At 42.9% G+C, this 288,358-nt stretch overlaps 1 protein-coding gene across 1 annotated transcript; it reads right to left on the bottom strand.

Moving 5' to 3' along the window:
• Positions 1-26,056: 26,056 nt before the first annotated feature.
• On the bottom strand, positions 26,057-174,066 carry RHBDF2 (rhomboid 5 homolog 2). Its single transcript, XM_089682658.1, has 19 exons — positions 173,998-174,066; positions 133,934-134,068; positions 74,658-74,773; positions 72,271-72,395; positions 69,815-70,010; positions 66,098-66,310; positions 63,272-63,400; positions 61,363-61,481; positions 57,398-57,601; positions 56,721-56,832; positions 55,803-55,877; positions 49,588-49,749; positions 48,450-48,547; positions 44,350-44,413; positions 44,170-44,264; positions 36,636-36,711; positions 36,323-36,423; positions 34,495-34,648; positions 26,057-31,104 (listed from the first exon to the last, which is right to left on the bottom strand). The coding sequence occupies exons 3-19, from the start codon at positions 74,769-74,771 to the stop codon at positions 30,685-30,687; spliced, it is 2,457 nt and encodes an 818-aa protein (XP_089538784.1). The 5' UTR covers positions 74,772-74,773; positions 133,934-134,068; positions 173,998-174,066; the 3' UTR covers positions 26,057-30,684.
• Positions 174,067-288,358: the final 114,292 nt, after the last annotated feature.

Below are 288,358 nucleotides of genomic sequence, written 5' to 3' on the forward strand. Positions count from 1 at the left end.
CATCTATATTGATGTGATTTGGATCTGACATTACAGGAAAATTACCCAGGCAAAGTCACATGGCATTAAAGTCTCATTAAAAGTTGTACTGAAGTTTCATCAAGTCGCCAGCAAACCTCCAGGAAGTCCCCTAGCAAAGTCACACTGTAAGTTGTGTGGCTTTCAGGTCGCAGTAGTGTGAACCGAGCCTAAGTCTGGGCTCTGACTAAGCCATGCAAGGACATTCACCTTCTTCCCACTGAAAACTTTCTGGCAGAGGGCAGCAGATTTTCCTCAAGAATTTGACGGTATTTTTCCCCATCCATTTCTCCTTCTATCCTGACAAGTGCTCCAGTCCCTGCTGCAGAGAAACACCATCATAACAGGGTATGACATCCACCGCCCCCCATACCAGGATATTACCACCTTCATGCTTTACTGTAGGAATGGTGGGATTTGGATGGTGAGCTGGATTGATTTCCCCCATGTGGCCTCAGAATCTTAAAGGTACGTTCCCTCCACATGTGCATTTGCCTGGCTTAGCAATGCAGTGCACTCATCATCTAACAAGATCAGGAACACGCAGTCAAAGCGGATATGCGATGTGTGCACACGTCATCTAACAAGATCAGGAACAACATCAGGAACAAGAAAGTCAGAGCAGACATGCTGAGTGCACACGTCATCTAACAAGATCAGGAACATGCAGTCAGAGCGGACATGCGGTGAGTTCACACGTCATCTAACATGATCAGGAATACGCAGTCAGAGCGGACATGCAGTGAGTGGACACGTCATCTAACAAGATCAGGAACACGCAGTCAGAGCGGACATGCGGTGAGTGCACTCGTCATCTAACAAGATCAGGAACACGCAGTCAAAGCGGATATGCGGTGAGTGCACACGTCATCTAACAAGATCAGGAAAACGCAGACAGAGCGGACATGCAGTGAGTGCACACGTCATCTAACACGATCAGGAACACGCAGTAAGAGTGGACATGCGGTGAGTGGACACGTCATCTAACACAATCAGGAACACGCAGTAAGAGCGGACATGCGGTGAGTGGACACGTCATCTAACAAGATCAGGAACACGCAGTAAGAGCGGACATGCGGTGAGTGGACACGTCATCTAACAAGATCAGGAACACGCAGTCAGAGCGGACATGCGGTGAGTGCACACGTCATCTAACACGATCAGGAACATGCAGTAAGAGCGGACATGCGGTGAGTGGACACGTCATCTAACAAGATCAGGAACACGCAGTAAGAGCGGACATGCGGTGAGTGGACACGTCATCTAACAAGATCAGGAACACGCAGTCAGAGCGGACATGCGGTGAGTGCACACATAATTTCACTCACTAGGATTAGGAACACGCAGTCAGACATACAGTATGTAGTCAAAGCAGATACATGCCATTCACAGCAGACATGCACAGCGGGGGCGAATAAATATAATAAGAGAAGAAACACAATTAGAGCAGCCATGCACAGTCACAGTGCGCACACACAGAATATGCAGAAGGCACATACACTGTCACGCAATAGACTGCATACAGACACAGTCAGAGAACAAATCTAGCACACAAATAAAGCACATACAGCCAGGGGCAGACTGACAACTCATGGGGTCCCCGGGCAATAGGGGATCATGGGGCCCCTGTGTCCTTGCCCACACTCAAACCACACCCAAAAAAGCCAATGAAAGGTACCAGGGGCATCTCATGGGGACATATACTAAAAGTAATTGTTAAGAGGTTATCAGTTAAGTTATCATGTCACCCAGTATTTGGTTTCTATTCAGTAGCCAAAAAAAGGCATTCAAAAAAGAGGGGTTTGTGAAAAGAGATTCACAGAAAAGCGGCTACATAATGAATAGAACGTGACACTCAGAAAATTTCCAAAAATTATGCTTTATTACACATATAGATATGACATATGGGCATATGCCCTGGTTTACCATCACCTCAGTATGAGACAATAACACACAGACCTAAAACCATATAAAATGACATCAAGACCGGTCTAAATGCATGTGCAACAGAAAGAATGACTTCAAGAGTCTAATACCTCTGCAGCGCAAGCACATAGGTGAACACTTCCATGGGGAGGTGTATCCAAAAATTGTACCATAAGTATACCATAATATTGAATATATAATAAATGACAATATCAATCTAGTGAATCCCAATAAGGGAATCCAAAAATTATACTATGGATATATGTATATATCACATGTATGCAAGGCAGCAGCACAAAAAGCGTGAAGAAGAGAACAATAGGTCTAGGGCCTGTATGGAAAAAGACATAAATGTCCAATATATGATACAATGCATTCCTGTGCCAGCACACGTGGTTGGGGCCCATTCATCTGTAATATGAACAGCTGTATCTCAGAGCTTTTGAATGAAAATAAGCCCCAGTTATTCCCAGGATGGGAGAAAAGATGCAAATAGCAACATTCTGCTTGAAATGGTGTCTTCACCACTATTTGTGGACTACACACCACCTTTTGTAGAAAAAACAACAAGACATATCCCAAGGTATCTTCTGCTTGTAGAAATATATATGGTGTTATATCTTGTGTCCTACATAAAGCACCATGATGTCCCCATCCTGTAGTAAAACAAATAATGTGGGAAGTCACTGACAGAGCTTACACTCAGTAAGATATATAGATCATATAGATCACAGAGGATCATATATCTAATGTCCCGCAACAATCCACTCACCACCTGTGCTGTGGAAAATGAGAATAAAAGAAATGTCCTTCATGGGTATTGCCATACACGGCCACAGAGACCAGGGAGCCACCGCTGACATCCACCGATATACCGCGGGCTCCAGCCCCCTCTTGGCGCTTGTGCTGCTCACACTTGCCTCATGGCATGTGAAGATGGCTTCCTCCTCATGGACCAGCGTGCGTTCCACCTAGTGCGCATGACCGGAAGTGACGTAACTGACGTATGACGTCAACGCGTTTCGCCGATGGGCGTATCTCACTCAGCTTCGTCAGGACCAATGAGATAACTGCATTTCAATATCCTATTTATAGTGGGTAAGAACCCACCCATTTATGCAAAAGAGGATGACCTGCAATTATTCTAATGGGAAAGAACAAGGGGGGGGAGGCTAAATACTTAGCACAGCTGCTGGTCTTAATAAAATTAAAAGAAAACAGACGGCTGGAGTCAACAATGAGGGGAGAGGCTGAATATTATTTACCGATATACATATTGATCACATGGATCATAAATTATATATATCTCTCAATCTATTAAAGCCTTTCATACATTCCCGCCAATAGATAGTGATATAAATCAGAGAATCAACAATTCCATTCACCAAACCTGGTTACTTGAAAATCAATGTCTATTATCAACAGGTATCCTATATTACCTAAAACCACCACAAGATGGCAATATAACCTGAGAATTCACATAAGGGTCATTACAACTAAAATATCCCAATTTTTTAACAGCCATCTCATAATGTGATTATTGTACAAAGAAAGGAAGTACTAAAGATCATTTGATCAGGCCGTAAACCCTTATACATTATACAAGCTACATGAAAGTTCATATCATAGGATCATCCCTACTTGTATAAATATTCCCACTGTATATAGTGTGGTTAATGAGATTAGTTGATCACAATTCCAACCACAAAGGGGGATGGGGAAATGCCATCAACTAACCGTCACATGGTAGTGAACCAGTACATAGTCCCATAGATCTATTTTTCCAAAAACACTTGGAGATCACATTCCACATTTAACCCCTTAGGGTACAGTGTATCAAGTTTATATATCCAATATTTTTCCTTTTTAAGCAGTTCTCTATCAAAGTCACCCCTCCTTTGTGGGAAGTGCAATGCATAGAAACCTTTTACTTTGGTACCATCCAATTTGCCTCCATGGTATTTGGCATAATGTTGAGCAAGATTACTATCAGGGTCATTCGATCTGATATCTCTAAGATGTTCACCTATTCGTACTTTAAGTTGTCTTTTAGTTTTACCTACATACATCTTTTTACAGGGACAAGTTAAAATATATAGTACTCTTACTGTAGAGCAGTTTATAAGACTCTGAATTTTATAGTGAGTATTATTTCCTGAATCATAAAAAGAATCTGTGCGATCCACATACTTGCAGATTTGACATTTCCCACATTTAAACATTCCCTTAGTACGTGATTTTAGCCATGTTGTTTGTTTTAATGGTTGATAATCTGAATGAATAAGGAGATCACCAAGATTTGGTGCTCTTCTTGCTACCATTTGGGGACGTTCACCTACTATCTTACTCAACCTGGGACATTGGGTGAGAATCTTCCAGTGTTTTTCCAATATCAATTTGACATCTTGCCACTGGGCTCCAAATTGGGTTATCATTCTCACAGGCTGATCACTCAATTTGGCCTTTTCTTCCTTTTTGGTAGATAATAAATCCTCGCGGTCAGTTTGATATGCCCGCCTCCGAGCATTTCTAATTTGGGAGTGGGAATATCCCCTTTCTCTAAATCTTTTATAGAGGTCCTGAGCTTCTATTTTAAAATCATTGATGTTTGAACAGTTTCTTCGACATCTCAAAAACTGTCCCACAGGAATCCCTGAGATCAGTGAACGTGGATGGTAGCTTCTTGCCTCCAATAAGGTATTGGCGGCTGTGGGTTTTCTATATGTCTTAGTGAGAAGTCTTCCATTTTCAAGTCTAATCTCCAGATCCAGAAAAGAAATGCATCTTTCATCAAATATGTATGTAAGTCCAATATTAAAGGAGTTCTGATTCAGCTCTTCCAGGAATAATTTTAATTCCTCAGATGTTCCTTGCCATACGAGGAACACATCATCTATATATCTTAACCAGATCTGGACATTAGCTAGGAATCTTGATGATCTAAATACTACTTGTTCCTCCCAAAACCCCAAATGGAGACATGCGTAAGCCGGAGCCCACGGTGCTCCCATACTAGTACCTCTAGTTTGCTGATAAAAGGTATTATTAAATTGAAAGAAGTGAATGCCTTTTTTTGGCTACTGAATAGAAACCAAATACTGGGTGACATGATAACTTAACTGATAACCTCTTAACAATTACTTTTAGTATATGTATCTTTTTGGGTTCTGATGGACCTGTTCTTTTAGAGGTTAATTGACGTTGATAATTTGGTTTGCCATCACCCCAGATTGTGAGTGTTTTATTTTTATAGACGGCTGGAGCACCCTGAGTGAGGGGCTGGTATTCATGGCATTCATACCGGGAGATGAGGTAGAGTTGGAAATGCATCAAGCCTTTGTAGCAGAAGGCCCAAATCTATCTACTGAAGATGAGGACATTAAGATTAAATTCCGGGAACATAAAAAGCTTGTTATCAAACGTCTCAATCGTAAGTGGGATGTTTGCTTCTTGGAAGCTTATATCAGACAGAGTATTATCCCACGTGGTCTGAGAAGTAAGGTTGTTCCAGCTGAACATTTACATAATGAAAGGTTTTTGGAGAAGTGGAAAGTGCTGTGTATAGAACATGGGATTAATGGCATGAAACTTATTGTAGAGGAAGAAAAATTACAACTTGAAGAACTGGATCAGGCTATCAATAAAAGCGCATTAGATCTAGATCCTTTTAAAAATCAGGAGAATTTTGCAAAATACAATGAACAACTGAAAAAGGAAGTCGAAAAAGTACAGAAAAATCTTAGAACTACTAAACAAACTAAATTTAGACGTGATTTAAAAGACTGGGAAACAGGTGAGATATTTGATCTCACCACAAAAAGAAGTAGGAGTCGATCTAAACGAAGAGTTTTTCGTTCACATTCTAGATCAATGGGAGAAACTATGTCTAGTGAAAGTGAGTCAGAAAATCTTGGGAAATCGGTCTCTTTTTTAGACCAACAGAACGGAGAACCTCCTCGTATCCATCAATTACAGATGGGAAGAGGATCAAAAAAGAAAGTAGAGGAATCCTTAAAAAACAAACATCAGGAGGACAAGGGCAGAACAAGAAGTCAGAGGAGGTAGTAGAAGAGAATATTAATGACAAAAAGGTGATCAATTTGGCTAACTTTCCACTTAAAAGGGAACATATTTCTTTATTAAATAAAGGAATGTCCTTTTCACCAGTGACTCCCATGGACGAGTTCGAGGTATTTAAAGATGTAAACTTATTTCTAAGAAAAGTTTTCCTGAGAATGATACACAGTAATCCCATTATCTTGGAGGATTTGGCCTCTGACTCGTCCACTGAGGATCGCAAGATGCTGGATATGTTGATATCTCTCATAGAAGAAAATGAGGATGATGATGAAAATGTAATAGATTTGGATAATTTTAACAACATTATTAGAAAGGTCGATCTAAACATCAGATCGACAAAAATGCCGAAAATTCGTTCTAATATGAGGATCTCGACATTTCTAGACTTTGTTGCTGATGATCTTAAAAATCTTGAGTGGAAAATGCCAATTGGTGATAACCTCACTAAAAGAGAAAGAAAAGCTCTAAAAGAATTAAAAGAGACTAGAGACATTGTCATTAAGAGAAGTGATAAAGGGGGTAATGTGGTGATTATGAAAGAACTAAATTATGTTAGGGAGGTGAAACGTTTATTGAGTGATTCATCCACATATAGGAAAGTGACTGCGAATCCTTTCCATACGGTGGTTAAAAAACTGAATTCCATTTTAACATTAGGAAAAGAAGTGGGTTTATTAACAAAAAAAGAATATGACTATCTAAGAACTGAAGAATTCAATCACCCTACTTTTTACATTATCCCAAAAATACATAAAAACCAAGAAAACCCTCCAGGCAGACCTATTGTTTCTGCCATCAATGGTCCCCTAGACAAAACAGGGAAATATATTGACTTGTTTCTTAAGGATATGGTTCCGAATCTCGCCTCATATGTTAGGGATACTAAAGATGTGTTGGCTAAAATCAAAAATATGACTATTCAGGACAACTCCATTCTAGTGGGAATAGATGTGGAGTCACTTTACACCTCTATCCCACATGAATGTGGTGTGAGATCAGTTTCCTACTTCCTTGACAAAACATATCCCACTTTAGGAGGACAGAACGAATTTATTAGTGAGTTACTGGAGTTTGCACTGAAACATAACTTCTTTCAATTTAATAATACCTTTTATCAGCAAACTAGAGGTACTAGTATGGGAGCACCGTGGGCTCCGGCTTACGCATGTCTCCATTTGGGGTTTTGGGAGGAACAAGTAGTATTTAGATCATCAAGATTCCTAGCTAATGTCCAGATCTGGTTAAGATATATAGATGATGTGTTCCTCGTATGGCAAGGAACATCTGAGGAATTAAAATTATTCCTGGAAGAGCTGAATCAGAACTCCTTTAATATTGGACTTACATACATATTTGATGAAAGATGCATTTCTTTTCTGGATCTGGAGATTAGACTTGAAAATGGAAGACTTCTCACTAAGACATATAGAAAACCCACAGCCGCCAATACCTTATTGGAGGCAAGAAGCTACCATCCACGTTCACTGATCTCAGGGATTCCTGTGGGACAGTTTTTGAGATGTCGAAGAAACTGTTCAAACATCAATGATTTTAAAATAGAAGCTCAGGACCTCTATAAAAGATTTAGAGAAAGGGGATATTCCCACTCCCAAATTAGAAATGCTCGGAGGCGGGCATATCAAACTGACCGCGAGGATTTATTATCTACCAAAAAGGAAGAAAAGGCCAAATTGAGTGATCAGCCTGTGAGAATGATAACCCAATTTGGAGCCCAGTGGCAAGATGTCAAATTGATATTGGAAAAACACTGGAAGATTCTCACCCAATGTCCCAGGTTGAGTAAGATAGTAGGTGAACGTCCCCAAATGGTAGCAAGAAGAGCACCAAATCTTGGTGATCTCCTTATTCATTCAGATTATCAACCATTAAAACAAACAACATGGCTAAAATCACGTACTAAGGGAATGTTTAAATGTGGGAAATGTCAAATCTGCAAGTATGTGGATCGCACAGATTCTTTTTATGATTCAGGAAATAATACTCACTATAAAATTCAGAGTCTTATAAACTGCTCTACAGTAAGAGTACTATATATTTTAACTTGTCCCTGTAAAAAGATGTATGTAGGTAAAACTAAAAGACAACTTAAAGTACGAATAGGTGAACATCTTAGAGATATCAGATCGAATGACCCTGATAGTAATCTTGCTCAACATTATGCCAAATACCATGGAGGCAAATTGGATGGTACCAAAGTAAAAGGTTTCTATGCATTGCACTTCCCACAAAGGAGGGGTGACTTTGATAGAGAACTGCTTAAAAAGGAAAAATATTGGATATATAAACTTGATACACTGTACCCTAAGGGGTTAAATGTGGAATGTGATCTCCAAGTGTTTTTGGAAAAATAGATCTATGGGACTATGTACTGGTTCACTACCATGTGACGGTTAGTTGATGGCATTTCCCCATCCCCCTTTGTGGTTGGAATTGTGATCAACTAATCTCATTAACCACACTATATACAGTGGGAATATTTATACAAGTAGGGATGATCCTATGATATGAACTTTCATGTAGCTTGTATAATGTATAAGGGTTTACGGCCTGATCAAATGATCTTTAGTACTTCCTTTCTTTGTACAATAATCACATTATGAGATGGCTGTTAAAAAATTGGGATATTTTAGTTGTAATGACCCTTATGTGAATTCTCAGGTTATATTGCCATCTTGTGGTGGTTTTAGGTAATATAGGATACCTGTTGATAATAGACATTGATTTTCAAGTAACCAGGTTTGGTGAATGGAATTGTTGATTCTCTGATTTATATCACTATCTATTGGCGGGAATGTATGAAAGGCTTTAATAGATTGAGAGATATATATAATTTATGATCCATGTGATCAATATGTATATCGGTAAATAATATTCAGCCTCTCCCCTCATTGTTGACTCCAGCCGTCTGTTTTCTTTTAATTTTATTAAGACCAGCAGCTGTGCTAAGTATTTAGCCTCCCCCCCCTTGTTCTTTCCCATTAGAATAATTGCAGGTCATCCTCTTTTGCATAAATGGGTGGGTTCTTACCCACTATAAATAGGATATTGAAATGCAGTTATCTCATTGGTCCTGACGAAGCTGAGTGAGATACGCCCATCGGCGAAACGCGTTGACGTCATACGTCAGTTACGTCACTTCCGGTCATGCGCACTAGGTGGAACGCACGCTGGTCCATGAGGAGGAAGCCATCTTCACATGCCATGAGGCAAGTGTGAGCAGCACAAGCGCCAAGAGGGGGCTGGAGCCCGCGGTATATCGGTGGATGTCAGCGGTGGCTCCCTGGTCTCTGTGGCCGTGTATGGCAATACCCATGAAGGACATTTCTTTTATTCTCATTTTCCACAGCACAGGTGGTGAGTGGATTGTTGCGGGACATTAGATATATGATCCTCTGTGATCTATATGATCTATATATCTTACTGAGTGTAAGCTCTGTCAGTGACTTCCCACATTATTTGTTTTACTACAGGATGGGGACATCATGGTGCTTTATGTAGGACACAAGATATAACACCATATATATTTCTACAAGCAGAAGATACCTTGGGATATGTCTTGTTGTTTTTTCTACAAAAGGTGGTGTGTAGTCCACAAATAGTGGTGAAGACACCATTTCAAGCAGAATGTTGCTATTTGCATCTTTTCTCCCATCCTGGGAATAACTGGGGCTTATTTTCATTCAAAAGCTCTGAGATACAGCTGTTCATATTACAGATGAATGGGCCCCAACCACGTGTGCTGGCACAGGAATGCATTGTATCATATATTGGACATTTATGTCTTTTTCCATACAGGCCCTAGACCTATTGTTCTCTTCTTCACGCTTTTTGTGCTGCTGCCTTGCATACATGTGATATATACATATATCCATAGTATAATTTTTGGATTCCCTTATTGGGATTCACTAGATTGATATTGTCATTTATTATATATTCAATATTATGGTATACTTATGGTACAATTTTTGGATACACCTCCCCATGGAAGTGTTCACCTATGTGCTTGCGCTGCAGAGGTATTAGACTCTTGAAGTCATTCTTTCTGTTGCACATGCATTTAGACCGGTCTTGATGTCATTTTATATGGTTTTAGGTCTGTGTGTTATTGTCTCATACTGAGGTGATGGTAAACCAGGGCATATGCCCATATGTCATATCTATATGTGTAATAAAGCATAATTTTTGGAAATTTTCTGAGTGTCACGTTCTATTCATTATGTAGCCGCTTTTCTGTGAATCTCTTTTCACAAACCCCTCTTTTTTGAATGCATCTCATGGGGACCCCTTCTGACCCCGGGCCCTCGGGCAGTGCCTGAGTTCCTAAATGGTCAGTCTGCCCCTGCATACAGCACATGTGGAGCACACATATACTGTACAATATGGTTCAGGTTATTATAAATGAATGCTTGCCAAAGTACAATGTCTCTCCAGCACAGGTATTCTTCTGACATGGAATGCGTTGATGTGCACATGTAGGCATTTCTCTGTTGGATGTCTGCAAAGTGACAACTCAGGTCTCTTCAAACGGGGAGGCTTGTTTGGCAATATACAGGAGATGAAGGTATATAATTATCTTCACAAAGACTGAAATGTTTCTACAATCACAAGTAATTATTTAACACAAGGGCATTGAAAATAGAATTTTCACCAAGTGAACATCTAAAAGCCATTTCAGTAGTTAAAGTGTTACTAAACCCACAACAGTAAAATCAGTCTGTATATGCAGTAAAGCATGCTTGTTATACTCACTATGTGACCTAAGGGGTTAATCCTCCACATTGTGTAAAAAGGATGTTTGATCCTCTCTTCTCTGATATTCCCCTTCTTCCAGTGTTCCCTAAATGGCACAACAGAGGTTCGGAGTCACTCTGCACATGCTCAGTTTGGAGTTGGAAGAGTGCATGTGATCAGCACAGGGCAAATGAGCACTGTCCAGACAGAGGTCAGGGGTTCTGTATCCACCTAGAGTAAAATGAAAACTCCTCCTTCAAGCTTTAACATGTGCTCTGCTGGACACTGATAGAAGTCACAAGACTGTTCTAACTGCTGATAAGAAAAAGTATTTAGCAGTTTATATTTACTAAAATAATTGCACTTCAATGTTCTGTGTGCTGTGGGAGATCAGATATAGAGAATGCAGGGTCCATTTTTGTATTACTTTTTTTTAATAACACACTGTGACCAGAGTAATATAATGTTACCATAGTAACATTGTACTACTCTGGGGAAATGATCAGTATTTTTTTTTAACATTATTATGATTGCATAAAGCAATGAATTTCATTGCTATAAACAAGCATTTTACTGAATGAAATTGATTCAGTGTGTTTTGCTGTGATTAGCTGTGATTGGCCACAGTTAATCACATGACACAGATGGGCTGTAATTGGCCCATTCAACATAATTGTATACAGGATGGCATGAAAGGAAGCCATTCATTGTTTACAATTGTTATGTGAACTGCTGTGATTGGTCACAGCAGTCACTTGGTACCGGCAACGCGTCGATACACAGATCAGTCATCAGCTGTGTCCGATGGACACAGCTGGTTACAAATCTCGCAGCATCATATGACTCTAACGCGAATCAATGAAAGTGTTAAAAGCAAGTGGTTGAGTAACCGCATGACTAAACCAGCCCTAAGAAGATGGTGTTCTACTGTAGACAGAAATATTAATTTATGGATACATGGTTTTGCAAATATAGAGAGAGACAATGTAACATCCAAACCACATGATAAATGGTTAGTGGCTCCTACTCAGGCTAACAAAATCTGATGAATTGGATGTCGCTGACTAGTGAGGGTGCAGTCTGGGGAAAGGTTCATCCAGATCCAAAGCACGGTGTAAAAATAGGAAGACATAGCTTGGTTCCAGTACACCTCGCCCACCCCAAGTGGTTAGCAGGTAAAAGCAGCCTCAGCTCAATTCATTCAGGCCATGCCCCCAACATGTTTTGCCCTGTCCCCCGAACAGACATGCGTTGCCAGTCCCAGTGGGGACATCTTCTTTTGAAAATGGTGGCAAGGGACACAAGGAGGATGAAGAATGGTGCATTAAGGTGTGGTGATACATTGAAGCAGGAGGCACACAATTTACTTTAAATGTGTTTGCCTAAATATGTAGAGTAGAGTAGTAGTGGCATTTGCAGATGAGGTGAAGGGAAGGGGGCAACTTTGGACAAATTTACAGTATACTAGTATGGAATCATAAGGTCAAGTCTAAAGCTGTTCAAAAAACAGTAAAGCCAGCAGGGACTGGCCAAATTTCGATCAGTGTGTGGGCTCCAATTGACAGAGGTTGACCTGCTTAACTGAAACCAACCAGTAAAATACTTCCAGGACCTCATTGCAATTACTATACTCTGGGGGAGTTGCCGGTATGTCAAAGATTAACACGTCCTGCAAGAATAAAAAAAACTGGCTATGACAACAAAACCCCATGCAAGCATAGCACAAAATATCCTATAAATATATAAAGTGCATTAGGATGGTCAAACATATACAGTATGTAAAATTAACATTTGTTATTTGCTAATTATATATTAGGATTATCAACACATATACAAACTGATACCACTGGTGTGCAAATGTGTCTTTCATGTCATAGAGTATACAGTGCATATTTCTTCAAAAGGTGATAATCCACTTAGTCCACGAGTCAATATAGATAGACAACGCTCTCAGGGGCCACTATGTGAATAAATGCATGAAGGCTGCACTGGCCATCATAGCTCCTGAGTAAATCCTGTATCTTAATGAACTGATCTTTTAACATAACTCATCCAGAGATCATGATATAGGGATTTTGCAAACGTATCCTGCCATAACAAGATACACTATATTGCCAAACGTATTGGGACACACCTCCAATTCATTGGATTCAGGTGTTCCAATCACCTCCATGGCCACAGGTGTATAAAATTAAGCACTTAGGCATGCAGACTGCTTTTAAAAACATTTGTGAAAGAATGGGTCGCTCTCGGGAGCTCAGTGAATTCAAGAGTTGTACTGATAGGTTGCCAACTGTGCAATAAGTCCTTCCGTGAAATTTCCTTGCTACTAAATATTCCTCGGTCAACTGTTAGTGGTATCATTACAAAGTGGAAGCATCTGGGAACAACAGCAAATCAGCTACAAAGTGGTAGGCCATGTAAGATGACAGAGAGGGGTCAGTGAATGCTGAAGTGCACAGTGTGCAGAAGTCGCCAACTGCCTTCAGATTAGCACAACAACAGTGCACAGAGAGCTTCATGGAATGGGTTTCTATGGCCGAGCAGCTGCATCCAAGCCTCACATCACCAAGTGCAATGCAAATCGTCGGATGCAGTGGTGTAAAGCAGTCCACCACTGGACTCTAAAGCAATGGAGACGTGTTCTCTGGAGTGACCAATCATGCTTCTCTCAATGGACCAGTCTGGGTTTAGCAGTTGCCAGGAGAACGGTACTTGCCTGACTGCATGGTGCCAAGTGTAAAGTTTGGTGGAGGGGGGATTATGGTGTGGGGTTGTTTTTCAGGGGTTGAGGTTGGGCTTGGCCCCTTAGTTCCAGTGAAGGGAACTTTCATGCTCCCAACTTTGTGGGAAGAGTTTCGGGATGGACCCATCCTGTTCCAACGTGACTGTGCACCAGTGCACAAAGCAAGGTCCATAAAGACATGTATGAGCAAGGTTGGGTGGAGGAACTTGACTGGGCTGCACAGAGTCCTGACCTCAACCCAATAGAACACCTTTGGGATGAATTAGGGCGGAGACTGTGAGCCAGGCATTCTCGTCCGACATCAGTGCCTGACCTCACAAATGTGCTTCTGGAAGAATGGTCAAACATTCCCATAGACACTCCTAAACCTTATGGACAGCTTTCCCAGAAGAGTTGAAGCTGTTATAGCTGCAAAGGATGGACCAACTCAATATTGAACCCTATGGACAGGGATGCCATTAAAGTTCATGAGCATGTAAAAACAGGCGTTCCAATACTTTTGGCAATATAGTGTATGTGCATCTTCATTAATAGCAAATTCCTATTCAGCAGATCATGCAGATTCCAACCTCCAAGGGTCCCAGTGATCTGACCAGAACACGCCCATGAGGAAGAGGCTGGCTCTACATCTGGGTCATAGATCAGCAAAAGAAACAGGGATAAAGTGAGCACTAGTCCTTAAGTGAAGGATGTAACAGGCAATCAAAGTGAGTTATATAGATCAATTTTCTTATATAACCATGATATATGATCACGGAGTCATATGATGGCACAAGGCGGAAATACTTATCGGTCCATGATAGAGAAGAACTGCAATAGTATTCCAAGATAATAAAGAGGACCATTAGAGTAGCAGATGGAAACCAAAATGTCCGACGGGTTTTGCCGCTATAGCACCAACTGCTTCAGAGGCAATAGTTCACTGTTGGACGTATAGGCAAAGGTACTGTTGCATCTGCTGCAGCTGGTGCTATAATGGCGAAACTGGTCTGGCATTTTTGGTTTCTATCTGCTACCTTGGTGGTGAGTTGAATTCTGCTTTAATATTTGTAGCATCAAATGTGATCAGATCTTTAGTAATCCAAAACCAACACAAAATTTTTTCTCCTTCCTAAAGCCCAGCTACAGCCAAAACCATATTTTACCATTTGAATAGAGCTAGAAGAGTTAGAACCTCAGTCAGGTTATACATGCTGTTGATATTCCACTAAGCCTAGGTTCACACCTTAGTGGGTTTGGGGTCTGCGTTTGCGCTGGTGCGGCAGCCCATTCAGAAAAAAAAGTGCATGCACCTTTTGCAAAATGAGGCCACAGGGAAATTCCAGGGTGCTTTTACGGCACCCACAAACCCGCTGCGCGTTCTGACACCCATCACCTGGACAAAGAAGCTAGAAAAACTCTTCCTGCGGAACGGAAATAGGAATTGATCAACACCTGACAAAGGTTCTAACCCTTTACCATTCTACTTGGAAAACTGTATTACTGTCAGTGATCCCACTAGATGATGAAGTAACATAGCCACCTCTAACCAATAAACAGGCAGGTGACATCCGCCTTAACTGATGCCCCTTTTTCCCCAGCAATTTATACTTGTCTTCTCCTTGCTCCCCTGTTGCTCCATTCACCTAATATGAATTGCGCTCAGGCGCTTAGCACTTTATAGTGGGAAAAAGGGCAGTGAGTTATTAGCTCTTCTTACCTGGAATTAACCAATATTCCACTCCTGGTTTGTGAACAGAGCATCAGTGGAGCACAGGGAAGGTAGATATGTGCAGTTGGGGGAAGGCGGCAGCAAAGTGACCTTTTTCGCAGGTTTTCTTTAGGCTTACATTTACATCTTGCTATAATACTAGATGGTGTCACTTTGTCAATAGCTTGCTACATCATTAGGGGGTATAGAATTGTCAGCTATCGATATAACTTTAATAACCATTTATGAGCACTGTGTATGAGCCATATCACCCTTTTCTGAGCATAATATACTTTTTATTGAAAATTTCTACTTTGCTTTTTATTATTTACTTTTCCCACATTATTAATGGATCAAACTCTGCAAATGATATCTTTAGACTTAAGAAGTTTATTACTGCTAATAGTTTACTGGAAGCAAATCTTCATAATTGAATCATCTGTACAGTATAAGGTTATGGAAACAACCATATCACTTATACATACATATACATCATCAGTTCATTTCCACTCATCCATTTCTGGATCTCTTTATTATATCAGGCAACCATTTACTGTCTGACAACACTGTATACTCTATAAATTCATTACCCTCATTTCAATGTTATATCTGACCATTTACTCGGCAAGTCATATGAGATTCTTGAAAGCCTCATTCTAGGCTGCTTATAAATGTATCCTTGCGGTAAACCCCCTTTCAGCCCAAGCATAGGCGAAATGCCCATTTGCACATGCAAATTGCCCAAATGCACATCTAAATTGTGGCAGAAAATGTATTCTTTCACTTTGGATCAGACTGAACAGCAGTACAGTGACTGGGGACACTGCAAATGCTGAATTAATCCTATTCACACTACCCTGCACCCTTTCTAACATACTTTGCACAAAAACTGGGATTTTTAGTTTACATACATTGCAATACATGTTTAAAGGATATGTTCACATTTTAGAAAAAAAAAATAAATGCACTTTTTTTGCAGTTAAAAAAAATGTGCATTTATTATTATTTTTTTTTTTTTGCAGGAGCCTGTAAACCAATGCACCAGCAATCAACAGATCACTGGTGTCATGCAGATCTCTTGCACATCTGCCAGTATATCTGTTGCTGTAAGGGATATACAAGTGTGAGATGGGGAAACAGCTCTCATTGTTTGAACACTGTGTGTAGTAAATTATGGTGTGGAGTAAATTGATGTTTTGACTGACATTCTGTGGTTTAGCCACAAGATGTCATTGTTTCTAACACAGGCTCAGACTGCATAGATATTTGTATATTCATGAAGAGGTGGGGTTTTTAGTGAACAGGAAGAGGAGACTGCAGCCATGTTTTGGACGATGCTGAATGCAGGAGCCATGTTCTGGAGGATCCTGAATGCAGGAGCCGTGTGAGCTGCAGCTGGGAGAAGCTGATGAGATTGCTGCCAGGAAGCTGATGAGAGCCGAGGAACAACACAGCATACACTACAATATTGCAGGCCTGTTGGAGAGACATTTGTTCTGTTCAGAGTCACCAGCGGATGCAAAGCAGACCCAGGTCGGTAAGATCGTGCACACACCTCATTTCAGTGTTGGCGCCTTGAGACTGAATCCAGGCCTATAGTTAGTTAGTTAGGGTCTCTGTTTGTGTCAGGCCACAAGTGTTGTTACTGAGTATTGGAAGGACTCCACAACTTAAAGTGACATTTCACATTGGAGAGCTGATAAAATCCTACAAACTCAAGCCAGACTGGCGTTTTGCTCAGAAGGAATACTCAGGCACATGCTACAGGACCAGTTATGGGAGAGGGAATACTGTAGATTTGTGTAAGATTGTAAGCTGTTGTGCTGCACCGCAGGCAAGCCCATACCGTACACCCATACACCGATTCCTGCTCTTTTAGGGTAATAACAGGTAAGGTGTGGCAGCTTATTTGTGCCCGCCCGTAGGTAAATTACTTCACTTTCTACCTTCATCCATCAAAAGGCGTCGTGCTGTGCAGCAGAAGGGTCTCAGCCTTTGGGCTGGGTGTATGTAAAGTTATTGTATGTTTCCAGCATTTGTGGTTGTGTTTATTTGCCACATCTAAGTAAATTTCTGTTTTGCAAAATCTGGTGTTGAGGTTGCTTTCCTCGTTCGTGACTTCACTGTATCCTGGGGAGCCCACGCGGTACACGGCTTACACAAGCAAGCAGATATACTGACAGGTAGAATGAATGAACTGCTACAGCGCTTTACAGAGCCATGGTAGTTCATTGAGCAGTACAAGTTGACAGCTGCTAAGGCTGTCAGGACATGAAGTCTCTCATTCACAGATGACTGCGAATGAGTGATGCAGCCATGTGGGCTTTTCTTTTTTTAATTTGACAGCTAGTGAGGGGGGAAAGGATCCCCCGCTAGCTGTCAAAGCAGGGACACGGGGCGAGTGGTCTGATCGTAACATGTTACGCCCTGAACATGGGTGTAACATGTTATGAAAGGTGAACTATCCTTTAAGCTGGCCAACTACATCAAAGTAATTCATCTCTGGCCAGTCCCTACTCAGCTCTGAAAAATTTAACTGCTCTAGTGGATATAGTTCCAACATGGGGCAAAAGCTGTAGGAGAGCTACAGGTTCAGGTCTGGTCACTGACCTGCACGGCAATAGAAATAAAATATACCTGTGCTCACGTCCAAAAGTATTATACATAAACATAACCCCACAGGTGCTAAAGAGGTGTGACCACGTGTTTACACAAAACATTCTGGATGAACCCTCTGCACACTGCCATACTCCCTTCTAGAAAACTTTGCACAAAAACAGGCATTTTTAGTTCACATACATTGCAATACATGTGTAAGCTGGCAAGCTACATCAAAGTAATTCCTCTCTGGCCAGTCCCCACTCTACTCTGTAAAATGCAAATGCCCCAGTGGACATTGTGTCACTATGGGGCAAAAAGACACAAGTTTTACAAGCGCTACAGATTCAGGTCTGGTCACTGACCTGCACCGCAATAGAAATAAGATACGCTCATACTCAAATCCAAAAAAGATTTTACCTACTATATGTAGCTGGTGCTACCTACCACCTCCCCACTTGTCACACCTGGAGACTAGGACAAGGCTGTGCTACAATATGAAAAGCATATGTGGGCTGTCCCCCCCCGCCCTCCCCTCACGTGTTGCACAGGAAAACAGAGCATTGCTTACATTTATCACCACCCGCTTTGTTCCCTCCCCAGTGGCTGCAGCAGAGAACCAATCAGAAGAGGCAGTGGATCGATATGTACATGTGGGACATGTAGTTCCTGAAAACACCCAGCCCAATTTTAATCTGGCGGGGAGAAAACTACAGCTCCAGCATGCTCTGCTGGTGGAGGAGAGAATCGGGAGTCTGAGGAAAAAACTCTCTCAAGGCAGTGATCTCTGGGGAAGCTTGGTGAGAGGATTGTGCTGGGGGATGCCATCCCAGAGAGAGAGAGAGAGAGACTGAGCCTCTGAACAGTCATTACTCTGTGGGGGACACCAAAGCACTGCACTGTGACCTGCGACCAGTGGTATGAAGCCGATGCTAGGATACAACCCCCACTGAGTCAACTACCTGCCACCATGGACAACCCAGAGTGAGCAGATACCTGATCAGAGGGACCACTGTTGCTGTGTCGATGGGTCTGGTGAGATGGTCTGTCAGCCATTATTTACCACTGTCCCGAGAGAATGAGCCAGTAGGAACTACTTACTAGCTGCCCCATAGCTATAATACTGCCTGCAGGCCTTCTTGACTGCCTCAAAGCATGCAAACAGTTAAAAATCACTAACATTTTAGCTGGCTGAAGAGTCAGGACTAAAGACTGCCCTAACAGTTACTGCCGCAAAGCAGTCACCCCTTTTTGTTTCGCTAGTTAAAAGGGTACCTCTTAGGAAACTCTGCACTGCACCCCGGTCAATCTCTCAGAATGCACTCAAAACCAATAAAGAGTTATTTTTACTGCATGTAAAAAAACAGCAGCTGCAGGGATGAACTGAGGATATGCACACATTTTCAAAGTAAAAAAAAAAATTAACAATACTAATATGGCATTTTCAGTAAGGGAAATAATGGTCTTTATTTATACCTAATGTAGTGAATGTTACTTTAGGGTACAGCACAGAGCTGTCATAATGTGCAGTACCCATAGCAACAAATCAGCATTCAGCTTACTGTAGTTAGATCAGGGAAAAAAAAATGTTAATTGGTTGCTTGGCGTTACACCACTGTTGCTATTTGCCCTATTGACAGACTAAATCTGTTTCTTTCTTTTTGCATGTCTTTTTTCCTCTCTGTCCCAAATTCTGTTTGACTTTCTTCTTTATGAAATCTTGACTCGGCTCTGCCCTTAATCAATGAAGGGAAACAGATCACAATAATATCTTTCTTTTTTGGATACGGACGTATCGCTTTTGGAAGATCCAACACAGCTGCATGCCAGCCAGTCAGACACTGGGTATTAATTATGTAACTATTGTCTAACAGTAACCAAAAACCGGCATTCAAATCTCTCTTGCTGCACTCAAAATGGAATTCTGAGGTGCCGCTCTTGGTAGATCGGGGAATCTCGATGCTAGCAGAAAAGAACAAAACAGGGAGCACTCTCCTCGTGCATTACCATAATAATGTGAAAGTTATTTAAAAAAGCAAAAACATACAAGCCAAAAAGATCCTAAAAACTGAGACAAGAAGTCAAAAGATGCCAGTCGTGGACAGCATGGGGTTTATTTACTAAAGCTGGAGAGTCCAAAATCAGACTCCCTTCTGCATAGAAACCAATCAGCTTCTAACCTCAGCTTGTTCAATGAAGCTTTGGCAATGAAACCTGGAAGCTGATTGGTTTCTATGCAGAAGTGAGTCTGATTTTGCACTCTCCAGCTTTAGTAAATAAACCCCCATGGGTCCTCGGGGGTCGATCTATTGCTCTGCGGAAAGGAGTTTGACTCCCGAAATGCGTTAGCACTTTACCCGAGGACCCAAGCTGTCCACGACTGGCATCCTTTGACTTCTTGTCTCAGGTTTTATGACCTGTTTGGCTTGTGAGTATGTTTTTGCTTTTTTAAATACATTTCACATTATTATGGTAATGTACGAAGGGAGTGCACCCTGTTTTGTTCTTTCATGTAACTATTGTGCATGGTTACATTGGTCCAGCTTAGTGAACACAGGGGGTTGCTTGCTCAGCACAGGCACCATTCAGAGAACACTTTGCATTTTCTCAGTGGAAGAAATGCATTCTCTGATTGGATGACCTGAACCTGGAGCCTCGCCTCTGCACCTCAGTCTCTTGGTGATCACTGAGTTTTCCATCTTACACATGGATCCAGGTATGGAGCAGGCATACTACGTTGGTCCAAGTTGGATCGAAATAGCTATGCAAAAAAGCCATACCTAAACTTTAGCTTTAACCGCTTTCCAACCGCCCTATAGTAGAACTACTGCTACAGGGCAGCAGGGCTGTGCAAAATCATGTATATATATACACATGACTTTGCATTTCCGGAAAGGGGTTGCTCGCACGTGCCACCCTACCTGTCCCACCATTGCCGGCTACATATGTTGATCACCGGCACCTGGCGATCGCCAAGGAACAAGACTGACGGGGAGAGATCTGTGTGTAAACAACACAGGTCTCTCTCCTGCCAGCAAGGACATGCTGCTGTGAATTTCTCTTCACAGCAGAGAAATACACAGTAGCATGTTTACATATTAAAACACACACAGTTAGCCCTTTGATCACCCCAGATGTTAGCCCTTTCCTGCCCAGTGTCATTAGTACAGTGTTAGTGCTTTTTTATTAGCACTGATCACTGTATTAGCATCACTGGGGATGTCGGTGGCAGTTAGTCAGTTCCCGCCCAGTGTCAGAATGTACCTGGCTCCATCAGTGTGTCCATGGGCAGGTAATGTGGTGCTGCAGAACACTCACAATGGAAACACTACAGCCTGGGATGATTGGTGTAGAGAAGTACTTGCACTACTGGAGAAGACTATTGTATGTAACAATGAGGTGGATATACAGTAACTGCTGCTATGCCCCATGGAGGGACGCAGAGTGGCCAGTGGTCCAGGGCACGTTGTCTCCTGTGGAGAGTAATTCCCTCCAGTCAGAAGGTCCAGATAAGAACATGTGCATAGCAGAAGTTTTGTTCACGGCCCACCAAAGGAATAATGTGGAGTGTAAGAGTGACAATGTCACTGATAGTGACTTGCAGAGGCTCACTAGCACTGTGCTAGAGAGTGTGAAACATGCACCTGACAGTGCTCTGGGGGAGCACCAGGCTGTGATCAATGCTATCTCCAATGAGGTGCAGGTCTCTTTAAATGTCTCAGTATCTTGAGTTTCAGTTAATGAGCCCCTCTGTTTCTTTCAAGGGAAAAGTCCCTTAAAAAGGTTGTGTATTTAGACGTGAAAGGCATTGAGGTGTCTTACATGTATGTCAATGGTGGAACTTATAAAAGCAAACTCCCTGTACACCTTGGTGTCCCAACTGCAGTAGGACAAGGTGGTACTGCGAAGCACCAATTGGTGCAGTGAGGTAGTACAGGCAATGTTGGTCAAAAATGGAACTGGCTGGCACAGTGTTTGTACATTGTTTGTTAACCATGTGGAAAGTGGTTTCACCGTTCCCTCCTGGAATGCTTCTAGAGTGCATTCAGGTGAAATGTCAGTGAAACCATAGATAACAAGGCATGTCCAAAATCTCTCCCCCTGATGGTGGACAAAGAATATTTCTGCTACTACGGTCCAAAGTGCAGGTGAGCAGTGGTTAGTAAGTGGCGTGTACACTGCCTCATTTGCTAGACTTCATAAGAAGGAATGGCCCAGAATAGATGTGCAATAGCAAAGTCCAACACCAAAAAAAGGTACTCAGAGGCATGGTGGAAGAAAATACAGATAGTATGGGTAATTTTAACAGTGCAATGTGTAAATTATTATGAAATGTTGTAAATTATGTTTTGGTAGCCATGGATAACCACAAAAAGGTTGATGAACCCAGAAGAACACCGAGGGTGGTTAATGCTGGTACAAGTGTCAGGGACGCTAGAGGTTGATGAATCCAAAGGAACACCGAGGGTGGTTAATGCTGGTATAAGTGTCGGGGGGGGGGGGACGCTAGAGGTTGATGAACCCAGAGGAACACTGAGGGTGGTTAATGCTGGTACAAGTGTTGAGGACGCTAGAGGTTGATGAACCCAGAGGAACACCGAGGGTGGTTAATGCTGGTACATGTGTCAGGGACGCTAGAGGTTGATGAACCCAGAAGAACACCGAGGGTGGTTAATGCTGGTACAAGTGTCGGGGGGGGGGGAGACGCTAGAGGTTGATGAACCCAGAGGAACACGGAGGGTGGTTAATGCTGGTACAAGTGTTGGGGACGCTAGAGGTTGATGAACCCAGAGGAACACCGAGGGTGGTTAATGCTGGTACACGTGTCAGGGACGCCAGAAGTTGATGAACCCAGAGGAACACAGAGGGTGGTTAAAGCTGCACTCCACATTGTAGGGATAACTTGCCCACAGGACTAGGAGAGTCAGGACAGCTGCGTGAGTCTGGAGAGACTGAGAAAGCGGAGGCAACTGCTAGAAAGAGATCCAAGTGGCTCGGTATTTTTATTCACATTTTTCTATGTGAAACTGAAATCCACTGTGTTAGCAACCAAGGTGTTGAACTTTTCTTTTCATTTCCAATAAAAGCGGGTCAGAGTACACCTACACCTCACATAAGCCATCATAACTGTATTTATTGAGAAATGATCTTCCACCGTGTTGTAGGTTTACCTGGCCCTACTTAAGTGACCTTAAAGCGGAACAAACCTAGGAGGAGTAGCAGAATGTGTTTAGTTGCAAGTATGCATATGCCGTGTGAGAGGAATAACCTGTTAATATGACAATTGTGTGAAAAAAAAATGTATTTACTTTACTCATTTTCCAAAGAATTGTGGGAAAAAATTATAGCTAAAAAAAAAAAAAAAAAAAAAACAACTCACCATGCCTCTTACTAAATACTATGGACTACTTTCCAAAAAGGGGTCATTTGGGGGTATTTGTATTGTCCTGGCTTGTTAATGTTTCAAGAAATCAGATAGGCCATCAGTACATCAGGATTAATCAGGTGCGATCAATTTTTAATGATTGGTACCATAGCTTGTGGACTCCGATATTCACGCCATTAGTGGGGCCAGCCCGTTGGCCGTTTTTCGTGGACATTGGTGGCAGCATTGGCAACGACCGATTTTTTTATCGGCTGACAATTTGGCCGATAAACGGCCCGTCTATGGCCAGCCTAAGGCTACTTTCACACTGAGGAGGTTTTCAAACGTTTTTGCATTAAAAAAAGCTTGAAAAAGCTCAAGAAAACTGCTTCCCTGTGTATGTGAATGTATATCTATGTATGTTTTCACACTGAGGCGTTGCGCTTGCGGTGCGGTGTAAAAACTCCTGCTTGCAGCATCTTTGGGGCATGTTTGGGGAGTTAAAAAAAAGAAAAAAGCCACAGAAACACCTCTTCCCATTGAAATCAATGGAAAACGCCTAAAAAACACCTGACAAGCTCTTCAAAGACTCCGCTGAGAAGCTTTTTTCGTGCAGTTTTTAAGTCACATATCCTTTAACCATTTGCTGCCCGTCCTATGGCTGAATGGCGGGCGGCAAATGTCATCAGCGTTCCGGGTGGACGCCATATGGTGTCCTCCCACACATGCGCAGATTGCGCTCCTGCAGAGTGGCGCGATCTGTCACTGGCCGTGTACCTCGGGCACGGCCGATGACAGATCTGAGTATCGGCCCCGTTGAAGGTACCATGTGAACTGCTGTGACCAATCACAGCAGGTCACATGACAGTTGTATACAATGGATGGCTTCATTCATGCCATCCATTGTATACTAGTGTCTAGCTGTGAAAGGTCACAGCTAATCACATGCACATGTCATGTGATTAGCTGTGGCCAAATCACAGCTAAGCACAAAAAAAAAAAACAACCCTGAATGAATCGATGTCATTCAGGTAAATGCTTGCTTATAGCAAAGTAAAAAAAAATACTGATCACTTCCCCAAAGTAGTACAATGTTACTATAGTAATATTGTACCATTTTGGTCATAGTGAAATATGGAAAAAAAAAATCTTAAAAAAAAGAAATTTAATTAAAAAAAAAATATGTATTTATATTTTTTTCATACTGTCACCAGTCAGTGTCCCTGATCGCCGCCATGCCAGTTATATGATGACGCTGTACTGCACTGGTGACAATACGTAAAAAAAAATAGTGAAACTAAGTTTTTTAATTTTTTTCATTTTCCGAAAAATTATGACAAAAAAAATACAACTTCAAAAACTCGCCATGCCTCTTGTGAAGTACATCGGACTGTCTACTTTGCAAAAAGGGGTCATTTGGGGGATATCTGTACTGTTCTGACATTCTTGGACCTCAAGAAATTAGATTGGCTGTCAGTACTTCAGGATTGATCAATATTCAGATTTATACCATAGTTTGTGAACTCTATAACTTTCCTACAAACTAAAAAATACATCCACTGATGATCAGTGTGCCCTGATGATCTGTGTAGCCCCAGCAGTGCCACCTGTCAGTGTCCATCAGTGCCAGCTCTGAGTGCTCATCCATGTGACCTGCCAGTACCCATCCATGCCACATATCAGTGCACATCAATGCCACATATCAGTGCCCATCTAAGCTGCCTTTCAGTGTCACCCATCAATGACAGTCAGTGCCACCTATCAATGCCAATCAGTGCCACCTATCAGTGCTGCCTATCAGTGTCCATCAGTGCTGCCAGTGTTGCCTAACAGTGCCAGTCAGTGCCACATATCAGTGCTGCCTTTCAGTGCCCATCAGTGATGCCTGTCAATGCCCATCAGTGCCACCTACCAGTGCCTCCTCATCAGTGCCCATCAGTGCCACCTATCGGTGTCCATCAGTGCAGCCTCATTAGCGCACATCAGTGAAGGAGAAAAATCACTTATTTACAAAATGTTATAACAAAAACTAAGAAAAATGTTGTTTTTTTTTTTTAAATTCAGTGGTTTTTGGTTTAAGAAAAAACCCATAGGTGATTAAATACCACCAAAATAAAGCTGTCACAAAAAAATTATAAAAAAACTTCATAGGGGTACAGTGTTGCATGACCGCGCAATTGTCAAAGTGTGACAGCGCTGAAAGCTGGAAATGGGCCTGGGCAGGAAGGGGGTATAAGTGCCCTGTAGGCTAGTAGTTAAATACCACCAAAAGAAAGCTCTATTTGTGTGATCATGGTAAAAGTTTCAACTATAAGTGTCAGTGTACCATCCAGCTAATGCCAGATTGCCCGCCACACTATCACAGTCCCACTATAAGTTGCTGATCACCGCCATTACCAGTATAGCATCATAGCGGTGTAAATTCCAGTATATATACACCATTTGTAGACACAAACCAATTAATATACACTTATTGGGATTTTTATTTAACAAAAACTTGGCAGAATACATTTTGGTTTAAATTTATGAAGACATTTGTTTTAATTTTTTTATTGGATATATTTTACTTTCAAAAATTAGAAAATAATGTTTTTTTAAAAATGTTTGTTCCCTTTTAATTTACATAATAAAAAAAAAATTAAAACCCCAGTATAGATTTAAAACCACCAAAAGAAAGCTCTATTTGTGTGAAAAAATTATATCAAATTTCAATTGCAAACAGTGCAGAATGACTACTCAATTTGGAGTTAAAGTGGCACAGTGCTGTGTAGCAACAAAAAAAAAAAAGAAGAGGTCATGAAGTGGGTAAAACCTCCTGGAGGTTAAGTGAGTAAAATTTACAGCAATAATACACAAGACTAATACACAAGAAAATGAAAACTTATGTTAAGTGTTTTATTTCAAAGTTCAGGTTCTTCTTGGTCAAGCACCTGCAACAGGTACTGTCTTACAAAATTCTACTCTCTATAGAGTAGGAATCAAAAAGTTTCAGGAGTAGAGAAATTCAAATATTCTTGTTTTAAATAAATTAAATATAAACACTTTGTCAAAAGTAGCATCAAAAATGACCTTGATTGCATATATGTCTCTTGACATCAGAACGGCGCTTGTACAAAATGAACATTCACTCCATATGGTCTGCAACAACTTGCAGAGCAGACCCTGTTGCGCAGCAAAGGGTTTAATTAAAATCCAAGAGTTCCATGCAAAAGTCTTATAGTAAAAATATTCCAGTCTCTGTGAAAAAAACTAAAGCCCTTGCTCATTCTCAGTAGGATCAGCTTTCAGGTGTCTGCACAGTGACATAATTCATACTCGATTCGCTGTGCAAAGATTTTGGTCCATTTCTGCAATAAAAATGAACAGAACAAGTGTCCCTGATATATGTGCATCATGACTAGAGGTGAGGTGCAGAAGGTCCCTGATGTTCCAGTATAGGACTAATATAGGTGTCTAGGATCTTTTGTGTGCTTGCCTCTGTATTGCACATGTCAAAATCTGTGGTTTCCAGAGGGGATAATAAGGTTTAATGATTAAGTAGGTGCAAGTGCCATTCAGTTCATCAGGCTGCGAGGAAGTGATGAAAAGACGAAAGGAAGGTGAGCTTTGGACCACAGTGGTAATGTGATGGGGTTGTCCTAGTGATCTTAAAGTGTGAATAAAAAGGAAACTTGGCATCGCTAGCACATATCTTCTTGTCTATACTCCAGGGAAGTAGCATGGATTTTATATGGGTTTGTTTGGGACTGGTGCCTATGTGCAAGCCAATTGTAAGCCAAGAATTGGCTTTCCCATTGTTCTGCCTGGGTATGGCACAGTCAAGATGTCAGATATCCACTTAATTTTGAACAACTGGAGTGGAAGATATCAGCCAAATAAAAAAATAAAAATAAAAAAAATCAGGGAGGGAGCCAGACTCATCAAAACAAATGGAGGTTTACTTTAATGACTGTTGGGTTATACTGCTGCCTATAGGTAAACTGGACACTGGCAAAAATTGTAAACCAGCCCAGGATAACCCCTCATATTCCCAGCGAACCTCAGCTTGTAGTAAAGCAGGGATGATGTCCCCCAATGGCATTAAATAAAAGCATTTTATGGTGAATACAAAAATCCTATTTATTTTTCTCTCAGCCACTTAAGGACACCATTAACTTTTGGGACATCCAAAAGAGGTCTCACAGCAAACAAACTGCTTACAGGACCATTGAAAACAAAAAGGAACTGGTCACTGCTTGCAGCTCAAAGAGGCACCTTAACGTGTTACTAAACCCAGGACCCTGCAGTCACTATATCTGGTCTGCCACAGTACACACAACATGGAAATGTAATTATTTCAGTAATAATATATTTCTCATCAGCAGTCTTGTGACTTCTATCAGTGTCCAGCAGAGCACTGATTAAAGCTTGTAGGAGGAGTCTTCATTCTCCCCTAATTGTCCTATGAGGCTGCAGGACCCCTGACCCTCTGTTTGAACAACGTTGATTGGCCCTATACGGATAACATGAACTCTCCCAAGAAAAAAAAACAAAAAAAAAACAACTCTCTAGCAATACACACCAAACTGAACATGCACAGCTTGCTCCCAATGATCTATCAGATGGATTGGGGACTGTGGAAGAAGGGGGGGATCAGGGAAGAAAGGATCAAACGTCCTTTTTACAAAATGCAGAGGATTAACCCCTTCAGTTCCACAGTGAGTATAACAAGCATGCTTTACTGCATATACAGACTGATTTTACGGTTGTGGGTTTAGTAACACTTTAAGGACCTTATGTCGAAAGCTGGTCTCAGATGAGACCTGAAGACCCACCTGGCAGAACAGAAAACAAGGTGGCAGCCTATGGTTTTTTGGTAAGACTTTTCCAAGCAGAGCTAAGAAATGACGTCCATTCTCCTAGGACATAAAAAATAGACATGCTGGGAGTAGGAAGGGTTATTCAGAGTTGGCCTAAATCTTTTTTTGCCAGTTTGTCCAATCTTCCTATAGGCATTATAACCCAATTGATAATAACTTTGTGTCCCTCCACAGACTAAAACAAAATGTAATTTTTAGGTTCTGATATACTTTAAGTGCACCTGTGCACACCAATACTGCTGCTTGATGGGAAAAGGGAAGGGGGAGGGGTGTCAGTTGTGGAAAGCACAGATTGGTCAGGTGACCTCCCTAAATGGCCTATGGGAGTAGATGACACAACTGCCAATGACTCAGTAATAATGCTAAATACCATGAAAAGGTGCACAATAGTACAGGTAAGAATTGCAGCAGTCTAAAGCTGACCATACCTTATAGAATCTGATTGTAGAACTTCATTTAGCTTTACCAAAATTATATATTACGGGGGAAAAAAACAAACAAACCATCCATTTATTTAGTATTGAATCGGGAGAGCCCTTTAACTACAAATCTGATGGTAGAGCTAAAGGAGATTGCACCATTATAATGTACAGTATAGTGTATGGTCAGCCTAACAGGGTGATACATTTATAGAAGTATAGATCACAGATATCCTTCTAGGACAGGATACATCACTTGTCTATAAAGAGAGCAGTACACTAAAGAAATAGTTGAGATAAAACAATGTAGAATGTTTGATAAGGGATAGTAAGATGTGTCTAAAAGCCAAACAGATTTGTTAATGGTGCATACTTTGAGATTGGTGACTGCACATGAAGTTGAAGATGATTGATAAATGATTGGGATATAAAAAGGCTTTTTAATCAAGTACGTGGTTGATTTCCATTTCGTTCGGAAGATAGGTATATCTACCACTTTTTATTTTATATGGAGTGCTGTTTACTAGAAAGTAGAATGCAAATGAATGACTGCCCATTTTTAAGTGGCAAGTATTCGTTCGTATTGATAAAACGTGTAAAAAAAAACCCAATAGAGTAGTAAGATAGGGTGGGTCTAGTGTTCTCTACCTAGTGTTTCATTGTACCACCTTTTCCTGAAGAAGGATCCAATATAATAAGCAGCAGTATTCAGTGTGCTGACCAGTATTGATCATGTGTATTTCCAGGTTCAGCAGTTACTTTGTCTTTAAAGTGGTTAACATCAGACATGAAATATGAACAAAGTGTATCCCTCTATAGGGTGTACTTCTCTCAGTCCATGGCATTAAGTATCATTTCTGTCGGCTGCCTTGTTCCTCCGCCATCTGTACAAGTCATTTCTGACAAATGTTCCTGACAAACAGAAAAATGGTGACAGGGGAGGGAACGGTCTGTGACTGACAGCCTCAACTCTGCTCCTGGGAGCTGTGTGAAAGGGGGGTGGGGGGGGGCCTTCTCTCCAATCAGATCTCAGAGCTCTCCTCACTGATGTAACTTCAGCTCCCCACCCCGACTTTCAAAGATGGGAGATCCTGTGTATATTCTGCACTTTGAATGGATGTATGGGAAAGATGGCTGTAAACAGACAGGTACAACTTATGTAAGAGGCCAAACACTTCACTGGGTATATGTGAGGTTTTACAACCACTTTAAGTATTCCCAAACCCCTCCTTCATGGGTTGGCTGCCTGGCATGCCACCCAGAAGTGTAGATATCTCCAGTGAGTTGAGTGGGGAGCGTCCTTTCTGGGAACCACCTGCCCAATGCTGAAGTGCTTACAAACTGATATCAATCAAGCAGGAAGGGACAATGGTGACCTCTTGTCATGTCAATCCAGTTGATGTTCCACGTCAGTATCTTTTCTGTACGAATCTGTAAGTGGGCGTCCCCTAAACCTGCCTAATACCTACTGTCAGAAGTGGGGGTGAGGGGCTGTCATGTTCACTGTGGTTATGCTGCTTCCCTTTCGAAAGACAAAGCTTAAAGATTTCTAAAGTTCTGCCAATTCAGGGTGCTAAAGATGGCCGGACATATGAACACCTAACAGCACTGTAATGTCTGTCACCAACAAGGGAAAAATCTCAGGTGTTTGAGCACTGGTAGAAATGTTCTCTTTAAAGAACCACACGGTATTATTACCCACTGCAGCTCATAATACTGCTTTAAAATGATGCTGAACAAATAGTATATATTGCAACTGCTAAAAGTATCAGGCCCAATGTCTCCCTTAGAGGCACCTCTATCAGGAAAAGGTCAAATAACAAGGAAAGCAATGTAAAAGGTCTCAAACAACCCAAAGTCTTCTGTTAACTGTTCACACAACACCATTTGAGGATACCCATCATGAATGGTCAGTAAATGAAGTGAGGGGTAATTCCTGAGCTGTAGAGTTCGAGAGAAATCCATATCTAAAAGTCAGTTTAGACTCATCTCCTCCAAGTAAATTTCACAGTCCAGTTTGTAAATCCAGAAGCAGGCAGAGATGTGGACTGGTCTTAGGACTGACTCCGATAACTCTCACTTCTAGTATGAAATGTTGAACATCACGCATTATTCATATTAATGCTGAACAATCTGTTATGGACCAACCATAATTCAGTCTAGGAGTATCTTCAAGTTCTCCATGTTTTACCGTACCTTAGAGGTCTACTATCTTGTAGAAAAGCTTGGCACTAGTGGAGCACGTGGTCTATATCATACTTCTCACAGAACTTGTTGGTAAAAGGGATACAGGTCAAGTATTCTATCCATGTCCAGTTAATTGGATGTACATAAAGCCAGATGACTAAAGAAGCAAACAGACCAATAAAAACCACCAGAGAGATGATTATCACGATTCTCTTGCGATACTTGTCAGCTGTACCAAAAGTAATATATGGTAGGAAGGCAAAGGACAGAAGTAGACCACTGATGAAGCCAAAAATGTGAGCTATGTTGTCAATCCATGGGAGCAGTCCAAACATGAACAAAAAGAGGACAATGCCAAAAAGCTTGAAGAAGGCTTTCCATGGCTTGGCCAGGATCTGCCAGCTCTGGAAGAGCTCAACAAAAAGGCATGCCAAGAGGCCAAACTGAGATCCGGCAGGGCCAACCTGCAGACAAGGGGACAGAAGGGAAAAGGTTAAATTATAACAAAAAAAAAAAAATAGAGTTTTGAAACAGAATTCAAGGCAAACACCTGATTACTCATTTTACATATACACCCATTTAAACTTGTCTGTATATAGTTTCACTTTAAAGCAGGGCTACATTCTAATTAAAGTAATTGTAAACCTAAATATTTAAAAATGACAAACATGTCAGACTAACCCGTACAATGGTTTTGTACAGAGCAGCCCCGATCCTCCTAATCTGGGCTCCTGGCTCCTCCCCCCTGCTAAGTGCCCCCATAGCAAGCCACTTGCTATGGGGGCATTTGTGTGGGCTTGATCCATAGCCGCGCTGTGTGTCCATAAACACACACACACACACACAGCAGCGCGGCTCTGTCCCCCACTCTCTCCTCACAGGCTGTGATTGACAGCAGCAGAAGTCAATGGCTTCTGCTGCTGCCTTTGTGTCCAGTAAGTAAAGAGTGCGAAGAGAGCCACTGTTCTCGAGCGCAGTGCTGGATCGAGATTGGGCTCAAGTAACTATAAGGTGGGGGCTGGGGAATCCTGTGCACAGAAGATTTTTAATCTTAATGCATTAAAAAGTAAAAAAAAATAAAAAATCTTGTACCTTTACAGCCACTTCAAAATCAAAGGCAAAAGTTAAAAATTCACAGCTAATGCCTTGATATGTTTTTGGACTAGCAGGTGCTTAATCATAAAGCTTTATGATTGACACCTGTTGTGAAACACATCAAGGCATTTGTTGGGTACCTATGGATTTGTGCCATTAATCTTAAAGAAAACTTCAATAGATGTCAACGCTGTAGGGAATTTTTTTTTTAAGCTAAACTTCAGGTTTTTGTTAAAAAAAAACAAAAAACACAAATATTATACAGAGACAAAGGATCAGATAGCAGGTAGATAACTGACTCTATGAACAGAGAACAGTATGAACATTCACAGCTGGGGAAAGCGCAATGACCCAGTGAGAGTGACTGACAGCTCCTGGCTGTCTGACCACATATATTAGTGACAGACTAGACAGATAATCTCAGGATAATCACGTGAAAGCTGGAAAGTCAGACACGGGAGAGTAATGCACGTGCCAAGGAGAAGACTCAGGTGGGAGGGTGGCACAGAAACACTAATTCAGCATCGTGCAATAAGTAAAAATACAGAGATTTTAAAGTGACCAGACATCAATGTTATGTTTTTTACAGTCTTCATATATGAAAAGAAGGGTATGAGAACAGCCTTCTACTATAAGGGTGGTTTCACAAAATCCTGTTGGGGCAAGATAGATGAGAATTGTGGATGGCAAGAGATCACCCTATCCTTGTCTGAACCCTACAATGTAAGGATCTAGTTTCTTCCAGCTTGGCCCAAATACCCTACAATGTCAGGATCTAGTTTCTTCCAGCTTGGCCCAAATACCGATGTGGTATACATGTGGTAAAAGACTGTTCCAATTTCTATATGCTGAAAAATCTACAGTGCCTACAGACATTAGGAAGTCGATAGACCAGGATAGATTTACTTTGTGATAAGTACTGTTTCTTCCATGCTGGCATCCACAGTACACAACATTCCTCTAAGGCACAAACATACTGGTGCCTATAACACTCCCCCATAGACACAAATATACTGGAGCCCGAAGGACTTGCCCATAGCCACAAACAAGCTGCAGCCTGCAGCATTCCCCCATCCACACAGACATTCAAGTTTGCTCAGTGTCAAGTCCCATAGTCAAAAGTAATATATCTTTCTTAGGCTGTCCAGCACCTTCTAAGTAGCCTTAGTGTGAAACAATTAGCACCACAATCAGGAAATGTTTGCATCTGAGAGTTAAAGCCCAACTCCAGGAAAATGTGAAGTTATCCCTTGCAGTGGCGCTGCGACCATGCTGTAATGGTTAACTGCTCGTTAAGTCTAGGGGAGAGGAGAAACACTTTCACTTATCTGATCCTCTGCTCCCTCGGCAGATGGTGCTCCCCCATGTTCAGGCTGTGGACTGTCCCTGAGAGGAATCATGTCAAATGCAGGGCTATGGACCCTGCTTTGGCCTTGATGACATCCAAATCCTAGACCGCTAGAGTGTGAGGGAAGAAGAGGCTGCAGGGAGGAGTGGAGGATTGGGTAAATTTTCTTTTTTTTGTTCACTTACACCAGGGGTGTTCAACGTTTTGAAGAGTGAGGGCCACTTAAATGATCTGGTAACTGGCCGCGGGCCACAAGGAAATGTAAAGGAGCCCTTATTATCCTGAGCCCCCTATAAGGCCCCTTTCACTTGGGGAGGAATCCACTTGTTCAATGGAAGATCTGTCTGCGGATCCCCTGCTGCACAGAGCGCAGCAAGTGGATGACAGGTTCATGTCGGCTTTGCATCTGCAGTGTGGACACGGACACAGTCCACTCTGCTCTATGAGTCCTCTGATTCGCCCAGATATTTTTTTTTTAGCAGATCAGATCAGAGGTAGGTGACTCCGTTTACATCTGCTGCTCCATGAAGGGTCTGATCAGATCTGCTTGAAAAACAAATAGGTGCACCCAATCAGACCAATAGTGTGAAAGGTGCCCAAGGCTGCTTTCACACAGAAGTGCTGCTGTTTATGCAGAGCAATGCACCTGCCGCTTTCCTGAGGTTTAGCTGCATTTTGCCATAGACTTCTATTATGGGGTGGCACAGTGGCTTAGTGGTTAGCACGTCTGCCTTGCAGTAAATGGGTCATGGGTTCAATTCCCGACCATGGCGCCTCCTGCATGGAGTTTGCATGTTCTCCCTGTGCTTGCGTGGGTTTCCTCTAGGTGCTCCGGTTTCCTCCCACACTCCAAAGACATGCTGGTAGGTTAATTGGATCCTGTCTAAATTGACCCTAGTATGTGTATGTATGAATGTGAGTTAGGGACCTTAGATTGTACACCCCTTGAGGGTTAGGGACTGATGTGAATGTACAATATATATATATATATATATATATATATATATATATATATATATATATATATATATATGTGTGTGTGTGTGTAAAACGCTGCGTAAAACTGACAGCACTGGGATGACTGTTTGGCACCCCGCAATCTGGGCTTGCTGACCCACCATCCCAGAGCAGGAGATCACAGGCACACCAGTGGGCACCCCTGACCTAGACCTAAATGAGCAATTAACCCTGGTAGTGTAGGGACAGCCCCACTGCAAGGGGTAAGCTTTTAGTTGCCTGGAGTTAGGCTTTAAACTCTACATGGCCCGAGTGTCACAAAACAAGCTAGAGTTGGTTGCACCACCAGCAAATATCAGTCAATGTACAGTGAGAATGTAATGCTATTTAAAGGAAGGCAGTAAAGACTGTGCCAGCTGGTCAGTAGAGATGGAAGGTGTTCACTCTAACTCACCTCCGCCCTGTAAGGCAGGAATAAGGCACTGGCTAAGTTCCCTGTGATGCCACTCAGGATGTAGATGATGGAAATACGAAGCCAGCCTGCCAGCTTCTCTAGGTCACGTAGGACTGTCATCTGGAAAATCCCTGAAACCAAGCAATGAATTACCCTGAAAAAAAAATAAAAGGACACATCAGACGACAGCCATCTATCAATATTTCATTGCTGAAGATATTTCAGTTTTAATACTGTCAATACAAAATATTTAAAATGTCTGCAAAAAAGCATTGTGTAGCTTTGATTCTTGATATAAAATGCCCTATTCACATTTCAGTGCAGCTAAACCATGCCTGTCTATTATTAGTCGGAGTACAGAGGCAACAGAAAAATAAAAACATAAAAAGTATTTTGATTTTCATCTTATAGGTACCAGTCTATACTAGAAACAGACTAAATACTCTTCTAGGATACTGCAACAACCAAATGAAATTCTCTATCCACAGAGATAGACCAAATTATAGATCGATAGACCAACCAAATTTATAGATTTTTAAGTGAGCCCCAACCTATTTGTTACTAAATGTGTTTATTAGCATTTTAGACAAGTAAGCAGTGTTACAGTGCAGGCTGTTGTAAAGACAATGAAGAATACGTGTGATACACATGAGGCATTACAATCTGGAAACGTCTGCATAGAGGATTCCCTCTCCGCTATATAATAGCATGGCTCAAAGTGCATTGTCACAAGAGAATGCAAAGGAAGAATGGGGTCAAAAGTTTCAAGTGTAAAGCTGGGTACACAATATAAGAAAATCAGGCAAACGGTTTTCCTCAATGTTGCCACAGCAAGCGGAACCTGAGGATGGTACTCCCTTTATGAAAATTCTCAGACAAAGGCTTTTTTTTTTTTGTTTGACATAGAAACATTGCAGTGTAGATCACGTTTGTTTATTGTTTCTGATCATGCACAGTGTTTATCTAATTTTTCTTGTACAAAAAGAACAAAAATCTTTAGTTTTGTTCATGTAGGAGAAAAATGTTGGCATTTGTCCCTTTGGAAATTTTCATTTGTAAAGTCTGAATTGGATTTCAAAAGTAGTGTTCACACTACGAAAATCGTATGATCGTTCCTTGTATGGAAATTTTCTTCTGATTTTCTTATAATGTGTACCCAGCTTAAAAGATTAACTGAAGATGGTCTGGGGAGGGCCTAGGACTACTGGGCGGGTAGGTCCAGGATGAAGAAAGGGGTGTAGCTAGGAATGTGAAACAGTATACGACAAGAAGGCCTTGGGGGTAAAGGCAGTAGAAAGAGGGGACTTGGGAGCAGCACAGACGTATCCCATAGGTGCACTTCCTTTCAAAAGGGCCAGAAGGCCTAGGTCAAATCCCACTGGCAGATAATGAGAGGCCCAGGGTTGCCAAATGATTAAATACTTACCTGTTGTGTCCAGTGATTCTGGCTATCTTTTCATGGAGCATGACTTAAGTAATCTGTGACCTGGTTTCATGCAAGGACGGGGTAGGTGATTTCCAGACGTTGGCAACTGTTTGCTCAGCTGCTGTTAGAACATGCAGTAGTAATTAGAATTGGGTCTTGGAAAGGCCTGGAGGTTTGAGAGTGCATGTTGGGCTTAAAAGGGGGATTGCGAAGTCCATTAGTTCAGAGACTATCTAAAATACCTCTTCCCAGAACAGCCCTTATTCTTTCCATAGCGTAGAGAAGGCTTGGAACCTGTCATTACTCCCATGTCCCCGTTGAAAGCTGAAAAGCTACATTTGCTCTGATATTACACAGCATAAACTTTATCTGCATCTAAAATCTATTAAAAAAAATACCTACCCAGCATGAAGGAACAACGACAGCCACAGTCTATAAAACTGATCTGGCACTTCGGGATTCAGAAATGGCAGCAAACCACAAACTTCATCTAAACAGTGGACCTGTGAAAAAGAGAAGCTGATTTACAGCAATGAATCGTGAAGACAAGCGCTTCTCTATCATCTCTGAATAGGAAAAGAGTCTAATTACAAAGTCCCTATGGCTTGTCAGTCAAGTGATCATGACTAGCATATGGACTTCAAAACCATTACTGTGTCAAAAAACAAAAAAAACAAAAAAACAAAAAACTAACTACAAAGTGATGAGCACTGACCTGTGAACAAAGTGTGGCCTCTTCATGAAAATATCCATGCATGAAATTACAATACTCCCGTGTTGTTATTTCACAACTAAAAGAAAAAGAAATTATCATGTAACACTTTAGCACGCTTAAAACCATAAAGAATCCTCCAATATCCAAACAAACATCTACTGTCCATACATGGAGGGAGAGAATGCCATGTAACAAACATTTTGGTGCAACTATTGCCAGTCTTACCACATAAGGTACAGAATAAATCCGAGGAAATAACCAGGGGTAATATTCATTGTGTATGTTGAACCTGATAGGATGCACTATGGTTCTTTACTGAAGCAAAGGGACTATTATTGCATGCTGGAATAGTTTGTATGTATGTAAACACTAAAAATTGCCATTTATTGGGTTCCTTCTGGTCTGTTAAATATACTATAGAAAGTGGTTAGTATTTAATAACTTCAATCATAATAATAAAAAAAATCTTTAGTATTTAAGTATTTCATAATTAATATTTACACAAAATACCTGTTAATCTTGCCAGAAATCCTTTCAGGCGATAATTTCAAATACTGCAGTCTAACCAATATCAATGCTTGCAATTATAACTACAGAGACCCACCCATCTATCTTTTAGAGCAGTGGTTCTCAACCTGTGGGTCGCGCCCCTTTGGGGGTCGAATGACCCTTTCACAGGGGTCACCTAAGACCATTAGAAAACACATATTTCCAATGTGTAAAGAGCAACTACTGTGTAGAAAGCAGCTGCTGTGTTGAAAGCAGCTACTGTGTTGAAAGCAGCAGTATTGGAGGGAAAACGACACTTCATGAATTATAATTACTGGGTAAATAATTTTATGGTTGGGGGTTACCACAACATGAGGAACTGTATTAAAGGGTCGCGGCATTAGGAAGGTTGAGAACCACTGTTTTAGAGGGATTCTGTAGTCCTGTCCTAAGGCAACAACTCTGCTTCTCTATGGATACAGTACAGTAAGTGAGCGATGTCACCCTTGGATAGGTTGTGTGTATTTAACGTTCCTCATCTAAGAACTTGTGAGCTGCAATCTAAGGCTTTTGTGGTTCAGATAAGCTTTAATGTAAACTTGTGTTTTGCTCATGCAAGGAAAGCAATGCTACACTGAGACTACAAAGCATCCTTGGCACGTACAGCATACAAGCACACACTCATGAGTGTGAGCAAAATTTTGGTGGCACGGAAACCTCATCACAGTATTTAAAGACAAGTGCAGATGGTGTGTAGGCAGCCGTGACACTTGCTATTTTATTAAATACAGGGCTGATTCAATCTGAGCAGTCTAAGAGCATATACCAACCTACTAATAATCGGATATTAAACAGGTCAGTGGAAAAACATCAAAATCGATATTGTGGGTCTGTCAGGGAAAGGATTTGTCCGATGTTCTTACTAACACAATAACGGATTTACAATCACAAAAAGAAAAGTGTGTCTGTAGCAACCATTCTTTCCCAGTCTTCCTGGAATAATCACTTAGGGGATGATTTGTTAAAATGGGGCAGCAGATGTCTTGTTTCAGTTTTCAGTCTTTATGGAAAAGAACAATCTTTCTCTCCTGTGGAGATCATTCACTTCCACTATCAGCATGTACTCCACTACTGACTACAGGAGTGCTATCACTGGGCTATATATGGAAGCTGGATGGTGTGCAATTACTTTCCTTCAGTATGCAGCTACCCCCTAAGCCTCCCACCCCCCTAACACTTACCCAATCCTGATCTAGCACTGTGTACATGACCCTCTGCTCTCTCGGGCCTCTCCCTCCTCATTGGCTGAGACACAGCAGCAGAAGCCATTAGCTCCAACTGCTGCCAATCACAGCCAATGAAGGGGGGGGGCAGAACTAAGCCATGCTCTGTGTCTTATGGACACACCAAGGCGGCTCAGGACTGAGCTGCTTGCTCTGGGGGCACTGAGCAGGGGGAGGTGCCAGGAGAGTCGGCAGAGGACCCGAGAAGAGCAGGATCGGGGCTGCTCTGTGCAAGACCGCTGCACAGAGCAGATAAGTATGACACATTTGTTTTTTTTTAAGCTGAGTATTACTTCAGTATCACTAACCTGAAGGCGCAAAATACTTCGTAGTTCAGAGGGAAGAGCAGATCAGGTTGATTTTATGGGTTTTTGTCCCCTGCTATTTAAAACAACTCTGTTGCTTTACAAAATATTTTTAATCAAACTATACCTGTAATAGAAGATCGTACATACAGACCTCTTCTACTTCCTGCACCACCAGTCACCGGTTCTGATCCTGAGAAATCTGAAGTCCACACTGAAACCGAGTGTTATCTCCAGTGTTTCCTACAGCTCTCACTGGTATCTTCTGTTAAACTCCATGTCACTGTCTCCTGTGACAGGTGGCAATCTAAAGGAGGAACCAGTGAGAGCTTCAGGGGACCCTAGAAAGTGACACTCCAAGTGTAACAGTGCTAGTGCGGAAGAATACTCAGATCAAAGGGGCATTTGATGGCGTGGGCAGCAGGAAAGGCAAGTGAGTATTTGAAGTCTCCCTTTCCAAGTATAGCATTCATTGTTATGGGAAAATCATACTCCAAATAAACATTTGATGCCTCGCTTTCCCATAGGAAGGAATAGGGTTGCAATGCACTTGTGTGTTAGGAAGCAGTCATTTTTTGGCTGGCGGTCTGCAGAGCGACGATCACTAGATCTGGGCTAAAAATAAGTGTAAGATGTAGTGGGCAGCACCCCAAATGTATGTCCACCACAAATATTTAACGAATACAAACCCACAACAGCAGAGATTACAACACATCTCCACCTACCACTCAAAGTTTCATTCTTTTCATTGCCCAGAGAGCTCCCAAAAGTAAAAGCACACAGCATCCAATTTGGCTTAAATTGGTTCAAAAGGCAAAATGTTTTTTTTTACATTAATGCGTTATCTGCATTGAGATAAAAAAATTAAAACAAACTTTCAATAGCAGCTCCCCCCAGCCCTCCTCCATTATCTAAGTCTTCTCTCAATCCAGTGCTGTCCTACCTGCAGTAGCTCTTCTTGTCTCTTACTCTTCTCATATGAGGCTCGGACGGCAGCAAGCGCCATTTGTTCCTGTGGCTGTCAATCAAATCCTCTGAGGAGGGAGCAGGGGGTGGGGCCAAGCCGCACTGTGTGTGTCTATGGATGCACACAGACCAGCTTGGGAGTGAACCGCATAAGTGCACCCATAGCATGAGGCTTGCTATGGGGGCACTCCGAGAAGAGGAGGAGCAAACTGTGCTGGTGGGGACTGCTCTATGTAAATCCATTGTACAGAGCAGGTAAGTATAAAATTTGTTTTAAGTTACGAAAATAAAAGGTTTACAACCGCTTTAAGCACCAAGCTGCAGATGTGCCATACTCCCCCAATATCCCACAATGTAAAGTCGAGGAACCCAGTAAGGAGGTCCAGCAACACTCTGGGGTGCATTTATTAAAGGCAAACAGACTGAACTTTGCAAGTGCAGTTGCACTCATCTTCCCCAGAGCTTCGAAAATATAGTGAAGCTCTGCCGATTTCCTTCATCCAATCATGTGCAAGCAAAAATGTGCTGGGGAAAATAAGTGCACGGCACTTGCAAATTGCACAGCCTAAATGCCTTCAGTAAATCAACCCCACCGTGTAATGGTGAGGGGCTGACCAAGTTTAGAATTTAGAGACTTTGCCCTGGTTCAGGAGCCCAATGGATTGGGTTTGTTGATCAGGAGAATTATTCTTTGCTGTGGTTGGATACAATTTATTTTTTGCACACTGGACTTGTCAAATTTATGGACGTTCCTTAAGGACTGGCCGGTTCTATTAAAATATGCACCTTAGAGTAAATGCGATATTGTGAAGGGCGTAGTGCATAAGAGGGGTTGTAGTTAGCCAATTTGTTAGTCTGGTGATAAGTTAGGTGTAAAAGGCACAAATGATTTTAGTTTTGTATACGGTAGAAAAGGGTGTGCTATTTTGTCGGGTTTATATTTTTGTCTGTGTCCCTGCTAGGTCGATTCACCCCTTTATTTGTCCTGCTGACCATTCATGAAGACAGAGGGTGAGGGAATGTCATCAAAGCGAGAGGTGAGGGAAAGTCTCCACTGGGGACCTTTGTTCCTATAACTCTATAAGGCTTCAGTCACATGGTCGGCAGACTTTACCATCCTCTGTGAAGCAATCCATTGCCTAGTTGACATTACATTTACAGGCATTCAGGAGGCATTTTTTTTTCAAACCCCAGGGGAATTGTACAATGAACTACTACATTGTAATTGCCATAGTTTCATTTTGCAGATGGTTGCACACAGGATCCCATTGACTTCAAGGGTGAATTTGACAGATGGTGCTGCCTATCAGACACAACATGGTTTTTTATCTAGACATATGCTTAAATATCTGTGCTGCCTGAAAGATTTAGGGTCCATCTTTCCTGTATTCCTAATTCACAGCATCCTTGACTAATGAAAATACTAGTTGCCTGGCTGTTTTTGGCATCAATGCTTTCTGAGAAATCATTCTGGAGCATGTGATCAGGAAAGTTAAGTTCTTATCCCATAAATAGCCAAATATGTTCTAATCAAACAGGTGTAAGTAAAGTTCAACCAATGAGGTGTTGAACATCCACAGATTTCCATTGGAGAAATTGTAACCCTTTCTGCTATACAAAGAAACTAAAATATTCTTAATTCCAGGCCTATGTATTCAAGCTACTAGAAGGGTATGACAGGCAAGGACTTAGCATTTTCAGAAATATACAAGATAGCAGCCTCCATAGTAAAGGTTTTTATTTAACCACTTCAATACCCAGCACTATACCTTCATCCTGCCCAGGCCAATTTTCAGCTGTCTCACAGTTTGAATGACAATTGCGCGGTCATGCAACACTGATTCCAAACTAAATTTTATCATTTTGTTCACAAAACTAGAGCTTTCCTTTGGTGGTATTTAATCACCACTTGGTGTTTTTATTTTTTGTTAAAGTAAAAAGACCAAAAATTTTGAAAAACAAACAAGTTTTTCTTCATTTCTGTTATAAAATTTTGCAAATAAATAATTGTTCTTCATAAATTTGACCAAAATGTACACTGATACATGTCTTTGGTGAAAATAATCCAAATTAGTGTATATTATTGAGTCTGTAGGAAAGTTATAGAGTGCACAAAATAGGGTACCGTATTTGCCGGCGTATAAGACGACTGGGCGTATAAGACGACCCCCCTACTTTTCCTGCTAAAATGTAGTGTTTGGGCTATACTCGCCGTATAAGACTACCCCTCTTCCAATGCACACCAGTGGGAGGAATAGTGCCCCATCATTGATGTCAGTGGGAGGAATAGTGCCCCATCATTGATGTCAGTGGGAGGAATAGTGCCCCATCATTGGTATCAGTGGGAGGAATAGTGCCCCATCATTGGTATCAGTGGGGGGAATAGGTGCCCCATCATTGGTATCAGTGGCAGGAATAGTGCCCCATCATTGGTGTCAGTGGGAGGAATGGTGTCCCATCATTGGTGTCAGTGAGGGGTGGAATAGTGCCCCATCATTGGTGTCAGTGGGGGGAGGAATAGTGCCCCATCGTTGGTGTCAGTGGGGGGAGGAATAGTGCCCCATCGTTGGTGTCAGTGGGGGGGAGGAATAGTGCCCCATCGTTGGTGTCAGTGGGAGGAATAGTGCCCCATCGTTGGTATCAGTGGGAGGAATAGTGCCCCATCATTGGTATCAGTGACACCAATGATGGGGCACTATTCCTCCCACTGACACTTGCTGACCCTGTTCTAGTACGGTGCTGCTGCAGCCAGCATATGTGGTTGCAGCAGCACCTCTACACAGAGCACTTACCTGCTGCTCCGGCACTCAATTTTCGCGGGGCCGCTCGGCTCCGCCCCCTCGCCGGTGATTGGCCGCCTGTGTGCCTTTCCTGAGCTACAGTTCTGGCGGCCAATCACCGGTGAGGAGGCGGAGCCGCGCAGCCGCACGAACATCCAGTGGCCGAACTGAAGGAGACGCCGCGCTTCCTGGACCGGATCGTCGTGGGACTGGATCCAGGTAAGAGACGTCAGCCCCTGCAAACCCCTGTACTTAATGCCGCAGCCCCCCTAACATGTGTACCGGCGTATAAGACGACCCCCGACTTTTGAGAAGATTTTCAAGGGTCAAAAAGTCGTCTTATACGCCGGCAAATACGGTATATATCTAAAAAATGATCAATCCTGCTGTACTGATAGCCTCTCTCATTTTCTGAGGCCCAAAAAAAAGGACAGTATAGATATCCCCCAAATTACCCCTTTTTGGAAAGTAGGCAGTCTGAGGTATTTAAGAGGCATGGCAAGTTTTTTGAAGTTGTAATTTTTTGGAAAATGAAAAAAAATTTTTTCACCCTTTTCTTTTAACATACTGTCACCAGTGCAGTACAGCATCATCATATAAATGGTGTGTCGGGGATCAGGGACACTGACTGGTGACAGTGTGAAAAAAAAAAAAATTATATAGATAGCCAGTGACATCTCGGCGTAGCGATATGGGAGGACATTATATGACGGCCACCCGGATCGACAAAAGTCCCGATCGGCCATCATTTTGCTAATGACAGGGCAGCAACTGGTTAAAGAATAAGTTCACCTTTAGTAACATGTTACACCTGCATTTAGAATGTAACATGTTGATATGCAGCTTCCCTCCTCGCCCAACCCCCCCATCCCCCTCATGTCAGAGGGTAGGAGTTCTCTTCCTTGCAGCTGCTGTCTTACATTAAAATTAGTACGACGCTGAGGGGCTCAGCCTGCATAGCCACATCATTTATTCATAGAGATCTGTGAACGAAGAAAGTCCTGTGTGTGCTGATCAGCGCTCTTGTAGTTCATTCACTTTTACTGCAGCTCTGAAATGGACAGCCCATGCAGAGGTACAGGCACAGAGCTGTAGGAAGAGTCTGCATGAGCCTAATATTGCAAACATGATCCACTGAGCACAGGTGCAATGTTGATAAATGTTCATAAATACACATTTTTTCCTCCAAAAACCTGAGCATTTATTATTTTTTTTTAAAGGATGAATTTATTCTTTAATATAATTCTATTTTGGATAAAGGTATGGAATTGTTAAAATCCACATAAGGCTTTTTCATCATTTGTGTCCCATTAGCAAGAGTTCTCACTATTCACTTCATAGACACTACAGGAATCTCTTCAAAAGTGAAAAGTTAATAACCTTTGACAGCTGTCACAGCAACGAATTTTCCCATTGAAAGGTTTCCCCCTCTATTCTTGCTCTGCTGACAACTCAAAAGTTAGGGATTTCCTTCACTTCTAGTCCCAGGACAATTTGAGAGTAAATCTCTCTAAAGGTGACAGACAGCAATAAAAACTGGACAAAAAAAAGGTTTTGGTTTTAGATAACATGTAAGTATCGGGAATATTTTCGCTTTACAAAACATGCCCAAGCATCATCAAATGAATGTTCCCAATAAAACAGTCATATTGTCTGCATTCTCTAGTCACACTTTCCTGCTCCTATACCTATCATTAGCCAGCACCCTCACCTTCCTTTAGTACCAATACAGCAAGGCCGTCCTTTGATTTCACAGTCCATGTGCTTGAATCCAGTGTGGTTATTTTTGGACTGGTACGTACATATCTAGAGCAAGAAGAGCAATAATGAGAACACTGATGGGGTCATTTAGCCAGCAGTATAGCACTCCATCCAATCATATGACACTTACTGGCCATTTAGTGATGTCATCAGCCCAGACGTGTGGCGTGATGGAAGCCGGCTCCTCACAAGTCCTTTAAGACATCAAATTAATAATGTCAGTTGGAATATAAGCTCACATCCAATGCAAAGTAAAACAATGAACAGAGTGAACCTGAAGGGTGACAGTGCCAACATGAAAAAAAAAGTAATATGCAATTGGCAGAAACAGCATTCACAAACAAGCTCAACAGCTTCAAACATTAAAAATCACCCTTACATATGCAAACATTTAAAGTGTTACTAAACCCACAACAGTAAAATCAGTCTATATATGCAGTAAAGCATGCTGGTTATACTCAGTGAGGCATCTAAGCGCTTAATCCTCTGCATTGTGTAAAAATGCTGTTTGATCCTGATCCTCCCATTCTTCCAGTGCACCCCTCTTCTCTCCTGATAAGACATATTGTGTGGAGACACTCTGCACATGCTCAGTTTGGTGTGCATTGCTAGAGAGGTTTTTTTTCCCCCCTGGGAGAGTGCATGTGATCAGCACAGGGCCAATCAGCACTGTTCAGACAGAGGTCGGGGGTTCTGCCTCCTCCTAGAGCAGAAAGCAAACTCCTCCTACAAGTTTTAACCAGTGCTCTGCTGAACACTGACAGAAGTCACGAGACTGCTCTAACTGCTGATGAGAAAAGGTATTTAGCAGTTTATATTTACTAAAATAATTGCATTTCCATGTTCTGTGTACTGTGGGAGACCAGATATAATGAATGCAGGGTCCGGGGTTTAGTAACACTTTAATGCCTGTGTAATAATATACAGTATGTATGACCCTAAAAATTGGTTTGGAGCTAAAATTAACTCAGCAGTGGCTTGCACTTAAGGGATGTAAACAATATTACTCATTACCTAAGAATTAACAGGCTTTGATGTGAAAGTCAAAGCCATGTTCCTGTGGCTAAGCCAGCTTGTCACTGCTGTAGGTTAGCTGTAGAACGGCACGTGTTAGAAAAGCTGGCCTTAACTTGACCAGGACATCGGCTGACAGGCAGACAGGTTTACAAGTAAGATTAGTGCCGCAATCTGCAATCATTCTCAGCGACAAATAAAACTACATACATTTTGCTCTTTAATCCACGGACACATTCCTACACGTTCACATAACTTATTTGTGCTTCTTTATTCCCCAACAAACATCCACAGTAGTGGACAATGGAGATTGGAGTGGGGATTAACATGCTAGTTGTTGCATTTTTTTTTGTCACATGCTATTTGCGTAGCCATTTTTAAAACACAACTTTTTAAAAGGAAAAACTACATTTTAATGAATTTTAGTACACAAAAAACACAATATAATATCCAATTTTAGCAAACGATAAAAGGATGATGTTATGCTGAGAAAATAGATACCTAACATGTCACACTTTAAAATTACAAACGCCAGTGGAATGGGACAAACTACGGTAACTTAAAAACTCCTTAGGTGCTTTAAAAGCCTTTACAGGTTACCAGCTTACACTGGTCGGGCCCTGACATTATTGCTCTCACTCTGACGTTCACAGAGATACCTCACGTGTGGTGCGATCACTGTTTACATAGGGTAAAGAGACACAGGGCGCTTTAAAACATTTTTTTTCTATAATGCTTTATTTAAAGCTTTTTGTTTTTTTACACTGTTCCTTTAAACTTTTTCTTAATGAACTTTATAGCTATCACAAGGAATGAACAATATCCCTTGTGCTAGCATGGGCTGTGACAGGACCTCTTTATGGAGAGATTTGGCCTTTAAAGCATCTGACCAAATGGAGATCAGTCTGATAAGATGCTGTACAAGCAACAAACAAGCTGAAACTGACAAAATCCTTGTCGCTTCTGCTTTCTTGCATCACAAAGTGGATGTACCTTCCTCCCCTCAGCAATTACTTGGGAGAACCCTGTAAAGGCGGCAGTGGAAGGGGGGCCCTTCCATGCCCTGTAGAAGTGTTCGGGCAGCTGTAGAGCCGCTCAGATCATGTCTACAGAAAATCCCATCACTGGCTGAAAATTTTGGTACTGAGATGACTGCAAACGTAGCCACAGCCACCAAGTACAGCCACTTCAACCTGAGGAGTATGGGTATGTCCTAAGGGGTTGGAGTGGTTAAGTTTTGCACCTTTTATCTCTAAATGGTTTTGTATCCCCCATTGTGGCTGTTTTTTTGCTGGAAAATGCTTTAAAATAAATTTTTCTGAAATTTTGTTTTGAAACTGCAGCTTACTCCTCTTCCCTTCCAGTACTGTATGCAGCCACACCTCTTATCATATGTCTTCAGACTTGCATTGCGGAGATAGAGAGGTGATGTGTCTGACCAGTGATGTTACTCAGTGCTGATTATTGAAAGCACTGAGTGTTACAGCTGTCTAATAGACTGCACAGTTCTGTTCAGACACCCTGCACAGCTGCTGGAACAAGAAAATGAAGGCAAGGCTATGAAAATCAAGGTAGATAGTACAATGTCTATTTGACTGATTATTGCTGTAATTTTAGCAGAGCTTCAATACTATAGAACAGGGGTAATGAATAAGTAACAGCTACTTCCAGCAAAGATCTGAATCTCATGTTTGTTCTGAGACTCAAATCTGTCACATCACAGTCCCCTCTTTACTTCAGTGTCATCATCACATCAATGTCCCCCTTCCATTTACATCACAGCCCCTCTTTACATCACAGAGCCCCCCTTAACTTAATAGGAGCCCATCTTTACATCCAGTCCCCCCTTTACATCAAACACCCTCCTCACAGTGCCCTAATTAATTCCCAACCACCCCCCCCCTCCATTTACATCACAGTGCTCCTCTTTACATCACAGCTCCATTTTTCCATTTTACATCACTGTCCCCGCTTTACAATTCAGGCCCCCTCTTACATCGCAGACCCCCCCTTTAATTTACAGCAGCCCCCTTTACTTTGCAGTCCTTCCTTTAAATTACAACCCTGTTACATTACAGTGCTCACCTTTACATCGCAGTCCCTCCATATACATCACAACGTACCGCTTTATATGACAGTCCCTTCATATACATCACAGTATACCACTTTACATCACAGTCCCTCCATATACATCACAGTATACCACTTTACATCACAGTCCCTCCATATACATCACAGTATACCACTTTACATCACAATGTACACCTTTACATTAAATCCCTCAATATACATAACAGAGTACCTCTCTATATCACAGTCCCTCCATATATATCATAGCTTACCCCTTTACATCACAATCCCTTTATATACTGTACATCACAGCGCCACTCTTTACAATGCAGTCCCCCTTCTGCATATCATGCTACCCCTTTACATAGATGTCCATTTTTACATTACAGGGCCCCCCTCCCTTTATACTGCAGTATCCATTTATATTACAGTGCCCCCCCTTATACTGCAGTACTCATTTATTTTATGGTGCCCCCTTTATACTGCAGTACCCATGTATTTTATGGTGCCCCCCTTTATACTGCAGTACCCATTTATTTTATGGTGCCCCCTTTATACTGCAGTACCCATTTATATTACAGTGTCCCCCTATATATTGCAGTACCCATTTATATTACAGTGTGCTCCTTTATAATGTAGTATGCCTCTACATTACAGAGCCCCACTCCTATAGATTACAGCCATTCCTTTACGTTGCACCCAGTCTTACCTACACTGCAGGGCAGGGGGCGGGAGGTGTGACTATCTGAACGGATGGCAGGAGCTTACTATCTTTTCCTGAATACTAGTGGGTGATTGGTTGCTAGGACCGCTCTGCATCGTAGCAACCAATCACCACTAGTCAACTTGAAAATTGGGGCTGCTCCCGCCCCCTATCCAGACCAGCCAGCACTCCTGTCTTCTGCCTTGCAGTGAAGATGACAATGTCAGCTCCAAAGCACGGCAGAGAATGGGTGTGCTGACCGGCCTGGATGGCGTGGGAAAGAGAGGAGAGACAGGAAGCTCTACGGTGTGGCTGTGGTGGTCCGGACAGACCTATCACACAGTCTGGAGTCAGACCGCGATCCGCTATTTAGTGATGGCTGCTATAGAACATTATATAGCAGACTTTACTTATACATAAAATCCATTTTTTGTGTAACTCACCGGGGGTCTTGATGGCACACAGCTCCTGACACCCTCTTCTGCCCATCCTTCTCAGGTGCGTTGTATGCTGGCCACTTTATAAAAGTTGCCAGTGTTTCCTACCAGTGAAAAAAAAACAAAGACCAAGAAATATTATAGGTCAAGCTGGGCTGCAGCCAAACAGCTAGGTATATAAACTAAATGCACATATAGAAGCCATTTTACAAAGGTTTTGAATTTCTGCCCATCCAGTACCAAGATCCAGTATATACCAGTCTCATTATAAAGCACAGCCAGGCAAATGATGCCACTAATGCCCTCTACACACTATCAGTTATTTTTTGTTCAACCCAGCGGGCTAAACAAAAAAAAAAACAAAAAAACTGACAGATCGTTGTATTAAGCGGTGTTAATACAGTGATCTCCCCCACTGTGCTATTGTGGGCCGACTCCCCCCACCAGAACATACCGGTCAGTGCTCTCAGCCACTGGCTGGGAGGACTGATCAGAAGCTAATTGGCAGACCTTTTCGTTAATGCCCCTTCAGCAGACCTTTTTCGTTAATGCCCCTTCGGCAGAAGCCAGATGGACATCTGGCTTCTGTCGGACTGGTTGCCATACACACGGGTCAAATGTCTGCCCAATATTTGGCCCAAGTGTTCGGGGCTTTAGAGATAAAGAATACAGTGGTGTCTCCTCTCCACCTCCAGCCGACTGGACAGTGAAAGAGAAACAGGAGACTGATGAGGTCACCTGTCTGTTCAAGTTTCTCGGTCCTATTATTATCATTTTGTCAGCATCTTGGCATGCCGGTCTGCAAGACACAAAGTCCCAGTGTTGCCTCAACCTCTTCTGATCTGACTACTGCTTTTATGGGGGATTGCAAGGGACTCCTATCAAGTGAGATACCAGTACATGCACTAGTTTAAGAAAACAATTTATTGCTTTACTAATTGAAAACTGCAATCAATGGTATCTTTTATAGCTGTGCCTGGTGTTCAGCGTCAGATAAACTTACTGCACTCCAATTTAGAATTGTAATGAATCTTGTGCCTAAGGGATTGTTCTCTTCAGCTGGACAGTGATTGCCACCTAGTGGAAAATTAGTATTGATGTGGTTTAGGCTGAGCGGTCCCTGCCTTCATTCTACATTCCTTACCGAGCAAACCCGCTGTAGTGTCTGCACACAGCCCGAATTATCATTTTGAATGCAACAGCCAGACTCGCGTTCTAGATCATGCTCTCTCTGGATCAAGCGCTCAATTTGTGCATCTCGACGTATGCAGGGTGAAAACTTTGCTCCAAGGTGAATCAGAGCTATCTGAAAGACACAAAGTCCAGAATATAAGATCAAGTGCAACTTAGTCATTCAGAAAAGGGCAGATATCAAAGAATTAGTTCACCTTTTCTGAAAAAATTAAAAAAGGTGAACACCCTACACCACAGGGGTCAAACTGGCGGCCCTCCAGCTGTTGCCAGACTACAAGTCCAATGAGGCATTGCAAGATTGACAGTCACAAGCATGACTCCCAAAGGCAGAGGCATGATGTGAATTGTAGTTTTGCAACAGCTGGAGGGCCATCAATTTGACATCCCTGCCCTACACTGTTCCCCCCCAGTCTCCGCTTGCACCTACCTCTATGGGTCATACACGTTCATAGTCTTTGCAGCCTGATCCGGTGGGTCCTATGGTTTGAAAACTGCGCTGTACTTCCTCTACTTTACCTAGGCCTCTACATTGATGGGTTTAGTTCTGCTTTACGTATGTGTAATAGCACGAGTGCTTTTAATGCTTCAGTGTTGATGTGCAGATACCATACTTGAAGTTGAGGAAAATTAAGTAGCTGATATTAACGGAAGCAATCACAGCTATACACTGCAGATTCAGCATTGCAGAGTAATTAGTGGCTACACATGAGGATGCAGTTTAAGTACGCAATAATGTAGCTTTTAATGTGCGAGAAACCATGCTTTAACCCTCTCCTCTTCATGACCATCACGAACTTGTGTCTTAATGATCTGAGCGACTGCAGTCAGCCTGATAGCATACATATATATGTATATCCTTAATCTTTACAGAAAATGTATAAAAATATGCAGGCTGTCCTTGCTATCCTTTTCTAAGAAAAATGCTAGTTGGTTGGTTATCAAACTAATCAAAACACTTTAATGCATTCTTGGCCACTAACCTGCAACAAGTCAAGCAAATCAAAAGTTCTGACTTTTTCTAACTTTGCCTGCTGGATACTAGTTCCTTAAAGTGGTTGCAAATGAAAGATTTTTCCTTACCTCAATGTACTCTGTGCATTAAGGGTAAAGCATGTCCCAAAAATTGTATTGCCGCCCCCCAATATACTTATGTGAGTGTCATCTCAACTCAGAGTTGTGACTGTCTGCAGTAGCTCTCTCCTAAAAGGACAGAGGTAGCCCCAGAAGTCACAGGCTCCTACTGCTGTCAATCAAATCCTGAGAGGAGGGAACAGGGCTGAGCCACACTGTGTAGGTCTATGGAAGCACACAGCCTGGCTCAGGAATGAGCCTGTACCAATGCCCCTATGGCAAGTAGTTTGCTATGGTGGTGCATGCAGAAGAAAAAAAAATTAGTAGCCAAGATCGCTGGCAGGGGACCCAAGAGGAGGTTCAGGTAAGTATAACATGCTTATTATTTTAGAAGAAAAATAAGATTTTATAACCACTTTAACCACTGACCAGGTCAATCCTGACATTTCTCACAGGCATGTTAAAATCTGCATTTTTTTTTGCTAGAAAAGCACTTAGAACCCTCAAACATTATATATTTTCTGAAAACAGAGGCCCTGGGGAACAAAAAAGTGGCTGTTGCTATTTTTTTATGCTGCACAATAGTAGCGCAGTCATTTATTAAATGCAAATTTAAAGAAAATAAAACACTGAAATACATTTTAGTGTACACAAAAACAATATGATGCCAATGTTTTTGGTAAAATATAAAAGATTATGTTGTGCAAGTAAAGAGATACCAAATTTGTCAAAATTAAAAATTTTGCATGCCAGTGAAATGGCAACAAACTGCAGTACCTAAAAATCTGCATACACTTTAAAAGCCTTTAGAGGTTACCAGTTTATTAGTCTAGCTCTGATGCTAGAATTATTGCACACACTCTAACGTCCATGGCATCGTGTGTGGTGTAATCACTGTTTACACATGCGTGTGGGACCCACATACGCATTTGCATGTGAGCACTGGGTATTTTTAACATTTTTATATTAATTTTAAATTTTTTTTACACTGTCTCTAATTTTTTTTTTTTTAATTCAACTTTATTGCTATCACTAGGGATGAACAACATCTCTTATGATAGCATGGGCAGTGACAGGTCCTCTTCATGGAGACCTCCGAGGCCTTTTAGACACTGTCTCTCTCGTCTGGCCGCCAAAGAATCTAATCAAATCAAGATTGATTCGATTAGATGCATGCCTATCCAGCAATGATTAGTAAAAAAACTAAAACAAATCGAAAAACCAGAAGTGACTCAAAGTATTAAGGCCGCAGATAGCCAAGCATCCAGCATTTTCAGAAGGAAGGCAGAAATGGCAGCTCACACATTTTTCTAAACAGATTCCCTTTAAGAAGCCTTAAATCCTGAGCTTTTCTCATGTGAAAATATTAACAAATGAGAGTGTGGAAGGCTGGCCCCTCTGCCTCCCAATGTGCCTTACACTGACGTGAATGTTGTGCTTTGCCTTTTCATATAATGTAGCTTTTTCCTTCCTTTAAAAAGTATGTTATAGGCAGAATGTTTTGGCTGGTGTTACCAACAGACTTTTAGGCCCCTTTCACACAGGCAGACTATCTGCTCAGCGGGAGATCTGTCCGCTGATCCCTGCTGAGTAGGCAGATGACAGGTCCGTGTCCGCTCTGTTTTTGCAGAGTAGACATGGACACAACCCGCTGTCCTCTATGGGAAGCCTGATGTAAACGGACCGTCTGTGCATTTACATCCGATACGCTAGATGGATTGGAAACAGATCCCTATCCGTCCGTTTTTAGTGGATCTGATCAGAAGCAGGTGAGTGTAAACAGACACATATCTGTTTACATTTGCCGCTCCAGAGGGCAATGGAGGGTTCGATCGGGTCAATCTGAAAAATGGACAAGCGGATTGGTCCACCCGTGTGAAAGCGCCCTTACTAGCTTTTGAGAAACAGGAAAAATATTTGAGAGACCCCGTCACCAAAACATACATAATTTTTTTATTTCTCATGCAGTGATTCAATTGTAACTAAAATTCCCCCCTCTGGGCAATAGGTTTATTAACATTTTAGAGCTGGAAGAAAAAAATTAGAAGAACTTCATACTTTTGGATGCGTCGGATTCCTCTCTATCTGGCTGCCTTCTGCAGCTCCTCCCCTGGCTGCTAAAATGACAGCTGAGGCTGTGTGTAGGAGAACTACTTCAGATCACAGCTGTAGCATATACGGTCAGGTCCATAAATATTGGGACATCGACACAATTCTAACATTTTTGGCTCTATACACCACCACAATGCATTTGAAATGAAACGAACAAGATGTGCTTTAACTGCAGACTGTCAGCTTTAATTTGAGGAATTACAACAGTTTGCATATGTGCCTCCCACTTGTTAAGGGACCAAAAGTAATGGGACAGAATAGTAATCATAAATCAAACTTTCACTTTTTAATACTTGGTTGCAAATCCTTTGCAGTCAATTACAGCCTGAAGTCTGGAACGCATAGACATCACCAGACGCTGGGTTTCATCCCTGGTGATGCTCTGCCAGGCCTCTACTGCAACTGTCTTCAGTTCCTGCTTGTTCTTGGGGCATTTTCCCTTCAGTTTTGTCTTCAGCAAGTGAAATTCATGCTCAATCGGATTCAGGTCAGGTGATTGACTTGGCCATTGCATAACATTCCACTTCTTTCCCCTAAAAAACTCTTTGGTTGCTTTTGCAGTATGCTTTGGGCCATTGTCCATCTGCACTGTGAAGCGGCGTCCAATGAGTTCTGAAGCATTTGGCTGAATATGAGCAGATAATATTGCCCGAAACACTTCAGAATTCATCCTGCTGCTTTTGTCAGCAGTCACATCATCAATAAATACAAGAGAACCAGTTCCATTGGCAGCCATACATGCCTACACCATGACACTACCACCACCATGCTTCACTGATGAGGTGGTATGCTTAGGATCATGAGCAGTTCTGTTCCTTCTCTTCCCATCACTCTGGTACAAGTTGATCTTGGTCTCATCTGTCCATAGGATGTTGTTCCAGAACTGTGAAGGCTTTTTTAGAAGTCATTTGGCAAACTCTAATCTGGCCTTCCTGTTTTTGAGGCTCACCAATGGTTTACATCTTGTGGTGAACCCTCTGTATCCACTCTGGTGAAGTCTTCTCTTGATTGTTGACTTTGACACACATACACCTACCTCCTGGAAAGTGTTCTTGATCTGGCTAACTGTTGTGAAGGGTGTTTTCTTCACCAGGGAAAGAATTCTTCGGTCATCCACCACAGTTGTTTTCCGTGGTCTTCCAGGTCTCTTGGTGTTGCTGAGCTCACCGGTGCGTTCCTTCTTTTTAAGAATGTTCCAAACAGTTGTTTTGGCCTCGCCTAATGTTTTTGCTATCTCTCTGATGGGTTTGTTTTGTTTTTTTAGCCTAATGATGGCTTGCTTCACTGATTATTATTATTATGCAGTATTTATAAAGCGCCAATAGTTCGCTCAGCGCTGTACATTACAAAGGAGGACAGAACATGTGACAGAACAATACCAATACAATGCAAAACATGAGGGGATCGAGGGCCCTGCTCTTTCGAGCTTACAATCTAGGAGGGAGGGGATGGTGGCACAGGAGGAGATAGCTGTGGGGGATGGAGTGGTAGGAAGAGTGGAGGAGGTCGGCAAGTTAGCAGGGGGTGGGGTAGGCTTCCCTGAAGAGATGGGTTTTCAGGGTGCGCCTAAAGGAGAGGAGAGTAGGTGATAATCTGATGGGTTGGGGCAGGGAGTTCCAGAGGATGGGTGACACCCTGGAGAAGTCCTGGAGGCGGGCATGTATACATGATATGACATGTATACAGTAATGTATATCCCACCTCTCCTGTACTCCATCAGTGACATGACATGTATACAGTAATGTATATCCCCCCTCCCCTGCACTGCACCACAGTGATATGACATGTATACAGCAATCATTACTGTATACATGTCATATCACTACAATGGAGCACAGGAGAGGTGGAGTGACAGCTCTTTGGATCTCATCTTGAGAGTTGACAGCAACAGATTCCAAATGCAAATAGCACACTTGAAATGAACTCTGGACCTTTTATCTGCTCATTGTAATTGGGATAATGAGGGAATAACACACACCTGGCCATGGAACAGCTGAGAAGCCAATTGTCCCATTACTTTTGGTCCCTTAACTAGTGGGAGGCACCTATGCAAACTGTTGTAATTCCTACACCGTTCACCTGATTTGGATGTAAATACCCTCAAATTAAAGCGGACAGTCTGCAGTTAAAGCACATCTTGTTTGTTTCATTTCAAATCCATTGTGGTGGTGTATAGAGCCAAAAATATTAGAATTGTGTTGATGTCCCAATATTTATGGACATGACTGTACATATAAACTCAGCGTACTGAGGCTGTGTGTAGAACTACTACGGAACACAGTTGTGGCATATAGACACCTATAGCACTGAGGATTTGTGTAGGAGAGCTGCTCTGATTGAGTATATATATGTATATATGTACACACACATAGCATTGAGACTGTAATTAGGAGCTGCTCTCCCGCACACAACTTTAGGGCATATGGTGACGGTGCCGAGTCTGTGTATGGACAGCTGCTACTAAACACAGTCACAGCACTGTCAACTGCATCCGAGGTAGCAGCAGAGAGCTTCTCACAGTGTGCATTAGAAGCTTTAGTGATAGAGCCTGTCTCATTTCCTGGCTAGATAACATGCTTCATCTACACCTTCTTTCCCAGTCTTCGGGAAGCTTGGGGTGATCATTTACGCTCCAGACAATAAAAAAAAAAATGTAAATGTTAGATTTCTTATTGAAGCTTTCTTTTAAAGCATGCTAAGCTTATATTTTCACAGTGAGGTTTTATTATATTTTTCTACGATTTCTTCATGCTGCCCTAACTAGTCATTGTTTTTCTTTTTAGAAGGGGTACCACACCCCAGTACAATCTGATCTCTTCCATGTTGCTAAGGTACCTCTCAAAGTTTGCCTACCCCCCTGCTTTGAAATATTTATATGCATTGGGATGAATACAGGAGCAGCAGAATATTGACATCATGGCAGTGTATCTGGAGAGGTGTGCATGTATTCACTACGATAGGATGTCAGAGCATTACACTTACCGAACTAGGGCCTATCCAGAAGTTTTCCTGCTGTATGTATTTCACACTCTCATACACACCTTTGTTCCTTAGGACCTAAAACACAAAAAGGCAGTGATAAGCCATTAGCGGCTACAAAAACATAGAAAATATACATTTATGCAAACAAATAGGGGATATTATTACCCATATGATCACTTTACCATTTCCAAATGTTTGATACAATATTTATCATTCTAAAAAATACCAATATATTTATCATGGCATGATATGGTACCAGAATGTTTCCACCTTTAAAAGGGAAACTATAATTGTTTGGGGATTTATTTTTAAGTTCATAAAGAGGTTTTTACATATCTTTTGTAGTCTTTATAGGCTGCATTTACACCATACTAGTATTTAAATGCATGCATAAAAGAACTGCATCAAAAGCGGAAAAATGCAGTTGAAAAACACAATGTATGAGCTACTCTGCTGCATATAGGGCTGCCCCCTGTAACGAATGGGTTGCCCTATGCATGTGCGACACCCGATGTTATGTGACATAGTGTGAATGGGACCTTCCTGTTGATGTAAAAACTTTATTCACAAATAAACATTTAATACAGGGTTCCCCCCATGTCACTGATGTTACAGAGCACTATGGGTTTTATAAAGACAGCACAACAGAGGCAGTTTTCATATGTATTTTTTTTTGTTTTATTACATTTTTACTTTCATATGTAGGGCCTTGTATGAAACCAGCAGGGAGGAAGATGAAGTGTCACTTCTCTTACCCATAGTAAGAAAAATATTTACACAAAAATAATATTTAAGTAAAAATTTTGTAGGGAAGTATTTATTTCAGTTCCAACAAGAAGAAAAAAAAACAAAAAAAAAAAAACCAATATATGCTTTTTTTAAAGGAACCAAATGCACAATATCCACATATCAACTTGCCAGTTCAGTGGTGGTGTGTTGCGCGAATCCAATGGGTGCAATGCCATATGTACCAATGGCAAGCAAAGTGATGAGCACATGGACAAAGGTGATCCAATAGGTAAAGTAAGGCCTGCAAAAAGAAAAGAACAAGTTGACTATGCACTCTTAATGACTGCATTCACAAGCCAGCTATGGTCCCTAAAGTGCATGTGAGCCCAGACTATGCACAATAAAGCTTCTGCAAACCGTATATGAACATTAAAACAAGTCTTCACTGACCTCTGTACCAAAGGCACTGTGGAGTAATTTATCCTCACAAATCACAATAGAGACTATGACCTTAGTTTCAGTTGGTTTCTAGGCATTTACGGAATTTGTGGTTTGTTTGCTTTAGAAGGCTGGCAGGCTGCCATAGGAAATAATGAGAGAGGAAGCTTCAAAGTCTCTGTTGTGAACTCTGAAGTTCTCCACAATGACCACAGTTCAAATACATAATTTTAAAAGGTCCTTTTTTAATGCTAGTGAGCAAAAAGTGTGCTCAATAAAAATACACTATACCTTCCCTTTAATGTTGTTGACACTTTAAAATATTGACCCTCATTACGAGTACAGGCACCAAAGCTCTGCAAAATTTGCAGCAATGCAGCTACCAAAATCTGAATAATCTGTACTCCTCTTACAATATTAAACCTCACCTGTGACTGTCAATATGCTCCAACTGGTTCTGCACTGTGCTGCTGATACTCCGTCTGTAGGTTCTGTTTAGCCAATTCCCAACAACGCCCAGGCCGTACAGGCGCTTCTTACGATCAAAGGCAAAGTGTTTCACCTGAGATGCAATGCGCTTGCCTCTACGAGGGTGGCCAGCCAAAGTAGGAGAAGGCCTTACAAATTCTCTCCTGCAAAAAATGAAAAACACATCATTGCCCCTTTAGTTTTAACCATCAGAACAATCTCTCTCTCTTTTATATTAAACCTGGAAGAGTGAAAACTAGAGTTTTTCTTGTCCATCCTGTTCCTTTTCATTGTGGCCTGGAAAATGATAGCTGCACTCTTATAGATTGCTATTGTCATGCTTCACTTACCATTACCAAGGTTATTTACCTACATGCATTTGAGAACCCTCCACCCAATACTTATTTGAGCCCCATCTTGATCCAGCAATGTGCACGAGAGCCCCGCCTGTTCTGGGTCTCTGCCTCCGCACTTGCCCAGACAGCCATTGGCTCCCGCTACCATCAATCACAGGCAGTAAGCCGATGAGGAGAGAGTAGGGGGGAGGGGCTGAGCCTCGTCTGTGTGTGAATGAACATACACAGCAGTGGCTAGGGAGCTCCCATAGCAAGCTGCTTGCTGGGGGGGCACTTGACAGAAGGGAGGGGCCAAAAGTGCTAACTGGGTACCTGAAAAGAGACCGTTTGCGGCTGCTCTGTGCAAAACCACTGCACAGCGCAGGTAAATATGACATGTTTGTCTTTCTTTTTTTTAAAATCTGCCTTTACAATCACTTTAATGGCTTGACCACTTGTGACATTCATTAACTTGGATGGCATGGATTACAAATTAACCATAAGAAAGCAATGCTTCTCACCTGGAAGGACCCTACTACACCCTCAGCATCATTTAAACTTACCAACACAATTCTGCCCTGTTGCCATACACTAGCAGAGGTTAGCCTGCTAAACCAATTAGGTTGTGGTAACCACATTTACACTGATCATTATATATAGTATATACATCTCAAAATAGGATTCAGTGTAATACATCCTTCTAGAACATACCTGTCCTTACATTCTTTCTCCTGCATCGTTACGTCAGCCAACATTTTGGGAATTGCTTTTAGAATAAACCATTACACGTCCAAGGTGTAAAAAAAAGTTTCTAGCTATAGGAGTTATCCCATTTCCTCTGAATAATTACAAGATGAATGTTCCACTTCCATCAGGTTTTTGTACGGTTATTCACCTTAAATAAGGCCTCTTTCCTGGTGCATTTTTTCTGTTGGTGGTGGAAAGCCTGAGCTCACTGTGAATTATGGCAACGAAGAGAAGTTATGCCCCTTTTGAGCTCCAGTTTGTTAGAACTTTCCCACTGGATCACCATTCACGCTATTTATAAACTTCTTATAACATATAAACGGATTCTCTGATTCGTCACTGCCTTCTTTGATTTGGCTAAAAATATTACTACCAAGGGACATGTATACATTGGGCATAAGAGTGGTTTTGGCTGGTTAACAGTTTCTTTGCTGCAATGTACAATTTGAGCCCTAAATAAAACCATTTCCAATGTTATAAACATAAAAAATGATGTGTGCCAAACAGTGATGAATTGAAGAATAATGTTTTAATGTGTGATATGACAGCACAGATCAAACCTGGCTACAGGTAATATGAAAAATGACCTTTTTGTGTCATCTATTTTATTTTTGGTTTTAGATAAGGCTGAATGCTAATCAGATACAACATATAAAAATTAATTCAGTATGAAATTCATTAATAAATCATTACATGTATTTTTTAAATACAACTAGTGTCAGTAGCTGACTGAGATATGTGTGATGAATGCAAATGTGCCGACGAGGAACGTTAATAGATGGAGAGAGAGCAGAGGTCATCAATCTCACCCTTCACTGTCCAGTCCAGGGTGGAGAGAGGGCACCACTGCATTTTGAAAAATAACTTTACACAATATTAAAAAAAAAATCTCCCTGTTAAACCTCACATATAAAACATTCAACTGCATAATTAAACTTTTTTAAAGTGATTGTAAACTTTCATTTAAGAAAAGAAAAATAAACGTTTTAATTACCCACTCTATGTAATGGTTTGAGCTGCCCCAATCCTGCTCTTCTTGGGTCCCCTGTTGGTGTTCCTGTCTCCTCCCCCCAATATCTCCTCCCACCCCACCCCCCGCTGAGTGTCAACCATAGCTAGCTGCTTGCTATGGGGGCACTCATGGGTCCACGCTCCCAAGCCCTGCTCTGTATGTCTATAAAACACTCAGAGCTTGGATCTGCCTCTCCCAGGCTGTGATTGACAATGGCTCCCAATGAATCCCGCTGCTGTGACTGAGCCAACGAGAAGGGATAGAGAAGAGAAAGCGTCTCCTCTTGTGCACATCACTGGATCAAGTTTGGGCTCAGGTAAGTATAAGAGGGGCTGGGGGGTAGCTTCATATTGAAGGTGTTTTACCTTAACCACATGCCCTCCAGAGGATTTACCCCCCTTCCTGACCAGGCCATTGTTTGCGTTACGGCGCTGCGTTATTTTAAATGACAGATGCGCAGTCATGCAACGCTGCACCCAAATTAAATTTACGTCCTTTCTTCCCTACAAATAGAGCTTTCTTTGTGTGGTATTTGATCGCCTGTTCAGTTTTTATTTTTTGCGCTATAAACAAAAAAAGACCATCAATTTTAAGAAGAAAAAACTATATTTTTTACTTTTTGCTATTAAACATATCCAGTAAAATTAAAAAACAAAAAAAAAACAAAAACAAATTTCGTCATAAATTTATTTAAAAATGTATTCTGCTAAATGACTTTGCTACAAAAAATCCCAATATGTGTAAATTAATTGGTTTACGTGAGTTATAGCGTTTACAAATGGTGGTATATATACACTGACATTTAAAAAATAATTTTTTTTTCTTTACTAGTAATGGCGGTGATCAGAGACTTATAGTGGGACTGCAGCGGGCATTCTGACACTGGGGGGTAACTGACTTGGTGTCACTGACATCCCCAGTGACACCAATACAGTGATCAGTGTTAACAAAAAGCATGGACGCTGTACTAAATGGCACTGGCCATGAAGGGGTTAACATGTGGGCCGATCAAAGGGTTAACTGTGTGCGGTTTCACATTATGTGCTGTGTGTGCTTTCAACTGTAAGCACGCTGCTTTGCATAACATAATAACACTGTGCTACTCTGGGCAAGTGATCAGGACTTTTTTTTTCTCTTTTACAAATTATGATTGCTTATACCAATGTATTTCATTGATATTAGCAACCATTTTTACTGAATGAAACTGTCACAGTCTTTTGTTGAAATTAGCTGTGATTGGCCAAAGTTCATCACATGGTACAGGTGGGCTGTGATTGGGCCTGTCTGTACCATGTGACCGCTGTGACCAATCACAGCTAACACCAAAATTGTATACAATGGATGGCATGAAAGGAAGCCATTGTATACACAATTGTCATGTGATCTGCTGTGATTGGTCACAGCAATCACATGACACTAGCAGCAGGCTGGTGTAGTTATCTGTCATCCACTGTGTCACACGGACACAGCCAGTGACAGATCGCGGCACAGCGCGGCTCTGTGAGCAGCGCCCTCTGACAGGACGCCATATGACATCCACTCAGAAGGAGAAACGTCCCGCCCGGCCATCAATCTGTTATAGGCCAGGCGGGAAGGTGTTAAGCCCCAGGTGGTATAAACTAGAACCCTATGATGTTACACCATCTAGTGACACCTAGTTTCAATAGACATATACATATATGCCCCTAAGGGGCACTTCTAAGCTTTTTGAGGACAGACTCCTTTGGTACACAGAAAGTTCTCAATGGACATAGAATTAAAGGATGTAACCTTTACTCCAGTTGGACAGTAACATTTCTAGCACAAAGCTGTACATATTGGGGATACTCACCCACTTGTAATGGGAGCATCATCAGTTGTTGGCACAGGAGTTCGGAAGTAAGCAGCAGAGAGAGGAGGAGATTCAAAAACGTCATCTGGCATAGAGAAGGTTTCATCATGCATGTCCACCTATGGCAATCAGAAAATGAAAAAAAGTAAGATAAATGTTGGCAGCACCAGGCAAAACCACCCAAATTCTCGTAGCACTTAAAAGTCTACCTGTCATTTTACAAAAAAAAAACGAATCAACACTAAAGCACTAATTTATTTTTTAATTTTAAAGACTGAAGTGATTTTAGAAGTTGATTGTCATGTCTCACCTATCATGTTGCCACCTAACCTCTGAAGGAAGGGGCCCATTCTCTAACCTTCGAGCTGCATACTAATTCCAGAGCAGTAAAGCGAGTCTCTTCAGAGCCAATGTTCCAATCAGTGTATAACAAGCTGCACACAATTGGTCCACTTTATTGCAATACACACTGGCAGCAAAATGATCTCAACTGTAAGGCTAAGCTCACACCTGTGCATGTGGTTGCCGTTGCAGGACCCGCTCCTCTTCCCGCAGCCATTCGCACAGTGAAGAGCAGGAGATGCAGGTGGGTGCCATTAATTCTTATGGCCCGCTGCCTGCACTGGAAATTGGGACCGCACTGTACTTGCAGTTACTGTGCGGGCTGCGATTCCAAAAATAGTTCAGGGACTTTTTCCATGTGTCACCGCAAACCACGGCGCACAAAGCGGCCTATAATGTGAATCTAGACTAACGGTTTCTAATCAGAATCAGGAGGTCTTTGTGGTTTAAATTTGCAAATGTGTGAACTGCCCCCAGCACATCATGGCACCTCTAAAGTGTGCAGCACTCTAAGTAAACTCATGAACTAATACACAGCCCAGAAGTGTGAACACAGCAGCTTCTACTGGAGGCTTCTCAGACAGGCCTTTCACCTGTGACATATTCCCTGTACTACATTATAAATCGTTCTGTATAGCAGTAGACATCTCAAGATGAAAGCGATCAAGTTTTTCATTTGTTACTGGGTCTGACTTTCCAACTTAACAGCTGAGCCTCCAGACTGCTATTCCCCTCTCCAATGACATTGTGTTGCGGTGGTCAGTAAAAGCACTCTAACTGGATGGGGGGGGGGGGGGGTCATCAAAGATGGAGCTTAGCAATGAAGGGTATCATCAGCCATCAAGCAGTGCCCACTCTTTAGCAGGCCTTTACTTTTAAACTAGAGTACAGGTTGACTTTAGGTCTTGCCCTTTTTTGCAAGAATGACTGCTGCAAATTGAATGTGACATTCTGAGAAGCTGAAGTTAAGGGTGGACAAATAGCAACAGGAGAACTGGACGTACAAACTTACAGGCAAGTTTCACCCTCACTCTCCAGTTTTCTTTGCAAGTCCATCTTTCTTCCCAACATAACAGCTATGCTATCCACAACGCTCACTCAATCTCAAACGGGAATCTATCAATTAATATACATTTTTAAAAAATAGTCCTACTCACAACAAAAACCATTTGAATTTTCTGAAAATTGTTTAGTGCTATGCTGTGAATAGTCCACAGTAGCACCTCAAGCACAATGTTTGCTGGCTACTTGAAATATTAGTCTGACAGACTGCATATTGACCAATTAAAAAACATTTTTTTTTCAAAAAATGTACTTTTAGTGCCAAACATTAAAAAAAAATACTATAAATTCCTTTTAATTTTCCTTTCAAGCCCTCCTTACCCTTTTGATAATGTGCGGAGACTGGAGCATAGAATGCTTTTTGGTGCACAGTAGCATTTATGTTAGGATGGGTATGACACTGGTGTTGACTGCTTAACATATACCTCTGTCAGGCCTTTCTACGTGCTTTCTGTGCTGTGAACCTTGAAAATACGTTTTATTACATGATAAGAAAGTTTCTTGCCTTACTGAAGAAGGAGGAATCCAGAGTATCTGGGGCATCTACTATGTCCTCATCCATAAAGCTTGGATAGGCAAAGCTTCTCTTCAGTCCAGCTTTCCTGCTGTGAGGAGTGTCTAATATGGGGCGACCCTGGAAAAACAATTCAAATCTTGAATATTCTGACATAGGCAGATATTAAATGTGATATGTAGAATGTATTAAACTGCATATACACAGGCACTGTAAAATAAATGTAAAAAGACACCACACTGGTAGCTTACCCAAAATATAGCATATGCATGCACATAAAGAAAATATCCAGCTCAAGATTATTTAGCCAACAGCTAACAATTTTATTGAAAATTCTTTTTCAGATGCATTAGAAAGTATCATGGTTTTTGGTTAATGGTTGATATTTTCTAAAACAGAACTCCACCCAAAAATAGGATAAAAAGAATAGCCCATTAAAAAGCCTTTTCTGCAATATTAACCTTCAATCCAGTAATTTCCCGCAGTTTTTTTTCTACCTCTGATAGCCAACATCATTCAAGCCACTTTCTCAGAGCACAGGTCATCATGGACCCACCCCAGCCTGTAAGTGAACAGTGAAAGGAGAAGCAGTGCAGTGATCAGCTTACCTGCTCATTCTGCTTTTAAGTGCCCGGTCATACCAGTGTGATTTGGGAACTGAAATTGCACCTAATGAATGTGAATGTCAGTGTCTTAATATGTGCGGTTTGCTGCAGTGCAATTTCTAAAGTAGTTACTACTTTTTCTGTAGTTTATTGCGATTTCACATACATAGGATATAAACTAATTGCAATGCAAATTGCAAGAAATCGCTGAAAATCTTCACAAGTTGCAATAAAGTCTTCAGAAATTGCTCCAGAAATCGCACAATTATCAGTCGCAACATTGTGACTGGTGGCTAACTCCTATCAGCATGCTTTCTGTCAGAACATGAACTGATTGGCTCTTTGTGCTGCTTCTTCTTTTCACACCTCAGCTTAGCTATACAGGGTCTGCCAGAGGCTAATATCAAGTCAATTTCCAGGACTTGCACTGCTTGTATTTAAAACTAACATTTAACAAAGTATTAATGATTACAGAGCTGCAGTAATTTGCATCTTTCAAGCTAAACTCCAGGCATACAAGTACGCATATTTATTTATTTCAGGTACTCATATAGCGCCGTCAATTTACACAGCGCTTTACACGTATATTGTACATTCACATCAGTCCCTAAGCCTCAAGGGGTGTACAATTTAAGGTCCCTAACTCACATTCTAGGGCCAATTTAAACAGGATCCAATTTACCTCCCAGCATGTGTGTGGGAGGAAACCAGAAAACCCAGAGAAAACCCACGCAGGTACAGGGAGAACATGCAAACTCCAGGCAGGTGGTGCCGTGGTTGGGATTCGAACCAACGACCCAAGTACTGCCAGGCGGAAGAGCTGCTTTACCATCCAAAAGGTAAGATCTGTATTACAGTTCATCCAGTCCTGAGTATGAGAATATCTCACACAGGCCTACGACTCAGCCTGAACACTTGTTGAGGAAGGCAAATTAAAAACTTAAAGCTATCGTAAACCTTCCCCCTTTTCCCCCCCCATTAAAATAACAAACATGTTAAACTTACCTATGGTATTGCACAGAGCAGCCCTGATCCTCCTCCTCTAGGGTCCTTCACCGATGCTCCTGACTCCTTCCCTCGGCTGAGTGCCCACCATAGGAAGTCTATTCAGACACACAGCCAGGCTCCCCACAATCAGGTTTTGAATGACAGCAGCAGAAGCCAATGGCTCTCGCTGCTCTGACGCAAGCCTGTGAGAGCTGGGAGAGAGGACAGAAGCTGGTGCAGACATGCACAGCACTGGACCGAGATCGGGCTCAGGTAAGTATTTGGGGGGGGGCTGCGGGGGGAACTGCATATAAAAGGGTTTTTTTTTCACCTTAATGCAGAGAATGCATTAAGATAAAAAATCCTTTTACCTCTACAACCACTTTAACAGCTTACAATTACATTTTATGTACAGTGCCTAGTGTGAAACCAGAGCTCTTTACCAACAAAACACGATGGCCGGCAGCAAAAAAAAAAAAACTCTCCTTTCTTGGCTAGAACTACCCACACACCTGAGATAATTGCTACCCAAATAGTCTGAAACAGAACCCCAATTCCATGCATGGAATTGCATATACAAATTTGTTCCATGCTTTCGGATCACCAGGGATCAGTAAGACAAGGCTATATCTGCTATGGAAAGTTATGACTTAATAAGGAGGAGTGGCTCCTGCATTCTTGAGCTCGTGTGCGTAGGTTCTTGTTTTCCCCCAAACGTGATGTTCTGAAGTGATTTATAGAGAGAGGTAGTGGAATTTGACAACTACATTGGTCTCCTGACAGTTTTGTAGATCCATGCGCAATATGACTACTCATTAAATGATGGTCGTGTTTCTCAGGTTTGGCACGATGGTGATGTGGAGTTCATGTAGTTGAGCACATTGGAAGATTACTTTGTCTTTCACATTGGGACACAGAATGGCTCTTTTGCAATAATTCCACAGACTGTTTTATTGGAGTTCCACATAATATTGACAGATATTTACTAATTATTCTTGCACTTGAGTATTAATGTGTTTAAATTAGTGCAGCACTTGTTTTTATACTTAAACACAGTATATTTAAATAACTTCACATGTACCTATACACAAGGAAAAAGAAATGAATGCAGTTTACCATTCCATGAGTGGTGGCTGCATCAATTTTTTTTCCCACTTATTTTTATGTGGGGAACGTAAGCTCTGATACAGGGTTCTCCTGTTACAACAAGGGGAGTGTAGCTCACCTTTATGATAGCGGCTGCAGCCCGGAAACTCATGTGTGCCACGCTCTCTCTCTTCCGTCTTGGAAAACGACTGTAACCTGAACGCACACTGGTGAAGGAGGTTAGTGATAGGACTCCAGGGGTCACTGGGGCAACTCCTACGTGAGGGGTTCGTGGCCGATCCACCTCATCTGGTTGACGAAAGGCCCTTCCTCGTGCCAACGGATCAACAATCTGAAATAAGGAAAAGTGAAGAGTTAAGTGAGTGAAAATGCAGAAGGCAATTTTTTGCATAAATCATACTATTGAAATCTGTCATATACATAAGCAACAGGAGCTCATTTGAAAAGATACATTTCCACCAAGTTCAACCAAAAGACAAAATAATGAATATGTTAAATTTCAGAATTCCATACATTGTTTGTGGACAGAATGCCCATACAAATGTCACTTTCTGACCAATTCACTGTGTTTCTCAGAATTCTGCACAAATTTTAGGCATCCTAGATGACAGGTTTTCTAAGTTTTGGTGAGATACTCCAAGGCCTGTCCTGTTCTATTTGCCTTTAGTTGTACTTTGTCACTAGGATATTGTTAAATTATTTTATCAGTTCTCCTGAGAGATTCCCCTATTGCAACCAACTGTCTAGGCCTGGCTGCATTAACCCCCTCCCCCCCATGGACTGCTCTCCTAGTTGTTAGGGGTAGCAGTGACATCCAAGCCACTTTTGGTTTTCCAGCCTTACATCTTCATTCAGATTAAGACATTTTGGTTGCTCAAACGCAAGACTAGACTATTTTGGAGCCCCCTTGCCACTCCTAAGTACAGAATTCACATCTAATCATCATAAATAACTCCTCTGTCAGAAGACTTCTCTCATTTTCTATCAGTGTGGCATTTTGCTCCTCTAAATATCCAATGTGAGCTCCTTACAGGGTAAGCTGCACTCAGCTTAAATTATAAAGAAGGGTCAGAATGAGCTGCTGCCTGGGGCCCCAGACTCATGGGAAACAAGGGGAGAGGGTTGTCATGGGGGGATTCTGAAAATTTTCTACAATTCAGTACTGTTTTACAGTAAGTCATATCTTTGTAGATCGTTAGAATTTTGATTTCAAAAAGGTTAGCAAAAGATAGCCTTCATATTCCTCTTGGTAACACAAGCCAAACTCAAATGTCTATGTACAAGGACTTTAAAACTAGTGAGGGGCCTATGAATTAGACACGGACAGGAGGTCCAATGTACAATTTATCCATTGCTACCTCCACAGAGGTATTCACCCCAATACTGTCACTCAGTTTGTGCATATATGTGGTACACGGTGTGAACAAAGTCTTTAAAAGATAATTTCACCTTTGGGAACATGTTACATGTTCAAAATGCAAGTGTACAATCCAAACACAAACGTTCCTGCGTTAAAAATGGCTGTGTGTATAAGTGGGTGCTGCAGCGACCGTCGGCTGGAACCGAACAAAACCAGCAAGGAAAAATGTCACCAGCACACCGATGATCACCAATATGGGTCCAAAGGTTTTAATGAACAATCACAGTTACAGCAAGGCAACGTTTCTTGTCTTGCAGGACCCCTTCATCAGGCATGGTCACATAGAAACGAGTTGTGTAGCGAGCGCTTACTGTAGTGAAAATTTGGTACAAGCCGCTAGAACACCAAAAAATGTAACCAACATAACCTTCCAAGATAATATATAGACAAAAAGGTGCAGCACTAATAATGAAAAGGTAAAATGTCAACATACACTCAATTTCAAGAGTAGAAAGATGAGGACATTAGATCATGTATTCATCACAAAAATAAATTCGATGTTCAGTCTAGTGTCCACAAACATATAAAAGGATGTGATGTGCCAATTCTGCCAGGTCTCCTTTGCCAATCAGAGTGAATGATCCAAAAGTGAGCAGGAAATAAATTAAATGCGCACTCACCAGAAGTGCGTTTAAAATACGCATGAAAGAAGTCTCCTCTCTCATCAGGTACATCTAGGTTCTCCGCACTCAGGTAAAGCTGCGCTCACTGGTCATCCATCCTGGTCAGGTTCCCTGGTTCATCAGACACACATACACCTCTGGAGTCCCTCCTTAAACTTGGTACTGCAACAGGGTGGCGCTCATAAAGAGCCCAATAAGGGACATCACATAGCATGATACTGCATAAAGCACATTATTTCAGGAGTAATGATGTAACATAAAGATAAAATACTGACCGCAATCTTAAAAGAATAGCCACCAGCGGTGGTTAAGATGTCCAGGTGCTGTAGCCCGCCCCCCCCCCCCTGACGCGTTTCGTGCTATGCACGTCCTCAAAGGGACTTACCTTTTTGTCTATATAGGCATGGTCACATACCTGATGAAGGGGTCCTGCGAGACTCCGAAACGTTGCCTTGCTTTAACTATGTGATCATTCATTAAAACCTTTGGACCCATATTGGTGATCATCGGTGTGCTGATGACATTTTTCCTTCCATGTTACATGTTCCACCCATTTCTAGAGTGAAACGTGTAACGTGCTCCCACTGCTGCAACCACTACTGCCTCTCTCCCTGTGACAGCAGTGTGGGGAGAAGCTCCCTGTCACTTTTTAAAAAACAGCACGGCCATGCAGGGCTCCGCCCACGAGGCTGCGTCATTCATTGACAGAGTTCTGTGAATTAACATACAAGTTCCGACATCCTTTGCAAATGTCGGCTTGTAATTCTAAATGAACTAGCACGGTACTGTTTAGCGCTGTGGTAGTTCATGGAGTCTTCCTGTCAGTGTAAAAATGTCTTCCCGTACAAGTTATGGCACCAGCGATCTTATGATGCTTTATTTTTTTTTTTTAAAGTGACCAGTTTTAGACATCTGTGTTTTATATCCATGTAGTGCAAGTCACTCTTGTGAGAAAACCTGCAGGGAGTCCTGCAACTGCTTATAAATCACCTGTGCAAACTTAACCCTCACCCTTAAAGTGATATTAAATGCATCTTTTTTTTTTTTTTTTAAATAACAAACATGTTATACTTACCTGCTCTGTGCAAAGATTTTACACAGAGCAGCCCCTATCCTCCTTTTCTTGGGTCCACCGTCAGAGCTCTGGGCTCCCCCCCCTGCTTAGTGCCTCCATAGCAAGCCACTTTCTATGGGGGTTCTCGTGCGTGCTCGATCCCCAAGCCCTGATTTGTGTGTCCAGTACTGTTGAGCAGTTAAGAGTTCTATAGCAGGCAAGAATGGGACATTCCTCTACCAAAACTCCAGCAACTGATGTTGATAACAGAAGAGGGGATGCTGCACCATGGTAAACATGGCCCTATCCCAACTTTTTTGAACTGTGTTGATGCCAATTTCAAAATTACCTTTTTTTTTTTTTTAAATGGCACATTTTCTCAGTTTTCATTTGATATGATTTCTATTTTCTGATGTGAATAAAATATGGGTTTTTGAAATTTACAAATCATTGCATTCTGTTTTATGTAGATTTTACACAGCATCCCAAATTTTTTGGATTTGGGGTTGCATAAAGGTCTGCTTTATGGTTATGAATACTTTAGATGTTAGGGACATATGGCAAACTTTTAGATCTGACATTTTCATGACCAGATGCACCATGCTGAGAAAAAAAAAATCGTTGTTTTAGACATCCAGTTCATCTCCTTGATCAGTTTTCTGGCGGAACTCCTTAATTTTTTTTTTTTTTAATTAGTAAATGCTGGTTAAAACCTGTGACAACATTTAAAAGACATACCTTGGGCATTCGGTAAGTGGCAGGGGACTCTGTGGCCTGGAAGGAGGGAGTTTCCTGGCTGGGCAGTTCCATATCCCTCTGATACTGAGGTTTAAGCTTTCCATATCGGAGACTGCAGTGATGAAGACTTTTACGCTGCCACTGTTGTCGCTTTCCCTCCCAATCATTGCTTACACCAAACCACTGGGCTGTGCCCCTGTAATGAGAAAAGAGTAAATTCATCTGCCCCTAAGCACAAGGAGTCTGATCTGATCCCCTTACCACAGTCACACACAATTTGATTTAGATGGAAGTCAGTCTAGGTCATTTTTTGGGTAGCGAGAGGAAACAGGAGCCCCTAGAAAACCCACAAACTCAGGTCTATGGTCCCTGGTGGGAATTAAACCCATAGCTTTAAAGTTTCAAGGCAAAAAAATCATATCAAGTTGACTTGTTGAGCAAAATCGTTCAACAAGTCGACTATTGAAAAGGATAAAAATACTTTGGACTCCATTTCTTGAGTGTGGTGCTCCTACTTTTCCCTCTGTTACTACACAGCGTAGCCTCAATTAGCAGAACGCAGTTTTCCTGGAAATCCAAAATAGGTTTTCAATATGTCAAATGCATGCAAATGTCTAGGCTGTGGGGGAGTAGGGATGTGGTTACTAAATGCCGTGATGTGTAGACCATTCTGACTTTAAAAGCTCACATATTGAGTTCAATGTAGCTAAATCATGCTAATGGAAATAGCATACAGAAAGAGAGAGAGAGTCGGGTGGTAATAAGTCCTCAGTCTCTTCCTCTGTCTTCTGCTGGAATCTATCAAGTAAGCACACCACATTACATGTGTATGGTAGGCACATTCATTGCTAAATTATTTCAAGAATCTCTTATGTACACCACTAATACTCTAAATTCTTTGTTACTATTGATTTATTTTCTACTTAGTGCTAACACCACTTTCACCCCTAGAAGCAGCTGAGTTTTTTTTCCCACTAAAACTGCAATAAAGAGCCTGCCTACTTTTTTTTTTTTCCTAAAGTTCCACTTTAAGGCTTCATTCACACTTGTGCAACTCCAAAGTTGTGCGATTTCCATTGTGACTTTACAATGCGACTTTGATGCAACTTCAGATGGGTGCAACTTGGATGCGACTTTGACTGTTGCATTGATAACATTAACCCCTTCACGCCTAAGGGTAAAACAAATCTAAATGCCTAAGCACAATTTTGCAACGTTGACAAGTGTTAGTAAAACCGTACATATCATCACAACTACTTTGTATATCCAGGTGAATTATACCTTCTTTTTTCAGAACAAATTGGGCTTTCATTTGATGGTAAATGGTAATGGATATCTCCTGATTATTTTATTATCAAAGGAAAACTGGCCCAAAATAGTAAAAAAAAAAAAAAAACCTTTTTTTAATTTAGCTGTGTGTTTCTTGCTACTACCATAATCTACCATCAAAGAGCAAACCAAAATAAATTTTCCAGCTCTTGACGATATATGTGTATGTTATTTGTTGTTTGTACCCGTAGTACAGCCTAGAAACAATAGTGCGCATTTTGTTTTGTTTTATTTTTACCTAAAACACACCCACACCAAATTTTTTTTGCAAACCCTGACCTTTGACAATGGCCTTTTGATCTTTGACCCTGACTTGAACACTAACCCTGGCACTGAACTAGATCAAACCTTGATCTAGGTATTTTTTCTTTATTTTAATTTTTAATATTTATCTTTTTTTTTTTTTTTTAAACAAACATTTTTTTTCCTCTATGCCAGGAGTTAGAGAGATGCAATGCATCTATCTCCTCCATTCATAGAGAGAGAAAAAAACAAGGGGTCGGGCTGTACAGTGACTGATCACTGTGATAGCCAATCAGAGGCCATCGCAGCGATCATGTGACCCAGAACTGGGAGTCCTGTGTCCCGAACGTTAGAACAGGACCCGGGGCTCTCAGTGACACCAACTTTTTTGTGCTGGGAGCGCGCTGTGCTGTCCACATTATTAAAATATGAAGTGTTCAAACCTGAAGCCTCATGTCGAGTCACGAGGAGTTTGAAGCCTTTCAACGCCTCCCATTCAAGTCTATAGAGAAGCTCCGCAAATGCACTGGCAGGCATTTGCAGTGTGGTTGTGGCATGTTATTAACATTACAGTTTATTATAGGCATTTGTGGTGCAGTTTAAAGGCTTGTAAAAACGCTTATAAAACCGTGCATAGGGCATTTAGGGAGCGTTTTTAACGCTTGTAAAACGCCTAACAGCCAAATTAAAGCTCATTAACGCCTGTCTAACGCCCAAACTAACAATATAGGAATGTGTGTTAAGAGTTAGAAATTTAGTCAAGTGTGAACAAGCCCTAAGAAATGCTAAAAAAAAAAAAAATGCCCTTTAGCACTTTAAAGGTAAATACCACATTTATCACAATAGTGTGCATTAACATAGAAATACAATGATTTCCTCCTCACTTTCTTATGCTCTGGGATAGTGACGTTTGTCTTCTGAAGCCAGGTCTTTCATTTGGGGCTACTTCTTCTGTTCGCTGAGGTTCCTGAAGGCTCACACTTTTATGGTACACTGGTTTAGCCAAAGGCTGCAGAGGAACAGAAAAAAAACAGAAAAAAAAAATACCAAAGTGTATGTCAAAAATAATAATCTTATATTGTACATTTCTGCAGTTCCCACCCATTTCCCTAATTTTTGTTATTTTAACTACTTGCAGTCCGAATGAATTCTTACATTTCTCTCATACATTAAACAAATCAGCATTTTTTGCTAGAAAATGACTCCGATCCCCCAATTGTTATATATTTTTAAGCAAGGGTCCTGGAGAATAAAATGGCTGCTGCTGCAAATTGTTTTAGCACGTTACTTGCGCAGAAGTTTATCAAATGCAAATTTTCAGGAAAAATGAATTTTAGTACAAAAAAAACACAACATAATACCCAATTTGTGGTAAACATAAGAGATTTGAAACCGAGTAAATAGATGACTAACATGTCACACTTTTAAAATTGCGTACAGCTGTGGATCAGTGCTAAAACTAGGGTACCTAAAAATCTCCATAAGTGTCGCTTTAAAAGCCTTTACAGGTTACCAGTTTAGAGTTATACAGGAGGTCTGGTGCTAGAATAATTGCTCTCATTCGAATGTTGAAGACAAGAGCTCACATGTTGTGTGATCACCGTTTACATACGTGTGTAGCCCTATGTGTGCAATCCCACACTACCCACTTACTCTCATTCGCATATTTAATTTTAGCATTGTGCAGCGGTTTCTCATGTACCCTATTTGTCCTATGACTTAGGCCGGTTTTGGAATGTAACTGTTTATATTACTTGGCCCTCTTTTGTTGTGGGCCCTTCCTTATGTTCCTCCTGATTATTGTCTTTTTATTATTTTCTATTTTTTCTCATTTGTAATCCTCATTGCTGATTAATCTGTTACTTGTGTTTTGAAAACTTTAATAAATACACAATTAAAATTAAAAAAAAAAAAAAAAAAAAAAAAAAAAGGAGGTTCATTGTTGGGGTCTACATACATGTTTAATATTCCTGAAAGGCTAATTCAGGCAAGTAAAATAATTTCATGAATAACTTTATCCGAAACACTGCAACTGTGTTAGAGCATGCATTTCTATTCTGTTTACACTAAATATATATCGGGTAAAATAAGTATTGAACACATCACTATTTTTCTAAAGGTGCTATTGACATGAAAGGTTCACCACATGTTGGTAACAACCCATGCAATCCATAATACAAAGAAACAAAAAAGCTGCTAGAATGGCTCTACCAGTCACCTGACTTTAATCCAATAGAAAATCTATGGAAAGAACTAAAGATCAGAGTTCGCAGAAGAGGCCCACAAACCTTCAAGATTTGATGGCTGTGTGAAAGAAAAAAATCACACCTGAGCAATGCATGCCACCAGTTTCTCCATATAGGCGGCATCTTGAAGCTGTCATTACCAACAAAGGATTTTGTACGAAGCATTAAATAAATTTCAGTTAGCATGGCCAATACTTTTTCCTTGTGTCATTCCATTTTATTACACATAACTTAATTTCTGCACTTACTTATTTTGGTTTCTTTGCATGTATGGATTGCATGGCTTGTTACCGGTGTGGTGAAAATTTCATGTCAATAGCACCTTTAGAAATACATTTACCTAGAAAAATGGTGACGTGTTCAACACTTATTTTACCCGCTATATACTGGCATTTTTATTTATTTTTTTATATACTAGTAATTGTGGTGATCAGTGACATAGTGGGATTGTGATAGTGAGGTGGGCAATCTGACACTGACACTTTGTGGGAACTAACTGCCACTGACACCAATACAGTGATCGGTGACATTGGCTGGGAAGGGTTTAGCGTTTAAGGACAATCAAGGGTTAAATGTGTGCCTAGCAATGTTTTTGGTGCATAGTATGTGCTGTTTTTACTAAGCAACGTGCCGGCTTTTACTCCCTGCTTTGAAATAAAAATGCCACACCACTTCTGTCTGTAGAGAGCCCTGTGTTGTTTACCAACACAAGCATCTCTTCTGTCATTAGCTAAGCCGATGAACAGGTCCTGGCCATAAATCATTGGCTGGGACCTGCTTAACGGCTTGTGCTGTATCGAATAACACAGCCGGGGCGGTGGGCGCGAGCCCTCTACCTCAAAATACTGGATCACGTACGTGTATGGGGCGCAGTGGGCCCGCACTGTATATGAACAGTTAGCAAGCAGTTAATAAATAAGAGTAGATCTAGCATGGCAGATAAAAAGTATGCAGTGTTCCACATATGTTTTAATCAGATTGGACTATACTTTTTACATAACAGATGTTCGTTATTGCTCTCATACCCGAGTCTGTTTAGCATCTCCGGCGCCTTCAGTGGGAGGGATGGTGATGGAAAGATGAGGTGGCTTCCGACTTTGCAAACGTGAGCTGCTCCCGTTTTTGTTAACAGATGCCATCTCTAGACAGAAAGAACAGTATATGTAATAATACAGTCAGAAAGAAGTGAATAACTGGATCAGAGTTCTGGTCTGAATGAGACCCAATTCACAAAAGATGATGTTACATGATGCTGCAATCCTCTTGTATACTGCACAGAAATCCTCATCTGCTTCCACGGTGTTGCTCCCTCGCTGCAAGGATAAACAAGTCGTCGCTCCTTTACTGGCAAGTAACATTCTACAGTATTTGCCTTAGCAAGGAAGCAACTCCTTGCTCATCAGGCCAGTGAGAGTGTAACGCTGTAAAAGCCGCCGAGTTTTTGCCAGCAACAGGACCATGTCATATTTGTGATTCTCTCACTGGCAACAATCTTTATTTTCAGCCATATGACTATATGTTTCAAATTTCACCAAAGTCAGCTAAAAATGTCACTTTTTGGAAAATAAAGACCCTTATCCTGTTTCACCTTAGTGAATTGAGCCTAAAGCTGGACATGCCAACAACTACGTTGGCTGATTGGATACTAACTGAATAGATTGCATAGTTTTGTCCTCATATAACATTTTTAGTTTTTAGTGCATTTTTGCCTTTTTTATATACCTTTTTTAATGTGTTTTTAATTTTTTGTAGGAGGTGGAGACTTTTTTTTTTTTTACACAAAACTAAAAAAACAAAAAAAAAAAGCCGCACCAAAAACCATATGTACCCACGTTTTACATTATTTTACATGCGATTTTTCATGTGCATCCAGTGAAGTCTATAGGGCCAAAATGCACTATGCTGCACCAAAAGAAACACCAACGCCTTTTGGAAAAAAAAAAAAAAAAAAAAAAAAAAAAAAAAAATCGCACTACACCATGTTTCACTGACGAGAACAGACACCATAGTGAGTAATGTGATTTTCATTGTCGTGCATGGCAGCGCAACAGCAGACGCAGGAGAAATTACACTAGTGAAATCACATTTAACAAAAGGCTGCATGGAGATTGAACAATCTGACTGTATAGTATAATAAAAAATAAAAATTAAATAGCTATTCGTCCAGCAAAACTGCTGGTATATTCATTATTGGTAAATGGGGCAAAATGGTCAAATGTTATTCATTCATAAATAAAGCGTTGATTGGGAATAATATGGTCACTAGATGCAACTGTATATGGTCACTAGATGCAGCTGATCATCACAATATGGTCACTAGATGCAGCTGATCATCACAATATGGTCACTAGATGCAGCTGATCATCACAATATGGTCACTAGATGCAGCTGTATATGGTCACTAGATGCAACTGTATATGGTCACTAGATGCAACTGATCATCACAATATGGTCACTAGATGCAACTGATCATCACAATATGGTCACTAGAGGCAATATGGTCACTAGATGCAGCTGATCATCACAATGTGGTCACTAGATGCAGCTGATCATCACAATATGGTCACTAGATGCAGCTGATCATCACAATATGGTCACTAGATGCAGCTGATCATCACAATATGGTCACTAGATGCAGCTGATCATCACAATATGGTGACTAGATGCAACTGATCATCACAATATGGTCACTAGATGCAGCTGATCATCACAATATGGTGACTAGATGCAACTGATCATCACAATATGGTCACTAGATGCAGCTGATCATCACAATATGGTCACTAGATGCAGCTGATCATCACAATATGGTCACTAGATGCAGCTGATCATCACAATATGGTCACTAGATGCAGCTGATCATCACAATATGGTCACTAGATGCAGCTGTATATGGTCACTAGATGCAACTGTATATGGTCACTAGATGCAACTGATCATCACAATATGGTCACTAGAGGCAATATGGTCACTAGATGCAGCTGATCATCACAATATGGTCACTAGATGCAGCTGATCATCACAATATGGTCACTAGATGCAACTGATCATCACAATATGGTCACTAGAGGCAATATGGTCACTAGATGCAGCTGATCATCACAATGTGGTCACTAGATGCAGCTGATCATCACAATATGGTCACTAGATGCAGCTGATCATCACAATATGGTCACTAGATGCAACTGATCATCACAATATGGTCACTAGATGCAAAATGGTCACTAGATGCAACTGATCATCACAATATGGTCACTAGATGCAACTGATCATCACAATATGGTCACAAGATGTAAAATGGTCACTAGATGCAACTGATCATCACAATTTGGTCACTAGATGCAAAATGGTCACTAGATGCAACTGATCATCACAATATGGTCACAAGATGCAAAATGGTCACTAGATGCAACTGATCATCACAATATGGTCACTAGATGCAGCTGATCATCACAATATGGTCACTAGATGCAACTGATCATCACAATATGGTCACTAGATGCAGCTGATCATCACAATGTGGTCACTAGATGCAGCTGATCATCACAATATGGTCACTAGATGCAGCTGATCATCACAATATGGTCACTAGATGCAACTGATCATCACAATATGGTCACTAGATGCAAAATGGTCACTAGATGCAACTGATCATCACAATGTGGTCACTAGATGCAGCTGTATATGGTCACTAGATGCAACTGATCATCACAATACGGTCACTAGATGCAAAATGGTCACTAGATGCAACTGATCATCACAATATGGTCACTAGATGCAACTGATCATCACAATATGGTCACTAGATGCAGCTGATCATCACAATATGGTCACTAGATGCAAAATGGTCACTAGATGCAACTGATCATCACAATATGGTCACTAGATGCAGCTGTATATGGTCCCTAGATGCAACTGGTCATCACAATATGGTCACTAGGTGCAACTGATCATCATAGGAGATACGTTTTTTTTTAATGCAATATTTTTTTATTCATATTTTGCAATGTTTTTTTATGAACATTGGCCCTGCAGAGGAAATCGTAGAATATGCAATTTTTCCCCATTTGAAAAGAACAAATATACACAGTGTTGCTGGACAAATAGCTGGCATATGCCTTTTTTTTATAAACACACCCGCAGTGTACAAGCAGGAACTGGACGAATTTTGATCCATGTATGGACAGGGTGGTTGTACTGAAGTCGGTCGATAGATATAGCTTACTCTAAATGGCTCACATTGCCTCCAGGGGCGATCATCTGTCCCTACCCATAGGCAATGGCTTCAAGATGCTGTGGAAGTCAGTCTGTCTTTGCTTTAAATTGGCCCAGTGGCTGCAACTATCTTGTCGCAGCTGGCACCTTTTTGCCATGTGCAAGGGGTCTTATAGGTCTGTGAGATAACGGAGGGAGAAAAGCACACACATACTGATCTGAATGTACAATATATTTATGTAAAGTGCTGTGTAAATGGATGGTGCTATATAAGTACCTGAAATAAATCATTAAATACATATAAAATTATTCTGAAATATCATACCAAGTGTTCCAAAAAATAAAACACTACAGAAAGCATCATACACTCAGGTATGTTATTTTTTAATTTTTGGAATAGCAACGTTTGCTGGCATTCCTGGGCTTGTGCTGCCACCTGCTGTCATTGGTTGTTATAGTGCATGTGATAACTGGAAATGCAGCAAACAATACAAAGTGCTAATCATCCTATTACACAAATGTATCTGTTCCCATAATAGCAGTAAACAATATCACTTGAAAGATTGTCTGCTGAAGATCAGAGAAAAATACTGCATCCTGCAGGCTGCACACATTTGGGGCTGGTTCACACCAGGAATCGCACATGATGATTCACATGCAGGGCAATCCAGTGCGATTTGAGACCATTCATTTTGAATGGGCTGAATCGCACCAAATGTTTGGAATTCACTACTTTATAAAAAACGCACTGCGACCAGATTGCATGGAACTTCTGTACACACACTTGGGGCTGGTTCACACCAGGAATTGCACATGAATGCGCTTAGCATTCACATGCAGGGCAGTCTGGTGCAATTTGAACCCATTCATTTTGAATGGGCTGAATTGCACCAAAAGTAGTGCATGCGCTACTTAGAAAAAAAAATGCACTGTGATCAGATTGCATGGAACTTCTGTACACATACTTGGGGCTGATTCACACCAGGAATCGCACATGAACGCGCTTAGCATTCACATGCATGGCAATCCAGTGCGATTTGAACCCATTCATTTTGAATGGGCTGAATCACACCAAAAAGTAGTGCATGTACTACTTTTAAAAAAAAAAAAAATGCACTGCGACCAGATTGCATGGAACTTCTGTACACACACTTGGAGCTGGTTCACACCAGGAATTGCACATGAATGCGCTTAGCATTCACATGCAGGGCAGTTCAGTGCAATTTGAACCCATTCATCAGCGACTTATAGCAGGTCTGCGGCGGGCATTCTGATACTGAGGGGAACTGACTTGGTGTTACTGACATCCCCAGTGACACCAATACAGTGATCAGTGCTAATAAAAAGCACAGATACTGTACTAATGGCACTGGGCAGGAAGGGGTTAACATCTGGGGCGATCAAAGGCTTAACTGTATTATGTGCTGTGTGTGCTTTCAACTGTAAGCACACTGCTTTGTATGGCTCTGATATGCAGTGTGCAGGAGGGGGAGAGAACTGTATTGTTTATATACAGTTCTCTCCCCCGTCGGTAATACTCTGCGATCCCCAGGTGCCAGCGAGTAATCACCAGCCAGGACACGGTGATTGACAGCTGAGGCCGCAAACGGTGGCATGGGTGTTTGTGCTGCACTGTAATGCACAGCCATGCAAAGCAGTGTGCAGGAGCTGACAGGGGAGAGAACTATTTTGTTTACAAACAGTCCCCCCCCCCCCCCCCCTTTGGAGATGCTTGTCAATCACTGGGTGACAGCAAGTAATCACTGTCCGGGACCCGGTGATTGACAGCTGAGGATGCAAATGGTGGCACGGGTAGGGCTCACATACCCCCTACCCAGAAATGCAATATCACGTGATTTGGCGCACCCGTGCCTCCCTGTAGCAGTACTTCTGCTATAGGGCGGATGGAAAGCGGTTAATAAAGGCTTGCTATACACATTTTGCTCTTGTAAAAGCTAAAACAAAGTTTTATTTTTTTTTCTTTTATGTCAAGAGTTGTTTTAATGTGAATAAAACTTGACATTCTATTTAAATCAGCAGCTAAGATTTTGTAAAATTTGCCCAAAAATCTGAAGAGGTTTCCTGTAACCATGCCATCCATACCATTATTGCGGGCACACTGTACATGGAGATGACATTTCCTGCTCCTGTAAATTGACTCACTGCTGTTCCCAGACAGACATTCTTCTCTTATTACAACCCCAGGACTGATTATATCACTAAAACAGACCCTCCTACACATCGCTCAGGAAATAGGAAGTTATTGTATTAGATTCAACGGAACAGAATGAGAATAAACAGTTATAAAGTTTGCCATAATTCTTCCAATGTATACACAGTGGGGATCGAAAGTTTGGGCACCCCAGCTAAAAATGTGTATTAATGTGCATAAAGAAGCCAAGGAAAGATGGAACAATCTCCAAAACGCATCAAATTACAGATTAGACATTCTTATAATATGTCAACAAAAGTTAGATTTTATTTCCATCATTTACACTTTCAAAATAACAGAAAACAAAAACATGGCGTCTGCAAAAGTTTGGGCACCCTGCAGAATTTATAGCATGCACTGCCCCCTTTGCAAAGCTGAGACCTGCCAGTGACATGGATTGTTCTCAATCATCGTCTGGGAAGACCAGGTGATGTCAATCTCAAAGGTTTTAAATGCCCAGACTCATCTGACCTTGCCCCAACAATCAGCACCATGGGTTCTTCTAAGCAGTTGTCTAGAAAACAAACTGAAAATAGTTGACGCTCACAAAGCTGGAGAAGGCTATAAGAAGATAGCAAAGCATTTTCAGATGTCAATATCCTCTGTTCGGAATGTAATTAAGAAATGGCAGTCATGAGGAACAGTGGAAGTTAAAGCAAGATCTGGAAGACCAAGAAAAATATCAGACAGAACAGCTTGCAGGATTGTGAGAAAAACAATTCAAAACCCACGTTTGACTGCACGATCCCTCCAGAATGATCTGGCAGACACTGGAGTTGTGGTACACTATTCCACTATAAAGAGATACTTGTACAAATATGGTCTTCATGGAAGAGTCATCAGAAGAAAACCTCTTCTACGTCCTCACCACAAAAATCATCGTTTGAACTTTGCAAATGAACATGTAGACAAGCCTGATGCATTTTGGAAACAAGTTCTGTGAACCGATGAGGTTAAAATTGAACTTTTTGGCCGGAATGAGCAAAGGTACGTTTTGGAGAAGAAGGGGCACAGAATTTAATGAAAAGAACCTCTGTCCAACTGTTAAGCATGGGGTTGGATCAATCATGCTTTGCGGTTGTGTTGCAGCCAGTGGCACAGGGAACATCTCACGAGTAGAAGGGAAAATGGATTCAATAAAATTTCAGCAAATTTTGGATGGTAACTTGATGCCATCTGTGGAAAAGCTGAAGTTAAAGAGAGGATGGCTTCTACAAATGGATAATGATCCTAAACACACCTCGAAATCCACGGGGGATTACATCAAGAGGCGTAAACTGAAGGTTTTGCCATGGCCTTCACAATCTCCTGACCTCAACATAATTGAAAATCTATGGATAGACCTTAAAAGAGCAGTGCGTGACAGACAGCCCAGAAATCTCAAAGAACTGGAAGACTTTTGTAAGGAAGAATGGGCAAAGATACCTCAAACAAGAATTGAAAGACTCTTGGCTGGCTACAAAAAGCGTTTACAAGCTGTGATACTTGCCAAAGGAGGTAGTACAAGATATTAACTCTGCAGGGTGCCCAAATGTTTGCAGACGCCATTTTTTTGTTTTCTGTTATTTTGAAAGTGTAAATGATGGAAATAAAATCTAACTTTTGTTGACATATTATAAGAATGTCTAATCTGTAATTTGATGCCTTTTGGAGATTTTTCCATCTTTCCTTGGCTTCTTTATGCACATTAATACACATTTTTAGCTGGGGTGCCCAAACTTTCGATCCCCACTGTAAATGACCTGGAGAGGAGTTTTTCCCAGAAGCATCAGACGTAAAGTGAAAACGTCATTCTCTTAATCAACATTGATGATTTTTAATCCCTATGCTGCTAGCATTAGTAAATAGATAGAAAAGTATCACATTTACTTGTTTTAAACTTTTTTTTACATGTCTTTAATTACTTCCTAGTTTCCATCCCTAGGCAAATGATGTCATACATCCCAGGAGTCTTCAGAAGAAGGATGGTTCTCAGCTTAGCTAATGCCTGAGCTAAGGGCAGATGGGTTCAAGGAAGTAAATGCTACATGAATCATCTGCCCTTATTCAAGATGGCCACTGCCAGAAATACCAGGGGGTGTTTTTCAAAATGATTTCTCAGCAAAATAAAGCATGGAGACATGTAAGGATGGATGGGGAAATTTGCTTTGAATATAAACAATGAAGTCCCGTGTTAGCGTGACGTAACGCGTGGGACGTGATGACGCAATTTCCGGCGTAGACAACATATTGGTACTCCAATACACATCCATGCAAGTACACCCACAGCATGTGGTTCTCAATGCTTATTTAAAAGTTGTATACATGTGAGTGGGCATTCGGTTTTACTTCTTTTAATTAAATTATGACATTATCACACTATGGGAGCATCTTCTTTTCTATTTCTTCTGGCTGCATGAGAATTGGCTGATCCTAATTTTACTGCCCTGGAGAGGGTTCCTGCTGTGCCGGTATCCACCAGGGAGGGGGATTGATCCATCGCTGTACCCGATACTTTCTGAAGTGGGTCCTGGTTCCTGGTTGGTGCAATATTGTTTGAGAAAGGCTTTTTGGCCCTCTAGGGTCACTCCACAGAGGTGAGGGGGCATTTCAGTGTCGGATCTCCTCCTTTTGTGTATACACCTTTAAAACACCAGCACAATTTAAGAACTATAAAACACCTTCACTGTTTAAGGTGTATTGGACTTCATGTTTTTGGCTGAAATATATGGAGTTTATGTGATTCATTATTATTATACAGGATTTATATAGCGCCAACGGTTTGCTCAGCGCTTTACATTATAGTGGGAGACAATACAGTAACAATACAGTTCAATATAAGAGGGATTTGAGGGCCCTGCTCCTTGCAGCTTACAATCTAGGAGGGAGGGGTGAATGGTACAGTAGGTAGTAACTGTGGGGGATGGAGTGGTTGGAAGAGTAGAGGATTCCAGTATTAGCAGAGAGCGGGATAGGCTTCCCTGAAGAGAGAGGTTTTCAGTGATCGCCTAAAAGTAAGTAGAGTAGGCGATAGTCTGATAGATTGGGGTAGGGAGTTCCAAAGGATGGGGACGCCCTGGAGAAGTCCTGGAGACGAGCATGGGAGGAGGAGATAAGGCAGCTAGAGAGTAGGAGGTCTTGCAAGGAGCGGAGAGTTTGGGTGATATTTAGAGACAAAATCGGTTATGTAGTTTGGGGCAGTGTTGCGGACGGCTTTATATGTCATTCTTAGTGTTTTGAATTTTATCCGTTGGGCAACTGGGAGCCAGTGGAGGGATTGGCAGAGAGGGGTGGCAGATACAGAACAGTTAGTAAGGTGGATGAGTCTGGCAGCAGCATTCATGATAGACTGAAGAGGGGATAGCCTGCGATGAGGTAGGCCAATGAGGAGGGAGTTACAATAGTCAAGGCGAGATATAACAAGGGAGTGAATAAGTTGCTTAGTGGTTTCTGGGGTTAGGAACGGTCGTATCTTGGAGATATCTACAAATATATGTTGCTCTCCTAAATACTTCTCAATAAATAATAATTAAATTATTACCAATAAATTAATTCAAATTATGATACAAATAACTAATAAAAGTGTATAAATACCAAAAAATATTTAAATAGATAGTTTCAACTAATCAATCTCCTCCAAATAAATATCAAAATAATTCCACATGAAATACTCCTCTAAAAAAATATTTTACCAAGTGCTCATAAATCATCTATTAGTGACATGATGTACTTACTAATACCCTCAATTTCATTTATATTCATAATACCCTCATTTAATATAATAAAAATAGTAAACCAACTAATAACCCTCAACTAAAACGCATTTAAATGATCCCCCATAAATAAAAAAAACCAAATGCGCATAAATAATTAGTAGTGATTAGTATGAATCCAAATATCATCAAAATAATAGTCCCATTGAATAAACAATTGTTTATATATAGTGAGAAGTATTTAGGAGCGCAACATATATTTGTAGATATTTCCAACACAGTTGTAGTTATGTGTTTCATGTTTGAGATCCTCTAGTAATTATCACACCTGTGGCTCGCAAGTCACTCTGATTCATCTATACCCGTATCTTGGAGATGTTGCAGAGCTGAAGTCTACATGATTTTGTCAGCGATTGGATCTATTGGTTATAGGTAACACTGAAGGAGCGCTGCGATAGATAGGAGGAGAACCAGGAGAGAGCGGAGTCTCTGAGGCCAAGAGAGTGTAGTTTTTTGAGGAGGAGGGGATGATCAACCGTTTCAAAAGCCACGGAGAGGTCGAGTAGTAGGAGTATTGAATAGTGGCCATTGGTTTTAGCAGTTAGTAGATCATTAGAGAGTTTCAGTGGAGTGTAGAGGGCGAAAGCCAGACTGTAAAGGGTCAAGAAGGTTGTTGTTGGTGAGGTGCAAGCTGTCACAGCCAGGTGCACACACTGAATATGCCGGTGCCAGGGAGAGAAGACACTGCTGGACCGAGAGACAGGTAAGTGGCTGTATTTTTAAAAGTCAGCAGATAGTTTTTTAGGTGGAACTCCGCTTTAAAGTGTTACTAAACCCAGGACCCTGCATTCACTATATCTGGTCTCCCACAGTACACACAACATGGAAATGCAATTCTTTTAGTAAATATAAACTGCTAAATACCTTTTCTCATCAGCAGTTAGAACAGTCTTGTGACTTATATCAGTGTCTGGCAGACCACTGGTTAAAGCATGTAGGAGGAGTTTTTATTCTCCTCTGTTGTATGAGGCTGCATGACCCCTGACCCTCTGATTGGCCCTGTGTCGATCCCATGGATCCTAAACACAAAAAAAAAAAAAAAGAGTGCCTCCTGGGGCTCTGTACTAATCAGCAGATGGATTGGGGACTGTGGAAGAATAGCATCGGAGAAGACTAGAAAGAAAAATACAGTACATCCAAATTTTAAGTTTTACTAAACCCAGGATCCTGCATTTACTAATCTGGTCACTGTATCACAGAACATGGAATTATTTTAGTAAATATAAACTGCTAAATACCTTTTTTCAAATTGAGCATGTGTAGAGTGTCTCCAAGAGCTCTGTACTATCAGCAAATGGATTGGGGACAGTAGAAGAGGAGGATCAGAGAAGACAGGATCAAACAGCCTTTTTACATAATGCGAAGGATCAACCCCTTAGGTTCCACAGTGAGTATACCAAGCACCCTTTACTGTATATACAGACTGATTTTTCTGTTGTGGGTTTAGTAGCACTTTAAATAAATCTATTTCTTTATACAGAAATTCTGATTATACAATTCATTCAGGTAACGAGGTCGGCATAGCTTGACCTTTTGACATATAGGACCTATAGCATACAACAGTGCCATTTGGAGGTTGAATTGAAGAATGTTACAACAGGGTAACAAGGCAGAAAGGGATAAGCCCATGTGGGTTGGCTACCTATTTTTCTAAATAAAAAGCCAACAACAGAGACTGAAGGGAGGACTCTATGATGACTTAACATCAAGGAAGATCTCTGACAGAAGAAGAAACTTCACCAGAAGACGCTTTCGCCCGATCTCCTGCAACTGTTTGTAGAGTAAGCCTGGGTCCTTGTTGCCTACAGGGATTGAGAAACAGCTCTAACCTGAGCCAAGTAACTTTTCAGCATATTCTTATTGTATACCGACCAGGGGCGGACTGACCATTTGGAAACTCGGGCACTGCCCGAGGGCCCGGGGTCAGTAGGGGACCCCATGAGATGCCCCTGGTACCTTTTTCATGGTCTTTTTTGAGTTTGGGCAAGGAAACAGGGGCCCCATGATCCCCTATTGCCCAGGGGCCCCATGATTTGTCAGTCCGCCCCTGATACTGACCATAGTTCAGGTTTATTCATTAGGAAGTAGGCATTTTGCTTGTTGTAGGTATATTTGTCTGTATTGTTTTTTTTTTCCCTTTAACTGTAATAGAATGTATGTACAGAATTTTTGTTTCGTACAGCATATTAATACACTACAGAGCTTTTATCTAAGCTTCCATGGGTTTACCACAAGGACCTTAAAAGACAAAAAGCAAAACCAAAAGTTTGTGCCACTGGGCTGGACCATAAGATATGGAAATATGACCCCGTGTCTGGACACGCACGAAAACAGGTTGGAGGATTGGTTGGGTAGACATGGGCTAGCCTGGATGGCACCAAGTGCCAGCGAAAGAGAGCTCTGTAATTGCTTTCAACAGCCAATACATATCTGGAGCAGGAATTGGTAGTATCCCAGATTTGAATCCAATCTTGTGAATCGATTTGCATTCTTTTTTCCCAAGAGAGCATGTAAGGTGTGTACACAGTAAACTTACCTGCTCTATGCAATAGTTTTGCACACAGCTGCCTCGAACCTTCTCTTCTGGGGTCCCCTGCTAGTGCTGTCTGCTCCTCCTAATCTGTGTCTGCCCAGCAGGAGCTAATGGCTGCTGCCTCTGTGCCTCTGAGGAGAGAGCGAGAGATGCTGCTCTTGGGCACAGCACTGGATCGAAAGAAGAGCCAGGTAAAGCTGGCCATAGAGGTGTAGAAAAACGTTTGAAAATATGTTCACAGTTGCTAAATATCTGTCAAACAAGAGTAAGATAACCACCACCACCACTATAGCTGTTTGTGCACAACATTTTTTGCCAATTGATTACAGAATATTCGCTCATGCGCACTGCGATTTACTGTGCTATCCTCGATCAATTCCACTGCTCAAGCTTTGAAAATCATTTGCTCATACTAAAAAATTCCAACATGACTTTTCTGGGGGTTTTGTCATAGATCATTGCATTTCGAGAAGCAATAGGAGCCTGCCAACATTTAGAAAGTTGAATGATCAGACGTTTTAAATTAAATTTCCAAAAGATCTACTCATGCATGGCCAGCTTAAATATTAGGGAGGACTAAAGATACAGCCGTTACTGGAAGGTTTTTTTTTTTACCTTAATGCATAAAATTCATTAAACTAAAATAAAAAAAACAAAAAACATAAGCCTTTAAAACCTCTTTAAAACGGTACTCAACCTGAAAACAAAAATTATTGCAGCTTACAAATTCTTAGACTTTGTAGCTGCATCAGTTTTTTTCCCCATTCTTTTTGCATGTTTAAAAAAGTCAATTTTATTTTTAGGCTTCCTTTAACAGACCAAGCTGTTCAGCAAAGGTGTCAGTTAATAGGAATGAGACAAATCATTTAACACTGGCACAGGTGCTCCAAAAAGAAAAGAATTTAAAAAATGATACTCCAACTGCCCAAAAAGCATCATAATGCTGTTGTCCAAAAGGTATCTCCGTTGCGCCTCCATCTTGAGTGGAGACACCCTAAGACAGTGCGTTACTAGCAGGATCACCAGACAAAAAAAAATAAAGGGGGAAAAATGCCTTCTTATGTAAGGACTGGCAAGTGGTAATTTATCACATTTTTGTTTTTAGTGTTAATACTGCTTAACTACTTGCCGACTGCAGATAGCCAAATAGCGGCTTCACTGCGGCCGGCCAGTCCTGGGAGGGCGTCATATGACGTCCTCCCAGAACGCGCCCTCCCTAGCACCCCTGGCAATCTCTGTATCCTTGGGACACCGCTGATCATGTGATGTGGTAAAAGGCCAATCACAGCGGCCTTTTACCACGTGATCAGCCATGTCCAATGACACAGCAGATCACCGGTAAATGCAGTTGCCGGTTATTGGCTGCACTTTCCTCACGCTGTCACAGCGTGAGGAAAGTACTGCTGATAACTGGAAATTGTGGGATCAGCACTGATGATCAGTGCTCTGATGATCGGTGCCCAGCAGTGCCACCCACCTGTGCCCATCAGTGCCACCTATTGCAATCGTGCACACAGATATGGACGTGGACAACTATGTTGCTAAGATCCACCATCTTGTGTCATTCTCACTCCAAATCAGCCCCCCTCCCTTTTTGTTGTATGGCATGTGGTCTGTGTGCGCGCGAGCTGAGTTCAGGAGTGCATCAGGCACAGCTGGATACACATCATGGTTGTAAACCCAATTAGTTGGTTCCAGGGTGTCTGATAGACTCTTGCTCTGGCCAGACCGTAAAGCTATAAACCCGTCAGTCACTGGACTTGAAAAGCATTCCAAAATAGCAGTAAAACATACATCCCACTTGAAAACCACTTTGTCACACAATTTCATAACTCCCGGCAGGAAATAGGTACAATAGAACAAAGCATATATTCAGATAGGTCAGTTTAATGCGAGTCACCTGATACCTTACATCCCTAGATTACGTCTACCCAGAAGCAGAAAGCGATATCTCTTTAACCGTCACAGGCAAATATGTCATATCTGATGTTTGGACGTTCAGAATATGATTCTGCACATTATTCTACCAGTGGATAGGATGCTACATGTACCTATGGAAGGTTATTGACCACGGTGTGGTCTTGGGAGGGATTTGTGTCACAGCCAGGGTATCCGCCTAAACCCCCTCCCCAAATGAGGCGATTGGCCCCTGGCTTCAGTAGACACCCCTGCTGGGGGACTAGAAAACAGGTTGTCAGGCCTGAGAGAGGTAAGATGAAGAGATTCTCCTTTTTTAACATCAGGAACGAACTTTGGGAGAAACAGTATCCTTTTGTTCAGGACACTTGAATCTGCTTAAACCAAGGACTCTGGCAAGTATTCTACCTCTCTAAACGTCTGTTATCTCTCTGTTGTGTTATTGCTCTCTGTGTGTGTGTGTGTGTATATATATATATATATATATATATATATATACACATATATATATATATATACATACATACTACATCTTTTTCTGTAAATATTTTTATTGCACCATTTTGACCTTTTTAGTAAGAAATCCTATTTTCTGAGAAGTGTTGAACTGTTTCTAAAGCTCTTTAATGCAAGCTAAGAATTCCTGTTTCTGAAGAGCGCTACTGTGTGTTTTAAACTTCTGCATACATCTGCCTGTGGTGACAATGTGTAAACAGACGCTTATTCAAACATCATAGTGTTACTGCTAAGATTTGTGAGTTTCCTCCTTCTCTGTACAAAAAGGTGGAGGTGGCAGTGTGAAGGGTTAATTGCGTAATTAACCTGACCCAGTAACAATCGCTCTCAGGCTGCGGCACATAGATTGTGGTCCAGTGAGCTGGAAAATCTTTGTGCAGGGTGCAGCTGAGCGTGGCATTGTTATGCAAGTGGCAGCGAGGTTTTAGATTGGCTATTCCTTCGGTCACAAATTGGTGAGAAGGGCTGGGGGTCTGACGCCGCACCTGTCACACCACCTACCTGTGCCCATCAGTGCCACCCAGCAGTGCCGCCAGTGCCGATCATTGTTGCATATCAGTGACACCTCAGCAACGCATATCAGTGAAAGAGAAAAATCCTGTTTGAAGATTTTATAATAGAAACAAAGAATAACCTTTTTTTTTCTTCAAAATGTTTGCTCTTTTTTTGTTTATAGCACAAAAAAAAAACAAAAAAAAAAAAACACCCAGTGGTGAGTAAATACCACCAAAAGAAAGCTCTATTTGTGTGAAAAAAATGATAAACATTTCATATGGGTGCAGTGTTGCATGACCGCGCAGTTGTCATTCAAAGTGCGACGGCGCTGAAAGCTGAAAATTGGCCTGGGCAGGAAGGGGGTGTAAGTGCCTGGTAGACAAGTGGTTAAAAATTGAATGGTTCATATCTATATTAGAAGATCCATCCACCTACTGTATCTCTGAAGTTCAGTCCTGGGAACATATAATGTAAATTTAATTTAAAACATTACTTCATTCTGAGCTCCTGGGAGTGGAACACATCATAATCCACATGGGAATGTCATTCTGAAATGTCCGCAGTCACTTCTTCCATGGCAGTTATATTTGTACTTTTTATGGAACATTTCAGTGGTCACCTCGGTTACTACAATCGTTAGGCTATGACTCTGCTACAAGAAGCCAAGTTGCTAATTAACACGTCCCTATGGTTCCTAGGGAAAGGCTGGTACAAGGCTCTACCAGACGTCTGTATACAAAGATCACAACTCCGAATCAATAAATCTTTAAAAAGCACTGGTGGCCTACTGGAGAACATACAGTGCTCAGCATAAATGACTACAGCCAACAGATTTGTCAAAAAAACCCTTTACTTTCCTTTCAGAATCAACATTTTCTATAGGACGGTATAGTAGAAAATACTCCCACAAATGTGAGCCATTGATTGCAAACAAGATTTGTTAATTTGCACACACAAAAAAGTATTTTTCCTAACAAATGAATTCAAGGCCATGTTGCAAAAATGAATACACCCCAATGAAAGTCTTGGGTGCATAGCTAAGTTTTAGACAACAAAATCCTAATTAACAAGAATTCAGCTACAGGTGAGTCTACTTATTAATTAAACAAACAGTTGATTATAAAAGGGAATTACTTAACAAAGAACACTACTTCCCATTTCATGCTGTCAGCAATGACACCATATGGAAGAGAAATGTCACAAGGCCTGAGAAAATAATTTCTTTACACAAGAAAGGTGAAGGCTACAAGAATATCAGCAAGGCTTTGCTTATCAGTCACAATACTGTAGCAAAAGTGATTCAAAAATTTAACAAAGATGGAACTGCAACCTCTCACAGAGACTTCCAGGCCATCCATGGTAACACCTCGGCAGGAGTGTGTTGTGATGAGAAAGGTTGAAGAAAATCTCCATGCAAGTTCACTGCAGTTAGCTAAAGAAGCAGAAAGCCAAACTGGGGTGATCGTTTACTGTGACAATACAGCATACACTGCAGAAGAATGGCATGCATGGGCGTCATCCACAAAGGAAGCCTCTCCTAAAGCCCATGCACAAAAAAGCTCACCTAGAATTTGCCAGGGCCCATGCTGAAAAAGACGACGACTACTGGGACTCTGGAGTGAGTCAAAATTTTGGAAATTGTTCTTGTGTTCACTGAGATAGATTAAAATCTTACTTTTCAAAAGGGGTGTGCTACTTATGCTGAACACTGTAAATAATTTAGATATCTCTAGGAGACATTATGAAGCAGCAGTTGTCACATTTACAGCCCACTCGCACCAGATGCAGCTGAATGCAGTTAGATGCATTTTGACTGCATTCCAACTGCATAGACAGTCCAAAATCTAGGTTGTCCTAAGGCAGTGTTTCTCCTTTTTCAGACAAGGCAGCCTTTAAAATTATGGACAGTCTTGAGGTACCCCATTCTAAAATGTGAAAAACTATTCTAATAATTTTATACAACGCAGCAACATCCACACATGTAGGACACCCAACATTGGAGGTGATTTGTTCTTCCAAAGCAATAACACTTTTGCACACTGGTACTGACTAGTATTCCAGTGTTTCTCTTCTCCCTCAGTTCTTCTCCATCACTCAACTAATGTGCCGAGGCACCCCTAAAGAAACCTCAAGGCACCCTGGTTGAGAAAGGCTGTCCTAAGGGTACAGTGCAGTGCAAAAATGTACAGCATACTGCATTTTTCCTTACCACATATGTGCAAAAACGCATACAAAGGCATGTAAACGTGCGCAAACACACCACAACACATCTCAGCGCACATAAAAGCCCAATGAAAGAAAGAAGGAAGTGACCTCGCAGATGAAAAAACAAGTGTCAACTGCAAGTAAATGCACATTAACTGCGTGTAAATGTGCATAAAAATGCACATCAAATGCATGTAAAAAAAAAAAAAGCACTGTAGATGTGCAGTTTCTGGTGTGAATAGGCCCATCAGATCTGCTATTAAAGCATTTATTCTATACACAATCTAGGGCATTTCCATTATGCACGCTCACTGTACCCCTCAACACTAAATCTTCTAATTTGCAAAAGTCTCTTATGAATGGCTTTAGCCACCAGAATATTGTGTCTTAACCTCATTCCAGAGGGGACAAACACTTATTTTAAAAGGCTGAACTACCGATAAATGACACGTTCACTGTGCTTTAACACAACGCATGTGACAGTGCATTGCGATGGAGCGCATTAACGCGGGCTGTGATAAAATCATCATAATACCGAAGTGCATTGGTGTGAACAAGCCATACACAAAGCAAGGATTTTTGCCTGGTTTTGCATGAGGAGTGTGTTGGGCAACATTGCCCAATAGGACTGGTGTGAACCAGGTGTGGTGAAATGCAATATATACAACAGTAAATACATATATATGTACATTATTATTTGAGACACTTCGATTTTTTAGAGTGTGATCACTTGAGGTATTATTGTCATTATTTTTATGGAGTATTTATTTTATTAATCATTATATGTTATTTTTGTATATTAATTGATCACATATTGATATTTATTTATTTATTTTGAGCGCCACACTATATATATTTATTTATGTTTGTACACTACACTAGGTATTAGTAGGAGAGTGTTGGCAGCTGTACTAGTTGTTCACCATTTTTAGCGCAAGAGGATTTTTTACACTATTTACATATATATGTACCTGCGCTCCAGAGATCACCCATCTGCTAGGACCATTATGAGGGTCTTGCACTGGTTGCAGAATTTCCCGTGTATTTTAGAATGAGAAATGCTGGAGGATCAGCAAGACATCTCTAGGTAAGGAGGGGGTAGAAAATCCCTGCAGAGAGAGTTTACTGCTGGAGTCCCCGAGAGAAATAAGGAGCCAAGGGTGATGCACACTAATTAGTCCTTTCAATAATACTTAGCCTATTTTAGGACTATGCTGACAGGCAGGGGACCCTTTTTATAACCAGATTTTCTCGATAAGAAGTTGTGTTGAAGTACAATTCTGCCCGACACCACGCAGAAAGTGGGGGGAAACCTCCATAATAGGGACAAGAATAATAATAAAGGGTCTAGAAAATCCCCATTAGGACGATGTATACTGGGCTGGACGACGCACCTGCCCCCTATGGCTTCAGCTAAATGCTGAACTCCATGAACCAGGGCTAAATGCTTAGTGGACATGGGGCCTTATTCACTTTGCATTCCCACTAAAGAAATTTGCCTTCACTTTACAGTAAACACAGGGGTTCTAACCATTCCCCATCCCACCTAGATATGTTCTGGGCAAAAATAAATAAATCACTACACATTTGCAAGAGCAGATGATTGCATGGTGATGATGATGGATGTCTGATGTAAGTAGAACTTCACTGAGCTCTGTGGAAAATTCCCCAAAAAGTAAACAGTCCCTTTGTCTTTATTAAATCAACCCCTGTGACCCTGCACTAAAATTCTAAGCACTGTTGTTAGCCCTGCTCCATTTTCCTTGCTGGACTACAGAACACCCCCCCTCCTCATCTCAAGACAAGGGTAGGTGTCTTGTAGTTCAGAAGGACAGAGCCTCAGCAGGGAGCTTGGAATTTCAGTGTAGCAAGGGATGCGTTGTTAGCCCAAACATAAGTAACTGAATTTCTGACCAGACCAATCATTTTTTTTCTGTACTAATTTCTAAATAGAGAAATTCATATTTGGTTAATTGTATTTTAACCATTATAGGGACTATAATGATTTTGTTCCTTTTCTTTTCCCTCCATTGAGGGACATAGGAATTCTCACACCGCCAGGTATACTGCTGCCTACAGGAGAAATGGACATTGAAAAAAAGAAAAAAAAAAGTAATTGGCCAACACAGCATAACCCTGTTTACAACTATCATGTCTCAGTTTTGTAACAAAATAGTACCATGCGGCCAACATGCAAAGTACGTAACGTACAAGCAACTATAGGTTACCATAGCAACATTCATGGTTCCTTGTATGAACAGCCCTTCATAACTGGAGGAAGCAGAAACATCAGTGACACCATACCAGGTTCCTCGTCCGTGCTGGCCATCTTCACTTTGGCTTCTTCCGGGTGTCAGTCTTTGGCTTTCTTGATTGGCCGGCGCCGGATGTCATCCCTTCTGTCCTAAGCGTGCAAGTCATTCTGGCACACAGGTACTGTGTCTGAAGGCAAACTGAGCTGCACATGCGCAGTATACATTCTACAGAGTACTGTGAACAGGCAGGTCAGTGTAATTTATTGCAGACACACCGCATGTCTCTTCTGCAATAAAGAGCCTCCTTTCTTGCAATTGGTTTTTTCCCAACTTTAGTTCTGCTTTAGCCCTGGTTCACACCGATGTGGTGCAGAATCCGCAGCGTTTTCTGTGCGAATTCCGCACCGCATCAGAATCGCACCCTGTTCATGCAAACCGCTGCGGGTGTGTATGTTAACACCCTGAAAGTGGTCCCCAAAACGCAGTGCAGTGTGCAGAATTGGATCGCATAGGTGTGAATACCCATGGGATCCGATTCTATGAGGACCCAAACCTTTTTGCAGTATGATTAGTCATACAAAAATGTATGGTTCCAATCGCACCGCACACAAAATAGCATGTGATTTGCACAGGAATGCGGTGGGGTTCCTGTGCGAATCACATGCGATATACAGCACCGTATATATGTGAACTCAGGCTTAAGGGTTGAGAATTCCTACAAACAGGAAAAAAAAGACAGAAACAAAAAAAAAAAAAAAAAAGTTGACTACCGTGCACTGAGGGATCCAGCAGAATGAAGGGGATGGTGCATGAGCTCACAGTAAGTTCACCGTCCATCATCATGTCCCAGCTCATATGAAAAAAATTGAGATATACAAGCTGTACCAAATACTCTGCAAGGAACCCCCAGACAATACTGGCCTGGCCTAAATAATGGAGTCTTGCAGTAACTGGAATTCAGGTGGGATGTCAATCACAGAAAGATCACTGGTAATAAAATTGGGAAAACCTGCGCTCGTTGTCTGAATGGAAACTTGAGGGATTTTACATACCCAGCATGGATTTACTACCGTATTACTTCCAATCCAAATGCAGCGACACCCAGGATTTCATACATTAGGCATTAATCGACCAGTGCTTCTTCGATAACTTCTAGGAGTTAATATATTTGGTATGCAACAACCACTACTTCTTAGCCAACTGGAGAGACTTCCAGGATTTAATACATCCGACATGAATCTACCAGCAGCTTTTGAGAGTGGCAAAGTCTTCCAGAGAACAGAAGAGCTGAAGACAACACGGTCCAGAGGACACTAGCAAAAATCAGACACAATGGTCATGGGCCCAGTTATCCTGTGCTGGCCAATTAATTTTTTTTTTTTTGAACAGTCAACGTATTCCAGTGCTCACTGAACTAGAAAGAAAAGTACATCCAAATTTAAAGTGTTACTAAACCCAGGACCCTACATTCACTAATCTGGTCACCGTATCACAGAACATGGAATTAATTTAGTAAATATAAACTGCTAAATACTTTTTCTCATCAGCAGTATATAGCAGTCTTGTGACTTCTATCAGTGTCCAACTGAGCACTGGTTAATCTTGCAGGAGGAGTTTTCATTCTGCCATGACTGTCCTATGAAGCTGCATAACCCCGGACCCTCTGTCTGGACAGTGCTTATTGGCCCGTTGATGATCGCTTGCACCCTCCCAAAGAAGTAAAAAAATTCTAGCAAAACACACTAAATTGAGCATGTGCAGAGTGTCTCCAAGTGCTCTGTATTATCAGCAAATGGACTGGGGACAGTAGGAGGATCAGAGAAGACAGGATCAAACTGCCTTTTTACACAATGAGAAGGATCAACCCTTTAGGTTCCACAGTGAGCATAACAAGCATGCTTTACTGCATATACAGACTGATTTTACTGTTGTGAGTTTAGTAACACTTTAACCATAAGCAGCAGTGCTCAAGGTGCAGTATACACTTGCACCACAGGTTAGCCAGAATATGACTACTCCAGGCAAAAACAAAAAAAAGAAAAAAAAAAGTCAAACAGAAATCAAGCTCCGGCTGCAATACTACTTTCCAGCACTGTCCCAGCAGCATTCAATCAGGTAAACTGAGGACATACAGTGCCATTTCAGGAGTAAGAATCAGTGGATTCTTCTGGCGGGGATCACACATGTATCTGAACACCTGTAGTCATTACGCTTGTGCAAATAAAAAAAAAAATGACAGTCTGAGTGGAGCTGCAGCTTTCTGCATGTATGCACACATCCAACGGCTACTTGCCCTTAGCGATGGATATCCCACCACAGAGAAGTTTGTCAGACTAGAACTATATTCCCTTCACACACATTCCTGGAAGTATGGCTCAGCAATGGAGGCTGCTGTAGGGACTACCAGCTGGGACTGGAAACATCATAGGCAAACGTACATATTCGCCAGCACACCACGGACCTCGATATGGTCCAAAAAAGGTGTTTATTCGAAAAAGATCACATCACAAAGGAAACTGCAAGATTTCGGAGCCGCACAGGACCCCTTCCTCAGGCAAGTTTTTTATGTTTATTCCCCCCCTCCTAAAAGATTTCAGATTGTTTTTCAACTGAGTTGTACAGTTTATAGGTTACATTAAGCCTGGGTCCACACTGATGCGGTGCAGAATTTGCAGCGTTTTCAATGCAAATGCCGCACAGCATCAGAATCACACCCCATTCATGTGAACCGCTGCGGGTGTGTATGTTAAGTTAACAACGCTCCGAAAGCGGTCTGCAAAACGTGCTGCGATGTGCAGAATCGGATCGCATAGATGTGAATACCCATGCAATCCGATTTTAGTGCGGACCCAAAAAAGGGTCCTGCACGTTTTTGGTGCGGGTGCGGTGCGAATAGAGCCATACAAAATGTAGGGCTCTGATCGCACCGCACACAAATCGCAAGTGATTTGCACAGGAATGTGGTGCGATTCCTGTGAGAATCACATGCGATATACCGCACCGTACATATGTGAACCCAGGCTGTAGGTGGAATAAGTTCTGAAATTATTTCTCTTTGTCTCATTGTTTTACATCACAGAAACACGACATTTTAACAGGGGTGTGTAGACTATCGACTAGGTTTATTTTCTTCTCCACGCTGGCATGTCGCTTAGCAGCCAGATTGTAGAATCATAAAAGTGTGATTATTTTGTGCAAAATAAATACAGCACAAATCAATAATATAATGCAAGTAGTACATTTCAACTGATCCATGAGATGAAAAACATTACATTGAAAACATTTTGATCATATATTAGAAAATAAAGCATGGGAATAAATATAAAAGTAAATAAAATTATAAAGTCTCGTATATAAGGCCCAGTCATTAAAGGTGAGTGGAAGAAAATATGTACCCTGCTTATAGCAAGTAAACCGATTCTGGCTGTCATTTTTCTAATAGAGGCCAGTGACGGTTATTTCGTTAGGCTTTTGAAAGCAGCTCCAGAGATGACCCCGAGCGTACAGCAACTCACTCTAATTAAAGGCAAGAAGACACACTGGTATGGTAACCTTGCCCTATTTGTGTCCCTGCAGATGATGTACACCTACCTCTCAGGGGTAACCCATGATGCAATCATCAACAGGGAGGGAGATGCACAGAAATCAACCAGAGACAAAATTAAAGCGTACATAGCACACAGTACAATATAAGGATTTTTAAATGGAACTAAACGAGCGCTGGATAGGATAAAAGAAGCTGCTTGCATGAAAGGTAAAAACCTCTGAGAACCTACTGTAAAATCATAAAACATAAACATGCAGCGCTAATAATGTAAAAGAAAATATAAAAACATAATAAAATAGTATTAGCAAGAACAATATATATCATATATATTGCGCTCTGTTGCGCTACAATGGGTTATGATATAATGATGAGAATATGAGCAGCATCAGCAATCAAAGCATGTAAAATACGTAGATAAGCGCTCTATGGCGTTACAGAAATTCTTATGCGAGAACGTCCAATATTGGCGTCATAAGGTGCATAAAGTGAAAAAGATCCAAAGTTCAATACCCATATAATGGTGAGAATCCGTGACCATAGTGTTAAAAGGTATAAGTGTAGATTGCATTAACCAGAAAGCACAAATTAATGCGCATTTGGGTAAAACAAGACCACCTCTTGGTCATCACCATCTGGCAACTGGAACAATGGGGGTCATCTGGCAAGCATCAGCTAAGGCAGGTTGCACACCTTCAGGATATCCAGGCACCAGGAATACACTCATTCAGCACCAGGGGGAACCACAAACGCAAGTAATGCAGGGTCACCAAGGATCTCCTTGGGGGGGGGGGTCTCACAACAAATGAGCCAAAACAGAAAAAATTCCCATAGTGTAGTACTTTAATGAATTATGGGGATGATAGTACAAGAAGACAAACTCACATGCTGGAAAATGACTAATCAAAATGGCCACCGGCCGTCCACGTGGGTCGTGCGGGGTGACCCTTTGAGAACGTACACGGGCACAAAACGCGTAAGGGAGGTGCCCTACCCTGTGAAGTCAACCCCGCACGGCCCACATGGAGGGCCGGTGGCCATTTTGATTACTGTCATTTTTCAGCATGTGCTTTCTGTTTAGTGCAATCTACACTTATCCCTTTTAACACTATGGTCACGGATTCTCACCATTATATTGGTATTGAACTTTGGATCTTTTTCACGTTATGCACCTTATGACACCAATATTGGACGTTCTCACATATGAATTTCTGTAACGCCATAGAGCGCTTATCTACGTATTTTACATGCTTTGATTGCTGATGCTGCTCATATTGTCATCATTATATCATAACCCATTGTAGCGCAACAGAGCGCAATATATATGATATATTGTTATTGCTAATACTATTTTATTATATTTTTTTATATTTTCTTTTATGTTATTAGCGCTGCATGTTTATGTTCTATGACAGTACAATATAAAACTTATTGGTATGATTAAAATAACATTAAGCCTGCATTCACATATATGCAGTGCGGTATATCTCATGCGATTCGCACAGGAACCGCATCGCATTCCTGTGCAAATCATATGCGATTTGTGTGCAGTGCGACTGGAGCCATACATTTTGTATGGCTCTAATTGCACCGCACCCACATCAAAAACATGCAGGACCCTTTATTTAGTCTGCACTAGAATCGGATCGCATGGGTATTCACACCTATGCGATCCATTTCTGCACATCGCACAGGGTTTTGCGGACGGATTTTGGGGTGTTGTCAACTTAACATATACACCCGCAGCGGTTCGCATGAACGGGGTGCGATTCTGATGTGGTGCGGAAGTCGCGCAGAAACTGCTGCAAATTGCGGACTGCATCAGTGTGAACCAGGGCTGAATGTCTCTAATACAAAAACATTAGCTGGTGGCAGTGTACTGCCTTCATATACATAATGGAAAGCTGGCCGGGATGACTTGGGAGCCGGCCAGGAACAAAGCTACCGCTTGCCGGCGCGGGAAGCCGGCCGTGAGCAAAGCTACCTCTGGCCAGTCGGGAAGCTGAGGGATCGCGGGCTGGGCGAGCAGAGCCGGCCGCAAGCAAAGCTACCTCGGGCAGGTGCAGGAAGCTGGCTGGGAAGACTGCAAAGAATGCATAACCATCTAAGGAGTGTAGATTTATAGCTACAAAGAACCTAATCAGTGCTAGATTTCTACACAGCCAACATAGGCCATAGCCTGGGGCAATAGGACAGCACACATCCACCTACATATCATGCTGCTGACTATCAGTAACACATTCCCATGCGTAAAACTATTCCGAACTGCTGTCCTGCTGTCATTTATTTCTGGTCAGGTCCTCCCTATTGTTGTCCCTACAGCATCTCATTGTATACTATAATATGTACTTACAGCTAACTCACTCAGAGTCGCAACATATACTCACCGGCCACTTTATTAGGTCCACTTGTTTAATTGCTTGGTAACACAGTCTGCTAATCAGCCAACCACATGGCAGTTAAGCCGGCCATATACACGGGTCGAATTCCGAAAGTTTTCTTTCAAAAATCTTTTCTAATAATTTTCGTTCAAATTTCACACCATTAGTGTGTCACAGAAAACAGCCGATTTACGTGTGACCATTGAATTTGAGTGATCGGGCATATTGGAAATGTTTTGAAAAACAAACGAATTTCGATTTAATGATGGGAGAATCGTGCGGGAAATATAAACGAAAAAGAAATGAACATGAGCTCTGACCTGTAAAGAAAAGAAAATTCTTTTCTGTAGCAACACAAGGTGAAATTGAAGGCTTGGTTGGTCGAATTTCGAAATTAATGGTGGCACCATCGGACTACAAAACGCACAAAATTTCCGATTTTCTAAAGGAAATTCATTCGGAATTCGACCCATGTGTGGCCTGCATTACTCACTTATGCATTTAGACGTAGTGAAGACGACTTGCTGAAGCTCAAACTAAGGCTGGCCATACATGGGTCGATTTTCAAACTACTTTTCGTTCGAAAATCGGACCTAAGAATAATCGGACGATTTTTGCTCTGTTAGTGGGGCAATGGCATTGGCTGATTTCCGTGGTTCCTCCCTATTTCGTTTATCGGGCATGCTGGAAAATTTGTTAAAAACGACTGATTTCCGAAATAACTGGTGGCACCATCGGATTACAGAACGAATGATGTTTTCGATTTTTCAATTGAAAAATCGTTCAGAATTCGACCCATGTATGGCCTGCTTAAGCATCAGAATGGGGAAGAAAGGGGATTGAAGTGACTTTGAATGTGGCATGGTTGTTGGTACCAGACAGGCTGGTCTGAGTATTTAAAAAAATTGCTGATCCGCTGGGATTTTCACGCACAACCATCTCTGGGGTTTACAGACAATGATCCGAAAAAGAGAAAATCTCCAGTGAGCGCCAGTTATGTGGAGGAAAATGCCGTGTTGCTGTCAGAAGGGAATGGGCAGACTGGCTGCTGCGACATTCAGATGGGAGGGTCAGAATTTGGCATAAACATGAAAGCATGGATCCATCCTCTTTGTATGAACGGTTCAGGGTGGTGGTGGTGTAATGGTGGGGGGGATATTTTCTTGGCACTAGCAAGGTGTACCTAATAAAGCGGCCGGCGAGTGTATAGAAAAAGTAGTGCTATAGTTTGCCTTGTGTATGAATGACATCTGATCCTTTAATTATATTAGTAGCTAGCTGACTTTGGTAGAGGCTGCAGCAAAATACACTTGGTCTAGGAAGGCAGGAGGTACAGATCAGACCTCATCACATCCCTCACTGGAATAAGAAAACTTCTGCAAAAGTGACTGCACAGCTCAATCTCATTTCCCTGAAGATTGAGATTGAGCTCTGCAGTGAATTCTGCAGCAGTTTTCCATTTCCGAGTCACAAACCTGCGCAATGTCTTTTTGTATCTCAAGTCAGTTGACCATTTCGACTGCACTTCTGCTATCATTTGTTTACCCGGAACCTGTATATGCTGCGGAAGCAAAATAAAGAATGTTATAGCAGTTCCGCTTTCAATGCTAAACATGTTTCTTTCACACCTGCAAATCATGTAGTGTTTCCATTTTTTTCCTAACCCCTGTATATACAGTGCATTCAGAAAGTATTCAGATCCCCTTCACTTTTTTTCAATGTTATATTGCAACCTGAAACTACAGTTGTTTAAATTCATTTTTTCCCCTCAATCTATTATTATTACAGGTACTTGTATAGTGCCATCAATTTATGCAGTGCTTTACATATATATATTGTACATTCACATCAGTCCCTAACCCTCAAGGGGCGTACGCTCTAAGGTCCCTAACTCACATTCATACATACAGATACTGGGGCCAATTTAGACAGGAACCAATTAACCTACCAGCATGTCTTTGAAGTGTGGGAGGAAACCAGAGTACCCGAAGGAAACCCACGCAGGCACAGGGAGAACATGCAAACTCCAGGCAGGTGGTGCCGTGGCTGGAATTTGAACCGAAGAGCCTAGTGCTGCCAGGCGGAAGTGCTACCCATTTAGCCACTGTGCTGCCCACTACAATCTACACTCATAATAAGAAAGTGAACACAGAATGTTAGAAATGTCTGTGAATTTATGAAAAATAAAAAACTGAAATATCACATTGGAATAAGTATTCAGGCCCTTTGCAACAACGCTTGAAATTTAACTCAGGTGCCTCCTATTTTTCTTGATTGTTGCCGAGATATTTCCACACCTTGATTGGAGTCCTCCTGGGGTAAATTAAATTGATTGGACATGATTTGGAAAGGCACACACCTCTCTATAAAAGGCCTCACAGCTGACAATGAAATACTGTATATGAGCAAAAGCCATGAGGTCAAAAAGGAACTGCCTGCAGAGCTCAGAGACAGGATTATTCCTAGGCACAGATCTGGGGAAGGCTACAAAAGATTCTGCTTCACTGAAGGTTCCCAGGAGCACAATGGCCTCCATAATTCTCAAATGGAAGAGGTTTGGCACAACAGGACTCTTCCAAGAGATGGTCAGCTGGCCAAACTGAGCAATCGGGGGAGAAGAGCTTCAGTAAGAGAGGTGGCCTAAAACCTGATGGTCACTCTGACTGTGCTCCAGAGATCCTGTGTGAAGATGGGATAAAGTTCCAGAAAGACAACCATCGCTGCAGCCCTCCACCGATCTGGGCTTTATGGCAAAGCTTTTCTGCAAACTCCAAGCGGGCTTTCATGTATTTTGCAGAGGCTTGAGGAGAGGCTTCAGTCTAGCCACTCTGCCATAAAGACCCGCCAAAAAGGATTTGAAAACAGTGCTTTAACCTCTTCCATACCGGGCACTTTTACCCCCTTCCTGCCCAGGCCAACTTTCAGGTTTCAGCGCTCTCACACTTTGAATGACAATTGCGCAGTCATACAACATTGTACCCAAACTAAAATTTTATCATTTTCTTCACACAACTAGAGCTTTCTTTTGGTGGTATTTAATCACCGCTGGGGTTTCTATTTTTTGCTAAATTAACAAAAAAAGACCGAAAATGTTGAAATAAAAACCCCACGTTTTTCTTTGTTTCTGTTATAAAAGTTTGCAAATAAAGAATTGTTCATAAATTTAGGCCGAGGTGTATTCTACTACATTTCTATGGTGAAAACAACCCAAATTAGGATGTATTTTTTAGTTTGTAGGAAAGTTATAGAGTTCACAAACTATGGTATAGATCTGAATATTGACCAATCCTGAAGTATTGACAGCCAATCTAATTTCTTGAGGTCCAAGAATGTCAGAACAGTACAGATATCCCCCAAATGACCCCTTTTGCAGAGTAGACAGTCCGACGTAATTCATAAGAGGCATAGCGAGTTTTTTGAAGTTGTATTTTTTTTGTCATAATTTTTCAAAAAATGAAAACATTTTCACTATTTTTTTTTTTACATACTGTCACCAGTGCAGTACAGCGTCATCATATAACTTGCGTGGCGGTGATCAGGGACACTGACTGGTGACAGTACGAAAAAAAAAATATATATTTTTAATTTTTATTATTTTTAATTTATTACATTTTGTTTAAGATTTTTTTTTCATATTTCACTATGACCAAAGTAGTACAATGTTACCATAGTAACATTGTACTACTTTGGGGAAGTGATCAGCATTTTTTTTTTTACACAATTTGCTTATAGCAAAGAATTACTTTGCTATAAAGCAAGCATTTACCTGAAGGACATCGATTCATTCAGGGTTTTTTTTTTTTGTGCTTAGCTTTGATTTAGCCACGGCTAATCACATGACACAACTGGGCTGTGATTGGCCTAGCTTGTGCATGTGATCGCTGTGACCATTCACAGCTAGACACACTAGTATACAATGGATGGCATGAATGAAACCATCCATTTGGATACAACTGTCATGTGACCTGCTGTGATTGGTCACAGCAGGTAACATGGTACTGGCAACGGGCCGGTACTCAGATCTGTCATCGGCCGTGTGGGAGCACACGGCACCACGATCAGTGCCCGCTGTGTCCGGAGGAACATAGATCACTGTACGGGATCTCTGTGTGAGGTCCCTATTTATGTGATCACTGATTGGCCAATCAGTGATCACATGAATAGTAGTAAACAAGATGTCACTTCCTGACACTATTGCTTACTACATGTGAAATCTGTGAATGATCTCAGAGGTCACATGGTACAAGGCTATTCACAACAGCCTTGTACCATGTGACAAGCTCTGACCAATCACAGCTCACACAGTATTTCTCAATGGCTGCAGGAATGCAGCCAGAGAGAAAGAGAAATGATTGTTTTTACAGCCTTTATGAGTGTAAAAGCAATCAGTGTAAAAATCCCAGTGGTGAATAAGTACCACCAAAATAAAGAAAAATGCTAAAAAATGAATATGGGTAGAATGTTGCATGACTGCGCAATTGTCATTCAAAGTGTGATGGCGCTGAAAATTGGCCTGGACAGGAAGGGGGTGAAAGTGTCCGGACTTGAAGTGGTTAAAGAAAAACACAGCACTTTTCTGACACAAAGTGCTTTAAGAAATTGCATGTCACTCAGTTAGGGTTTAGAGTTACTTTAATCATTATTATAGCTACCCAAGTGTATTTTGCACCTGAAGGTGGCCTAGAAAATTCACTTCAGAGACACCTTGAAACCAATCTGTGGCTTACACGTATATTTGCAGATTGAAACTGCTTTTATCACAATGTAAACAGTATTAAATGACATTCTTGTGGTTGGAAAATTTTTTGTCAATGTACTGAATACAATTTATTCATTTAGTGAATTCAGACTACTGTAATCACACAAAAGCAAAATACAATGATAGAACAAAAGTCTAGAAAAGTCACTTCACAGACACTTTGATAGTAACGTGTGGCTTACACATATATTTGCAGTTTAGAACTGCTTTTATCTTAATGTAAACAATATTAAATGGCATTCTTGTACTTGGAAAAATTCTTTGTCAGTGAACTGAATGCAATTCTGATTACTGTAATCACACAAAAGATGAATACGACAGAAAAAAAGCCTAAGGTTTCCAATGTATGGTATATGATCTGCGTGGGATGGAACACACTAGGGTTCACCCAGCACTCAATTACAAGCTTTTCAGGAAGCTCCTTTCTATCCTCACCATTTTGCATAGTGTACAGGTCACAGTCCCAATGTTTTATGTCAGATTTCACCTAGACCAGTGTTTCTCAAGCGCCAGGCCAGTATTGGGCCCAGTCCTTCTTGCTGGGCCCTGGATTCCTCTCTGCTCTGACAGGTAAACTTTAGCTGTTGGAAGCCGGTGGGAGCCATTGCTTGGCAGGAATGTTCTGTCCTAAACTCAAGCTAGCTCCTGGAGTGGGGGACCTTCTGACCAGCTGGCTGTCCCAGTGATGCTCACCATGCTCCAGCTTCTCTGCTAGTTCACAGCAGAAGCCATAGATGACTGGGGGGAGCCTTCCAGGTGAAGGACCATTTGCAGGCAGGAGTCACATCTTGAGCTTGAGGGGGAAGAGGAGCTTGCACAGATCTTTGCCCCAAAATATACAGAAATCTCCTGCAACCACTAGGTTAGGCTGAACTGCAGCGCACGACAAGTTGACAGGGTAGCATGCAATCTACTGCTAGGTTGTGTGTGTGGCTCTGGGAGGTGGCCAGCTTGGGGTATACACTCACTTTCAGGTATCTCTTACTGTAGCCAGACACTGCCCTCCAGCTCTGAATACTTTTCTCTACTGTCTGCAAGGCTCAATGTTGTCCCAGAGATCTCTCTGCTTTCACTGATACCCAGTTTGATATTCCTTGTTGAAAGGTTTTATCCATTCTGATTGGTGTGTGCATGTATGTAATGAGTCACTGAGCGAAAATGTCTGCTCTATGGACTAGAGTAGAACTTTTTTCTTCTATTTTGGGTACAGTAAGAGATTTTCGTGGTTCCTCCCCTTTTTGGTGATTGGGCATGTTGGAAAATTCATGAAAAACGACCGATTTTCGACTCAATGATGGTCAAATCGTATGATCGTTTTTCCGAAAAGAATATGCGCATGAGCCGTGACCTGGAAGGAACAGAAGTTTCGCCTGTTATATGGGGTGAACTTTATGACTTGGTCGATTTTCGAAATCATTGATTGCACCATCGGATTACTAAGCGAACTACGTTTTCTATTTTCGGACGAAAAATCATTCGGAATTCGACCCATGCATGACCTGCATTAAACCAAACCAAACGACAGCCTCTCTCTCTCTATCTATGCATTTATTACTTCATTCTCTGTCTGCACAGCCTCTGTTCATTACTTTGATCACAGGCTGCTCCCACTATCTTTGCTGGCTTTGTATTTATTTTATATTATGGAAAATTCTGCAGAAGTTGCTGGAAGATACAAAGGTGGGTGGGAACGCCCAAAACTCCCAGGTGCACTGGAACAGAGTCAGAACTTTGGTATGGAGAGCTTGCTGTCAGTATTTAGGGCATATAAGATGTCAGGAGCTGACACAGCTTATCAGTCTCCACTTGTAAATGACATTTTTACTTCTGGGTGGACTGACCCTTAAAAGTACATATCTCAGCAGAATAAAAATGATTTTATTTCAAGAATAAGTAAACTGCTTTCAAATGGTGATAGCGGGTGGGGGGATAAGCTGTCGGCCCACTGTTGGGGGGGTTTGGTGGTTGGTGTTGTCAGGGGGAGAAGCTGCAGAACCCTAAAAACGGGCATAACATGGAATATGTTCCAAAGGTGAACTTATCCTTTCACCTCTTGCTGCCCATGCACCTCATATTTGTCACAGCAAAGAGGGCGTGCTTTAGCCCTCATGCATACTGGACATTTTCATAACGCTGGTAACATTGGCTGAAAATCTCACGTTTTTAACGTGACTTTAGACAGCTAATTTTTTTTTTCTTCGAATTTTTGCATTAGTGTTTAGCCGTGATTAGCGGCGTTTTTGGTTTTTTTTACCAAAAAGAAAAAAAGTTTTCATTAAAAACAATCGCCAGTTTGCGGTGTTTTACTGCATTTTGCAGCGTTAGAGTGTTTTTTACAGTTAAATTCCTCTAGAAACCCACTAGTTCTGGGTTTTTTTTCCAGCCAAAAAACATTGATTACAGTCTATGTGTGCATGGATACATAGGATGCCATGCTGGGGGGTTTACTAGCTGTAGAAAAAAACATCAAAATCCAAAACAGCCACTGTAAAAACATCCAATGTGCATGAGGACTAATGCAGGCCATAGACGGGGAGAAAACCGGCCGAAAATGCGTCTGAAAGAATAATCGGCCGATTTTCGGATCGTTAGTGGGTGAATTTGTCGGCAGTTTTTCGTGATTCTGACACGTTTTTTTAAATCGGTGAAGTTGGGAAAAAAATCGGCCAAATTTGCCGATTGGTCGATTTTCATGGCAATGATGGGCAAATCCGCCGATCTTTTTACCAATTAAAAAAATTTGCATGAGCCGTTACCTGCAAGAAGAAGAGGAAAAAGAAGAAACAGAAGAAGATGAAGACAAAAGAAAAAGAACATCTGTACTTTTAAATGTCAAATAGAATAGTGAAGTGTCCCTGCAGAGAGCTCCACTATTATATTTGACATTTAAAAGTATAGCAAAGTTGCAACATTGTATCCATTTGTATCCAAATAGAAACATCTGTATCCGAAATGGATACAAATAGATACAATGTTGCAACTTTGCTATACTTTTAAATGTCAAATATAATAGTGGAGCTCTCTGCACGGACACTTCACTATTATATTTGCCGGCCGTAGACAGGACGAAAATCAGCCGACTTGTTTTTTTTTTACCAATGGTGGTAACGTTGGCTGATTGAACGACCGATTTTTAGTTTTTCTACAAAAAAAAAAACGGACGGTTTTCTCCCCGTCTATGGCCTGCATTAATGCCCACATGCCGCACATACACTCACTGACCACTTTATTAGATACCCCTGGTAAAATTCCTTGGTAACACAAATTGCTAATCAGCCAATCACATGGCAGCAACTCAATGCACTTCGACATTTAGACGTGGTGAAGATGACTTGCTGAAGTTCAAACCACGTACCAGAAGAAAGGGGATTTAAGTGACTTTGAATGTGGCATGGTTGTTGGTGCCAGATGGGCTGGTCTGAGCATTTTAAAAACTGCTGATCTACTGGGATTTTCACGCACAGCCATCTTTACGGTTTACAGAGAATGGTCCAAAAAAGAGAAAATATCCAGTGAGCGGCAGTTGTGTGAACAAAAATGCCTTGTTGATGTCAGAGTAGAACTGGCAGACTGGTTGGAGATGATAGAAAGGTAACAGTAACTCAAATAACCACTCGGTACAACCAAGGTATGCAGAATACCATCTCTGAATGCACAACATGTCCAACCTTGAAGCAGATGGGCTACAGCAGCAGAAGACCACACCGAGTGCCACTCCTGTCAGCTAAGAACTGGAAATGGAGGCTACAATTCACACAGGCTCACCAAATGAGTGAGTCTCGATCTCAGCTGCGACATTCACATGATAGGGTAAAAATATGGCGTAAACAACATGAAAGCTTGGATCCATCCTGCCTTGTATCAACGGTTCATGTGCACCCCACACATCTGCAGCAACTGTGTGATGCTATCATGTCAATATGGTCCATAATGTCTGAGGAATGTTTCCCACAGCTTGCTGAATCTATGCCACGAAGAATTAAGGCAGTTCTGAAGGCAAAAGGGGGTCCAACTTGTTACTGGCAAGGTGGACCAATAAAGTGGCCAGTGAGTGTATATTTCCTTGGGTGGCAGAGCTTTCTGTGCCAAGAGTGTGACCATTGTGTGGTCCCAGCACAGTGACGGAACTGTCAAAGACAGCTCTTGGTCTCTACTAATGATCAGTAGCCAACTGATCATGTGACCACTGTGACACTGGACATGTGATCAGCTGATCCTTCCTGAGTTAAAGTGGTTCTAAAATCTCAAGGTTTTTTATCTTCATACATTTTATGTATGAATATGAAGGTAAAAAAACTTCTGTCTATAGGAGCCCCCCCCCAAACACTTACCTGAGCCCCTTCTTGATCCAGCGATATCCATGAGAGCCTCGGTTCTCTGGGAACTCTCACTCCCTGATTGTCAATCACAACCAGTGAGCCGATCAGGAGAGAGGGGGGGCAGGGCTGAGCCGCAGCTCTGTGTGTGAATGAACATGCAGAGCCATGGCTTGGGAGCATACCTGCTCGGGTGCCCCCATAGCAAGCTGTTTGCTATTGGGGCACCAGACAGAAGAAAGGGGCCAGGAGCACCGGCGGGGGACCCGAGGAGGATCTGGGCTGCTCTGTGCAAAACCACTGCACACAGCAGGTAAGTATAACAGGTTTATTAATTTTAAGAACCCCCCGCCAAAAACAAGACTTTGGTATCACTTTAAAGCGGAGTTCCACCCATTTTTTAAAGTGCCTCTATTTACATTGTACCTGTGTTGTAAAGCAAGATTTGGATAATTTTTTTTTTTTCGTATTATGCATACCTTTAAATCAAATTTCAGGACTGCAGTTCCGGTCCCGGGTGCCTAGGCGATGACATATTAAGGCGAATCGAAAAGTCTCCTGGGATGTTGGGTCCTGTATCCCAGGAGTCCTTTGGGTTCCTAGTGACTATCGTGGTGCTTCGAGTCCTTTGGGTTCCTAGTGACTATCGTGGTGCTTCGAAACAGGAAATGACGCAAATTTTTTTTTTTTCGTATTATGCATACCTTTGAATCAAATTTCAGGACTGCAGATCCGGTCCCGGCCGCCTAGGCGATGACATATTAAGGCGAATCAAAAAGTCTCCTGGGATGTTGGGTCCTGTATCCCTGGAGTCCTTTGGGTTCCTAGTGACTGACTACCGTGGTGCTTCGACACAGGAAATGACGCGAATGGGAGGATTTTGGTACCATTTTACCGGAGTCCTGTGTGTGGAACTTCCGACGTCCCCGCCATTGTTATGGCAACCTGTAGTATAGTAGCGCCGAGCAGTGTCAGTACTGCGTAGGCGCGAGATCCAGTGGTGGATGCTGGCATAGCCAGCAGCACCAACTCCAGGAAGTAAAGACTTACGGGCTGCAGATGCCCACAATCATCATGGCGCCTGCCTGCTTCCAAGATCCAGGTAAAGTTTAACATATTTAAAAGTAATTACAAGGCTATAACTAATAACTATATCCAATTGTTAATGTTAACAGAAAGGCAATCCTGGGTCTGCTTTTAAAAAAATTTCTTCTGGGGACTGGAGCTCCGCTTTAAGATGTTGGGGCTGGCTGGGAAGTGGTTGTGAGTCACTGGGGTTGATTCACTAAAGGAACAGAGCATGTTTACTTCGTAAAGCGTATGCTCATTTGCAAAGTAAATTAGTTGAGGTAGTGTTTACGTCAATCATCCAATCATGTGCCAACAAAGTTTGCCTTTTAATGTTTTTATTCTCTCTTCCACATGATAGGGTATTCGAAATTAATACAGGTTCACTTTATTAGCCTTGCTTTGTGAACAGCCTCTTCTCCTTTAGTAAGTCATCTGCAGATTTTGGCCCATATTTATACTGGGTGTCATAATAATGTGGTTTAGAAAATGGGCTTTATGGTAAGTACAGCAGAATTCTCCATTGCATCATTATAACAAGAACACAGTAAGAAATGACAGCAGTCATATTATAATGTGGTTAAAGCTCACCAACATTTCCTCTGAATGTCATTAATCCTACTGGCAGATAATGAATACATTAATATGAGTACACAGCAATCCTTTGTCCTTGTACACTTGTCCCGGGTAAAAGAGCAAGACCGTTCCCTTTCTGCCCTATCCCGTCTGTGTAGTAAAACCCACACTGATATAGATATTCAGAAAGGCAAATGTGTACATGTACAATAGGCTCTGTGACACATGACGGGATGGGTAGTGAGATCCTCATAATTCTGCATTGTATGCACTGCAATAATTCAACACCCAGATGTCTGACTCATTTTCAAACAAAACACCAATGTCTTCTCCAAAAGAATTGTTAATTGGATTTCTGGAATCTTTTCTATTTTTTTTTTCCTTATTAAATAGCATTTTATATTTTGAATAAAAGAAAACACGGCAACAGGGGACACGCCTATGTACTTAAAATCCTATACAAGCTTCCATGCTAAGACAAGTCATTTTCACTCTCTAGCTCTCATTAAAATAACTGGAGATCCTGCCAAGATAGTCCATGTTCAATTAAAATAAATAGTGTAGCGCTAATAATACTAACAATTACGTGTTAAAATGCACAAACTCTATATACATCCCCTACATATATATATCCAAGGTGATAAATCAATACATAAATAATAAAATAGTTGTGTCATACGTGAATTCCCTCATGGGGAATATTTAGTGAAAAAAGTGACAAACACACTCCTATTTGCACATTGTGAAACAATATGTATACTGGTGCACAAAATTAGTGAACAAATAATCAATTCAAAAAGTCCAAAATGATATAATAATAGTAATACGATAATTTGTGGTGATCCTCACACTTCACTCTTCATGCAAGAATATATAATGTGCCGTATACGTGGTACACACGTGCCAATCCTTTACCAGCCAAAATACCCCCTCACCTCCTTCATTAGACCCCACAGGGTCAACACGCTTTGAGGATCAAGTGATCCTATCAGAATGGGTCCCTCTCAGGCTTTCCCCTCACGTCTCCAGCCTCCAACAGACTAACAGCCAGCTCCTCACAGGATCATGATAAGACACAAGCAGAGACCCTCCATAGTGCAACCGGTTTTTATTGCATCAAATTTAAAACGATAATAAGTATTACACTCACATTTGCCCACGAGTTTTCCAGCTTTTTACCACATGCTATGGGTGTACTGCATGGGTGTACTCAACAGGGTGATCCAATATGGCCCCCACGCCGGAAATGACGTCACCGGAAGCTCCTCCCCTACCCTGATGAAGTCACGAGGTGGGCGTGGCGCAGTGCGTCGGTACGTGGGGAGGAGCTTCCGGTGACGTCATTTCCGGTGTGGGGGCCATATTGGATCACCCTGTTGAGTACACCCATGCAGTACACTCATGTGTGCTCACTCCAAAGCTGCCTCTGTGTGCCTATGGGACACACAGAGCTTGGTTCAGCCCTGACCCTCCTGCACTGGCTGTGATTGACAGCAGGGAGAGCCAATGGCTCCCCCTGCTGTGTCTCAGTGAATGAGGAGAGAGACACCCGTGAGAGCCTTGGCTCTCGGACACAGTGCAGGATCGGGCTCAGGTAAGTATTAGGGAGACTGTGGGGGTGAGAAGCACACTGAAGGGTTTTTTTTTTACCTTCATGCAAAAAACTGTACTCATAATTATTTTTTTTTGCCAAATAAGTAATTGTTCTTCACTGATGGGCGCTGGTAAGGCTGCACTGATGGACGCTGGTGAGACTGCACTAGTGAGGCTGCACAGATGGGAGCTGGTGAGGCTGCACGGATGGGAGCTGGTGAGGCTGCACGGATGGGAGCTGGTGAGGCTGCACGGATGGGAGCTGGTGAGGCTGCACGGATGGGAGCTGGTGAGGCTGCACGGATGGGAGCTGGTGAGGCTGCACGGATGGGAGCTGGTGAGGCTGCACTGATTACTCATTGGCACTGACTGATCTGCACTGATGATCAGTGCCCTGATTATCAGTGTAAATGTGTTCTGTCAGGATTGCCGGTAATCAGCTCTCCTTTCCTCACACAGCGATAGCATGTGGGTAAAGGAAATGCCGATCAGTGTTTGTTAACATGTGATCAGCTGTGATTGGACACAACTGATCCCATGGCAAAAGGTGTTTGGCCCTTTACCTCAATTTTTGATTATCTGTGTCTAAAGGACACAGAGGTCACAGAGTGAGCCTGATGCGCACCTTAGGTGACACACATTCTGGGAGGACATCTTTGGATGCCCTCCCAGAACAAGGTAGTCACGCTGTAGCCATCTTTCGGTCATGGCGCAGTAGTTAAAGTGGTTGTAAACCTCAGACATGTAATATGAACAAAGCATATCCCTCTATAGTCACTTCTGACAATTTTCCTGACACCTAGAGAAAAGTGGTGACAGGGGAGGGATCTCCAGCTGATTGACAGCCTGATCTCTGTTTATGTGTGCAGTGTGGATGGGTGTGTGTCAATTCACTACAATCAGCTCTTAGAGCTCTCCTCACTGATGTAACTTCAGTAGGTCTTTCCAGACATTTTCTTAGTCGCATCCTAGAGAAAAAACCATGGTCCGCAGAGAGCTTTCAAAGCATCAGAAGGATATCATTGTTAAAAATGTATCAGTCAGGAGAATTTCCAAGGCATTAGATATACCATGGAACACAGTGAAGACAGTCATCAAGTAGAGAAAATATAGCGCAACAGTGACATTACCAAGAACTGGATGTTTGTCCAAAATTGATGAAAAGACGAGAAGAAAACTGGCCTAGGAGGCTGCCAAGAGGCCTATAGCAACATTAAAGGACCTGCAGGAATATCTGGCAAGTACTGGCTGTGTGGTACATGTGACAGCAATCTCCTGTATCCTTCATATGTCTGGGCTATGGGGTAGAGTGGCAAGACAGAAGCCTTTTCTTACAAAGAAAAACATCCATGCCCGGCTAAATTTTGCAAAAACACATCTGAAGTCTCCAAAAAGCATGTGGGGAATGTGTTATGGTCTGATGAAACTAATGCAGGCCATAGATGGGTCGAAAATCGGCCGATTTTTCGGCCGAAAATAAAATCGGCCGATTTTCAGATCGTTAGTGGGCGATTTGGTCGGCCGTTTTTCGGTATTTTGGCCGTTTTTTTTTTCCGGTAAAGTTGGAAAAAAATCAGCCGATTTTGCCGATCGGCCGATTTTCGCGGCAATTAGTGGGCAAATCGGCCGATTTTTTACTGATAAAAAATCTGCGCATGAGCAGTGACCTGCAAGAGGAAGACAAAAAGAAGAAAAAGAAGAAGAGGAAGGACGATGAAGAAGAGGATGAAGAAGAAGAAGAGGATGAAGAAGAAGAGGAAGAAGAAGAGGATGAAGAAGAGGATGAGGATGAAGAAGAAGAAGAGGATGAGGATGAAGAAGAAGAGGATGAGGATGATGAAGAAGAAGAAGAGGATGATGAAGAAGAGGATGAGGATGATGAAGAAGAAGAGGATGAGGAAGAAGAAGAGGATGATGAAGAAGAAGAAGAAGATGAAGAAGAGGATGAGGATGATGAAGAAGAAGAGGATGAGGATGATGAAGAAGAAGAAGAGGATGAGGATGAAGAGGAGGATGAGGATGAAGAAGAGGAGGATGAGGATGAAGAAGAAGAGGAGGATGAGGATGAAGAAGAGGATGAGGATGAAGAAGAAGAAGAGGATGAGGAAGAAGAATAAGAGGATGAGGATGAAGAAGAAGAAGAAGAAGAAGAAGAGGATGAGGATGAGGATGAAGAAGAAGAAGAAGAAGAAGTAGGATGAAAATAAGAAGAATTCCAGTCCAGCAAAAAGTGTCTCTGCAGAGAGCTCCGCTATTTCTGACAGTTCTCTGACAGTTCCTTGACATTTACAGCGGTTGAAACATTGTATCTATTTGTTTCCGAATAAAAACATCTGTATCCTAAATGGAAACAAATAGATACATTGTTGCAACTTCTATAAATGTCAAGGAACTGTCAGAGAACTGTCAAAGAAATAGCAGAGCTCTCTGCAGGGACACTTTTTGCCGGCTCTAGACGGGTAGAAAATCGGCCGATTTTTTTTACCATTGATGGTAACGTCGGCCACTTGAACAACCGATTTTTCATTTTTTAAAAGAAAAATCTGCAGTTTTTCTCCCCATCTATGGCCTGCATAAGGTTGAACTTTTTGGCCATAATTCCAAAAGATTTTTTGGCTCAAAAACAACACTGCAAATCACCAAAAGAACACCATACCTACAGTGAAGCATGGTGGTGGCAGCATCATGCTTTGGGGCGGTTGTTCTTCAGCTGGAACTGGGGTCTTTGTCAAGGTAGAGGGAATTATGAACAGTTCCAAATACCAGTCACTACTGGCACAAAACCTTTAGGCTTCTGCTAAAAAATTAACATGAAGAGGAACTTCATCTTTCAGCATGAGAACGACCCAAAGCATACATCCAAATCAACAAAGGAATGGCTTCACCAGAAGATTAAAGATTTGGAATGGCCCAGCCAGGGCCCAGACCTGAATCTGATTAAAAATCTGTGGGGGCTGTGCACGGGAGATGCCCTCGCAATCTGACAGGTTTGGAGTGTTTTTGCAAGGAAGAGTGGGCAAAATATTGCCAAGTCAAGATGTACCATGCTGATCGACTTATACCCAAAAAGACTGAGTGCTGTAATAAAATCAAAAGGTGCTTCAACAAAGAAGTTTACGCAACCATATTATTTTAGTTTTTTATGTTTGCTTCCCTCCACCTAAAAGATTTCAGTTTGTTGTTCAACTGAGTTGTACAGTTTATAGGTCACATTAAAAGGTGGAAAAGTTGTCTCATTTTTTTACATCACAAAAACCTGACATTTTAGCAGGGGTGTGTAGACTTTTTATATCCACTGTAGGGGAAAGACAGCTTTAGATAAACAGGTACAATTTACAGGGACTTGAAAAAGTATTCATACCACATTAAATTTTCCACATTTTGTCATGTTGCAACCATAAACGTAAATGTATTTTATTGGGATTTTATGTGATAGACCAACACAAAGTGGCACATAATTGTGAAGGGGAAGGAAAATGATAAATGGATTTCAAAATGGTTTAAAATAAATATCTGAAAAGTTTGATGTGCATTTGTATTCAGCCCCTTTACTCTGATACCTTTAACTAAAATCTTGTGGAACCAATTGCCTTCAGAAGTTACCTAATTAGTAAATAAGAGTCCACCTGTGCGCAATTTAATTTCAGTATAAATACAGCTGTTCTGTGAAGCCCTCAGAGGTTTGTTAGAGAATATTAGTGAACAAACAGCATCATGAAGGACAGGGAACACACCAGACAGGTCAGGGATAAAGTCGTGGTGTAGTTTAAAGCACAGTTAAGATTAAAAAAAATATCCCAAACTTTGAACATCTCACAGAGCACTGTTCAATCCATCATCCGAAAATGGAAAGAGTATGGTATAACTACAAACCTACCAAGACATGGCTGTCCACCTAAACTGACAGGCCGGGCATGGAGAGCATTATTCAGAGAAGCAGCCAAGAGACCCATGGTAACTCTGGAGGAGCTGCAGAGATCCACAGCTCAGGTATGAGAATCTGTCCACAAGACAACTATTAGTCGTGCACTCCACAAATCTGGCCTTTATAGAAGAGTGGCAAGAAGAAAGCCATTGTTGAAAGAAAGCCATAAGAAGTCCATCTGTAGTTTGTGAAAGACATGTGGGGGACACAGCAAACATGTGGAAGAAGGTCAGATAATAACAAAATTGACCTTTTTGGCCTCAAAGCAAAACGCTATGTGTAGTGAAAAATGCACACTGCACATCACCCTAAACACGCCACCCCTACCGTGAAACATGGTGGTGGGAGCATCATGTTGTGGGGATGCTTTCCTTCAGCAGGGACAGGAAAGCTGGTCAGAGTTGATGGGAAGATGGATGGAGCCAAATACAGGGCAATCTTAGAAGAAAACCTGTTAAGAGTCTTCAATAGACTTGAGACTGGGGCAGAGGTTCACCTTCCAGCAGGACAACGACCCTAAACATACAGCCAGAGCTACAATGGAATGGTTTAGATCAAAGCATATTCATGTGTTAGAATGGCCCAGTCAAAGTCCAGACCTACAGTGCATCCAGAAAGTATTCACAGCGTTTAACGTTTGCCACATTTTATTATGTTACAGCTTTATTCTAAAATGGAATAAATTCATTTTTTTCCTCACCATTCTACAAACAATGCCCCATAATGACAACGTGTAAGAAGTGTTGAAATCTTTGCAATTTATTAAAAATAGAAAAAAAAAAAAACACATGTACATAAATATGCACAGCCTTTGCTCAATCCTTTGTTGAGGCACCTTTAGCACCAGTTACAGCCTCAAGTCGTTTTGAGTATGATGCTACAAGCTTGGCACACCTATTTTTGGGCAATTTCTTCCATTCTTCTTTGCAGTACCTCTCAAGCTCAATCAGGCTGGAGGAGGAACGTCGGTGCACAGCCATTTTCAGATCTCTCCAGAGATGTTCAATCAGGTTCAATTCGGGGCTCTGGCTGGGCCACTCCAGGACATTCACAGAGTTGCCCTGTAGCCACTCCTTTGATATGTGGGCTGTGTGCTTAGGGTCATTGTCCTGTTGAAAGATGAACCGTCGCCCCAGTCTAAGGTCCAGAGCGCTCTGGAACAGGTTTTCATCAAGGATGTGTCTGTACGTTGCTGCATTCATCTTTCCATTGATCCTGACTAGTCTCCCAGTTCCCCACAGCATGATGCTGCTACCACCATGCTTCACTGTAGGGATGGTATTGGCCAGGTGTTGAGCGGTGCCTGGTTTCCTCCAGACATGACACTTGGCATACAGTCCAAAGAGTTCAATCTTTGTTTCATCAGACCAGAGAGTTTTGTTTTTCATGGTCTGAGAGTCCCTCAGGTGCCTTTTGGCAAACTAAGTGGGCTGCCATTTATCTTTTACTGAGGAGTGGCTTCCGTCTGGCCACTCTACCATACAGGCCTGATTGGTGGAGTGCTGCCGAGATGGTTGTTCTTCTGGAAGGTTTTCCTCTCTCCACAGAGAAACGCTGGAGCTCTTTCAGAGTGACCATCAGGTGCTTGGTTACCACCCTGGCTAAGGCCCTTCTCCCTCGATCGCTCATTTTGGCCGTGCGGCCCGCTCTAGATTCCTGGTGGCTCCAAACTTTTTCCATTTACGGATAATGGAAGCCACTTTGCTCATTTGGGACCTTCAATGCTGCAGAAATTTTTCTGTACCCCTCCCCAGATCTGTGCCTTGATACAATCCTATCTTGGAGGTCTACGGACAATTCCTTGGACTTCATGGCTTGGTTTGTGCTCTGACATGCATGGTTAAATGTGGGACCTTATATAGACAGCTTTATGCCTTTCCTAATCATGTCCAATCAACTGAATTTCCCACAGGTGGACTCCAATCAAGTTCTGGTAACATCTCAAGGATGATCAGTGGGAACAGGATGCACCAGAGCTCAATTTTGAGTGTCATGGCAAAGGCTGTGAATACTTATGTACATGTTTTTTTTTCTTTCGTTTTTTATTTTTAATAAATTGCAAAGATTTCAAAATGAACTTCTTTCAAGTTGTCATTATGGGGTATTGTTTGTAGAATGTTGAGGAAAAAAATGAAAATAATCCATTTTGGAATAAGGCTATAACATAACAAAGTGTGGCAAAAGTTAAGCGCTGTGAATACTTTCTGGATGCACTGTAAATCAAATTGAGAATCTGTGGCAAGACTTGAAAGTTGCTGTTCACAGATGCTCCCCATCCAATCTGACAGAGCTTGAGCTATTTTGCAAAGAATGGGCAAAAATGTCCCTCTCTAGACATGCAAAACTGGTAGAGACATCCCCAAAAAGACTTGCAGCTGGAATTGCAGCGAAAAGGCGGTTCTACAAAGTATTGACTCCGGGGGAACTGAATACAAATGCATGTCACACTTTTCAGATATTTGTAAAATATTTTGAAAAGCATTTATAATTTTCTTTCCATGTCACAATTATGTTCCACTTGGTCTTTCACATAAAATCCCAATAAAATACAATAAAAAAATGTTTTTGGTTGTAACATGACAAAATGTGGAACATTTCAAGGGGTATGAATACTCTTTCAAGGCATTGTAGGTAGGAGGATTTGTTTCATCTCTGTGTATCACCTGAGGCCAGCCACTTCACTGGGTATACAGTATATAAGGGTTTACAACCACTTTAAATGTAAAAATTCTTTTGGGTGGACTGGCCCTTTAAGGGAAAATAGGTGGGAGTGAAGGCAAGCTACTACTTGTGGTAGCAAAGGCCATTGTCAGCCTTTGTGATGCAGCACACTCTAGTTATCGATCTAATCACTTAAGTTGTTCTTCCTCCAATTTACTTAAAGAATGAGTGCACTTTGAGAATCCTGAGCCCATTTAATACTTCCAGGCAAATCTAATAAGTTTGTTAACATAACATTTTACCCCCCCTCCCTCCTGGTTCCTGCTGATCCCTCCAATGACCTTTCATACATCTAGGATGACTGATACTCCATATACTGCAAGCAGTCCTATGTCTGTTGACATCTTCATACTGCCTTAAAGACAGCATCACCCACATCCCTCTAGATATGCAAGCTTAGAGTCCAATCCTTCGGGGATGGGCAAGGAGCAAACATAAAATTTACTGACGGAGCACATTTTTTACTGACAACCTGGAAAATGACATTAAAAACGAAGACAATCAACATTTAAACAGTATAAACACGACATGGAAATACCGACAATACCCATTACAAGTAATTTGACTGGTTTAGACTTATAAAAGTCAACAAAGCATGACAAAATTATAAGCCCCTGATATTTACCAGACACTTGTAAAAAGAACTGATTTTTACAAACTTTCCGAAAATTTCCAGACGGTTACCTTTTAGTTATACTTCAACGGTAACTAGTGGCAAGGCTATGGACAAGTATTTAAGTACACCTTCACTGACCTCTGTAGCTGCAGGCACCATGGAAGAATTCATCCTCACAATTTAACTCAAATACTAAATAAAGTGTTTTACAGGCTCAGGATTTTTTTACCTTCATGCATTCTCAACAAGAAGGTAAAAACCTTTGGTACACAGCTCCCCCCACATACTTACCTGATCACCATCACAATCCAGCGATGTGCACAAGAGTAGCTGCTCTCCCAAGTCTCTGCCTCCTCAATGGCTGAGAGACAGCAGAGGGAGCCATTGACTCCTGCTGCTGAAAATCACAGCCAATAAAAAGGGAGCAGGGGTTAAGGAGCGAGCACGCACGAGTGCCCTCATAGCAAGCGGCTTGCTATGGGGGCACTTGGAGAAGAGGAGTGGCAAGGAGCTCCGGTGCAGGACCTGAAAAAAGGAGGATTGGGGATGCTCTGTGAAGAACCATTGCACAGAGCAAGTAAGTATGACATGTTTGTTATTTTAAAAAAACAAAAAAACAAAACAAAAACCCCCCAAAAACATTTCTACCTTTAATAGCACTTTAATCTTCAAGATCACGGTTGTCTCTATTGTGTAGCTTATGGAAACTAAAATATAGGGCCAAACTTTTTACATTTAATTCTGTGACCCAGAGTCAGCCGATGGTGGTGGATGATATTTACAGAATCGACCCAGCTTCCAGCTGAGCAGTTGGCTTCGCCTTTCAGGGTATGGCTGAGAGCTGGAGCCACCTATGTCCATCCCCTTCCCGAGTCTTGTTCTGTAGCGAGAGCTGGAGGAGCAGAGCAGGAGCAGTGACTGACCGTCACGGATCTTCACTGCCTGCAGACTAAGAACTGACAGTCATGTGATCTCAATCTTAGAACCTGTGTGGGACAGCTGTAGTGTCAAATGAATGCTGTAGCATGGTAGTGAGTATATAGGTTTTGTTTTTTGTGAACCCCCAAACATCTCCTGTAAACCACAGCAACATAATCACTGATAAATTTCCCTACAATTGTCTTTAAAATTAACACAAACGCAAAATTATTAAGATACATTTACAAATAATTAGGTGCCATGCAACAGATAAAACATCTAAAAAACATCTAAAAAAAAAAAAAAATACTATAAAACTTCAAACTGCTTAATTCCTGCATCACCCATTACTCCTAAATGTAACAGTCATCTCAATTCAGATTAAATTCAATTAACCAAACTTCTACTAATAAACTAGGCAGAAGAGCTCAAGATACGGTAAGTACAGAGGATGACCGATACAGAATGACTGTCTCTTGCAGCAACAGGCTGTGACTCCCATTTCCGGAGATATTACCACAGTCCCAGTTAGTGTTTTACCACAAATACCAACACCCACATGTCCTCACCATATACAACATGTAACATTCAATAACATATAATATTCACATCCCCTGCAGCAAAAAACAACGAAAAAAGCCACAGTTTCTGCAAGCCAGAATCAACACTTGCAGCAACAGTAATGACCTAAAAGACCAGTAAATCTAATAAATATGCACAGAGCATAAGTACTGGGGCATCAGAATTAACGGAAAAAAAAAAAAGAAAGAAAAAAAACCTCACACAACTTATACTCACCTCCATGCAGCAGCATCTGTCAGAAGTGTCAGGCAGGGGGGACATTTGAAAATAAATGGTGGTTTTAAAGGATAAATTCACCTTTGGTAACATGGTAAACTCATATTTAGGGTGTAACATGTTACCAAAGATCACTTGCTCAGACCCTGTCCCCCTGCCAGATCCCTCATTGTGACTGCAGGCAGGGGATCTTCTCCAACCGCACCCGTTGTCACAATTTAAACATGGCTATGTCATTCACAGTTTCCTGTGAAGGAATGAACTACAACTACCATCTGCCATTGTGGCAGATGGCTTGTAGTTTTTAACCACTTCCCGAACATCCTATAGTAGAAGTACTGATACAGGGTGGCAAGGATGCGCAAAATCACGTATATCATGTGATGTTGTCTTTCTGGGTAGGGAACGTGCGCACTCCCTACCTGCGCCGCTATTGGCTCCTTGGCATGTCAAGCACCAGGTCCCGGCTGTCTATTCTGGGCTGGGACTCGATGACAGGGGGTAGAGGGAGCGCAAGCGGGTAGAGGGCACGTAAGCAGGTAGGGGGCGCGCGAGCTCCCTACCCGTGCCACTATTGGCTCCTCGGCATGTCAATCACCAGGTCCCGACTGCCGATTCTCAGCTGGGACTCGATTATCATTGGCGGAGCTGATAGGGGAGAGGTCTGTATATAAACAATACAGATCTATCCCTGTCAGCACGAAAAGGCTGCTTTGTATTGCTCTACATCCCTTCCTGCCTAGTGTCATTATTACAGTGTCAGTGCTTTTTATTAGCACTGATTACTGTAGTGGTGTCACTGGGGATCTCAATGGCACTTAGTTAGTTCCCCCCCCAGTGTCAGAATGCCTGCCGCAGTCCCGCAATAAGTTGCTGATCGCCGCCATTACTAGTAAAAAAAATATAAAAATCCCAGTATATATACCACCATTTGAAGACACTATAACTTTCACGTAAACCAATTAATTTACATGTATTGGGATATTTGTTAGCAAAGACATGTCGCAGAACACATTTTGGCCTAAATTTATGAAGAAATGTTATTAAAACTTTCTCACTGGACATGTTTTATAGCAAAAAGTCAAAAAATATATTTTTTTCAAAATTGTCAGTCTATTTTATTTATAAAAAAAAAAATGTAAAAAAAACGCACAGGTGTTCAAATACCACTGAAAGAAAGCTCTATTTGTGGGGGGAAAAGGATATAAATTTGATTTATGTACAATGTTGCATGACCGCGCAATTGTCAGTTAAAGTGAAGCAGCGCCGTAATGCGAAAAATGGCCTGGTCAGGAAGGGGGGTAAATCCTCTGGAGGGCAAGGGGTTAATAAACTGCAAGGGCGCTGGGGAGCACTCTCTTAGCTCACTGACTCTTCCTAGACTTCAGCAACTGTGTCTGTATAGGAGGTACAGACAGACAGCTGACAGAGTTTGTAGCATCCTGACCTTGCACCTGTAATCTGCTGATCATGGGTGCAATGCTTTAGGCTAGGTTCACACCTACGCAGGTTGTGTTTGAGCCGTTTCTGCATTGCGTTTTGCACTTGCATTTTTGCCATGTTTTTTTATGTTTTTTTTTTTTTTCTTGTTGCTAGGCAGACTTAAAAACGCATTAAAATGTGACAAAAAAACCCCCATAAAAATAACGCAGAGTTAAGTCTATAGAACCAAAAAAACGCACCGGGTGAAAACGCTTAGGTGTGAACCTAGGGGAACAGGTTGCAGAGTAAAAGAGAATAATAAAAGCATATTTTTTTTTTTTTAAGGTGAACTTATCCTTTAGGCATTTATTTCAGAGGTTTTTCAGGCATATTATAAGTGTTTTACACATATATCATGCTTCTCGACTTTGCTTCAGGGGGAGGAGAGCAGTTCTAGAGCAAGAGAATTCCTAAAGAAAAGATGCATATGGAACATCGACAATCATTCCAATTGAGGTCTATGGGATCAAAAATGTCAGTAAATGTTAAAAAAAGCATAGAGCAACTGATATAAATGTGAACAGGCACAATTAAAAATAATATGGTTCTGCATTGTCAAATGTAGTAAGGCATAGGCCCAGGATAACGAGCAGAAAAACACTCAAGTGTGAATTGGAGCTTAAGTTAAGTTTTTTCCTTGGACTGAATCACAGGATCAAATATCGAGAAGTGAATCAAATATAGCCTACAATGAAGTAGCCATTTCTGACATGATCCACCCATGAATTCTCAATACAAAGTTGATGACTCCTCTTTCACCACATCTTCCACACATTCCTGCCAAACCAATTTAGAAAACAAACGAGAAATCCTTTTTCTATAGACAAAACATTTCCTGGAGCCCGAGAGGATTTGGACTGGTAAAATCTTGATTTCGGCCAGGCTTTTTCACATTGGCAAATTAATAACACCAATAAACCACCAGGTTCAACCCAACATGAATATGAGTAAAAAGAACTATGAATTACAACTCTTATAAGGGGATTTCAAGATGGTATTTCACCCCAACTCGATTAGCTAAATTTATATCGGGTTATGACTCTAGATGTTTTTGTGGATGTTCTTTAGATGGTACAATGATCCATATATGGTGAACTTGTCCAGTGGCTCGGCGTTTATGGGCCAGGGTTTATAACCTTATATATTCAGTCATGTCTATTAACCTCAAAAAAGATCCTATTGAAGCATTACTTTTTGGGCCGCTCCTTAGCTTATCTCATAAACTTCATTTGCTCATAGGGTTTTTTTTTTTATGGTCACTAAACAAACTATATCCAGCTCTTGGAAGTCCCCTACTTTACAATTTGAGTAGGTCAGGTCTAGGATCCAAGGCTTCTTTATCAATGAAAAACTGACAGCGGTGCTGGAAGACAGCCATGATAGGTTCCTTTCAGTCTGGCAACCCTGGGTGGACTATCAACTGATCTCACGCTTCACTACGAAACTCACTAATGTCTAATGTGTTGGGATTTGCCCCCCCATTTTGGGGGTCTCATCTTCTTGCTCTCCTCATTGGAGAACTTCTTTCCTTGTGCTGGTCTACTTGCTCGCTCTTCCTGCACTTTTCCCCTTTTTTTCAGTCTCTTCTAGAGTTGGGGGTATAGCAATCATGTATACAGAGATGGACGCGGTCCTCCATCTTGTTAAGGGTCTTCCATCTTCTATCATGTCCTACTCCCAAAATAGCTTTCCTCATCCCCCCTCCCTCTCTGAGTGACATGTGGTCTGGATGAGGCACAGGTCACAGGCATCAAGCTCAGCGGGAGAGCTCCAGGGCTATAAACCTCAGTTAGCTGGTCCCCAGATGTCTGCCAGACTCTTGCTAGAGAGGCCTCATCAAGCCATAAACCAAGTCCTTCACCGATTTCAAAAGACCTTTGAAGGGGTCGTAAAAACAGACTTACATTTAAAAACTCACTTTTTCATATAAGTTTATATCTTCACGTAGGACAGAATTACCTAAACATGGAGCCCATATTCGGACGGCTAAATTTGAGACCATTCTCCTGGTATGTTGCGCCCCCTGTCTGGCATGCGCGGTAGAGCAGATGATTATATCTCCTTAACCATTCGGGCAGATATTTTGTGTTTCATGTCTAACCGTTCAGCAGGTGATTCTGCATAATAATCTACTCGTGGATAGGATGTTGTATGCATCCAGGGTAAATTATGAACCATAATATAATTTGCACAGGCTTTGGTCATAGCCTGAGGTCTCCACCTACAACTCCCGCCCCAAATGAGGCTATTGGTTTACTGCTCCAGGGAGACACCTTGTGGAGTTGCTAGAAAAGGCTAGGCTAGGCTGAGGTGTGTGAGAGTTGAAGAATCTCCTTTAACATCGGAACTAACAGTGGGAGATAAGAAATCCTTTTGGCTCATGAAACCTGATCTGCTTAAACTAGGACATATGGCAAGTACTTTAACCCTCTGTTATCTCTTTGCTGTGCTATTGTTTTCTGTATATTTATATATATAATGGCTACATCTTTTTCTGTAAATATTTTTATTGCACCGTTTTGACCTTTTAGTAATAAATCTTACTTTCTGAAAGTGTTGAACTGTTTCTAACTCTCTTTAATGCAAACTATGAATTCCTGCCTCAGTAGAGCGCTACTGTGTGTGTTTAACCCTCTGTATAACCTGCCTGCGGTGACAGTGGTATACAGATGATTATCCAACCATCATAGTGTTATTGCTAATATTGCTGAGTTTCCTCTTTCTCTGTACAAAAAGGAGGTGGTGGCAGTGTGAAGGGTTAATTGCGTAATTACCCTGACCCAGTAACAATCGCTCCCAGGCTGCAGATACACAGATTGTGGTCCATTAGCTGGAAAATCTTTGTACAGGGTGCAGCTGGGTGTGGCATTGTTACGCACATGACAGCACAGTTTTAGATTGGCTAGCCCTTCGGTCACGAGTTTGGTGAGAAGGGCTGGGGTCTGGCGCTGCGATCGTCACAGGGGGGCCTACTCTTCCTGCCCCTCTGAGTTCTTTGGCCTTCTTCTTACTTTCTCCTCATCTCTCCTTATTTAGTGAAGATTTACTGGCCATCATTTGTTGGAGATACCCGATAGTCCTATGATTTTATGGAGAATACTTCTTCAGGATAGCAGGGCTCTCTATGCTTCTGATGTTTCTGTTGAACTTTTTTCCATGATTCCATTGGCATGATTGAAGGTTTCACAGCCTTCTGCTTTGTGGTGCATCATTTCTGTGTATAGCTATCATAGCTGTGAACGTCAGCCAAGCTGTCTTTTTCAGCAGATCAGGCTATTTATGTGCAGCACAGTGGCTAAATGGTTAACACTTCCGCCTGGCAGTATGAGGGTCGTTGGTTCAAATCCCAGCCACGGCACCACTTGCCTAGAGTTTGCATGTTCTCCCTGTGTGGGTTTCCTCCGGGTACCTCAGTTTCCTCCCACACTCCAAATACATGCTGGTAGGTTAAATGGATCCTGTCTAAATTGGCCCTAGTGTGTGTATGTATGAATCTGACTAAAGTTGAATAATACCCTTGCTATAGGTGTAACGCATTTATCTTCCTCATGAAGCCTGACTGGAAAACTCCCAGGATGTTTTTAGTCATTACTGTTCACCTCCACCATCACAGGAGTGAGCTTTCTCTCTGATTAAAACCCCCTCACATGCTCTCCCTCTTCCCTGATGCAGTACCTCTGAGCTCAAAGTTTGAGAACTCACTCCTGTGATGGTGAAGGTATGCAGTAACAACTAGGTCTCTCTTAGCAACATCCTAGCAACCTCCTGGGAGTTTTCCAGCCAGACTTTGGGAGGTATGTAAATGGCCTACACCCATAGCAAGGGCATTATTCAACTTTAGTCATAGCTGAAAAGTTTGTTTTTATCCCCAGATGCCCCTTATCTGCATAGGCAGTTTTTTGGTAAACGTGAACTATGACTTTAATTGGATTTTAATGCTATTATGCGGTGTATTATAAATGCTTTATTTTGCGATCGTAAAACATAGCAAAACAACTGCTAAAACGCAAGTAAAAAAGGAACACGAGGCACAGCACTTTTGATAGAACTCTATCCTAATGGGTATTTTGAAGTAAAGACGCAGGCCTCTTTTGCTTTACCTCTACAGAAGCCAACTGCTCTACTCAGTGCCAGGTTCAACTGTGAAGGAAGACTACCTTACCCTGCATGGATACCTAACGAACATGACATGAGAACAAATTTAGGTCCTTAGTTAAAAGTGGTTGCATACCCTTACATATACCCAGTGAAGTGAGATAAAACTCCTCCTACGTAAGTTGTATCTGTTTACCAGCCGTGTTTGCTTCTCTACATCCGTTAAAATTGCTGATTTATGTTTGTCTGAGAGTTAAAAAAAAAAGTGGGGCAGAGAGTTGAATGACATACTGGAGAGATCTGAGAGCTGACTGGAGGGGAGGGGAAGGAAGGGACACCCCCTCCCCCTCCACACAGCTTACAGAAACAGAGCTGAGGTTGTCAATCTGCTGGAGGTTCCTCCACTGTCACCATTTTTCTCTTGGGGTCAGGAAAACTTGTCAGAAGTAATTCATGCTAATAGCAGAGGAACGAGGCAGCAGACAGAAATGACACTGTTCTGGAGTGAGACAAGTACACACTATAGAGGGATATGCTTTACTCATTTCAAATCTGAGGTTTAAACCAGTTTAGGCTATTTAAAGCAAAACTCTGGGCCAAAACTTCTTTACACGTCCTTGTTGCTGATTTCCTACTTTCACTGACTGTCATCCATCTTCTGGTTCACTCAGTAGTTTCTCTGAAATAGCCTAATCATTTTCAAATCAAACCGTTAATCCCCTGTGGTTTCCTGTTTGTAAGACCAGTGGATGCTATGCCTCCTATTTCCCCACCCACTGGTCGTGGCACATCCCTTCTGTAGTTCTTTCTCCAGGAAGCAGTGATAATTCAGCACCACTTGCAGTGGTGGGCGGACCGAGACTCAACATGTACAGGCCTAGTGTACCCACCCACTTTCACTACAATTCCCTTTGGTTGATGGAAACTGTAGTTTTATTTTACTGCAGAGAGAGAGAAGAGGATATGATGTAATCCCTGCTGTTACACCTCTTCCTTGGCAGAGCAGATGCGGTTATCTTTTGAATTACAGAGATGAACTCATGAATATTTAATTAGACTTTTCTCCTAAATGGTAAGGCTTTTTAAAATTTTATTAACAGTTTAGTATTTTGTATGGGGGGGTGCAATGGGGGATTTTTTGCCTATGCTGGAGTTCTTCTTTAAGGAAAAATAGTCTTTAGACTGGCCCTCATTAGTTAAATGATTTGGTTTATTTTTTTCCCACACCATCTTACTTTTTCTTTGCTCTTCCCTTTTTTTTTTTTTTTTTTTTTTTTTTTTTTTTTAAGGCTTTCACAATACATCTAGTTGAGAGGAATCTCATAGTTGACAAAAATAATTTTTAAAGCACAAATGTGGAAACGTTGATTTGTAAAGGGGTTGGAATAGTGGAGATTTCTAGTAGTCTTATGTGATGAGTCCCTCGACCTCTCCGCGGCCTTTGACACAGTTGAGCACCCCCTCCTCAATAAACTACACTCCCTTGGCATCAGAGACTCGGCTCTCTCCTGGCTCTCCTCCTATCTATCACAACGCTCCTTCAGTGTTACCTATAATGCTACCACCTCCCCCTCTCTGTTGGGGTCCCCCAAGGCTCTGTCCTCGGGCCCCTTCTCTTCTCCATCTACACCTCCTCCCTCGGCAAACTGATACACTCCCACGGCTTCAACTATCACCTCTACGCCGATGACACGCAAATTTACCTCTCCACCCCTCACCTCACCCCTTCAGTCTCCGCCCGTATCACTCACATACTGAACGACATATCAGACTGGATGTCGCTCCATTTCCTCAAATTGAACCTTTCCAAAACCGAGCTCTTAATTTTCCCCCGGCCCGCGCCCCCCCCCCCCCATCACGACCAACATCGCCACCATCAGTCCCACCCCGCAAGCCAAAGTCCTAGGTGTCACTCTAGACTCAAACCTGTCCTTCCAACCCCATGTCCAATCGCTGGCAAACTCATGCAGGCTCCACCTCCGCAACATTTCCAAAATACGTACGTTCCTAACCCCAGAAACTACTAAACAACTCATTCACTCCCTTATTATCTCACGTCTGGACTACTGCAACTCCCTCCTCAGCGGCCTACCCCAACCCAGGCTATTCCCGCTTCAGTCTATCCTGAACTCAACGGCCAGACTTATCCACCTTACCAACCGCTCCGCTTCTGCCACCCCCCTCTGTCATTGCCTCCACTGGCTTCCAATTGCCCAACGCATTAAATTCAAACTACTAACATTGACATACAAAGCCATTCATAACGCTGCCCCAAACTACCTCAACGACCTGATACCCAAATACCACCCAACCTGTACTCTTCGCTCCTCACAAGACCTCCTACTTTCTAGCTCCCTGGTCTCCTCCTCCCACGCCCGACTGCAGGACTTCCCCCATCCTCTGGAACTCACTACCCCAATCCATCAAACTGTCACCTACCCTCCTCACCTTTAGGCGCACCCTGAAAACCCATCTCTTCAGGGAAGCCTACCCCACTCTCACCTAACAGCCGATCTCCTCCACTCCTCCTACCACTCCATCCCCCACAGCCATTTTCTCCTGTACCACTATCCCCTCCCTCCTAGACTGTAAGCTCGAAAGAGCTGGGCCCTCTAACCCCTCGTGTATTGTTTTGTTACTGTATTGTCTCATGTACTGTCCCCCACTATAATGTACAGCGCTGAGCAAACCTTTTGGCGCTATATAATTACTGTATAATAATAATAATAATAATGAGTCATGAATCATATCCCCAGTCTCCAACAACTCCTATACCATGGTTCCAAGTACCTGGCCATCTCGTTTTGCATCTGTAGTCTCTGACAGCTTTGTGTACTGTTACATTCACTAAATATCGTATGTGGTCCTTTGATGTCATGAGCAGCAAAGGGGGAAGTTACACTTGTTTGCATCCCCGCCCTCCTCCTCTGCCACATTTGGCAGTTTTTTGGGGGAAGGTAATGCTGGTAACTGGTTTTTATCTGTGAGGAAGTTCAATCCCCTCCTCTTTCCCCTGCAGCCTTCTGGGACACACACAAGTCCCAGAAGACTGCAGGACATTCACAAAGTACAGCATGGCTCGCATATGCGCAGTAGGAAACTGGCTGTGAAATTGGAAGGCTTCACTGCCGGTTTCCCATACCTAAGATGCCGGTGCCTTGAAGAATCGGCTTGGGTGAGGACATTGCTGGATCCCTGGACAGGTAAGTGTCCTTATACTAAAAGTCAGCAGCTACAGTATTTATAGCTGCTGATGGAATTTTTGTGGGGGGAGACTGAGCTCAAACTCTAAGTTGACCACCACACTTTTAGGTAATGCTCCTTATTTTATGCTAGCTGCCATGTTAGACTAAAAAGGTGGCTTGCCAGGGATCTAGCATTTTACAGTCGAGGTCATTCATCCATGTTTCTTCAACCAAGATTCACTTCAAAAAGACAATTTCACTTTTAAGTTGCCCTTTCTATATTCTCACCATTCTTTTAAGTAGCACCCCCCCTACCCTCAGTCTTACTCCGAATTTCCTCACTGTGTGGCCCTGCTCAGAGCTGCACAGCCTTTGCAGAAAGTCCTGGCCTTGTCTGCTTGTCCATTTTATTGCTATGGGTGGGGACATACCCCTCTGTACAGCAGACCTGCTATGCGAATGAATGGGCAGAGAGGACACAGCCAGAACTTCTTTCTGCAAGGTAGGTCCACAAAACTCTGGAGTGGTGCTACAAGTATGTATTTGGGTAGAAGGCTGCCATTTGTGAGGGATAACATACAACTTTTCTAAAAATTAAACTATTTATTTATAGTAACATCTAAAAATACTGCTTTTTGAAAATAGTGAACTGTGTCAGCTGTGTTTTGAAATGTTCCCCTATTAAACATATATTTAGGAATATCAGTAAAATCTCCATTACACAAACCATTGGGTAATTTATGTTCAGTAACCCTTTCGAGCAGTGGTTTTCAAACTATGGTGTTTGGACCTCAAAGGGTTGTAGGCATGTGCTGGATAGTCCTCAGTCAGATGTACAGTTGGGTGGCAGAGGGTGGTGGAAGTTCTCGAACACTCTTCCTAATCCCAAGCTGTGATGTAATCCGCAAGCAACGGGTGAGGAAGCTAGTTAGAGATCCCCTACCAGGTGCGGATGCAGAGCGCAGGGAGTCTTGTCAAGCAGCTAACTCTTCCTGTTAGAATTTTCTCAGGAGAGCAAATTATTAAAAAAAAAATAAATAAAAAATTAGAGTGGAGCACAAGCAAGGTTAAGTGGTCTACAAAAACAATTGATGAGACTCCCCGTCTGGCAGTTTAGAAGGTATGGTGGGGGTGAGGGGATAGATAATGCAGCAATTTAAGAATTAGATATTTTACATGATCATATATAGCTACTTGACCTCTGGAAGGTTTTACCCTTTTCACAACCAGGGCATTATTATATAACATTTGTCACACAGATAAGAGCCTTCTTTTGGTGGTATTTGATCACTACTGGGTTTTTTATTTTTTCTGTAAATGAAAAAATATGAAAAAGTTTGAAAAAAAAAACAAAAAAAAAAACCCACAAATATTTATTATTTTCTTTACTTTCGGTTCCAAAACATATCCAATTAAAAAAAAAAAAAGTAATTTCTTCATAAATTTAGGCCAAAATGTAGTCTGCTACATGTCTTCGATAAAAAAAGTCCTAATAAGTGTATATTAATTGGTTTGTGTGAAAGTTATAGCAGGGCTTAAAATTTCAAGTCCTGAGCTACTAGCCAGGCCTTAAGAGTTACTCGCCATCAACAAACACACACAAACAGAGACACCTGTACACACACAGACATGCACATACACTCACACACATACACACACAGAAACACGTACATACACGCACAGAGACACATGTATACACATCACAGGCACGTACAGACACGCATACACACAGATACATGTACATACACAGAAATACACACGCAGACATATGTACATACATACACAGACACATGTACATATATACACACACGTACATGCACACACAGACACATGTACACACATACACATGTACAGATACACACAAGTACATACACACAGACACATGTACATGCATACACACACACGCACACCCTATAAAAAGTTGCAGTACTTCGTTGTTCACTCACAGAGTCGGGTACTGCACTCTAGTGGGAGGCAGAGAGCACAGCACACTCTCCTTCCTTTACTTTCACTGCACTCGGCTATTAAGCAGTCTGACGCTCCCAGTGCCAATGACAGATCCGGCCTGAGCTCCGAGCCTGCTCAGCAAGATGGCCCTGGGGGACACACTGGCCCCACCAGAATTTCCTCTCGCCATTGGCGAGCAGGCAACTGGAAATTTCAAGGCCTGAGTTATAGCATCTACAAACTATGGTATATATCCTGGAATTTATGCAGTTATGACACTATTCTGTAATGGAGGTGATGAGCGACTTATCATGGGACTGTGATAATGTGGTGGGAAATCTGGAGCTAACAGACCCTCGCTGGGATGTATACTGACATAATGACACTAATACAGTGCTCAGATATAATACTGTACACTGTCACTGTACTAATGACACTGTCTGGGAAGGGACTAACATCAAGGGGTTAACTGTGTGCCCAACAGGTGTAAAATGAGCTGCTTTTAAGAGACCTGGCTGTTTTTTCTCCTGGCCTTGCAGGGAGAAGAAACAGCCAGATTGCTGCTCTGTATAGAGCCTTGTGTGTTTGTAAATGCATGACTCTGTGCTATGGCTGGCTACAGCCGATCAGTAGGTCCACAGGCAAAATCATTGGCTGGGATCTACTGACAAAATTGTGCTGTAGCCAGTGACATTGTGGGTCAGCAAGAAACTTGCGCACTTCAAACCTGGAAGCAAGCTTGCAGCGTTTATTTATGTTGCTGAGCCTGCAGCTGCCGCCAGGTCAGAGTAAATATACTTATTATTATTATACAGGATTTATATAGCACCAACAGTTTGCTCAGCACTTTACAACTGGGGTCACCATTGTGTCTGTATCACTAGTTATGGTCCAATATAGGACCAGTGTTATATAATGTTTACACCTTTTGTCACCTATTATCGTTGTTGCCTTATATTTTAGCGCTGCATCAATTATATCTATTTATTATACTCTTTACACCTATTGGTATAGGATTAGATGCTGCCAGCTTTTCTAGTTATTTTATCTACCTATACATAAGAGCGCAGGAGGATATTTTTCCTTTCTAATACAGTTCAATACAAGAGGGTTAGGAGGGCCCTGTTCCTTCAAGCTCCAAGGAGCAGGGCCCTCCTATCCCTCTTGTATTGAACTGTATTGTCGCTGTATTGTCTCCCGTTATATTGTAAAGTGCTGAGCAAACTGTTGGCGCTATATAAATCCTGTATAATAGTTAGTCTCCCGACAGAACTGCAAAAAGCACGTCTGTTCTGATCATCTACCAAGCTGATGTAATAAAACGAGTGGGGACTCCTTGGAAGAGCATCTATTCTACCTGCAGCTAAGTGTCTTTATATATTCTTTTGCTATTACATTTGTACTTCTGTCACTATATCTGTCATTACTCAATTAAATGTTATACATCTCCAAATGTTTGCGTGATCTCTTTTTGCAATATACCCCAAAACATAAACTATCATGTTGCCGTGATAAAACAAAACTGATTAAAGTGTTACTAAGCCCATGACCCTGCATTCACTATATCCGGTCTCCTACAATACACAGAACATGGAAATATAAAAACTGCTAAATATCTTTTCTTATCAGAAGTTAGAGCAGCCTTGTGACTTCTATCAGTGTCCAGAAGAGCACTGGTTAAAGCTAGTAGAAGGAGTTTTCATTCTCCCCTCTCCTATGAGGCTGCATGACCCCTAACCCTCTGTCTGGAGAGTGCTGATTAGTCCTGTGCTGATCACATACACTCTAAGAAAAAAAAAACTGTCAAGCAATACACACCAAACTGATTTTGGACAGTAGAAGAATGGGAGGATCAGAGAAGACAGGATCAAACATCCTTTTTACACAATGCAGATAATTAACCCCTTAGGTTCCACAGTGAGTATAACAAGCATGCTTTACTGCATATACAGACTGATTTTACTGTTGTGGGTTTAGGAACACTTTAATATTTGCAGCCCAACTAGAGTTAGCTCTCAGCAAAATGTATTCTATAATGTCCCCCCCCCCCCCCCACCACTCATATGTGTCACAGTGGCTCCTGAGCAGTCCATGGCTGGAGGCCACTGATAAATATGAAAAGCAGATGAGCATTCAGCAGCATGCTACAAAGCACATAGATTTCATCAGAAAGGCGGATACGTTCCCACATACCATGCATTTTCTAGGTTGAGCGCCTGCAATTGTCCAGATATAAAATTGGTGGAGATATAGACAGGTCAGGAGCAATGTGATTACCTGCAGGTCAGCTTCTGGCTCTTTTTATGGCTGGGCTCATCTAATTCTTGGCCCCAAGGCGTCTTGTAGAGTGGACATCGGCTTTTTTTAAAAAAACCTGCCCAGATGTTAAGGCAAGGTCCAGCGGCCCACGGGCTAGAGAGAGGGAAAACAATTGTTAGCTGCGGAAGGAAATAGAACGCTGATAAAAGTGTCTTGCTAAAATGACAGTAATTCACAGAAAGAGAAACATCTGAAAGGATTCAGAAGCATGGACTATATATTGTAGTTACACTGAAGGTCAGTAGGGGGAAGGGACTTCATCTCACATACATGGAATACCAGGACACAGACTGCCCCTCCCTAGAGGGAGAATCACACAGACAAGACAAAAAACACGCAACGTATAGGAAGATCCTGAAATACTGAAATTAGACAGGTACTAGGCAAGTGCAGGGCAGGAGCAAAAAGTACCTTCTAATAGGTCTTTAGTGCATTTTCTAACATGCCCATACAGCCCAGCATATATTCTGAAGAGTTATAACACCTACAAACTGCTTCTTAAAGTTCAACTCTGAGCACAAAAACCCTTATTTAAATAAAATCCTTTAGTCACAAAGGATTTACATGCACTTTGTCTGCACCAAATGTTATTTGCAAACCCAGTCATTACCTTGTAAAAAGTAGTAATTTGACACATAGCCTGTGCAGACAGTAGAGCTGTGGGAGGGGCTCAGAAGACCCACTTACCACAGATTACCTGCAGAAAACCGGAAGGGATGGAGACAAGACCAGTCACCCTGCACAAGGAGAGAAGGTAGCAGTGACCGGTCTTCATTACAGGAAGCTCCTGCACAAAGGCAGAGCTTCACACTGAATGACGTCTTAGATCTGGAAGAAACACACAAAGCACACCAAGAACGAAGTTAGAATTGGTATGCCTCCTGTATTTGTACAATATTTATTTATCCCAGCTCAGTATTCAGCTTTAAAGTGGTTCTAAAGGCTAAAGGTTTTTTTACCTTCATGCATTCTATGGTAAAAAACCTGTATGCAGCAGCCCACCCTAAATTCCATCTCGATCCAGCAATGTGCACAAGAGCCTTAGCTCTCCGGGGACACTCCCTCCTCATTGGTTGAGACAGCAATGGGAGCCTTTGGCTCTCACTGCTGTCAATAATAGCCAGTGAGCCAATGAGGAGAAAGAGAAGGGCTGAGCCACGGCTCTGTGTGTGTGAATGGACACGTAGAGCAGCGACTAAGGAGCAAGCCTGGGTGCCCCCATAGCAAGTTGCACTCGGCGGGAGGGAGGGACCAGAAACGCTGGCAGTGTACCAGAGAAGAGGCGGATCGGGGTTGCTCTATGCAAAACAAATGCACAGAGCAGGGAAGTATAAAATGTTTTTTTATTTTTAAGGAGGAAAAAAAGACTTTAGTATCACTTCAGACGTTGGGGCTGGCTGGTTATTTAAAAAAATGCCTTTAATATCATGTTAAATTATCACCAAAGCCAAAAAGAAGGTTTGGCTTAAGCCCTATTATTATTATACAGGATTTATATAGCGCCAACAGTTTGCTCAGCGCTTTACAATATAACAGGAGACAATACAGTTCAATACAAGAGGGATTTGGGGGCCCTGCTCCTTGGAGCTTACAATCTAGGAGGGTCTATTACTATTAACACTTGCCAGAGCTGTCCATTTTGGGCTGCAGTGAAGTGCGACAAAGGGCAGTGTGATGTGCAATTTGCCAGCTCTCTTTTTACAGGAACTTTAAGTGTACAAAGTGACCCCGCACAGGAGCAAGGTGGGTTGGTGACAGGTGATGGCTTCCAGTCGGGGGCAATACAGCGCAGCATGTCTGCATTTCATTGTACTTCAATGCACTGCACCTACAAACTGCATTGTAGAACAAGAGAACATGAAAAACAATGGTTTTCCATGTGCCCTAGCAGCGATTGCCCTTGTTCCAGTGCAGAAAAATGCTAGTCATGGACCCTGAGAGAATCATTAAAAACCACTGTCATTGTGTAGATTTTCCTGCACTTCCAGTGCTGAAAACACAACAGTAAGTGAAAGTAAGGAAGATCTTCTGACAATTGTCACCAGAATAAATTTTCTCTGACGACTTTCCGTCTATTCCTGTTCTGCTGACAACATGTTGGCTCTTTCCCTACTTTCAGCGTCAATGCTTACCAGGACAAACAGAGAATGAATTCCCCCTTACAGAGATATAGACAGCAATAAAAACTTCACAGGAGTACTAACCCTCTCTTGTGCTATTCATAACGAACCCCCCCCCCCCAAAAAAAAATTGCTTTAAATATGCTTTAACAATCGAGCCCCCCCCCCCAGATCTGGGAGGAAATACCCCAGGACACCATCCATCGTCTCATTAGGAGCATGCCCCAACGTTGTCAGGCATGTATGCAAGCACGTGGGGGCCATACAAACTACTGAGTACTACTTTGAGTTACTGCAATGAAATTTCAGCAAGTTAGACTAGCCTGCTGCATCATTTTTTCACTTTGATTTTCAGGGTGTCTTTGAATTCAGTCCTCTGTAGGTTGATAATTTCATTTTCATCAAACGATGGGGCATCCTTACGTTCCTAACACATTACCTAGTCCATATCAGTATAGATCAGCCTTTCTCAACCAGGATGCCCAGACAACCTGGGGTGCCTTGAGGTTTCTTCAGGGGTGCCTTGACAAAATGTCTAAAAATTGCCCAAAACTTGTAGGCAAGCCAGTTGGTGGAACAAGCCTGCCTTTTAGTTACACAAAGCCACAGGTTTTCATTGTGCGCCATTACAACCTTCTAGCCGCCAGCCTCCTAACAACCAATGACAACATCAGTTGATAAGAAAGATGTCAGTTGCCTGCACAGCAGCCTAGTTTGACCCTTCCCTGCCCCTCTCCAATATTTTAGAGCAGTCTCTCAACCAGGATGTTGTGAGATTTTTTCAGGGGTGCCTTGACAAAATGTCTAAAAATTGCTCAAAATTTGTATGAAAGCCTGCCTTTTAGATACAGAAAGCCACAGGTTTTCATTGTGCATCATTAGGACCTTCTAGCCACCGGCATCCTGACAACCAATGACTTCATGAGTTGATAAGGAGGATGTCAGCTGCCTGCACAGCAGCCTAGTTTGACCCTTCCCTGCATCCCCCCACCAGTGCTGGGGTCACATTAGCTCAGTGATGGAGAAAACTGAGGGAGAAGAGAAACACTGGAATACTAGTCAGTACCAGTGTGCAAAAGTGTATTTGCTTTGGAAGAATGAATCACTTCTAACATTGGGTGTCCTACATGTGTGGATGTTGCGATGTTATAGAAAACTATTAGAATAGGTTTTCACATTTTAGAATGGGGTGCCCTTTTAAAATGGACAGTCTAGAGGCACCCCATTTTAGAATGGGGTGCCTCAAGACTGTATCATTTTAAAGGGTGCCTCGGGACTGTCCATAATTTTAAAGGGTGCCTTCACTGAAAAAAGGTTGAGAAACACTACTATAGATATCCAGCATGATAATTTTCCCCATTGAGATCTGATGGGTTTTCAAAGTGTTCCTTTCATTTTTTTGAGCACTGTATTTGCATTTTGAGTGTGTTGCATTTAAAGGATACGTCTTTGGCAATTATGATCTATTACAGCCAATTGCTGGGGAGATGCCCGGAAAAAGAGAACACAAAAAGTGCACTTTATCTTATAAAGCCGGGTCAGGAACACCATTACCTGCTAAGTGAATCTGATTGGCCTTCTGCCATTCATCTTGCTCTCCTAGCTGGCTACAACAAAACACAAATGGCACAAATTCTCTTCCCAGCACTCAGTTCTCATTGATCCTTATAGACAAGGCTAATTCTGTATAGCTGATAGGATGTCTATATTGCAGTGTGTTTGCATGCGTTTGTGCACATTTGCAGTGTGGAAAAATGCAGCATGCTGTACTTTTCTGCACTGCAATGATGTGAACTATGCCCATAGGACAGCCTGGATTTTGGACTGTCTATGCAGTTGGAATGCAGCCCAAAATGCATCAAACTGCAGCCCAAAATGCATCAAACTGCAGCCCACTGCGTCAAGTGTAAAAGGGCCGTAGAGCTTTTTTGATTTGTAAAGGGAAGGGTTAACACCTTCATCAGATTTTTATTGCTGTCTGTGTCCCTTGTCAGAAATTTCCCCTCTCTTCATGTTCTGTTGATCACTGTTACTGGAACTGAAAGTGAAGGAAAATGTTGCTGGAACAGAAGTAAAGAGAACATTTTTGAATCAGGAAACTTACTGGAGTGACAACTAAAAGGATTTCCTTAACTTTTCTCCTTACTGCATGCTGTGCCCCTGAGACAGGAAGTTAAAAGGGAAGCATGGGTTCAAATTAAAAAACAAAACACATACGGACCTATACACATACGTACCCTGCTGGCTCTACACCAAGGACGGAGTGATTAAAGATTGCCGATTGCTCAGTTCTCAGTCACTGTCAGTCACCGGCTCTCTGCTCTGTCCCTCCAGTGCTAACTGGAGTGCCAAGCTGTTGAGAGGGTGGGAGGGGCTGTCTGAGGGGCTCAGTGATGCTGTGGGAGGCTGAGCCAGTTGCTAGTCAGGCATCTGGGTGGATTCTGCTTTATTGTTGGACTCCAGGACTTCTCACAAACTTCTCCCATCCTATGGAACTCCCTACCCAAATCTGTCCGGCTATCTCCTATTCACCTTTAGATGATCCCTGAAAACATCTCTCTTTAAAGAAGTCTGTCCTGCTTCTACCTAGTACACTGCCATTTATTTCCTCCATCAGCTCACCCCCCCCCCCCCCCCAACAGCTATTACCTTTTGTATCACTCAACCCTTCCTCCTAGATTGTAAGCTCTAACGAGCAGGGCCCTCTGTTTCCTCTCGTACCAAATTGTATTGTAACTGTAATGTCTCTCTTCATTTTGTAAAGCGCTGCGCAAACTGTTGGCACTATATAAATCCTGTATAATAATAATAATAAATCCAAAAAGCAAGACTACGGGCAGATATAAAGCACATAAAATAATGCAGCTCTGCATTCAATACTACATTCTTTTTTTAAATGCACACACTGCAAGTACCAAAATATGCTTTGGTATCATCTTCCTGCAGTCCCTGTACAGCCGAACTCAGACAGAGTGAACAACAGCACAAGGAGCCAACAACTGTGCTGCAATGAAAGTAGCATGCGGATAGGAGGAGAGAGTTGAGGGACTGGTGATTGATTAGTCTACAGCTACAGTACAGTGCTTTCTGTGCGTCAGTCAGAGAGTGTGCACTCATTGTGACGATGCATCCCATTATTCATTGTTTTCATGCGCATCCAACCCGTGACCCTATTGATTGTGTCCATACATTGGAAAAACAAATTCCTCGAAAAGGGAGGACGCTGCCTCGTTAGCCGCTGTCAATCACTTCACCTTGAAGCAGGAGCTGAGGCATGTCTTCCGTCTCTTTTTCTTCCCACTGCCTGTGTATGGTGTGCTGTAGCCCAAGCAAAGGAGAACGCACAAATAGGTGGCTCCATAGGACCCTGCTAGGACAAGGAGAAACCCAACAAAAGGAAAGACGGGGAAGTGATAATGGGACCAGATAAGGAGGAAAGGAATACTTTACAGGCAGCGCCGGACTGACAACTCATGGGGCCCCGGACAATAGGGGATCATGGGGCTCCTGTGTCCTCGCCCACGCCCGAACCACACCCAAAAAAGCCTATGAAAGGTACCAGGGGCATCTCATGGGGCCCCCTACTGAGTGCCCGAATGGTCAGTCCGCCCCTGTTTACAGGGGTGTCAAACTGGTGGCCCTCCAGCTGTTGTCAAACTACAAGTCACGAGGCATTGCAAGATTGACAGTTAGAGCTCGTTCACACTTGACTTTATTTCTAACTATTGCCAAACGCCCCTATAGCGTCTGACAGGTGTTAGACAGGCGTTTGGGAAGCGTTTTTAATGCTCCTCAAATGCTCCCCAAACGCCCTATGCACGGTTTGGAGGTGTCTGATAAGCATTTGCCAAGCGTTAAAACCGCACCACAAATGCTTATAATGAAGTTAAATGGTATTAACACTCCGCAAACGCCTCACAACCGCACACGCCTGCCAAGCGTTTGAGGAGCGGCACCATAGACTTGAATGGGAGGCTTCAACTCCTCCTGACTTGAAATGAGGCGCCAGTTTTGCCGCGACGCAAAGCTTCAGTGTGAACAGCACTGTTTGCTGCCATGTGCAGAGTTTTCATAGGCGTATGAGAAGCATTAAAAACGCTTCCCAAACGCCTGCTGACAAAGCTAGTGTGAACGTAGCCTAACAAGCATGACTCCCAAAGACAGAGGCATGATGGGACTTGTAGTTTGGCAACAGTTGGAGGGCCGCTAGTTTGACATCCTTGCTTTAGAAGAAAGAAAAGCGGCAACTAACTCAAGTCTGATCTTCTGCTTCCGAAAAAAAAAAAAGGGTTTAACCCTTCACTACTCAAAATCAACCAATACAAAAACGGAAAAGAAGGATTTGGATATTCTTCATGTAGGTGAACGTTTCTGAATCTGTTTGTGCGTGGAGCCGCCCAGAGCGGTGTGCAGCCAGTCTATGTTAATGAATAAACACGCAGTGGCTGTACGGACTCCAACGCACACACGATTTTGACAGGCGTGCAGGTGTGGGTGCATGGTCCTGAGCGCACATTGCCTGTGTTCCGCACCGCCCCCCCATGCGATCCTATGAAAACTGGCTGTGCGCTAGAACCTGAAGAGCTCATTGGGGCGCCTCATTCATAAACAAAAGTCTCATTCAGGCTGTATGGGGGTCTCAGCGCCCGTGTGAATGAGGCCTCAGCATTTCTTGTTCTTTGGAGGCATTTCATAGCTTTAAGTGCAAAGGTAACCTTGGTTGAGCGCCACGCTAGGAATTTACATGCGGCAGACTTTTCTCCTTCCCGTTTTTTTCTTAGCCTGTTGAGAGCGAGGCATTTCATTACAGCATTGTCAGCCTGGTTTGTCATACAACCCCGTGACCCTATCGATTGTGTCATGGCTCCTTTCCCCTGAAGTCACATGTCTTCTCTTGTTCCATGTTGTAATCTTTTCACGGATGCCATGTCTGAACTTGTTGTATAGGGAAATTCTGCCTATCGTACAGCTCATGGAAAAGGGGAATTTACCACCATTCATTTCCATGACACATGACCATTAGATGAAAAATAGGCAGCTCATGTTACAGACTGGGAATGCTCCTCGAAGGGGCTGTCACCTGCTGACTTGGAGGGGAACAGTGTGGGAAGAAGGGAACTGGAGTGTATGAAATGGTCCCGTCTCCACCTCCAGCAGCTATGCACATCTGGCACAGGCCATCTGTGAGAGAAAAATCGCAGCGTGCTGGAGGACCTATACAGGCTTAGGGGAGATGTCATACACAAAGCAAAAATCAATACACTGCCTACAGCTCTCCACAGAACAGCCTGACATATTTTCCCAGCATATATTCTAGAATACATTTATTTCTCTTAACAGAAAAGAAGGCCGCTTTCACGCAGATACGGTGCGGTTTTCCCAAACCAAGGGGGGAGCACAGTATACCCACCGTTATGGGGCAGGTTTGCTATGCTCTGCCATAGACTTCCATTATTTCCTGCAGTTTTGGTGCGCTGATAGCACAACAAAACTCCTACATGCAGGTCCACCTAAAACCGCAGGGAATAATGGAAGTCTAAGGCAAAACGCAGCTAACCTACACGAAAACACGGGTACACTGCGCTTGCGGTTCAGGAAAACCACACTGGGGACAGTTCACTAAGGCTCCATGTACACTGAAGCTGATAAACTCACATTTAGGAGCTTTTCTGCATTTTTTCAGCAGCCCCTGAACTCTCCCTAATGTTTTCCTATGTGTCCATGTACACAGTCATTTACAGTCGTTTACAGGCAGTTGAGTTTACAGTCTTTTTTTTTAACGCACCAAACTTGCGTTCAGAAGTAGATTTTATCAACGTTTAAAACGCCAAACGCTTGTAAACGCGGCTGAGTTTTATAAGCGTTTGGAATTTTTTTCTTAACTCTTCCATTTCCAGATGCTGTCCAGAGCCTTTTTTCATCATGAAAAATGCATGAAAAGCGATTTCCCGGTACTCAAATGGACCTGGTACACCATACTTTGAGGTTTCACATGAAAGAAAATATGTTAGACACTGCTGCAATAATGTCTGCACAGAAATGAGCTGGAACACATCCTAACACCACAAAAAAAAAAAAAAAAAAAAAAAAAAAAAAGACAGCTAATCTCAACAAATACTGCTCTCTCTATTTTTCTTAAAATGTCTGAAATAGTTAATTTTACTGTTTTTCAGTGCATTTTGGAAGGTCTCCTGAGGTTATCTTTAAAAAACTATTCTAAACGTAAATGCTCATAAACGCGCATAAATGCGGTATGCAAACGTGGCTAAACAGACGTTTTTTAACCTACGTTTTCCAGCAGTCAGTTTCCATCGTTGAGAAGTGTCCTGTGTACATGGAGCCTAAAGGTTATTGCATGCGTTATGCTGGTCAGGTGAACACATCGCATGGGATACTGAAAATATCAATTCGCTATTGCTAGTAGGTGGTATTTACCGCAAATAGCAAAAACATTCAGTAAATACCGCATAAAAAAACCTTAAAAACAATTCCCAGAAGGAAAGAAATAATTCAATACATGCGGTAATTAAGTAGTGATCGAGGTCAGAGCTGTGGATAAGGGGGTACCACCAATCCTTCTGTATGGGGCCCAGGCCAGCTGGTAAATTGGATGTGGGCAGAGAAGGTGATCGGTGTGGTGGTGGTGGTGGTGGTGGGGGGGGGGGTGCAATTACTGGTACCGATCCCCTGTATGTCTCTCTGTGCAGCAGCTAAAAGCTGGCTTCTTCTCTTCTCCCTCTTGCTGGCTTTCAGCTGCTGCAGAGAGCCATAAAAGGGGATCGGTTCCAGTAATACCCCCCACCACACCCATCACCCTCCCGCTGCACCATATGTTTCCCCCAATACCAGGAAGCTGACTTGCTGCATGCTCAGCATGGCTGCCATTCAGGGAATGGTAATAGACATGCTGTGCTAATCTCCTTCCCACTGCCACCCCCAGCTCTTTATGAGACTCTAAAGGTTGGGAGGTTGAGGCAGGCATTGTGATCACTGTGATTGGCTGTCACAGTGGTCACATGATGGAAAGCTCCCAATCACAAGTATGAATCGGAAGCTTTTAGTAATTTTTTAACTTACTATGCATGGAGCACGCAGTGAGCACACTCTCAGCACAGAAAGCTGTTCCCTATGGGCGCATATACAGAAAACTAAGTGCAGACACGTGGTGACAAAACTGCCCAACGCGTTTCAGCAGATATTACACCATCAGGAGCAAGTGGAGATCTCTGTAGTAGCGGTGCCTGCTACATATATTTCCAGCTTCCAGGGGCATAGACCAGGTATGGTATATGCATATTTACATTGGTCCAAGCTGGACTCATTAAAACTATTTATAATATATCCATACCATATCCTCTACAGAGCAGTGCGATTTGGCTGAGGGTGGTTTCAGGTGTGGGATCAGCTGCGTTTCCGCATCCGCAACCACCCACTCAAGTATGAACCTAGCCTACCAATGCAAGTGGAACCCCACTGCAAAGAAAAGTTCAGATTTATTCTACCATGATATTCGCCCCCTGATACGTCCCTGCATAGCAGCACTCTGGCAGACAAAGGGGCTGCACTAAGAGTCAATCCTGCCAACAGTATACATGCTGGTAGAAGGTGGAGCAGAGGGAAGACCTCAGCAGTGTGCTAATGCTTCACTGCCCAACCAAAGCCCAACACTGGCCAAAGCCGTTTCAGGTCAGATTAGTGCTCTGTTAGGTTTTCAATGCTGTCTGTGTTACTCTTCCTGTCAGAGAACATTTGAAATTACTTGTCAAAATAGGGGGGCTGCCAGTGCAAACCAACGACCTGGATCTCCTTTCACCAGTCCTACCAAAGTATAGAAGACTACAGTCCATTCAAGAATTCTGTCAAGACATGCAGAAACTTGTAGTCTCTTGACAGCCAAATCTGGAGCACAACCAGCTCACTATCCACACAATGGATATCAGATGACCAGACTGTTAAAGAAATCAAATGGTTTCCAAGTCAAGACTTTAGTCATCCAATGCATATATAACTCAATGGCGTTCACATGAGAACCTTTGTCATTGATCCCAGGAACTGATCACAGCTGAACATCTCTGAGCCGAAGATAGACCATTAGTAATTACCCAAGTGCTTTCCCGTTGCTTTATTGAGAGTCTTCATGCAGAACAACGGTCTGTCAAAATAGGCATATTGTGCCATCTCCAAACAACATAAATAATACACAAGTCTGTCTGATGGGAAAAAATGTACAATAGGGTCACGCTCGTCTGTCTCAACTTCGCTTTTCACAGGCCAAAGCCTTATGCTCCAGCTGGGACTCGCATCAAGCTGAATGTTAAACAGCCGATACTGGGGAACACGTCCAATTTTTTAAGAGCCCCCTCCCTTCCAACGGTCTTTAATACACACCCTCCAGTATGTGATGAGATGGTGACAGATGGAACGGAGGAGGCAAGAAAGGAGCCAGTGTCCCTGGCAATGCCACGAATTCTGGAAAGACAAAGTGCCACATGGCATCACCCACTACAAATATCACCTAGTAATTCAACAAACTCAGATCTGCTCCGGAAAGTGCCCCTGTTTTTTTTTCCCCTTGCATGTGATTGGGTATTCTTTGTAAAGTGAAGCTTTAACTCATGAGCTAAGCTCTGGAGCAACTTGCAAATTGCAGTCTATTTGCCTTAAAGTAGAACTATAGGCGAACTTTTTTCATTTTGGATAGAGTAAAGGAGAGTTATAACCCCAGTAAGCTTGGGGTTTTTTTTGTCTGTGTCCCCATTGGAAGATGATCCACTCACTATCCCCTTTGTTGGAGGTTCGGACATGAGGAAGCAAATCCCTGCCTCTACCAAGATGGCAGCCTCCACACAGAGACACAGTGCAGAACAAGGTATGGCAAGTCAGTAACGGGGAAAAGGTCAGCTGCAGGGAAACCACATATAATACTGCTAACTAGTCCTTTGTCCACTGCCTGCCTTTGTCTTCGGCACAGAATGGTTTCTCTTAAAGAGTGGAAATTTCATGGCAACCTAAGAGAATCCAATGTAATCAATTGCCCCACTTAAAGTGGTAGTAAGCGTGCATTTAGTAGATATGTACATGGGTAGCAGCCGGAAACGTCATTGGCACATGTGCACTGCGGTCCTAATGGACGACATTCCTTCCATTGAGAGAACTGTGCTGTGGCCATGACTCTCATTATTTATTTATTTATTTCAGGTACTTGTATAGCGACGTCAAATTACGCAGCGCTTTACATATATATTGTACATTCACATCAGTCCCTAACCCTCAAGGGGCGTACAATCTAAGGTCCCTAACTTACATTCATACATACTAGGGACAATTTAGACAGGAGCCATTTAACCTAGCAGCATATCTTTGGAGTGTGGGAGGAAACCGCAGCACCCAGGAGGAAACCCACACAGGCACAGGGAGAACATGCAAACTCCAGGCAGGAGGTGCCATGGCTGGGACTCTCATGCGCATGCGTGGTCACAGCTTGGCCATTCAAGTGGCCAGAGCATTCAAACTCAGAAGGAAGACCAGGTGAAGATGGAATCCCTGTCAGCGGTAACAGCGCACCGTTGGAGGGATCCATTTTTTTTTTAAGGCAACTCTGTCATAACGTGCTAGCATGCAATGTGATATGTCACAGTGTGACATGAGCCTGCTGAGAGAACACTTTTTTTTTACTACTGCTTTAACCCCCACTATCACTAAAATATCATTCTGCACTTACTGCCGTGTAATAGTTACCTGCTGAAATGTCAGATCACAGCAGGTTTGAGATTATATGTACTACTGAAAGCAAGTGTATCCAGAAAAAACATATCAGCAGTTCCACTATTTGCAGGTTAACCTGTCATTTCATACACTGGGAGTGGGTGGTGGAGGGGCCCTGTATAGAGAATATATGATGCATCTAACGAGGTGCTATGCCAGACAAATCACACCATAAGGTACACACATCTGTGAGTCTACCACCAGCAACTATTTGAATGGGAAACACGAGCTACAATACAGGAGACACAAATCGCAGCACTGCTCATTTAGTCATGCAGAAGACCGCAGGTTAGCCAGTTCATTGGCAGAAACCTCGGGTGAACCTGCATTTGGCCAGAGTAGCGAGACAAGGTCATCCAATGCCTAGGGGTGAAGATGACAAACTGCGCCCCCCCCCATTTATTACACGAGTCAATGTCTTTTCAAGACAAGAACATCTTTCAGCCTGGGTTTACACTTGTGTGGTGTGTCATATCGCATGTGATTCGCACAGGAACCGCACCGCATTCCTGTGCAAATCACATGAGAATTCTGTGCGGTGCAATCTGAGCCATACATTTTGTATGGCTCAAATCGCACCAAATGTGCAGGACCCTTTTTTTTGGTCCGCACTAGAATTGGATCGCATTGGTATTCACACCCATGCGATCCGATTCTGCACATTGCAGACCAATTTTGGAGTGTTATTAACTTAACATACACACCCACTGCGGTTCACATGAATGGGGTGCGATTGTGATGCGGTGTGGAATTTGCACAGAAACCGCTGGGAATTCCGCACTGCATCAGTGTGAACCAGGGCTAAAACTTTTAAAAAATAAAACAGGTTTAATTAAATCAAAACGGATTTCACGCATACATTAATAACCCCTGCATTAGCATCAGTAACTGCAATAAAAAACCCCCAGCATATTTCTCCTGTTGAAGGCTAGGCTCACACCTATGCAGTTTGCGTTTGATACGTTTCTGCAGTACGGTTTGCATTTTTTGCACATGCGTTTTTGCCACATTTTGTGTTTTTTTTCCCCAACTGTTGCTGGGCAGAATAGAACGTCTCAAAAATGCACTACATGCTCTTCTGCAGTGTCTACAAAACCAAAACCGCAATATTTTCCGTTTAAAAAAGTCCCTGACCCTTTCCAAAATACGCGGAGATGTGAACTTATCCCATAGGAAATCATGTTAAATGGACTGCTGTGCGTTTCTGCAACACACAATGGAAAAAACGCTTAGGTTTGAACCTAAGCGAATAGAGATCACTCGCCCTGACAGCAGCAGGTTCATTTTAGTGCCAAGTGTGGAAATTCAGAATGCCTATCACCCTGTAAGGTGCCCTGCTGGGTGCCCCATGAGCATCTCACATTCACTACTCCTCTCTGACCTGCTGACATCTATGGCATAGACTTCACTGTCCCTCCATCCTTGTCTGTGTCCCTTCTGCAGCCTGGGCTTGTGTGGACCAGCCATTGCCACATCTACTGAGCATGTTCCAGTTTAAGTTCCCTTCCAATCCTCTAATTTTCTCCATTTTCTTATCTGGCAAACCACATGACTATAGCGTCACACGTGGGCATATACACAGTGGTAAATGCCAGTTCCTGTCCTCCTCCTCCATGCCCTCATATTGGTAATACTATATATATATAAGATGGTGATTGATGGAGGAATATATTTAAATGAAACTTTTTGTTCATCTTTAAAGCTGGCCCTAGATGAGTAGAATTTCAAATGAAAATGCTTAGAAAAAGAAGTTTCTAAGAAAGTTTGCTAATTTTTCCAACTCTTAGTGGGTCAAACTGACGTTCGTTTTGACTACAGTGAATGAAAACATTTTTAATGCTTAGTACATGATGAGAAAAATCGGACAAATGAGCTTCCGTTTTTTCTTTTGCATGTTAGTCTCATATTGAAAACGGGAAGGGTTCTATAGGTACGAAAATTATAGTACATCAGAATACAACTTCCTGCATACGTAGCTATGCTCCACCATGGGATCATAAGTGATGTATGAGTGACCCCTCTTCTAGCGACACCTAAAGAGATGCATGCTTAGAGTACCAAGGAGCTGACAATCTTTATTAGAAGATCAAATGATTTTTTTTAAATGTTTAAGGGCTGGTTCACACCATGCTAGCACAGGAATCGCACAAGAACAAGCTATGCATTCCTGTGCAGTGCGACTTTAGCCCAATAATTTTGAATGGGCTAAAAAACGCTCCACACCGCATTCACTACTTTTTAAAACGCACTGTAACCAAATACCGGTACCATGCGATTCAGTGTGGGCAAATGCACTGCATTTGTGACCTGCATTTGGGGTGTCATTAACTTCTATTGACACCCTCTGCAGATCACAAATGGAGTGCATTTTGCAGGCAGCCTGAATTGCACAGGAACACACAGGGCGTTCCTGTGAGATTGCTATGTGGGCATGGTGTGAACCGACCCTGAAAACATTTTTCATTTTAGACAATATTTCCAATCGTGTGATCTTGGTCACTTGATTTTTTTTTTTTTGTATGAATACTATACTACTTACACATTGTTATCGAACAAGAAAAATTCAATCACGTCCCTTGGGAAACGTTCATCTCAATTGTCGTAATCCGCTGTTGGAAGTATACTAACGAATAATCAAACGATTGTCCTGAACGCAGTTATTTTTGCAAATTTTCTTATTGTGTATATCAGGCTTAACAGTTATGTTACACACGTAATAAGGTGAGCGCTAAAGGTCACTATAGGTGCTGAACACCAAAAGGCACCAAACAACCTAAAAAAAACTAGATAAACAAAAAGGTGCAGCGCTAAGAAATCATATACACAGTAAAAAATAATAAATAAACATAAGCAGACATATGGTTAATCAATCTTGTTACTCCGTGTGCTCAATAATCTCTATTGAAACTGCATATAACACACCATAGTGCATATATATCAATAAAGTGCAAAGAAAACAGTCCACACCTGTATTGATTATTCGTGTAACTACGCCGTGACTGTTCAATATTAAATGTGAGTGTACAGTCCACAATATCCCAGTGGATAAGGTGCTGAAAAGATCACAAGGATCCTAGTAATATAGTCACATGGTGATGGTGTCCAAACTGATAAAAGACTGCGCACTCACCAGATGCACAATCAGTATGCACATGTAAGAGATAACCCCTCTTAAGGTTGAAGGTAGGATTCCCTCTGAAGTATGGTCTGGTCTGCCGCTGTATTTCTGCTCACTCAGTTAACAGGTATGGCTCTCACCTCCTTAACCGTGGTTCTGTCGGTAGGCGGCCATGCTGTCAAGGGTCAGGCTCCTGTGCCCTGTACTCCCGTATACCGGAGACCCTCCCCTGGACAGGCTGAAGGACACCGGGAGATAATTCTTCCACACCGACCTGGTTAGTGACACGAAAAATCAATACATATGTGGACTGTTTTCTTTACACTTTATTGATATATATGCACTATGGTGTGCAGTTTCAATAGAGATTATTGAGCACACGGAGTAACAAGATGGATTATCCATATGTCTGCTTATGTTTATTACTTTTTACTGTGTATATGATTTCTTAGCGCTGTACCTTTTGTTTAACAGTTATGTTGGTTTCCTTTGCTAAAGTCCATTAATTCCAAAATCGAATATAAAGAGCAAAGTATTTCGGACGACAGACAAATGTTCTGAGAATTTTTGTACGAATTTCTTTTAGACTTTTCCTAAAAATTTTCATTCAAAATCCAATCCATCTATGGCCAGCTTTAGTAAATGCAGACACATGGGTATTCAAGCCTACAAGTACTCCTCTACTTAAGATGGCCCTTGTGGATTTGTCTTTCTCACACACACAATGTGTTTAGGGGAAGTGCTATGACTCCCATAGACAAGAATAGTTATAGACTCAGAAAAGGGAAGTCTCACAAGGTTGTCAGTTTTGGACAGAGCACATGGACTTAATTAGAACAGAAAAAAAAAAATAGATATTGATATATCTATCTTCTTATAGGCAATAACCAGTACAGAAAAGTGGAATACTGCGTTAATAGGAAACTACTGCAATCAATAAATGTAACCCATAAACTAAATAAAGAAGTATCTAATTGGGCAGCACAGTGGCTTCGTGGTTAGCACTTTCGCCTGGCAGTACAAGGGTTGCTGGTTTGGGTCCCAGCCATGGCACCACCTGCCTGGAGTTTGCATGTTCTCCCTTTGCCTGTGTGGGTTTCCTCGGGTACTCTGGATTCCTCCCACACTTCAAAGACATGCTGGTAGGTTAACTGGCCTCTAGCTAAATTGGCCCTAGTATGTGTGAATCTGAGTAAGGGACCTTAGGTAGCAAACTCCTTAAGGGCAAGCTCTGATAAGAATGTAATTTACACACACACATTATTTATATATATATATATATATATATATATATATATATATATATATATATATATATTATAAAGCGCTGCATAAAATTGACAGCGCTATAGTGCCTATAATAAATAAAAATAAATTCAGTACCCAACACACTGCAGTGTATTTTGTCCAACTACAAAACAGGTCATACCCAAGATCAGCACAATAAATACTGGGAATTTTCTGCTTCAAGGTGTTGCTTTGGGCTTAAAGCGCAGTTCCACTCACTCTGTAAAAAAATTAAAGTCAGCAGCTACAAAAACTGTAGCTGCTGACTTTTAAAAAAACAGCCACTTACCTGTCCCACGATCCCATGTTGCCCCCTGCCGTAGCCCGTTTCACCGGCCGTCCTGTATTCCAGGCGCCGGCATCTTCAGTGTGGGTACCCGGCTGTGACAGCTTGCGGCATCACAGCCGGGTGCCCACTGCGCATGAGCGAGTAGCGCTGCACTTCCTGAATGGCCCCGTTGTCTTCTGGACCTGTCACATGTCCCACAAGACTTAGGGGAGGAAGCATAGGACAACTAGGCGATCGCAGCAGAAGTGGGAGCGGGTACCTGTTAAATTCAGGTACTCATTCCCCCCCCCACTCCCCAAAGGTGCCAATCCTTAATGGGGAGCGGGGGGGAGAGACAATCTTTAAAGCGGAACTTCCCCTTTTGGGTGGAACTCCACTTTAAGTTACATGCCCAGCTGTCCTGCAAATGGAGCCTAGTAAAAGTTTGCTGTCTTCACCAAATTGACAAACCACCACCATATGAGAACAAAGTACAGTAGGTAAAACAAAAATGCCTCAAGCACTAATATCCCATACTGGTCTTATAAAAGACAGGGATGCCCCGATGTATCAGCGACTGAAAATTATTGGCCGAAAGTAGGGCTATCGTAGTTTTGCCGATATTAAAGAAAGGTGCGGATAATGGCATGCTGTGTTCTACAGCCTTCAATGCAAAAATGCATCCTAGCGACTTCAATGTAAAAATCGCATCCCATAGACTTTAACTTCAATGCCCCTTAGTGATGTCAATACACAAATGCCCCCTAGTGATTTAAATGCAAACATGCCAGCCACATTAATTACAAAAAAAATTAAAACTGCCTATTTCGGTTTTCCGCCAAGTGCATCCTGAATTTTCGGTTTTGGCACCTGAATTTTCATTCTGGTGCACCACCAATAAAGTACACTACAAAGAAAATGTAACATAGCAATATACCAAGGTATTACATAATTAATGTCGTTTTTATGTGGGTTTCTTACAAACCACAGCACAGGAAAGCCACAAAATTGTGTGAATTAACTGAAAATTTGCTGAAAAACATGATGAATTCCAACAGCAAAACAGGCTTTACACAGATCTATGTACACAGATAATACAACCATACGCATTATACTGTGATGGACCCATCCAGAATTCAATGTCATTTCAGTCCAACTGGCTAGCGATAGAACACAGAGTTGTACCCGATTTGTACAATCTCCCTTGGATTTTCCAAAACTCTAAAAAATTAAAACAAAAGCACCCTTTTAATTTGTATCCAGCCATGCCGGCCATTACACTACAAGCTGTTGGTACATCTACTAGTAGCCATCGATTTTATTATCTGATCACTGTGCAAATCGATCGAAACAAGCAAATGAGCAAACAATTGAAATACATCATTTTCATCCAAGCAATCTGAGTCAATAGGTCAGAGCAGAAAATGATTGATCACATTGCATTTTTTTCATACTTTGATCAGATCAGCAAAAATAGATGCAATCAATGACATACAATCAGAGTTTCCCACTATGAATGACAATTCACTTCCTTGTGTTAAATGGGTTGTTGACTATAAATCAATTATTCCTATTGGCAGAATCAATCAGAAAAGAAATTGATCATTTACTGAAGTGTATGGCCACCAATCAAATTGAATAGTGACCGAAGTCAGCTTTGGATAACAGGAATGCAGGTCATGGAATGCAAATTAAACACACCAATTTCCATGTTCTTATGTACCTTGCCTTGTTATACTTTTGTACGATTTCAATAAACACAACTGTTAAAAAAAAACAAAAAAAAAACCACCAATTTCCAAAGTTCTTTCCAAAACTTTTCACATCTGTATGGCTTAGGTGTACTGCAGGTACAGCGTGCTGGAAAATGTCCTACTTTTTATTTCCAAGCATAGAGCTCAATGGTAAGGTATGGAAAACACACAATGCATCTACAACGTATCTAAAAGAGGCACATGGGAACGGATCTTTGCAGGTCTTATGGACTACTGTATCGATTCTAGATTGTTTCACCTGCATGGCATCCCATAAAGTAGTTCTGAGTACTGTCCATGATACTTTAAGTCATCAGATTTTCAGGCCAAGCTTTCATGGTGCACTGCCTTCTTCTAAGATCCAAGCATCCCTAATACACAAAGTTTGAGCAGAATGAACTTTGTGTGTTAATATTGCTTGGATCTTAGAAGAAGGGGTGCACCCCAAAAGCTTGCACCAAAAATGTGAAAATCAGTGCAAATAAAAAAAAAAAAAAAAAAGAGAAGGATCACAGACAGTATTCATTGTTTTTGTTGCACATGCACACCCTTATATGGCTGAAATCACTCCCGAAATCTCCCAGACCAAACATCGGACTTTATACCCAATAACCGTACAATAAAGCACTTTGTGTGAAGTGCAGCACCAGCATGACACTGTACACGAGATAACATACGGGATTAGTAGGAATTACAGAACGTTGGAATTGCTCTGAGCACTACATTAGTAGAGATTAGAAATTGCTTAGAGTCCTGCTAAAGCATGTCAACTACTCATTTACATGTAAAATAATGGATATTGTGAAACGCTGAAATACCCATGTATTATTAAATATATTTAGGGACAAGGAGATCACTATATGGACACAACCACTGATCCTTAGATATCAATCCAAAAGATCCTGCTACGCCCCACTGAGGATCAGCAACTGATATGAATTCCAATGGCTCTACGAGTCTCCAAACCTGGCCCTGCCAGTCTGACCTGCTGTCTTCCTTGAGCTGATACTAAGAAGATTCAATCAAGTCCCCCCAGCAGAGGAATTGGGGGGGGGGGGGGAATCTTCCAATTTTCAGGACGCTTCCTGGCTTTGCATTCTGTCTTCTTTAACCCTCCAGCTACCAATATATCAGCACAGACGTACGTACCACTCTCCTTCGAGGACAAAGGCACAATGACAAGATGTTCAGCGCACTAGTGTGACTGTGAGCCGCTAGCAGCAGAAGAGTTAAGACGGCAGAATATTTAGGTGACAGATTTGCAGCAAATAAACAGATGGGTCACCGTGGAAACGAGGAGGGAAAAGGACATGTGAATTCCAAGATAACCCACAAACTCAGGAAAGAACAGGCGGCAGAGTAAAGTGATGCTGGGTATCCACAAGCTGATGGTGAACATGCTGTTCTTAATGAAACTGCTGAGTATCCGTAACAGCAGACCGTAAAATATTACAGATAATGACCCATTTAGACAGCATGAAAGGCAACGGTGTCAACCCTGACCAAGCAATCAGTGGTCTGACTGCCTTAAAAGGCTGAAATGTGGTTACTTTGGAGGACGACACATCACCGCTCTTTGTTACATGTTAATAAAGGTTTAGAGGGTTTCATAGAAAGCGACCAACCAAAACTTCAATTTCATTTTTACGTTGTCCATACACATACTTGTTCAACACTTGTCGCACTTTTCAATAACAAATCCTACAGATTTGGCCTCCAGACAGATACTGGAACATACAGATTATTTAACTATTATATCTTTACATTTTAGCTATTTAACATCTAAAATGGATTTTTGGTCTTTAAAGTAACCAAGGCACATGAAGAGAAGGCCTAGAAAATGTCTTTACCAATGACCTGCCTACTTGGACAAGCCACATTAACTTCACATTATTGCAGCCCTTCTCAACCAGGGTTCTTCTAGAGGTTGCTAGGGGTTGAGCTGTGGCTACTTCTCCCATTTGATGGTTTCTGGGGCCAACGCCATTTGGCAGGGCCAGCAGCATGACATGCTCTGTAAGGGTGGGAGTTTGACCACCACTGGCCACCAAACGGGAGGAGCAACCTTCCCGCTGGTCACCAACGAGAAGAGCAACCTTCCCGCTGGCCACCAACGAGAGGAGCAACCTTCCCGCTGGCCACCAAACGGGAGGCGCAACCTTCCCGCTGGCCACCAAACGGGAGGCGCAACCTTCCCGCTGGCCACCAAACGGGAGGCGCAACCTTCCCGCTGGCCACCAAACGGGAGGCGCAACCTTCCCGCTGGCCACCAAACGGGAGGCGCAACCTTCCCGCTGGCCACCAAACGGGAGGCGCAACCTTCCCGCTGGCCACCAAACGGGAGGCGCAACCTTCCCGCTGGCCACCAAACGGGAGGCGCAACCTTCCCGCTGGCCACCAAACGGGAGGCGCAACCTTCCCGCTGGCCACCAACGGGAGGAGCAACCTTCCCGCTGGCCACCAACGGGAGGAGCAACCTTCCCGCTGGCCACCAATGTGAGGTGCATCCTTCCCATTGGCCACCAACGTAAGGAGCATTCTTCACATTGGTCACCAGCATAAAGAGCATTCCCACTGGCCGCCAATGAATTTGTTTTAGCAAGTTCCCCAAGACCTGAATTTTTTTTTCAAAAGTTCCACTAGTATACAAACGTTGAGAAAGGCTGTAATATAGTTTCAGAATGAGGAGTTTTTGAAATCTTTAAAACTCTTCTTCAGCTATTAATTCGCCATCCGGGTTCCCATCAAGGAGATTTTCCCTCACAGTATAGGAAAACTCTAAATTGGAGCCAGACTGCCGCAGAACATTTTTCATTTAGTATCCTCTATCAGGTTATTATTGTGTTTTCCTGCCCTGCAGACAACCTGTTTCTTTATTTCTTGTCAAAAGCTGCCACAGGGCTAAGGCCCCATGTACACAGGGTGTTTTCAGAACGCTGGCAACGTTAGCTATGTAAAGTCACGTTAAAAATGTGAGTTTTTCAGCTTTTTTTTAGTGTTTTTGCATTAGAGTTTAGCAGCATTTTTTCACGTTTGTTTTTTTTTTTTGGGAGGGGTTCAAAAAAAGTCCAAAAAGGCCGGTTTGCTGCATTTTATCACGTTTTGCCGTGTTTTTCAGCATTAGAGAGTTTTTACAGCTAAAAAACTCCTCTAGAAACCCACTAGTCCTGGGGTTTTTTTCCAGCCACAAAACGCTGATTACAGTCTGTGTGTGTATGGACACATAGGATAACAGGGTGGATAAAAATCAATGAAAAAAAAAAAAAAAAAAAAAAAAAAAAAAAAAAAAAAAAAAAAATCGGATTTTTTTGATTTAAATCGGATTTTTTTAAAATAAAATGCTTTTTGAGGAAAATATATTACCATCCAAAGGTTATTCCATCATGAAATAAAGATTAGTTTTTTAATTATGTAGAATAAGGCTGTATATGTTTAAATTTTTTGGTAAATAAATTCCATGAATCCATTCACAATGTCATGCTCTTCCAGAGGTTTTTGTAAGATTATTGGGCAGTTTCTCTGCCTACAAGATATTATCACAGATGCTTGGTTTACTTTTGCAGTTTTCAAAACTGAATTTGACTCAGCGGAGATCACATGCCTCTTCACAGCAAAAATGTTATAACATGAACAGAGTTAAGAAAAAGACCTTAATCCTAACTTCTACAAACCTATGAATACAGAATCAACCCCTTCAGTGCTAAATTTCAAGAAGTTCAGTGAATAGAATAGAAACAATATTTTTCTGATTGTTTGGAGTGGAATAGATCTGCACAAGAAGAAAGTGAAACTAAGTGTGAGGAGGAAGGGGCTGACAGTCTAAGTTTCTTAAAATATAAATATTCTGTTTAGCCAAATTAGTTAACAAACATGGATGTTTAAGAAAATAACATATGCTGGAATGTTATTGTTTCAGTTTAATAAATCTATTTAAATTGTTATTATTAAGGTAATGATTATTTTTCTCCTTCCTAAGTACAACAGAAAAGTTGTCCAAATATGAATGATTAACCTATTAAACTGGGGATAAAAAAACTAATATGAAAAGTTGTTATTCTAAAAATCTTCATCTACTTGCATATTAAAGTTATACCAGCAAGAATTAGTCTTTATGTAGAAAACTAGGATTTAAATCAAGCCTTACTGACTAGTGATTTAAATCAGTTTGATTTAAATCAAATCCACCCTGTAGGATAACATGCTGGGAGTTTACTGGCTATAGAAAAAAACATCAAAAAACAGCCGCTGTAAAACTGCCCAGTGTGCATGAGGACTAAAAGTGTTTTAGCATGTGGTCCTTTGTGAACTAGCCCCAATTCCCACATGCGCTGAGGCCCATAGTCCATGAATGGACCATGTGCTTATTTATTTCAGGTACTTATATAGCGCTGTCAATTTACACAGCGCTTTACATATATATATTGTACATTCACATCAGTCCCTAACCCTCAAGGAGTGTACAATCTAAGGTCCCTAACTCACATTCATACATACACATACTAGGGCCAATTTAGACAGGAGCCAATTAACCTACCAGCATGTCTTTGGAGTGTGGAAGGAAACTGGAATACCCGGAGGAAACCCACGCAGGCACAGGGAGAACATGCAAACTCCAGGCAGGTGGTGCCGTGGCTGGGATTCGAACCAACGACCCTAGTACTGCCAGGCGGAAGTGCTAACCATTTAGCCACTGTGCTGCCCATAGATGTGAATGGAGCCTAAAGGGAACTTTTATTGAGAGGAAAGGTGGGCTGCCAGTGCTGACCCCCTGAAAATGCTGGTTGCCTGTCTCTCACTGTGCTGCCCATGTGCCTTGAGCCACCAGGTGCCCCATGTAATGCAGGCCATAGACGGTTCGTTTATCGGCCGATTTTTCGTCCGAAAGAATAATCGGCCACTATTCGCACCATTAGTGGGGCAATGTCATCGGCCAATTTTCTCGGTTCCTCCTCATTTCTTTTATCGGTCATGATGGAAAATTTACAAAAAACGGCCGATTATCGTAATCATTGGTGGCAACAGAACGACCAATTTTTCGTTATTTGGCCGATAAACGAATAGTCTATGGCCTGCATAAGTCTATGGGGACGCATCAGCTGCACAGACACGCTCGTCCCAATTGTACAAGTGCGCTTCCCCAAACGCAGAGTGTTTAGGGCCGCTCACCGGCATGCATGAAAGGCTGTGTCCTTGTAGTGCTTACCTCCCCATAAACCTAAACGGGTTGCCTTCAAAAAGCACTGACCCATTCATGGACTAAGGGCCTCAGCCTAGAAGACACCATTTCTACAATATTGACAATGACTTTGGAAATGACATTAATGTTTGTATGAGATTTTAATGGCCGGGCTTACATCCACTTCAATGTCTCAGGTAAATGGCATTCGAACGCTTCAAGCTTGATCTGAATGAATGGGCCTCAGACATGAAAAGTGAAAGGAAAGATTAGCCCATGACAAGCTATTGGAATCCAGCCACCACGTCTCAGATCAGGTTACAGGATAAGGGAGAGGCCGACAAGCACGCTTACGGGTCACACACTTTCCTACCAGGACCCGTCTCATCCCACACTACCTGTCCAATGGGTGAGCCCTGTCAGACCCTGGAAAACACACGGCGCTTATCAAACCGTAATTATTATTCACATTTACAGGAAATCTAATTATTCAAATTGACTTTAAATGTGTTTTGAAGGAGGATAGTCACAGTCCCAGACTAGAAAACACTGAATCTGAAATCAAATATCGCAAAATGAATGATACAAAAAATGGCATATGGGGAATACGTTTTGAAAAGTGATCTTGTTGCCCATAGCAACCAGAAATTTCCACGGAGTTTGAGACTGCAGCCAGGATTCTGCTGTTGCTATGGGCAACACGAACGCCACTCTGTTGTTACTATGAAAAAGGGTAGCTGCTGGACACAGGGCCTGGAAGATTGAAGTGATCACTGTGTATGGTGGTGACAATTCCAGTACTTGTCAGCTTCCCCAGCAGTTATGACAGTGAATTCAGTGGTGCAAATGGAGCCCGAGATCACCGGTCCTCTAACACTCCCCAGTGAGGACGTCATCTTCTAGATCCTGAGATGACCCCACCGCTGAACATGTCACAGGAAATGTCAGCGTTATGAAGACACGGGTGTGGACACCCACATATGGACCCAAGCAGGAAGTAAACATAGGAGGAGACGACTCGGGCTACAGTGTCGGGTGACCGAAGATTTTTTTTTTTGTTCCGGTGATCAGATAGAGGGGGGTGGGCAGAGGGTGACATTGATCCCGGAGCAGAATTCTAGATGTAGTGCAGGAGGTAAGAATTTTATTAGGGCCCATTGAGACAAAGTCGTTGCGGTAACGTGCAGCCACAATGAACATTACAGGCATTGGTGCAATATGGCGGCATTCTTGCCAATGGGTGTATTGCTGCACGGTGTTGTGCTGACCAAAAAAAGGTGCATGCGCCATTTTTTGCAAGAGCACATGCAACGCACATTGATCACAAGGTAAGTTAGGGTGCCATGATTGGATCTGCATCACACCAATGCATTTACCGTGTTACTGCAATGACAGACTGACCAGTCCCTTCCAATCTGCATGCATGTGGGGAGATTTCTCCCCACCGTCCGGACCCACGCGGGGAGATTTCTCCGTACTATCTGCACGCACGCTGGGAAATTTCTCCTTACTATCTGCACCCACGCTGGGAAATTTCTCCTTACTATCTGCACCCACGCTGGGAAATTTCTCCTTACTATCTGCACCCACGCTGGGAAATTTCTCCTTACTATCTGCACCCACGCTGGGAAATTTCTCCTTACTATCTGCACCCACGCTGGGAAATTTCTCCTTACTATCTGCACCCACGCTGGGAAATTTCTCCTTACTATCTGCACCCACCCTGGGAAATTTCTCCTTACTATCTGCACCCACGCTGGGAAATTTCTCCTTACTATCTGCACCCACGCTGGGAAATTTCTCCTTACTATCTGCACCCACGCTGGGAAATTTCTCCTTACTATCTGCACCCACGCTGGGAAATTTCTCCTTACTATCTGCACCCACGCTGGGAAATTTCTCCTTACTATCTGCACCCAAGCTGGGAAATTTCTCCTTACTATCTGCACCCATGCTGGGAAATTTCTCCTTACTATCTGCACCCATGCTGGGAAATTTCTCCATACTCCCTTTACCCACATTGGGAAATTTCTTCTTACCATCTGCACCCATGCTGGGAAATTTCTCCTTACTATCTGCACCCATGCTGGGAAATTTCTCCTTACTATTTGCACCCATGCTGGGAAATTTCTCCTTACTATCTGCACCCATGCTGGGAAATTTCTCCTTACTATCTGCACCCATGCTGGGAAATTTCTCCTTACTATCTGCTCCCACACTGGGGAATTTCTTCATACTATCTGCTCCCACACTGGGGAATTTCTTCATACTATCTGCTCCCACACTGGGGAATTTCTTCATACTCCCTTTACCCACATTGGGAAATTTCTCCTTACCATCTGCACCCATGCTGGGAAATTTCTCCTTACTATCTGCACCCATGCTGGGAAATTTCTCCTTACTATCTGCACCCATGCTGGGAAATTTCTCCTTACTATCTGCACCCATGCTGGGAAATTTCTCCTTACTATCTGCACCCATGCTGGGAAATTTCTCCTTACTCCCTTTACCCACATTGGGAAATTTCTCCTTACAATCTGTACCCACACTGGGGAATTTCTCCATATTCCCTTTACTCACAGTGGGAGATTGCTTCGTACTGTCTGCACCCAGACTGGGAGATTTCTCCCTACTCCCATTACCCACACTGGGAGATTTCACCTTACTGTCTGCATCCACAGTAGGAGATTTCTCTTTACTATCTGTCCAGATCACAAGTGGTCCATGGCACAGGAAATGATAAAAACCTCCAAGAAAAGTTTTTACTAGAATGTCACTTCACCTTCAAGCATGTGTCAAACCAAATTCCAGGGTTTCCTGTTCATCTGACGTAGTAAAGTGCCGATAAAGGGAAATTCGAATATTACTCAATAACTGTAAAAACGACTTTATAACAGGAAGAGATTTCCATACATAGCACCGTATAGAGAAGCAATACCTCAATAAAAGTGGATGTGTATAGACAGCACAGTATACCCGATAACGAGTGTACAATGAAAACACAGCTGTGCAGGATCAGTCCCATGAGTAGGATGGAGGGAAATGTACTTCCTCATCCCGCAGTGTAATCATGTGAAGTATACCTAGCCTGGATCAGAGAGAAGAGGAAAGAAAACATCTATGACACAGAGGACAAGAAACAGGATGTAGATGTCATACACAAGAGTCAGCTTGGAAGGAAGGAGACCAGGGACAGAAGCTGGCCATACACAATTAGATCTGCCATCAATCGTTCATAGAAAAAGCGTTCAACAAAATATTCTTCTTGCCATCATTGGGAGGGGGGGGGGGGGGATTTACTAAAACTGGAGCACTCAGAATCTGGTGCAGCTGTGCATGGCAGTCAATCAGCTTTTAACCTCATCTTCTTTAACCACTTTCCAGCTGTCCTATAGCAGATATACTGCTACAGGGTGGCAGGGATGCGCAAAATCACGTATATATACGTGATTTTGAATTTCCGGGTAAGGGGCATGAGCAAGCTGCGCGCCGCCATTTGCGGCCTCAGCTGTCAATCATCGGGTCCCGTCCGGTGAATACTCGCCAGGACCTAGTGATCGCCGAGCATTACCGATGGGGGAGAGAACTGTATGTAAACAATGCAGTTCTCTCCCGTCAGCTCCTGTACACTGCTTTGTATGGCTCTGCATAGGAGAGCCATACAAAGTTGTGCGCTTAAAGTTGAAAGCACATACAGCTTACAGTAAAACAGCACACATTTAACCCTTTGATTGTCCCAGATGTTAACCCCTTCCTGCCCAGTGCCATTAGTACAGTGTCAGTGCTTTTCATTAGCACTGATCACTGTATTGGTGTCACTGGGGATGTCAGTGACACCAAGTCTGTTCCCCCCCAGTGTCAGAATGCCTGCTGCAGTCCTGCTATAAAAGTCACTGACCGTCGCCATTACTAGTAAAATAAATAAATAAAATCCCAATATATATACCGCCATTTGTAGACGCTATAACTTTTAGGCAAACTGATTAATTTACACGTACTGGGATTTTATTTTTTAGCAAAGACATGTAGCAGAATACATTTTGGCCTAAATGTATGATGAAATTTGATTTTTCTTTTTACTGGAGATGTTTAATAGCAAAAAATCAAAAATATAGTTTTAGTTCTCAAAATTGTCAGCCTTTTTTTTTTTATAGCGCAAAAAACAACACACAGGCGATCAAATACCACCAAAAGAAAGCTTGATTAGTGGGAAAAAAAGACATAAACTTAATTTGGGTGCAGCGTTGCATGACTGTGCAATTGTCAGTTAAAGTAACGCAGCACCGTAATGGAAAAAATGGCCTGGTCAGGAGGTGGGGTAAATCCTCTGGAGGGCAAGGGGTTAATTAAGCATTGACAATAAAACCTGGAAGCTGATTGGGGTCTATGCAGAGCTGCACCAGATTTTGCACTCTCCTGTTTTAGTAAATAACCCCCACCGAGTCAGTTACAATTTCAAACAGACTTACTTTTGAATGGAAGCACGGACGTATTAGACTCAGCATACACGTTACAATCTGTACAATCAACAGATCTACCAAAACTATCCAATCAGGCATGTCATTGCTCTACACATCTGTTGGTAGATCTAAAGGAGATTGTACAATCAGAATGCAAAGTGTGTAGCAAGCTTTTCATTACAAGATATACACAATTTACCAAACAAAAATCACATTCATTAATGAAACATTTCCCATCCTGCTCCCTCCAATTTTCTCATCACTACAGTCGATAACAGAGCTCTGTTTGACCCCAATAACCATTAGAAAATTGAACATATGTTCCAAAAATTAAAACTTTTGAAGAAAATGTTACGGGTGTATAGTCAGCTATGGTGGGAGCATGAAAGCACTAGTCAAAGAAGAACTCTGGGATAGGCAAAAATAAATAAATAAATCACCCATTAGTACACCCCCTACACAAAACACTAAACAGTTACTAACAGTTTGAAAATCCTTACCACGGAGGAGAAAAGTAATTGAATTTTCATGAACTCATCTCTGTAATTCAAAAGAGAACAGCATCTGCTCTGCCAAGGGGGAGGTTTAACAGCAGGAATTACATCATATCCTCTCCCCTCTCTGCAGTAAAAGGAAACTACAGTTCCCATCAACTACAGGGAGTTGTAGTGAAGGTGGGCAGGTACACTAGGCTTGTACATGTTGAACATGTCTCAGCGTCTCGGTCTGCCCAGCACTGCACATGGGGCTGAAAAACATCACTGCTTCCTGGAGATAGAACTACAGAAGGGATGTGCCACGACCAGGGGCGGACTGACCAGTCAAGAATTCAGGCTTTGCCTGAGGGCCTGGGGTCAGTAGGGGGCCCCATGAGATGCCCCTGCTACCTTTCATAGGCTTTTTTGGGTGTGGGCGAGGACACAGGGGCCCCATGATTCCCTATTGCCCAGGGGCCCCATGAGTTGTCAGTCCACCCCTGGCCACGACCAGTGTCTGGGGGAATAGGAGGCATAGCAGCCAATGGTCTTCGAAACAGGAAACCAAATAGAAATAACAGTTTGAATTGAAAATGAACAGGCTATTTCAGAGCAACTAATGAGTGAACCAGAAAATGGATGACATATCAGTGAAGGTAAGAGATCAGCAACAAGGACATGCAGAAGAGTTTTTGCCTGGAGTTCTGCTTTAATGTGTGGACTATATATTCAATGACATGTAGGGCTCATTCGCACCATATATGCGGAGCTGCACTGATCTGCATAGATTAATGCACAAACCATTAGTCAACATCCCTCTTATGCTGCATTCACACCTGAGCGTTTTGTAGAGCGAAGCTCAAAGCTCCAAATTGCTCGGGGGAAAAAAAAAAAATCAATATTACTCTATGGAGATGATTCACATCTCACTTCAAGTCGCCTGAAGCGCAAAAAAGTTTTGGAGCTACTTTTGTAGCTCAATTTGGGCAGATTTGCACATTTTTGGCGGTTTTTATTCCCATAGAAAGGAATAGAAATGCGCTATTGGCACGTTTGTGCATGTTTTTGTGCGATTTTCTGCTCAAATGAAAAAATGTAAAGTAAAAAATAATAATAGTATATGAATAGATAAATGTAAAATAAATAAATACATATAAATAAAAAATCATGATAAATAAATCATAAATAAATATGAAAACCTAACCTTAAAAATAAATTATTATTAATAATAATAATAATAATAATAATAGTAATAAAAATAAATTGGTCTGAGGTGTGGACATGACCACGTGACAGTGTGGAGCTATTTACTTTTAGAGCCCATCCTGATCCAGCCATCCATCAGTATCCAGAGAGGGGAGTTCCATCCGTCCATCCCTTAAAGGGATCTCTGGTCAGCTGGATCCTGTACTTTCCCATGAATCCCTGACAGCACCACCAGTTCTAGAGGGAGGATCATCCTGAAGCAGGACCTTATCCAAATCCTAAAGGGGACCTCTACACATATATACAATGCCTATTTACGTTACGCATCTGGTGAGTGCGTAATTCTACCACACTTTTTGGAGCACCATTATTTGGATTCTACTGTTGTCTCTTACCCAGATCTGCACAGACTGACACCTTATATTTGGCATATTAATTCATTTACGGACATTAATAATTTTATATATGCTTTTAGTGCTGCACCTTTTTATTTTGAAACAATAAAATATAGCACATAGCTATCACTCGTGATGAAATATAGGTGATTGTAGCGTTTTTCTCAGCGTTTCTGAGCTCTAGTGTGCATAGGCACACTAGAGCTCAGAAACGCTGGGAAAAATGCTGGAAATAGCGTGCTTTATTAGTGTTCAGAAGCGTTTACGTTTTATTCGCGTTTTTACAGTACAAGTAAAGGAAAGAAAAAAAGTTTAAAAAAAAAGCTGTTAGGAGTGTTTATCTTTTTATTTTCTGCTTGAAAAACGCTTAAAAAAACCTAATTTTTCTTCTGCTCCTAGACGCTGAAGTTCAAAAAATGCTACTAGCCTAAAGCAGTGTGCATGGACACATAGGATAATGATTTAGCTTCTAGGAGCAGAAAAAAATATGCTGATAACAGCTTCTAGGAGCTTAAAAAAATGCTAGTGTGCATAGAGCCCTAGTTACATTGTCCACTAGGAAACATTGCCAGTGAGTCAGCCTATCACAAGGCAATGATCTCATGTGCATAAAAAAGTAGTAAAAAAAAAAAAAAATAAAAAATTTTTTTTTTCCATAATAGCTATGTGGATACTAAATTCAGGCTAGGTTTACATATGTGCGTGCCGCACAAAAATCCACCACCCGCACAGAGGAATGCGGACCCACGGGCAGGTGTCATTAGTTCTAATGGCACGTCGCCCGCACAGGTAATCGCAATTGTACTGGGAACCGAGGTTCCACTGCGGGCTGGGTTTTACGAAGTGCAGGGACTTCTTCCCTGCGTGTCCGGGGCCATGAGAGTCCATTCAAGTGAATGGGCTCTCGTGCCCGTGCAAAACACAGACCGCAGGATCGCACATATAAGTGAACCAGGAGTAAATGTGAAATGTTAATTGCCTGGCTGTCTTCAGCTTCAATACCTTCCAAGTCGCTGACTCTAAACAAGCATTTAGCATGTAGAATCAAGAGTGAAACTAGAACGTTTGATCTGCATATATGCTGGGTCAGTAAAAGAATCAGAAGGTGAGACAGGCAACCGGCATTTTCAGGGGGTCAGCAGTGGCAGCCCACCTTTTCTCTCAATAAAAGTTCTCTTTAGTCCCCGTTCACATCTATGGGCAGCAAAGTGGCTAAATGGTTAGCACGTCCGCCTGGTAGTACTAGGGTCGTTGGTTCGAATCCCAACCACGGCACCACCTGCCTGGAGTTTGCATGTTCTCCCTGTGCCTGCGTGGGTTTCCTCCTGGAAATCTGGTTTCCTCCCACACTCCAAAGACATGCTGGTAGGTGAATTGGCTCCTGTCTAATGTGGTCCTAGTATGTGTATGTATGAATGTGAGTTAGGGACCTTAGATTGTACGTCCCTTGAGGGTTAGGGACTGATGTGAATGTACAATATATATGGAAAGAGCTGCATAAATTGACCTGTAACAAATAAATAATCTGGCGGTTTAATTGCTGCGATTCTGCCGGCGATCTCAAACTGCACTGTAATAGCAGCAAAACGCGTGTTCACGTACTATTCGGTTTCAATAGCACCGAAATCTGGTGCGATTCTGTCTGTGACAAATCACGTAGCAAACCGCATCACACAAAACTAGTGACCCAAAAAAAAACTCCGGCTCCTTTTTGGGCAATGCGGTTTGCTGCAAGTTAGAAGATCCGCACCAAGTGAAACACGTGTGCTGCATTTTGCCACTATTACAATGGGATTTGAGATCGCTGGCAGAATCACAGCAAATCTGCCTGAGATTCCAAAATGCCAGACGTGAACTTAAAGCTCATTCACGCTATATGCACTGACCTGCATTTTTCTGCACAGATCACACTGAAAACAATTGTTTCCTATGTGCTCTGTTCACACTACAAAGCTGTGGGGATGTGCATGAGCTGCATTTTTCTGCTGAGCTTTAAATGGTACGGCGGGTCAAAGCCCCATGCTGCTGTGCAGAGACCACTTGTATGCTCCTAACCCAGGGCTTGGCAAATCTGCTTTGGATCTAGGAGCCAGCTAAAAAGTTAGGAGCCAGGTTTTTTTTAGTCTAGCATGGGTTGTCAGCACCCGGGGCAAGGCAACTTTTGGCCGACAAGCTTCACACGATGCGATTTGCAGCACAACAAGCATGGCAAACCCACAGCACGTTTTAGGCGTCATTGAAAAGAATGGCACCTGAACACGCGTTTGGCAATCACAGCGATTCTGCAGCTATCCCAAAACCCCCGGGTGTGAATGGAGTCGCCTGGATCACATGTGATTCTGGATGTGTTTTCAAACTCACAGATTCGCATGACAGACTAGTTATGAGTTCCTATTCCACACAGGTGCGATCCACAAGCATTGCGTTTTGAGTGCCAATATGAAAAGGGTCCTGTGCGAGCACGTGATTTTGCACTGAAGCCAATGGGAGACCATTTTGCGCCGACGCGATTCTGCGCTGAAGTCAACGGGACGCGATTCTGCGCTGAAGTCAACGGGGCGCGATTCTGCGCTGAAGTCAACGGGACGCGATTCTGCGCTGAAGTCAACGGGGCGCGATTCTGCGCTGAAGTCAACGGGGCGCGATTCTGCGCTGAAGTCAACGGGAGGCGATAATGCACTGAAGTCAACGGGGCGCAATAATGCACTGAAGTCAACGGGGCGTGATAATGTACTGAAGTCAACGGGACGCGATATAAATGGGAGGCAATAATGCACTGAAGTCAACGGGAGGCGATAATGCACTGAAGTCAACGGGAGGCGATTTTGCACTGAAGTCGCATGGAGGAAGTGGGTGTCATCAGGGCACTATTTCTATTTGCCAATGGCGACCTCACATTTGTCGAGCCCTGTCTTAACCCTTAGCCCTTTGTCAACGGGAAGCAATTTTGCACTGAAGTCAACGGGAAGCAATTTTGAATTGAAGTCATGTGTGAACCCAGGCGGCAGGGCGCAATTTCTAGCTGCCATGGCAACCGGCAATTTTGCACTGAAGTCAACAGGACGCGATAATGCACTGAAGTCAACGGGAAGCGATAATGCACTCAAGTCAACGGGACGCGATATAAACAGGGGCGATAATGCACTGAAGTCAACGGGAGGCGATAATGCACTGAAGTCAACGGGAGGCGATAATGCACTGAAGTCAACGGGAGGCGATAATGCACTGAAGTCAACGGGAGGCGATAATGCACTGAAGTCAACGGGAGGCGATAATGCACTGAAGTCAACGGGAGGCGATAATGCACTGAAGTCAACGGGAGGCGATAATGCACTGAAGTCAACGGGAGGCGATAATGCACTGAAGTCAACGGGAGGCGATAATGCACTGAAGTCAACGGGAGGCGATAATGCACTGAAGTCAACGGGAGGCGATAATGCACTGAAGTCAACGGGAGGCGATAATGCACTGAAGTCAACGGGAGGCGATAATGCACTGACGTCAACGGGAGGCGATAATGCACTGACGTCAACGGGAGGCGATAATGCACTGACGTCAACGGGAGGCGATAATGCACTGACGTCAACGGGAGGCGATAATGCACTGACGTCAACGGGACACGAATAAACGGGACGCGATAATGCACTGAAGTCAACGGGACGCGATATAAACGGGAGGCGATAATGCACTGAAGTCAACGGGAGGCGATAATGCACTGAAGTCAACGGGAGGCGATAATGCACTGAAGTCAACGGGAGGCGATAATGCACTGAAGTCAACGGGAGGCGATAATGCACTGAAGTCAACGGGAGGCGATAATGCACTGAAGTCAACGGGAGGCGATAATGCACTGAAGTCAACGGGAGGCGATAATGCACTGAAGTCAACGGGAGGCGATAATGCACTGAAGTCAACGGGAGGCGATAATGCACTGAAGTCAACGGGAGGCAATATAAACGGGAGGCGATAATGCACTGACGTCAACGGGAGGCGATAATGCACTGACGTCAACGGGAGGCGATAATGCACTGACGTCAACGGGAGGCGATAATGCACTGACGTCAACGGGAGGCGATAATGCACCGACGTCAACGGGAGGCGATAATGCACCGACGTCAACGGGAGGCGATAATGCACCGACGTCAACGGGAGGCGATAATGCACCGACGTCAACGGGAGGCGATAATGCACCGACGTCAACGGGAGGCGATAATGCACTGACGTCAACGGGAGGCGATAATGCACTGACGTCAACGGGAGGCGATAATGCACTGAAGTCGATAATGCACTGAAGTCAACGGGAGGCGATAATGCACTGAAGTCAACGGGACGCCATAATGCACTGAAGTCAAAGGGACGCCATAATGCACTGAAGTCAACGGGACGCCATAATGCACTGAAGTCAACGGGACGCCATAATGCACTGAAGTTGCATGGAGGAAGTGTGTGTCATCAGGGCACTATTTCTAGTTGCCAATGGTGACCTGGCATTTGTCGAGCCCTGTCTTAACCTGCTCCCACTAGCCATATGGATATTTATGCTGGCAGGACGGGTGGGTCTCAATGACCACAGCTACTGCACCTATATGTCCATAAGACGACCACCATTTTGTGCTCACTGTACACTCACTGCGCGCTCCCAGCATAAAGACTGAGCTGCCACAGACACTTCCCGATCATTGTTCACAAATCAGGAGCTCCCGATCACGTGACCAATGTGGCAATCAATGTCACATGATTCGGAAGCCTGCCTCTCAGCATTGAGATGGAGCTAAACCTAATTTAAAAAAAACAAAAAAACAACAACTAGGCTTTTTTACTGCAGAGGAGACAAGTTCTATCCTCTACTGAACTGTGCATGTGCATCTCAGCATGCATTCCTGCACTCTGGTTGTGCTGGAATGACTGACACGTGTGTGCATGTGTGTGATGACATCATCTACCACTGGCCAATCAAGACTGAAACCCACCCTGCCCCATCAAAGTTGCTTGGGGAGAAGATAGTGGCTGGCGAGGGATGTAACAGCCGCATCACTGGAAGATGGAGGGGAATATATTCACAAGTGTAGTTCCACAGCGTATATCCTGTAAGGACAGCTGCTGCTCCTTGACATATGTGGGTCCCTGATCTCACACGGTCTGTGTTCGGGGACCCGCAGTGACTGTGGCCGTGCAGCTGCTGCATCCCAATTGACATGAATGGGACTGCTTGCAAGCGGATGCACAGAACAAGACGCCTTGGTTCACACCTATGCAGGGTGTGTTTGGGCCGTTTCTGCATTGTGTTTTGCGTTGCCTTTTTACACCTGCGTTTTTCATTTTTCTTTCATTTTTCTTGTTGCTAGGCAATTTTAAAACACAAAATGCATCAAAAACGCAATACATGCTTATCTGCAGCGTTTCCACTGAGGAACCAAAAAAGGCAACATTTTGTGTTCAAAGAAAGTCCATGACCCTTTCCAAAAACTGCAACGGGTGAAAACACAGATGTGAACCTGTCCCATAGGAAGTCATGTTAAATGGTCTGTACTGCGTTTCTGCAAAACGCTGCAGAAAACTTAGGTGTGAACCTCGAATAAGGACCAAGTCGCACTATGCGCCTTTCAGTGCGCTTTTTTTCTGCATCCAAAACACACAGAAAGTATGTTATTTGGTTGTCAATGTCAGTTCACATGGGTGCTTGCAGTTCCAGTTGCAGGGAAAAAAAAAATAGTAGTACAGGCTGCATTTTTTCTGCACAGAATCGCACTGGAACGCGGTAAAACGCACCAAAATGCACTGGAACACACACATCCTTATTTAAATTGAAGAAAAAGAGAGGGGGGGGGGGAATGCACTGGAACACGTTACAAACACGTTAAAAATACGCATGCAGAAATGCATCTGGACTGCGTTTTTATAGTGAGAACCGGCCCTTAAAGTGGAACTAAACCCATCAATTTAACAGTTTCAAAAACATTTAGCATTCCCAACAAGCCGGGAACGCAGCGGTCACATACGCTTGTGCGCTCAACCAGACTGTCAAACCAGCCGATGCCTGGTGTCATAACTGATCACATGTGCAGCACCATGGCAGTTGCAGATCAAACTGAGTCCAAGATGGCAGCTTCCTTGGCTGTAAAAGGATAGGAGGGTTGAGTTCCCCTTTAAGTACGCCTGTGTGAAGGAAGCCTGGACAGTGTGATGCACTAAAACAGCACATCACAACACCCGCCCAGTCCCTGGACATCAACCCGCACCCCCAAATGGCCCATTTCAGTGTTGGCGTAGTATGAACAGGCCCTTGGACTTTTGGGTAATTGAAGGTCAACAATGTGTGCATGCTTACATAGCTGGGGTTGGAGTGCTGTGATGCATTCTTACAAAGAATTGCACTTTTGTTTTTTTTAGAAACTTTATTGAAGTGTCACAAAATGAGACTTCATTGAACTCTAGGCATCATAACACACAGCATAAAAATACATACATCTCATGTTTACGCCTGGCGTGTACAAGGAGCATAGAGGGTGACTGTTTTCGACATGATTTCGGATTGATCCCTGCAGATCTGTGGACACAGTGTGAAGGAGCCCTGATGGGTGGTTTATCAGGTCCTCACACATTGTAGCAGGAAACAGATACAGGCAATGGTGAGCTCTATAAGAAGACAGATGGCCAGTAGTTGTCATTCCACACTGACAATGCTCAGCACTGGAGGACAGGCAATGTCTATACACCAGAGCAGTGGTCCCCAAACTACCCCCCTTTCCTTTGGAGAAGTATTCCCCCCACTGTCAGCAACAGTTCCTGCCACTGACACCAACGACGGGGCACTCTTCCTGCCACTGACACCAACAGCGGGGCACTCTTCCTGCCACTGACACCAACAGCGGGACACTCTTCCTGCCACTGACACCAACAGCGGGACACTCTTCCTGCCACTGACACCAACAGCGGGGCACTATCCCTGCCACTGACACCAACAACAGGACACTATCCCTGCCACTGACACCAACAGTGGGGCACTTATCCAGCCAATGACACCAACAACGGGACACTATTCCTGCCACTGACACCAACAGTGGGGCACTATTCCTGCCACTGACACCAATGACGGGACACTATCCCTGCCACTGACACCAACAGTGAGGCACTTATCCTGCCACTGACACCAACAGTGGGGCACTTATCCTGCTACTGACACCAACAGTGGGGCACTTATCCTGCCACTGACACCAACAGTGGGGCACTTATCCTGCCACTGACACCAACAGTGGGGCACTTATCCTGACACTGACACCAACAGTGGGGCACTTATCCTGCCACTGACACCAACAGTGGGGCACTATCCCTGCCACTGACACCAACAGTGGGGCACTATCCCTGCCACTGACACCAACAGTGGGGCACTATCCCTGCCACCAATGACGGGACACTATCCCTGCCACTGACACCAACAGTATGGCACTATTCCTGCCACTGACATCAACGGTGGGGCATTATTCCTGCCACTGACATCAATGGCGGGGCATTATTCCTGCCACTGACATCAATGGCGGGGCACTATTCCTGCCACTGACATCAATGGCGGGGCACTTATCTTGCCACTGACATCAATGGCGGGGCACTTATCCTGCCACTGACACCAACAGTGGGGCACTTATCCTGCCAATGACACCAATGACGGGACACTATCCCTGCCACCGACACCAATGACGGGAAACTAACCCTGCCACCGACACCAATGACGGGACACTATCCCTGCCACCGACACCAAACAGTGGGGCACTTATCCTACCAATGACGGGACACTATTCCTGCCACTGACACCAAAGGAGGGACACTATTCCTCCCACCGACACCAACGGTGGGGCACTATTCCTGCCACTAACACCAACAATGGGTCACTATTCCTGCTACCAACATCAACAGTGGGCACTATTCCTGCTACTGACACCAAAGGAGGGACACTATTCCTCCCACCGACACCAACGGTGGGGCACTATTCCTGCTAACCACACCAAGGATGGGGTACTATTCCCATCACCGACATCAAGGATGGGGCACTATTATTCCCGTCACCAACACCAAGTATGGGGCACTATTATTCCTCCCACTGACACCAACAGTGGGACACTTTTCCTCCCACTGACACCAACAGTGGGACACTTTTCCTCCCACTGACACAAACAGTGGGACACTTTTCCTCCCACTGACACAAACAGTGGGACACTTTTCCTCCCACTGACACAAACAGTGGGACACTTTTCCTCCCACTGACACAAACAGTGGGACACTTTTCCTCCCACTGACACAAACAGTGGGACACTTTTCCTCCCACTGACACAAACAGTGGGACACTTTTCCTCCCACTGACACAAACAGTGGGACACTTTTCCTCCCACTGACACAAACAGTGGGACACTTTTCCTCCCACTGACACAAACAGTGGGACACTTTTCCTCCCACTGACACAAACAGTGGGACACTTTTCCTCCCACTGACACCAACAGTGGGACACTTTTCCTCCCACTGACACCAACAGTGGGACACTTTTCCTCCCACTGACACCAACAGTGGGACACTTTTCCTCCCACTGACACCAACAGTGGGACACTTTTCCTCCCACTGACACCAACAGTGGGACACTTTTCCTCCCACTGACACCAACAGTGGGACACTTTTCCTCCCACTGACACCAACAGTGGGACACTTTTCCTCCCACTGACACCAACAGTGGGACACTTTTCCTCCCACTGACACCAACAGTGGGACACTTTTCCTCCCACTGACACCAACAGTGGGACACTTTTCCTCCCACTGACACCAACAGTGGGACACTTTTCCTCCCACTGACACCAACAGTGGGACACTTTTCCTCCCACTGACACCAACAGTGGGACACTTTTCCTCCCACTGACACCAACAGTGGGACACTTTTCCTCCCACTGACACCAACAGTGGGACACTTTTCCTCCCACTGACACCAACAGTGGGACACTTTTCCTCCCACTGACACCAACAGTGGGACACTTTTCCTCCCACTGACACCAACAGTGGGACACTTTTCCTCCCACTGACACCAACAGTGGGACACTTTTCCTCCCACTGACACCAACAGTGGGACACTTTTCCTCCCACTGACACCAACAGTGGGACACTTTTCCTCCCACTGACACCAACAGTGGGACACTTTTCCTCCCACTGACACCAACAGTGGGACACTTTTCCCCCCACTGACACAAGCAATGGGGCACTATTCCTCCCACTGACACCAATGATGGGGGCACTATTTCTCTCACTGACACCAACAATGGTGCACTATTCCTCTCCCTGACACCAACAATGGGACACTTTTCCTCTCCCTGACACCAACAATGGGACACTGTTCCCCCTACTGACACCAACAATGGGACACTTTTCCCCCTACTGACACCAACAATGGGACACTTTTCCCCCTACTGACACCAACAATGGGACACTTTTCCTCTCCCTGACACCAGGCCATTTCCAACACTCCAGCCCCCCTAAAGTCTGAAGGACAGTAATCTGGCCCTCTGTTCAGAAAGTGTAGAGCCCCCCGGACTAGAATGATCAGAGAGGGGTCTGAGCAGGCAGCAATCTTGCACAGCTCCGAGTCCTGAGTTCGGATCGCACCCTCTACACCAGCTGCATGGAGTTTGTATGTTCTTCCCGTGTTCTCCTATTTGCTCCCTAGTCTCAGAAATATCCTGGTAAGACAGGTTTGTTCCCAAAAATGAAGAGCTGAGGAAGCGGACTGGGTGGGGGGGACTGTAGAGTATACAAGAAGATAGATATATATAGGAGTAATAATATGTAATCCAGCCAAACGGTGAGAGTGATACGATGCTGGACTGCAGTGAGAGGGACCACATCTGAGCACAGTGTCCAAATCACAAAGAGATGAACTACAATCTCCAGCAACCCCGCCAGGCAGCAGGTCCCAGTGGTTCCCCCTCCCCCAGGATCCCTCCCTGTCCGTACTCCCGGCACTCACCTGGACTCTCCCTGTCCCCGGCGCTCTGCTCTTCCTCTCTCCAGCACAACACACACACACACTTTCTGGGCGTGGCGGCGGTAAGGCAGCTGGATGGGCGTGCTTCCCTGACGTCTGGGCGTGGTTTCGTCTTGTGGGCGGGACGCGGAGGAGGAAATTGGGAAGGAGACACGTGGGTGTGAGATGAGTCAGGCAGAGGTGTGAGGGGTTATTGGGGTGCAAGGGTGCGGGGGGGTCATGTGACCTTACCTCGGCAGAACACGGCGGGCTGTGGTAAAAGGTGGGGTTACCGCGGCAGCCGTACGTCACTTTCCCAGAGGCCGGCTGTGAGGGCGGCCAGGAGAAGGTGTGGGGCTTGTCTGGACTGGCAGGAGCGGGAATTCTGGAAGAAATGTGTGGGAGCTGAGAATAGGAAATGGGCGACAATGAAGGACTGCTGGGCTCTTGTCTGTTATATATATATATATATATATATATATATATATATATGAGTTCTCGGGGACTATTGTATCTTACCTGCCAGGATCAGGAGTGAGGGAGAAGCACAGAGTCCCGTGACTTGTGGGGGCTCCATTGTACTAAATATGTGGGTACAGCCTCATGATGTGATGGTGGACTGACCATTCGAACACTTGGGCAGGGCCTGGGGTCAGTAGGGGGCCCCATGAGATGCCTCTGGTACATTTCATTGGATTTTTTGGGTGTGGGCGAGGACACAGGGGCCCCATAATCCCCTATTGCTTGGGGGCCCCATGAGTTGTTAGTCTGCCCCTGGTGGATAACTTCTGTGGGCATGGAATTGTATTGATTTCAGCATGCTGCAAGTAAGGTGATGGCCAACAAGGGGTTAAAGCAGAACTCCATGTTTACTGTCCCTTTAACCCCTTCCTATCCACCTGGCACCTCTTTAACACCCCCGTCCTGTCAATCCCAACTTTTAAATCATGCGACTTACAGTGAAGTGTAGTCACAATTTCAAAGTCGGATGACATGCTGATTTCAGGTGTGATTTGCAGGACATCTGACACAGACACCAAGGATGGGGCACTATTATTCCTCCCACTCACCAACAATGGGACACTTTGCCTGCCACTGACACCAACAATGGGACACTTTGCCTGCCACTGACACCAACAATGGGACACTTTTCCTGCCACTGACACCAACAATGGGACAATTTTCCTGCCACTGACACCAACAATGGGACACTTCTCCTCCCATAGACACCAACAATGGGACACTTCTCCTCCCATAGACACCAACAATGGGACACTTCTCCTCCCATAGACACCAGCAATGGGACACTTCTCCTCTCATAGACACCAGCAATGGGACACTTCTCCTCCCATAGACACCAGCAATGGGACACTTCTCCTCCCATAGACACCAGCAATGGGACACTTCTCCTCCCATAGACACCAGCAATGGGACACTTCTCCTGCCACTGACACCAACAATGGGCCACTTCTCCTGCCACTGACACCAACAATGGGCCACTTCTCCCATAGACATCAAGAATGGGACACTTCTCCTCCCATAGACACCAAGAATGGGACACTTCTCCTCCCATAGACACCAAGAATGGGACACTTCTCCTCCCATAGACACCAAGAATGGGACACTTCTCCTCCCGTAGACACCAAGAATGGGACACTTCTCCTCCCGTAGACACCAAGAATGGGACACTTCTCCCATAGACACCAAGAATGGGACACTTCTCCTCCCATAGACACCAAGAATGGGACACTTCTCCTCCCATAGACACCAAGAATGGGACACGTCTCCTCCCATAGACACCAAGAATGGGACACGTCTCCTCCCATAGACACCAAGAATGGGACACGTCTCCTCCCATAGACACCAAGAATGGGACACGTCTCCTCCCATAGACACCAAGAATGGGACACGTCTCCTCCCATAGACACCAAGAATGGGACACGTCTCCTCCCATAGACACCAAGAATGGGACACGTCTCCTCCCATAGACACCAAGAATGGGACACGTCTCCTCCCATAGACACCAAGAATAGGACACGTCTCCTCCCATAGACACCAAGAATGGGACACGTCTCCTCCCATAGACACCAAGAATGGGACACGTCTCCTCCCACAGACACCAAGAATGGGACACGTCTCCTCCCACAGACACCAACAATGGGACACTTCTCCTCCCATAGACACCAACAATGGGACACTTTTCCTCCCACTCACACCAACAATGGGACACTTTTCCTCCCACTCACACCAACAATGGGACACTTTTCCTCCCACTCGCACCAACAATGGGACACTTTTCCTCCCACTCACACCAACAATGGGACACTTCTACTGACACCAAGGAGAGGGACACTGTTCCTCCTACTGACACCAAGGAGAGGGGCACTATTCCTCCCACTAACACCAACAATGGGACACTTTTCCTCCCACTGACACCAAGAATGGGACACTTTTCCTCCCACTGACACCAAGAATGGGACACTTTTCCTCCTACTGACACCAAGAATGGGACACTTTTCCTCCCACTGACACCAAGAATGGGAACCTTTTCTTCCCACTGACACCAAGGAGAGGGGCACCATTCCTCCCATAGACACCAACAATGGGACACTTTACCTCCCACTGACACCAAGGATAGGGGCACCATTCCTCCCATAGACACCAACAATGGGGCACCTTTCTTCCCACTGACACCAACAATAAGACACTTTTCCTCCACTTTTCTTTTCATTTGGGATAGAGTTAGGCCCTTTTCACAATGGTGTTCTGTAGGTCTGTTTTTCATCTGTCCATTTACAGATGAAAAAAACAGACATCCATGTATTTCTATGGACTAGCGGATTTAAACGGATGATCATCTGGTTACATCCGTTAATGTCCACATCAGTTAACATCCATTTTTTTAAACGGAAGAAACCCCTATTTTTCTTCCATTAAAAAAACAGAACGGATGTAAACGGAAGAAAAATGGATGTAAAACAGATGTAAACTGATGAAAAACGGATGTGAACTGATGTCAACCGATCTGTTTTATCTTGGAAAAAAATGTGACTGAACTGATGAAGAAAAAAAAGCCTGTGTGAAAACGGCCTAATAGAGGGTTATACCCCCTGTCAGTTTTCTTACCCTCTATGCCCCATTGGGGAGATTTCCCTTGACTTCCTGTCCCATTGCCAAAACAGGAAGTGAGAGGAAATCTAAACCAAGGGAATGCTAGGGTGTCACCAGAATTATAAAACAGTAGACAGAGGGTGCACCAGCCTAGTGCAATATTTATTTCAGGTACTTCTATAGCGCCATCAATTTACGCAGTGCTTTACATATATATATATTGTACATTCACATCAGCCCCTAACCCTCAAGCGGCCTACAATCTCACATTCATACATACACATACTAGGGCCAATTTAGACATGAGCCAATTTACCTACCAGCATGTCTTTGGAGAGTGGGAGGAAACCGGAGTACCCAGAGGAAACCCACGCAGGCACAGAGAACATGCAAACTCCAGGCAGGTGGTGCCGTGGTTGGGATTTGAACCAACGAACCTCATACTGCCAGGCGGCATTCTTGTGTAACTATAAAGTCCAAGTCACTTCTCAATCCAAGCTCACTGGGAAATTCCAACTCTCTAAAATCTTGGATGTCCTCCCATCTCCACTCTGCTGCACTACCAGAATGTGGATTTTCCTGAAGAATAATATCAATCCCAGGCCACCATAGTCATAGCCTTCTATGGGTTTGCTGTTCTTCAGCCACAGACACATTTGGGTAGCATACCATTGCAGCGCCTGTCAAACATCATCCAACACTATTTGCCTGGACCAGCCTATCCAGATTGAGCTATTCCTCCTGAGGATGCTGTCCTGGCAATGGTATACTCGAGTCCAACTGCAGCCAGCACATGTGATAAACACTGAGAGTGAGGCTTGGATTCATTCTCTGAATAATGACAATAAAGCTTTCCTTTTGGTGTGGATGGAAAGGTAATGATCAGAGGAAATATGGTGGCCCCCTTGCAGACTAGGTTGGAGAAGTTCCTCCACTTGGGACAGAGATGTTTGTTGCAATCGCCCTCAAGAAATCTATGAAGATAAATTAATTCCACTTTTTAGACTGCTGGAATATTGCATGAGTTTTGTCTCATGATGGACAAGAGTGCAGAGGTGGGGGCCAGTAATCTGAAAGACAGCATGTGTAACGTACTTTATGTATTCAGGGTTGGAGGAGCTGGGCTGTCTGGGGTGGGCTCCTGGCTGGCCTGGGTGCCTGACTATTGATTAGCTTACTGTTAATTAGATCACTGTTAGCTGTTCATTAGATGTACTGATGATATTACTGTTTACAGTTTGCAGTGTTAATGATGTGATCAAGCTCTTACCTAATCAGTGTGGGATGTTTATCCCAAAATGTGTAACATTTGTTTGTATTGTTCATATAGGGACTTCCCCTAATTCTGAAGTGTATAAAAACCTGTATTTCTGTTCAATAAATAGCTCCAGCTGCACCTAAGGTAGTGTCTAGTCCTTGGTTGCAATGCCCAGGTATAATACCTTAGTCCTGTGTCCCAGCGGTGAGGAAGCAGTTCCCTGACAGAGGCACTCATGCACACTGCCATGCAGTCCGTCACAGTTTCTATGCACATCTGCACCAGATGTTGCATCATGCAAGTTTTAGTAACAAACCACCGCTGTATTCGTGAGCTTATTTCTGGCTTTTATATATTAACTGCTTCCTGTCCGCCCTATAGCAGATATACTGCTACAGGGCGGCACGGGTGCGCAAAATCAGGTATATATACGTCATTTTGCATTTCTGGGAAGGGGGTGCGCGAGGCATGCCTGTCAATCACTGAGTCACAGTCAGTGATTGCCGAGGATCTCCGACGGGGGCGGGCGGGTGTAAAACTATGTAAACAATTAATTAATTTACACGTATTGGGATCTTTTTTTTTTAACAAAGACATAGCAGAATACATTTTGGCCTAAATTTATGATAAAATTTGCGTAAAAGACTGCATGACGAAGCTCAACAGTATGCTCCAGCAACCAAGGATGTTATGGATTACAAGTTACCCACCCATGTGCTGGCACTTTAACCAAGTGCCAGCTGCCAGTGCCCTGGATTTTTAGCAATTCCAGAGGTACAGGAAAATCAGGCAGAGACGGAGTCAGGATACGAGCCGAGATCAGTACATAGCCGGGCAGTGAGGTACAGTCAGAGTCAGTATACAAGCCGAGGTCACAGTAGACAGGCAGAAATCCAAGGACAGGTCAGGGGCAAGCCAAGTCATGCGGAGGTATAGCAGGTCAAGGCTCAGGTAAAGCAGGAACTAGCTGAAGACCACTCAGCAATCCATCCATGTCAGAGTGCAGCTTATATAGGCCGTTTGGTGCCAGTGCTCATATGTGTGCATGTGCACATGTACATGGGCAGCACAGTGGCTAAATGGTTAGCACTTCCACCTGGCAGTACTAGGGTCGTTGGTTTGAATCCCAGCCACGGCACCTCCTACCTGGAGTTTGCATGTTCTCCCTGTGCCTGCATGGGTTTCCTTCCACACTCCAAAGACATGCTGGTAGGTTAATTGGATCCTGTCTAAATTGGCCCTTGTATATGAATGTGAGTTAGGGACCTTAGATTGTACGCCCCTTGAGGGTTAGGGACTGATGTGAATGTACAACATATATGTAAAAGCGCTGCGTAAATTGATGGCGCTATATAAGTACCTGAAATAAATAAAATAAATAAATGTACATATGATTTCTGCACACGCTAACAAGTTTGTGTGAGTGTGACAATGCCTGTTTTGTATTGAGCTTTTGCTCAGAATTATGAGCATGCACATACAGGTGAAACTCGAAAAATTAGAATATCGTGCAAAAGTTCATTTATTTCAGTAATGCAACTTAAAAGGTGAAACTAATATATGAGATAGACTCATTACATGCAAAGCAAGATAGTGCAAGTCATGATTTGTCATAATTGTGATGATTATGGTTTACAGCTCATGAAAACCCCAAATCCACAATCTCAGAAAAGTAGAATATTCCATGCAATCAATAAAACAAGGATTGTACATAGAACAATATCGGACCTCTGACAAGTATAAGCATATGTACTCAGTACTTGGTTTGGGCCCCTTTTGCAGCAATTACTGCCTCAATGCGGCGTGGCATGGAAGCTATTAGCCTGTGGCACTGCTGAGGTGTTATGAAAGACCAGGATGCTTCAATAGCGGCCTTCAGCTCTTCTGCATTTTTCGGTATCATGTCTCTCATCTTTCTCTTGGCAATGCCCTATAGATTCTCTATGGGGTTCAGGTCACGCAAGTTTGCTGGCCAATCAAGCACAGTAGTCCCACGGTCATTGAACCAGGTTTTGGTGCTTTTGGCAGTGTGGGCAGGTGCCAAGTCCTGCTGGAAAATGAAGTCAGCATCCCCATAAAGCTTGTCTGCGGAAGGAAGTGTGAAGTGCTCCAAAATCTCCTGGTAGACGGCTGCGTTGACCCTGGACTTAATGAAGCACAGTGGACCAACACCAGCAGATGACATGGCTCCCCAAATCAACACTGGACTGTGGAAACTTTACACTGGACTTCAAGCATCTTGCAGTGTGTGCCTCTCCATTCTTCCTCCATACTCTGGGTCCTTGGTTTCCAATTGAGATGCAAAAGTTGCTGTCATCAGAAAAGAGGACTTTGGACCACTGAGCAACAGACCAGGACTGTTTTTCTTTAGCCCAGGTAAGACGCTTCTGACGTGTGTTGTTCAGGAGTGGCTTGACAAGAGGAATATGACATTTGAAGCCCATGTCCAGGATCCGTCTGTGAGTGGTGGCTCTTGATGCACTGACTCCAGCCTCAGTCCACTCCTTGTGAAAGTCCCCGACACTTTTGAATGGCCTTTTTCTGACAATCCTCTCCAGGCTGCGGTCATCCCTGCTGCTTTTGCACCTTTTTCTTCCACACTTTTTCCTTCCACATAACTTTCTATTAATGTGCTTTGATACAGCACTTTGGGAACATCCAACTTCTTTTGCAAGTACCTTTTAAGGCTTTCCCTCCTTATGGAGGGTGTCAATGATGGTTTTCTGCACAACTGTCAGGTCAGCAGTCTTTCCCATGATTGTGATTCCTATTGAACCAGACTGAGAGACCATTTAAAGGCTCAGGAACCCTTTGCAGGTGTTATGGCTTAATTAGCTGATTAGAGTGGGACACTTTGAGCCTAGAATATTGCACCTTTTCACAATATTTTATTTTCTGAGATTGTGGATTTGGGGTTTTTCATGAGCTGTAAGCCATAATCATCACAATTATGACAAATCACGACTTGAACTATCTTTCTTTGCATGTAATGAGTCTATCTCATATATTAGTTTCACCTTTTAAGTTGCATTACTGAAATAAATGAATGTTTGCATGATATTCTAATTTTTTGAGTTTCACCTGTAAGTATGAGCATGTGCTAACCTCCTTCCAACATGCACTGAGGTTTTCTTACAGTCTACTTTTGAGGAGGGAGAAATGTGACAAACCCAACTGGGACAGGGGCTTTTGGAGGGGACTAGGGGCTATCTTTCTACCCACTGATTATGGCCCATAGAGGAGACCGGAGATTTTGTCTGCTTCTCCCAGTCAGGGCATGGAAAAGAGCTCAGTACAGCTTCTGATCACTTGGAGAGAGCGGATCAGTCTGATGATGGACAATAACATGATGAACTTGGATTAATTCTCTGAATCAAGACAGTAAAGCTTTCCTTCTGGAGTGGATGGAAAGGTGTAATATTAATCTTGTACAGGTTAATGTTCAGAGGAAATATGATTGCCCTCTTGCAGACTGGGTTGGAGAAGCTCCTCCACTTGAGACAGAGACTTTTGTCGGCAATCTCCCTCAAGTAATCTATGAAGATAAATTAATTCCACTTTTCAGACTTAGAATATTGCATGAGTTTTGTCTCATGATGGACAAATTGCACAGGTGGGGGCCAGGCATGTGCAACGTACTTTGTGTATTCAAGGTTGGAGGTGGTGGGATGATTGATCAGTGTAAGCAATGTACAGTACTCACTGTGCCATTTCAGACTGGCCGGTGATTATCTCTCCTTTCTACAGACAAAGACAGCGTGTGAGGAAAGAAATACAGATAACCGGCAAGTCTGTTACAGGTGAACCGCTAATCACATGGTAAAGGGCCGCTGTGAATGGCCCTTTACAGCGATCTCTGATCAGTTGTGTCCAAAGGACACAGCCATCACAGAACACGCCTCAGGGTATGCACTGGAGGTGTGTACATTGAAGGTTGTCCATGGATGTCCTCCCAGAACTGGAGAGCGTGCTGTAGCTGTCTTTTGGCTATAGCGCATTGGGAAGCAGTTATGCAGGCCATAGACAGGTCGTTTATCTACTGAATTTTCGTCTGCACTAAAATTGGCCGATAATCACACCATTAGTGGGGCCAGCCCATCGGCCGTTTTTCACGGATCTCCTCATTTTTATCGGTCATGCTGGAAGATCCGCGAAAAACAGCCATTTTTCGTGGACATGGGTGGCAGCATGATCAACGGGGCCAACCGATTTTTTTGTTTATTGGCTGAAAATTCGGCCAATAAATGGCCCGTCTATGGCCTGCCTTAATTGAACAATCTGAGGTTAGAAGTTGATTGCCTACCATGCACAACTGCACCAGATTCTGAGTGCTCCAGTTTTAGTAAATCTACCCCATAGTGTCAACAGACCTATCAAATGCTCAAGATGTGACCGTTGCCAGATCCATAATGCTTAGCTTGTAACACGGGAAGACCCTTCAGCGTCCAATATGGCTCTTGTGTTTCTAGGAGCAGCCCCTCTTCCTCAGAGCAAAAAGATTAGATGACTGAAGTCTGGCTTATACACAAAACTACACTATATAAGACAGACTTCAGTCATCTAATCTTTTGGCTCTGAGGAAGAGGGGCTGGATGCTGAAGAGTCTTCTTGTGTTACAATCTTGTGTAGCATCTTGAGTATTTGATATGCCTGTTGACAGTATGGGGTTTATTTACTATAGCTGTAGAGTACAAAATCAGGCTCACATCTGCATAGAAACCAATCACCTTCCAGGTTTTATTGCCAACGCTTAATTGAAGAAGCTGGAGTTAGAAGCTGATTGGTTTCTATGCACAGGTGAGCCTGATTTTGCACTCCAGCTTTAGTAAATAAACCCTTATGCATTTGTGCGTATATTAATGGCTTTTCTTTACTGATAGGTGGCACTGATGATGCTGCACTGATATGCAGCAATGATGGGCACTGATAGGTGGCACTGACTGACAGCACTGATGGGCAGTACTGATGGGTGGCACAGCTGGGCACAGGTGGGTGGTACTGCTAAGCACTGATGGACACAAGTGGGTGGCACTGCTGGGCACAGGTGGGTGGCACTGCTGGGCACTTGTGAGTGGTGTCACAATCGCGGCGTCAGACCCCAGCCCTCCTCACCAAACTCGTGACCGAAGGACTAGCCGATCTAAAACTGCGATGTCACGTGCGTAACAATGCCACATCCAGCTGCACCCTGCACAACGATTTTCCAGCTAATTAGGCCACAATCGATGTACCGGCAGCCTGAGTGATTGTTACTGGGTCAGGTTAATTACGCAATTAACCCTTCACACTGCCACCACCTTATTTTTGTACAGAGAAAGAGGAAACTCGGCGATATCAGCTATAACACTATAATGGTTGAGGTAATCGTCTGTATAACACAGTTATACAGAGGGTTAAACAAACACAGTAGCGTTCTCTTTAGAGGTAGGAATTCGTAAATTGCAATACAGAGCTATAGAATCAGTTCAACACTTTCAGAAGGAAAGATTTATTACTAAAAGGTCAAACGGGTGCAATAAAAATATTTACAGAAAAAGACGTAACTAAGATATATATATAAATATACAGAGACTAACAGCATAGCAAAGAGATATCAGAGAGAGGTGAAAGGGTTAAGGTACTTGCCAAAGTCCTGGGTTAGCAGATCCAAGTTTCAGAGCGAAAGGGCACGGGTCTCCCCAGGTGGTACTGATGTTAAAATGGGACACGTCTTCAACTTACTCTTCTTAGACCTGACAGCCTAATTTGTATTTCCTCAGCAGGGGGTGTCTCTGAAGTCAAGGACCCATACCCTGTTTAGGGCGTGGAGGTCTGGGCATGGACCTAAACTAGAGCCAAAATCTCGTGTAGTTCATATTTTGGCTCATAACTTTTCCTATGCACAAGTGACATTCCACCCGTGGGTAGATTATTATGCAGACACGTCTGAGGATTGATTAGATATGAATTATGAAATTATACACTGAACGGTTCACGAGATCTATTTTTCGGCTTTCCTATGCGTCACTCTCTGGGTATACGCTGTTTCAGGTGGCACTGCTGGGCACAGGTGGGTGGCACTGCTGGGCACTGATCATCAGTGCCCTAATGACCAGTGCCGATCTGTTTTCTGACAGTTGCCGTTATCGGCAGTACTTTCCTCACGCTGTGACAACGCAAAAAAAGTGCAGCTGATAACCAGCAACTGCATTTACCGGTGATCTGCTGTGTCATTGGACACAGCTGATCATGTGGTAAAAGGCCGCTGTGATTGGCCTTTTACCAGATCATGTGGTCAGCTGTGTACGTAGGACACAGTGATTAAGGAGATCGCCAGGTGCGCACCTCCAGGGGCACGTGGGAGGGCACGTCCTGGGAGGACATCATATGACGCCTTCCCAGAACTGGACAACTGCACTGTAGCTGTCATTCGGCTATAGCACAGTTGCCAGGTGGTCAACGAAGATAGTACAGCATAGGCTGAAGCTGGTTCTGGACAGAAGACCTTAGAGCCTGGAATTCCACTTTAACTAAGCCTAAAACCTCTCCCTCCCCCTTCTAACTCCTATTCTAACTATGTGTAGAAGAAAGATACCTATTCTCAGCTCCAGTCTAGGCACGTGATCTCCCCTTGGCCGGATTCAGGGGAGAGGAGAGAGCACTGACAACAAATGGAACTCCTAGGCGGTGATGTCACCCATAGGGTTACTATAGGATGTCCATTTTCAGCTGTCCCTCCTCTCCCCTGAAGCCGTTACTGGTCACATGACCAGACCGGAGTGCTCTGAGCCTAGAATATAAGCATCCTCCTTCTGCAGGGTAGTCAGTGTAGGAGTTAGAAGGGGAGTAAAAGCAGTTTTAAGCTTTTTACACTTTAGAAGTAGTCCACATACCTATGAATAATGACATTGTCTTGGAACTATCTTGAAATATACAGTGGGGATCGAAAGTTTGGGCACCCCAGCTAAAAATTTGTATTAATGTGCATAAAGAAGCCAAGGAAAGATGGAAAAATCTCCAAAATGTATCAAATTACAGATTAGACTTTCTTATAATATGTCAACAAAAGTTAGATTTTATTTCCATCATTTACACTATCAAAATAACAGAAAATAAAAAAATGGCGTCTGCAAAAATGTGGGCACCCTGCATAATTTATAGCATGCACTGCCCCTTTTGCAAAGCTGAGACCTGCCAGTGTCATGGATTGTTCTCAATCATCATCTGGGAAGACCAGGTTATGTCAATCTCAAAGGTTTTAAATGCCCAGACTCATCTGACCTTTCCCCAACAATCAGCACCATGGGTTCTTCTAAGCAGTTGTCTAGAAAACTGAAACTGAAAATAGTTGACGCTCACAAAGCTGGAGAAGGCTATAAGAAGATAGCAAAGCGTTTTCAGATATCAATATCCTCTGTTCGGAATGTAATTAAGAAATGGCAGTCATCAGGAACAGTGGAAGTTAAAGCAAGATCTGGAAGACCAAGAAAAATATCAGACAGAACAGCTCGCAAGATTGTGAGAAAAACAATTCAAAACCCACGTTTGACTGCACGATCCCTCCAGAAAGATCTGGCAGACACTGGAGTTGTGGTACACTATTCCACTATAAAGAGATACTTGTACAAATATGGTCTTCATGGAAGAGTCATCAGAAGAAAACCTCTTCTACGTCCTCACCACAAAAATCATCGTTTGAACTTTGCAAATGAACATATAGACAAGCCTGATGCATTTTGGAAATAAGTTATGTGGACCGATGAGGTTAAAATTCAACTTTTTGGCCGGAATGAGCAAAGGTACTTTGGAGAAGAAGGGGCACAGAATTTAATGAAAAGAACCTCTGTCCAACTGTTAAGCATGGGGTTGGATCAATCATGCTTTGGGGTTGTGTTGCAGCCAGTGGCACAGGGAACATCTCACGAGTAGAAGGAAAAATGGATTCAATAAAATTTCAGCAAATTTTGGATGGTAACTTGATGCCATCTGTGAAAAAGCTGAAGTTAAAGAAAGGATGGCTTCTACAAATGGATAATGATCCTAAACACACCTCGAAATCCACGGGGGGATTACATCAAGAGGCGTAAACTGAAGGTTTTGCCATGGCCTTCACAATCTCCTGACCTCAACATAATTGAAAATCTATGGATAGACCTTAAAAGAGCAGTGCGTGACAGACAGCCCAGAAATCTCAAAGAACTGGAAGACTTTTGTAAGGAAGAATGGGCAAAGATACCTCAAACAAGAATTGAAAGACTCTTGGCTGGCTACAAAAAGCGTTTACAAGCTGTGATACTTGCCAAAGGGGGCAGTACAAGATATTAAGTCTGCAGGGTGCCCAAACTTTTGCAGACGCCATTTTTTTGTTTTCTGTTATTTTGAAAGTGGAAATGATGGAAATAAAATCTAACTTTTGTTGACATATTATAAGAATGTCTAATCTGTAATTTGATGACTTTTGGAGATTTTTCCATCTTTCCTTGGCTTCTTTATGCACATTAATACAAATTTTTAGCTGGGGTGCCCAAACTTTCGATCCCCACTGTATATATATATATGCTTAATATCCAGTATTAAAAATTACTACTTCTTACCAAAGCTGCTGTTTTCAGAGGTTTAAAGCGTATCAAAACCAAAGAACCAAAACATGTGCTGCAGCTTATCAGTCAATTGATGAGTTGGTTGCATTTATTTAATTTTTTTCTTTTTAACTGGTGATTCTGCTGGTAACACATTTTCTTTTCTATGGTGACAATGTTTACTGACTGTACTCACATCTACAGAGGAGCATAGTCACCCTAGGCTGCTCGCTACTGCTTTGGACTACACACCTACCCTTAATTTATTGGTGTAAAATAGGGGGAGGTGTTCCCTAGTTCATAAAGTGGAACTAGGCAGGGCTGATAACACTGCTTGAAATTTCAGTGCAGCACAGGCGAAGACTGCAAAAATTTACAAGCTCACTGGATTTCTGGCAGGATCAAAAGGTATTTTTGTGCACTTATTGAATGGATACAATGCAACACTTTCAGTAGTAAATTTAACAGACCAAATGGGGCAAATAAGACACGTTTATTATTAAGGTTTACAGACGCTTTAAGGTTTGATCCTCAAAAGTTGAGTTGAATCTTGTAATATCCATTGAAGCCTCTGTACAGCTGTGCCCTGCTTTAGAGTTGTGAAAGTCGTCAGAAAGGTATTGAAATGAAAGTGATTAATCACATTTATTTTTAATTTTCTTTTATATGGTGACTAAACTGAGTGATGCTGTGCGTTGTGACCTTTTTGGGATTTTAGCTCTGGTCAGGTATTGTCAAAATTTTACAGATATGGTAAAAGTAACTAAATACATTTTTTTTTTTAGAAAAATGTGCTCATATACTGTAGATGTGAGAGATCTATTACATGGAAATACTGGGGCATTATGCTTTCCAAGTAAAGATCTCTGGACAGGTATAGAAAAAACTTTTATGAAAAACAAAAGTTTGGGTCTCTCTATAAAAGGATGACATCAAAATGTTGGTAGTATTTAATAAGGAGAAGCTTAGGTGAAGGTGCACTTTTTTACACACCAGGTGATCCCCAAGGCATTCTTAAAAGATAACTTGTTTTAGATAGAGTAGATAGGGATTAGAACACCCGACAGGTTTTAAAATGCCGGAAAAAAATGGAACTTTTCTGAAAAATTTAAAAAACTGAATTTGTTACACTGGGAAGGTGAAATGCAGTGTATGGAAAAGTATTATGAAATAAAAGTAAAGCTTATTTAGTAAATGAACCAAACTTGCTTTTTACATTTTTATTTTTTATTACAAATGGAATAACTGTGTATGTTAAGAACATTTCAACTATGTATACATGAGAAGCATTTATAATGCTGATCAAAAAGCATATATTGCTCTATGAAGAGATTGATTAATGTTCTAATTTTCAGGTGTCCTTTTATCTATAAATGAAAGTATTGTGTATTTTTGTGAGGTTGTGGTTTGCAACACTTCCTTCCTTGAAGATGATGCTGGTGAAGAAACACTTTGTGATGATCTAGAAGCAACAGAAAGAGTGTTTCTGGAATGAGAACTCTGGTCTTCATCATTTCATTAAATAAAGTAGTTTTTAATGGCTTTAGGGCACCCCTGGCATGCCAGGATGTATTTTGTTATCCTTGTAGCATTTGGAAAAGAATATTTTTTCTCACAATATTTGCAAATTGCAGCTTTGCTCTCAACAGAAATTGCACTATGGAAATGTTTCCACACTCTAGATGTTGGTCTCACCATTTTACTGAGAGATGGAAAAGAAAAAACAATTTACTGACCAGACTATAGGTAAACATTTGCTGTGATGGTAGAGAACATTCATAAGAATAATTTAAAGGTTAAAAAGGATAAACTGTCAAATTTACCCTCTTGTCAATTAAGGCCTGAGAGGACAGAAACTATCATCTACTGTATCTCAACAATCACCATTGTGGGAGGTACAAGATGGAGCCCATAAGCAAACTAAACTGGAACATTTCCACTACAGTGTCCTATAGTGTCAGAAATCCATATTTCACTTGTTTGAGAACTGCATTGCATTTGTTACTTAAACTGTATTCCAGGATTTGTTTGTCTTCAGCTTAGAGAACTGACTTTACGCAAAGTCTCAGAAACCTTTGATAAAAAGGTCTTCATGTTATTTAGTTTGAATACCTTATCATAGATATATTATTTATCATTGTAAAAGAACATATTCCACACTTTTTTTGTTTTTAAATTTTTCCAGAAAAATTACTGAAATACATTACAAAAATGTTTTTTTTCCCAAATGTTTCCATTTTTTTCCAGGCTTTCCCATCTCTATGCATGACACATATCTGAATGGGTCAAAGATATATATGCCCAGCAGAGGGGACAGGTAGATATTGCCTCCATCAATCTCCACAGGCAGGTAGAGTGGAGTTTAGTGGAGCTGGTTGTTGGTATTCTTGTCTCCTTCTTCATCGCTCAGAAGATGTCTGAGTCCAGGCATTTGAACAAACAGGTAGGATCTGTTACACATAAAAAAATCAGACATATTACGTTCATCAATCTCAAAACATTTCTCCAATGATTAGGCTGAGAGTGTTGACTCTCTAGTGCACGGGTGTCAAGCTGGCAGCCCTCCAGCTGTTGCCAAACTGCAAGTCCCATGAGGCATTGCAAGATTGACAGTTACAAGCATGACTCCCAAAGGCAGAGGCATGATGGGACTTGTAGTTTTGCAACAGCTGGAGGGCCGCCAGTTTGACACCCCTGCTCTAGTGCTATCTATTGTCATCATCCTGAAGAAGAAATTAACCATTTATTAGAACTGTCTAGAACAGAAATATGCTTCTGTAATCACAATATAAAATGTCAGTTAAGATGATTATTTTTGAGTAAAAGGCGTGTGACACATACCAGACAAAGTTGAGAAACAAATGTCTGGCAAATGGGACAGAGTGAAATTGGTGGGAGCAGGGTAGGGTTATAGTGTCCTCTCCCACTTCATATTCACCCATGCAGATGGAGCAAATTAGCTGCTCCTCATAACGCTGATCACTGGCTGATGGTCTCCGTGGTGAACAGAGTTTGCATTTTCTTTTCTCTGTTGAAGTGCTGCTCTGGATCTGGTCAGCAGAACAAAAGGAGAACCTTGGCCTCCAATAACAATGGTTGAGATGTCAACCCTTTCTTTCACATAACCCTTGCTTTTTACATTTTAAATGACTAGGGCAAGTATCACATTTCTAACACATTTTACGTGTGACTATCTCATAGGTAAGCCTTAAAATTGGTAATTTAGGACTGAATATACAGAATCTTGCAAGTCCATTAGTGACTAAAGCGGAATTGAAGTTCTGCTGTAAGGGCTCATGTATACGGGTGTTTGGAAAACTCTTCTGAATGATGGAGACTGACTGCTGGAAAACGTTGGTTAAAAAACGTCAGTTTAGCCACGTTTGCATACCACATTTATGTGTGTTTGCGTTTAGAAGCGTTTTTAAAAGATAACCTCAGGATACCTTCCCAAATGCCCCGAATGCACTGAAAAATAGTAAAAAATTAACTATTTCAGACATTTTGAGAGGAATAGAGAGAGCAGAAGCAGAGAGAGCAGTATGTGTTGAGATGACCTGTCTTTTCTGGTTGTATTCACTATGGATCCCATCATGAGCATAATGCAGCACGTTCTACCATTTTTTCCTTCACGCGTAACCTGGAACTGACTGTGCTGGTGTGCTAGGTCCATTTGAATACATGGAAAATGCTTTGCATGCATTTCTCATGATGAAAAAAGGCTCTGGACAGCATCTGGACATGGAACAGTTAAAAAATGCTTCTAAACGCAAACGCTTATAAACGCGGTTAACCGCGAATATATTATATGAGGGAAAAAAAGGCAGAAAAGCTCAGACTGCAACACCTCCATCCAACTCTGAGGCTCCCTTACCCCCAAAAAAGGACCAGTAAGGGGTAGGGAGAGCTGCATTGCTTTTTAATCCTACTCTACAATCAATCATATTGTAATTGGCCACTGCTGCTACCATTCACAGTATTACCCACCTCACTTCAACTGCCACTTTCAGTTTGCAGTGTCTTGATACTTTGACTGACAAATACTCAGGCATGCAACACTGTACCCGAATGAATTTTGTAAATTTTTGTAGGCCAAATAGAGCTCTCTTTTGGTGGTATAACCACAGGGTTTTCTAATATAAAGGAAAAAAAAAACAATAGAATTAAAAAAATATATATCCGGCAATGTGTGTGTGTGCGGGAAGGGGTGATTACCCATTTGAGTACCAGCCTGTAATGCCCATTCATTACCAGGTCATTTCCAAGTTTCAGCACTGAGATAGTTTGACTGAGAATTACTGTGCAGCTGCTAATGTGTCCAGTCTGTGCCCCTTCAAAAGTGCTGATCTTTCTCCTTCCCCTGTTGTAAGGGATCAGCACTGTAAATAGTACCCTGTGATCGATGTGATGATAAAATGGTACCCAGCCCCTCTGATTGGCTGGGTACAGTGTCTCTGTGTTCCTAGCTGTCATTAGATACTGATCACCTGGCAAATTGACCACCGGACAGCTATTTATTCAGTGCCATTCATAAACGACACTGGGTTAATATGGGCAGCACAGTGGCTAAATGGTTAGCACTTCTACCTGGCAGTATGAGGGTTGGTGGTTCAAATCCCAACCATGGCACCACCTGCCTGGAGTTTGCATGTTCTCCCTGTGCCTGCGTGGGTTTCCTCCGGGTACTCCAGTTTCCTCCCACACTCCAAAGACATGCTGGTAGGTTAACTGGATCCTGACTAAATTGGCCCTAGGATGTGTATGTATGAATGTGAGTTAGGGACCTTAGATTGCACACCCCTTGAGGGTTAGGGACTGATGTGAATGTACAATATATATGTAAATCACTGCATAAATTGATGGCGCTATAGAACTACCTGTAATAATAATAATAAAGGGCCAACTGTCCACCATTGAAAAACGTACATCTGTACATATGTGGTTAAAGTGCCACTGACCCCCAATGATGGGGGAGGTTGAGTGTTTTAAAATTCCACTGACCATTGTGGGATTGTTTGGGGTGTTTTAGAGTTATCTTGGGTTTATATCTAGCCATTACATGCAATGCAATTTCAGCACAATGCAGTTTCATACTCCAGGGAACTTCCTTTCAGCAATAATGGAAAACTTACTTGCACTTGGCTTTAGTGGCTGACTTTTAACCACTTGCTTACTGGGCACTTATACCCCCTTCCTGCCCAGGCCAATATTCAGCTTTCAGTGCTGTCGCACTTTGAATAACAATTGCGTGGTCATGCAACACTGTACCCATATGAAATTTTTATCATTTTTTTAAGACAGATATTAGGGGGTAGTCCCCCTAATGACTCTTATTATCATCAGAATGGGTGGAGGGATAATAATTATACACCAGTCCATTTTTTAGAGGAGGACAGGGTCCGCAAAAGAAGTATCCAACCAGAGGAAAAAGAGGAGGCAAGAGGGTCAACAAACCCAAAAAAACGGAAAATGTAAAAGGGAAAGGGATTTTTAATTTGAGTAGTATTATATTATCACCTCAGGAATTAAATTTACTTGACAGGGGTTTGAAATTTGCACCTGAGAATAAACTTAATAAATTTCAAACCTATATCGATGTTCAAAAATTTGTGAGGCAGGTTTCTCTTAAAAAATATTTTATGAATAATCCCATAGAAAGTAACTGTTCAAAAGGGACATTTAATTCAAACCTCAGGAACGCTTCATTATATAATCCTCCTCCACAGTCTCAAAATCATGTGAATGTATTTAGAGATATGGTACTGAAGGATCTTGCTGCGATTAAAATTAAGGATAATTATAAATATGATAATACCAGAATGGCTATGAATTCCCTTTTGAAAAAGAAGGATCTAGTCATACGTCCGGCTGACAAAGGTGGAGGTGTAGTAATACTAAACAAAAAGGATTATATACAGGAGGTATACAATATACTGAGTGATAAAGATACATATCATCCGTTAAAAAATGACCCTTTAAAACAGTATAAAAAATCTCTCAAATCTCTCATCAAACAGGGTTATGATGACCATATTCTAAATAAAAAAGAGAGAGACTTTCTGTGTCCTGTTAGTCCGAGATTGCCTATTATGTATATACTTCCCAAAGTACATAAAAATCCTACTCACCCTCCGGGTCGACCGATCATCAGTGGAATAGGCTCTCTATGTTCGAAGGTAGGGCAGTACATAGACTATTTTTTACAGCCCTTAGTCACTAAAACTCCTTCCTACCTTAGGGACACTAAGCAGGTCCTTCAGGACATTAAGAGCTTAACTATAGAACCTTCTACATTCTTAGTGACAGCAGATGTAGCGTCATTATACACTAATATCAAACATGATGATGGCATAGAAGCGGTTGAATTTTATTTGAATGATCTTAATGAAATGCCTGCCTCACAGAAAGTTTTTATTATGGATCTTTTACAATTCGCAATGACCAAAAATTACTTTTGGTTTGACGGTAAATTTTATCTGCAAACCACTGGTGTAGCGATGGGAGCGAAGTTCGCTCCCAGCCTGGCCAATTTGTTTATGGCCAGGTGGGAGGAGGACATTATTTATTCTCGTGACTGGCCTGAATTGTATTTTTATAAAAGGTACATTGATGACATTTTATTGATTTGGAAAGGGGACGAGCAGGCACTTATAAATTTTTTTATTACCTTGAATAATAATACGAAAAATATTACATTGACATATGAATACAGTACAGTGAGTATTAACTTTTTAGATCTCACGTTAATGAATCATGAAGGGACCATTAATACCAAATCCTTCTTTAAGCAAACGGACCGTAATGGCTATATTCCTGTCAATAGTTGCCACCATCCGGCATGGCTTGCAAACATTCCTAAAGGCCAGTTCTTGAGGATCCGTCGTAATTGCACAGATCTTGAGACATAGTTTTCTCAAGCGGACACACTAAAAGAGAGATTCATCGAAAAAGGTTATGATGAATCCTCACTTTCATGTACTTTAACATCGGTTGCTAATATGGACAGGGATATGATGCTCAGTAACAACACGAGACACAAATCTGTCAAAGTATGCCCTTTTGTAACAACCTTCTCGTCCCAATATAAAAGTGTTACAAAAATTATTGGGAATAATTGGAAAATTCTTATGGCAGACCAAACGCTTGCTAAAATCTTACCACAAAGACCGGAAATCACATTCAGAAGAGCTATTCCTTTGAGAAACAGAATAGCGCCTAATGTAATAGACCCTCCCCCCAAGATTCAGTTTTTTAATGACCTAGTGGGTTTCTTTCCATGTAATAAATGCGTTATCTGTACTTGTAGCAACCATCGCAAGAGGAAAATTGATCAATTTACCTCTACCTCTACCAATAAGCAATATGATATTAAGAGCTTTATATCATGTAATACCAGATACGTTGTATATTTACTCCAATGTCCGTGTTCCAAGCAATATATAGGTCGCACTACCAGGAGACTGCGAGATCGTCTACGTGAACACGTATATAACATAAAATGTGGATTTAAAGAACATTCCCTTTCAAAACATTATAGGCTTTGCCATAATAGGGACCCATCGTCACTTAAATTTACAGCTATAGATGTTGTACATCATCATTGGAGAGGTACTAATAAGAAAAGGGTTGTTTCTCAATTGGAAACAAAGTGGATATTTGAGATGGGATCTATGTATTCCAGAGGATTAAATGTTGATATAGATATCAACTGCTTTATAGATAACAGTTGAAACTTCTGAATTACGCTTTTGATTCCAGGTTTTATCCCTAATTTTGGTCTTTATATGTAATTTATATGGATTTATATGTCTTTACATTTTATTTCTGTGCCTTTTTTATATAGTCGCCCCAAGTGATTTAATTTTCTTATATATATATATATATATATATATATATATATATACATAGATGTATATATATAAAAATACATACATTGATGCGTTTTTGGTCATTGCGATTTTTAGAATGATTTTAAGATTTTTTAAATATTGGGTGTTTAATGATATTTGATATACTGTGGTGGTATTTTGTATTTTTTAAAAAATATTTAGAGACAATATGTGTATATGATTATATGTATTATGATGTGTTTTACAGATATTATTGTTTTTATCTATATTTATGATTTATATTCATGTTTTGACTGTATTCGTCTTATTGCAATGTGTGTGCCACTGTGATTATCGGGTTTTATCATGATTTCATATTTGTACAAGAAATTATCAGCTTTCTATATCTATATATATATATATACCAGTATGAGCTTGCACATGCGCAGTGGTGCGTTTTGCGACGGTACTCGTCAATCCCATTCTCATGTGTGGGTTTTATTATTGATCGAGTCCTGGCACTGCTCATCTGTTTTTTATATAAATTTTCAGTATTTATTTCCCATTTAAATTTGGTTTCCCTGGTGATTTAGTGACACACACCTATGGTTTTTAAAAATGGCGCCCGCGCATGTGAGATCAGGTCGGTCTCCGGCAAAATGGCGCCCGATATGGAGACATATCTCTTATAGAAAATGGCGCGTTCGTAATGCGCATGCGCCATTCACGTTATTTAATGGATACAGTCGGGAGCAGATGCTGAAGCTTATCCCCTTTGATGATGTGCGGTTAGCACGAAACGCGTCAGGGTAGGAGCTACAGCGTCACTATCTCTCTGCCGCCGGCACCACGGAGGTCCCGGCGGCCACCTTTCTATTCACCTCATGGTCAGTGATTGTTTGTTTTCCTATATCATACTGTATATGAAATAAATATTCCTTAAACGGTATCACGCTATTGGTCTCCTTTCTTTGTGGCCCTTGGTGAGTCACTCATCACCTATAGAGCCACCTAAGAGAGAGACCGTGGATTACTAGCAACATTCAGCGGATGGAGGAATATCCGGCCTGACCTGACCTTTTGAAGCCATTTGTGGATTTAGTGGAGATAATATATCTCTAAATGCGCAGTTACACTGTGGAAGCCACGTGACCTGAGGAAGCCACGTGACCCTGTGGCGCAACGCGTAGGGGAGGGGCTCTGACGTCACGACGCCACAACTAGCGGAACGGCGAGTACTGTCTTTGTGCGAGGGCACACATATTAACAAACGCTCTGTATTGATTTTGGAAATGTGAGTTTGAACTTGTCAGGAGACGCATTAAAACCTTTTTGAAAGATATAAGCACCATGTGGGGATCTCTTTTCTCTTTCATGGCCTAAAACGGAGGACCAAAAGGGGAGGAAGAGGTGATAAGGGATAGACCCCACACCACACGAGGGGAGATATCCATACCTATCCATCCAGCCCTCACAATTCGGAAGGAACTGGGAGGCCATCTAGTGGAAGGAAAGCAACACCGCAGTCTACTATAACAACAATAGACTTTCCATACATCTGCATGAATTGGGACGTTTTATCTTATTTCAAATAAGGATTAGAAGCATATAGTCCTAATCACCGCTTCAGGTTGCACAAGTGCAGTGATTACTATATATTAATTGCACAGTTTTGCATCATTATATATTTTTTAGATATAATTAAGCATTGCACTTTATCATATATATATTTTTTCACTGTTTTGGGCAATATTTGCACATTTTGCACATGCACAATTTTTGCACATTTCATATTTTTTTCTATTATGGTTTGAACAAAGAGGCTTTTCTTTGATTCACTTGATTTGAGGCACATTATACCATATATTTTATAATATCAAACACATCATTTTTAGTTATTTATTATTAATTTGCAGCACTGGGCATGATTTAATTTAAGTTATATCATATGATTATGAGATAATATTCATTTATTTTTATTTATATTTATTTATCTAATTTATTATATTTTACAACACATCATATATCACCAAACTATATTTTGAGGAGCGCGACACAAATAATACTTTATTTTGTTTATTTAAACAACTTTCATACCCACAGCACTGGAAAAATCCGTCAAACTAATGAACAGATTATGCACTGGAAATATTTTAGACCCCATTATAAGAGGTAACTTTTTTGCCTTAGGAATTCAGATAAAATTCTGTGGTTGGAGTTAGCTTTTAATTTTGTTTGTCTTTTACTCAACGTGATGTTAAAGTCATGTTTAAGGGCCCGTTCACATCAGAACATGCTCATTCCCTTGCAGTCCAGTTTCGTAGCCCGTTCATTTGAATTGACTGCAAAACATATTGTAACACGGAAAAGTAATGCAAACGCTACTTTTACAGAATGCGATGCGCCCAACCACATGGTACTGCCATGTGATTTGGTGCCTGCTAACACGCTACGTTTGTTAGATGCATTTAGGGTGCTTTTTTATATCACATATACAGTATCTAACAGAAATGAGTCCACCCCTCACATTTTTGTAAATATTTTATTCTATCATTTCATGTGACAACACTGAAGAAATGATACTTTGCTACAATGTGACGTAGTGAGTGTACAGCTTGTATAACAGTGTAAATTTGCTGTCCCCTCAAAATAACTCCACACACATTAATGTCTAATCTGCTGGCAACAAAAGTGAATACACCCCTAAGTGACAATGTCCAAATTGCGCCCAAAGTGTCAATATTTTGTGTGGCCACCATTATTTTCCAGCACTGCCTTAACCCTCTTGGGCATGGAGTTCACCTGAGCTTCACAGGTTGCCATTGGAGTCCTCATCCACTCCTCCATGACGACATCACAGAGCTGGTGGATGTTAGAGACCTTGCGCTCCTCCACCTTCTGTTTGAGAATGTCCCACAGATACTCAATAGGGTTTAGGTCCAGTGACATGCTTGGCCAGTCCATCACCTTTACCCTCAGCTTCTTTGGCAAGGCAGTGGTCATCTTGGAGGTGTGCTTGTGCAATCAGAAGATGGAATTGAGGTCTCTTTGTTGACAATGTTACTTGAATGATATCTGACACATCAAATAGATTTCTCTTTTGATTTCAGGTTTATTAATGTAGAGAATTAATAGAGAATATGTATGCAACACTGCATCCCATGCAGTGTATATGGGCTATGCTTGGCTCATTTATTCCACTAGACGGTGCTGTGTTCATAGCAAGTATACGATCGCTTGAATTGCTGGTTTCCAGTGCTAATATTTTGGTGCAGGACTTTATGACATTGAGCCCGGGTTCACATATGTGCAGTGCGGTACATAGCATGTGATTCGCACAGGAACCGCACTGCATTCCTGAGCAAATCACATGCGATTTGTGTGCGGTGTGATTGGTGCCATACATTTTGTATGGCTCTAATCGCACCGCCCCCACACCAAAAAGGTGTAGGACCCTTTTTTTGGTCCGCACTAGAATCGGATCGCATGGGTATTCACACCTATGCGATCCAATCCTGTATATCGCACCGTGTTTTGCGGACCAATTTTGGGGTGTTGTTAACTTAACATACACACCTGCAGCAGTTTGCATGAATGGGGTGCGATTCTGATGCGGTGCGGAATTCGCACAGAAAATGTTGCGAATTTCGGACCGCATCAGTGTGAACCCAGGCTGACAGTTGCTTTTGGCATTGGCAGTTCCAGCACACAGTAAGGTATGTATGAAATTCTAAGGTTTAAATTAGTGTCTAGAATTAGGTTAGGGATTGTGCTAGGGATAGGGATTGGGGTAGGCTAAATTATAGGGTTAGGATCTAAGTAATGTAAATTAAGGGTATTCAGTTAGGCTCCATTCACACCTATACATTTTTTAGTGCTTTTTGCAGAAACACACTACAGTCCATTTAACATGATTTCCTATGGAACATGTTCACATCTATGCTTGTTTGAGCTGCTGCATTTTTGGAAAGGGACAGGGACATTTTTTAAAACCAAAAAGCAGAGTTTTTGCTACAACAGAGTTCAATTGAGAATCTGCTGAAATGCATGGTAGTGCGTTTTTGCCACGTTTTGTGTTTTGCATTTATATGTTGCCCAGCAAAAAAAACTTCCACTTTAAAAAAAAAAGGAAAAAAAAGCTGAACAAAACGAGGTTAAAACGTGTCAAAAACGAATAAAAAATGCGTATAGAAAAACGCACAATGAACGGACAAAAAGCAAACTGCATAGGTGTGAATGGTACCTAAGCGCAAAGAAGGAATCTGTTTTCCCAAAAGCTTGCACTTTAAAGCGGACTTCCACTCACTCAGTAAAAAAAAAAAAGTCAGCAACTACAAAAACTGTAGCTGCTGACTTTTAAAAAACAGCCACTTACCTGTCCTAGGATCCCACGGTGCCCTCCATGCAGCCTGTTTCACCAGTCATCTGGTGTTCCAGGCGCCGGCAACTTCAGTGAGGGCACCTGGCTGTGGCAGCTTGCGGCTTCACTTCCTGAATGGCCCCATAGTCTTCTGGGATCTGTTACATGTCCCAGAAGACTACTGGGAGGGAGGGAGGGTAGGAGATCAACTTCCGCTCCCTTTCACCGAGGCGATCGCAGCAGAAGTGGGAGCGGGTATCTGTCAATTTCGGGTGGGTATCTGCCAATTACCCGCACCCCAAAAGTGCCAATCCTTAATGAGGAGCGGGGGACCAGTCTTTAAAGCACAACTTCCCCTTTTGGGTGGAGCTCCGCTTTGATAACTTGAAATATTTGTAAAGGCTCAAGGTTTTTTACCTTCATGCATTCTATGCATGAAGGTAAAAAACCTCCTCTGTGCAGCAGCCCCCCTAATACTCATCTAAGCCCCCTCTTGATCCAACGATGTGCAATGGAGTCTCGGCTATCCCGGGAATCCCTCTTCTCATTGGCTGAGACAGAAGTGGGAGCCATTCCCCCCCAGCTATTAACTTTTGGTTATCCTGTGATTCTCTGTTCTCTGGAAGACCTGCATACCACGCACAGGCGCCCCTTCCTGCAGACCCCATCTCAGCGCATCAGCCATGCTCCTGGGTGGACCACCAAACAAGCACTCCCACAGGTGACCTGTGCTGCTCTGGGCCTGACTCCCGCTGTCCCACCTTCAGAGGAGTCTGGAACTTAGCTGCAAGGGAATCCCTCTCTCCACTGGCCTCTGTCACCAGGTACGTAATACAATACTTTGTAGAACCACCTTTCGCTGCAATTACAGCTGCAAGTCTTTTTGGGGATGTCTCTACCAACTTTGTACACCTAGAGAGGGACATTTTTGCCCATACTTCTTTGCAAAATAGCTCAAGCTCTGTCAGGTTGGATGGAGAGCGTCTGTGAACAGCAATTTTCAAGTCTTGCCACAGATTCTCAATTGGATTTAGGTCTGGACTTTGACTGGGCCATTCTAACACATAAATATGCTTTGATCTAAACCATTCCATTGTAGCCCTGGCTGTATGCTTAGGGTTGTTGTCCTGCTGGAAGATGAACCTCTGCCCCAGTCTCTGCAAATGGGACTTCTTATGCCTTTCTTTCAACAATGGCTTTCTTCTTGTCACACTTCCATAAAGGACAGATTTGTGAGGCACACGACTAATAGTTGTCCTGTGGACAGATTCTCCCATCTGAGCTGTGGATCTTTGCAGCTCCTCCAGAGTTACCATGGGCCTCTTGGCTGCTTCTCTGATTAATATTCTTCTTGCCCGGCCTGTCAGTTTAGGTGGACGTCCATGTCTAGGTAGGTGTGCAGTTGTGCCATACGCTTTTCATTTTTGGATGATGGATTGAACAGTGCTCAAAGCTTGGGATATTTTTTTATAACCTAACCCTACTTTAAAAATCTGTATAACTTTACCCTTGACCTGCCTGGTGTGTTCCTTGGCCTTCATGATGCTGTTTATTTACTAATGTTCTCTAACAAACCTCTGAGGGCTTCACAGAACAGCTGTATTTAGACTGAGATTAAATTACACACAGGTGGACTCTATTTACTAATTAGGTGACTTCTGAAGGCAATTGGTTTCACTAGATTTTAGTTAGGGGTATCAGAGTAAAGGGGGCTGAATACAAATGCATACCACACTTTTCAGATATTTATTTGTAAAACATTTTGAAAACCATTTATTATTTTCTTTCCACTTCACAATTATGTGCCACTTTGTGTTGGTCTATCAAATAAAATCCCAATAAAATACATTTACATTTTTGGTTGTAACATGACAAAATGTGGAAAATTTAAAGGGGTATGGATACTTTTTCAAGGCACTGTAGGTAGTAACACCAAGGATAGGTGATCCAGGGATTATCTGATTGTTGGGGATCATGAATGATTTTTTTTTCCCCTGATGGAGCAATTTGGATCATGCGTGGGTTTTTTTTGCCTTCCTCTCGATCAAGTGTGGATATAGGAATGTGTATATGGAAGTTTTCAGTTGAACTGGATAGTCTCTATTTTAACTACCTGCAATTTCTTCCTGTGCTTGCACAGGTGTCTTCTGGGTACTCCAGTTTCCTCCTACACTCCATAGACATGGTGGAAAGTTAATTGGTTCCTGTCTAAACTGGCCAAGTTATGTGTATGTATGTGAGGTAGGGACCTTACATTGTAAACTCCTTGAGGGACTAATTATAAAATACATGTAAAATGCTGCATACATTGTTGGCTCTATATACAGTACATATCCAGTGGTGTATCTAGGTTTTGTGCTGCCCTAGGCAAAACAAAAATCGGCCGCCCCAACCCCCCAAAGGAGAGAGCCTGACACTGACCAACATCCCGGCCCCACCATGGAGAGAGCATAACACCAACCAGCAACCCCCCCAAAGGAGAGAGCCTGACACCAACCAACACCCCCCCCAGTCCAAGAGAGTCTTCCACCGCCTCCCCCATACACCCGCTGCCACCCTCTCCCATCCCTGGCAAGAGAGAGAAAGAAACTCACAGACACTCACCTTCACAGCTCCGGTCATCCCTGGGACCTTTATTTGGGCTCTGCATATACCGTCAAGCAGCCTGCAGGCTCTCATGGATCCTACCTGGTCCCTATGCAGCGTGTGTTCCTTCTTCAGTGCTGCCCCTCTGAAAAATGCCGCCCTAGGCAAATGCCTTGTTTGCCTTGTGGTAAATACGCCCCTGTACATACCTATAATAAATACATAAGTTGGAGTTGGAGAGCTTGTCTCTAAATGAGTCTTATGCTTTGAATCTTGGTAATAAAAAGCTGTAAAGCACATGAAATTCTCCTTTCCTAATAACTTGTGGTAGATGTGTCTAGGGAAGTTGCAGGGCTGTTCAGAATAGGTGAAGTCGGGATGGCTAGGAGATGATCGTAGGTGTATTTTTACCTTGCTTTAAGGATGTTCTATATGGTTGAGTACTTTAAGCTGTCTTATAGTAGGGAGGACACTGACCAGCTAATATCTGACAGCTGGTGACAGGAATTCTGTAAAACTTGGATTTCAGACTGTGAAAATAGTGTTTAGTAGAGCTGGTATAAATACAAAAGTACAGCAATAGTGTAGAAAAGGTTTAGAAAATGTGGAAACAAAATCATAAAATTGTGCGTATGTACTTGGTCTTTCATACCCACCAAAGACAAGAATATGTTTGGCCTGTTGTAAAATATAAAGATATAAGAATTAGGCCACAGGCTGACATGCAGATGATTGAGCCCCAGGGAACTAAGTACACGAGATCTTCCATTTGTGTTTTACATGAAATGATAGCTACATATTTATTTCCAGAACATTTTCAAAATTAATCATGATCCAAATGATACCCTTCTTCCTAAGATAAATGGCATTACACGTACAATACAAAATAGTATAATGTTATAAGGGTCACTGGTGTGACACTCTTTCTGTGTTGAAGGCGTCATCTTTGGTAAGAAGAGGACATGAAGGACAGGAAAGGTGTTGACTTGCAGCTCCAGCCAGGTGGTTCATGATAATGTTATTTCCACATGGGTGAGATAACCAGTACAAAAAGGGGGAAAACCACTGGAGTCCAAACGAGATGGAGGCAGTCATTGCAAAATGGTCCTCATGATAGATTGATGACCTTCTCCCTAGAAAGAAAGACATAGTACAGTTAGAGATCAAGATAAAGCACATGGTGCAATGCACAACACTGGGATGAAAATTATGGCCAGAAAAAAACTGACATTATTCCTCTCTCTGTCCATATTCTGTAACAGAACACCACCATTGAAGCAGCTGCCTTTATTGTAGTCCTGTCTAACATGAATATCCCAGAGTATACCTAGTTACAGAAGCTGTAGGATAATTAAAGGAATGAGAATAACATATTTTTGGGGGCCTCCACAGAGCAGAGCCTGACATAAGCCTGCTTCCCACACTGCTAGTACTGGTGTAAACCTGTAGTTAGGTTTATTTTTAGTGACTGCTCTAGATGTACTGCAATTGATTATTATGGCTAAAAAAGGTTCCAGTGGGAACCATTGATGTCCTAACACTTAGAGCCTGCTGATTCTTTATGAAAGATCATCTGCGCATAGATGTATTTCCATTGGAATTCTCTGTATTTTAATGAAACTATATAACTAATACCTAACTAACCTGTTGGTTCTGTTTTCTGAAAGATATAATTGTGATCATTTTTCCTAAAGGAGACGTACACCTAAATGATTGTGTCCAGCAATTAGACATTAATATAAACCCAGAGATCAAAGTAACACCTAATGTATGCTGCATACTGCTAGGTTTGCCATTATCATATCATCATCCTCATAAAGAAGAAGAGGATTACTTTAGTGGCATTGACACCTTTCACTGTCCCTCTGTCTCCTAACATTTAGACATGCCATCAATAAGGTTATAACAAGAACTAAGACATTAGTATTATTATAACGTACTAAAGAAAACCTGGTTGAAAAAAACACATGATCAAAGAGTTCAGTGCTTTACAAGTTCCAGCAGTTATGGTCCACAAAAAGGCCAAATTGTCCCTCTTGGCTACTGCAGTTTAACCTCACAGGAAAAAAAATTGGTGGATGGGGGAATCCTCATTGCTGTGCTATTCTATTCTGACAGCAGGGTCTCCTCCACTCTCAGAATACACGGATCTGCTCTGCAGCTGATTGGCTGCAGTGCTGATCAAATGACAGTTTTCCAACATTCCAGTTCAAGAGAAGCCAATTATTACATTGAGTTCTCTTGAGTGGGATCATAGATGGATCAAAATTCTGCCAGTGCCTGCTGATCCAGCCACTTTCGATCCATCTATGACCAGCTTTAAACCCAACTTTATAGTCTTTGTTGTGATCTTTGAGGATCTTTGAGAATGAATAATTTCATATAGCAAGCAGCTAAAGAGGTAATTTATTGTTTATTTAAAGGTGGTTGTAAAGTTGTTGTTTTTTTTTTTAAATTGAAATAATAAAGAGGTTTATACTTATCTGCCTCATGCAGTGGTATTTCACAGAGCGGCCCCGAGCCTCCTCTTCTGGGGTCTCCCACCAGTGCTCTGGGCTCCTCCTCTTCTGTGTCTGCTCCCATAGCAAGCCGCCTACTATAGTGCAGACCTGCAGGCATTCTCCCAAGCCAGGTTGAGTATGTCCATAGGCACACATAGCGTGGCTTAGCCCTGCCCCCTCCTCACAGGATTTGATTGACAGCAGCAGGAGCCAATGGCTCTGCTATTATCAGCAAAGCTTGTGAGACCAGCAAATGAGGGAGAGAAGACCTGCAGTCGGGCACATCACTGGATCAATACAGGAGTCAGGTAAGTTTTAGGGTCGGGGGTAACAGACAGTTCAAGGTTTTTTATCATAACACAAAGAATGCATTGGGGAAAAATTTTTAGTGTTCAGAAACACTTTAAAGCTCTTTTACTGCTTAATAATAATATGTACAGTGGGGAAAATAATTATTTGATCCCCTGCAGATTTTGTAAGTTTGCTCACGTAAAAGAAAATGAAGGGTCTATAACTTTTATCACAGGTGTATTTTAAATGATAGAGACATATCAACCAAAAATCCATAAAAAAAACACTATACAAATAATTTAAATTGAGTTGTAGTTCAGTGAGTAAAATAAGTATTTGATCCCCAAGCAAAACATGATTTAGTACTTGATGGAGAAACGCTTGTTGGCAAGCAAAGGTAAGACGTTTCTTGTAGTTGGTTACCAAGTTTGCACACATCTCAGGAGGGATTTTGGTTCACTCTTCTTTACAGATCTTCTCTAAATCTTTAAGGTTTCTTGGCTGTCATTTGGCAACTCGAAGTTTCAGCTCCCTCCATAAATTTTCTCTAGGACTAAGGTCTGGAGATTGGGCCACTCCATGACCTTAATGTGCTTCTTCTTGAGCCACTCCTTTGTTGCCTTGTTGGTATGTTTTGGGTCATTGTCATACTGGAGACCCATCCATGACCAATCTTCAGTGTTTTGGTTGAAGGAAGAAGGTTCTCATCCAAGATTTTCTGATACATGGTCCCATCCATTGGCCCCTCAATGCGGAAAAATCGACCTGTACCTTTGGCAGAGAAACAGCCCCAAAAGCATAATGTTTCCACCTCTGTGCTTGACTGTAGGGATGGTGTTCTTAGGGTCAAAGTCAAGATTTTTCTTCCTCCAAACACTGCGAGTCAAGTTAATGTCAAAGAGCTTAAGCTTGGTCTCCTCTGACCATAGCACTTTCTACCAAACCTTCTCTGAATCATTTAGATGTTCATTGGCAAACTTCAGATGGGCCTGTACATGTGCCTTCATGAGCAGGGGGATATTATGGGCGCTGCAGGATTTCAATCCATGGCAACGTATTGTGTTACCAATGGTTTGTTTGGTGACTGTGGTCCCAACTGCTTTGAGATCATTCACAAGCTCCTCCCATGTAGTTATGAGCTGATCCCTCACGTTTCCTTACCATAATCATCCTTATCCTATGAGGCAAAATCTTGCATGGAGCTCCAGACCGAGGGCAATTGATGATTATTTTGTATTTCTTCCATTTGCAAATAATCGCTCCAACAGTTGTATCCTTCTCACCAAGCTTCTTACTGATGGACTTGTAACCCTTTCCAGCCTTGTTCAAGTCAAAAATCTTGTCTCTGATGTCCTTTGACAGCTCTTTGGTCTTGCCCATGATGGTTAGGTTTGAATGGAAGAAACAGATTCTGTGGACAGGTGTCTTTTATACACATAACAAGTTGTCCTTAGGAGCACCTTCTTAGATTGACAGGACTAATCTGTGTATCACATGATCACATAGCCAGTCTGTGGGAGCCAGAATTATTGTTGGTTGGTAGGGGATCAAATACTTATTTTACTCACTGATCTGCAACTCAATTTATAACATGTGTATCATGTATTTTTCTGGATTTTTGGTTGATATTCTGTCTCTATCATTTAAAATACACCTATGATAAAAATTATAAACCCTTCATTTCTTTGTAAGTGGGCAAACTTACAAAATCTGCAGGGGATCGAATAATTATTTTTCCCACTGTAAATAATTTAATGTCCATAGTCGGGGCACATGTGCATTTTAAAGCGAGCCTTGCAGCAAAATTTATGCTCTGCTTATTGGCCTGCAGTGCCTATGCTAAAGTTATGTCACAATACTGTTGATCCTGGGAACACTGAGGATCTCCAATCACAAAAGAATATGTAAACTAGAGAAAGCCAGGAGTGAAACCCACCCCAGCACGGGTCTGTTAATTCTGGCGGTGTATTTCCTGAAAATGAACTTCTTTTATGTGTTCTGTTTGGGTCTGTTAAGTATACCATTAAATTGGTTTGTTACAATTGTGCTTAAAAGTTTACACACCCTTGGTGAATTTTGTATCATTTGTACCATATTTAAAGAAAACAGTGAGCAGGCAAAACACATTTCTTTTATTTCTTATGGGATTCATATTTAACTGGAGATCATAACAGAATGGCACAATAATAATAAAACAAAACATGGCAACAAGTATACAAATGAAATGACCCCAGTTCAAAAGTCCTCATACTCTTGGTACTTAATACTGTGTATTACCCCCTTTAGCATCAATGACAGTGTGCAGTCTTGTAATAGTTGTCTATGAGGCCCCAAATTTTTGCCGGCTGGTATAGCTGCTGATTTGCCTTGGCAAAATGCTTCCAGGTTATGCAAACTCTTTGGTCATCTTGTATGAACTGCACATCTGAGATCTCCCCAGTGTGGCTCGATGATATTAAGGTCAAGAGACTGTGATGGCCACTCAAGAAACTTCACCTTTTTCTGCTGTACCACTGGAGGGTCAACTTTGCCTTGTGCTTAGGGTCATTGTCGTGCTGAAAAGTCAAAGAGTGTCCCATGCGCAGAGTTTGTGCAGAAGAATGCAAATTGTCTGCCAGTATTTTCTGATAGCATGCTGCTTTCAACTTGCCATCAATTTTCAGAAGATTCTCCATGCCTTTAGAGCTCACACCGCTCCAAAACATCAGTGAGCCACCACCATGCTTCACAGTCGGGATGGTATTATTGTCGCTATAGTCCTCTTTGACCCCTTTCTAAACATATCGCTTATGGTTGTGACCATAAAGCTATATTTTGTTCTCGTCTCTCCAGATTACAATGTTTCAGAAGCAGTGAGGTGTGTCAAGGTGTTCTCAGGCATAATGTAATTGGACTTTTTTGTGGCATTGGCACAGTATAGGCTTCTTTCTGGAACTCAACCATGCAGCTCAATTTTGTTCAAGTATTGTGCTTTTTGAAACAACTACACTGTCTTTTTCCACAACAGCCTGTACTTCTCCTGAGGGTACCTGTGGGTTTTTCCTTGTATCCTGAACAAGTCTTCTAGCAGTTGTGGCTGCAATCTTTCTTGATCTACCTGACCCTGGCTTGGTATCAAGAGATCCATTAATTTTCCACTTCAGTGATGGAACAGTACTGACTGGCATATTCAAGGTATTGGATATCTTTTTATATAATTTTCCATCTTCGTTAAGTTCCCTTACCTTGTTACACGGGTCTTTTGACAGTTCTTTTCTGCTCCCCATGGCTCAGCATCTAGCACAGTGCATTCAAGTGAGTGATAACAAACTCATTGACTATTTATACACAGACACGTATTACAATGTAAAAAGCCACAGATGTGGGAAATGAACCTTTAATTGCCATTTTAACTTGTGTGTGTCACCTTGTGTGTCTGTACCAAGGCCAAACATTCCAGGGTATGGAAACTTTTGATCATGGCCATTTGGGTGATTTCTGTTATCATTGTGATTAAAAAAGGAGCCAGAAAACTATGTGATAATAAATGGCTTCATATGATCACTATCCCTAAATAAAAGACAGTTTTAGTCATAGTCATCAGTCATATTTTCAATAGCAATTTCAAAATGTTATGATTTCTGCCAGGGTATGCAAACGTATGAATACAACTGTATGTCTGTTGGATAAATGCATTAAAAAAATCGTTGATCCTGCTAGAGATTCTGTAAGCTGATAACTTCCCATTCTCTCTACCTGTGCTGTACACTTATCAATCAGCATTGTTCCCAGTTGTCTTTGTGAACTACAGAAAACCTTGCCTTGTGTTACAGAAAAGAGGAAAGAGGGAGATGGTCTATAGTCCTGCCCCAGGGTGACAATACAGTGGGGTTGATTTATGAAAGGAGTAGAACATCTTTACTTTGTAAACTGAATGAAATGAAGCCAAGTGAAAATCCACTTTGCAAAAAATGCCCAATCAAGCAAGAAAAACCAACAGGATTTTCGCTCACATGTGATTGGATGATGGAAGTGAGCACAGTTTTACCTCATTTACTAAGCTAAGTGAGCATACTCTACTGCTTTAGTAAATGAACTACAGCAAGCAAGCATTGTAGTCAGGAAGACTGTCAATGCAAGAATCATCTGGTCAAAGTAATAGAAAAAAGAGCCTGAACAGATTAAAGTAATACACTCCCTGCATCTAAAGACTGGTAAGCTGCAACAAATTTGGATTTTTTTTTGTTCTTAGGTTTAGATCCCGCAGATCTGTAGGTTTAATATTTTCCGACCAGTAGAGGGCATCATTGCAGTATATTTCTATATTGTGTCATTTCACCATCTATCAGTGACAAGATGCAAGACCAAACATTCACTGCAAGTGAAACAATCCCTGTCATTTAAAACACATGCACCAGGAAGCACCTGCATTGAATGTTTGGTGAATATCAGATTTACAGCTTTATAAATGTGCCTCTATATAGTATCATTTTATTTTCATGTGGGTTGTTTATCTAATAATTCATAAAGTCTACAACTGGGTGTTTGGAAATGTCCAGGGGCGGACTGACAACTCATGGGGCCCCTGGGGCAATAGGGGGTCATGGGGCCCCTGTGTCCTTGCCCAAACTCAAAAAAGCCTATGGAAAAGGTACCAGGAGCATCTCATGGGGCCCCCTACTGACCCCGGGCCCTCTGGCAGTGCCCGAGTTTCCAAATGGACAGTCCGCCCCTGGAAATGTCCCATACTGGTAGATTTAACATTATCATTCTGATGAGATAATGTGATGGTGACAATCAAAAAGGATACAGTGATCATATCATCACATCTAGAGCAGATATTAATTTGATCATTAACTGAGCACCACCTTCATAGCCTGGGTGCTGAATTATTTCTGCACTGTTTGCGCAAGCAATCGGATTGCTATCATAGGTCCATTACCAAATTACAAAATTTAACTCTGCCATATGTGGCTCGACCCACATGGAAAAAAAATATATTTGAAATATATTTTAAAAATATTCTTCCCAAATATATTGACATATATTTGAAATGCTACCATTTTGGCCATATTCAATATATTTAAAAAAATAAATATATATATATATATATATATATATATATATACTGTATGTTGAAATGCATTTTTATTACAAGATATATGAAAAATATTTTTAAAAATACATTTCAAATATACTGTATGTCTTTAAAAATACACATCTACATTTTTTAAATGCATTTACAAATATATGTAAAAATATATGTTAAAATGACTTTTTTTTTGTTAAAAAAAATCTGAAGAATATATTTTAAAAATATATTTTTTTTAAATATATTCTTTAGATTGTTTTAACATATCAAAACATTTTGATATATATTTTTTACATATATTTGTAAATGCATTCCTAAAATGTAGATTTGTATTTTTAAAGACATACAGTATATTTGAAATGTATTTTTAAAAATGTTTTTCATATATTTTGTAATAAAAACGCATTTCAACATACAGTATAATATATATATATTTATTGAAATATATTTTGAAATATATTGAATATGGCCAAAATTGTAGCATTTCAAATATATGTCAATATATTTGGGAAGAATACTTTTAAAATATATTTCAAATATATTTTTCTTCCATATGGGAAACTTTGGCAGATTCATAATTTTGACCTGGAGATGGCCCTGTTGGCACCACCCAGCTTAACAAAAGTCAACTTTGTCAAGGGAGCCAGGTGGGAAGTTGTCGGCCAAAGGAGTGACTACATTCAATCAGTTGCAGGCATTGTGTGGGTAGTCTGACAACCATGTGTGCTGGCTTGCTGGATACAGTAGCCCGTAGGGGAGATATCTTCATTCAAACAATGGAGATATCTATACATGTCTGGCCTAAAATAACAGTAAGCTATAACCTTATTCTCCAAAAATGTTTCAAATATATCCAGTACTTAATGGCCCTGTAATCTATTTCATAACTAAATTGTTTCTTATTGTTTTTTTCTACATCTTTATGACATCCTCTGTGACTGCACAGGGTTGCGACCTGGAATAAGAAAATAACTTCTACAAGAATGACTGCAGAGCTCAATCTCAGTCTTCAAGGGACTCAGTCTTCATGGGACTTAGATTGAGTTCTGCAGTCACTTTTGCAGCAGTCGCTTTCTTATTCCGGGTTAGAATCCTGCGCAATGTGCTTTTGTCTCTTTTGGTCAGTTGACAGTGTCGACTGTGGTTATGCTTATCAGGTGTTTCTCCAAAAACTGTATATGCCATCATCACCTTTAAAACTGTACCTCACGACACGGCAAATAAATTGGCAACTTCAGCCCAGGGGCGGACTGACAACTCATGGGGTCCCCAGGCAATAGGGGATCATGGGGCCCCTGTGCCCTTGCCCAAACTCCAAAAGGCCTATGAAAAAGGTACCAGGGGCATCTCATGGGGCCCCCTACTGTCCCGGGCCCTCAGGCAGTGCCCGAGTTTCCAAATGGTCAGTCCACCCCTGCTTCAGCCACAGAGGCACCAGCTAAGCGACACCAACAATTTGCCCTCTTTGAAGCTCAATAAGCTCTGACACGACTCCGCATCACTAGCAGCACACACAGTGAATGATGAAAGTGAGGCTTCCCACCTGTTATTATTATTATACAGGACTTATATAGCGCCGACAGTTTGCTCAGCGCTTTACATTATGGACGGAGACAGTACAGTAACAATACAGTTCAATATAGGAGGTATTAGAGGGCCCTGCTCCTTGGAGCTTACAATCTAGGAGGGAGGGGAAAGTGGTACAAGAGGTAATTAGCTGTGGGGGATGGAGTGGTTGGGGGAGTAGGGGATTCCAGTAGTTAGCCGGGGTCAGGGTAGGCTTCCCTGAAGAGATTAGTTTTCAGAGTGCGCCTAAAAGCGAGCAAGGTAGGCGATAGCCTGATAGCTTGAGGTAGGGAGTTCCAGAGGATGGGTGAAGCCCATGAGAAATCCTGGAGACGAGCATGGGAGGAGGAGACAAGGGACCTAGAGAGTAGGAGGTCTTGTGAGGAGCGGAGAGTACGGTTTGGGTGGTATTTAGAGACGATCGGTGATGTAGTTAGGGGCAGTGTTATGCACGGCTTTGTACGTCAGTGTTAGTGTTTTGAATTTTATCCTCAGGGCAATTGGAAGCCAGTGGAGGGATTCGCAGAGAGGGGTGGCAGATACAGAGCGGTTAGTAAGGTGAATGTTAGCTAGGTGTCTCATCACACAGCGGAAGCAAAAGAGTTTTACATCACTTCCGCTTTCAATGCAAAACATGTTGTCACTTTCACACCTGAAAATCATATAGTGTTTCCATTTTTTTGTCCAACCCCTGTATTCCTCCCATTGACACTAACAATGGGGCATTCTTTACTCCCAGTGACACCAGGATATTTTCTACTCACACTGGCCACACTCCGGCTACCCTAAAGTCTGAGGGACAGTACAGTAGACCATTGTTTAGAAAGTTTTGAGACCCCTGTTCTAAGTTAATGACTGAGGCTTCAAAAAGTCAAAAAACTAACATTTTCAAAAGGAGGTCAGCAAAAGCAGCCACTGTATTCTTCCTTCTGTAAGGCATCCAAAGAAAACCTGTAGTTGGAGAAATGAAGAGGTTTCATTTTCTGACCTCCTTCTGAACATGCTAGTTGCCTGGCTATCTGTGTGCCTTATCTGCATACTTGATCTGGGTCTGTGACTCAAAACATCCTGAAGCCACCAGATCAAATGCCTCCTTTTTGGGGTAGGATTATTTTCTTTTTGCTGTATTCTCTTGAACTTCCAGAAGAGGGCACAGAAGGACTGTCACAGTTACATAGAGACAAGAAAAACACACAAAAAACAGCAAAATGTCCATGAAAACAATGTGAGCACAGCATGGGGGGAGAAAAGTTGCAGAAACAAGACATGTGATAAGCCACAAAGCAGAAATCTCAAATACACAGACAGTAACAATAGGTCAAATGGCATGAGAATATTTAAATGGTACATATTTCACAAAGCTTTGTTTCAAAGATCTAACAATCGCTGATCCATCCATCCATGTAATTATCTACAACCGCATTATTCCTAAATATTGGCTTTACTATCTTGGCTATTCAACGTTGTTCTTTCTCACCTTCTACCAATTCTAATACAGAGGCTCACTAGGATTGCCTGGTGATTGGTCCCAATTCCATCTGCTGTTCTGTCAACTCCAAAATGCCTGTATTCTCCCCCCCCACACACACATTGTCCCTGCTGTGGTCCCACTATCTGCTACTGACTTGTTTGGGGATATTGAAGACAAGGTGTTGAAGTATGTATCATTTCGTCTCAGGAGCTCGGTGTGTGAGGGCAAAGGAGTGCAGACAATTCCAGAATGTATGGAGCACATAATATGGAAGACTATGCAAAAGAGCGAGCATAGTGGTGTATAAAAATAAGTACTGTGGATGAATAAGAAGGTATGGTGCACACAAGAATAAAGACTGTGGATGAATGAGGAGGTAGACTGCACATAATAAACTGTGGATGAATGAGGAGGTAGAGTGCACATAATAAACTGTGGATGAATGAGGAGGTAGAGTGCACATAATAAACTGTGGATGAATGAGGAGGTAGAGTGCACATAATAAACTGTGGATGAATGAGGAGGTAGAGTGCACATAATAAACTGTGGATGAATGAGGAGGTAGAGTGCACATAATAAACTGTGGATGAATGAGGAGGTAGAGTGCACATAATAAACTGTGGATGAATGAGGAGGTAGACTGCACATAATAAACTGTGGATGAATGAGGAGGTAGAGTGCACATAATAAACTGTGGATGAATGAGGAGGTAGAGTGCACATAATAAACTGTGGATGAATGAGGAGGTATGGTACACATACGATATAGACTATGAATGAAGGAGGAGGTATGGTGTGCATTATAAATAGACTATGCATAAAGGAGGAGATATGGTGCGCATAATAAATTTACTATGGATGAAGAAGGAGATATGGTGCGCAGGATAAATTTACTATGGATGAAGGAGGAGGTATGGTGCGCATAATAAATTTACTATGGATGAAGAAGGAGGTATGGTGCGCATAATAAATTTACTATGGATGAATGAGGAGGGATGGTGGGCATAATAAATAGACTATGGATGAAGGAAGAGGTATGGTGCGCATAATAAATTTACTATGGATGAAGGAGGAGGTATGGTGCGCATAATAAATTTACTATGGATGAAGGAGGAGGTATGGTGCGCATAATAAATTTACTATGGATGAAGGAGGAGGTATGGTGCGCATAATAAATTTACTATGGATGAAGGAGGAGGTATGGTGCGCATAATAAATTTACTATGGATGAAGGAGGAGATATGGTGCGCATAATACATTTACTATGGATGAAGGAGGAGGTATGGTGCGCATAATACATTTACTATGGATGAAGGAGGAGGTATGGTGTGCATAATAAATGTACTATGGATGAAGGAGGAGGGATGGTGCGCATAATAAATTTACTAAGGATGAAGGAGGAGGTATGGTGCGCATAATAAATTCACTATGGATGAAGGAGGAGGTATGGTGCGCATAATAAATTTACTATGGATGAAGGAGGAGGGATGGTGCGCATAATAAATTTACTATGGATGAATGAGGAGGGATGGTGCGCATAATAAAGTTACTATGGATGAAGGAGGAGGTATGGTGCGCATAATAAATTTACTATGGATGAAGGAGGTATGGCGCGGATAATAAATATACTATGGATGAATGAGGAGGGATGGTGCGCATAATAAATTTACTATGGATGAAGGCGGTATGGTGCGCATAATAAATTTACTATGGGTGAACAAGGAGGTATGCTGAGCATAATAAATAGACTATGCATGAATGAGGAGGGATGGTGGGCATAATAAATAGACTACAGATGAATGAGGAGGTGTGGTGCGCATAATACATTTACTATGGATGAATGAGGAGGGATGGTGTGCATAATAAATAAACTACAGATGAATGAGGAGGTGTGGTGCGCATAATACATTTACTATGGATGAATGAGGAGGAATGGTGTGCATAATAAATAAACTACAGATGAAGGAGGAGGTACAGTGCGCATAATAAATTTACTATGGATGAATGAGGAGGGATGGTGTGCATAATAAATAGACTATGGATGAATGAGGAGGGATGGTGCGCATAATAGACTATGGATGAATGAGGAGGGATGATGCGCATAATAGACTATGGATGAATGAGGAGGGATGGTGTGCATAATAAATAGACTATGGATGAATGAGGAGATATGGTGCGCATAATAAATAGACTACAGATGAATGAAGAGATATGGAGCGCATAATAAATAGACTACGGATGAATGAGAAGGTGTGGCACACATAATAAATAGACTACGAATGAATGAGGAGGTATGGTGAGCATAATAAATAGACTATGGATGAATGAGGAGGTATGGTGAGCATAATAAATAGACTATGGATGAATGAGGAGGTATGGTGAGCATAATAAATAGACTATGGATGAATGAGGAGGTGTGGCACACATAATAGACTATGGATGAATGAGAAGGTGTGACACACATAATAAATAGACTACAGATGAATAAGAAGGTGTGGCACACATAATAAATAGACTATGGATGAATGAAGAAGTGTGGCACACATAATAAATAGGCTATGGATGAATGAGAAGGTGTGGCACACATAATAAATAGACTATGGATGAATGAGAAGGTGTGGCCCACATAATAAATAGACTACGGATGAATGAAGAGATATGGAGCGCATAATAAATAGACTACGGATGAATGAGAAGGTGTGGCCCACATAATAAATAGACTACGGATGAATGAGAAGGTGTGGCCCACATATTTAATAGACTACGGATGAATGAGAAGGTGTGGCACACATAATAAATAGACTACGGATGAATGAGAAGGTGTGGCACACATAATAAATAGACTACGGATGAATGAGCAGGTGTGGCACACATAATAAATAGACTACGGATGAATGAGAAGGTGTGGCACACATAATAAATAGGCTATGGATGAATGAGAAGGTGTGGCACACATAATAAATAGGCTATGGATGAATGAGAAGGTGTGGCACACATAATAAATAGGCTATGGATGAATGAGAAGGTATGGTGGCACATAAGGAATAAAGGCTGATGATGAATGAGAAGACATGGTAACACATAAATAAATGTAAGGACTTATGACAATAAAATGAACATTTATGAAAGCCGTCCCATTGCTGCCCAAATTGTGCACTGATACAGTACATAAATGCTAGCTATGATTTGACCTTGCCTATTAATCCCAATAGGATGTGCTCTTTTTTTCACTGCAATATACACTAAGCATATCAGAAGAGGCACTGTGCTTGAAGTGTCCCTCTGAAGCTGGAAATGTACCAGCTGTTCTATTAGCTTTGGAATAACACATATTTCAGTAATGATCAGAATATGTCCTGTCTGAATTCATAGACGTCTAAATAGTAAAATAGGCAAATCTGCCATACTTCAGATTTTTTCATGTCTGCTAATGAGGCAATAGACATAAGAGGGAAATCAAATATTTAGTAATGATCCAAGCACTGAAGACTCACCATTCCTGCCCAATGATCACACAGGGGTGGACAAACCATTAGCACAGACTGTGTAGCTGCGCAAGAGCCACTTGGGACTAAGAGAGTCCATTTATACTAGATGTGAACTGGGCAGGTGCTGGGACCCTTCCTGCTGTTAACACTGCCAGGACTTCTAGGGCAGGTGAGAAATGGGAGGTACTCTTAATGATGCCTTAACCATACCCCTGGTTTGCAATATCTAGGTCCAGAGAACACCGCCTTTAATACAGTTCCTCATGTTGTGGTGACCCCCCCAACCATAAAATTATTTTCGTTGCTACTTCATAACTGTAATTTTGCAGTGGGAGGAGTAGTGCCACATCATTGATGTCATTGAGAGGAAAAGTGTCCCACTGTTGGTGTCACTGAGAGGAAAAGTGTCCCACTGTTGGTGTTATTGAGAGGAAAAGTGTCCCATTGTTGGTGTCAGTGAGAGGAAAAGTGCCCCTATCCTTGGTGTCAGTGAGAGGAATAGTGCCCCATCATTTGTATCAGTGGGAGGGGGGGAAGAATAGTACCCCATCATTGGTGTCAGTGGTGGGGGGAATAGTGCCCCATCACTGGTGTCAGTGGTGGGGGGAATAGTGCCCCATCATTGGTGTCAGTGGGGGAGGAATAGTGCCCTATCGTTGGTGTCAGTGGGGGGAGGAATAGTGCCCCATCGTTGGTGTCAGTGGGGGGAGGAATAGTGCCCCATTGTAGGTGTCAATGGGGGGAGGAATAGTGCCCCATCATTGGTGTCAGTGGGGGGAGAAATAGTGCCCCATCGTTGGTGTCAGTGGGGGGAGAAATAGTGCCCCATCGTTGGTGTCAGTGGGGGGAAATAGTGCCCCATCATTGGTGTCAGTGGGTGGAATAGTGCCCCATTATTGGTATTAGTGACACCAATGATAGAGAACTATTCCTCCCACTGACACCAATGATACTTACCTTGTTGACCCCTGCTCCAGCCTGGGCTCACTCCCTCCCTCTCCCATATACAGCCAGCATACCTGGCTACAGCAGCACCATCTGCACGGTACAGACATTTACCGGTCAGCTGTCTTTCTTCCCCGGCCGCTCTCCTCCTCTTCACTCACTCCGGCAGCTCCCTCACTCGATCTTCTTTGATCTTCGTGCTGCCGCTCGGCTCCTCCTCTCCAAGCTCCACCACCTCACCAGTGATTGGCCGCCTGTGTGCCTCTCCTGAGCTACAGTTCTGGCAGCCAATCACCGACAAGGAGGCGGAGCTGTTAAATGATCCTGGGGGTGTGGCCAGATGATAGGAGCGGCATATCATCCCGCCTACACATTGCGGTCCAGGGAAATGTGGGCGTATCTGCATTTGGGCAGACCCGCCTGGAGACGGATAGAGGAGAGGTGTCTCGGTTCCTAACACCATTGGAAATATGTGTTTTCCGATGGTCTTAGGTGACCTCTGTGAAAGGGTCATTCGACCCCCAAAGGGGTCACGACCTACAGGTTGAGAACTGCTGTGATAGAAGAAACAGTGTGTTGGGGAACTGTGGGGGAAGCAGGAAGCAGTCTGGAAGATCCTGGATCCAAGAAGATTACTTCATCATAAAGAAAGATTCAAGGTAAGTAACTGCTTTAGTGCATGCCTATCACATAGATAGTTAGTTTGTGCATGTTGTAGGCATATTTTTATTATACTTTGCATGCTATGATTTGTGTATCCTGCAGTTTTGAGTGCAGCCTTTCTGTTTAGTAAAACACATAATGACACTACAGAGTTTTAAGTGCTTCCTTGGTTACCACAAAGTTACCTTAATAGACACTAAATAAAACAAATCCAAGCCTTAAAGTAGAATTATAGGCAAAACTTTTTTTTTTTATTTTGGATAGAGCAAGGGAGGGTTATAACCCCTGTCAGACTTGTTTTCGCTATCTGTGCCCCATTGGGGAGATTTCCCTCCACTTACTGTCCAATAGCCAAACTGGAAGTAAGAGAAAATACAAGAAAATGAAGGGAATTCCTCGGGGACCCCCAGGTCACCCGAACTGGTGTCCCCATTAGAAGATTTTCCCTCTATTACTTTTCTGTGGATGATGCTGGTAAACAGGACAAATAGAGAGAGAGGATCTCCCTAAAGGGGGCACAGGCAGCAGTAAAAACTGAAAGGTGTTCTAATCCCTCTTAACTCTATCCAAAGATAAAGGAAAGTTTTGCCTTTAGTATACCTTAAACCCAAAAAGTACACTATGACTAGATCTATTTGTTAAATACTCGTTTTACCCCAAGCTAATCCATATGGCCTGCACTAAATTACTTTAAACAACAAATCTTGCTAGAACTATTTGTTAAATACTTGTTCTACCCCAAACTAATCCATATATCCTGCATCAAATTACTTTAAAACATTATTCTTGCTTCAGCAATGACTGAAACTGAAAGCTTGCTTAACCTCCCTGGCGGTATGATCATGTCAGGAATTTTGTGCTGAAAGCGGTACCATTTTTTTGCATGGAAATATGTAGTTTTTAATTGTAGGCTGTAATTTTTAGGAATAACTCACTGAAATCTATCCGAAAAAGAGTCTATTAAACATTCCGGATATGATAAAACTTGAAACACGAAATCATAAATTATAATTTAATAAATAATCATAAAAAATAATAATATAATAATAATAAATTTAATTCAATAATATAATCAAACCAAAAACACTGAAATTTGAAATACAGAGGCAAATTCGCACATCGCTGAGCAAAGTCGCAAAATTGTTTTCAGTGTCTGATGACGAATTTCCCCACAAATCATTATCACTCAATTCTGCAAGTGGTTCTGATTTACTATCGCTGTTCTAAAACCGCTTTTGACCTAAAGGGACGCTTTTTGGCCGCCATGGACTTTTCTAAGTTTCCAGGCAGAAAGAACAGTCAAAATGCAGGCAGGGCACAGGACAAAGCAGTAGGGACAAAATGTATGTGAAATGCAGTGAAACAGCAATGACAGCAAAAATGTAATTTTTTAAAAATTTCAAATTTCCCGCCGGTTCCGCCGCCCGAACGTTCCGACGTCACGGGGACCGGAACACGGAAGCCAGATGCCGGCATCCGCCGGAGGAGATGGACGGGGACGCTGCAGGGGACACATCATGGGAGCGAAGGACAAGGTAAGTGCTGCAGGGACCCCCAGAGAACGCTGCATGGTAAGCCCGAGTGTAGCTCGGGGTTACCGTTCTTGGTATAGAAATTCTACCCCGAGCTACACTTGGGAACACCGCCAAGGAGGTTAAAGCTACATCAGTGCTACCTATAAAGGGGAATTTAGTCTTCTTTTTTATATGCTATTTGTTATACAAAGCTAAACTACTGCCAAACACAATGCTGTCCTCTAAGTTTACCAGCCTCTTTCCACAGTTAATGTGTGTAGTGATGTAAAGTGTATTGTTATCAGTTGTCCTTATCACTGCCATTGCAGAACCCATAAGCAGTGCCATTCTGAGCTCACACCAAATAAGTTCTCAAAGAATTATTATTAGTATTATTATACAGGATTTATATAGCGCCAACAGTTTGCTCAGCGCTTTAAAATATAAAGGGAGATAATACAGCAACAATACAGTTCAATACAAGAGGGTTAGAAGGGCCTGATCCTGGGAGCTTACAATCTAAGAATCTCTCAATATATTATTAATAAATAACATAAATAAAGAAAATATATTTAGAGTGAAATAATACTCCCTGCACCCAAGAACAAGAAAAAAAATAAATCAAAAAACATTTTATATATATTTAACACAGACCCAAACAATATGTGTAACCCGTATCCACCACAGTGCACCATTTGTATGTTTTTGTGCCAGATGTTTTTTTTTTCAGTGAAAATATTTTAAAATACTATACTGTTTAGTCTAATTTGTTCTCTTATAAACTAAAGGTATAGGCTGTTTTAAACAGAACTATAGCCACATGTTAACAAACACCCTCAAATCCATTTTTTCCTGCAGTCTTCAGTCTGTCTGGGTGACATCACAGGTTCTTTCTTTTCTTCCTTGCCAACTATGGTGGGTATTCTTTCCTCCTGGACTGAGTGGTGCTCACACAATGATTTGTGAGTGCCATTTAGCCAAAGAGTAATGTGAGCCCAGGTTGTGTAAAGACATTGACCCCGGGGCGTGTCTATGCCAGTCTGGACTTGCAGCAAGTTGACTGATGCTGACTGTTATATGACCCAGAAGAAACTGGACAGAAAAAGGGGGGACAGCACTGGAGCATGCAGGGGGTAATTATTTCCTGTACACTTTTTTTCTCCAATGCAGGAGGGGAACCCTTTCATTTAAAAATATACAGTTGTGTTCAAAATAATAGCAGTGTGTTGAAAAAAGTGAATAAAGCTCAAAATTCTTCTAATAGCTTTTATTTCCATACACACAAATGCATTGGGAACACTACACATTCTATTCCAAATCAAAACATGAAGAAAAATATAATCAAATGTGTGTTGTTCCTCTAAAAAAATTGAAGAAAAGTGAATATTAGACTGTTCAAAAAAATAGCAGTGTTTGTATTCTTCTTTACAAACTCAAACATTCACTATATAAACTGAAAAATGTTTGAAGATTTTGCTTTCCTTTGAATCACTTAATGAATATTTAGTTGTAGTCGCACTGTTTCTGAGAACTGCTGACATCTGTGTTGCATGGAGTCAACCAACTTCTGGCCCCTGTGATCAGGTATTCCAGCCCAGGATGATTGGACTACATTCCACAGTTCTTCTCTATTTCTTGGTTTTGCCTCAGAAACTGCATTTTTGATGTCACCCCACAAGTTTTCTATTGTATTAAGATCCAGGGATTGGACTGGCCACTCCATAACATCAATCTTGTTGGTCTGGAACCAAGATGTTGCACGTTTACTTTTGTGTTTGGGGTCGTTGTCTTGTTGGAACACCCATTTCAAGGGCATTTTCTCTTCAGCATAAGGCAGCATGACCTCTTCAAGTATTCTGATGTATTCAAACTGATCCATGATCCCTGGTATGCGATAAATAGGCCCAACACCGTAGTATGAGAAACATCCCCATATCATGATGCTTGCGCAACCATGCTTCACTGTCTTCACAGTGTACTGTGGCTTGAATTCAGTGTTTGGGGGTCGTCTGACAAACTGTCTCTGGCCACTAGACCCAAAAAGAACAATCTTACTTTCATCAGTCCACAAAATGTTGCGCCATTTCTCTTTAGGCCAGTCAATGTGCTCTTTGGCAAATTGTAACCTCTTCAGCACGTCTTTTTTTCAACAGTGGGACTTTACGGGGGCTTCTTGCAGATAGCTTGGCTTCACATAGGCGTCTTCTAATTGTAACAGTACTCACAGGGAACTTTACACCTTCTTTGATCTTCCTGGAGCTGATTGTTGGCTGAGTCCTTGCCATTTTGGCTATGCTTCTATCCGTTCAAATGGTAGTTTTTCGCTTTCTTTCACGTCCTTCAGGTTTTGGTTGCCATTTTAAAGCATTTGCGATCATTTTAGCTGAGCAGCCTATCATTTTCTGCACTTCTTTATATGTTTTCCCCTCTCTAATCAACTTTTTAATCAAGGTACGCTGTTCTTCTGAACAATGTCTGCAACGACCCATTTTCCTCAGAATTTTAGAGAGAAATGCACTGTAACCAGCATGTACAACATTTGCTGTCTTCCTTCCTTAAATAAGGGCAATAATTGCCACCTGTTTTTCAAAGAATGAATGACCTCACTAATAGAACTCCACACTGCTATTATTTTGAACATGCCCCTTTCAATTAGTGATTCAATTACACAGAATCAGCAGCATGCATGTCATGACTGTTGGGTCTGTTGGATTTCTATTACTCTACTACACCTGCTAGTAAATTATTTGCCATGTAGAAATATCATTTCTACCAAAAACAGTGATTGATCAGGTTAGTGATGTCTGACTGCTATTATTTAGAACACAACTGTATATCATTGGATTCCTGTTTTAAGAACCTCAGAAAAGCTGTTCACAACCTATTAAATGCTTCATAAATGTTTGCTGAAGCTGTTATTTCTCATAAAAGAGTGTGTAGGACAAGAATAAACAACATTTTTGTGTATGAGGCCTGAAAGGAAACTCTTATTTACAGACAGGCCATTGCCTTTAAATTATTATTATTATAATAATACAGGATTTATATAGCGCCAACAGTTTGCGCAGCACTTTACAATATAAGGGAGAAAGTACAATTACAATACTTTTCAGTACAGAAGGAATAGGAGGGCCCAGCTCGTGGAGCTTACAATCTAAAGGAAGGGGGAGGTGATACAAAAGGTGATAGCTGCGGGGGATGATCTGGCGGAGGTGATTCAAGTACAGTTCTTAGGTGGAGGTGGGGCAGGCCTGAAGAAGTGAGTTTTCAAAGATCGCTTAAAGGCAGACAGGGTGGGGGCTGACTGGACATGCTGTGGTAGGGTGTTCCTGAGGATGGGAGAGGCTCTGGAGAAGTCCTGGAGTCGAGCGTGGGAGGAGGTGATGAGGCAGCTAGAGAGGAGGATATCATGGGAGGAGCGGAGTGGGCGATTTGGGCGGTATCTGTGGATGAGGTTGGTGATGTAGCTAGGGGCAGTGTTGTGGATGGCTTTGTAAGCTGTGGTTAGTATTTTGAATTTTATACGTTGGGTTAGTGGAAGCCAGTGGAGGGATTGGCAGAGAGGGGCAGCAGTCGCTGATCGGTTGGTAAGGTGTATGAGTCTAGCAGCAGCATTCATAATAGACTGAAGGGGGAATAGCCTGTGTAACGGTAGACCAGTGAGGAGGGAGTTGCAGTAATCGGGGCGGGATATAACCAAGGCGTGGATAAGTTGTTTTGTGGTGTCATTGATCAGGAAGGGGCGGATTTTGGAAATGTTACGGAGGTTGAGGCGGCAGGATTTAGCAAGTGAGTGGATGTGGGGCCCAAAGAAGAGGTCAGAGTCTAGGATTACGCCTAGCACCCTGGCATGAGGGGAAGGACCAATGGCTGTGCTGTTGATCTTAATGGTAAAGTCATGAGTGGGGGATTAGGGGGGGGGAAATATTACAAGCTCGGTTTTTGAAACATTGAGTTTGAGGTAATGATGTGACATCCATGCTGATATGTCGCTTAGTAGATTTGTGATACGTGAGGAGATTGAGGGGGTGAGCTGGGGAGTGGAGAGATAGATCTGGGTGTCATCAGCATAGAGGTGGTATTGGAAGCTATGGGAGGTTATCAGTTGGCCCAGGGAGGAGGTATAGAGAAAAAAGGAGGGGCCCAAGAACAGAACCTTGGGGTACCCCAACAGAAAGAGGAAGTGGAGCGGGGGAGGAGGAGTTGTATTTGACACTGAAAGTGCGCTGAGAAAATGTAAGAGGAGAACCAGGAGAGAGCAGAGTCACGGAGGCCGATGGAGTGGAGTTTACTGAGGAGGAGCGGGTGGTCGACTGTGTCAAAGGCAGCAGAAAGGTCAAGGAGTATGAGTATGGAGTAATGGCCTTTGGTTTTAGCAGTTAGTAGGTCATTAGTGAGTTTTAGTAGGGCAGTTTCTGTGGAATGTTGTGGGCGGAAGCCAGACTGTCTGGGATCAAGAAGGTTGTTGTCGGTGAGGTAGCAGTTCATACGGTTGTGAACAAGGCGCTCGAGAAGCTTGGAGGCAAATGGGAGCAGGGAGATGGGTCTTAAGTTATTCAAACAGGTTGGGTCCAGCGAGGGTTTTTTGAGGATGGGGGTAACCAGTGCATGTTTGAGTGGGGAGGGAAAGGTGCCCATGGAGAGTGAGAGGTTGAAGATGTGAGTTAGAGAGTTTAGGATAGAGCAGGAAGGAGGCTGCAACAGTCGTGAGGGGACAGGATCCAGGGGACAGGTGGTGAAGTGGGCCTTGGAAAGGAGTTCGGTAACTTCCTTGGTGGTAACAGGGTCGAAGGAGGAGAGTGTAGAGTTTGGTGTTGGGCCTGGTATGTTGGTTAGAGGAGGAAGTTTGACACTGGAGATCTCATAATGAATTGTGTCGATCTTCTGCAGATTTAAGCTTCTGCTTAAATCTGCTTTAGAGTGCAACTAAATGGGATCACGGTGTGCTCCTACAGCAGGGATATTGAATTAAAATTCACAGAGGTCCGATCAGGAAAAGTTTCTTCCAGCAGAGGTCCGAATCACATTTTTGTGCAATGACACAGTATCGTATCACAGTCCCCCCCTTCTTATATCACAATCCCGTTCCTATATCAGTGTCTTCAACCCCTTTCATATCACAGTTTCCCCTTCACAGCAGTGTCCTCTGCCCCCCCATTCACACTGCAGCCCCCCGCAGCTCTGCCCATCCCCATTTCCACTGCAGCCCCGCCCCTTTTACACTGCAGCCCCCTGCAGCTCTGCCCCCCCCCATCCACAATACAGCCTTTGGCAGCTGTGCTCTTTCTCTCTCCTACCTTACTTGGGTACCCATGGCAGAAAGTGGGAGGCAGGACAGTTGTAAACAGAGAGTAGGAGGCACAACCACTGTAGATGGAGGGTGAGAGCTAACAGTTAACTTTTCAAGTGAACCAGCAGATAATTGTTTGATAGGACCACCCTGCATCCTAGCAACCAATCACCTGCTGGTTAATGTGAAACGTTAACTCAACAGCTCCCACCCTCCATCCATAGTGGATGTGCCTCCCGCTCTCTGTTTACAACTGTCCTGCTTCCCACTCTCTTCTTGATAATGACAACGGTGTAGAATTGCTTCCTAAATTGCAGGACCATGAAGGTCCTGATAGGACAGGTACTTGGTCCAGATCCAGACTGTGGTCCACCATTTAGTGATGCCTGTCCTACAGGATGGAAAGGACCCAACAGGGTCACCTTTGGAAGAAAGAAACTGCAAAGTCAGGCAAGCCCTCTCAAGGGTTAGTGTTGAACCAGGTAGGCTGCATTCAGAGGGGACATGCCTTAAAGGACCAAAGTTACAGTTGCCTTTTTTTTGGGGGGGGGGGGGGGGTTCTTCTCATAGCTTATATACACAAAAGTCTTAAAGTGTCATATAAGCTTCTAAACAGCCAGAGGAAATGGGAGCACCATACCACTGAGGAAAGCATTTTATCTGTGTGGTCGCTCATACATCCCTTAGTGCATTCATCAGCATTCCAAACTTTGTTTTATGCCGTTTTTAAAACTGTCTGCGGAATTCTTTATGTTTCTTCTGCCAATGAGGGATCTTTAAGAAAAGCACCTTGGGCTTAAATTAATTAGCTGTGTAAAGGTTAAACTGGTTCTGCATGTCATTAGAAAGTTCATTTCACATCTAATTAGCTAAGAGCAGTATCTTCCTCTGAACTGGAAATCCACAGTGAAATGTAAAATCCCCCAACAGGGAATCATCTGATTCTCACATATGCAGATTTAAAGGAGAGTGCAAGATGTAATTGGAGGGAATGTAGTGAGAAAAGTGTTCTTGGTGGTCTCGGAGCTGCCTTGTGCAAGATGATCTGCAGGGCTGGAGGTTTGATCGGGCCCTATGGGAAAACCATTAAGGGCCTGACTTGTCTATTGGTTATTACATGGGTTTTTCATGTTTATCACTAGCTGCCAGCAGGTGGGGCTCCAAACAACAGCAGGAACCATAACAATTTCTGTTGTCTATTACTGGTGATAAGCATACCCTCTCTATCTACCTACAGCAGAGCATGTATGGCATATGTTGAAGAAGTCCTGTCTCTCACCGTCTTTTTTACTCATATATAGCTTACAGATATAGTATTAAACTGTTTTATATATTTTTTACTAGCTATATGAAGTCTAATCTAATTTTTCTAAATAAACATTTTCTTACAGGTTGCGCTCATAAGACCTAATGGGTTTTCTAAAAAGAGAGCCCAGCTGAAGCTATGACTTTCAAAATGTGTCTCTCTGATTGAAACTCCATTTAGTTTTGTCGAAATAGGGCGGGAAGGGAGATGTAACACTCCTCTGATTTTTCTTTGTTTGTGTGTAGTTCAGATTGGGCTATTGAGCACTGTAAACAAGAAGCTTTCTTTAACAGTGCAAGTAAAAATAGAAAGGTAAACTCGTAACAAAGAACCTGGAGCTCCATCCTCTCTATCTATTTTTCTTCTGAAGCCACAAACATAAAAAGGATGTGATATCAGAGTAAATAATCTGCAAAACGCAGATTAAACGCTTATAAAACGTGTGTCAACGTGCATTAAAATTCACTTAAAATGCATGTCAAAGAAAGGCAATGCACTTCCACTTTCTGAGCATTGTTATCAGGGGTGGACTGACAACTCATGGGGCCCCCGGAAAATAGGGGATCATGGGGCCCCAGTGTCCTTGCCCAAACTCAAAAAAGCCTATGAAAAAGGTACCTGGGGCATCTCATGTGGCCCCCTACTGACCCCGGGCCCTCTGGGAATGACCGAGTTTCCAAATGGTCAGTCCGCCCCTGATTGTTATGCATTTTAAGCACTTGCCTACCGGGCACTTATACCCCCTTCCTGCCCAGGCCAATTTTCAGCTTTCAGCACTTTTGCACTCTGAATGAACATTGCGTGGTCATGCAACATTGTACCCATATGAAATTTGTATAATTTGTTTACAAAAATAGAGCTTTCTTTTGGTGGTAATTAATCGCTGCTGGGTGTTTTATTTTTTGCGCTATAACCAAAAAAAGTGCAAAAAATTTGAAAAAAAAGTTTTTCTTTGTATCTATTATAAAATTTTGCAAACAGGTAATTTTTCTCCTTCACTGATGTGCATTGATGAGGCTGCACTGATAGACACTGATAGGCTGCATGGATGGGCACGGAAAGGCAGCACTGATGGGCACTGATGTGGTGGCACGGATAGGCAGCACTGATGGGCATTGATAGGAGGCACTGATAGGCAGCACTGATGATGCTGCACTGATAGGCGGCACTGATGGGTGGCACTGCTGGGCACAGGTGGGTGGCATTGCAGGGCACAGGTGGGTGGCACTGCTGAATGGCACTGATGGGCACAGGTGGGTGGCACTGCTGGGCACAGGTGGGTTGCACAGGTGGGCGGCACTGCTGGGGACTGATCATCAACGCTGACAATTGCAGTTCTCAACAGTACTTTCCTTGCGCTGTGACAGCGTGAGGAAAGTGCAGCCAATAACCGGCAACTGTATTTACCCAGTGATCTGCTGTGTCATTGGACACAGCTGATCATGTGGTAAAAGGCCGCCGTGATTGGCCGATTATCGTACCCCATGATCAGCTGTGTCCGTAGGACACAACTATTACCAGCGGGGCAGGGTGCGCGCCGCTGGGGGCGCACAGGGGGGCGTGTCCTGGAATGACATCCATGGACGTCGTCTCAGGATTACACAACCGTGCTGTACCCGTCCTTCGGCTATAGTGCTGTTGGGAACCGGTTATTTATGTGTCAACAGGTCCTAATACTTAAAGCTGAAATCCTGAGACACGTACAGTATATTCTGTATACTTGCATTGGTCCAGCTTGGCACAATGTAAGTTTTCATATGTGATACCTAATGGACCTCTGTAGAAGCTATAAATTACAAGTTACTACAGTGATGGCCAAGTGACTCCGGGTGCTGTGCCTATCAGCTGCCCTGCTGCATAGTAACCGCAGGGGGTTGCTCACTCAGCACCTCTGCCATTCTCCACAACTGCATTTTTCTTGCAAAGCATGTCCTGTGTGGACAAGATAGAGATTGTGATGGCACTGCCAAGGCTGCTGTTAGAAATCACAGGGCCCTATACAGCCTACCTGACAGCCCCAACACACACACATTTTACTGTGCTATCACTCGCTGTGTTCTTTCAGAAAACAAAGGGAATGGTAAATATGACATATTTATTGCTGCCCCCCCCCTGCTATCTATACTTAAACATCTGCCTGTGTGCCCGCCTGAGGAACGAATGAAAGCAGGATGAAGGGGTGCACACTGGGGGGCCTGGACAGTGGGGGTGCAGATGGTACAACTGACCCCTGGAGGAAGGAGGAAGTGGAGGAGAAGCCGGCAGTACTGGGGGGTTGGGGGGTGGATAAGAAGATCAGTGTCTGCAGTAATGCAGTACAGATGGTCCTCAGCAGGTCACCAGGCCTCCTTTTGATGGTTCCCAGTACAGGAGGGGTGGCTGTACTGCCTTATCAGCAGCCCTGGGCACCCCCACACCTCTCCACTTCATCCACTACTACAGTGATTTACAACTTCCACAGAGGCTGACCACACTAAGCCCCCCTAATGAAACACAAAGTACACTTGTCAGAAGAGAGGTATAGTGGCTGCCATTGCTGACCTTTTTCTATGAATGCTAGTTACCTGGACTTGTTTGGCTTCAGTACCAAGCCACTGACATAGAACAAGCATGCTGTAAATGTCAGCTTATACCAATACTTGTTCCAGGCCAGTGACTTCAAAAATCATCAGCATGACAGCCAGAGACTAAACATTCTTAAAGAGAAGTCAGAATTGGGTACTTTATTTCCTTGCTTGATACTTCTTAGGAATCCTCTGCGCCAAAGATCAAGAAATACCAGTGCCAACGTCCTGGCCATGGAACGTTCTGATTCTGGGTTTTTCGACCATTCAAACTTTAAATCGGTAAACAATTGCTATATTAATATGCAGATATCTGAAGCACAACAAATACTCTATATTCCTTTTTTTCCATGGTTAGAAAGCCGTTGCTGTTTTTCAGGCTTAAAAATGGAAATGCATTGATGATGGATATTGCAGGCTGAAAAAGCAGATATGCTATTAATAAAACACCGGTCACAGATACAGACACGAGTTTATGACATTTTCTGTTTCTGGAGAGCGAGTAGTGAGGCTGAAAATGAGTCTACACGGTAAGCCCAGGTCTGTCATTCAAATAAAATCATCCCTGATGTGCTTTTAAAGCATAATATCTACCGAGGCGATGGTTAATACGTTTTATTCAATGGATGGCGGAAATTTGAGGGGTTTTTTTTTTGGTCTACATATATTGTGTGTATTTGCACACATATATGCCTCATAGATCACACTTATTACTTTTCACCTTTCTGTAATGAAAAGGTCTCTATGATATGGATTCCCCCCTCTCTAGCAATATCTGACGTGACCAGTCCTATCAGCTGTATGATCCATCTTCAGAGAAGAAATTGCTTTTGAAATGAACAGCACAGAAAGCGCACTGGTGAGCCTGTGCAGGGGGTTACAGGGGTAATGGAATTCTCAAATAGCGAGAAGGGCCAGCTATTAACTCTTCGCATGGCTTATCCAATATTCTCGCACATCAGCTGCGCCATAGATATTGGAAAGAATGCATTTCACAGCTTCTTTGAAGATCTTGGCACCTGCCTTTCTCCACGGCAGCAGCAGCGAAGCAATTTTTCTGCTGCCAAGATGGGAGGGGGGTTTCATCTCTCCTTCTGTCTGCACCCACATATCAGGAAGTCTCACATCCTCCCTCGCTGCTATTCTGAGATGTGCAAGGATCTCCCCAAGCATTTTATATATATATATATATATATATATATATATATATATATATATATATATATATATATGTCACACAGGTGGCTTGAGAATAAGAAATGAGATATTTTTAAGAATTGCTGCTGCTATATTTATTTCAGGTACTTATATAACACTGTCAATTTATGCAGCCCTTTACATATATATTGTACATTCACATCAGTCCCTAAAGCTCAGGGGGCATACAATCTAAGGTCCCTAACTTATATTCATACTTACACATACTAGGGCCAATTTAGAAAGGAGCCAATTAACCTACCAGCATGTCTTTGGTGTGTGGGAGGAAACTGGAGTACCCAGAGGAAACCCACACAGGCAGAACATGCAAACTCCAGGCAGGTGGTGCCGTGGTTGGGATTCAAACCAACGATCCAAGTGCTGTCAGGCAGAAGTGCTAACCATTTAGCTATAGGATTATGTTTCAAGTACCTTTCACCCTAGCACTGCCTTAGCCCTTGTTCACATCTGAGCAATTCCATGCACTTTTCTAGAATGTCATCAACACTATACTTGGGGATTCTTATTGTATCCTATGATGCTCATTCACATCTGAGCATTGTGTCACTGAGAGATTGTTGCTAGAAGCTTGAAAATGTACATTGGGTTCTTTGAGGCAGAGTTGCATGTTTTTGGTAATAATGGACTTCCATGAAAAGACCTGAAAAATGCCTGAAAACATGCATAACGCACGTTTTTTTTTGTGAATCCTTGCCTCTCCTTCTCCTAGTAACTATCTTTCCTGCTTGAGCAAAAAGGCCCAAGTGGGAAAATGCTTGAAAATTATGTGTACAGATGTGCATAAAAAAAAAACCTCAGGTTTGAACCTATCCTAAAATGTACCTGTGCTTAGGGCAAACAGGGCGAAGAACTTACAGGTTCACTTTACTGAGCCCTCCCCAACAGCATACTCTATACATTCAGTATCTTACCTTTTCTTTACTGCCACTATGTTCAACCACCAGGGGTGAATGGAATGTCCTGTATAATGTATAAATCCCAAAACAATTGCTCAATGGCTGCTGTTTAATGTTTGAAAATACAACTTTTTTTACATATACTTTTGCTGTATGTTGTGACAAGTCTGAAATGTATCCATGAAATCTTGTACAGATATTAAAATGATCACTTTAATCCCTTCAGAAATATACTCCATGTTGAGCATCAGCAGTCAGGACAGAAAGCTACTAATCTCATGCAGAAATACAACAGTGACAAGCTTTGGTGTTGAAAAATGTTTTTCCACTCTAATTCCTATAGATATGAAAATACACTGCTCCAAAAAATTAAAGAAACACTTTTTAATCAGAGTAGAGCATCAAGTCATTTAAACTCTTGGGATATTTATCTGGTCAGTTAAGTAGCAGAGGGGGTTGTTAATCAGTTTCAGCTGCTTTAGTGTTAATGAAATTAACAACAGGTTTACTAGATGGGCAACAATGAGACAACCCCCAAAACCAGAATGGATTTATAGGTGGAGGACACTGACATTTTTTCCCTACTCATCTTTTCTGACTATTTTTCACTATTTTGCATTCGGCTAGGGTCAGTGTCCCTATTGGTAGCATGAGGCGATATCTGGACCCTACAGAGGTTGTACAGGCAGTCCAACTCCTCCAGGATCAATATATGCCATTGCCAGAAGGTTTTCTGTGTCTCCCAGCACAGTCTCAAGAGCATGGAGGAGATTCCAGGAGACAGGCAGTTACTCTAGAAGAGCTGGACAGGGCTGTAGAAGGTCCTTAACCCATCAGCAGGAATCTACTCCTTTGTGCAAGGAGAAACAGGATGAGCACTGCCAGAGCCCTACAAAATAACCTCCAGCAGGCCACTGGTGTGAATGTCTCTGACCAAACAATCAGAAACAGACTTCATGAAGGTGGCCTGAGGGCCCGGCTTCCTGTGGGGCCCTGTGCTCACTGCCCAGCACCATAGAGCTCAATTGACATTTGCCATTGAACACAAGAATTGGCAGGTCGACCACTGGCACCCTGTGCTTATCACAGATGAGAGCAGGTTCACCCTGAGCACGTGACAGATGTGTAAGGGTCTGGAGAAGCCGTGGAGAACATTATGCTGTCTGTAATATCATTCAGCATGACCGATTAGGTGGTGGGTCAGTGATGGTCTGGGGAGACATATTCATGAAGGGATGCACAGACCTCTACAGGCTAGACAATGGCACCCTGTCTGCCATTAGGTATCGGGATGAAATTCTTGGATCCATTGTCAGACCCTACGCTGGTGCACTGGGTCCTGGATTCCTCCTGGTGCATGACAATGTCCGGCCTCATGTGCTGAGAGTATGCAGGCAGTTCCTGGAGAATGAAGGAATTGATATAATTGAATTTCCCCCACACTCGCCTGACCTAAATCCAATAGAACACCTCTGGGATATCATGTTTCGGTCCATCTAAAGCCGCCAGGTTGTACCTCAGACTGTCCAAGAGCTCAGTGATGCCCTGGTCCAGATCTGGGAGGAAATACCCCAGAACACCATCCGTCATGTCCGGGTGTCTTTGAATTCAGTCCTTTGTAGGTTGATAATTTTCATTTCCATCAAATGATTTTGCATCCTTACGTTCCTAACACATTACCCAGTCCATATCAGTATAGATATTCCAGCATGGTGCTTTTCCCCATTGAGATCTGATGTGTTTTCAAAGTGTTCCTTTAATTTTTTTGATCAGTGTATATTGTAACATTTTGTGAGAAGAAATATTATGCTGTAACCAGGGGCGGACTGATCATTTGGAAACTCGGGCACTGCCCGAGGGCCCGGGGTCGGTAGGGGGCCCCATGATTGCCTGGGGTCAGTAGAGGGCCCCATGAGATGCCCCTGGTACCTTTTTCATAGGCTTTTTTGAGTTTGGGCAAGGACACAGGGGCCCCATGATCCCCTATTGCCCGGGGGCCCCATGAGTTGTCAGTCCGCCCCTGGCTGTAACAATATTAGCCACCACACCATAGTTGGGGAGCCGGAGGCCTTAAAATATTTTGCCTTGTGTCTTCATGCTAAACCCAAGCCCTGATAAAGGGGGCTAGGTGCCAGAGCCCCGGAAATGCATTGGGGTTCTAAAAAATAAAGATTTACAAGCAGGCAGGCTCTTTAGTTTTGTCTCTTCTACAATAAAGGAAACTTACCTGCCTGCTTGCAATCTTCTTTATAGTGTACAAGGAGTTGCACCTTTGTGCTAGAATGAATAGACTCTAATGTGCATGAGGAGGAGTTATATCATTCCCTGCCGGCCAATAAAGCCGGCTGAAGACTTGGCATCTGGAGGAAACTCAGGAGAAGTAGTCAGCGCCAGCAGAGGAAGCAGGTGAGGTGGGTATCTGAAAACTTCAGTTTCACTCTAAAGTATCAGTACTAACTGATAAAAATGTCCAAACATATACCTCTTCAACAAGACTTTGTCAGTACTTTAAACATCAAGCTGTGATATATTATAATATCATGCATTTCATTTTTTCATTTAAGCGTATCTCAATCCAAGAACTAACATTAATATACTGCAGCTTACCAGTCTTTGTGAATGTGTTGGCTGCATTAGTGTTCTTTTTCAGGGTTGTGTTGTGTGGCAAGCCTGCTAATAATTGTCTCAGGGTGAAAAAGCTCATGCACTGTACTATACATGAGGGGAGGTGTTCTGTAGTTCACAGAGTTGAACTGGTAAAGGCTGTTAATACTATTTCAAGTTAACTCACTTGATTTCTGTCAGGATCACCTGATACTTTTCATGCTTATCAAACAAATGCAGCGAAACCAAAAGGGGAAAAAAAATCAGATTTGTTAAGGATTGCATACACTTTAAAAACATTTTTACCAAAGATTAGAAAAATGTCCACAGACATAGTGGATAGCTCTAAAAAAGCCTAATAGATTTCTAACCACTTTTTCTGAGTACAATCTTGTATCATCATAAATTCATAATATATGAATATACTGTATGCACTGAAACACTTAGAAGAAAATTGATGTCTCTTGAGACTTGTTTGGACTTTATCTACTTATCGCTTACAATGTATGTAGTGAACACATCATTCACTTTTATCACTATATTAATATCCTGTGTTTGGAGTCATTTAAATATTGACTGAATAATTTTGTGAATTGATTTAAAAGAACAGTGCAACATTTTGCTTTATATATTCATGATGTAAAAACTACTTTGAAGCCCAAATGAACTTTATTCTGGGAGCATCTAAACAGAGTGCTTAATATCTTACAGCTCATTTACTCTCTGTCTCACAACAGTGGCCTCTCTGCAGAGATTTGACACCCCCATTGCTGAGTCAGATCTATAGTTCTACAATTATCAAAGTTCATGCCGCCTTCTGATTGGAAAGCGGAGAGAGAGTGGAAGAGTCAATAATGACTCCTCCCACCAGCCAACAAAGCAGACTTGATGGGGATTCACAACATCTTTGTGCAATAAAGACCACACCTTCCCATGTCTGTATACACCAATCAAAACAACAATGTAATGATGCTGGAACATTACTAGCTCCACCCCCCTTTATCTGAAAATGGACCTGATATTGGAAACTGATTGCAGTATGTACATAGAGCACTGGCTCCACCCACCAAATGCCAGCATAATCAGCTCTTTTTTTCAGAATAAATACAATAAATGACTGGAACATGATGCAATAGATACATACAAAAATCATTGCTCAATGCTTGAGTGTAGCTTAAGGAGCCAATTATAATATTACCCTTATTATAAATGTATCTCAAGAAAACAAAACAATATATATTTTAGAAAGGAGATAAACCCATAAGGCAACAAGATTGTTACATAGGCATATACCACCAAATATTAACAATTTCAAGTGTAAACATTTTGTATCATTAACAACACACTCCCAAGAAAACACTAAGAAAAACTGAAAAATTGCAGAAGTACAATACCAAAAATTTAATATGTACTATGTAAAAATGAGGAACAAATGTACTATAACTGTGTTTGCTTCTGCTAGGAGAGAAACTGATTGTTTGAATTTGAAGGATTTGGATAATTTTTTACCCAGTTTCTTGCTTACTTTGCCTTTACATCCTGTATTTGATCAATTTGTTACTAACAAATAAAGGTGATTGAGAGTTTTTTGAAGATACATTTTATTAGCAGGTAAAGGAGACAGCAATGAAGTCAAATGTGACCCCTGCCCCATGCTAATTTGTTTATGGAATTGTATGAAGAAGCCTTTGTTTACACAGATATGTTGTTTCATAAGTATGCCCATCATTGGATGAGATAGATTGATTATGTTTTTGTGCTATGGGCTCACCCACATTCAACCTTGTTGTCCTTTATACATGGGGGGTTATTTACTAAGGCTGGAGAGTGCAAACTCTGGTGCACCTTTGCACAGAAACCAATCAGCCTCCAGGTTTTATTGCAAAGCTTAATTGAACAAGCTGAATTGCTACCATGCACAGCTGCACCCAATTCTAAGTGCTCCAGTTTTAGTAAATCTACCCCATGGAGTACATGAGAAATATCCAATTATAAGACTTTCTGTAAATTGGAGTGAAAAGCAGATTAATTATTTAGGTACATTTGTATGTGGGAAAAATTACATTCTTAAGAGTAATCTTTCTATCACACAAACTGACAGAAATTCCTGATTATGATATCCGAGTTTCCATCATAAGTTAAGAGTAACTAAGAAAGTGATGGATCCCGAGAAGAAACAAGAGAATCTATGGGGTCTAAGAAAAAGTTTTGAGAAATAGGAGCAACCCATCCAATTTGCATAATTTAACTTTAATGATTTTGGACAAGAAAAAAACAGGGAAAAAATAGAACCTTATAGAGTCCCATTTGTCACCCACTATAATGCATTATCTACCCATTATTATATTTTGATTTAGTCTTTATAGTTCTTATAAGAGTGCACCTTCTCCTGCGATAAGCTTGTCAAAGCTGATGTTGGCACTAAGAAGCCAGGATTGAAGCAATCTATGATGTGCCCAATGCAACAAAGTCCTGAAAGGTGATACCATTTACCATACCCGTAAAGGGTAATTGTTTAAAATGACGTGTCCCTCTGGTTTATGTGTTGGTGAAATAATTCAGAGAATTAAGAAAAGGATCTCCTCTTAGAAGTCTGCTGTATGCAATCAATTGATTGATAAGGCTGTTGCTTGTCATTTTGTGCAAGACAGACACTCTGGGGGAGATTTATTAAAGCTGGTGCACACAGAATCTGGTGCAACTGGGCATAGTAATCCATCAGCTTCTAGGATTTATTGTTAGAGTGGCGCAGATACATAGGTAGAACTAAGTCCTCAAAAAAAAGGTCTCTTACCCACACCCCCAGGTACAGGTTGATGTAGGATGGAGCTTCTGGGATGCCCAGGTAGCTGGGCGTGCTCACAAGACAGCGGCATATCAGGACCACGACATCCATAATTAGATCTTCCCTGTGTGTGTGAGAGGGAAGGATGGCAGGTGGGTTTCCCTCTGACACCATTTTTAATACTGGCTGACATTGTGAGCCATTATTACCAGTCAGGCTGCACAGTACAACAATTTATGCACATTTTGAATACTAGACCCAGGTAGGTAGGAATTCTGAGTCCTCCATGATATGTTTCTCCTCCCTTTTTTTGGGGGGGGGGGGGGGGTGGGGGGGAGGGAATTGTGCATTTAAGAGCAACAATGATATTCTCTATGTTGTTCTTACTTTTTTTTTTTTACATTTTGTAGACAATACAGACTCTTTACATAGAGGTTTCCTTTTTTTGACCATAAGGATGTATTTGGATCAGAGAGACACACTCACAGGGAGTGCATGGGGTGTGTTTGGTTTACTTTGTTTGGGTTGACTGTATGATTACAAAAGGCTTTAGAAAAAGAGCTGTTATCTGCTCTTGCATCTTAGCATTTTATATACAGTGAGGCAAAAAAGTATTTAGTCAGCCACCAATTGTGCAAATTCTCCCACTTTAAAAGATGAGAGAGGCCTGTAATTGGCATCATAGGTAGACCTCAACTATGAGAGACAAAATGAGAAAAAAAAATCCAGACAGTCACATTGGCTGGTTTGGAAAGAATTTATTTGCAAATTATGGTGGAAAATAAGTATTTGGTCAATATCAAAACTTCATCTCAATACTTTGTATGTTGGCCCATTCCTCCATGCTGATCTCCTCTAGAGCAGTGATGTTTTGGGGCTACGCTGGGCAACACGGACTTTCGACTCCCTCCAAAGGTTTTCTATGGGGTTGAGATCTGGAGACTGGCTAGGCCACTCCAGGACCTTGAAATCCAGACAGTCACATTGGCTGATTTGGAAAGAATTTATTTGCAAATTATGGTGGAAAATAAGTATTTGGTCACCTACAAACAAGCAAGATTTCTGGCTCTCACAGACCTGTACCTTCTTCTTTAAGAGGCTCCTCTGTCCTGCACTCATTACCTGTATCAATGGCAGCTGTTTGAGGTTGTGGACAGGTGTCCTTTATACTGATAACAAGTTCAAACAGTCACACTCCAAACTCCACTATGGTGAAGACCAAGGAGCTGTCGAAGGACACCAGAAACAAAATTGTAGACCTGCACCAGGCTGGGAAGACTGAATCTGCAATAGGCAAGCAGCTTGGTGTGAACAAATCAACTGTGGGAGCAATAATTAGAAAATGGAAGACATACAAGACCACTGATAATCTCCCTCGATCTGGGCCTCCACGCAAGATCTCACCCCGTGGGGTCAAAATGATTACAAGAACGGTGAGCAAAAATCCCAGGACCACATGGGGGGACCTAGTGAATGACCTGCAGAGAGCTGGGACCAACGTAACAAAGGCTACCATCAATAACACACTACGCCGCCAGTGACTCAGATCCTGCAGTGCCAGACGTGTCCTTCTGCTTAAGCCAGTACATGTCCGGGCCCGTCTGAAGTTTGCTAGAGAGCATATGGATGATCCAGAAGAGGATTGGGAGAATGTCATATGGTCAGACGAAACAAAAATAGAACTGTTTGGTAGAAACACAACTCGTCGTGTTTGGAGGAGAGAGAATGCTGAGTTGCATCAGAATGAATGGGGCCATGTATCATGAGATTTTGAGTGCAAACCTCCTTCCATCAGCAAGGTCATTGAAGATGAAACGTGGCTGGGTCTTCCAACATGACAATGATCCCAAACATACCGCCCGGGCAACGAAGGAGTGGCTTTGTAAGAAGCATTTCAAGGTCCTGGAGTGGCCTAGCCAGTCTCCAGATCTCAACCCCATAGAAAACCTTTGGAGGGACTCAAAAGTCCGTGTTGCCCAGCGTAGCCCCAAAACATCACTGCTTTAGAGGAGATCTGCATGGAGGAATGGGCCAACATACTAGCAACAGTGTGTGCCAACCTTGTGAAGACTTACAGGAAACGTTCGACCTCTGTCATTGCCAACAAAGGATATATAACAAAGTATTGAGATGAAGTTTTGATATTGACCAAATACTTATTTTCCACCATAATTTGCAAATAAATTCTTTCCAAACCAGCCAATGTGACTGTCTGGATTTTTTTTTCTCATTTTGTCTCTCATAGTTGAGGTCTACCTATGATGCCAATTACAGGCCTCTCTCATCTTTTTAAGTGGGAGAACTTGCACAATTGGTGGCTGACTAAATACTTTTTTGCCCCACTGTATACACTCACCGGCCTCTTTATTAGGTGCACCTGTTCAATTGCTTGGTAACACAAATTGCCAATCAGCCAATCACATGGCAGCAACCAAATCAGTTCGAACCGAGCATCAGAATGGGGGAGAAAGGGGGATTTAAGTGACTTTGAATGTGGCATGGATGTTGGTGCCAGATGTTCTGGTTCTGAGTATTTCAAAAACTGCTGATCTACTGCTAATGTTCATGCACAACCATCTCTAGGGTTTACAGAGCATAGTCCGAAAAAGAGAAAATATCCAGTGAGTGGCAGTTGTGTGGGTGAACATGCCTTGTTGATGTCAGAGGTCAGAGGAGAATAGGCAGACTGGTTCGAGATGATAGAAAGGCAACAGTAACTCATGTCAATATGGACCTTGTTGAATCTATTCCATGAAGAATTAAGGCAGTTCTGAAGGCAAAGGGGGGTCCATCCCGGTACTAGGAAAGTGTACATAATAAAAATTTTGGGCTTGATTTTGTAAATATGAATGATAATGCCAAAAAATCCCTGAAATTTCCACTTCTTAATAAGTGATTGAACAACACTGACTGTCTTAATTAGGGCTTTGGATATCTTTTTATATGCTTTTCCATCTTTCTAAAGTTCCATTACCTTGTTATGCAGGTCTTTTGACAATTCTTTTCTGCTCCCCATGGCTCAGTATCTAGCCTGCTCAGTGTATATACGGGAGAGCTAACTAACACATTTACTATTTATACACAGACACTGATTGCAATTTACAAAGCCACAGATGTGGGAAATTAACCTTTAATTGCCATTTTAACCTGTGTATGTCCCCTTGTGTGTTTGTACCAAGGGCAAACATTCCAGGGTATGTATACTTTTGATCAGGGCCATTTGGATGATTCTGTTATCATTATAATATAAAAAGGAGCCAAACAATGTGATAATAAATGGCTTAATATGATCACTATCCTTAAATACATTTTTTGGCATGATCAGTCATATTTCCAATAACAAAATTTCATGATTTATACTAGGGTATGCAAACTTTTGATCCCAACTGTATATATTATTTATTTATTTCAGGTACTAACATAGCACTGTCAATTTATGCAGCACTTTACATACATATTGTACATTCTCATCAGTCCTAACCCTCAAGGGGTGTACAATCTAAGGTCCCTAACTCACATTCATACTAGGGCCAATTTAGGATCAAATTAACCTACCAGCATGTGTTTGGGGGGAAACTGGAGTATCTGGAGGAAACCCATGCAGGCACAGGGAGAATATGCAAACTCCAGGCAGGAGGTGCTGTGGCTGGGATTCGAACCAACGACCCTAGTACTGCCAGATGGAAGTGCTAAACATTTAGCCACTGTGCAGTTTCCTCTCCACTTCTGGGTAGATTTCTTTGTTTGGGTTTCCATGTGTTGATGTACAGTCCTTGCAGAAGTTCTGTAGTCATCAATTTATCAATGTATATTATTATTAATTTGATGTTATCCATACTGTTATTATTACTGTCTTTTGATGTCCCACGTGACTAGTACACGGTTTCCATCCAATTGTCTGTACTTTGTATATATGCTTTACTCTCTGTTCCCTTTGCTTGTATTGTAGAACACAGCTCCCCTGAAGAAGCACAAAGTGAAATGCGTTGAGATATTGAACAGTTCCACAGCCTACACTGTGATTGCTAGATTACCAAACATCCTTAAGAGTCATTGTAAACCCCCAGGTTGAATTTACCAGGTTATGATGCTGTGAATGGGTTCTTAGGGAAGTGGACGATGGATTCCTGGATTCTTGATTACCTCCAGCTTCCTGGGATTCTGCCTGACACTCACCACGAGACTGTGGGTCCCTCCACTCTCCCCAACAGCCCAGGATTCTGTCATTACCTTAAGCAGCCAGCTCCACACGGGATGAACCCCTGCACGACACAGTAACTGTCTACTGATGGGCTTGCTTAACTTCCTTACATTGTGAGTTTTAAAATTGTGGTTCCTTAAAACTTTTCCTACATACTGCACTCAGAGGGCGCTTCTCTTTTCCTTTTTTATTTTGTATACAGAGCTGGCTTACTCTAAGATGGCTGCTATCTGAAGCAGTTACTAGCCATAGTGTTATGAACCACCTGGTGTACTCTAGCAGTCCAAAGGACAGGATTCCCCAGGGCGTGGAGTCTAAGCCCCAGTCCGCTTGTTCACCAGAGCCCCTGATGGTGGGGATGGGCTTGGAGTGGACTGTGACCAGGTCGCGGCCCCTGAGTACACCCACCTGAGGTAGAGGAATCACCAGAGGTAATGACAGGTAGAGAGCCTGACGTGAAGAGGCAGACAGGTCTGGAGAGTAGCAGCTAATCCGTGCGGGTCGGATGGATGGCTGAGCAATAGCGTGGTCAAACGGGCCAGGTTGGTAACAGAGGGGTCAGCGTAGTACAAGGCAGCAAGCAGAAGAATAGTCAGGTCACTCGCCGGGGTCGGTACCAGTAGTTCAGATCAGGTAGGGATATCCAAAAGAGAGGACAAACTTAGCCAGGGGTCAGAGCAGGAGAAGTCAGCAGGGGTCAGGTCCAGGCAGGTCAGCAACGAATCTCAAACAATGGGAACACAGGAACCAGATCAGACCATACGGAAACTTGTGTCTGTGCAGAGCTGGTTTAAGTAGCCCGCCCTGCACCTGACAGGCGCAGCCTAGGTCCTAGTGCCTGCCGAGCACCGTCATAGGTGACGAGTGCGCCTGGGTCCTAGTGCCCTGCTGCCTGCATGTCTTGACAGTCACCTATGTATGTGCAGACCCATGCGTCGTGATGGTCCCTGACACATAGACTTTATTGGGACTTATGGACATTTAACACTGGACATTAGCCATTAGTGTGCTGAGATCTCTCTTTTATTTATGTTCCAAATGGATTATGTGGCTTACAAACTCTGCTTATTGTTTTTAACAATTATGAGGTAATTGTTATATTTTTTAATTTGAGACACATTTTGTTGAGTGGCCAAATGTTTATTAATAAGAACAATATATGTGAACTGATATTTTTGAGAGATAATTCACCTGAAAAATCCCATCAATTTTTTTTCTATCCCCCTCCTTGAGGAGGGTTAAGTTATTTGTTACTGTATTGGGGATGTGGTGGTGAAGAGACATGATTGTAGCCCTGACATTGGAATATGATCTGACACCTTTGTTATGACTTTTTGGTATTATGCTTGTGTACTTTCAGTTATCTTTGGTGATTTAATCTCATAAAAATGCTAAATTCCTTTAAAGTGGTTTAAAGGGAAGTTGGTTACAAATGATAAGGAGAAGGCAACTGTACTAAATGCATTGTTCTCCTCAGTTTTTACAAAGGAAATAGAGGGGTATAGTAATCAAGACTGCATCATTAATAACACATCACAGAATGTACCCTTGAGGCTAACAGAAGCCAGTGTTTAGAAAGACTAGAAAATGTTAACACAAGTGAGTCACCAGGACTAGATGGCTTACACCTGAGAGTCCTCAAAAAATAAGTCAGGTTATAGCCAGACTGCTATTCCTAATATTTATGGACAGCATACAGGAATGGTACTAGCTGACTGTCGAAATACCAACGTGGCACCAATATTCAAAAAAGGACAGAGACATATACCTGGGAACTACAGACCAGTCAGTCTAACATCAATAGTATGTAAACTATTGGAGGGGATGATAAGCAACTATATCCAAAAAAACAATATAATTAGTAGTAATCAGCATGCATTTATAAAAGGTTGTTCTTGCCAAACCAATCTGTTAACATTCTATGATAATGAGAGCAGCCATCTAGATAAAGGAAGGCCAGTGGATAAGGTGTATCTGGATTTTGCAAAAGCATTTGATACACTTCCCCATAGATGCTTAATTTAAAAACTGAGATCTGTAGACGTTGACCATAGATTTTGTTCATGGATAGAAAACTGGTTACAGGGGCGCGTCCAATGGTTGGTGATAAACAGCGTGTACTCAGACTCGTCTGAAGTGGTAAGTGGAGTACCACAAGGCTCTGTTCTGGGACCAATTCTGTTTAATTTTTTCATAAGTGATATAGAAGTTGGCATAAATAGCTCAATCTCAGTGTTTGCTGACTATACAAAGATAAATAGGGCAAATTACTCGCTAAGGGGAGAACCTCCGGGGGAATCTAGAATGGAAAAAGATCTGGGGGTCATAGCAGATGACAGGGTCAGCAATGGCATGCAACACCAAGCTTCAGCAAGCAAAGCTAACAAAATATTAGCATGTATTAAAAAGGGAATTTACTCCAGAGATAAAACAATAATCCTGACACTTTATAAAACTTTGGTTTGGTCACATCTGGAGTATGCCATCCAATTCTGGTCACCAATCCTTAGGAGGGAGGAGGGAGTATTGTCTATAATTGGCTTTTTAAGATATGATGGAATTGAGAAATAATTGTAGAGTCATGTTATTGGCATGTGTATTTATTGCATTGCCATTTATAGTATGTGGTCTAAAAACAATATGTTGATTTTACTGATATTGGATGGGTAGAACCACACTGCAAGCAGTTTCTTATCAGGTCCACATTCATGATGAAGGGACCGGAGCTACTAGCATTATTACACTGGTGTTTTAAATCATGTTTATATAGACTTTGGGAGGCAGAGCCCATATTGCACTATGATGTTGCTATTCCCCATTAAGTTTGCTTTGATGTCCCATAGGAGGGGTCGTTATTGACTGTTTATTACTATTTGATTTGCTGCAGCACTTTGTATTATTAGTATTTGATTGACTAGAATGTTTCCAATCTGGTTCTCTGATATTACACTATGTATTATAATTATTATACAGGATTTATATAGTGCCAACAGTTTGCACAGCGCTTTACAAAACAAAGGTAGACATTACAGCTACAATCCAATTTGGTACAACAGGAAACGGAGGGCTTTGCTCGTTTGAGCTTACAATTTAAGAGAGCAATAAGGTTATACACATCTTGGTAATAGAGTGTATGGATCTTTATATAGACCGGTTCCTATAGCTCTCCTTCAGGTCTGCTTAATATTCCGTGGCTGCAGGTCCTCCCACGTGACTCCTCCTGATTGGATATTACAAATATATGTTTTAAGTGATTGGTGATAGCTGTGATGATTTAAAGGGTGATTAGGGTAATCATTGTTTGGATTCCATCACCATGCTTGAAATATAGTCTGTTTCCTGTCCTAAACCTTTTCTTTTGCACTTTTCACTTTAATCATTCGCTATATGGACTGAGTATTATGGCCTACAAGATGTCTGTGTAGATGATGCTTGCTTTATTGAAGAAATGTAAACCTAAATTACGCCATGTAGGCTGTCTACTGTTAAAAAAAAAGAATATATATGGGGCAGCACAGTGGATAAATGGTTAGCACTTCTGCTTGGCAGCACTAGGGTCCTTGGTTCAAATCCCAACCATGGCACCACCTGCCTGAAATTTGCATGTTCTCCCTGTGCCTGCATGGGCCTCCTCAAGGCACCCTGGCCTCCTCCCACACCCCAAAGACATGTTGGTAGGTTAATTGGTTCCTGTCTAGTATGAATGTGAGTTAGGGACCTTAGATTGTACGCCCCTTGAGGGTTAGGGATTGATGTGAATGTACAATATGTATATACACATGTAAAGCACTGTGTAAAATTGACAGCACTATATAAGTACCTGAAATAAATAACTTATTATATATCCCCTGTTCCACCAATGGCTCCATTTTTAATGCTTACTGAAGCTTCTGATGGCCCCTGCTATGAGAGCCTGTCATGTCAAAATTTACTGCCAAGGAATAGGAAGCTCAGCATCAAAGACAGAATGAAGTACAGTGTTATGTGGTCAGGTCAGGGTTTGTAGAAAAATTAGTAACCTGACCAATCCAAAGCAGAACAAAGAATGGTACCTACGTTATACAGCGGGCAACCAGAGTAAGGGGTGATCTGAACATTTTAAACATCCTTAGCCATCAGGATGTGTGTCAAAACCTGCAAATATATGTGCTTGGCTGCTCACCCACATGCACAACATGTCTGAGGCCATGAAAGGAGCACTGCATGTACATGTGCTAGGACAGAGAAAGGGGGTCTGTATATGGAAGGGTTCAAAGAAAGTTAAAGAAGAGAAAATAAAAAAGCTGAAGCAATAGCAACAGAAAGTAGAAGAAGCCGCAGCAGAGGTTGTAGCAGAAGGCCTCCAAGCAGCCTACAGCAAGAGGTCCAGGGGAAGATGTGCAGCTAAGGAACTGACTGCCATTGAACAAACGTGCCATGAACAACCACAAAACACCTGCTGAATTCAGTTATACCTGACAAGAAATGGAAGAAAATAAGAAAGCATTTCACTTATTCTTTTTTCAGAGTATTATAATGATCTTTTTTTTTATCTATATCCCTATAATTGCACCTATTACAAATCTATGATATATTTATATCTCAAATGTTGAACTAACTACTAATCACCTGTTGCTTGCCTGGTCTACTATTTCCTCTTTACAGATAATTCCCTACTTTATAGAAAAAAAAAGATTTGGCTAGAGCAACATGTGCTTGTGGAAGGTTCCACTTCTCATTTCATGCTTCTACTTCCCTGTTTAGTTTCAGGATGTGTCTGCTACTCAGCTCTGCCAACACAGTGTACTGCAGTGTGAGAGCAGGAATCAGCATATTCATTGAGAGAAAAAAGATATTGTAAGGCAGATACTAGCAAAAATGAGTCACAGATAATAACTTGGAGGGGGTACAGGACTAAAAGGAATCTCAAATGTGTAAGTTCATTTTGAGGGTTTTCATTCTGGCTGCATTAGGTTCTCCTTGCTGGCCTGGTTGCTGATGGTGGCTTGTTGAAGCTTGCCAAAGATAAGTCCATTTTCTTCCGCTCAACCAGGGGGTTGAATGAAAAAAACTGACCCTATTCCCCCCTCCATACATTCAAGGTGGATGGGGAAAACCTCTTGCTGTGTCATTGTATTCTGACGGAGGAAGACTTCCCCACTGTCAGAACACACTGGATACAGGACATTTTCCAGCAGGGTTGCTGTACCAACTTCAATCAATAGATCGACTTCTGTATAACCACAGTGCCCATACATGGGTAAAAGTTTGAAAAATCCCTGCTGAACTGGCTGAATTTCGATCCAGCTATGGGCAGCTTAACACAGCATTAAACCCAAAACCAAAATTGTAATATGTTGCAGCTTACCTATCATTAGATGTGGTGCCTGCATCAGTTTTCTTTTATTTGACTTTTCCCTCTGTTTTCACCTGGTGATCTGGCCAGTAACGCACCTCCAGTATTAGTGAGACACAACTCTGGATGAATGAGCGCAGTAGGCACAACAGACAGCAGCATTGTCAGCTGAGGGAGTCTTAGTCTTAGATGTGCTAGCTGCAGGGGTGGACTGACCATTTAGAAACTCGGGCACTGCCCAAGGGCCCGGGGTCAGTAGGGGACCCCATGAGATGCCCCTGGTAACTTTTTCATAGGCTTTTTTGAGTTTGGGCAACGACACAGGGGCCCCATGATCCCCTATTGCCCGGGGGCCCCATGAGTTGTCAGTCCGCCCCTGGCTAGCTGATTTAAAAACAGTAACCAATTGAAGCCAAACACCAGCTTACACTTTATAATCAGTTGCAGCAAACAGTTGTTTCCCTTTTGGGATAAAGCTTTAACATAAATAAATAAAAGCTGATCATTGTAAGCACCCTTGCCACAGTTAAATTGTTTGTCTCATTTTTGTAAACTGATACACTTTGCTAGAGAGCTTGAAATGGTTGTAAAGGCTCAAAGTTTTTTTCACCGCCATGCATTCTATGCATGATGGTAAAAAAACTTCCGCGTGCAGCATCTCCCCCCAGCCCCCCAATACTCAACTAAGCCCCCTCTCAATCCAGTGACGTGCACTGGAGTCTCAGCAGGCCCGGGACTCCCTCTCGGGAGCTGCTTGCTGTGGGGGCACCTGAAAGGAGGAAGGGGCCAAGAGCGCAAGCGGGAGACCCGAGAAGAGGAGGATCTGGGCTGCAAAACCATTGCACACTGCAGGTAAGTATAGACATGTTTGTTATTTTTTCTGAAAAAAAGAAATAAGCCCTTAGAATCACTTTGAGCTTTTATAAAACAACAGACTTGCTGGCATTTGGAGCTAACGCATCTAACTTGCACCAAAGAAGTGTATTTACTTTTTTTCTGAGTATGTTCCAGCATAATGCAAATGTGAATGGAGCCTTACTATACTTCCTCATTAAAATAATAGTACCATGTTTCTTTAATCTGGAACACTTATTTCTGTGCTTCTGCTGCAGACATGCAGTATAAAAATCACTGCTGGAAAAATCCCAAACACCCACATTTGTGGTCTTGTAGGAAGGAAGCATGACTATACAAAACCAGTAAAAAGTTTTCCCCTAAAATTTAAAAATGAATACAATTATTGCTCAATTAGTAATAGCAGTAAAGCAGCAGTCGCTGTACAAACCAGGACAGCACACGATAAAGCAGAGTAAGGGAACCTTTGAGATGTGGAGATCTACATAAACAACATGGAATAGATCAAAGATCACCAGGTTACTGCACCCTTAAAAAAAAAAAAAGAAATTAACTAGCAAGGCCTAACTAAATAGTAAGAAAAACTTAGAAACATATTATAAGTAAATGTCTCTGTAAAATAATAAACATAACCTACCTTAAAAGTGGACAGTGTCAGTCAGTAGAGCAGTGTGGACAGTATCAGTAGGGCAGTGGACGGTGAGTAGACACTGTCAGTAGGGAGAGGTTGGTGTCAGTAGGGTAGTAGATGTATCAGTAGAGCAGTGGACAGTGTCTGTCAGTAGAGCAGTGTGGACAGTATCAGTAGGACAGTGGATGGTGAGTGGACACTGTCAGTAGGGTAGAGGTTGGTGTCAGTAGGGTGGTAGATGTATCGGTAGAGCAGTGGATGGTGTCAGTCACTAGTGCAGTGCACTTTGTCAGTAGTGTAGAGGTTGGTGTCAGTAGGGTGGTAGATGTATCAGTAGAGCAGTGGATAGTGTCAGTAAGTAGAGCAGTGTGGACAGTATCAGTAGGGCAGTGGACGGTGAGTAGACACTGTCAGTAGGGAGAGGTTGGTGTCAGTAGGGTAGTAGATGTATCAGTAGAGCAGTGGACAATGTCTGTCAGTAGAGCAGTGTGGACAGTATCAGTAGGGCAGTGGATGGTGAGTAGACACTGTCAGTAGGTTAGAGGTTGGTGTCAGTAGGGTAGTAGATATATCGGTAGAGCAGTGGATGGTGTCAGTCACTAGTGCAGTGCACTTTGTCAGTAGCGTAGAGGTTGGTGTCAGTAGGGTGGTAGATGTATCAGTAGAGCAGTGGATAGTGTCAGTAAGTAGAGCAGTGTGGACAGTATCAGTAGGGCAGTGGACGGTGAGTGGACACTGTCAGTAGGGAGAGGTTGGTGTCAGTAGGGTAGTAGATGTATCAGTAGAGCAGTGGACAGTGTCTGTCAGTAGAGCAGTGTGGACAGTATCAGTAGGGCAGTGGATGGTGAGTAGACACTGTCAGTAGGTTAGAGGTTGGTGTCAGTAGGGTGGTAGATGTATCAGTAGAGCAGTGAATGGTGTCAGCCACTAGTGCAGTGCACTTTGTCAGTAGCGTAGAGGTTGGTGTCAGTAGGGTGGTAGATGTAACAGTAGAGCAGTGGACAGTGTCAGTCAGTAGAGCAGTGTGGACAGTATCAGTAGGGCAGTGAACAGTCAGTGGACACTGTCAGTAGGGTAGAGGTTGGTGTCAGTAGGGTGGTAGATGTATCAGTAGAGCAGTGGATGGTGTCAGTCAGTAGAGCAGTGTGGACAATATCAGTAGGGCAGTGGATGGTGAGTGGACACTGTCAGTAGGGTAGTAGATGTATCAGTAGAGCAGTAGACAGTGTCAGTCAGTAGAGCAGTGTGGACAGTATCAGTAGGGCAGTGGACAGTGAGTGGACACTGTGAGTAGGGTTGAGGTTGGTGTCAGTAGAGTGGTAGATGGATCAGTAGAGCAGTGGATGGTGTCAGTCAGCAGTGCAGTGCACTTTGTCAGTAGCGTAGAGGTTGGTGTCAGTAGGGCAGTTGTTAGTGTCAGTAAAGCTGTGGACGGTGTCAGTAGGGCAGAGGTTGGTATCAGTAGGGCAGTTGTTAGTGTCAGTAAAACTGTGGATGGTGTCAGTAGGTCAGAGGTTGGTGTCAGTAGGGCAAATGACAGTGTCAATAGAGCAGTGGATGGTGTCAGTAGAGCAGTGGACGATGTGAGTGGGGCATAGGTTGGTGTCAGTAGCTTTTTATTTGTATTAATTGTTTTTTTTTTTGTTATTTTCTACAATTTTATTTTTCATTATTTTTTACAATTTATATTTGATTACATTTTGCATTTGCTAAAAGTCCTCTTGGGGGCTTTGGTGAAATATCAGGGCTCTAAACAGACCCCATTGAGCTGCACAGAATAATTGATTGGGAAGAGCTCTGAATAGTCTTCCTGTTCATTCACAAACTGAAGCATAGTAAACACAGTTTATGGTACCAGTCACTCATTGTGTTCATTCAGAAAAGGAAGGGGCTGGTAAATTACATATTTACCGGCCCCTTTCCCTGCTCTCCATCGTGAAATGATCTCCGCATCTGAGAGAGAGGAGGGGAGGGAGGACCAGTGGATGCACTGGCAGCAGAAAGAAGGGGAACCCGAATAAGAGGGGTGGGGGGCAGCATTTACATGGGACACTGCATGTCACACGACTATGGATTTAGGTGAGTGTTTTTGTTATTTAAGCTGGCCACACACAGATCAAAGTTCCTTCTGAATCGGACGAATTTCGATTGATCTGTGGGCAGGCTGCTTGTACTGAAGTCAGTCTATCGGGTTATTTACATAAGATCACTGCTGGCTGCTATTGTCGGCAGCAGTGAACATTATATTCTGATGGCGGGGAAATCTCCTGCTGTCAGAACACAATAGCTCCGTGGGAGGAAGGGAGAGAATTTCTTTCCTTTAGCCTATGGTTGAAGAAAAGAAAATTGCATAATATATGGACAGCCTTAGATTTCTTTTTAGCTAATGTTTATGGCGCCAGACAGATGCCCACTTGGGGACCACTCTCAGGAGAAACACTGATAAGGCAAGTAAGAAAGGGTTTCCTGATTGCTATAGTTCTCCCTTGAGACCAACTTGGCTGGCAGCTCCTGCCTGCGACCCACCCTACACCACATCTGCTTTGGCAAAAACACTTGCTAATGGTATGAACCTTTCTTCCTATACACAGGAGAGATGAACAATAGTTCCTCCATGATCCAAAATGTCATTGTTCCCGTAGCACTCATTATTCTTTAACATTCAGAGCAGAAAGACTGAAACATAAGCTTTATGGAATTTTCAAATAGAGAGTGAAGACATGGGAATAAGTAAGATTGTGTACACACCACTCACTCTTTATCCCCCACCTCCCCATTCCAGGGGGGCACTTGGCAGAGCCGGACAGCACAATTTCTGAATTACTACAGGGGACAAAGGTATTGCTTCCCCTTTGACATAATGATCTGCCCTTTACTTGAATAATGGGCAATCCTAAGTGACTAAAGAGGTAGTTCAGTCTTTTATTAGCCCCTTCTAGAAAATACTATTACTATTCTGAAGTCAATGAATCCTTTAGTTCTATTTCAACTCCAGTTCATTTGTGATTTCTCCTTTTTAGAATACTAATTCCTTGGCCATCATGTTGGTGCTTTGGCTTCAGTAAGTATCCTACCTGGAACAAGCAAAGAGATTAAATGAGATTATCCCTACTGTGCTTATTGTTCTTCTGAGGGTTCTGGAAGAAGTAATGCTCTGCCTCTACCAAGATGGCTGCCTCTACACAAAGACTCAGTAAAAGCAAGATACGTCAGTAATGGGGAAAATCTCAACTTCAGGGAGACCACACGCGATACTGGTGACTACTCCTTTGCCCTCTGCCTGCCTTTCTTTGGGAATAGCTTCCAGAGTTCAGTCTATCTTGAAGGACCCATTTGAGTTTTTGTGGCAGCCAATTGAAAATAATGGGCTGCCAACATACCCAAAATGGGTCAAAGTCAGATTTGACATGTTTTTTGCTAATGCACCACAACACTGTGACACACAGGTAAGTTGCCTTAGTCCATTTTGGTGCCAAACCAGAGCAGGGGTTGCAGTTTCTTCAGTACTCATCTGTGAGACTGTAGTGGAGATGAATTAGGTATGAATAATTCTTGCATTAGTAAGGCCAATAACAACAGGGTAGTATAAATTCTAAATTATTTGCTTCCGATATATGTTTTCCTGTAATTATTAGGTCCCTTTCATGCGGGACAGACTTTTCGTTTCGCTGAGCAGGGAATCTGTCCACTGATCAGAGCAGAGTGGGTGGATGACAGGTAAGTGTTTGCGGAGTGGATACAGATTGAGCCCATTCTGCTCTATGGAAACAGACTTCGCTGTCCTTTTATACCCGACTGCCCTCCAACCAGCCTAGACGGAGGCTGATCCACTTCCATTTTTTTTTAGTTGATAGGATCGGATTGGCAGTAGGTGGGTGTAAACAGACACCTAGAGGTGAAGAGACCATCCAATCAGGTCTGCCTGAAAAACTGACAGGTGGACCTGATTGGACCTGTTGTGTGAAAGGGGCCTAAGATGTTTTGTGGCCTGATGCTTAGAATGCTGACATAAAAATAAGAAGCAAATAATGTTTACTGCAGTAAAATTTATACATAATGGTTTCATTTAGTTAGGTTTTTCTTTTAAAGCTGAACTTTTAGTATTTCTCTCCATTTAGTTGTGAGATTTACAATGCCCTGGCCACACAGCACAGCCAACCTGGGGACCAGATTTTTATCTGCTGCAGTTGAAGGAATACTTTACTTTTGATGAAAAAAATATAATCTATATGTAATTGCTACACAAGCCAATTTGTAATTCAATGTACTTAAAATTATCTTTCCATTTCAATCTGCAACCACTGCAATTTTCTGATACTGTCAGGTTACTTCCATCAAATATGTCAATCTGGAAGCATTCTGTGCAGAATGCCCCCAAAAATCTCATTTTCTTCTTGTGATTGGTCCACTGCTTTCCTCATTGCCACTGCTACCACTCACCATTTGTCTTCTGATTTCACACTTGGACACAAAGTCAAGTGATAACTCCGCCATCCAATATAGGTCCTGGGCCATAGTTTAAGAAATACTGCACTGTAGTTTTTCCCTTTCCCAGCTGCTAAAGGTTTTAAAGGGATGTGAGGTAGTGGTGGAATAGCTGGGTCAGCACAGACAGTAAACAGACACTCCCACAGGAGAAAAGGGCTATGATATGCAAGGACAGAGGGGGATGTGCTAGGAAAATGACTCCTCTGGAGTAGTCAATTTTTCTAGCAACTTCAAAGGCACATTGAAAGTCAATACAAAATAATTTCTTATTTAATCGGAGGACATAGCTTTTGGAAAGCAAGGTGTGGCTACAAAACAAAAGACAGCCAAGGGGGTGAACCTGCAATGGCCATCCACCCTCCCCCCTTTCCCTCCACACTCAGTGGGAACATCCTAGTAAGTAGCCTAGCACCTAGGTGTTAAGACACATACAGTTCCTCCTGGAAATCCTAAATTATGTTGGTTGAAGTAAACATGCCAATTGCTGGCTGGGTGACAGGCCGAAAAATGTAGATCCTGGTTGTCTCCCTAGTTGCAGCCATCAAGGGCGTTCATTGTCACATGCAGCTTCGACTGTGACTACCCAATTTTCTTGTGGGCAGCCTGCAGGGTTTTTGCCCTGGTGAAATGGGGAGGGACATATGACTGGCCAACATTATGGTCTGCCAGAGCGTCCCTCTCACAGGCAGGCAACCCAGCGACTTTCGGCTAGAGGTTTCCTGCAAATTTTGTGGGCAAACAATTGAGACTGCAACAGAACTTCTCCAGGAAGTGGTAAGTAAGGGGTTTCCCTCGTTCCTCTTTCTAGCTCTCTTTACAACACATGGGAAATAGGGAAACCTCCCCATTCCAGGGGGGCACTTGGCAGAGCCGGACAGCACAATTTCTGAATTACTACAGGGACAAAGATATTGCTTTCCCTTTGACATAATGATCTGCCCTTTACTTGAATAATGGGCAATCCTAAGTGACTAATATTCCCTGTAACAGGGGTCAACACTGGGACTGGAGGGAATGGCTAGTCTGTTTCTGTGGAGCACTGGTCCTTTAGGACACTCTGGTGGAGTGAAGGGAGTTGCAGCTTATGGTATCAGGGCACTTTGCACTAGGCAGCTGGACCACAGGCTCCCATTGGTGCTGGAGATGGAACTGAATACTTGTGTGGAGGCAGAGGGCCACTGCCCTCAGGAATAGTTGGAGCCGTGGTAGCCATGTTTGTTAAGCATTCTGCAGAGGCAGAAAATACTAAAAGGCTATTGAGGAAGGGGTGACCCTGAATCATACTGTATTCACTGCCAGGAATGCTCCATGGGTGCAGCTGCACACTGCTAGTGCTACTCACGCTGGATCTGGAAAACCATTGTCCAAGTGAAAGCAAAAAATGACCACTTTTTTCTGGTTACATCACACTCTAGAAGGGTAGTATGTATATCCATTTTTGTTGCGATTTGTACATAGAGAACTTGTCCACTAAGTTGTTGTTGAATTCACTTTGGGCATCCCATAACCCCTTATCCCTATTCAAGTTATATTCCTCCAATAAAACATAAAACAAGTCCAAGGACTGGTTTTTTGACTACGCGTGCCTGCTGAAGATGCATGTTTCCTAGCTGTGCAAAATCCAGCGGCTCCTTAAGGGGTAGCGCTACACTATTACAACTTTCTAGCCACCGACATCCTAACAACAAATTACATCAATGGTGGTTGGTAAGGAGGATGTCGGGCACCTGCACAGCATCCTTGTTTGCCTCTCCTCTGCACCTCTCTGTCAGCACTGGGGTCACATTAGCTGAGTGAGGGAGAGAAACAGGGAGAAGAGAAACATTGGAATACTACTCAGTACCAGTGTGCAAATATGTATTTGCATTAGAAGAATAAATCACCTCTATAGTGGGTGTCCTATGTGTGCAGATGTTGCTGTGTTATGTATAACTATTTGTTTAGTTGTTTTTACATTTTAGAATAGGGTGCCTCTTGCAGACTTTTATAGGGTGTCATGAATGAATAAAGATTGTGAAACACTGATCTAAACTGTCCTCCAATAACTGAGGTGCCCTTGTTTGTAAAAACTTTTGTTCTTTGCACTATCATGCCAAATAACTACTATGACCCCTCCCCCCACCACCACCACCTCCCCGGTGTGCGGGCTTTGGCCACCAGCAGGGGCTGCCTCCTGGACTGTTTTTTGATTTTTTTTTGCTGCGCCTAGCATCCTTCTCCTGCAAGTGGCACTATACCCAGATGATTATCAAAGAGAGACCTGTTTCCTCCAATGAATACAGGAAAAATATATATTTATTTTTTAACCACTTCCTCCACGGGATTTACCCCCCTTCCTGACCAGGTCATTCTTTGCGATACGGCACTACGTTACTTTAACTGACAATTGCACGGTCATGCAACGGTGCACCCAAATTAAATTTATGTCCTTTTTTTTTTTCCCACAAATGGAGCTTTCTTTTGATGGTATTTGATTGCCTCTGTATTTTTTTTATTTTTTGCGCTACAAACAGAAAAAGACCGACAATTTTGAGAAAAAAATATTTTTTACTTTTTACTATAAAACATATCCAGTAAAAAAATGTAAAAAGCAAATTCCGTTATAAACGTAAGCCAAAATGTATTCTACAACATGTCTTTGCTAAAAAAAAATCCCAATACGTATAAATTAATTGGTTTAAGTGACAGTTATAGCGTCTACAAATAGCGGTATATATACTGGAATTTTTTTTTATACTAGTAATGGCGGCGATCAGTGACTTATAGGAGGACTGCGGCGGGCATTCTGACACTGGGGGGGAACTGACTAACTGTCACTGACATTCACACTGACACTAATACAGTGATCAGTGCTAATAAAAAGCACTGACACTGTACTAATGACACTGGGCATGAAGGGGTTAACATCTGGGGTGATCAAAGGGTTAACTGTGTGCTGTTTAACTGTGTGCTGTTCTTTACTGCAGAGCAATACAAAGCAGCGTGCTGGTGCTGACAGGAGAGAAACCTGTATTGTTTACATACAGACCTCTCCTCTGTCAGTGTACCTCGGTGATCGCCGGGTGCCGGCGAGGAATCACCGGCCAGCACCCGGAGATTGACAGCTGTAGCCGCCAATGGTGGCATCCGCGCCCCCCTACCCGTAAATACAAAATCACGTATATATATGTGATTTTGCACAGCTCTGCCGCCCTGTAGCAGTAATTCTGCTATAGGGCGGTCGGGAAGCGGCTAAAGACAAAATGTTTCAGGTAAACAATAAAAATACTGGAGTTTTCTGCACTTATACTTGTGATTTTTTTATGTTGGTGACAGGGTCTCTTTAACCACTTGCCTACAGGGCACTTATACCCCCTTCCTGCCCAGCACAATTTTCAGCTTTCAGCGCTGTCACACTTTGAATGCAAATTGCACGGTCATACAACACTGTACCCATATGAAATTTTTATCATTTTTTTCACACAAATAAATCTTTCTTTTGGCGGTATTTAATCACCACTGGGTGTTTTATTTTTTGCACTATAAACGAAAAAATAGCAAAAAAAAAGTTTTTCTTTGTTTCTATTAAAAAATTTTGCAAACAGGTAATTTTTCTCCTTCACTGATCTGCATTGATGAGGCTGCCCTGATAGGTGGCACTACTGGGCACTGACTGGTGGCACTGCTGGGCACTGATGGGCAGCACTGATGGGGTGCACTGCTGGGCACAGGTGGGTGGCACTGCTGGGCACAGGTGAGCGGCACTGCTGGGCACTGATCATCAGTGCCAATCTGTTCACTGACAATTGCCGGTTCTCGGCAGTACTTTCCTCACACTGTGACAACATGAGCAAAGTGCAGCTGACAACCAGCAACTGTAATTACCTGGTGATCTGCTGTGTCATTGGACACAGCTGATCACGTGGTAAAAGGCCGTTGTGATTGGCCTTTCTCTACATCATGTGATCAGCTGTGTCCATAGGACACAGTGATCACGGAGATTGCTGGGTGCATGTCCTTGGGGGCGCGCGGGAGGGTGCGTTCTGGGAGAACGTCATATGACACCCTCCCAGAACTGAACAACCACGCTGTAGTCGTCATTCGGCTATAGCGCTGTTAGCAAGTGGTTAATGTTCTTGTTGCAGGATAAACAAATACTAAAGCATTGGCTTTTAAGTGAGCAACATAACTCATACTAGCATGGCAAATGCTGAATATAATTCTGTCTGCCTGTGTATATGTGTACGTTTACTTCCTTAACAACAATAGAACTCGCCATTCTTCAGGCATTACATAATTGTTTGTTATGTTTTCAGAATACATGGTATGCAAAGGTAAAATAGTATGTCAAAGTGCCAAATTCCTTCCTGCTTGGACTTTCCGCATCATTACTTTTATCTTTTCCTGTTTTTCTGAAAGCATATAGCCTTCAGTTGCCAAGTATGTGCTTGTTGTCCCCTTTGAGTAACAAATGGGCACATGGAATTCCTTTAAAGTTAAATTACTAAAAGGTGTTGGTATTTCTCATGTCTTCCTGTTCCTGTCTCTGTCAAAGGAAGGAAGTACTGTACTGCAACATGGACACCTTCTGCATTGCCGGATAATTAGAACTTTGTGTGAATTTTGTTCATCAAAAACTGAAAAAAATGTATTGCTGATGTAGCTGGCTGTGTTATTACCTTCAATCAGGGACGCTCCTCTGAGTGCCATACATGACACACTTTCCCTCTAGCGGTCAATAAACAGATAATTACATCACTTCCTGAATGCAGAGGAAAAAGACACTGCCTGAAAGCAGAGGATTGTGGGATATGTAGTCTGGTCACCTGGCGTTACCATAGACTTAAAGCGGAGTTCCACCCTAAAGGGGAAGTTCCGCTCTAAAGATTGGTCCCCCGCTTCCCATTCAGGATTGGCACCTTTGGGGAGCAGGGGGGAACAGGTACCTGAATTTGACAGGTACCCGCTCCCACTTCCGCTGTGATCGCCTAGGCGATCGGAAACATAAGTTGTTGTCCTCCTACCGTCCCTCCCCGAAGTCTTGTGGGACACGTGACAGGTCCCAGAAGATGACGGGGCCATTCAGGAACACACAGCGCTACTCGCGCATGCGCAATGGGTACCCGGCCGTGAAGCCACAAGCCGGGTGCACACACTGAAGATACTGGCACCTGGAATACAGGACAGCCAGTGAAACGGGCTGCGGCGGGGGCAGCACGGGATCGTGGGACAGGTGAGTGGCTGTTTTTTAAAAGTCAGCAGCTACAGTTTTTGTAGCTGCTGACTTTTAATTTTTTACAGTGTGAGTGGAACTCCGCTTTAATATTATACCTCCCAACAGTCCCAGATTGGGTGGGACTTTCCTGCATTTTCACCTTTGGCCTGTGGCCCGGGTGTACAGGGGCTTTGTCCTGCATTACTCTATCTATTGTTTATATGCTGTCTTCCAGCCGAGCAGAACCTGGAGCAGTGTGAACAGTGTGAAGATCTAGCATAGCCAGGGATTGGTGGGAAAACCAGCGAGGCTTGCAGCCTCAATGAGGGAGAGCACGCAGCTGTCAACTCCATCCTGTGATGTTGGGGATGGGTGGAGCTGATATGTGTTTCAGGGGCTCCGTCCCCTTTGTCAAGCAAGCACTGCATAGACAAACTGCCAGCATTTATACAGTGCTGGCCAGGGAAGACGGTGACAAGGGGCAGGACCAATTGGAACTACTGCATGTGCACCTGCAGCGGTGCATAATAAACCTGAAATTATATACCGCTGTGGGTGCACATGCAGTAGTTCCAATTGGTCCTGCCGCTTTTAACCTTTTTCCCAGTTGGCACTGTATAAATGCCGGCTGTCTACGAACAGTTTGTCTTTAAAAGGGGGGTGGAGCCCCTGAAACGCATATTGGCTCCGCCCATCCCTAACATCACAGGTTGGACTTGACAGCTGTACTCTTCCTCATTACAGCCATACCCCTACTGGCTTGTTCGCCAATCCCTGGCAGTCCTGGATGTTCAAACTGCTGCAGGTCCTGCTCAGCTACACTCCATCTGATGCCTACATTCTTGCCTCGGCTCCTGTATGCTGTTAATCAAGATTTTAGAATGTAAGTGTATGTTTAATTGGTGTCTTTGCAGTTTAACTAACTTCTACGTAGCACATCCCTGAATTCTGCACTCTGTATGAAACACACTCCTGAATCCTGCACTCTCTATGAAACATGCACCTGAATTCTGCCCTGTGTATGAAACACACACCTGAATCCTGCACTCTGTACATAGTGCATCCCTGAATCCTGCACTCTGTACATAGCGCATCCCTGAATCCTGCACTCTGTATGAAACATACTCCTGAATCCTGCACTCTGTATGAAACACACACCTGAATCCTGCACTCTGTACATAGCGCATCCCTGAATCCTGCACTCTGTATGAAACACACTCCTGAATCCTGCACTCTGTATGAAACACACACCTGAATCCTGCACTCTGTACATAGCGCATCCCTGAATCCTGCACTCTGTATGAAACACACTCCTGAATCCTGCACTCTGTATGAAACACACACTTGAATCCTGCCCTGTGTATAAAACACACACCTGAATCCTGCACTCTGTACATAGCTCATCCATGAATCCTGCACTCTGTATGAAACGCACTCCTGAATCAGTGAGCTGATGACCTTACGAACAGAGGCTGTTAGAAATGTTAAAGTTTAAAGCGGAACTCTGCAATATCTTGGTGCTGCCACAAAAGCTTTTTTGGCTGTACTTCTGTGGATCACAGGAGTGCAGTTCGATCTGCACTCCTATGACTCATTTTCAGCCGACAACATGCTGAAGCCTGCTGTCAGCTGACGTCACTCTGTTGGTCCAAGCTGGGGAAAGATCCCAACTTTAAAGTCAGGATCCACCCTAGAGTCTGGAGTGGCACCTGGCTCAGCCTCTCAACCAACCACTTCTTTTCCTTCCACAGCCCAGCACTTCAGTGAGCTCTGGGAGATGGGGGGCTGAGCAAGGAGCGGTGACTGTCAGTCACCGCTCTCTGCTCAGAGCAGCTGTGAGAACTCAGCGGTCATGTGATCGCTGAGTTCTCACCCTTAGAGCCAGCGGGGGGACAGATGCAGCATTGGACCAATGCTGCATCCACCTAGATAAGTATAATGGAGGTTAAAAAAAGCTCTATTTATCTTTAAATAATGTTTTTGGTTTGTGGTACTCAGAAGCATTGTAGTTCCACTTTTTCTCCAAATCGTGTATGGCAGCTAAGACATTGGTGGGACATGAGTTGTATTATCATTTGGCTCTCATACTAATTTGTATGATTATTCCCCATATCTAAGCCTTGTGGATATTCCATAGTAGGAAGGCATCAGCGACCAAGGGGGTATTGGTGTGGAAGTTGTCTCGGAGATGCTGAAAGAGCATAGCAGTGTTACCATGAGTCTAGAGTACCTTGGTGTTGCAGGAACAAAGGTACACAGGGGGACAGGTATTCTACTCCTCCGCAGTTATGATAGTGGCTGTATGATCTGACCAAGTTATGGCAGAAATGGTGGAGGGGATCTGTGGTAACATCCATTTACCTACCACAGTGCTTCTCAACCTTTTGTAAGTCCAAGTACCCTTTAAAATTATGGACAATGTCAAGACACCCTCTAAAATTATGGACAGTCCCGAGACACCATCTAAAATTATGGACAGTCCTGAGGCACCCTCTAAAGTTATGGACAGTCCTGAGGCACCCTCTAAAATTATGGACAGTCCTGAGGCACCCTCTAAAATTATGGAAAGTCAAGAGGAACCCTCTAAAATTATGCACAGTCCCGAGCACTGATAGAGAGGGGCAGGGGAGAGTCAAAGCAGGATGCTGTGCAGCAACAAAGGTACACAGGGGGACAGGTATTCTTCTCCTCCGTAGTTATGATAATGGTATGATCTGACCAAGTTATGTCAGAAATTGTGGAGGGGATCTGTTGTAACATCCATTTACCTACCACGGTGTTTCTCAACCTTTTTTAAGTCCAAGCACCCTTTAAAATTATGGACAATGTCAAGGCACCCTCTAAAATTATGGACATTCCCGAGGCACCTTCTAAAATTATGGACAGTCCTGAGGCACCCTATAAAATTATGGACAGTCCTGAGGCACCCTATAAAATTATGGACAGTCCCGAGGCACCTTTTACAATTATGGAGAGTCTTGAGGCACCACATTCTAAAATGTAAAAAATTATACTAATAGTTTTATATAATGCAGCAATATCTGTACTCGTAGGACATCCAACATTGGAGATGATTTATTCTTCCAAAGCAAATACACCTTTACACACTGGTACTGAGTATTAGTCCAATGTGTCTCTTCTCCCTCAGTTTTTCTCCATCTACTTAGCTAATGTGACCACAGCACTGATGGAGAGGGGCAGGGGAGGGTCAAACAAGGATGCTGTGCAGGCAACTAATACCCTTCTGATGATGTCAATGGTTGTCAGGACTCCAGTGGCTAGAAGGTTGTAATAGTGCACAATGGAAACTTGTGGCTTTGTGTAGCTAGAAGGCAGGCTTGTTTCACCCGCTGGCCAGATTGAAAAAGGCTGATCTACCACAAATAGATTAATTCATGAGTATGTCTAGGTGAAAAAAAAAGATTTTTTGTTAACATGCTGTCGACATCATACATCATGTACAGTACATATTTCATGTGAAACTAGGCCCTTAGTGAGGGGGTACATCGCTTAGTCAGAGTAGTAGAATGTGGGTCCACTGTCAGGTTAAAGACCCCACAAATAATAAGATTTTCTATATTTCACACTGGAAGTTTTTCTAAATAGCTTGCGAAGAAAAAGTTGTTGGTGAGAAATTAGAGCAAAAACACTCACCAGGGTGTGCAGGTTAGCAGTGATGTCACAGGTAAGAACAATATATCTGCCCTCAGGGTCTAGTAAAGTGTCCTTCAAGTTGAAAGAGACAGAGCTTTTGATTACAGGAAGCACACCTCTCATCTTTGAGGAAGCACAGGCCATTAATAGATGAGGAAAGTCCTTATTGCTGCATTTTGGAATGGCTTGAAAGCATTTCATGCAATAAATCAAAATTTCAACACAGCATGTAGCCACTGACCCCTAAAACAAAGGGGTGTTCATTGGACCTTTTTCTAAAAAGCAGAGTTGCCCTTGGATGTGAGAAGACAGAGACTTGATGCGGCCATTTTCAGCTACATAGGTTGATGGTCCAATAACCATTAGAAGAAAAAGATGCCTACGAACCATCCACTGGTGGGAGGAAAGTCAGATCTGTTGTGATACCATTGTTCCCCTCCAAGACAATCAGCACAGACAGTATCTCCTGTCTTCCCCTCTCCAATGCAATAAACAGTAATTCTTGGCTGAGCTCAAAGTGGTTCTAAATTTTAAAGTTTTTTACCTTAATGCATTCTCTGCATTATGGTAAAAAGTACCTATCCTACCCACCCCCATCGCTAAACACTTACTTGGCTCCATGTCACTACTCTAGTCTTGTCTCCAGCTCCAGCACCACTCCCTTCACTTCTTGCTTTCACAGGAGAAACTGACAGCAGCGGAGCCATAAGCTCCTGCTGCTGACAGCAAAAATCCTGTGAGGAGGGCGCAAGGGTGTACCTTACTGGTGCTGTGTGTGTCTATGGATGCATACAGCCCAGTTCGGGAGCACACACACATGGGTGCCCCCTTAGCCCCCTTTGACTTACTAAGGATGTACCTGAAGAAGAGACGATCTGACAGCACCAGTGGGGAACTGCCAGAAGAGGAGGTAAGGGACCCTCTGTGCAATATTGTTGCACAGAGCAGGGTAAGTATTTCCTCTTTTCTTTTTACTTTAAGTTAGTTATAGCAACATTTACATAGTTGCATCAAATCAGATAATAATTTGCATTCATTTAAAAAATGCAGTATTCTCTGAATGATGTCTGTGCTGAGTGAGCCTCTGTCTGTGTTCAGTAAGCAGCAGGGCAGCCACTCGGTATGCGACACAGAAGCTAGCGACAATCTCTACAGTAGTAGTGGTACCTACCACAATGATTTCCAACTTCCACAGGGATTGCATAGGTATGGAGCATACATACAGGGCCGGTGCTTCCACTAGGCAAACTAGGCAGCCGCCTAGGTCGCACTGCCACCTAGGGGCGTCTAGGAGCAGCACAGGCCGGCACTCTCTCAGTGTGGGACGCCGCCACGTCATGAATGATCCTTCAGCTGAAAGAAGGGGCGGCAGAGGAGAGGAAGAAAGGACAGAGGAAGATGCCGGGTGTCTGGTGAAAATTTATGACTGGACATTTAATGCACAGGAGAAAAGTTGGGTAAAAATAGAAAACACACTAAGTTACACGAATTTAAGTAGAATTATTTGGTTACTCCCTCAGTATCGTGGATTAACAGAAAACACAAGTTTGTTTACACGTAATGTTCTAAGAGTCTGGGATGCTTTACATAAACAAGTAGGATGGGAATATAATTCACTGTTAATGCCTTTAGGATCCACAGAGTTTTTCCCACCGGGCAAAGAAAGATGCCCAATTAAGAGATATAATGAAGGGGGAGGAAATAAGCACACTTAGTGAATTAGAACGTAAGAGGGAAATATTCTCCAGAATGGATGAATGGCGATATGGTCAACTAAAACACTTTATAGGGAACCTCCCAAAAGCCATTAGGAAAAAAAGAAGATTGGAACCCCTTTGAGCACTTAGTAGATCCACGGGGAGATGGGCAGCACGGTATTTAAAAAATATATAAGATTCAAGAATACTGGGGGGGGTATTGTGCGTTTAATCCAAGAAATAACGGAGATTAACATCTCAAAGAACCCAGAGACCTGTCTCTTTTATGGTACCGAGTAGAGATGAGCGAATTATTCAAAAATTTGGTTCGGCTGATTCGCCGAATTCGCCGAATAAATTCACTTCGAGCCGAATATATTCGCTGCGAATTTAACTTATAAAAAGGGTGTTTCTAGGCTTCAGAGAGCCTTTATATTAGTGCAGAACACTGTACCTTTAATTTAAATGCCCTTGGAGTCTGCTGGGGAAGAGAAATAATACTGTCAGTCAGTATGACATGCAGATGAGTGCCGTCGATCTTAGAATCACCGCACACTTCACTCATTTGGGCAGTCACGGGGCCAAAACCAGAGTGTGGAGCCACAGTGTGGCGGTGGAGGCAGCAGCAATGGGAGGCCATACAGCACCCTATGACAAAATGGAACCCACCAGCAGTGTGAGGAGACCTGAAAGTGGCACATGGCAGAGTGTGGCGATGGAGACAGCAGCAATGGGAGGCCGTACAGGGACCCATGACACACTCTGGACCTGGCAGCAGCATGAGGAGGCGGTACAGGGGCCCATGACAGATTACGGGCCTGGCAGCAGCATGAGGAGTCGGTACGGGGGCCCATGGCAGATTACGGGCCTGACAGCAGCATGAGGAGGTGGTACAGGGGCCCATGGCAGAGTGGCGGAGCGTAAGCAGCTAAAATTGAAGGCCATACAGATGCCTATGTTAAAAAGTCCCCCCAGCAGCAGCGTGGGGAGACGACTATCAAGAGTCCAATGGCAGAGTGGCGGAGCAGAAGCAGCTTCAATTGAAGGCCATACACAGGCCTAGGTTTAAAAGTCCCTCACAGTTAATTCCAATAACGAACTCTACTCCTCCGTGCAATCTACTTACGAGACCCTGGGCAGGTCTGGGTCCAATTTGTGGTAGAGACTGGTTTTGTTCAGCCATGCTTGAGCGAGTAATAACAGGTCTGTGCTGCCCTTTGGTGTCTGGCTTAATGCGCACAACACTGAACGTCCCAGCGTTTGTCAACGATTTGCCATTAAGTGATGCAAACCCGCTGAACCACGTTCATGAGGAGCCGGTACAGGGGGCCATGAATCAGTATGGACCTGGCAGCAGCGTGAGCAGACGACAGAGGCACATGGCGCAGGGTGGCGGTGTAGGCAGCATTATTTTGAAGCCATACACAGGCCTAGGTTAAAAAGCGGAAGCCATCAGCAGCGTGAGCAGACGACAGAGACACATGGCGCAGGGTGGCGGTGGATGCAGCAGTATTCGGAAACCAAACACAGGCCTCGGTTAAAAAGCGGAAGCCGTCAGCAGCGTGAGCAGACGACAGAGGCACATGGCGCAGGGTGGCGGTGGAGGCAGCAGCAATGGAAGGCCATACAGCACCCTATCACAAAATGGAACCCACCAACAGTGTAAGGAGACCTGAAAGTGGCACATGGCAGAGTCTGGCGATGAAGTCAGCAGCAATGGGAGGCCGTACAGGGACCCATGACACACTCTGGACCTGGCAGCAGCAAGAGGAGGCGGTACAGGGGCCCATGGCAGAGTGGCGAAGCGTAAGCAGCTTAAATTGAAGGCCATACAGAGGCCTATGTTAAAAAGTCCCCCCAGCAGCAGTGTGGGGAGACGACTATCAAGAGTCCAATGGCAGAGTGGCGGAGCAGAAGCAGCTTCAATTGAAGGCCATACACAGGCCTAGGTTAAAAAGTCCCCCCAGCAGCAGCGTGGGGAGACGACTATCAAGAGTCCAATGGCAGAGTGGCGGAGCGGAAGCAGCTTCAATTGAAGGCCATACACAGGCCTAGCTTAAAATGTCCCCCCAGCAGCAGTGTGGGGAGACGACTATCAAGAGTCCAATGGCTGAGTGGCGATCCGGGAAGTCAGCGTTGTGATTGCAGATGCAATGCAGAAATTCTACGAAGTAATGCCGTGGGTGCGAAGAAGATCATATACCGTCGTACTTTCATCCATAAGACGGAACAACCTGCGAACCGGGAGCTTTATTGCCCTGACCCGCTGAGCAGCTTCTGGGATACCCAAGAGGCCCATGGCAGAGTGGCGGAGCGTAAGCAGCTTCAATTGAAGGCCATACAGAGGCCTATGTTAAAAAGTCCCCCCAGCAGCAGCATGGGGAGACGACTATCAAGAGTCCAATGGCAGAGTGGCGGAGCGGAAGCAGCTTCAATTGAAGGCCATACACAGGCCTAGGTTAAAAAGTCCCCCCAGCAGCAGTGTGGGGAGACGACTATCAAGAGTCCAATGGCTGAGTGGCGATCCGGGAAGTCAGCGTTGTGATTGCAGATGCAATGCAGAGATTCTATGAGGTGATGCCGTGGGTGCGAAGAAGATCCTATACCGTCGTACTTCCATCCATAAGACGGAACAACCTGCGCACCGGGAGCTTTATTGCCCTGACCCGCTGAGCAGCTTCTGGGATACCCAAGAGGCCCATTGCAGAGCGGCGGAGCGTAAGCAGCTTCAATTAAAGGCCATACAGAGGCCTATGTTAAAAAGTCCCCCCAGCAGCAGCGTGGGGAGACGACTATCAAGAGTCCAATGGCAGAGTGGCGGAGCGGAAGCAGCTTCAATTGAAGGCCATACACAGGCCTAGGTTAAAAAGTCTCCCCAGCAGCAGTGTGGGGAGACGACTATCAAGAGTCCAATGGGTGAGTGGCGATCCGGGAAGTCAGCGTTGTGATTGCAGATGCAATGCAGAGATTCTATGAGGTGATGCCGTGGGTGCGAAGAAGATCATATACCGTCGTACTTCCATCCATAAGACGGAACAACCTGCGAACCGGGAGCTTTATTGCCCTGACCCGCTGAGCAGCTTCTGGGATACCCAAGAGGCCCATGGCAGAGTGGCGGAGCGTAAGCAGCTTCAATTGAAGGCCATACACAGGCCTAGGTTAAAAAGTCCCCCCAGCAGCAGCGTGGGGAGACGACTATCAAGAGTCCAATGGCAGAGTGGCGGAGCGGAAGCAGCTTCAATTGAAGGCCATACACAGGCCTAGGTTAAAAAGTCCCCCCAGCAGCAGTGTGGGGAGACGACTATCAAGAGTCCAATGGCTGAGTGGCGATCCGGGAAGTCAGCGTTGTGATTGCAGATGCAATGCAGAGATTCTATGAGGTGATGCCGTGGGTGCGAAGAAGATCATATACCGTCGTACTTCCATCCATAAGACGGAACAACCTGCGAACCGGGAGCTTTATTGCCCTGACCCGCTGAGCAGCTTCTGGGATACCCAAGAGGCCCATGGCAGAGTGGCGGAGCGTAAGCAGCTTCAATTAAAGGCCATACAGAGGCCTATGTTAAAAAGTCCCCCCAGCAGCAGCGTGGGGAGACGACTATCAAGAGTCCAATGGCAGAGTGGCGGAGCGGAAGCAGCTTCAATTGAAGGCCATACACAGGCCTAGGTTAAAAAGTCCCCCCAGCAGCAGTGTGGGGAGACGACTATCAAGAGTCCAATGGCTGAGTGGCGATCTGGGAAGTCAGCGTTGTGATTGCAGATGCAATGTAGAAATTTTATGAGGTAATGGCGTGGGTGCGAAGAAGATCATATACCGTCGTACTTCCATCCATAAGACGGAACAACCTGCGAACCGGGAGCTTTATTGCCCTGACCCGCTGAGCAGCTTCTGGGATACCCAAGAGTTTGGCTTCTGTGAGGAATATGGTTGAAAACTGAAACTTAAAGGCATGTTGACGGAAGGGCACCAGTGTCAGTGCTCCGGAGGGAATATAGCTTCAAAGCTGACACTTAAAGGTATATCGACGGTCAGAGACCACAGGAAGTGGAGCTTGCGTCTTAAATCGACTGAATGTGGCAGACGTGAAACGTCTACGGGCCGTACATGAAACGGGTTGTTCCTCTTTCTGGAATAAGTGTTGGAAATGGCCACTCTTTTTGGTGTGGCGTTTTGTCTATTTAATTCCGATAACGGCACTCTCCACCGCGGCTCGGCAGAAGCCATCATTTCTCGGAAAGGTGCTGAGTCCACCACTTGGAAAGGGAGGGACTGCAGCACCAGCAACTTGGACAGGAGGATGTTCAGCTTCTGCACCGTCGGGTGCGTGCTCGCAAACTGTTGTCTCTTGGAAACGGATTCCAAGAAAGACTGCTGACGGAATCCGTGAAGAAGAGTAGCAGGAGAAGGAGCATCTGAACGAGCGGAAGATGCCAACGAGCGACAACTCCCCTCAGCAGAGGTGTTGGAGCCTTGACTGGCTGATAGAGGGCGATTGACGTCGGGTGACGGAGCAAGTAACGGAGCGGGTGATGGAGCGGGGGCTGGGGCAGGCAGAACCGCCGTATCTTTATCACGGTTTTCCCAGGCCACCGAATGGCGACGCTGCATATGCTGATGCAACGCTGTAGTCCCAACATTGGCCCCCTGGCCACGCTTGACTTTCTGGCCACATAGTCGACATACGGCTACGTTTACTTCCTCGGGCGGCTTGACGAAAAATTGCCACACCGCCGAGTAGGAAACTTTGCCCCCGCTACTCCTCACTGGCTGACTGCTACTTCCTCCGTGCACACCGGCACCACTACTGGCCGTGGTGGTAGGCTGCAGTGGAGCTGGTGCTCTACTCCGTGGCCGTTTGGCTCCACTGACACTGCTGCGACCCTGCTGCCTCCTGGGCAACCCACCGACTGTTTTGCTCGCTGGCAAGCTGGCACCCTCTTCTCCTGATGATGCGGAAGCAATAGCCTGATGACGACGAGGCTGCCAAGTGCGATCAGCCTCATCATCATCAATTAGGGTCTCCGCGTCACTACTAGCCCCCTCGGCTGCGTGTGGGTCAGGAGACAGACCTGTCTCTAGACCGGCTACCGAGCCACTCTCCTCGCCAGTACTTCTTTGCCTGGCTGCTGAAAAGGCGGATGTCTCCCCCCGTTCCTGACCGCCCTCTGTTAGCTCTTCCTCACTGTACAGTGGGGCTGAGCCCACAGCATGCGATACTTCGCTTGGTGAGGGAACACCAAAGGACAGGGGCAGGTCGAGGACACGTGATTTCAGTGGGCTTGCTCCCGGGCCATGCCAACTAACGGTTGTGTCTGACGTACCCACCGACCGTTGGCTGTAGGTGTCAGAGGTGACCTGGGAAGAGGAAGACGACCGAGTCAACCAATCGATGACGGCAGGTTTGTCGGTGGAGACACGACCGCTGGATGACACCGGGAGCACTGGCCTCTGGCTGCGACTAGTGCTGCCTCGACCCCTTCCTCTGCTGCCACGTCTGCTCGCTCCTGAAACATTGCCTCCTCTGCCACTCCTCTGCGTGTTGTCTGACATACTCTTTAATTCAATAAGCACCCCAAAAATAAAACCGGATTTAACTCTTTGAACGTACAATAGTGGTTGTGAAGCAGAAAGTCAGTTTATTTAGCACAATCGGTCAATTGCAGCTTGCCGTTGGCTGTAAACTGTACGTTTATGTCACTGGAATGCACTAATCACCCAAAAAATATTACCGCCACCCGGCGTGTATATGGATTTAACTCTTTGAACGTACAATAGTGGTTGTGAAGCAGAAAGTCAGTTTATTGTACACAATCGGTCAATTGCAGCTTGCCGTTGGCTGGAAACTGTACGTTTAGGTCACTGGAATGCACTAATCACCCAAAAAATATTACCGCCAGCCGGCGTGTAAATGGATTTAACTCTTTGAACGTACAATAGTGGTTGTGAAGCAGAAAGTCAGCTTATTGTACACAATCGGTCAATTGCAGCTTGCCGTTGGCTGTAAACTGTACGTTTATGTCACTGGAATGCATTAATCACCCAAAAAATATTACCGCCAGCCGGCATGTAAATGGATTTAACTCTTTGAACGTACAATAGTGGTTGTGAAGCAGAAAGTCAGTTTATTGTACACAATCGGTCAATTGCAGCTTGCCGTTGGCTGGAAACTGTATGTTTCTGTCACTGGAATGCACTAATCACCCAAAAAATATTACCGCCAGCCGGCGTGTAAATGGATTTAACTCTTTGAACGTACAATAGTGGTTGTGAAGCAGAAAGTCAGTTTATTTAGCACAATCGGTCAATTGCAGCTTGCCGTTGGCTGGAAACTGTACGTTTATGTCACTGGAATGCACTAATCACCCAAAAAATATTACCGCCAGCCGGCGTGTAAATGGATTTAACTCTTTTAACGTACAATAGTGGTTGTGAAGCAGAAAGTCAGTTTATTTAGCACAATCGGTCAATTGCAGCTTGCCGTTGGCTGGAAACTGTACGTTTATGTCACTGGAATGCACTAATCACCCAAAAAATATTACCGCCACCCGGCGTGTAAATGGATCTAACTCTTTGAACGTACAATAGTGGTTGTGAAGCAGAAAGTCAGTTTATTTAGCACAATCGGTCAATTGCAGCTTGCCGTTGGCTGGAAACTGTACGTTTATGTCACTGGAATGCACTAATCACCCAAAAAATATTACCGCCACCCGGCGTGTAAATGGATCTAACTCTTTGAACGTACAATAGTGGTTGTGAAGCAGAAAGTCAGTTTATTTAGCACAATCGGTCAATTGCAGCTTGCCGTTGGCTGGAAACTGTACGTTTATGTCACTGGAATGCACTAATCACCCAAAAAATATTACCGCCACCCGGCGTGTAAATGGATCTAACTCTTTGAACGTACAATAGTGGTTGTGAAGCAGAAAGTCAGTTTATTGTACACAATCGGTCAATTGCAGCTTGCTGTTGGCTGGAAACTGTACGTTTCTGTCACTGGAATGCACTAATCACCCAAAAAATATTACCGCCAGCCGGCGTGTAAATGGATTTAACTCTTTGAACGTACAATAGTGGTTGTGAAGCAGAAAGTCAGTTTATTTAGCACAATCGGTCAATTGCAGCTTGCCGTTGGCTGGAAACTGTACGTTTATGTCACTGGAATGCACTAATCACCCAAAAAATATTACCGCCAGCCGGCGTGTAAATGGATTTAACTCTTTGAACGTACAATAGTGGTTGTGAAGCAGAAAGTCAGTTTATTTAGCACAATCGGTCAATTGCAGCTTGCCGTTGGCTGGAAACTGTACGTTTATGTCACTGGAATGCACTAATCACCCAAAAAATATTACCGCCACCCGGCGTGTATATGGATTTAACTCTTTGAACGTACAATAGTGGTTGTGAAGCAGAAAGTCAGTTTATTTAGCACAATCGGTCAATTGCAGCTTGCCGTTGGCTGGAAACTGTACGTTTATGTCACTGGAATGCACTAATCACCCAAAAAATATTACCGCCAGCCGGCGTGTAAATGGATCTAACTCTTTGAACGTACAATAGTGGTTGTGAAGCAGAAAGTCAGTTTATTGTACACAATCGGTCAATTGCAGCTTGCCGTTGGCTGGAAACTGTATGTTTCTGTCACTGGAATGCACTAATCACCCAAAAATATTACCGCCAGCCGGCGTGTAAATGGATTTAACTCTTTGAACGTACAATAGTGGTTGTGAAGCAGAAAGTCAGTTTATTTAGCACAATCGGTCAATTGCAGCTTGCCGTTGGCTGGAAACTGTACGTTTATGTCACTGGAATGCACTAATCACCCAAAAAATATTACCGCCACCCGGCGTGTAAATGGATCTAACTCTTTGAACGTACAATAGTGGTTGTGAAGCAGAAAGTCAGTTTATTGTACACAATCGGTCAATTGCAGCTTGCCGTCGGCTGGAAACTGTACGTTTGTGTCACTGGAATGCACTAATCACCCAAAAAATATTACCGCCAGCCGGCGTGTAAATGGATTTAACTCTTTGAACGTACAATAGTGGTTGTGAAGCAGAAAGTCAGTTTATTTTGCACAATCGGCAAACTGCAGCACCAACTGTGCACGACAGCCACCAAAAAAAAAAAAGGGTGTATGTCACTTTAAATTTTCGATTCTTTGATAGCTGTGGCCCTAAGTAACGATTCTGTGTCCCTGAGTAACGATTCTGTGTCCCTGAGTAACGATTCTGCGGCCCTAAAGTCTCTGTGGCCCTAACTCTGTCCCTTAATACACACAGGTCTGTCTCTCTTGAATGACCGGAGGCTAATGGAGAATTCTAAGATGGCCGCTATTTATAGCTCCACCATTAGACAGTGCTGGCTGGCTGCTGATTGGCTAATGCGATCACATGTCATGAATGCATTATGGGTCAGCGCGCCTTGTCTGCGCGCCTTCCCAGAGATCCCCGCCCCATCTTCTCTGTCCATTTTCTCCGTCGCCACACATGTCGCCGCCATTTTTGGGAAAATTCGATTCGTGCATCCGAAGTTTGCTAATCTTCGGATTCGTCGCGAATAGAATTTTTCCAAATCTTCGGAACGAATTCCACTTCGTCATGTTCGATTCGCTCATCTCTAGTACCGAGCTTTCAGTAAAAAAATATAAAAAATCTGGGCTATTGTACTACTTGAATGCAGCAAAGGGCTTGATACCCAGATTTTGAAGGGAACAACAAGTACCGAAAATAAAAGACTGGGTGGATAGGGTAGAGAAGATGTATAGAATAGGGGAACTTTATTATATGGAGGAAGATAAAATGGAGGTTTTCTGTATAAGGTGGGAAAAGTGGGAAAATTTTAAAAAAATCAAACCTTTACCTACAATATGTGTAATAACTGTATTATTAAAGTAATATCAAGTTCGGAATAGGAATTATTAAAAGAGCAGGTAAATGCATAATTAGGGCCGGGAGGGGTGTGGGGGGCAGGGGAGGTTTCGGAAATAGGGTGGGAGGAGAGAGGGTGAGGGGTAAAAATGAAGGTTATTTTTGGGGAGTGTTAGGACAGAAATGTGTAATGTATACTGGCTGCTTTATTAGCTTTTGTACATTGGATATGGTGATTTGAAAAACAATAAAATATTTTTTTTAAAAAAAGGAGTTTTCTTTCTGCTCTGGGAGAATGGAAATCCCATGACCTCTGTCTGACCAGTGCTGATTGGCCCTGTGCTGATCACATGCACTCTCCCAAGAACAAAAAAACCTCTTTAGCAATACACACCAAACTGAGCATGTGAATGCCTACAATTCAGTCTGGAGATAAGTGGTGGTCACTTGAAAAAGGAGAGGAACAGAGAAGAAAGGATCAAACAGCCTTTTTACAAAATGCAGAGGATTAACCCCCTAGGTTCCACAGTGAGTATAACAAGCAAACTTTACTGCATATACAGACTGATTTTACTGTTGTGGGTTTAGTAACACTTTAACACAAATTACGAATGAACATAGATTTATTATGAACACTAGTAATATGCCCTTTATCCCACTTTTGTTTTCCGACCAATAGGAAACGTATAGTCTATTGTAGCTGCATGTAAAAGACATCAGCTTTATGTAAATAATTCTGTATTTGACACTGTACTAAAAAAATATTTTTTTTAAGTCCTATTTGTAATAACTGTATATATGTACACAGGGACAGCCATATTTGCTCATGATATATGCAGGTTTGGCATCCTGCTGTGCAGCGCTACATGGGGTTTGAGCTTTACTGCTCATAGTGCAAGTGGTTATCATTGGGCCTACTCATTAAAAACAATGCTCTCCCTATGAGGTTGATATTTTATCCTGGAGAAGTACTTTAAGGACCCACCCAAAGAAAGTTGCAAAGAAAGTAATATCAGGAGACATTTAATACCAACAGAACATGAGGAATATAAATCTGTCAAGAAACAGACTGATTGGAATCTAATGTATGAACATCATCAAAGATAACACTGAATATTTATTTTATTTTTATTCTCATGCTTATATTTCTCTGTCAAAGTTTTTTATGTACTAAGGATGAAAAAAAGAAAAAAAGAGTGGGCGAAAAATAAAAAAGCAACAACTACAGTATATGTAATAGAAGGAACCTGTCAACAGACAAATATGGGAGCTGCCACATTTTACATACTTTAGGCTGTGGTCCTCGTCATTGTTTTACGGTACGTTATTGACCTGGATCAATCCTGTGTTCCAACATCTGATATGCACTAGCGCAGGGGCGGACTGACAACTCATGGGGCCCCGGGCAATAGGGGATCATGGGGCCCCTGTGTCCTTGCCCAAACTCAAAAAAGCCTATGAAAAAGGTACCAGGGGCATCTCATGGGGCCCCCTACTGACCCCGGGCCCTCAGGCAGTGCCTGAGTTTCCAAATGGTCAGTCCAGCCCTGCACTGGCGTATTCCAGTTCAATGAACCACTAAGTGGCAAAGGTGACGGAACATGAGATTTACCTACATCATTCGCAGCATGCTGAGAATGGTACATCATGCTGAGAATGACCTAGGTAAATCTCAGCATGATGTATCACTAATGAGATTCAAACGTCCAAGGTAGGTGTAAATCTAATTGGTGGCTGCAAGAAATTACTGGCACTTTGATATGAATGAATTTCAGCAAGGAGCCTGCTGTTGGTGTGTTTTTGTGAATAACTCCAATGAATTACAACGGGCAAGAAATCAGGTTTCTCATATCTCTAGATTATTGCCATTTAGATATAAGCTCCTGGTTCAGTCTGAACACAAGTTCAGACCGAATTTTGCTTGTTTGGGTGTTTGAGCTCAACATCATTTATGCAGTAGTAACAGGTTTTTCTCCTGCTACTGTCAATGGTTGTTAAGAAAGCAGCAACCCCCTGCAACTGCCATGTCCTTAGCAACCAGTGAAGTCACCTGGCTCCATTTAGTTATTGGCCGGGAATTTTCTGCAATGTAATAGAATGAATTTAGTGAGGAAGCCATGCAAAAAAAAAAAAAAAAGGTGCCCCCCCCCATTCGAAACCAGACTTCTGGCATTTACTATGGATTTTAAAGGGGAACCCCACATAAAAATCAAGAAAAAAACACAGGGTACCCTCCCAAAATTCACCCCAGATGCATATACTCTACAATCGTGCCTGGCATAGTTCAACAGGGGGCACCTTGTCTCCATGTTGATGAGGACGACCCTGGCCCAGTGCTTGTGGGGGACTTATTGGCATCTGGAAGCCCTCCTTAACAGTAAGGGGGTACCCAGGTAATGGCCTCCATATTTGAATATGTACATAGCAGGGGCGGACTGACAACTCATGGGGCCCCCGGGCAATTGGGGATCATGGGGCCCCTGTGTCCTTGCCCACACTCAAAACATACCCAAAAAAGCCTATATAAGCTACCAGGGGCATTTTATGGGGCCCCCTACTGACCCCGGGCCCTCGAGTGCTCGAATGGCCAGTCCGCCCCTGGTACGTAGTACCTCTACTTGTTCACAAAATTCTGTCTGCACAATGAACATGTGAAACACATTTATATGGCGTGCTGGTGACATCACTTATTCTATGAGCCGTGTTCACACCATATAGGTGCATTGCAGTGCGCTGCATAAAAATGCAACATGTCTGCATTTTTACACAGTGTAACACACCTTACCATGTGTTACCACATTGCAGCGGGTTGCAGTGTGCTGGGGTGCATAGGCTTGAATGAAATTACATTTTGTGACATAATAAAGTTAACGCTGAATTTCAGGCATGGCAATTTTTACCTATTCATATTGGTTCAGCTTGGACCAGTGTAAGTATGTACTGTATATGTCATACCCGTGGGATCTCCCTGGAAACTGGAAATCGCTTTAGTAGGCACTGCTTCTCCAGTGATCTCCACTAGCTTTTGGGTCCCATGTCAAGCAGCTGCTCTGGTGCTTACTAAACACAGGAGGTCGCTCACTCATCATGGGCACATTCAAGGAACACTTTACATTTTCTCAATTAATGCAAAGTGTTCTCTGATTGGACAAGGTGGAGATTTTGAGGTCATCAGCCACCTCTCCAACTCATCCAATCAGAGAATGCTTTGCATTCATTGAGAAAATGCAAATTGTTTATGGTGCCCGTGCCAAGGGAGTGATCTTCTTTAGTAAGGCAGCTGCTTGGCATGGGACCCGGGAGCTAGCGGCGACCACTGAAGAAGTGGTTCCTACTACAGTGATTTCCAGCTTCCATGGGGATGTCACAAGTATGACACATACATGCTTACATTGGTCCAGGCTGATCCAATTAAACTATGTAAAAAATTTCCCATACCTAAACTACAAGGGTTGGTTCACACCACAATTTCTGTTTCAGATGTGTTTTTGCATATGGGTTTACACACGTTTTTGATGCACTTTCAGTGTGTTCTAATGCGTTTTTCTTTTTTTTTTTTTGACACTTGAAAAATCTCAGGACAATGTGTGTACTGGTATGTTTCTGGTGTGTTTAACCCCTTGCCGAATAGCCGCAGTGCATATACTTGACGGTACCTGCAGGCAAAATCATGTACATGTACATCAGTTTGCCTGCCCCGGTGAAGGGGTGCACTGTGCACACACTACTACCTCAAATCCGGATCCCGGTTCTTGGGTCCAGGTGATCATGTGATTATTACAGTGACACTGAACTACTCTGATTAGAGCAGTAATTCTCAACCTTCCTAATGCCGCGACCCTTTAATACAGTTCCTCATGTTGTGGTGACCCCCAACCATAAAATATTTTTGTTGCTACTTCATAACTGTAATTTTTCAGTGGGAGGAGTAGTGCCACATCATTGGTGTCAGTGGGAGTAGTGCCACATTACTGATGTCAGTGGGAGGAATAGTGTCCCATCGTTGGTATCAGTGGGAGGAATAGTGCCACATCGTTGGTGTCAGTGGGAGGAATAGTGCCCCATAATTGGTATCAGTGGGAGGAATAGTGCCCCATCATTGGTGTCAGTGTGGTGTCAGTGTGGGGGGGGGGTAGTACCCCATCATTGGTGTCAGTGGGGGGGGGGGAGAGTGCCCCATCGTTGGTGTCAGTGGGGGGAGGAATAGTGCCCCATCGTTGATGTCAGTGGGGGGAAATAGTGCCCCATCATTGATGTCAGTGGGAGGAACAGTGCCCCATCATTGGTATTAGAGACACCAATGATGGGGCACTATCCCTCCCACTGACACCAATGATACTTATATTGATGACCCCTGCTCCAGCCTGGGCTCGCTCCCTCCCTCTCCCACCTACTGCCAGCATACCTGGCTGCAGCAGCACCATCTGCACGGTACAGACACTTACCGGTCAGCTGTCTTCCTTTTCCGGCTGCTCTCCTCCTCTTCACTCGCTCCTGAAGCTCCCTCACTTGATCTTCTTTGATCTTTGCGCTGCCGCTCAGCTCTTCCTCTCCATGCTCCACCTCCTCGCCAGTGATTGGCCGCCTGTGTGCCTCTCCTGAGCTACAGTTCCGGCGGCCAATCACCGGCGAGGAGGCGGAGCTGTTGAGTGACTCCGGGATGTGGCCAGATTACAGGGGCGGCATGTCATCCTGCCCACACATCGCGGTCCAGGGAAATGTGGGTGTATCTGCATGTGGGCGGACCCGCCTGGAGACGGATAGAGGAGCGGTGTCTCAGTTCCTAAGACCACCGGAAATATGTGTTTTCTGATGGTCTTAGGCGACCCCTGTGAAAGGGTCGTTCGACCCCCAAAGGGGTTGCGACCCACAGGTTGAGAACCGCTGGATTAGAGTATGTAAAAAAAAAATTGTAAAAAGTGAAAAAAATTTTAATTTTTTTAAAAAAGTAATAACAATTATTATATATATATATTTTTTTTGTTACATGCTGTCACTAGTCAGTGCCCCTGATCACAGCCACGCCAGTCATATGATGATGCTGTTCTGCGCTGGTGACAGTATGTGAAAAAAAATTGTGAAAAAAAAACAACATTTTTTTAAATTTCTTCATTTTCTTCAAAATTGTGACAAAAAAATGACAACTTCAAAAAAACTCGTCATGCCTGTTACTAAATACCTCAGACTGCCTACTTTCCAAAAAGAGGTCATTTGGGGGTATTTGTGCTGTCCTGGCATTTTACAGCCTCATAAAATGATATAGGCTATTGGTACATCGGAACTGATCAATTTTCATAGATTGTAGATGCTATAATTTTTACACAAACCAATTAATACACACTTATTCTAACTTTTTTTTACCAAAGACATATAACAGAATACATTTTGGCCTAAATTAATGACAAAATCAGATTTTATTCATCTCCAAAAACTGAAAGGTTTCTTCACAGTAAGAGCTGTGAAAATGTGGAATAGACTCCCTCAAGAGTTGGTTCTGGCCAGCTTAGTCGATTGCTTCAAAAAGTTGTGGATTCTTTCTTGGATACACAGAATATAACTGGATACTAACATTTAGAGGTAAAGTTGATCCAGGGAATATCCCATTGCCTCTCAGGGGATCAGGAAGGAATTTTTTTCTCTGCAGGAGCAAATTGGATCCTGCTTTGCTGGGGTTTTTTTTTGCCTTCCTCTGGATCAACTGTGAGTATAGGATTATAACTTTTTTTTTAATGGTTGAACTAGATGGACTTTTGTCTTTTTTCAGCCAGACTAACTATGTAACTATGTAATTTTTAAACTAAAAAGTTGAACATTTGTTTTCAATTTTTTCAGGCTTTTTTCATTTATATCTCAAAAATAATAAAAAAAAAAAACACAGTGGTGATCAGATACCACCAAAAGGAGCTTTCTTTGTGGAAAAAAAAATGATAAAAAATGTAATTTGCTTACAGTATTGCATGACCGCGCATTTGCCAGTTAAAGTAGCATAGTGCTGAATAGCCACAAAATGTCCTGGTCATGAAGGGAGTAAAATCTTCCAAGTAAATGTGCTTGAGGGTATTTATGTGCATTTTGCTGTGTTCCAGATGCATTCCATACAGAGAAAGTGCACCAGGTTTTACTTTTGTTGACTGCAGTGATGTGAACTAGGGCCATTGGAATACATAGAAAACACTGTACATATGCTTTTGATGAAAAGTAAAAATGCACTGGATTGCATCTGGTGTGAACCAGCCCCAAAGGAGTAAAAAAAAGGTAAGCTGTGTTGTGGCAACGCATCACACCACCTATTCACAACGCACACCAACAGGCATGCATTATGCATGGCACAACACACCACCCTTTTTGTAAATGAGACCTCTGACATAAATTGATAAACTAATTAAATGTATGTACAGTTGTGTTCAAAATAATAACAGTGTGTTGAAAAAAGTGAATAAAGCTCAAAATCCTTCTAATAGCTTTTATTTCCATACACACAAATGCATTGGGAACACTACACATTCTATTCCGAATCAAAACATGAAGAAAAATATATCAAATGTGTGTTCCTCTAAAACAATTGAAGAAAAGTGAATATTAAACTGTTAAAAAAATAGCAGTGTTTGTATTCTTCTTTACAACCTCAAACATTCACTATATAAACTGAAAAATGTTTGAAGATTTTGCTTTCCTTTGAATCACTTAATGAATATTTCGTTGTATAAGCTCTGTTTCTGAGAACTGCTGTACATCTGTGTTGCATGGAGTCAACCAACTTCTGGCACCAGTGAACAGGTATTCCAGCCCAGGATGATTGGACTACATTCCACAGTTCTTCTCTATTTCTTGGTTTTGCCTCAGAAACTGCATTTTTGATGTCACCCCACAAGTTTTCTATTGGATTAAGATCCGGGGATTGGGCTGGCCACTCCATAACGTCAATCTTGTTGGTCTGGAACCAAGATGTTGCACGTTTACTGGTGTGTTTGGGGTCGTTGTTTTGTTGGAACACCCATTTCAAGGGCATTTCCTCTTCAGCATAAGGCAGCATGACCTCTTCAAGTATTCTGATGTATTCAAACTGATCCATGATCCCTGGTATGCGATAAATAGGCCCAACCCCGTAGTATGAGAAACATCCCCATATCATGATGCTTGCACCACCATGCTTCACTGTCTTCACAGTGTACTGTGGCTTGAATTCAGTGTTTGGGGGTCGTCTGACAAACTGTCTCCGGCCACTAGACCCAAAAAGAACAATCTTACTTTCATCAGTCCACAAAATGTTGCGCCATTTCTCTTTAGGCCAGTCAATGTGCTCTTTCGCAAATTGTAACCTCTTCAGCACATGTCTTTTTTTCAACAGTGGGACTTTGCGGGGGCTTCTTGCAGATAGCTTGGCTTCACATAGGCGTCTTCTAATTGTAACAGTACTCACAGGTAACTTTACACCTTCTTTGATCTTCCTGGAGCTGATTGTTGGCTGAGTCCTTGCCATTTTGGCTATTCTTCTATCCATTCGAATGGTAGTTTTTCACTTTCTTCCACGTTTTTCAGGTTTCGGTTGCCATTTTAAAGCATTTGCGATCATTTTAGCTGAGCAGCCTATCATTTTCTGCACTTCTTTATATGTTTTCCCCCTCCAATCAACTTTTTAATCAAGGTACGCTGTTCTTCTGAACAATGTCTGGAACAGCCCATTTTCCTCAGAATTTCAGAGAGAAATGCACTGTAACCAGCATGTACAACATTTGCTGCCTTCCTTCCTTAACCACTTGCCGTCCGCCTGCTGTTTATAAACAGCAGGGCAGTGGCACTCCAGGGGCGGGTTGCCGTTCATAAACGGCACCCGCCTTTTGTAGCTGTGCGCGCTCCTCCGGACACAGTGAAACACCGATCGTCAGACGGGACCTCTTTACGAGGTCCCAATCATGTGATCACTGATTGGCCAATCAGTGATCACATGCAAAGTAGTAAGCAAGATGTCACTTGTGACATCATTGCTTACTACTAGAGATGAGCGAATCGAACATGACGAAGTGGAATTCGTTCCGAAGATTTGGAAAAATTCTATTCGCGACGAATCCGTAGATTAGCAAACTTCGGATGCACGAATCGAATTTTCCCAAAAATGGCGGCGACATGTGTGGCGACAGGAGAAAATGGACAGAGAAGATGGGGCGGGGATCTCTGGGAAGGCGCGCAGACAAGGCGCGCTGACCCATAATGCATTCATGAGTCATGAATCATGACATGTGATCGCATTAGCCAATCAGCAGCCAGCCAGCACTGTGTAATTGTGGAGCTATAAATCGCGGCCATCTTAGAATTCTCCATTAGCCTCCGGTCATTCAAGAGAGACAGACCTGTCTGTATTAAGGGACAGAGTTAGGGCCACAGAGACTTTAGGGCCACAGAATCGTTACTCAGGGACACAGAATCGTTACTCAGGGACACAGAATCGTTACTCAGGGACACAGAATCGTTACTCAGGGACACAGAATCGTTACTCAGGGCCACAGCTATCAAAGAATCGAAAATTTAAAGTGACATACACCCTTTTTTTTTTGGTGGCTGTCGTGCACAGTTGGTGCTGCAGTTTGCCGATTGTGCAAAATAAACTGACTTTCTGCTTCACAACCACTATTGTACGTTCAAAGAGTTAAATCCATTTACACGCCGGGTGGCGGTAATATTTTTTGGGTGATTAGTGCATTCCAGTGACACAAACGTACAGTTTCCAGCCAACGGCAAGCTGCAATTGACCGATTGTGTACAATAAACTGACTTTCTGCTTCACAACCACTATTGTACGTTCAAAGAGTTAGATCCATTTACACGCCGGGTGGCGGTAATATTTTTTGGGTGATTAGTGCATTCCAGTGACATAAACGTACAGTTTCCAGCCAACGGCAAGCTGCAATTGACCGATTGTGCTAAATAAACTGACTTTCTGCTTCACAACCACTATTGTACGTTCAAAGAGTTAGATCCATTTACACGCCGGGTGGCGGTAATATTTTTGGGTGATTAGTGCATTCCAGTGACATAAACGTACAGTTTCCAGCCAACGGCAAGCTGCAATTGACCGATTGTGCTAAATAAACTGACTTTCTGCTTCACAACCACTATTGTACGTTCAAAGAGTTAGATCCATTTACACGCCGGGTGGCGGTAATATTTTTGGGGGGATTAGTGCATTCCAGTGACATAAACGTACAGTTTCCAGCCAACGGCAAGCTGCAATTGACCGATTGTGCTAAATAAACTGACTTTCTGCTTCACAACCACTATTGTACGTTCAAAGAGTTAAATCCATTTACACGCCGGCTGGTGGTAATATTTTTTGAGTGATTAGTGCATTCCAGTGACCTAAACGTACAGTTTCCAGCCAACGGCAAGCTGCAATTGACCGATTGTGCTAAATAAACTGACTTTCTGCTTCACAACCACTATTGTACGTTCAAAGAGTTAAATCCGTTTTTATTTTTGGGGTGCTTATTGAATTAAAGAGTATGTCAGACAACACGCAGAGGAGTGGCAGAGGAGGCAATGTTTCAGTAGCGAGCAGACGTGGCAGCAGAGGAAGGGGTCGAGGCAGCACTAGTCGCAGCCAGAGGCCAGTGCTCCCGGTGTCATCCAGCGGTCGTGTCTCCACCGACAACCCTGCCGTCATCGATTGGTTGACTCGGTCGTCTTCCTCTTCCCAGGTCACCTCTGACACCTACAGCCAACGGTCGGTGGGTACGTCAGACACAACCGTTAGTTGGCATGGTCCGGGAGCAAGCCCACTGAAATCACGTGTCCTCGACCTGCCCCTGTCCTTTTGTGTTCCCTCACCAAGCGTAGTATCGCATGCTGTGGGCTCAGCCCCACTGTACAGTGAGGAAGAGCTAACAGAGGGCGGTCAGGAACGGGGGGAGACATCCGCCTCTTCAGCAGCCAGGCGAAGAAGTAGTGGCGAGGAGAGTGGCTCGGTAGCCGGTCTAGAGACAGGTCTGTCTCCTGACCCACACGCAGCCGAGGGGGCTAGTAGTGACGCGGAGACCCTAATTGATGATGATGAGGCTGATCGCACTTGGCAGCCTCGTCGTCATCAGGCTATTGCTTCCGCATCATCAGGAGAAGAGGGTGCCAGCTTGCCAGCGAGCAAAACAGTCGGTGGGTTGCCCAGGAGGCAGCAGGGTCGCAGCAGTGTCAGTGGAGCCAAACGGCCACGGAGTAGAGCACCAGCTCCACTGCAGCCTACCACCACGGCCAGTAGTGGTGCCGGTGTGCACGGAGGAAGTAGCAGTCAGCCAGTGAGGAGTAGCGGGGGCAAAGTTTCCTACTCGGCGGTGTGGCAATTTTTCGTCAAGCCGCCCGAGGAAGTAAACGTAGCCGTATGTCGACTATGTGGCCAGAAAGTCAAGCGTGGCCAGGGGGCCAATGTTGGGACTACAGCGTTGCGTCAGCATATGCAGCGTCGCCATTCGGTGGCCTGGGAAAACCGTGATAAAGATACGGCGGTTCTGCCTGCCCCAGCCCCCGCTCCATCACCCGCTCCGTTACTTGCTCCGTCACCCGACGTCAATCGCCCTCTATCAGCCAGTCAAGGCTCCAACACCTCTGCTGAGGGGAGTTGTCGCTCGTTGGCATCTTCCGCTCGTTCAGATGCTCCTTCTCCTGCTACTCCTCTTCACGGATTCCATCAGCAGTCTTTCTTGGAATCCGTTTCCAAGAGACAACAGTTTGCGAGCACGCACCCGACGGTGCAGAAGCTGAACGTCCTCCTGTCCAAGTTGCTGGTGCTGCAGTCCCTCCCTTTCCAAGTGGTGGACTCAGCACCTTTCCGAGAAATGATGGCTTGTGCCGAGCCGCGGTGGAGAGTGCCAAGCCGGCATTTCTTCGCCAAAAAGGCAGTGCCAGCCCTGCATTCACATGTAGAAGAGATGGTGGGCCAGTCTTTGAGCATGTCGGTCTCTGCCAAAGTGCACGGCAGCGCCGACGTGTGGAGCTGTAACTACGGTCAGGGACAGTACATGTCATTTACGGCCCACTGGGTGAATGTGGTGCCGGCACAGCCGCACCAGCAACTTGGACAGGTCACGCCGCTTTTGCCTCCACGTTTGCACGTCCTTGGTCCAGCAAAGATGTCCGCCTCTACCACCTCTTCTTCCGCCGTGTCCTCAGCCGCCACCCCCGTGCCAAGTCCCATTACCCGACCGGCATATCACATGTGCAGGGCGCAACGGTGTCACGCTGTGCTGCACCTGGTATGCCTTGGTGAACGTAGTCACACAGGGGAGGAACTTCTGAGTGTAATGAACAGAGAAATCGACAGATGGCTGTCTCCGCGCAAACTGAAAATCGGAACCATGTTGACCGACAACGGAAAGAACATGGTGTCTGCTCTGCGTCAAGGAAGGTTGTGCCATGCGCCATGCATGGCTCACGTGTTCAATCTGGTTGTCAAGCGGTTCCTAAAATCCACCATCCCACTGCAAGACATCCTTAAAATGTCACGTAAACTTTGCATGCATTTCAGCCATTCCTACACCGCAAAGCACACCCTCCTTGAGCTGCAGCGGCAGAACGGAATTCCACAGCATCGCCTGATCTGCGACGTTGCAACAAGGTGGAATTCAACCCTACATATGTTAGACCGCCTTTACGAACAGCGAAAGGCCATCACCGATTTCCTGATGTTACAAGCGGATAAAGGTACTCCCCTGTGTAACTTAGATGTCAGCCATTGGCAGCTCATGCGTGACACCTGCCGCTTGCTCAGGCCCTTTGAGGAGGCCACGCTATTCGTGAGTCGGCAGGACTATGGGATGAACAATGTCATTCCTCTGTTGCACGTCCTGGAACAAATGCTGTTAACAATGGCTGGTTAGGGTGCGGTAGACGTGGCGCACAGATCTCAACGCCACATGACCCCTGTGGGGGCAGGACAGGAAGAAGAGGAGGAGGTAGAGGAGGACATTGGTGCTCAGGAATTATTGAGTGAAATGGGTGGTTTTTCCACTCAGCGGACAGGAGTGGAGGAGCAGGAGCATCTGGTAGAGGAGGAGGAGGAGACAGAGGACCCAGACGCACCGTGGCAGTATGCTGTGGAGATGGAGGCAGGGAGTCCCTCGCATTCCTTGGCACAAATGGCCCATAGCATGCTCGGTTGCTTGCGTAGCAACAGCCGAATAATAACCATCAGACAGAGGGATGACTTTTGGCTGTCCACCTTGTTGGACCCTCGCTACCGTTCAAAAATGGTGGCCTTTTTCACACCTGCTGAGAGGGAGGCCAAAATAAAGCACTATGAAAACCACCTATGTAGTCAGTTGGTCTCTGCCTTTCTGCGCCAACGTCCATCCTCAGACACTGTGGGCCCTGTGCGCTCGCGTTCCGCTGCCATGGCAGCAGGGGAGGGGTGGGGTGGTAGGTGCAGTGGCAGCTCCACCAACAGCGGCTGCCTCAGTCTGCAGTCGATGATGAGTAGCTTTCTTCACCAGCGCAGTGAGGAAACTACTAACCAGCCGCAGCAGCAGCAGCATCAGGTGGACCTGGAGCAGGACCTCAAACAACAGGCTTGGGCCTACTTGGACAGCACCCTGCCAACCGAGGTAGACAATCCCCTTGACTACTGGGCAACGAAACTTGACCTTTGGCCCCAACTAGCTGAATTTGCCCTTGAAAGGCTGTCATGCCCGGCCAGTAGCGTGGCATCGGAGCGCGTGTTTAGTGCGGCAGGAGGTATTGTAACTCCGCGGAGGACACGACTGTCCACCCAAAGTGTGGAGAGACTCACGTTTGTGAAAATGAATCAGGCGTGGATTAGTCTGGATTTCAAACCATCAGTTCCTGACACAACTGACCTAATAACCTAGCCGTTCAGGCCGCTCCCTGAACACCTCGGGAATTGCTTTGTATATCTGTCGCCTTAGAGGCCGCTGTCTGAACAGCTCATGAATTGCTTTCTATATGTGTCGCCTTTGAGGCCGCTGGCTGGACAGCTGATGAATTGATTTGTATATATGTACTTATTGTCCGCTGTCCGGACAGCTCATGAATTACTTTTTGTATATAGCCTTCCAAACCACTCTCAGAATAAGTCATGATATTCATGCTGTGTATAGCCTTATAGGCCAACGGTCAATCAAGTCATGATTGTTATAGTGTGTATAGCCTTATAGGCCGCTGTCTTTACAACTTTATAATTCCATGCAGTATATAGCCCTATCGGCCACTTTCTGGCATCCAGTTGCTGTAGCCCCCATCACCACACTGTGCCACGGGCCCCTGTACTGCCTTCTCATACTGCTGCCAGATCCATCCTCTGCCATGTGCGTCTTTGTCGTCTGCTCACGCTGCTGGGTTCCAGTTTTAAACCTAGGCCTGTGTATGGCTTCCGAATACTGCTGCCTCCACCGCCACCCTGCGCCATGTGCCTCTGTCGTCTGCTCACGCTGCTGACGGCTTCCGCTTTTTAACCTAGGCCTGTGTATGGCTTCCGAATACTGCTGCCTCCACCGCCACCCTGCGCCATGTGCCTCTGTCGTCTGCTCACGCTGCTGACGGCTTCCGCTTTTTAAACTAGTCCTGTGTATGTCTTCCGAATACTGCTGCCTCCACCGCCACCCTGTGCCATGTGCCACTTTCAGGTCTCCTTACACTGTTGGTGGGTTCCATTTTGTGATAGGGTGCTGTATGGCCTTCCATTGCTGCTGCCTCCACCGCCACTCTGCGCCATGTGCCTCTGTCGTCTGCTCACGCTGCTGACGGCTTCCGCTTTTTAACCGAGGCCTGTGTTTGGCTTCCGAATACTGCTGCATCCACCGCCACCCTGCGCCATGTGTCTCTGTCGTCTGCTCACGCTGCTGACGGCTTCCGCTTTTTAACCTAGGCCTGTGTATGGCTTCCGAATACTGCTGCCTCCACCGCCACCCTGCGCCATGTGCCTCTGTCGTCAGCTCCCGCTGCTGACGGCTTCCGCTTTTTAAACTAGTCCTGTGTATGTCTTCCGAATACTGCTGCCTCCACCGCCACCCTGCGCCATGTGCCACTTTCAGGTCTCCTTACACTGTTGGTGGGTTCCATTTTGTGATAGGGTGCTGTATGGCCTTCCATTGCAGCTGCCTCCAAAGCCACCCTGCGCCATGTGCCTCTGTCGTCTGCTCACGCTGCTGACGGCTTCCGCTTTTTAACCGAGGCCTGTGTTTGGCTTCCGAATACTGCTGCATCCACCGCCACCCTGCGCCATGTGTCTCTGTCGTCTGCTCACGCTGCTGACGGCTTCCGCTTTTTAACCGAGGCCTGTGTTTGGCTTCCGAATACTGCTGCATCCACCGCCACCCTGCGCCATGTGTCTCTGTCGTCTGCTCACGCTGCTGACGGCTTCCGCTTTTTAACCTAGGCCTGTGTATGGCTTCCGAATACTGCTGCCTCCACCGCCACCCTGCGCCATGTGCCTCTGTCGTCAGCTCCCGCTGCTGACGGCTTCCGCTTTTTAAACTAGTCCTGTGTATGTCTTCCGAATACTGCTGCCTCCACCGCCACCCTGCGCCATGTGCCACTTTCAGGTCTCCTTACACTGTTGGTGGGTTCCATTTTGTGATAGGGTGCTGTATGGCCTTCCATTGCTGCTGCCTCCAAAGCCACCCTGCGCCATGTGCCTCTGTCGTCTGCTCACGCTGTTGACGGCTTCCGCTTTTTAACCGAGGCCTGTGTTTGGCTTCCGAATACTGCTGCATCCACCGCCACCCTGCGCCATGTGTCTCTGTCGTCTGCTCACGCTGCTGACGGCTTCCGCTTTTTAACCTAGGCCTGTGTATGGCTTCCGAATACTGCTGCCTCCACCGCCACCCTGCGCCATGTGCCACTTTCAGGTCTCCTTACACTGTTGGTGGGTTCCATTTTGTGATAGGGTGCTGTATGGCCTTCCATTGCTGCTGCCTCCACCGCCACCCTGCGCCATGTGCCTCTGTCGTCTGCTCACGCTGCTGACGGCTTCCGCTTTTTAACCGAGGCCTGTGTTTGGCTTCCGAATACTGCTGCATCCATCGCCACCCTGCGCCATGTGTCTCTGTCGTCTGCTCACGCTGCTGACGGCTTCCGCTTTTTAACCTAGGCCTGTGTATGGCCTTCAATTGAAGCTGCTTCTGCTCCGCCACTCTGCCATTGGACTCTTGATAGTCGTCTCCCCACACTGCTGCTGGGGGGACTTTTTAACATAGGCCTCTGTATGGCCTTCAATTTTAGCTGCTTACGCTCCGCCACTCTGCCATGGGCCCCTGTACCGCCTCCTCATGCTGCTGCCAGGCCCGTAATCTGCCATGGGCCCCCGTACCGACTCCTCATGCTGCTGCCAGGCTCGTAATCTGTCATGGGCCCCTGTACCGCCTCCTCATGCTGCTGCCAGGTCCAGAGTGTGTCATGGGTCCCTGTACGGCCTCCCATTGCTGCTGTCTCCATCGCCACACTCTGCCATGTGCCACTTTCAGGTCTCCTCACACTGCTGGTGGGTTCCATTTTGTCATAGGGTGCTGTATGGCCTCCCATTGCTGCTGCCTCCACCGCCACACTGTGGCTCCACACTCTGGTTTTGGCCCCGTGACTGCCCAAATGAGTGAAGTGTGCGGTGATTCTAAGATCGACGGCACTCATCTGCATGTCATACTGACTGACAGTATTATTTCTCTTCCCCAGCAGACTCCAAGGGCATTTAAATTAAAGGTACAGTGTTCTGCACTAATATAAAGGCTCTCTGAAGCCTAGAAACACCCTTTTTATAAGTTAAATTCGCAGCGAATATATTCGGCACGAAGCGAATTTAATCGGCGAATTCGGCGAATCAGCCGAACCGAATTTTTGAATAATTTGCTCATCTCTACTTACTACGTGTGAAATCTGTGAATGATCACAGAGGTCACATGGTACAAGGCTATTCACAACAGCCTTGTACCATGTGACAAGGTATGACCAATCACAGCTCACTCAGTATTTCTCAATGGCTGCAAGAATGCAGACAGAGAAAGAGAAATGATTGCTTTTACATCCTATATGGGTGTAACAGCAATCACTGTAAAAAAAAAAAAATCTTCATCACCCCCCACAAATAGTACAGTGTCACCATGGTGACACTGTACTGCTAGGGTGACAGTATGTAAAAAAAAAAAAAAAAAAAAAAACATAAATAATAATATAAAAAAATAAAATAAAAATGTAAAAAAAATGTTTAAAAATTATAATTTTTGGTTATAAACTATTTTGGATTATTTTTTTTTACTAAAAATATAACGGAATACATTTTGGTCAAGATTTATGATGAAAGATTATTTATTTGCAAAATTTTATAAGAAAAACACTTTTTTCAAAATTTTTGGACATTTTCATTTACATAGCAAAAAAAATAAAAATCCCAGCGGTGAATAAATACCACCAAAATAAAGCTTTATCTGTCTCAAAAAAATGGTAAAAAATTCATATGGGTACAGTGTTGCATGACCGCGCAATTGTCATTTAAAGTGTGATAGCGCTGAAAGATGAAAATTGCCCTGGAAAGGAAGGGGGTAAAAGTGTCCGGACAGGAAGTGGTTAAATAAGGGCAATAATTGCCACCTGTTTTTTAAAGACTGAATAATCCCACTAATAGAACTCCACACTGCTATTATTTTGAACATGCCCCTTTCAATTAGTGATTCAATTACACAGAACCAGCAGCATGCATGTCATGACTGTTGGGTCTGTTGGATTTCTATTACTCTGCTACACCTGCTAGTAAATTATTTGCCATGTAGAAATATCATTTCTACCAAAAACAGTGATTGATCCGGTTAGTGATGTCTGACTGCTATTATTTTGAACACAACTGTATATCAAAAAAGATAAACCAACACTTTCCCGTTAATATCTGTACAACAATAATGCATTGCAACTGTTTCTGAAAAAATGAATGACTATTTTTTTAACCACAACACCCCCACCCTCCAACCCGCTATTTGAAATTCAGCAATTTTTTTGCTCTCTGGTTTTCCCATTTCCTTTTGTACAAACTGATAACATAACCTCAGCTCATGAAAGATGAATATAATATCATCTCAATCATCGTGGCACATACAGAACAAATAGCGACATCATACATATTAATCTGTCCTTCCGTATGTCTTAGATTGATAAAGTGTATTCCTTCTGTTCATACTATATCGTTTTCTAAATGCACACACCATATTGATGTATTTCTAGAAGAATGTGTATAAATATTTATATCTCCCACAGGGATAAGTATCTTCTTTTAGATCTATCAGTTCTAGATTTTGCCCTTGAAAATATGCCCCCCCCCATGCGCACCTCTCCCTCCCCCCACCCTGCACACCTCTCCCTGCCTCTAATCATGCTCTGAGAAGGGGACATGAAGGTGACACAGATGATGCAGCTCTGCCAGCGAGGGATTAATTACCGGCCTCTCAGCTGGCTGGTGACACAGTCTCCAGAGGGGGAGAAGAGGCTCAGATCAGAGGCTCTACCTGCCTGGGAGGCAGGAAAGCGACGTGCGCAGCGGTTTATTACAGGCTCCTGTGTCCTACATAGCCACGCTAATGCTTCCTCTC

This window comes from Staurois parvus, unplaced genomic scaffold, assembly GCF_062004578.1.
Source record: "Staurois parvus isolate SC_StPar_1 unplaced genomic scaffold, SC_StPar_1.0 ptg000293l, whole genome shotgun sequence".
Taxonomy (NCBI): Eukaryota; Metazoa; Chordata; class Amphibia; order Anura; family Ranidae; genus Staurois; species Staurois parvus.

What these genes read in the sequence shown, in the direction of transcription:
- RHBDF2 (XM_089682658.1), bottom strand. Translation starts at nt 74,771, where the DNA reads ATGGCATCTGTTAACAAAAACGGGAGCAGCTCACGTTTGCAAAGTCGG. An exon ending in CTATCCCAGAGCATAAGAAA is followed by an intron (nt 70,011 to 72,270) that starts GTGAGGAGGAAA and finishes TTCTCATTACAG; the next exon opens with GGGCACAGCCCAGTGGTTTG. An exon ending in TGTATTGGTACTAAAGGAAG is followed by an intron (nt 36,712 to 44,169) that starts GTGAGGGTGCTG and finishes TTTTTCTTTTAG; the next exon opens with TTGTGAAATAACAACACGGG.